At 48.7% G+C, this 287071-nt stretch overlaps 2 protein-coding genes, 2 long non-coding RNA genes and 1 other non-coding gene across 16 annotated transcripts in view; 4 read left to right on the forward strand and 1 right to left on the reverse strand.

Moving 5' to 3' along the window:
* The first annotated feature begins 15024 nt into the window (after window positions 1-15024).
* SHC3 (SHC adaptor protein 3) lies at window positions 15025-152002 on the forward strand. 4 transcript variants are annotated; one of them, XM_072952751.1, is made up of 14 exons: window positions 15025-15335; window positions 16423-17255; window positions 18573-18662; window positions 55120-55190; window positions 93775-93838; window positions 95998-96117; window positions 99352-99405; window positions 105442-105493; window positions 114669-114795; window positions 123544-123697; window positions 124987-125086; window positions 128341-128499; window positions 134204-134499; window positions 151582-152002. In XM_072952751.1, the coding sequence occupies exons 2-14, from the start codon at window positions 16797-16799 to the stop codon at window positions 151708-151710; spliced, it is 1875 nt and encodes a 624-aa protein (XP_072808852.1). In that variant the 5' UTR covers window positions 15025-15335; window positions 16423-16796; the 3' UTR covers window positions 151711-152002. The 4 variants fall into 4 exon arrangements, with proteins under 4 accessions (XP_072808852.1, XP_072808853.1, XP_072808854.1 ...); XM_072952752.1 differs by lacking the exons at window positions 15025-15335; window positions 18573-18662 and adding an exon at window positions 16245-16328; XM_072952753.1 differs by lacking the exons at window positions 15025-15335; window positions 18573-18662 and adding an exon at window positions 16245-16328 and having other exon boundaries at window positions 124987-125074.
* Window positions 152003-159411: 7409 nt separating this feature from the next.
* On the reverse strand, window positions 159412-174382 carry S1PR3 (sphingosine-1-phosphate receptor 3). 6 transcript variants are annotated; one of them, XR_012066108.1, is made up of 3 exons: window positions 171209-171473; window positions 160599-162919; window positions 159412-160159 (listed from the first exon to the last, which is right to left on the reverse strand). XR_012066108.1 is itself a non-coding variant. In XM_072952757.1 (3 exons), the coding sequence occupies exon 3, from the start codon at window positions 162790-162792 to the stop codon at window positions 161662-161664; it is 1131 nt and encodes a 376-aa protein (XP_072808858.1). In that variant the 5' UTR covers window positions 162793-162919; window positions 172068-172261; window positions 172661-174382; the 3' UTR covers window positions 159412-161661. The 6 variants fall into 6 exon arrangements, 4 of the variants coding, with proteins under 4 accessions (XP_072808858.1, XP_072808856.1, XP_031531722.2 ...); XR_012066107.1 differs by having other exon boundaries at window positions 159412-160399; XM_072952757.1 differs by lacking the exon at window positions 171209-171473 and adding exons at window positions 172068-172261; window positions 172661-174382 and having other exon boundaries at window positions 159412-162919.
* Window positions 174383-175006: 624 nt separating this feature from the next.
* On the forward strand, window positions 175007-191902 carry LOC140690658 (uncharacterized). 4 transcript variants are annotated; one of them, XR_012065926.1, is made up of 7 exons: window positions 175007-175252; window positions 176454-176732; window positions 181300-182828; window positions 185487-185648; window positions 185737-185916; window positions 186660-186846; window positions 191014-191902. It is a non-coding gene; the product is annotated as an uncharacterized lncRNA (long non-coding RNA). The 4 variants fall into 4 exon arrangements; XR_012065928.1 differs by having other exon boundaries at window positions 176507-176732; XR_012065925.1 differs by lacking the exon at window positions 175007-175252 and having other exon boundaries at window positions 175935-176732.
* A 57510-nt stretch (window positions 191903-249412) lies between these two features.
* LOC116279594 (U6 spliceosomal RNA) lies at window positions 249413-249517 on the forward strand. Its single transcript, XR_004188927.1, has one exon. It is a non-coding gene; the product is annotated as a U6 spliceosomal RNA (small nuclear RNA).
* A 29229-nt stretch (window positions 249518-278746) lies between these two features.
* LOC140690567 (uncharacterized) overlaps window positions 278747-287071 on the forward strand; it is a 12511-nt gene continuing 4186 nt past the window's right edge. The window contains exon 1 of the long non-coding RNA XR_012065870.1: window positions 278747-279000. This is a non-coding gene — a long non-coding RNA (uncharacterized lncRNA). The remainder of the gene's footprint in view (window positions 279001-287071) is intronic.

Below are 287071 nucleotides of genomic sequence, written 5' to 3' on the forward strand. Positions count from 1 at the left end.
TACATATATTCATTTTCATGTTCTTTTTCACCATGAGCTACTACAAGATCTTGAATATATTTCCCTGTGCTGTTCAGGATAAACTTGTTTATCTATTCTATATATACCTGTCAGTATCTGTAAATCTTGAGCTCCCAGTCTGTCCCTTCCCACACTGCTCCTCTCTGGCAACCACAAGTCTGTATTCTATGTCTGTGAGTCTGTTTCTGTTTTGTATTTATGCTCTTTTTTTTTTTTAGATTCCACATATGAGCGATCTCATATGGTATTTTTCTTTCTCTTTCTGGCTTACTTCACTTAGAATGACATTCTCCAGGAACATCCATGTTGCTGCAAATGGCGTTATGTTGTCGGTTTTTATGGCTGAATAGTATTCCATTGTATAAATATACCACATCTTCTTTATCCAGTCATCTGTGGATGGACATTTAGGCTGTCTCCGTGTCTTGGCTATTGTAAATAGTGCTGCTATGAACATTGGGGTGCAGGTGTCTTTCTGAATTAGGGTTCCTTCTGGATATATGCCCAGAAGTGCGATTACTGGATCATATGGTAAGTCTGTTTTTAATCTTTTGAGGACTCTCCATACTGTTTTCCACAGTGACTGCACCGACCTGCATTCCCACCAGCAGTGCAGGAGGCTCCCTTTTATTCGGTGTTCTTTATAATGAGTTGTTACTTTCCTGGGTTGGTTTGTATCAGCACCGTCAACAGGACTGTGCCTTCTGGGCATCTGACCTTTTGGGAAACCCTAGGGCTCCTAGGAGAGATTTTGTTTCTATTTAGAAAACATTAGGTGCTTCTCTGAATCAGAACCAAAAGAATGATAAAATGGCACTTAATAAATTTTTCCCAAAGATTCTTCATAGTGAGGATCTGACTTTTGCTTTAAAAAGCAGCCTTTTATTCTGGTGGAAAACGTGTATGTGTTCCTGGCAAAACTTTTAGAAATGATATAAAAGCACAAAGACAAGTACGAAGCCGCCCCAGAAACCTCCCACTGAGAGAGAGCTCACCCCCGAAGTCCGACACTCTTCCCTGAAGTCTTTGTTTTTAGGTGTCTGTGTTGTTTTTCGTTCTGGTGATTGTGGTCAGGACAGTATTTGGGAGCCATGCATTTAACATACAAAGCACTCACGCGAAGTTCTTCAGCGAAGAAGGAAAACTCAAGCAGAAACCCTGCAGGTTGTCTGACATACAGAGAGGCTAATTCTTCACTCAAGAAAAATGGCACTCCATGGAGACATTAATGAGAGTGCTCACGACGGAAACACGACTTTAAGGTCGATTCCGGCTGCCGTGTTAATTCCTGACTGCGATTTCCGGGGCTCCGTCCCCGGGGGGAGGCGGTGGTGGGCTGGACGTGCTCAGGTCGCCTGCGGCGTTTCCAGCTCCACTAACCCAGCTGGGCACGAACAGGTGCCCTGATACATCTCTGTTCTTGCTTATTGAGTTGTAATTTTTACTTATTTCGATGTTACAATGTCTAGAGTTTTCTAAGGCACAGGACCTCGGAACGAATACATTATATTAAGACAGTAATGAGTAAAACATCTAACAATGTAACTCTCTGAAATAACAACAAACGTGTTCGCACTGTGCAGAAAATAGAAATAGTTCTAAATCCACATCTAGGGATCCTGGGCGTGGGGCTTTCTGTTCACTGCACGAGCCACAGCATCGCTTTAGCAGAGCTGAGGACCATGAGAGGTAGACCCACTGGAGGACCAGGGTGCCATGTCTGTGGCTTCTGGGAGTTTCCATGAGCTATTATCAGAAGGCAGACCTAGGAATACAGAATACAGAGACCTCAGTCTGGAAGGAAGCTAAGGCCTGGGCTACAGCTGGCGGAGCAGGCAGTGATGGCGTTGTCACCAGATTAATCAGTGCCTGGGTTTCTTTTTCTTCGAAGAGGCTATGAAAGCTGGTTGCATTACCACGGACACTTTGTAGGAGGCGAAAGTCACTTGAACATCACCACGGACAGCAAAGAAAGCGCTTGAGGCAACGCATCATGTTTACCGGCAGCAAGGCAAGGGAGGAAGTTTTCAGGAAACTTTTTATTGCGGTAAAATATACACAGCACAAAATGTGTCATTTTAACCATTTCTGAGTGCACGGTGAAGTGGCAGTTAAGCACATTCCCAACACTATGTACCTGTCACTACTATCCATTTCCAGACTGTTTTGCCACCCCAAACATAACCTCCACCCCATTAAACACTGACTCTCCACTGCCCTCCTTTCAGCCCCCAGCAGCCACCATTCTATTTTCTGTCTCTAGGAATTCAACAACTCTCAGAGCCTCATATAAGTGGAATCATAGAATATTTGTCCTTTTGTGTCTGGTTTATGTTGCCTAGCGGAGTGCCCTCAAGGTTCATCTGTACTGTAGTATGTGTCAGAGTTTCCTTCCTTTTTAAGGCTGCATAATATTTCATTTTATGGATATACCGTGTTATGTTTATGCAATTATCCATAAATGCACATGTGATTGCTTCTACCTTTCAGCTATAGAGAATGATGCCTCCATGGACATGGGCATACAAATATCAGTTCAAATCCCTGCTTTGAATTTTTTTGGGTACATACCCAGAAGTGGGATTGCTGGATCGTATATAGTAATTCTGTTTAATTTTTTCAGGACCCACCCTACTTATTTTCAAAGCAGCTGCACCATTTTATGTTCTCACCAGCAGTGCATCAGGGATCCAATTTCTACACATTCCTGTCAATGATTGTTATTTTATTTTATTTTATTTTTTTTGATAGTAGCCATCTCAATGCGTGTGAAGCAGAGGATGGACATATTTTAAGAGAAGGTGGAGGGAGATGGCGCGGAGAAACAATCACCTATGTGGCTTTGCTCACAGGACCAGCTCTCACTTCTTCTGGGAACTGTGCTCACTGGGAGGGCGCTGACAGCCACGCTCTGAGGATGCGGGTCATCTGCCATCCCACCCTCAGTCCCCTGGGGCAGGCTCTCCACTTTCTCTTGGTGAGCATTCTCTTAACCTTCACACTTCACTGTCCTGGACCAGAGAGGGCAGGGCAGTTCACAGTTGGTGAATGAGGTAACCCACACTGTGAATGAAGAAAAAAAAGAAAAGAAAGAAAAAACAAAGATGTTTGTACAGAACAGTGTAACTTTCCAGGAAGAAGAAAGTGAAAAGTGGAAATCAAAAGGAGTGCCCTCTGCAGTGTACCTAGGTGGGAACTCCCAACGTCCGAGCTCCATAACTTCATCACCACTGCCACCTGCTCCTGTTAACCCCAAAGAGCTGAAACTAGTGCTTAGCGGACTGACAGCAATGTCGGCTCAGTTCCTGAGAGTGTTTCGCCAGGGCCTCTGTCAGTGTGGGACGTTTCATTTCTAACATCAGTAACATTTAATGGGAAGAATCCCTTGGAATCTTTCAATACAGCTATTTGTTGTCATGTTCAGATGCTGCCCACGGAAATTGTCCCTGGAAGTTTCTAGAAGGGATTGTCACAACCTCCAGGACTTCCTGTGAGTCCTGGGCTGCAAATCACTGTTTCAGTTTGGAGAGCAGAGACTGTGATCCTTGTGGGGCATCGTTACCGAGGACCCAGGACCGGGCTGGTCTAGGCTGAGAGGGAGAAGCTCTGAGCCAAAGTGCTGTGGGGAGATCAGCTGGCACTTTTTTTGAAAGGCTGGATGAAAGGACGAAAAGTCACAGATTCTGCCAGGGGTACGTAGCCTGCATCTCCACCTCAGGTGCAGGCCCAGTGGTCCCCCTGCTGTTACAGATCTGAGGCAGACACAGCGTTTCTGCCGGAGTCTTCAGACACCACCGTTGTTTGGCTCCAGCCTGACCTCTCTTCTGAGTCACCATCTGCACGCGGCCCCTGCACTTGGACGTCTCAGGAGAGTTCAAGCCCTGGTCTTGATCTCTTGCCATCAAGTCAGCCCTTCTTCCTCGGTTCTTCGTCTTGGTAAACAGGCCCTCTGCCCACGCTTCATCACACCCTGACTGTCCATTCTGACTCCACAGCCCAGGCTGAAATGTCATGTCTCTCCGGAGCTCCTGACCCCTCACCTGGACCTACCGGCTTCCCCTCCTGCCCACTCAGATCCATTCTCTACTCAGTGTTCAAAGGGATGCTTCAAAATGCAAAAGGAGACCCGGCAGTCTCCTGCCTCAAACACTCCAACAGTTTCTGACCCTCTGAGGATAAAGCTAAAGTCAGTGCCCTCGGCTGCGAGGACTCCCTGCTCATGTGGCCTCCTTGCCTCTGGACATTTGCTCTTGTTCGCAGCCCAGTCTCTTGGGTCCAGTAGAGCATCAAATACGGCTGCCCACATCATGGCCCAGAAGACCTTTCTGCCTCGCCGGCTCCACAGCATTCCTGGATTCTGGTCTCAGATTAAGAGTCATTTCCCTGGAAAGGACTTCAGACACTCGTGACACAGCATCCCCTGTGGTGCTGACTCAGACCACGCCCTCCCCTTTCACTGTTCAGAGCTCCTGTCACGATTTGTAATCACATACCTATTTTTAAATTTTTATTTTCTTTCTTTCATGAATCAAAATGTTACATGCTAAATACACTTTTCTATCTTACATTTTTGAAGAATTAGTGTTTATTTTTGCATTTAAATTTAATTTTTAAATTTCTGTTTAAACTTTTAATTTTGTGATAATTGTAGATTCACATACAATTGTTAAGAAATAATAATGAGAAATGCTGTGTGTCCCCCACCCACTTTCCCTCCGTGGTAACATCTGCAAAGCTGTAATGTAACACCACCACCCACAGTGACATTGATGCAGAGCGTTGCCAACACCGCAGGGATCCCAGAGCCACACCCACTTCCCCACCCCCAACCCCTCCTTATCCCCTGGCAAGTGCTAATCCAATAGGCATCAGAGCTCTCTGATTTTGTCATTTCAAGAATGTTATATAAATGGAACCATTTGGTACATAACCTTTTGAGACTGGCTTCTTCACTTGGCATAATTATCCAGAAATTCATCCAGATGGTTGTGTGAATCAATAATTCATTTATTTGTTTTGTTGATTCATATTTCCAGAAATGGATATAACAAATTTGTTGAACCAGTTACCCATTGAAGGACATCTGGGTTTCCAGTTTCTGGTCATTACAAATAAAGCTGCTGTGAACATTCGTGTACAGGGTTTTTGGTGCATGTGGGTTTTCGGTTCTCTGGGATAAATGCTCAGGAGTGTCACCGATGGATCGTATGATACTTACATCTGCAGTATTTTAGGAAGCTACCCAGCTGTGGCTGCACCATTTTACATTCCCATCAGCAATGTCTGAGTGACTCTGTTTCTCATTGTCATTCTAATTTGCATTTCCCTAATGGCTAATAATGCTTAAAGTATTTTCATGAGCTTATGCGCCATCCTCTGTACATCTTCATTGCAATGTCTCTTCGTGTCTTTTGTCCATTTTTTCTAATTGGATTGTTTGCCTTTTTACTGCTGAGTTTTGTGTGTTCTTTATATGTTGTAGCTACTAGTCCTTTCCGGGATATGTGGTTTGCAAATATTCTCTTCCTGGTTTGTCTTTTCAGTCCCTATTTGTTTAAGCGTCGATTTTCGCTTCTTTCGATGTAAATTCTATGAGGTTGCATGAGATGGACCCACGTCACCGTCCTCGCCGTGACACCCTCAGCTGGCAGAGACGGTGCTGGTAACGTGGAACGTGAGGAGTAAATGCAGAAAACAATAAGATACATTTAGTGAGTTTTATATCATTGAAGTCACCCTGTATTTAGTTTTAAAAGTACATTTATTGCTTTATTTCTGGTTGCAAAAAATACACGTTAATGACAGAAATACGGAAAATGGCTTAACACAAAGGAAGTGATCACTTGTGACAGTGTCACCTGGAGATGAGCATGTCTGTTTATACACGTGCCCTAATGTGAGTGAACATATATGGATCTATGTAGATGACATATGGACATTATCTTATCTCTCAGCGTTGCTTGCTGCAAACACAACCCTGAGAAATGGCCGGGGCAAAGAGAAGTCCAGCCCACGAGTTCCTGGTACCCCCGGTGAGATTTGTGGGAGGTGGAGAGACGCATGGAGAACTGTCTCTCTCAACACGTGAATGCCACGTAACTTTTACACATTCAGGAGCGTTCTTTTGAAATGTTTTGTAACATAAGTTTTTTTATATAGCAAAAATATATTAACATTTTGTTACATTTATAATATGTATTACATCTACATGTCTATGTATATATATATAGCTTTAAACATTTGAGATCAGGGTATTTAGTATTTTGTAATGTGGTTTTTTTTGTAACGTGCTTTTTAATTTAACAAAATTATATTGACATAATGTATGTCATAATTTTAAAAGATTGCATATTATTATTATTGTGTATGAATCACTGCAGCCCCTTTAAGTGAATTTCTATTGTATATTTAAAGTGGCAATGAGAATTTTATAGGAAAAATTTCTTGACCATAAGATGAGTTTGGAATTACCATTTGTGTGTGTGTGTGTGGTGAGAACACTAAAGATCTACCCTCTTAGCAGATGTGAAGTACACCTCACAGTGTTGCTAACTGGGGTCACATCGTTGTGTGTCTGACCTCCAGAATCTGTTCATCGCGCATCACTGAAACTTTACAGCCCTTGACTGACATTCCCCGTTTCCCCTGCCCCCAGCCTCTGGTAGCCACCATTCTGCTCTCTGTTTCTATGAGTTTGACTATTTAATTACCACATATAAGAAACATCATGCAGTTTGTCTTTTTGCATTTGGCGAACTTCACTTAGCGTAATGTCCTCCTGGGTCACCCATGTTGTCACACATGGGAAGATTTCCTTCTTGTCCATTCGTCTGTCAATAGACACTTAGATTGCTTCCACATCTTGGCTATTGTGAATCATGCTGCGACAAACATGGGGGTGCAGATAGCTCTTTGAGATCCTGCTCTAATTTCCGTTGGATATTTACCCAGAAGTGGAATGGCTGGATCATATGACAGTTAGAACTATTATTTTTTAATCTTTTGAGGGAACTCCGTACTAGTTTTCACAGTGGCTGAACCAATTTACATTCCCACAAAGAGTGGACAAAAGTTCGCTTTTCTCACATCCTCACCAACATTTGTTATCTTTCCTCTTTCTCACAGCAGCCACCCTGAAAGGTGTGAGGTGATAGCTTGTGATTACAATTTGCATATCCTTGGTGATCAGGGTTGGAAGTGGAGCATTTTTCACGTGCGTGTTGGTCATCCAGTCCTATTTCTTAGGCCAGTTGGGAAGATCAACCGTATCCCGAGATTGTTAATGAGACAGGATGGACTGGGTGCTAAAAGCATTGGACTTGGAGCTGGACATATTTGCACTGAAATCCAGTCACCTACTGGAGCTGTGTGCCCTTAGCTACATTTTAAACCTTCTATGAGTCTATTTCTTCATCTATAAAATGGAGTAACAGTTTCTATGGGACAGCTCTGAGGCTTCAAGGGGATCATCTTTGTAACCCCTTAGCTCAGCATCTGATATCTGTGGACGAAGAGAGGCCAACTGGCCTACCAGTAAACAAAGGGCATCGCAGCCAACAAGCCATCAGCCACTGCAGCTGCCCCCTGTGCTCCCCCATCACCAGTTTCCTGGCATCAGAGGTGAGTAAGAGGGCATTTCCTGCTTCCCAGGTGGCCTGGGGCTCCACATATCTTGTTTGATTAAAAGCAGTAAAGAAGTGTGTCATTTTAAAAACTAGAAGAGGAAATATACAATGAAGTTAAGTGGCGAAGAGTCGAGGAACATTGAAAATGTGTCATCTACCTGAGAGCGAGAAAGATCCTGAATGAGAGTCCGGGCAAAGCACTCCAGCTGAACGCTGTGGCCCTCAGCAAGACCCACAGGTGCTGGGTGGGGCGCCCTGCGTGGCGCGGGATCACCGCTGCTGGTGCTGACTCAGCCCAAGACCAACTCAGGAGAAATTCAGGGAACTGATCAAGTCTGTGAAGGTCACGAGGTGACAGTGCTCTGACGGTGGCTTCTTGTGGTGACAACCGGTGCCCTGTGACTCCCATTCCTGGGCTCTCAGATGTCTGCCTGCAATCCCTCAAAACACAAAGCACACCGTTTCCTGATGTTTGTTTGCCTTAGCAGAATAACAGCGCTGGGAAACGGCTACACTCACTGGAGCTCAGGCCGACTTGTCTCAGCTCACGTCTCCTCCTTATCGGAGTCATAAATCCCACTGCCTTGCTTGTCTCAGCCCGTGTCTCCGTCTCATCAGAGCCGTAAATCCAACCGCCCTCCCACATACCAAAGCCCCTTACCTCACCTATAAGCCAATCAGAAATCTGCTCGCCTGTCCCTTTGTGTCCACAGACCCTTCTCCAGTAAAAGACCCTGCACGTCTGCCCCAGCGCTCACACAGGCACCTCCTTTTCAATTACGATGAGTTTTATTTCTTTTTCTTTCCCAATTGCTTTGGCTAGGACTTTTAGTCCTGTACTGAATAAAAACGTTGAACGGAGGCACCCTTGCCCTTGTTCCAGACACTAGAGGAAGAGCTTTCATTCTTTCATGATTGAGTGTGATGTTAGCTGTGGACTTACCGCATATCGACTTTATTATATTGAGATAGTTTCCCTCTACTTCTAGTTTTTTAACATTTTTATTGTGAAAGGGTATTGAATCCTGTCGAATGCCTTTTTTTTTGCATTGATTGAGATGATCATGTGTTTTTTTTTCTTCTCTCTCTTAATGTGCTGTATTACATTGATTGATTTTCATATGTCAAGTTAATCTTGAATCTAGGAATAAATCTCACCTGGCCATGGCGTACAACAGTCTAACGTGCTGTTGAATTTTGTTTGCTAGTATTTTGCTGAGAATTTTTGCATTGCTATTATCAGGGGCATTTATCTCTGGTTCCCTTTTCTTGTAGCATGTTTGTCTGGTTTTAGTAATACTGGCTTCATAGAATGAATTTGGAAACATTCTCTCCTCTTAAATTTTTTGGAGAGTTTAAGGAGAGTTGGTACTAATTCTTCTTCCAATGTTCAGTAGAATTTATTAGTGAAGCCATCTAGTCCTGGGCCTTTCTTTGTTGGAAGGGCTTTGGTTCCTGGTCCAATCTCCTTACTACTTATCAGTATGCTTAAGTGTTCTGTTTCTCTGTCATTCGGTAGAGTTGGGTTGTACATCTCTGGCAATCCATCCATTTCATCTAGGTTGTACAGCTTGTTGGTGTATAATTGTTGAAAGTATTCTCTCACAATTCCCTTTTTCTTTTCTTTTCTTTTTTCAACTTTAATGCATTTATTTAATCTAGTGTAATAAAAATATTACCATTTCAACATATAACAGCATAAAATTGTTATTATTATTATTAATATTTTTATTGATTTATAATCATTTTACAATGTTGTGTCAAATTCCAGTGTACAATTCCCTTTTCTTTAAAATTTGATGACATATCTTCTCTTCTATTTCTGATTTTAATTATTTGTATCATCTCTCTCCCCCCCCTTTTTTGCTAAAGATTTGTCTGTTTTGTTGATCATTTTGAAGAACCAAATCTTGATTTTGTTGATTTTCTTTGTATTCTTCTATCTCTGCTCTAATTTTTATTACTTCCTCCCTTCTGCTAATTTTGGGTTTAGTTTTCTCTTCTTTTTCTAGTTCCTTAAATTGTGAAGTTAGGTGGCTGGTTAAAGATTAATGCAATACTTCACAGCTATATCCTTCACTCAGTACTGTTTTTCTTATGACTCATTTGTTATGTTGTATTTTCTTTTAAATTTGTCTCAAGATATTTTCTAATTTCTCTTGTGATTTGTTTTTCTGACCCATTGTTGGTTTAAGAGTTTATTATTTAATTTCTACAAATATGTTGACTTTGCTGCTTTCCTTCTGCTGTTGGTTATCAGTTTCATTCCATTATGATCAGAAAAGATATTTTGTATTATTTTAATCTTTTAAAATGTTTTAAGGCTTGTTTCGTGGCCTAACATACAGTCTCTTCTGGAGAATGTTCCATGTGCACTTGAGGAAAGTGTGCACTCTGCTGCTAGTGGGTGGAGTGTCTGTACATGCCTGTTAGGTCCAATTGGTCTATAGTGTTGTTCAGTTTTCTGATCTTCTATCTCATTGTTCCATCCATTCTTGAAAGTGGAGCATTGACGTCTCCTGCTGTAATTATAGAAGTGTCAATTTCTCCCTTCAGTTCTGTCTGCATTTGTTTGTTTACTTAGGAGCTCTGATGTTCGGTGCATTTATGTTTATGATTATTATGTCCTTATTGATGAACTGACCATTTTATCACGTGTAATGTCCTTCTTTGTCTCTCATAACAGTTTCTGACTTAAAGTCTATTTGTTCTGATATTCGTTTAACCACACCTGTCCTCTTTTAGTTATTATTTACACAGAACGTCTTTTGCCATCCTTTCACTGTCAACCTGTATGTGTCCTCAGATTTAAAGTGAGTCTCTTATAGACAGTGTATATTTGGACAGAATAACTTTTATCTTAAATGCATGGAATAAAATTCATAGAATTACAAAGAAAGCCAATTATATTTACATACAGTTATCAATTTATTTAAAAACATATTTGACATTTGGTAATATAGACACTTCTTTATGAATTTATAAGATATCCAGATATGGTAGTTATTACCACTGTAATTTTTGAGATAGTGAGGAATATAAGTGGTATTTTAAAACGTATGTTACAGCTGTACTCTGATAACCAACAACCCTGGATATCCCCTGCATCTATACTTTATTTATTTATTTTTTAAAGTATTTATTTATTTATTTATTTATTTTTGAGGGGGGAGGTAATTAGGTTTATTTATTTACTTAATGGAGGTGCTGGGGATTGAACCCAGGACCTCGTGCATGCTAAGCATGTGCTCTACCAATTGAGCTAAACCCTCTCCCTCATCTATACTTTATTAAAATGGTAAATTGCAATTAAAGACTCATTCCCCCACTACCTCCCCCACTGGAGCTTCATGGGTCCCAGATTAAGAACTCTGATTTCTTAGAAGGCTACCCAGTTGTAAGGACAGATGATCACAGTGTTTTAAAGTGAAAGAAGTAGGAGATGAAACAACATGATTTTATTTATGTAAAAAAAAATAGACAGAGACATGAAAGAGTAGACTGAATGCTAGCAGTGATTTAATTTTCTTCTTTATGCAGGTCTGTATTTTAGGTGCTTGGTTAAATGTTCCCAGAAGCCCTATTCTTCCTGTTTCATAACACACTTATTATTTATCTGTTCCACACTTGCTTTCTCACCAGCCAGGGGGCCATGTGGGCAGACTGCTTCACTCTTGAGCGTGGTGGGAGGCATTCACTCATGGCAAAGGCTCTGGAATATATGACTTTACAATTCATTTATGCTTCATCCATCCATTTATCCAAACATTCACTGGCTTGGTGATTCCTGAGATGTGAGTGAGCATGGAACGCTTGCCAGGCAGAACTGAGATGCTGAAGGTGCATGGATTCTTAGGGCAGCCTTTGCCCTTGGGGAACTCACAGCCTTTTCAGTGGAGACAAGTGTAGCTGTGGACCACTGCATTGCCATTCATTCCCTAATCATCGCTTCACCCTCCTCAGAAAGATCGAACAGCATCACCATGCAGAACTCAGTCATGGTTGTGCAACTTGCTCTGGCCGGTGAAGTGTGAGCAGCATTTATGTGTGTCACTTCCTGACTGTGGCTTGAAGGTGTGAGCATTGTCAGCACTGTTTTGTCTGCACATGATCATGGGCACAAGAGGCTGCTCTGTCAGCTGAGTCTCTGAGAGAAGGCAACTGGGAGCAGAGCCCAGCTGACCCAGGGTTGATGTGTAGATAAAGTGATGAACATGACATGAAGATGTCAGGTCTTTGGTACCCAGAAGAACCTAGTCCATCCTGACAGTACCGCACCAGTCAAGCAGATCTACCTTGTACCAAAGGCAAAAATTTCTGAGTCTCCTGAAACTAAAAATATCACTTATTTTTCTGTTCTTGACCTGGCTTTCTGATACAACTGCCTGATACATTTAAACACACAAACTCCTTTTATTAAGGTGTCGGTATCACTCAGATATCTAACTCAATTGTTACAACGTTTTGAATTTTATGCATTCTATGCTCCTCTCAGTTAACATTACTGTTACAGGAGGTGTGAGTGCTTAGCATCAAACAATGGTTACTCTAAACTCTCATTTGGAAAACCTGGATTTGAAAAGCTATTTCCTCTTGATCACACTTCTAAGTAAGTGTTGATTCAAGGACAGAAATACAGGGCAAAGCTAACCTATAATCACAACTAAACAGTACTAAAGGCAGCTAAGCATGCGCCCCACCACCGAGCTATACTCACCCCCTGGGGCTAGTACTCTTATAAAAGACCCCAGGGAGCTCCTTGCCCCTTCCAGTAAGAGAGGAGACAGGGAGGAGATGGCACACTATGAATTAGGAAGTGGGTCCTCATCAGACACGAATCTGCTGGGACGAGACCGTGCCCTTCCAGCCTCCAGTCCCCAAAGACTCAATGTCACCTGCACACCCATGACTTCTAAGTTTCAGCCTCCAGCCCCGACTGCTCCTCAGCTCTGGACGGTTCTCCATGGAAGCGGAGGGGACCCGGAATGGGGGCCCCCCAGGCTGGGGCACATGTGGCTTCCTACAGCCCCCTGTCCAGTCCTACAGCCTCTCCCTGCTTTCCACAGAGGTTGGTCCTTAATAAGCATCTTGCACCCCAAACTCCAGCTCAGCTTTGCCTCCAGACAGGCCAATTTGCCCCACTCTCCCTCGCCCATCCTCTTCATCCTGATCACCTTACTGTCTCCTTTCCAGCCCACTTCCCTGGCCTTCCTTCAAGAGCCTATCAGTTTTTTAGCTTGTACTGTTATTCACTGCCTTTATCAACTCCCCACAGCCACCCCACGTGCCTGCCAAGGTGTCCACATAAAATGCAAACGTGGCTGAGTCACCCCTCTCAAGCCACTGTAGACCTGCTGGTGTGTCTCAGGGAAGGCTTCCAGCGCTCCCCACCAACCCAGCCAGCCTACACAGGATTCTGGGAATCGTGAGCCCTCTCAAGCTGCTCTCCCACAGCATCTCCTCCTGGGGCCTCTCCCCCTCAGCCGACCCGGAAGAGCCCAGCCACCCCTCAGAACCCTGCTCGAGGCCACCTCCCCACTGAAGTCATCCCTGACACCCTTGGGCCAGGCTCAGCATGGTCCCCTCGTGGTCGATTTTGAATCTCGCACACCTGGAAATATTTGCACAGCCTGCTGCTTCATAATATTCCCTTTAAACTTTCTGCCTCTCTTGGTAGAATGAAACCCTCTGTGGGGCAAAGCCACACTCCCCAGGGCCCAGCTTACCGCCCAGAACAGTGTGTCTGGACAGCCTCTAGGAGCAGAAGAAAGCAAGGGGAGGCATTCTCCTCTAGAGACTCCAGAAGGAATGGGTCCTGCCCACATCGCTGTGTGAGCCATTTTGGACGTCTGACATCCGGCACACGGCGATGACAAATTTATGCCATTTTAAACCACCCGTTTTGTGGTTATGACAGTAATAGAAAATCAATACACTTTTTAAAAAATTGAAGTATAGTCAGTTACAGTGTGTCAGTTTCTGGTGTACAGCATGATGTCCCAGCCATGCATATACACATATATTCATTTTCATATTCTTTTTCATTAAAGGTTCTTACGAGATATTGAATATAGTTTCCTGTGCTGCACAGAAGAAATTTATTTTTTATCTATTTTTATACATAGTGTTTAACATTTGCAAATCTCAAACTCCCAAATGTACCCCTTCCCACCCCCTTCCCCCTGGTAACCCAATACCCTTTTAAATTAATAGATTTAAAAGGAAAAACTGAAATATTCCGGACAGGCCTCGGGATGCCTGGCTTTCTTGAGACTTCACAATGGTTTCCTTTTTTCTGTTTTGGTTTGTGTCACCAGACTCTGAACACTTCATCTACGATCCATTGTTGTGCTGTCACAGGCTGATACACTTGATACTTGGGCATTTGGAATGATGTCTAAAATAAGCAGTAACAGCCCCCACTGAGGGCCCGCAGGGCTGTCCTGGGTGGGAGGGACGTGGGCTTCTTGGCTGGGCTCGCAGCTTCTATTCTGGTGCTGAGAAGCCTTTGGGATTACCTTTCTGCTTTTTCCCCCCATCTTCCAAAATTGTGATACCATCTTCCTGATAAGTGAGGTTTTACTGCACTATTACATTCTTAAAATATTAACCACCTTCTTATGTGATCAATCGTCTTCCATGTGGCAAATCTATAGTGCAATTTGTCTTTAAAAATGGCCAATTTCCCTCCACTTGCCTCATCATAACAAAAGAAATTGAAGTCTGCTTTTGGCTAAAGGGTTAACTGTGTAGCTTCTTTTTTTTCCCCCTCTCCTTGGAGACTCAGAACGTGCGCGCGCGTTCTATACTCCTTTCACAAAAAGAATCAAGGGCGAGGAGCCTGGGTTTTGAATGTGCAGTCGCTGTACATTCATGATAAATGCTGCGAAGAATGGCACATTCATGGCTGCTCCGTGATGTAAATGAATGGCTGAATGGAAGCCTCAGGGCGCGGCTCACCTCCAAGAGGGCAGTCCTGTTCCCGCGCGTCCCTGACCCACGGTTCTCGAGTTTCCCGGAGAAACTAGCGTTTCCTGTCTTTGCAGCAGCGGCCCCCCCACCCCCACCCCGGGTCTTTGTAGCCAGGCTGAGTTTTCTGTTTTTTTCCCACACTGCCGCTGGATGAAAGCGCCCGCCTCTGATTGGGGAAGCCTCCACTGCGGAGCCGGCGCCCGCTGAATGAGTCACCGCGGCGGCCGCTCATTGGCGGAGGCCGCGGGGCCGGGGGCGCGCCTGGCGCCGGCCGCAGGGCCCGGCTTCATTCACAGAAACGCGGGCTCGCTCGCTGGCCCTTTCATTCACACAAACAGCGTTCCATTCACAGTTTGCTGTTTTTGTCCGCCTCTAACGAAGACCACGGTCTGGGGATGGCGGGGCCTCTCCGCTTCGGGTCTGGGGGGACCTCGATAACCCTCCCGCTCGTCTCTGGGGTGTGCATTTGCTGTTGCTATGCGGGCAGGCGGAAGGGAAGAAATGAGGGCCGGGCGGCCGCTCCGCGAGGCCTGCGGCCCTGGCAGCGCGGCCGACGCTCCTCCGCGCTCCTGGCCCCACGGCTGGCCTCACCCGGCCGGCCATGGGTGCCTCCCCTTGCACCCTGTTCCCTGAAGCCCTTCAGGCTCGGTGCCTCCTCTATCACATGTCTAGTCGTGGGTGTGAGAAGACTCAGGGTGACCTGAAAACGTGCTAGAGGTAAATTGATTTTTCTGCACAGAAGTAGCCGGGAAACTTGGACAGGGAGCGTGTGACCGTGTGGGGCAGCATCTTGCACGAGGAAGGCCAGCAGAGAGGCCCTGGGCACAGGGGTCAGTGGGCCTGGGTCTCTGGAGGCGCCCTGAGGCTCTGGGGGAGGGGGCCATGCTCTCTGTTCCGCTCCCTGGCAGGAAGGAGGCCTGCGCGTTCGCTTGCAGCCCGGGTTTGGAAAACCAGGCATTTGTCTGCGGATCTGATGTGTAATGAGGGCAGCTGCATTTTTTTTTTCTTCCTGACTTCAGGGTTGCAAGCAGCGACTGAAGGGATGTGGAAATGTATCTGTAGCGTTTCTTAGGCATCTTTCCAGACCTTGAGCACATTCAGTTGGAATAACGCTTCAAGCACAGCCCCCTTTTTGGAATGGATTTCTGGAGCCTGCTGCTATTCATCAAAGAAGCACTCTTCTTTTTTGGAAGTAGGTTTTCAACTTAACCCTAGCCGAGAAGGACTGCTGTAAATCGGCAGGGAAGACACCCTGACTGGCTCTTGGGCAGAGGTTCACATGCAGATTTTTTTTTTTTTTGGAGGAACTGCATTGCCACAAAGACACTTGTCATGGCTGCTCTGTTGATTGGACAATAAAAAGAAAAACCCTGGAAACTGGTTTTTTATCTTCACCTGGGAGTGAATATTACTTTTTTTTTTGAGATTTAACAATTACTGCTGCTTTCCAAATCAGAATTCATGAGGATCCGCTGAAAATCTTATTCTTAAAAAGCCTTCGTCACATTTTAACGCAGCGCCGTCAGACACTTTTACAGGCTCACACAGATGGGCTGAGCAGGGAAGGGAAAAACCCCAGCACAGAATAATGGGCTTCAGAAAGTTCATCTGATCTTCTGAAGGGACTTGACTTACCTCTGGCACAAACGCTGGGAGGGGGCGGGGGTGGGGGGCTGAAGAAACAAAGGTTGGAAGGAAATATCTGGGAAGGTAGGATAAAGGGATTTGAGAATTGATTGGCTCGAGTGTGCTGTCGTGGGTGTATGTGGTTTTTTTTCTTCTTCTTCTTTTTTTTTCGCTACAGGAAGTGATTTGCAGCGCTCACCGCGCCTTTGTTGAGCAGGGTCTCCTCGCACAGTGAGTCACGCTCTTGCTGTGAGCAGCCCCGAGCAGCTGGGCGCTCCTCAGAGGAACTATGACTTTTGCGAAGCAAACGCGCCGCCCTCCGCAGCCGAGCCCGGGGCCGGGGCTGCGCGGCCGCGGCCGTGCGGGCTGTTAGCGGTGGGAGGCCGGCGCCGCCGCCCGCGCCACCCCACCCCCGCCCCCCACCCCCCCGCCGGCTGTCCCGGCCGCTCCGTCCCGCCCGGGGGACCGCGGCTCGCCTGCTATGCGCGGCAGCCCGCGCCGGGGGCTGGCACCTGCAGCGCCCGGGCGGATGCGGCGAGCCCACGGAGGGGCATGCTTCCACGCACCAAGTACAACCGCTTCAGGAATGACTCGGTGACATCGGTCGATGACCTTCTGCACAACCTGTCGGTGAGCGGCGGCGGCGGCAAGGTCTCGGCGGCGCGCGCGGCCCCGGCGGCGGCCCCCTACCTGGTGTCCGGAGACGCGCTGCGCAGGGCGCCCGACGATGGGCCGGGCAGCCTGGGCCACCTGCTCCACAAGGTGTCCCACCTGAAACTCTCCAGCTCGGGCCTCCGCGGCCTGTCGGCGGCCAGGGAGCGGGCGGGCGCGCGGCTCTCGGGCAGCTGCAGCGCGCCCAGCCTGGCCGCCCCGGACGGCAGCGCGCCCCCCGGGCCCCGCGCCCCGGCCATGCGCGCCGCCCGCCAGGGCCGCCCCGGCGACGAGCCGCCGCCCTGCGCCCCGCACGCCAGCGACCAGGTGCTGGGGGCCGGAGTCACCTACGTCGTCAAGGTGGGTGCAGAGCGCGGGCCGCCGGGTGGGGAAGCCCGGGCGCCGGGGCGTCCGCCACGGCGGGTGCCCTGCGGGCCGGGAGGTGCGCGCTCCTTCGCCGTCCGCTCGCCTGGCAGCGGGGACCGGGCGCAGCCGACGCGCCCGTTGCGCATCCATTGGGATGGGGTCTGAAGCCGGTGACCTCACTCTGTCCTGGTTTCCCTGGGCCCCGCTCCTCGGGCATGCCTTGGCCACCCCGCTGGGCCGTGTGTCCGGCCGGCACCCCTCCCGGCATGGGGCCCCGGCCCTAGGAACTGGGCATCAGGCCTACCTAGGAGGCCGTGAACACACTGACAGGAACGGGGCAGCTCCTGCGGCGAGAAAAGCAGGTGGTGGCACCACTTCTGCTGTGTTTGCCCCAGGTGGCAGGGTAGGTAGGTGGGTTCATTTCTGCCACGGCAAGAATCCCCAGCTCCTTGCGGGGCAGGCCAAACGCTGCCTTGCTTTATACCAGACCGGTTCTAACTTCTTACCCAAAGGGAAGGCTTCCTTTGGTGTCTGCCTGTCATACCTCACTATTCGGTTTACAGCAGCAGAGGAGAACTGGGGACTGCTTCTCCCCGAGGACTGTAGGCTTCCATTTAAATAGGCTAAAGGGAGCTGAGCCACCATTCCTGCAACACAAAGAATTAAACAGTCACGCCCGATGTAGTCCACAAAATTCTCCCCTTATGCAAGGACGCTGTGGTATTTAAAGAACACACACTCAGCCCTGTTCACTTGGCATGCCCCACGCTTCTGACGTCCTGCCCGCCAGGCAGCAGAGAGCCACCACAGCGCTCTCCAGACACCCTCCAGGCGGCAGGAAGGGGTCAAAACCACGCCGTTTCAGACTGGTCACTCCGAGGCATGACTTTTTGTTTAAAAGGAAGTGAGACACAGACTGTGTCTCCACGGAGTTGTCAGTCACAGCCAGAAACCTGCAGGCTACCCCGCCGGTACACCCTGGCTGCAGATCCCGCTGAAAAATTCTACAGACTGTATCCTCAGGTAAAATACTGTCTCTTGGCCATTTTGAACCAAATACGAAAGGAAACGGTTAACTTTGTGGATTATCTTTAACCATCTAAAAAGTACCGACAAAGGAAGGCAACCGTCAGCATTGAAAATGGGGCCTTTTCTCCCTTTTAATTTAACCTTCATCTTAACTTCTAGAGATGCATTAATATATTTTACAAAAAGGCTGCAGATCAGCATAAGTTATGCACAGCTGGTTGAGTCTGTTATAAAAGGAAAAGAACATTCTTCTTGCATGCTTTCTTTCAATTATATAACCAGGAGCCAAAGCAAAAAGAAAAACCCAAACCAAACCAAACCCCTGACAACTCTGAGGTTGAGGAGCGATGCCAGAGCCATCACTTGTGGCAGGTTAGTGCAATTGCTCTCTAAGGGGGAGGGAAAAAAAAACCCCTATGTTTAAAATCGACAGATGTTGGCAAAGCTTTTTCTGCCTGTCATGTTGAACATAGAGGGTCATTTTCAATGGAGGGAGAATTTTCAAACTTATGCCTTGAAAGTTTTCTTTTAAAAAACATCATTCACTTCGCTTAGAGCTTTAGACTTGATTTTTGAAGGATGGAGGCTGACATCCAGTTCTAAATGTCAGTTGTGGCTGAGGAATGACGAGCAGCTAAACCTAGTCTGCTCTGCCTGGCCATTCGGTGGTGGCTTCCCTGGCGGCAGCACTGAAATAGGGGAAAGGCTGGATCTGTCCAGAACCTTCTGGGTTTGGGGTAAAGGGCCATAGTGACCTGGCGGGGGTGGGGGGGGTACAGAGCATGGCTAGAACAGAAGCAGCTCTCTTCCCTGGAGAAGTTTGAAATCACACAGCAGAGGAGACCAGACACTGGAGGACAATTTCTTCTGCGCACGTTTGATTCACATGATCATGTGGCCCTCTGTTGGTGCGCATCTCTGAGTTGTCCTTGTTGAGTTTAGAACCAGGAACTTATTTTCCTGAAAAAAAACCCCACAAAACTGAAAAAAAAAGTCTTCATTTGGTATTGTTTGCTGATTTGTGAATAGTTTTACTGGAATCCTTGCTCTAAAAGATCTCTGGTAGATAGAAGGGGGCGTTCTTTACAACATCAGCTGCAAAATCTAAACGCTCAGGGTTTGGGAAAGAATGTATTCTCTTTGCTTTAGATTTATTTCTAAATTAAGGAAAACCCCCACATGTTTCCCAGTTTCCTGGAAGATTCATCTGCTGTTTAATTGTAGATTTCCCATGCTTCACAGAAATATCTACCTGCAGACAATATTAGGCTGTTGCACACAGATTTGTTATTCAGAAAGATTTCAATCTAATCTACTTACGTGAAAGTGGAAATTGTAAAACGCAGATGTCTGGTGGGTTTTGACCATTTAGGAAACATCAAACTAAATAGCAGGTTGTTATATTAATTAATGAATTTAATTAATTTTAATTCAAAATTTAAAAATGGAAGCAGTTCCTGTAGAACTGCAGGCTCAGAGCCTGTTGAATTTGTCTTTCCTGCCATCACTTGAGTCTGCTGTTCATAACAGTATGAGGTTATGCACAGGGGGAAGGGTCCAGGCGCCTCCAGGTTTGTACGGATTTACATCAGGAGACCCCCCTTGGCAGCACCCTGTACCTGCCAAGGTATGCTGGCACTGGGTTTTTTCTTTGGGCGACACGAAAGGGAAGGAACGAGAAAATATGCCCTTGATAGACAGAAAAGGAAAATCACAGCAAGCAAACAGCAACGAATATTTTCACTACAATTCTATTTTAGGATGATTTATGATCTGGACTTGAGAGGCCGATAGAAACACAGACAAGCATTGATTTTGCTGCTGTCCACCCCCAAGCTGGCGAGTGCCCGTCTTTAGCAGGTTCCAAGGGCAACGCTGGGGGGCTCCACCTGCAGATCCGCAGAGCGCAGAGTTCGGGGACGAAAGAGAGACATGAGAAGTTGAGGGGCGGGGGTCAGTTCTTACAGACGGCCACTGGCTGGGGTGCGAGAGTCATCTGAAGACAAGCGCAGCCTTGAGGTTCAGCCTCGACTCCGCCAGACGGGAGGCCACACTGTGCGGGCTGTGCCTGGGTTAGCCGTCGGCCCTGGGAGGGGGTCCCCAGAACAAGGGCTCACGTCACAGACTCCAAACAGGGTGAGAAGTGGCCACGCTTAGGACTGACCCGAGCACCCACGGCGAGAGTCAGGAGGGCCGGGGAGGAAGCAGTGGCCTCCCCGATCACCATCATACAGCGGCAGGTGCCGCGGTGACGGCCTCAGGCAGGGCGGGTTTGGGTCTGCAAAGAGCGTTACTCCTCTACTGGCGACGGCTCTCTGGTGTGAGCTAGTCACAGGGTTTAAAAATCAGAGAACCACTGCATCATCTCCTGGTGCGCTGGAGGGGATGGGCTTGCTTTTGGAATTCAGCCTTGTTCCTGCAAGAGCTCTTTAAAAATTATTTTGTTTCTCCCATTGTGAATCTGGTGATACTGAGGGTGATGTAAATTATTCATTTTATTTATAAATGTTCTGTTGCTCTTTATAGGCAGTCCTTACTCACCGCACAGACTCTGAAATGTAGTCTTCGTTTTTTTTTTTAGAGCAGTGTGATATGACCAAACACACATGCTCCCTTCATTTTTTATTTTTTACTTTTTAGCGGAGAGGTGATTAGGTTTATTCATTCATTTTAGTGGAGGGACTGGGGACTGCACCCAGGACCTCGTGCACGCTAGGCAAGCACCCTGCCCCTGAGCTGTGCCCTCCTCCCTAAAATGTATTCTTAATTGCTTTTCTTTTTTCTTTAAAAGCATTTTAGATCTTTTTTTAGCAAAGATACCTAAAATCTTTTTTTTTCTCGCACTGTATTCTTTTCATAAATGCGAGTAAATCTCGTATTAAAGAGCCAGCAATGGAGTCATTTCAGGTGCAGCCATGATGCGTTATTATGGTGGGGTTGGTTGACCGAATTTTGTTTTAATTCTAGATTAGAAAGTTGTTCCTTGATGTAGAATACAGCTTTACAAGTTGACTTTTTTTCTTAAAATTGTTGAAAAATCTCATAAATGGGTGGCTTACATGTAAATGTTGCCCAAATGGTTTGAAAAACAGCAAACGTCTTTTGAGGCTAGTAGACAAAATTATTAATTTGATCTGGAAGGTGTGTCATCTCTTTTCATGTGACACGAGTAGAGCAGATGCATTACATGTGTGTGTGCACACACACCACATCACACACACGCACATAGATACCCACCCCCCCACCACACCCCTCATTCCATACATAACAAACGTCCACAACCCACACCCACTCCACACACACACCCCACATATAAACCATGCATACACACCCCCCACACCCACTCCACACATACACACAACACATATACACCATGCATACACCCCCCGCCACACACACGTATACACACAACACATATAATCACATACACAATCCCCCACCACACACACATACACGCCACACACACATGTACATACCCGACTCCCCCCACATGTATACACACACACACCACACATACCACACATACACACACATACTTTTTGCTGACTTTGGACAGAATCGTTAGAAAGCAGTAAATGTCCTATTTGCAGAAATCCCTCACTATTTCATTCATTGCTTTTATGTTCATGGTTAAGAGAAGATAATTCTGCAAGGTCAGATTTTGATGAGACGTTAAGCTTATATAGAGCAGGCTTCCTGCTCCTCTCGCTCCCCGCTCTGCGGTGTTTGTGAATGTATGTCATGTTTTGGGGAAATGCATGATAAATATCACTTAAGCAAAGTTGTAGCGATGGAAAATCTGCGTAGCAAGCGTGTAAAATGAAGGACAGGGTGGCTTCCCAGCCGACAGGCTCCTCCTGAAGGGTGTGTGAAGCTGGAGCCCCTCGCTTAGTTGGGGTGTCCTGGGCAGGGACCCCCAGACCCCCGTCCCACTTGGCCCAAGAGGTGTGTGGGGCTCCAGAGGGCAGCCCCCCCCTCCGGACCTTTCTCGCCACAGTCCCACCCCTGCGGGGAGCGCGGGGAGCACGCGATGCCGGGGAGCAGCTGCGGAGACCGGAGGGCGGAGGCCAGGGCCTCCCTTTGTCACCGGGCTTCCGGAAACCCCACGAGGCCAAGGCTTCCCGAGGAGAAGTGTTCAAGGAGCTCGTGGTTGTGACGCTGCTGACTTCAGCCTTGGAGCCCTCCTGGTGTGTCTTCTGAAACGCATTAATTTCCTAACGTGAAAGCCCCTCAGAAGGGCCTTCCTCACGCCTGTCTGCTGAATGCACAGAAAGAGCAACAGAGCTTTTATCAAATTTTAAGGATTTAAACTGGTACGAACCCTGCAACGTCGGTGGAGCCTGGCCTTCACCCAGCCTCGCACCAGCAGGGCTCTCTGCCGGGATCCTTCTGGCAAACTGTGTTTTACCAAGTTCCGTTAAATAGCATTGATGGGCAGTCTAGTGGGACCGACAGACCAGGTTCCACCCTATGGCTTTTTGCTTTTCAAATGTTCAAATTTACGAATACCATTTGCCGGGATAGAAACCTTGTGTTTAAAAAACTTTTTTTTGAAAAACCGCAACACAGTTCCAGCTCTTTTGATGGAAAACTGGTCCCTAACCTCGTTTTCAGCACAGACACTGTATAATCGGGGCCCTTGTGCTTTGCCCCCAAAGAGGAAGGAATCGCAATTTTACCTCTTGGGATGAAACAGTGAAAACATGACTGTTCTGAGTGTTTTTCGTGTGGAAGAGCCAGCTCCCCGCACAGCACCTCGGCCTTTTTGGAAATGGATGCAGTGTGTGCACACGGTTCGGTCCTGCTGGGACCGCTGGGCTGTACCACGTCGGATCCTGAAGGGCCCCTGACCGCCTAGCCCTTGGCATGTCCCTCTCACTTCCTTCCCCTCTGGGCCTCAGTTTGGACCCTCCCATCTTCCCGAGCAGAGGGCTGTTCAAGCACAAGTCCCTATAGTCCGCTCATCCGAAGAGGAGGAGCCTTGCCCCCAGGTGTCCTGCCTGCCCTGAAACCCAGGGTCGGGGAGGGCGTGTGGGGAACAGACGTTTGTCACCGAACACTGAGTTACTTCTAGAAGGTGGGAATGGTGAGTGGGACAGGCAGAGAAAGGCAGCCTCCAGAGGCTGGGACTCGTCCTGGGGCCCCCAGAGAAACACGATCATGGACTCTAACCATGGACACTGACTGGCTACCTCTTGCTCACAGCCCTGTGGCCCTGTGATGTCAGTTACCTGTTCTTTTGTAAACCTTCCTTTACAAAATGCTACATTTGCTATGGAGATTTTCAAACATACATACAACACACAAAATATATCAACATAAAAAACGGGGAGGAATGATCTAATGCACCTGCTGGTACACAGTAGCCAACTTCTACAGGTGTCAGGTCATGGCCATCGGCACCCCCTGCCTTCCTGCATTGCGCAGAGCTGGCTGGGGCTCCCCCTTCAGTGCTCGGACAGAACTTGAGGTTTTGGTGAATCAGTCCCTCTTAGGGACTGGGCTTAATTGTAGTTCCAAATACGGCAGAGCAGGTCCAGCGTCACAGGCACTGGGACATCCCTGCAGTCGACTCTGTGCCCCCCGAGGCAGAGGCGGTGGGGCCGCCTCTGTGATTTCTCTGTCGGAGGTGATGCTGTTGGGCCCCGGGAGACGCCTCTGATGGGCACCCCCAGGTGACGGGGCGGGAGCTGTGCCTCCCCACCCACGCTGCTCAGGCTCCCCTGGTCCATCTCACCTCCTGGCCTGGGCGGATCCTCCTCTAGCAACCAGAGGATTCTTTTAGAAATGGGTTTTTCTCCCAAACTGGTTTGATAGTAGTGTATCAGTCCAGGTTCCCCAGAGAAACAGAACCTATGGGACGTGCATTTATGTAGAATGAGATTTGTTGCAAGGCAGTAGCCCGTGTGATTATGAAGGCTGAGCAGTCTGCAGAGGGAGTCAGCAGGCTTGAGACCCAGTAAGAGCCCATGTTTTGGCTTGAGCCCTAAGGCAGGAAAAAGCCATTATCCCAGCTTGAAGGCCATCAGGTAGGAGGAATTCCCTCTTGTTCTGGGAAGGTCAGTCTTTTGTTCTGTTCAGGCCTTCGACTGATTGGTCGAGGCCCACCCACATGAGGGAGAGCAATCTGCTTTGCTCAGCCTTTCCATTTAAGTGTTAAAGTCTTTTAAAAACTCCTGCATAGAAACACCCAGAATCATGTTTGATCAAATATCTTGGCACCCAGTGGCCCCATCAAGTTAACATGTAAAATTTACCATCACAGGCATATACACAAACTTTTAAAGTCTTATCTAGAGTGGCCACTAGCTGACTCAAACACTGAAGGAGATTCACATTCCCTGGAAGAATGGAGGTGAGGGATGAGAAATGACAAAATAACTCCCCTGGAAGAGTCTCAGATTTCCTCCCCTTTTCTGTAGGTACGAAATGGAGACACCTTTAGAAATTCCTCACGCAGGACCTCAGACTGAGGTCCTGGAATATGAGACAGATGGACTATTACCCTGCTCACGAAGAGAGCTGTGAAACAAGTCTTTATGGGACCAGTGACAAGAGTGTGTGTCTGTGGTTCTCACACTTGCTCAGAGTGGAGGCTCGGACGGTCTGCTGTGCTGGATGCATGATGGTGTCACACCTAACATCATCACCAGAGGTCAGAGCAAGTTCACTGGTGGAAAAACACAATCTGATGCGTCTGGTACAGACCCTCAACCAGGGACAGAGGCCCTAGGAGGGAAATCAGATGTTTCTAGGTCAAGACATGTCACCACTAAAATGTATTTTTTTTCTAGATGGCAAATAATAGTTTGGAGGTCCAGTTTTCTCAGTTTAAGATTTGCTCTCCTGGATTTTTAAAAAGTATTTTCATGTGTGCTTCTATTTGTAGCCTTGAGTGATGTAGAGAACAAAGAATAAGTATTACCAGACGATGGATGGAGCCAGGGCTGGGCCCCTTCCAGGAAGCTGGGCTCTGCATGGAGGGCTGATCATCGGGTGGGCAAACCGTCCTGGACCCCAGGCCAGAGAGGCACCACTGGGCACCTGAGCCTGTCCTGAGCTCACGTTCTGAGAGGCTTCTCTATTTTGTCTGCATCCTCGTGACTGCTGGAAGCCGGGGCACAGTCCAGAACTGCCGGTCCTCACACCTGTCAGCCTTGGTCGTCTCGGGCTCATTCCGCTGGCCTCACTCCCTCAGGGCCCCTCCAGACTCTCCTCCCGGTCTCTGGGCTGGGGACTCCGCTTTTGTGAGGATGGTTATTTGCGAGGGCTGGTGGCTGCCCTGTGTAAAGGACCGAGCCCTGATTTTTTCAGGGGGAGTGGGAACTCCTGTGATAGACACTAACCTTGCCTGCAGAGTGACTGATTTGCCCGCACGGGAGGAGAAAGCAAAAATCATGAACTGACGGTCAGGAGGGAGAGTTCTGACGCTCCTGTGTTGCCCACGATCTCCTGTTCCTTTGTCGTCCCCCCCGCCTCCAGCTGTATCTGCTGGTTAGGCTCCCAGGGAAGGGGTGTGCTGGGAACTGTTAACACTTGGCTTTCTGGACGAAAACGTCATGATTTATGGGGTTTGCCAGTTCTTGTGGTGTAAACAGTCACTGCCCGGGTGACACTGGGAGGTGGGAAAGGAGGAGCAGCAACACAGCCTCGCAGGGGCTTCACTTCCAGGGTGTACGTGACAGTAACGTGTCGTACAAGGACTAGGAAACGTTGAGTTGTGAGCACTGCTACCTTCTGAAAAATATAACTACTCTTTGTGGACCTCCTCTTCCGGCTCATTGCAGCCAGAACAGCTTCCCCTCCAAGCATCCCATCTTCACTCTCCTAACTCTTCCTTCCTCATTTTACTTCCTCTCATCTAATTCACACCAACAATTGGCTTCTCCTGATCCTCAGGCAGTGTCTGGAAAAGGCCCCTTAGTGACCCCTAGTTTGAGAGTCTGCAGCGCAGCTCCCCCAGTGCTACCCCCTCGCAGCTTCTCTTCCAGGCGCCCGGCATCTGCTCTAGAGGTTCTTCCTCTTTGCTTCCTCTTCTCGTTTCGGTTCCTGGATTACTTGTGAACAGTCTTATCCCCTCCATTCGTCTGCTCATCACTGTGTCCCTCCATCAACGTGCCAACCAATTGCTTCGTTCAACTAGTGTTCACTGAGTTCCCATTCCAGGGCAGGCCTGTGCTGGGACTTGGGGACAGAGAGGTGGCGAAATAGGCATGCTTCCTGCTCTTTTGGTGCCAGCGGTAGAGACAGATGAGAAGAAATATCAGGAGACCACATTGGTGGTGGGGAATGCAGAAATCAAGGATGGCTTCTCGGAGGAGATAGTGCTGAAGTGGAACCCTAAATATCCAGGAAGATGAATGGGATTTGAAGGCAGGTGTGTTAGTGCATGAAAGTGTGTGTCCCCTTCTAGGAGGAGGAGATGGAAGCTGAGGGCATCTGGTGTAGCTAGAGTGTATTGAGTCAGGGGGCGGGTCTCAAGGGGATGACCAGCTCCAGGCAAGTGCAGTGAAGCCACTGGGGATTTTCTGCGAGATTATTCTGTCTTCTATGGGGAGAACAGATTGGAAAGGCAGGAATGAAAGTACAGGCAATTGGGAGACAATTGGGAAGGATGACGGTGGCTTGGGCCGAAGGTCACTGGCGTTCATTGAGCCCACTCTGTTTTGCTTGCTCTCCGTGCAACACGCCCATCCACTGTTTCATGGCTTCTTTACATGAAGTGTGTCTCAAGCTGAATTCATGACCTTTCCTACCTGCATTCTGTTCCTCAGTCACTGGTGTCGCTGCTCCCCCACTTCCCATATTCAAGACCTCAGAGCCATCCTTGAACACCTTCTTTTCCTAAAACCATTACATCTCTTTGGTCACTAAACTATCATTTTTACTCAACAGGGTTTCAAATCTTTCTTCTTTTTCTTTTCTTTTGTCCTGATTCGTGCCTTCACCATTTCTTGTCATGTTTATGACAATAAACTGACTGGTCTTCAGATGATTGCTTTGGGAAAGGCTAGTCTTTTTAAATTGTATAACAATGATAATAAACTCTCACTAAAATGTTTCAAAGTTTCCCCTTCACTGCCTTCGTTCTAATTTTCTTCGTCTCAGAGATAAGCACCATCAGCTGTTGGCTGTTTATATTTCCAGAGAAGCACATACACACTTTCCCCCCTTCCTTTCTTTTGTTTTCCTCTTTTTCCTTTTCTGATACACAAAGAAAAGCATTCTCAGTACGTTGTTCTGTGACTTGCTTTTTGCATTTCATACGTCTTGGAAATCCGTCAACATTAGTACCTGTAGTTCTGCTTCATTCTTTTTGGCATTTGCTCAGTATTCACGAATATAGAGGTGCTAACATTTATTCAAGCAGTTCCCTATTGTTGGACATGGAGGTCGTTTCCAGTTTATCACACATAGTAAAGTAGTGAACCTTCTTCTACTGGCGTCTTTCCGCTTGGGCACGTATTTTTGCCTGTCTGTACACTGCGTGTTAGCTACTATTAATCTTTTCTTCTCCTATTGCATTGGCGGGACTGAGAGTACAATGATCAGTTCTGTTGGTGGAGGTGACTTTTTCACTCCTGGCTACAAAGCGAGTCCCCTGTACTTAACTATAAAGGGGGACATTTACCAATATGTACACTTTCACAGGTTAAGAAACATTTCCAATAACCATCGTTTTCCAAATTAACTTCCAAATTAGTTTTCAGCATCTAGTGAGATAAATGTATGGGTTTTTTTTTTACCTTTTTTCTGTTAATGTGGTGAATCATTTATCTTTGTAAAATACATATTTCATCTTCCTAGTTAGAAGCTCCCTGCTGCTTGCCCTTTCTTATAGAATTCAATCCTAGCTTCTTATTACGATGCAAACTTTCACGGTTTGGCTTCAGTTTAGCTCTTGCCCTCAACCCCCAATATTTCAGCCACATGAAACAACTTGTTTTCCCCAAACCAGCTGCACCTCTAGCCTTGGCCCTGGGTCCTTTTCCTCCACTTCGTCTTGGCCTAAAATAACTCTCTGTTTGCTCTGCAGCAGATCCCTCTCTTAGGAAGGCAGAGTTAACGATCACCCCTCAGGATGTCCACAGCCCTGTGGGTTCATCTTTGTGTCCATCAGCTCAATCCATGCCGAGTGGGAACCGGCCAGATACCTACCACGGGGGCTCCTGAGCACTCAAGGTGAATTAAATGGTCCCTCCTTTCATGGGAATCATCCTCCAGAGAGGGGGCTACATGTGTGCGCTAGAAGGCTGTGAACTGTGGGAAAGGCGGACAGTTGGCTCTTCCGCAGCCTTCCCTGGGGAAAGAGCCTGAGGTGAACAGTACGTGCAGGTGGAGGAGCCAGGCTGGCTGTCGGGCACCGGGCAACGTGACAGAGCGAAAGAGGCTGGTCAGGAGGATGGCTGGGATTAAGGATGTAACTTCAAAGAGGCACATTTTGAACTCTGCTCTGTTTAAAAATTCCTAGATAATTGTTCCTCCCATGAACTGGCATGTAGGACACGGCCCACCCAGAGTCTTCACAGGCTGTTCCATAGCTAAGAAGCATTATTAACAGACCCGTGAATTCTGTTCTTATGACTCTTTCTCTTTAGAGCTAATTACAGAAGGGTTTCAGTAGGAGAATTGACTTTAATGAGAGCCATGAATAGTCATTATTAAGTGAAAACATTATATAGCCAGATTTCACCAGGGAACTTCCAAGCAGGAAGCTAAACTGAACGCTTCCACGCGCCCCCACCTGTAATTAAAGCGCACGGATTTATGAGAAAGAACAAGGGGAAATGAATGTATCAACAAGTCATTTATGAAGGCTCGATCACTCGCCTTGTCCTGCGGAAGGTATTGTGGATTGTGAAAGAGGCACAGGGCGGTTTTCCAAAAGGAACTTGTGATCCAGTTGAGCTAGAAAAACCTGCTCCATTTTAAAAAGAAAGAAAGAAAGAAAAAAAAAATCATGTTCAATAACGTGCTGATGGCATGTGAGAGTTCAGTGGTGGCTGGAGCTACCAGGAAAGGCTTCACAGACGGGGTGGCATTTTTTTCTGGGTCCTGAAAGACTGTCCAGCTCCGGGTAGGTGGAGGGGGAAGGGATGCCCAAGCTGGAGGATCAGAGTGAGAAACGCTTTAGAGACGGGACTGAGTTCCGCATTTGACTAGGGGATGGGAAAGGCAGTCCACGGCGGACTGGCCGCAGTCAGAGGGAAGCTGAGGTGCTGGAAACAGGGGCCGTAGCCTCTTAGGACACTGCCCACCTAGTGGAGGGACCAGTCCCCTGCTGGTCCTCGTTGGATTGTCCACGCGGCTCATGTTTGCGGCTCCGACCTCTTTCCTTACCAGGTGGCAGCCCCTGAGGGAGCCACAGTTACGTTTCTTCCCCTCTCTCCTCTCAAGCTAAACGTTCCTCTCCCAGCCGACCGCCCCGGGCTCACTATATCCTGGATTCCCTTATCTGTTCACGTCTTAGTTTGTGAATCACATTTAAGGGGCTTGAGTCATGCAGAGCGTTTGGTGGAACTGCGGTTCTGGCTTGGGCTGGTGTCTATTCTATTTTCAGAGTTTTGTCCTGTCTCTAGAATAATTTGTGCCTTAGTTCACATGCCTACACGACAGAGATAAATTCATCTTTGTCTAAGTTACAAGCTGCTCTTTTTCTTCCCCAAGAAAGAATGATAAGGCTTTCTTTATGTCCTATTCATTGTAATCTACCAGCAGCATTACTGATGATTTTCATAGTCACACTTTCTTTTATCTGAAAGCTCACTGTAGACTCACCTTTGCCCCCCACCCCCTCCCCCAACCACTGCCTACTATTATGAACTTCTAGCCCTCAGCCTCTGTCATCAAAACTCAGCATTGTAATTAACAAGGCCAATGGGAGCATCCCTGGGGATACCACCACCCACCACACAAGCAAGCGCCCCGCGGCAGAATGGCGGAACAAGTTCTGGGTGCAGTCGTAGCATACAGTACCACGCGGGCATTTGAAACAGGGAATTGGAGTTTCCTCATGGCTGGCTGGGAAAGGGTTTCCCGGCGCACAGTTGCGTGACGAGAGCCTGATACAACAACATGCGTGTGATGGGAACCACACGTGTAACAGACCCAAGTACAGAGATGCTTGTATGTTTCCACAGTTGTAGCTGGAAACTTCCACAGCTCACTCGGAACGACCGTTAGGCTATTATGCCAAAACTCTGCAAGGATATTCAAAACCTAGCAGCATAATCAACCAGCAGGGTCTAGTGGACCGCCACAGGATGCTCCGGCAAACCACGGCAGAACAAACATTCTTATCAAGGGCCCGTGGAGCCTCTCCCGAGATAGGCCACAAAACAAGCAAATCTAACCAAATTCAAAATAACTGGAATCATACAGAGGGTGTCTTCTGACCACAGTGGGTTCCAATTAGAAATTAATGAGGAAAGACAACAGGAGAATCTCCAAACACTTGGAAATGAAGCCACATGCCCATAAGTAATCCATGGGACAAAGGACAGATTTCAGAGGAAATTAAAAAAGACATAGAATTGAATGAACACAAAATTACATCATGTCAAAACATGTGGGACACAGCTAGAACGGTGCCAGGAGGGAAATTTATAGCAACAAATGCTTACTTGGAAAAGAGAGAAATTCTCCAACCAATAATCTAAGTGTCTTGCTCAAGACAGTAAAAAAGAACAAAATAAAGCCAAAGCCAGCAGCAGGAAGGAAGTAACAAAGATAAAAGTAGAAATCAATGTAACGAAAAATAAAACCAGTAGAAAAAAAATCAGTGAAACAAAAATCTGATTAAAAAAAAATCAGTAAGAAGAGTAAACCCATCAAGACTGACAGAGAAAGAAGATGCAGATCCCCAACCCCAGGAACGGACAAGGAGCTGTCCCAGTAGACCCTGTGGCCACAACAGGGCTTCCTGGACAGCTTGGCCCTGTTCTCAGTTGTTCGCGTCCAGGTGACGGGTTGACGGCCCCTCCCTCAGAGCCAGGACAGTCAGGCAGCCTCCACGGACGGGGGCTGGGGGGTGCGTGGCCAGGTGTGGAAGGCAAAGCCAGGCATCCAGATACAGTCTGGTCCACTCAAAGGGATGCCCAGGGTTGAGACTGGGGCCCAAGGTGCAGTGGGTCCACGGAGGAAGGCTGGCCAGGAGCCTGGCTATTGGCACTAACCCTGCAGTGGTTCAGCTACACAGAGGGGTGCTGGGCAGACCGCCAGGGGCCCTCTTGTCCAATAATCTTTCCATTTACTTCTGTTGGTGGGGAGGGGGAGAAAGCCGATGCTCGAGGTGAGAGGATGCATTCTCTAAGACCAAACGGCTAGCTAGACCAGCGTCAGAGCGAGGATGAGCGTGATGGCTGGAAGACACACTCCGTAGCATGAGGAGGGCTGGTCAGCTTTGCCCCCTCACGCGTTCGCTAGAACGTGGCTTTAGCTGTAACACCAGTACGCATTTTTGGACGATTTCTTCCGCCTCTTCCTCTGACTTTGAATAGCAGCCGTGGCCTGCTGCACGGCTGTGATCTGCAGATGAAGTGCAGCGCAGAGGTTCACTTTTAACCAGGCCCCAGTCACACTTCCTCTCTGACTCAGCTTCCTCGTCGTAAATGAGACGATGACACACGCCACCAGCTAACATTCACAAAGACGTCCTGGCTTTTTGGAGGAAAGCCTATATGGCATTTGTATTAATACATTTTTCTCTGCGAGATGAAAGATGAAAAGGGAAATGTCCCCCGAGAGAAGGAAACGTAGACGCAGACTTGTGTAACCAAATGGCTAACGTCTTCCCTGTCAGGGGGGCAGAAAAACATCTGATAAAGTAAGGAAACTGGAAGTGGGCTGTCACCTCTCTCAACACTCAACCCATTGATTCCCACGAGACAGTCCCACAGCATCACCTCATCACTTGCCCTTTGTGCTGCTGCTCTGGAGACACATTTCTGGCTTTTAATAACAAGTACCCCAGGCTCCCTGGACACACGTCAACTTGACTGAACTCTCTTCCTTCCCCAGGGTGATGTCCATCATGTGGAGCTGCATCTGAGCCTCAGGTTCCTTGTCTGAAATGGCGTGGTGAGCACCGTCTTTACAGGGGCGTCAGGAGGTGACGTAAATGAACAGCTGTAGGGCAGCTGGCCCAGTGCCTGGCAGGTGACAGCACCTTACTCACAGTTGGCCATGTGAGCCATCCAAGTGCCTATTATTGAATTCACAGCTTGCTTCTCTTAAAATTCCATTAGTCAAGGATGACCTCTGTCTTCAGAGAGATTGATTATTCATTTGCTTTACTCAAGAAAGAGTGCTGTCATGTCACAGAGTGTGACTCCAGCTCTTGTCACCTCAGCCTCCTAACTCACGTGAATCTGTCCGTGAGACGGACGTGATGGTGCAGCTTTGTTCTCGGTGAGGTTGAGCCTCGGTGGGGCGAAAGCTGGAAGGGACTGCAGGTTACATTTGGGGCTGCAGTGTGGGCAGCATGGGTTTGTCGTGGAGGGCGCCTGACCAGGTATTGCCAGCAGCTGGTTTTGATGCCCTTTGGGAAGAAGCAGCATGGATGCTGGAACCGGAGTTCACTGCGGGTGGGTGGCGTCCATGCCGCCGCAGCTTCCGGGGTCCGTGCTGAGGCTGACGGGCTTTGAGAACGAGCTTGCCAGCTGCTCTATTAGCCAATGAACAGGAGCCGAGCTGTTGCAGGGTTTCAAACAACATTTAGCATGATGCCGAGTTATTCCGGTGGTGGGTTGATTAGAAATGATTTTGAGTTTTTTGATGCTTGTTTGTGTTTTCCAAATTTTTGTACAATGAACATACATTATTCATCGGAAGAAGTTGAGGATTGAAAATAAAATGAGGGGGGAGGGTATAGCTCAAGTGGCAGAGTGCATACTTAGTGTGCATAAGATCCTGGGTTCAATCCCCAGCACCTCCTCTAAAAATAAATATACAAGTAACCCTAAATACCCTAACCCCTAAAAAAATTTTTTGAAGTGATTTTGAGGGCTCTCTTTTTAAAAAAAATTTGATTTATTATTTTTTAATGGAGGCACTGGGGATTGAACCCACGACCTCGTGCATGCTAAGCATGCGTTCTACCACTGAGCTACACCCTCCCACCCCCTTGATTTTATTTTTAGTGCTCTCCTAAAAGCAATGATCTTTTGTTCTTTTGGTCGAATCTGTAGTAGACACGCAACCTTGAGTGTTCAGCTCAGCCAGCACCACATACACACACATCACAGCCACACGAGCACCTGACAGAGATCTAAAGCGTATTCCTCGGCGCTGCCACAGCCCGTCAGCACCCTCCCGAGGGTACCCACTGTTCTGACTTCTGCCACCAGTGATTGGTTTATGTCCGTGACCTTTCAAATGAAAAAATGCTAACAGTCTTGGCCAAGTTAGTGCTGTTAAGTATGGCCCATCCTTCTTGAGGGGGTAGTAACTTTTCATTAACTTCAAGGTTATTTTTAGAGGAAACTTTATAATTATATAACTTTAAGGGTACAAAATCCCATGTAAAGTAGGTTAGGCAAATTAATTGATGAAATCTAGCATTTTCCTTTTCTCAACTATTTATACACATTTGTAATGAATAATCTTAACTCTAGCACCACTAAGTCAAATCATTTTGGAGCCTGGAATTATTTAAAAGCAATACCAGACAGAGTCACATGTGCTGTTTTGTATCAGCGGGAGGGCGGGCGTGGCTGGCCTGAAAATTGTGAGGAGATGCTCTTGAATGCAGGCACTTGCGGTCGGCTTGCTGAGACGGCCGGGCTACAGCTGGCCTCAGCACTTCTAAATGACTTTTTCAAACCTAAAAACTGGAGGGCAGAATTTTGGTTGAATTTGATGTTGCTACGTATTCATAAGTTGATGACATTTGAACTCTATTTGGTAGCGATGGAGTAGTGATTACGAGTGCTCGGGTGCACTGGTCACCACGGGGGATTTGGACGAAGGAGGTGGCGTTCACGGCTGGCCCTGGGCCTCCGGGTTCTCACTGGCTGTTGAGTGCTGATTCGCTGAGCCAGAGATGAGACTCAGGCAGGAGCTGGCTTATGGTGTATTTTACACCCCACATCTTTAATTTCCCAGAGGACAATTCATCATATGTGGCCGCTTTCCCAGTAGAACCCTGGGAATTCAAGTCACTAGGGGTCGATGCCACTAACAGCAAAACCCTGAAAGGAGAATCATTGACTGTGACTGCAAATCCAAAAGTCTGTGCACAACCTTGCCAGATATGGATGCTTTTAGTTAATAATGTTTAGCTTTCTCTTATGAAAACAGTACATGCTAATTGCAGGAAAAGGAGAAACTAGGGAAAAGCATAAAGAAGAAAATTAAAATGACCTGTAATCACATTTTTTTTCATAGTACCTGCTAGTAAAGTTTCCATGATTTTTTGGCCCTTATTTTCATTTCTGCAAAGTTGAAACCGGACTCAACGATTCTCCAAACTATTAAATATTATTAAAAGACATGGTTTTTAATGGTTGCATAATATTCTGTGCCATTAATGTATTATAACTTACTTAAACATTTCCCTAATGTTTAGTATTTAGGCTATTTCCAATATTTACCACTATAAAAACTTGGGTTTTCAATCATTCATTCATTTACTCAATAAATTGCACTGTGTTTATATTCAGGCCCTGTACAGGTGCTAAGGGCACAAACTGGGGATTAAAAAAAAAACTGATGTGGCTTCTCCCTTCATAGAATTTACATTCTGGTGAGGAAGTCAGAAAGTAATGAAATAAACAAGATAATCAAATGGAGACTTAATCTGCAAACCTAATCAAATAGTTTAAAATGCATCCATGCCCAGAATAGCCAAAAAGTCTTGATAAAGAAGGAAAAAATTAGAAGACTCACATTTTCTGATTTAGGACAACATGATACTAGCCTAAGTATAGATGTGTAGATCGATGGAACGGAATTGAGAGTCCCGGAATAAATTCATACATTTATGGTCAATTTATTTTTGACAAAGGTGCCAACACTGTTCAATAGGGAATTGTCTTCTCAGCAGATGGTGCTAAGACAACGAGACACCCAAATGCAAAAGAATGAAGCTGGACTCCCTCCCACATCGTATGTAAAAATAAACTCACAATGGATCAAAGACTTAAATGGAAGAGCTAAAACCAGGAAACTCATAGAAAACACACAGGGGTATGTCTCTGTGACCATGGATTAGGCAATGGCTTCTTGGCTGTGATACCAAAAGCAGAAACAGCAAAACAAAAATAGGTAAAGTGGGCTCCATTAACATGAAAACATTCTGTGCTTCAGAGGACGACTGCGGAATGGAAGGAAATATTTGCAAATCACACATCTGATAAGGGACTGGCATCCAGAATACAGAGAGAACTATTATAACTTAACAATAGAGACAGAAATAATCCAATTAAAAAAATGAGCAAAGGATTTGAACAGACATTTCTCCAAAAAAGACATGCAGATGGCCAGTAATCACGTGAGAAGGTGCTCAGTATCTTTAGTCATTCGGGAATTGCAAATCAAAACCACAGTGAGCTATCACTCCCCCCCCCCCCCCACTGGGACAGCTGAGAGAAAAAAGCCAGACAATACCAAGCGTCGGTGAAGGCGTGGAGGAACTGGAACTCGTGTGCTGCTGACGGGAATGTAAAATGCGGCACCTGCCTTAGGAGATGCTTCGGTGCTTCCTCAGAATGTTAAACACAGAGCTATTACATGGCCCAGGAAGCCCACCCCTGGGCGTATACCCAAGAGAAGTGAAGGCTCGTATTCACACAGAAACTTGGACACGAGGGTTCACAGCAGCACTCTTCGTAATAGCCCCAAAGTGGAATGTCCTTCAACTGCTGGATGGATAAACAGGAAGTGGTGTAAGAAGGGATGAAATGCTGACACGTGCTGCTGCGTGAATGAGCCTGGAAGCACATTATGCTGAGCGAAGGAAGCCAGACACAAAAGGGTCCCTGTTGTGTAATCCCATTTACATAGAATGTCCAGAATTGGCAGCTCTGTAGAAACAGAAGGTGGATTAGTGTTGTCAGGAGCTGGAGGTGGAGGCCGCTATTGGGTCCTTCCCCAGGTTTATTTTGGGTGTGACGAAGTTGTTCTGGAATTAAATAGAGGGGATGGTGGTCCAGCAGTGTGACTATACTAAAAATGAATGAATTGTACGTGTTAAAAGGATGACTTTTTATAGCATGTGAATTACATTTCAAGAAGGAAGAAGTACTGAAAATGCAGGCATGTTTATACTGTGGAATATTACTCAGCCACAAAAAAGAATGAAATAATGCCATTTGCAGCAACACGGATAGACCTAGAGATGATCATATTAAGTGAAGTAAGTCAGGCAGAGAAAGACAAATATCACACATATTGCTTTTACGTGGGATCTAAAAAAAAAAGATACAATTTCTATATACAAACCAAAACCAGACACACAGACGTACAAAACAACTGGTTACCTAAGAGGGAAGGGCGGGGGGGGGATAAATTAGGGGCTGGGGATTAACAGACACACATTACTAAATATAAAAAGGATAAACAACAAGGACCTACTGTATAGCACAGGGAACTGTTCAATTTCTTGTGATAAGCTATAGTGGACAAGAACCTGAAAAGAAGAAAAAATAATGTATGTACGTGTATAACTGAATCACTTTGCTCTACACTCGAAACTAACATTGTAAATCAATTACACTTCAATAAACACTTTTTGAAAGTGCAGGCATGTGAATTAAAACAAGCCAGAGGGTAGAGGGACCTTGGCTTCGTGCAGCATCTGAGGTCTGAATGTCGGAGCAGTTGTCTCAATGAAGAAAGGAGGCAGGCGTTCTAGGTAGCAGGCTCAGGGTGCAGGTCCCAGGAGCGGGGCGCGGAGCGGCCGTGCTTGTTCTTGCGCGCCCCTCGGTGTTTCCTTAGACTGGGTGAAGCACGCTAGGCAGTCAGCTTGCCGTGAAATCTCACTTCCGAAGCAAGAAAGTTCACTGTAAAAGTTACGATTGTCAGATAAGTAGCAAGACGGAAAGAAATCACATCCTGCAGAGCTGGCAGAGAGGGAGGGGCGAGATGCCCTCACACACCATGAGCAGATGTGTGCACGGGCACAAGCTTTATGAAAAGCCAGTTGAAATACTTCTCACAGGAATGTGCTGCGGACACACGGTCGATGTTCTGAATATGGTACACAGAGCTTTCATTAATTAGGCTCCGCATAGTGGCGCTTGTTTAAAATCCACGCGGCCTCGCGTGTTTCTCACAGTGAACCCCATTTTACAGACGAGGAAACAGGGACTCAGAAAGGCCCAGGGGTTTGCTGAGATTCGCACAGGCCTTGAGTCTGTCTGGCAGAATGCAGACACAGACACAGACTTCACAGGGCTCTGTCGTTTGCCAGCCAGCAGAAATGACACGTGCCTTTCCCAGAACCGTGTTCTAGTGCTTTTCACAGAACTGAAGACAGAGCAGTGAGATTTGAGGCCAGTGGTTTTTCTTGTTCATTTTTATATTGCAGTACTTGGCACCTAGAAGCACAAAACACACGTTGAATCGTGTAATTCTGGTATACTAGGCTTAAAAGTGCGCATTCCAGTTGACATACCGACTTAGAGAGTAGGTAGTTAACTCACAGAGTATGTTTTCGTCCTAAAATTGTAAGGAATCATTGGGAAACCCTAAGCATGTGATTCAGTTGGAAAAATATCAACTTATTGATCTTTTAGGAAATGCAGCTGTGATCCCAGTTGAGTGTTATCTGTATCCGCTTCCAGGACATCACTCTCGATGGGGGAAAATCGGCACCCAGATAAATTGAGAGAAAACGATGAAATTTACGGCAGTAGTGTTGGCGTCTACTATTTTGCTTTCTGGAATCCTTAAAAAGCTTTTCAGTTTGAATAACCACAGACGAGTTTTGCAAATATTTGCTGTGCTTTTTACTTTTCTCTCCCGTTGCTAGGATCAGCATCCCCCGTCTCCTCCCTGCCCCCCACCGTGTTTTTCCTTACTGTTCTTTGACTTCAAACATGCATTCGCAGACACCGATCGGGGTTAATATAGTACAGCCAAGGAAGAGGGCCCATTTCACCATCAAATATCTAACTTCCAGAATAATTTCAAGGAAGCAGGGTCAGAGTGTATTCTAGTACATGACATACCACAAACCAGTGTAAACTGGTGCTAATAAGTGAAATAAAAAGTTAATGAAAAAATTATGATTCATGAGATGCCTGCATTATCAAATGCAGTGTCACAGCTCTATCGCTCTGATGGCTGGAGGGATGCTGAGCGCATCTTTAGCTCCGTTAGCCCTCAGTGCATACATGCACCAAACATTTATTTTGTACCCATTCCACGTGAGGATTAGGAACGCAAAGAGGAATAAAGTCACAATCCTGCAGGCTCTTCTGGGTGACAGAAAGTGTGAGTGGGTGTTGGAGCCTGCTGGGTCTGGGGACAACGGTACGGGGCTCCAATTCTGCATTTTGGAGGTGAGCTGGGATGTTCGGGAATTGCCAGGGAGGGAGGGCATGGCCACGACAGAGCCCGAAAGGTCTGAATTTCCTTCATTTGGAATTTCAGCAAGATGACTTTTTTTTTTTTCCTGTGCAGAGCATTGTGCCATGATAAAGTGGTGAAAAGGCATCTTGCAAACAGGCAAAGAGGTCCGAGGCAGCAGGACACAGAACGTGCTCTCGCAAGACGAGGAGTGTTACACCCGAGGCGGGAGGGGCACTTTCTCGGTGTCTGATGTTTGATGTGGATCGTGAAGGGATCTGAGAAGAGGAAGTGGGGAGGGAGGGTAGGAAAGAAGGGACTGCAGCAGGAGGGAGCGGCATATATCAACACAGGGGGTGTGGCAAGACGGGATGGGGGAGGAAGCGATGGAAGACTTGACTTGGCGGGAGCACGGGGGTAGAGCTGGTGCGTGAAGCCCAAACGGCAGGTGCAGGATAGACTAGTTACTTCTCTTTACCGCCTGCTTTCCTGACCAGGATGGCTGCTCAGTCAGTGCACGGCCTCAGCTGTCCTGCTTGCTGCTCTCCCGTTGTCCGCCTGCGCTGGTTCTGATGCAGACTCGGAGCTCTGCCAGCCTTTAGGGAACGCATGAGGCGGCTGAAGGGAGCTCTTCATCGATTGCAGAGCTAGGCTGTTGCATGCAGTTGAGGTTCTCCCACGCTCGTTGCTGCATCATTGCTGTGCTTTGGGATACATATCAGCATTTCTTCATTCATTACATCACTGATGGGTAGTTGGTTTTCCTTCAGCTCGGGCCCATTATGAATTGGGCTGCTGTGAGTATTTTCTGTACGTTTCTTTTGGTGGACAGATGGATTCATTTCTCTTGGAGGGGAATTGCTGGATCACAGGGTATGCACACGTTCAGTTTCGGAAGAAAACGCCAAACAGCATTGCCACGTGTTTGCCCCAGTTGACACTCCTACCAGCAGGGCCAGAGTTCCTGTTGCTCCACACCCTCCCCCACATTTGATACTGTATTTCCCACTTTACCACCCGGGTGAGTGTGTGGTGTGTGCCTTGTGGTTCAACGCGCAGTTACCCGATGACGAATGAAATCCATTACCTTTCATTTGCGTACTTTCCACTTGAAGCTACCTTCAAAAGTAATGCACAGTTTAAACTAGTACTTTTCTGATAGCAGCTTTAGTACCTGAAGTTCGTCAGGATCCTAGTCCGAAGGAAGCAAGCGTCTCACGCCCTTTTCTTTCCCTTCATTGCCGTCTTCCCTCTGCCACGCTCCTTCCACCTCCCACGTGAACAGGGCACTTCAGTTCCAGATGATTATTATATTAAGATACAGCTGCAAGACGTGTAGACCTAATTAATTTCATTGATTATTAAATAGGGTGTCTTGTTACCCATTTCTTTTTCTAGGATTTATTTTAATTCTTGTTTATTTCTTATTTGTATGTATTTCTTATATGTATAATTCTTATTTAATTCTTTCAGAAAGAGTTTCTTGTGCAGCAAACTTTCTGAATCTGTGTGTATCTGAGAATGGTCTCAACTTGTCCCTCACCCCTACAGGGTAGTTCAGCTCGGTGTTGAAGTCTAGGTTCAGAAGTTATTTTCCTTCAGAATTTTGAAAATGTTTCTCCACTGTCTTTTTGCATCTGAAGTTGCTAAAGAGAGGTCTGCTGTCCATCTGCTCATTGTTCTATCTACGTATTTATATTATCTTTTTCTTTTTAAATTGAAGTCTAGTCAGTTACAATGTTATCTTTTGGGGGGGGAGGTAATTAGGTTTATCTATTTATTTTTAGTGGCAGTACTGGGGACTGAACCCAGGACCTCCTGCATGCTAAGCATGTGCTCTGCCACTTGAGCTAAACCCTCCTCCTGCTTACGATGTGTCAGTTTTTGGTGTATAGCATGATGTCCCAGTCATGCATATATAAACATACATTCGTTTCCATATTCTGTTTCATTCAGGTTATTATAAGATATTGAATATAGTTCCCTGTGCTGTACAGAAGAAATTTTTTTTGTCTGTTTTTATATATAGTGGTAACATTTGCAAATCTCAGACTCCCAAATTTATCCCTTCCTTTTCCCCAGTAACCGTAAGGGCATGTATGTATTTTAAATTGTGGCAAACTATACATACCATTTTAACCACTTTTAAGTGTACAGCCCAGGGGCGTTAGTGCATTCACATTGCTCTGTCCAACTGGGCAACTGAATACTCCTCTCCAACCTCTGAACTTGCTAGAATGCTCTGTCATCGTTCTGACATTACACCAAGACATGGGAGTTTTTTGGTCATTTGTCCTTTTAATCTTGCTTGGCACCGGGTGGAGCATTTCAAAGGAGAACCTGGGTCTTCGTTGTTATCTCTTCTCTATGTTCTTACATCTGCGTCTCGTATCTGATGGCCGTGGAAATGCCTGAATCCACCTTCCATGCCGCGCTCACCTTCCGTTACTCATCCGAGCGCTCTGTGCCTCTGAGCTGTTGGTGTTTAGTGGGCTTCACGCCCCAGTCGGTGTTTGCTCTTCCTCCCTGTGTAGCAGCAGTGGACTTCAGAAGCGGTGCCCCTCTCCGGGCGGGGGCTGGATCGCTCTCAGCCGATCTTCGTCAGCAGTTAGCTCGGGGACGAGGGTGAAGCCCGGACAGAGCGCGTTCCTGGAGACAGCCTCTCGGTGCCGTCTGCGCTCGTCGGCGTTCTCGTGCCGGTCCCCCGCTGCACGCACGGTGCAGGGCTTCCTCCTCCGGTCCTGTTCTCATTGGCTTCCATCCTTCAGGGATGCTTTAATGTGGCTGGTCCCACTGGTGTGTCCCTTCTTCTGTTTTTCCACTGTAGTTCGGGATTCACCTATTCTTTTTTTAAAATAGACTTTATTCTTTAGAGCAGTCTCAGGTTCACAACAGAATTGAGCAGAAAATGCAGAGAGTTCACACACAGCCCTCCCCACCCACACATATTTGCTCCCCTAGACTCAGCATCCCTCATCAGTGCGGCGTATTTGGTACCATCGATGACCAACGTGGGCACGTTATTATCAACCATAGTTTACGTTAGGGTTCCCTCTTGATGTCATACATTCTATGGACGTTGACAAATGCACAATGACATGCGGCCACCACTATGGTATCACACAGAATAATTTCATTGCCCTAAAAACCCCGTGTGCTCCATCTATTCATTCCTCCCTCCCTCCCTCTCCCCAGGCCCCTGGAAACCTCGGCCTTTTTATGGTTTCTGCAGCTGTGGCTTCTCCAGAATGTCGTTTGGTTGGAATTGTACCGTGTGTAGCCTTTTCAGGCTGACTTCTTTCATTTGGTAACGTGTCGTTCAAGCTTCTTCTAGTCTTTGTGACTCTTCTGTCAGTACCGGGGACTTGAGTGGCAGGAGGAGGCTACCCTGTGCATGCAGAGACAGCCAACACGATCCAGGACCTTCATCAGCTTTTAAACAGAAAACAGTTTGTCGTTCCTGATATAAATGCATCTCCTTCTTAATTTCCTTGGCTTGTTAAGCCTCCTTGTATTTTGGGGGGATGCCCACTGTTGGGGAAGGAAGCTGTCTTCCAGCTCTGCATGTGCCCCGTAAATGGAGTGAGAGCTCGTCCCCGACCCCAGAGAGCTGGGTCCTGGCCAGAGCTCAGCTCAGGCTCATGCCAGGAAGTCCCCGTCTCAAGGGGGGGCTTCGCTGAGACCGAGGGGCATGGCATGTAATTTTTTTTAATTACCAAAGCAATGAATACTTATGAACTTTGGAAAATACAGCAAGTATAGTGTAACGGTTTTCAGGATGACTTGACATTATATTTAAAAATATATATTTTTAAAAATAGCCAAAAACCAAATCCCCCTTAATCCTGCCACACACAGATAGCCCTGGGCAGCAGGTGATTGAGATCAAGAGTTAGGGTCTGATTCGAGGTGGTCTGGCTTCAAATCTTGGCTCCTCCTGTGACCCTGTAAGCTCAGCATTTCGCCTCTCTAAGGACCAGTTCTCCCGGTGTGGCCTCTGACCAGACATTAAGCATCAGGCCCTGTGCAGACCTGCTGGGTCAGAAGTCCTGGGGGAGGGGGGGCGTGCCTAGCGCTCCGGGTTCAACAGACCCTCCAGGGGCTTCTCACGCAGGCTCATCTTTGAGAACCATTACTCTACGCATGACTGCTTCCATCTGCCGTTTAGCCAGGCAATTATCTGTAATTGAATAAGTAATACATGGATACAGTCTTCAAAAAAACTTTTTTTAAGTTGGCGGAACCGGGGATTAAACCCAGGAGCTCGCACATGCTAAGCATGTGCTCTCCCACTGAGCTATACCCACCCCCTACTACGGATGTGTTACTGTTGTAAAAAAGTTATGTCACCTGGGGTGAAAATGCCAGGGTCCCTCTTCTCCACCATCAGGTATCAGATGCCTTCCCAGTGGGCACTGCACTCATCACTTTGCTGCCTGCTCTTGCAGGGTTTTTTTTTTTTCTGTTCCTATACATGCATATACGCAGACTTTTATGCCACTAGAAACACGTAGTGTTGTGGGTTTTCCTTTTTTGGTTTTAACATAAATGGTATAATAATATGCATACCTTCCTAGAGTTAGCTTTTATTATTATTGTTATTATTATTATTATTATTATTTTACTTGCCTCAGAGATTTTTCAAAAACAGATCCATTGTTTAAAATTACTGCTTGGATCAACCCTGATTTAATTTCTTTCTAATATAACCACACGGTGAAAATCTCTGCCTGTGTCCCCTCTTAAAGTGAGTGAAAATCTCCCCTCAAGTAATTTCCCACAAGCGAAGCTGTGGATCAGCAGAGAAGAGCGCACGTCTAAATGTTTGAGCCGTTCTCTGAGATGCTCGTACCAGTTACGGTCCCACCAACAGTCAGTAAGCACTGTTTCATCCCACGTCCACCGACACTGATGTCATTAAACTTTTCAGTTTTTGCCCATTTTCAGTTTCGTGCTGTGGTTTAAACTGTACGGCTTTGAGTGCTGGTGAAGTCGCGCACATCTTCGCGTGTTCAGCAGCCACCTGCGTGTGTCCCGGAAGCTCCCCCTTCACAGTCTGCCTCCGTTTCCACGCTGTGCCGCGGAGTAGGGAGAGCACCTGCTACGCGGGGCCGCGGCAAGGATTAGCGCTCAGAATGCTCAGCCCCACGCCCGGCACGTGGTGCCTGCTTAATGAATGCTTGCTTTTAATGATTGACATTTTGGTGCAATTTCTTCCTTGTTTTTATGAATATAGCTTTTGAAAGACTTGGTTGTTACCATACCACATACATAACTTTAAGAAACTGACTATATTGCCTTCTTTATATGGTCTCCACATAAACACGTGATGATGACATAGTCCGTCCAGTGGCTTCACCCCAGGGCCCAGCAGCCCCTGAGGGGCATTTAGTTTCTGTTTTGTGCTTGTGATAAACAACAGTTGATACTCGAGGGATGAAGCTGTTTGAGGAGCAGGGGTAATTAAGCTCCATTCCTTAAGTTACAACTTCAGAAATGAAGTTTCTGGAGCAAAAGAATGGTTTTGAGCCTGTTTATATGTATAGATAAATTATTTCCTGTGTGGTTAGACAAATTAAAAATATTTTTACTATGAGAGTAGAGCCTTTACTCTTACTGCACTTAATGACACACACGTGAAAATCCAAGAGTCCTAAAGGTGTGAGATCAAAGCACAAGGCCACTTCTCTCCATGAGAAATTCCGTGAACCTGAGAGACAGAAGGGTGAATCTCAGGTTCATGGAGTTTCAAGCTACACTTTAAAAAAAATTTTTTTTAACTGAGCGTAGTCAGTTACAATATGTCAATCTCTGGTGTGCAGCACACTGTCCCAGTCACGCATACACATGCATATATTCGTTTTCATATTTTTTGTTAAAGATTATTACAAGATATTGAACATAGCTCCCTGTGCTACATAGAAGAAACTTTAAAAAAGGATCTATTTTTATGTACAATGGCTAACATTTGTAAATCTCAAACTCCCAAATTTATCCCTTCTCACCCCCTTTCCCCAGTAACCATAAGATTGTTTGCTGTGTCTGGGAGTCTGTTTCTGTTTTGTAGATGAGCTCATAGTGTCCTTTTTTTCTTTGAATAAGATCCTTTGTGGATGGTTCCTCATGGTGAAAACTCAGATCTGGCCATGGTCCTGAATTATGTACCCTATGGCTCAGGATGCAACCCCAGCGCCCCTCGAAGCCCCAAGAAGGGTGGGCACAGCTTTGAAAGCGAACGTTTCTCTGCGCCCTGAAGGCAGGCACAGTGGTACCTCCCTCCCCCTGAAGAGTGAAGAGCGCATTTGCAGTCTGACTACTGCTCTGCAGTTCACAAAGCGTCCTGAGGCTCTGACCAACCCTGCAAGAGGCTGAGCCCCTCAGAGCTGGAGGGTCCAAGCAGCTGGCAGGAGTGGGATTAATTTCAAGTCCTGGGGGTCAGTTCTGGGCGGCAGGTTTCAGTACAGACTGCAAGCCGTCCCCGATGTCCTGGCCCTCCCCTGCGTGCCGAGCACCAGATGGTTTTCTGTTGTTCTTGGACCCGGGCCCTCTGTCCCTAAACTCCTGCGTTCCATGGGGAACTCTTGCAATTCCAGCTCAACAATGTGTCCCCGTCCCCCAGTGCCCTTCACTCCCTACAACTCCGGGTGGGGAGGGAAAAACACACCCGCTAGGACAGTTCTGACGTCACCCTCGTCCTCAGGCACCCACGGCTGGGGCTGTGCGTCTCCAGGGCCGTGCAGACCTCGGACACGGCCGCGCCCGGCTCTCCGGGGTGAGGTGAGCTCCATCAGAGCCTGTGGAGGGTGGCAGGTCTGTGACTAATCCTTCCCAACTCTTACTTTGGCTCTTTGTCTTTTCCGCCCATCTGTAGCCGGCTGAGGCACACACTTGGAGAGAAACGCCTTTCTCAAGGCTCCCTTTTACAAAATAACGGCTTTTGTCTTAGTGCGATTGGCAGTTTTCGCTCTTTTCTTATGTACTGAAGGAACAACATTTTCCCTTATTTTCTTCCTGCTCCAGATGAATTGAGTTTTCTTTCAGGATCCTTGTAAGTTGCAGCCCTTTTTCTGATGGCTCTGAATTCTTGCCCACACACCCCATTATTTCTTTGAATCGTTAAAAATTTTTTTCTTTGAATTCTTGAACACGCTAGCTCAGTTTCTTCTCTCAGTGACACTCTCATTTGTGTTATAGGAACATTGTCTCCAGCCCTAAGGGTTTTTGCTTTTAACATTCCTCCTTCAGAAAGCTGATTTTACTCCGTGCCCTTGAGTTATTACTTTTGATAATGTGCCGTTTGCCTGTTTTCCTCTCTTTTCTGACGACGGCCTTCAGACACTTGACTGGAGTTACTTTATTTTAAGGTCAGGAGCTTGGGTTCTCACAAAGTCCTGTTTATCAGCGTCATGCTGTCAGCTTCCTATGATTTGGGACGTCGTGATGCCCTAACTGGGGGCTGGGAGTCCAGGGCTTACCGCAAAGGACAGGAGGAGGCAAAAGACACGCTGTTCTGGGGCCCTCGAGGCAAGCTGGAGTTTGAATAAAGAAAACGCACTGCAACACAGGCCGTTTTTAGCTGAGTATGAACTGTCGCTGAGCCCTCCGCCACGCGTATGAAGGCGCCCCTAGGAAACGGAAATGTTCCAATAATACCATTACTGGCATCTTGAGCCACACGCACGCCAGGAGTTGTGCGAGATACTTTACATGTGGGTTTTACACTCACGTCAGATCCAGGATGTAACCAGCCTTGTCACTGTTCTCATTGAAGGAAAGCAAGTCTCTGGGAGACTTAATTTTTAAAAAATACTAAAAACTAAGGTTTCGACTATTAAACGGAAGAACCAACTTTTTTTTTCCTTTTATTTTTTTAATTGAAGTACAGTCAGTTACAACGTGTCCATTTCTCGAGCACAGCACAGTGTCCCGGTCATGCACATACACACATGTATGCATCTCCATGTTCTTTTTCATTAAAGGTTATTTCAAGATATTGAACATAGTTCCCTGTGCTCTACAGAAGAAACTTTTTAAAAAACTCTATTTTTATATGCAGTGGCTAACATTTGTAAGTCTCAAACTCCCAAATGTATCCCTTCCCACCCCCTTTCCCTGGCAAGCATAAGATTGTTTACTATGTCTGCAAATCTGTTTTGTAGATGAGTTCATAGTGTCCTTTTTTTTTCCTTTTAGATTCCACATATGAGTGACATCATATGGTATTTTCCTTTCTCTTTCTCTTTCTGGCTTACTTCACTTAGAATGATGATCTCTAGGTCCATCCATGATGCTACAAATGGCATTATTTTATTCTTTTTTATAGCTGAATAGTATTTCATTGTATAAATGTGAACTTCTTTATCCAGTCATCTGCTGATGGACATTTAGGTTGCTCCCATGTCTTTGCTATTGTAAATAGTGCTATTGTGAACACTGGGGCTTTCGCAATTCTGGGTCTTTTGTGATTCCATATAAATTTTAGAATTTCTTGTTCTAGTTCTGTGAAAAATGTCCTGAGTAATTTGATAGGGATGGCATTAAATCTGTAGATTGCTTTGGGCAATATGGCCATTTTAACGATACTGATTCTGGAAGAACCAAGATTTGAACTTACATTGCCTGCATACACCACTGATCAGATAAAGAAAGTTTAGAAAGTTAGATCAGTCTCTCTCTCCCTCCCTCTTTTTTTTTTTTTTAAGACGAGGTGCTGGGAGAGGGGAGGGCCCAGTGGTAGAGTGAGTGCTTAGCATGCGTAAGGTCTGGGTTCAATACCTAGTACCTCCATTAAAAAAGAAGCTAATTACCCTGCCCCCCAAAGTGGAGGCCCTGGGGCTTGAACCCAGGACCTCGTGCATGCTAAGCATGCACTCTACCACTGAGCTATAACCATCCCCCCTACCAATCAGCCTTCATACAGACAAATCTGACTTAAGAGGACACCAGAATCCCTAGCGAGCGTGTGGGAAGTTGGAGACTTGCATTTCTGGTAAGTTCCCAGATGCTGCTGCTGGCCAGGGGACCACACTGTGAGGGTCACTGCCTCAGATCCCCAGTTTATACAGACAGTGCTTCACGGTCCCTTCTTCGACTTCCCTCCTGGCTCCTGTTCAGGTTCTTTCTACCTGAGCATCCTAACAGGTGCAGACTAGTGCTTATTAATTGTGACCTGAACGAGGTGGGGTATTTTTACCTTGTAGTTAGTAAACTAATGCTTATTTTATTAGTAGCTGCCATTTACTGATTACTGAAGTATTTTAAAGTCATTTAAGAGACACTTCTCTGCCCGGTGCCTCAGAAGCCTAAAAGGGAAATGACTCAGTAGACTGACAATAAAATATGAAGATACAATAGACTTTTCTTCAGGTCTAGCATGGATGACATTTCCATTCGTGGGCCTTGCTTGGAAATAATGAGCCTGGGCTTACCATAATTCCAAATGAACTCTGCAAGGGGCCTCTAACAGTCACTGAGGCTAGAAATCACCAGAGTTAAATATTCATAAGTTCTTCTTCCCTCCTCTGGCTGGAAAGGTGTGGGGACTGAGGAAGCGGCACTGGACCCTGTGACAGTAGATGGTCCAGGCAGTGTTAGCAAAACCCCCAGGGCTCTGACTTGCTGGCCCGTCTGGGATCACACAACCCACCCTTGACCAATTGCTGAGGCTGGGGGTGGGCTTCAAAGGCACCCATCGTAGGAGGAGACCCCTGGAGAGCATGGCTGGTTTCACTGACCCCTTCACTGTCCGTCACACCTTCAGAACAAGGTAGGTCTCCGGAGGATCAAGGAGGGCTGTTCCAGGCTCCTTGTAGTTCGAGACACTGGAAGGTCTTGACTGCTCTGTGATCAATTCTGCATCACAGCTTGGAGGCCCAATTTTTATTACGCATGGTCTTTTTCTTTGGTTGGAAAATACTTTTGATTTTTCCCCATTTTGTAACTGTACAAACAATAACTGAACACATTCTTGTAAGAAAACGTCTAAACACTGTAGAAGTACTCAGAGATCATCCTCCTTTCTAACCGTTCTTCTCCCCACTGCTCTTCCCAGCAGGACCCGCTCCGTCTTTGTCTCCTCTCCGTGCCCTTGTGTCTCCAAAGGACGACCGAGTGAACCAAGCACCCGCGTGTTTACGCCCTTGAGCGATCCCCTCCCCCTGTGTCTGGGCTGACCCTGTGACTTGCTTTAACCAGTGAAATGTGCACGAAGTAACAGTTTTTTTTTGAGACTCAAAGTTTCAATCATTGAAAAAAATGGTTGCCTTCGGAACCATGGTTTAGATATGCCCTAAGTGTTTAATCATGTATTTACTGATCAACATTGGAGGTGGGGGTTCAAATTTTCACTCTTGACAGGCAAGGACGTAATGAATACTCCGCATGTACATTTCACGCACTCACGCATGAAGAAGACCTGCCAACAGCGTGACCGCGTACAAGGCAAGCCCGTCTTCCGTACCCCCAGGTACTTCCAAGCGGTCTCCCCAGACGGCTTCACCCAGTTGCGCTTGCTACTGGGACGTGTGAGGGGGCCTGTCTCCTCCCTTCTCACCCAGTCTGACCATTCTCCTGGGCGAGAAACTGTCTCTTTTTGGTGTTAATAATAATTTCTCTGATCACCAGTCTTTGCAGACACACGTTGGCCAACTGTCCCTGTTCCTCTGTGGACCTTCTGCTTGTGTCCTCTGCCCGTTTTGTCTTGATGGGCTTCCGTGATTTTTGCTTGTTTGTTTTGGCTTTTTCTCAGGCTTCCACGTGCCACTTCGTGTTTTCTATTCTGTTCGTCTTTTCCTATGAAAATAACTCATTTTCACGGGCTTATTTATGGCTTTTGAGTTTTAGGTCTTGTGATAGGAAAATCATTTTCTGGGATTTTTTGGTTAATGCTTCTCTACGTCGATTTCTGAGCTTTCGCTCTTTAATCCTCTCGGGATTGATTTTGTGCATGGGGTGAGGTGGGCATGTTGGAGCGGGCACGCCATTCACATGGCACAGCGTGCATCGCACCTTACACATCACGCACAACAGCCGTGGGCAGGGCTGTCTCAGCGGATCCTTCTCCCGATGTGCAGCTCATCATGTCCTCACGTTGACTCGCTGGCTCATCTTTTCTTCGGTGACTCGCACAGGTCTGTACACCCTTTCCTTCTGGGTCTCCGTCTCATCCCTTGCATGCTCTGTCCATTTCCATGCCAATGTCACATAATTTCCACCAGTTCACTCTCATTTTTATCTTCTTCAGACTTTTTCTCTGTGTTCTTCAGGCTCCTTCTTCATGATGGAAGTTTTGGGATTAATTTTTCACGTTCTGGTAGAAGGATCCTGTTGGGGCCTTAATTGGCATCACAGTAAATCTGTAGATGAATTTAGAGAAGAATTGGCATGTGTTTAGTATTGAATCATCCATACCAGAAATATGGTATGTCTTTCCACATAAGCAGGTTTTAAAAAATTTATTCATCGTTAAGTTTGTCTTCAACTTCAATGTCTTGCACATTTCCTGTGAAGTTTATCTCATGGCTCTTGTTTCTTTTGATTGTAAATGAGATATCACGTGCCTTCTTCCTTTTGTCAGCATTTGCCTGATTTAAATCTGCTTTATCTTCTTAGTATTTTCCTTGTCATTTTTTTAAACACACGTATTTATATGTGTACATTTGTTTGCATCCTTTTCTATTGAGGTACAGTTTGTTTACAATGTTGTGTCAGTTTCTGGAGCACACACTTATTTTTAGCAAGCACGGAAGTCCTTGACCTTCAGTGAGTGGGTCTGAGCCATTCATGATTCATGGTGATCACGCACGCAGGTGATCAGACCCACTACTGATGTTTTGGTTTATACTTTTTAATTTGCGTTTAGTTTGTGCGTTTTCTGTTTTTCCCCTTCTTTTTGCTGGCGGGGTTTTAGTTTGGAAGTCGATCGTTTCAATCCTGTTTTTATAGTGGCTTACGATTTTTTACACACATATGTAAGCTTCCACGTTTCTCCACCGCTACCTAGAATGAGCCAGCTCTGGACCTACCTCCACAAACTCAGTAGGGTTTCGCACAGGCTCGCCTCACCCTCTTCCGCCTCTTCCAGCCGTGTTGAGACCTTCCGAGATGTTAGTTCCCCATCACTGAGAAAAACATTGTGAGTTATGCGTCAGTGGTCATCAAGGCATAAGGCGTGCCTGTAGCTGCTGTGGATTCTCTCCCCATCGCTTCTCATAGCCCAGCTCCTTCTCTTTTTTCGTATTGTTTCCCTGGAATAATTCTCTCCGAGAGTGCCTGTGGGCGGTTAACGTTCGGCGTCTTTGCTTTGCCCTCCCACTCGAGTGCTGGTGAGGGTGGATGTGAGATTCTTGGCTCGGACGCCTTTTCTCCCGGCTTCCGACGTTATCTGTCTTCGTGTGTTTGGTGCTGAACGAGAACTCTCTTTTCTCTTCTCCCCTCGTGCAGGGATTTCAGGATGTTTCTCGCTTGGTCCCTTTGTGCGGAAATCAAGCTGCCATATGTCCAAAAGCAGATCTTTTTTTTTTTTTTTCAGATTTCATCTTGGAGCCTTGGAGACACAAACCCTCCCTAAAACAGAACATTTTAATCCCTTCGTTCTTGGGTGTTTCTTTCCCTCTCCTTTTCCCCTTTTCCTGGAACTCCTGTGAGGCTGACTGATGCACGGACGTGGGCTCCGAAGCCCCAGACTCTCTCTCCTTTGTATTTCAGCCTCTTCGGTGCGAAGAGGTTGCTGTCTTCACGTCTGGGAGGTTTTCTGGGCTCTGTGGTCCAGGCTTTCGCCGTTCTTCCGTTTTGTACATCCCTGGAGCCCACTGACTGGGTATTTTCTGTGTAGTGAAAACCTGTAGACACGGGATGGAAAAGTCAAACTCTCCTTCCCCGTGGTTACCAGAACTTAAAAAAAAAAAAGCCTTGGAACAGACGGAAGAAGACAAGTTTAGCACATGCAGAATAAAGACCACCAAGTCTCATTAAAGGCAACTCATAATATCTGAAGTGGAGAGAGCGCTCACGCCAATGGATAGCAAAGCTTACTGATAAACGTGAGCTCTCTTCACGGGGATTTACCAAACCTCAGCTGGAATCCAGATAGTTTTTGAAGGATGGAAGAACTTCACAAGACGATTTCAAAGTTCTTAAGGAAAAACATGTACCGGAGACACAGGAATTGACAAATGACATATGATAGCGTTCAGGCAAGGGTCCATACGGAATGAGGAGTTTAACACACCACGGGGTTGGCACGTTGATCCAGGAGGACGCGGATGAATTATCAAAGCGGTGGTGCTGGTGGAAGTAGCAGCCCATTTGGAAGCTGGGACTATAATTCATGCCACAGCCTTTGCAGAGAAATAAATTCCAAATAGATTAAAAAGCTAACTTAAAAACGTTAAATAAAGTGGCTGCATACATAAATAAATAATACGCGAAAATTGTTTAAATTTAGGAGACTATGGTGAGCCTCTGGGGACAGAAGACCTTCTCAAGCAAGACAGGGCGTCCCTGAGCCACACAGAGAATGATGGACGTGACCACGGTTGTTACTACAACATTACTGCATTAACAGTTTCTTTTAGATAAACTGCAGAAACTTAACCATCAAAAGAAAAAAAATGATTGAATGGGAGATTAACATACTAATGTATACGAAAAAGTTGGAGAACCTCGTAGAAAATTGGGCCAAAGGTATGAACAGTCAATTAACAGAAAAAGAAGAGCAAACGGCCAATTAACAGGTGAGAAAGCTGCACAATCTTATCAGACATCAGGGACGTTCAAGTGACAACAACGAACAAATAAAAAGAAATGCTTTTGCCCGCGATAGGCAGAAGATTCAAAAGACTGACGCCTACGGCGCTACGAAGGCTGGAGAAATAAGCTTGCTAATGGTCGGCGGTGAGAAAACGCATCGCTACAGGCTGTTGGGGGGTAACCCAAGCCCGCGCCCTCGGCGGTGGTGCCGCAGAGCAGCGACACGCGGCGGCGGGGACGGTCATAATTCCCCGGAGCTGGTCGCGGTCTCCGTGTAACTCCGCGGCAGAGCTGGCGGCCGTGCTCTCACAACTCAGCGGTGGTGGCGGAGGTGCGGACTTCCCTGTCCCGTGACTCTGAGCAGTCAGCGTGCCTGTAACTCTGCTCCACGTGTCGCGGGACTCACGGCTCCGCGTTAGTGGCGGCGGCGGCGGCGGCTTTCACGTGGTTCTGTGGTGTCGGCTGTGGCTGCATCCACGACAGTCTGTGACGTCGGTTGCGGTCGTGTAACTCGGGTAAGTCTGCAGAGTTGGCCGTGCTGTCCACATGGCCCTGCAGAGCTGGCGACGGTGCTGGGGCCCACACGGCTCTGCAGCGCTGAAGGCGGCAGGCTCCCCCTCCTTGGCAGCGCTGGCCGTGCTAGTTGTCGTTCTGTGCAGTGGCTGCAGGCAGTCTTCACGGAAGCCTGCTCTGGTGGTTATGATATTCACGTAGCTGTGATGGCGAGACGGGGGTGGTGGCGTAATTCAGATAGCACTGTGCCTTGGTCACATGGCACCTACACACCTTTACGATGATGGTAGTGTTGGCGTCCACACGTCACCGTGAGGTCGTGACATTCTGTACCTGTGAGAGTGTTCGCAGCGTCCACATCACGCTGCGGGGTGGTGGCGGTGTTCCCGTGACCCTGCACCGTCATCCAGCACCTCTGTGATGGTGGGCATGGCCTTCAGACGATCTGCAGCGGCCGCTGTCCCGTTCCCTCGTCTGCAGTGGGGGTCACGGGGTGTCCCTTCCCCGAGTCTGTGGCTGTGGATGTGAAACCGGCACGGCTCTGCAGGGGGGCTGGTGACAGCAATCACGCACTTCTGCGAGATCGTGGTGCTGTTAACACAGCTTCGCCGCTGCGGCTGAAGCAGTTTCTTCACTCTGCAGTGCGGCTGGCGGTGGGACTCACAGCCCTCTGGGGTGTTGCTGCGATGGTCCCACAGCTGGGACAGCGCTGGGCGTGGCAACCCCCCAGCTCAGCAGAGTGGGTCGCGGTCTCCACACAGCGGCCACCCTGGTAGCCGGAGGGCCCTGCTGCCGTGGTGACGGCCCCTGCACAACTCGGTAGCAACGGTCCCGCGGCCTGTGACTCTCGTGGTGCCTGCGTCGTTCTGCAGCGTTGGCCGTGGTGCTGGCAACTTTGTGATGGTGGACATGGCGTTTTCGTTAAGCCTTCGGCTTTGGTGGTGGTGGTGGTGGTCACAGAACCCGGTGATGCTGGTCCTGGCGTTTGCCTGTTCTGCGATGTCGCTTTAACCACGTGCCTCTGCAGTGTTGGTGGCCGTCTGGTTCCCGCCTCCATGACGCTGCTCATGGTGCCCATGCGGCTGATGGAAGTGGTGGAATTTAAATAACTCCGGGCCTGTGCAGTGGTTGGAGTAAGAGTCACATTTTGGAGAAATTTAAAGTTTTGCTTGAAGTTATGTAATAAGATATGACAGAGCCAGGCTCAAATTCAGATTTTCTGAATAATTCAAATGCAGCCTTTTCTGGACGACACCGTGAAGGCGCTTCCTGCTAAGTCTGAATTTAACGGCATTGGTATGAAACATCTGCACCTTCAAACTCCACAAGGGCTTTGGACACAAATGGTGTATCTCTCTCATTCTGCGTGTTTGGCTTTAGCTGTGGCCATATTTTCACAAATACGCACACATTTTCACGTGTGAAACTGACAAAAAAATTCAGCTACAAATTTAGATGTATAAGTAATTCTGAAAATTGTTAAATAATGCAAAAGAGGTCTTTCTGGTGAGTCAGAATAGAGCGCCTTTGGGGGCAATCTACAGTTTATTCATAGAGCCCCCAATATGCTTATTATATAATGAAGTTTAACGTTGGCCAAAATGTTGATATTATAGTATTTTCATTCTTTGTTTAAAAATTATAAACCTCTAGAAGCTTCGTAAAGACTAGAAATGTGATGTTGGGACATTGGGGTTTGGGTGGTGGTTACACAGCAGGTACATATTTAAACATTCATTGAATCAGACATGTAAGATTTCTGCATTTTGCAGCATGCGAGTCATAACTCAGCCAAAGGTTTTGAAAATGTATTTCTAGACAAAATAAAACATAGCAACGGGTTTCAGGAGAGTCAAGTCGAGTGCCAAACGGAATATCTTCTGTTGGGTGTGAGTTACTGCTTCTACAGAAACAGAACAAAGGGCCCCCGTGAATATAGAGGTCAAAGGTGGCTTAGGAGACACGAGTGGCTCCAGAAACGGCCTTGCTGCGGCGAGAGGCGGTCTGTGCGTCTCAGTTCTCAGGGCTCACGGCTGGCGTTTCTTTCCCCTTGCAGTACTTGGGGTGCATCGAAGTTCTGCGCTCCATGAGGTCGCTGGACTTCAGCACCAGAACGCAGATTACCAGGTAAGCCCTCTGGAAGCGGACCCCTGTGATGTCACTGTGGAAAGGCGTGCCCTCGGAGGTTCACAGCTCAGAAAGGTCCAGAAGGAGAGCCTGCCCTTGAGCGCCGGTGACCGGTACCAGGAGGCAGGGCCCAGTGTGTTTCAAGCCTTCCGAGGGCTCATCCATTTCGGGGACGTGTGTGGCCTGGCATGAGCCCCCCAAGGGACACGCCAAGCTCTTTTTATAATCTAGCTGCAGACAAATGGAGTGTTGATGTTTGTTTCTTTAATAAATGAAATTCTGATACCAGATTGATATTTTAAAAATCTACTGAACTGTGTTATTTCTTTTCAAAAGAAAATCAGGGTGTCAAGAGAGAATTTGCGACAGAACACACAGAGAATAAAATGCATGGGACTGGCAGTAGAAGAAGGGGGTGTAATTTGAAAAGCAGACCAATTCTTTGAAGGTGTCAGTGATTTTGAGCTTGTTTACGTAGTCTCGACCATCAACTAGATTCTAACTTTCTCGGCAGCTGGAATTGTTGTTAAGCACTTTTTTTTTTAAAATAAAATTCATAGCCTAGTAGAGCTTATACCTTTAGGAAAAAAAATGCCCATTTTGGGTCGTCTTGAAGAAGAGAACCAGAAAGCTAAGAACGGGTCTGTGAAGCAGGTACACTTCCAGGGGCGACGAGCTGGTAGTCGTGGAATTATTTAAATGGTGCCCTCAGAAAATGCCTCATATTTATTTCATTTAAACCTCTCTATGTGAGGGAGGGTGTAGCTCAAGTGGTAGAGCGCATGCTTAGCACGCACGAGTCCTGGGTTCGATCCCCAGTACCTCCTCTAAAAGGAAATAAACCTAATTACCTCCCCACCCAAAAATAAATAAACTAAATAACAGTGTTTAAGTAAAAAAAAAAAAAAACCTCTCTGTTGGATGTCTTTGCATTAGCAAGCTGGAGGCTCGAGACTGTGTTTTAGGAAGCAATTAGCTGCTGAACAATGCACGCACCTCTGTTCTGTGTTTTAAGCACCACAGTGATACCTACTTCTTCCTGTTCGAAGAAATTTGTGTCCAAAAGAGTTGGTGGCTCTCCCCTCTCTGAAGCAGCTCAAGACACACGTGGTGAGAACAGAGCAAGCGGAGCCATCTACGCCGGGGCAGGACTCCGTCTCCACGTGTCTGTAGAGAAGGGCTTATGAAACTTGCCAAGGGGAGGAGTGGTATTTTGAAGTGAGGGCATTTAGAAGAAAAGTTCGAATGCTTACTTCATCGGTCATTCAACCGTCCCAGCCGTGGAAAGGCTCGTGCCCCGCCGGGCGTCTGGGCAGAGCACCGGGGGTGCTGTGACACGGTCCACCTTCGCGTGGGGGCTGGTGGCTTTTAAGAAAAGAACTGTGGACCATCTCTACTGAGTTCCCTTCATAGATCCTGGGACTGCTGTCCTTTTCATTCTCCTGACGTATCTGTTGACCGTTTCCTGCTGGCTGTGCACTCACTGTGCTGGCCGATGTGGGCTGTCTTGCTTTGCCAGGCCTCCTGGTTTTGGGGGAAAAGATGCCAAGACAAATGACTAGGGGGCCTGCGAGGGGCAGGGACCAAGTCCTCCTCCTGGGGAGCGGAGGAGAGTGGGGGCAAGGGAACAAGCCAGTGCCCCTTGCGCGAAGGCCTGGACGCTCTTTGGGGAAGAACCCACACGGGCAGACGGAACAGCAACGCGGCAGAGGACAGCCGTGCACCAGACACCCATCCCACCTCGTCTAGATCTTAGCGGGGGCGCAGCGATGGGCTGGGCCGGCGGGGGGGCCGTCCTTCGACTCGGGAAGCTTGGTGTTGAATTCTCTTTACACCAGAATTGTCCTGGTTTTATTGGACCTTCTGAGAACGATGTTTGCTTTTCTCTAGGATGCTTTATCTCTGACCTCATTTTTATTACGGGGCATGTTGCTTATTTTAGTTAATAGCCAGAGATCGCTTGTGGGAAATCACTGTCAGAAGGAGGCCTTTGTACCCGGGACAGGAATGCCCAGCGGTGCCCTGCAGATGCGGCTTCCCGAGGCTGCGTGGAGCTGGGTGCTAACCGTGCCTGCGGTTAAACTCTACCCCCGTGGTTTACTTGAGACACTAAACACACTCTTGAAGGACTGCAGGGAAATCTAATGCTGTAATTGAGTTGTATCAGACAGGCCCTGGGAAAGTCTGTTTCCAGAGCTCCTTAGCCGTGCCTTCCGTGCGTGTTTGTCTAAGCAAATAACGGCTCCCTGCTCATCTGTTCCACTCTTTCAAGTTTTGGGTGTAAGTGTCTTTTAGAGGCCAAGCCAGGGGTCCTTTCGTTGGGGTCAGCCTGGTTTTACGCTGCTCCTGATGGCTTGTGGCGTTGGCTGCAGCACCGCCCGCGGATCACAGGTGTCTGATGAACGGGTAGCTTTGAAGTCTACCCAGAAGCTGCCGCTGACGGCGTGCGCGGTTTCAGCGGTGGCCGGTGAAGGCTTTGTGGCGACCCGTTCACACTGATCGAGGCCCTCGGTGTCGGGTGGGGAGCCGGCCTGTAGGTGGAACCCGGCTCCGCCAGTTCCCACCTCAGTGACTGTTGCGGGAAGTGCACCTGCTTGGTCACAGGATGATTTCCACGTCGGACGCGCCTGATGCCCACAGGACAGGGCCTCGCAGGGGGGCCGCCCTGTTTAAGCGTTTGCTCCATCCTGTTCCCTGAGCACGTATTCAACACGGTGGGCACGAGGCCCCAGTGTCCAAAGAAGAAGTGAGTGTTTGCAAGCCTGAGGGCAACTGAGGGCGCACAGAGCATGGCCCCCACGCCCACGGCGTCCCTGGGTCACCCTGCTGGTGGTTTTCATAGAGGAGCTGAGACCTTCGGTGGCTGTGGGAGCCCGGCCCGGGGGCAGAGACGCCCTCCGCAGAAGTGGCTGGCTTCCCAGCGTGCCCCTGGCCGCTCTACCAGACGCGGCCTTCCAGAAGGGGAATGCCTTGAACTCCCACCCCGAGTGTGTCCCCGGTCCAGGACGGGTCTGGGGTGTGGCACAGTATTGTCCCCACACCCTCGCGGGTCCTCAGCGATGCGCCTCTACGAAGGCTGTGCAGGAATCCCGGTGCAGAAGCGTGGCTGCTCTGGAGCTTGTGGGAGCTGCCCTCTGCTCCCTCCCCCAGCGCCACTGCTCAGTCCCCGAAAGCCACGTGGGGACCCGTCCTCGCTGAGGGACTCCACGCTGGCTGTGCAGCTCCCCGAGGACCAGGTCTCGGCTTGGTGTCACCCTGGAGAAGGACCCCAGCCAGGGGCCATCAGAGACCCCCTCTTTCATCTGAGTTAGGCCACTGGGCCTCCCCACGAGGTGGCTCTGGCCCAACGCTGACGGCCACTGCCCCGGCAACTGGCCCTTCTGCCCGCGGGGTCCACCGCATGGTCGTCCTGTCCTGCGACGTCTCTCGTCTCTCCTCGGGGACGGGTTGAGCTGAGTTACTGTGCATCCCGTCAGACGGACGTGCTCGGGGTCAGACTCCTGGGGAGCAGCCCGTCCGGCGCTCTGCACGGTGACAGACGCTCCCGGGTTCCTGTGGTCATGGGAACAGCACTGCCTCTCTTCCCCCTCCCCTTTGATTTCCTGATCTGCTAATTTTTATTTTATTTATCTCGTTAAACTCGGTCTATTCTGGGAAGTTACCGTAAGCCGTTTTTAGGGCATGGAAAGCCATAAGCACGTGGACAGTCACTCCCAGAGCACTCAGCACGGTGGCCTCCTCACACAGCAAGTGTGAACAGCGGAAGTGTGTTTTTGGTTCTAAACGACCCAGCCGACCTCTGGCACTGCTTGGATTCATCCGATAACAGCCCAGTTTGCTTTCCACCCCCGCTGGCGCAGACGGACGCGTGAACCCAGCGTGCGTGGCTTTGCTGCCCACCCCCCCCAGGGTGAGCGCCTGGACAGACCATTGCCCGGGGCCCCGCACAAACCTGCTTTTGCCAAACTGGAGAGAGTAAGCAGCTGAATCCAGCTGAGGTGTTTTGTTTCCCTTGTTTTAAAGTTGCCCTAGTTCCCGCAGGCCCCGAAGATGCTGGTCGGGCCCAGACCTTGACCATTGCAGCCCGCGGACGTGGCCGCTCCCTAAGAATTCCGCTCGCCCACACGCTGGAGGGTTCTGCGTCAGAGTCGAGATGCTTTCAGAATTCCCCAGGAACACGCAGAACATCCCTCTGGTTTGAAACCAAACTCGAAACTTGACAAAGAACGCCCTTTCTCCTGGAAGTGTTTCGCTTTCATTCTTTTGTGTTCTTTTTCGACCCGTCGGTGGGGCCTCCGGGCACTCTTACTGCTGACGACTTTCGTCAGCCTCGCCCGTGTTGAAGGTCAGGGTCGCCTGGCCGCGACCTGCTCACGGCGCTCAGCCTGGGCAGAGCGTATGTGGACAGACTCTGCGTCAGCCGGTGACGCTGGGAGCTTTTCTGTCCGAGGTTTTACGCGGGGGCTTTGGTTAGAAGGTGGGTGTGTGAGCACGTGGAAGTGGTTCTACTGGGAACTGAGAGTCTGAACAAAGTAGCAAGGCTGCCCGGACGGTGTGAGGGAGAAGGGAGGCCGGGGACGAGGCGTCCTGCGTCACGGACGCTCCTGGTACGGGGAGAATGGCGGCCTGGCTTGCGGGGCATCTCTTACCGGTCGGCAGCAAAGAGGGCTCCACCTTCAGTGGACGGAGGGCCAGCCAGACGAGCTCGGCGCGGCTTCTCCACTCGGTCCACCCTCTCTTCTCCGAGCTGACCTGGAAGGCGTGGTAATGCTCCCTTCTCCAGTCACCTCTGGCTCCCAACATTCTACACATCTCAAAGTAAATAAATAAATAAATAAAGCCAAGGTAAAAACTTTCACCCCACGATCCTTCAGCTCCACCCGAGTCCCCGAGCATCCTCATCTGTGTGTGCCCATCACAGCTCCGGCGCATTTTCCCTCGGGCGCATGCAGGCCTCCCGGCACCGCGGGCCCTCGTTGGACTTCCTGCGAGAGAGGGGCCGACCAGGCTGCGGGCCGGGCGCCCTGAGCTCCTCCACCCACACCCCGTCCATGGCACCCTTCACCATCTCGCCTCAAACGGTCCTGTGTCACGTGGCCATTTCATCACTGTTCATGGGAGGGGTGGTTTGGGGAAAGGCCGCAGTGACTAACACGGTATTTGTATTGTTTGTAGAGACTTTCCCATCCTCTGGGTGGCATTCCAGCTGTGAGGAGCTGCTGTGGCAGAAGACGGACCCAGAGGAAGGAGGCAGGTAAGGGCTGGGCGCCTCTGCCTCTGGGGGTGGTGGTGGCACATGGTCCAGGGAATGCCATGTGGTCGCACTGCACTCCCCTGCCGTGTAGGAAGGTGGAAACACCCGGGGGTGGGCGTCTGGACGTCTTCTGTCCAGGTTTGGGGTGACTGCTTCCTCTTGGGCTGCGGCATGAACTCCACAGGCCGCGCTTTGGTTCTGTGGCTTCCTCACTCTGCAGGCCCGGAGGACTATTTGGAAGGGCCCCTGTTTGCAAATCCGTCGTATCAGCGGAGTTAAGATACGTGGTTGGCATCTGGCCTTTGGCTCAAGCGCCTTCATGTCCGTGGATCTGGTCTCTCCAGTTAGAGTCCTCGGTTGTGACATTCCAGAATCCCTTTCTCACTTCAAAATAAACACCTCTAATGTCGATTTAAGTTCATCGCACCAGGAAAAGGAACAAATCTGTGAAAATTTTGCCCGAGGCTGGTTGACTCTCAGAATTAGAAGGGAGAGCAGAGGGTGTGAACAGCCTGCCCGCCCCGCCCCGCGTACCCGGCTGGTGCAGGGCGGCCGGCTCGCGGCCTCAGCCTTCCTGGCTCGTTCTAAATTTACTTGTTCCGAATGCGTTTCACAGGCTGAGCCTCTCCCGAAGCCTTCCGCCCCCAGGGGGGCGAGGCCTGGCGGGAGTGGGGGGTGTTTTCTCAGTTTAGAAGCTTTTTGACAACACCAGCTTGGTGGTGTGCAGGCGCGTCCGGCGTCAGCTGAAGCAGGCTGAGTCCTTCCGCCTTGCTTCTCCGCTGCTACTTGGGGTTTCACACCAGCCAGAGCAGTTTTGTGCCCCTGCGCCTCCTTCATCATCGTTGGCGTGTGAGAATGTGCTCGATGGGGGGGGGCGTGGATCACAGGTGCTCCAGAAACCACGCCTGGGGGAAAGGGGCCCAGAGTCACAGGCAGCGGGACAGGCGTTAGCAAGCACATGGAAAGTGCTGAAAAGTACCGCAGAAGCAAGGAGGAAGCTCCTCAGGGCCTGGATGAGTCTGGGAGGACTTCCTGAAGGAGGACGCATTTAACCTCAGGGTGAATTTGTCCCCCAACCACGCAGCAGACCTGAAGGAAGCGTAAAACAGGCCACTGCTTCCACTTGGGGTTCTGCCTGCTGGCTTCTGTGCAGTAATGCTAATGCCTGCCAGAGGGTGGGGGTCTGAGTCGGGCTCAGCGAGGGAGCTCGGGCACAGTCTGCACCCCCCTGAGGTCTGTCCGGCCCTGGGCCCTGCTGCCTTTAGGGCCCCAGAAGGGCCTTGGGGCAAAGGGACAGGGGTGCCTGCTTCCTGATAGGCCTCAGTGTAGTGTTCGGTCCCCACAGGCTAAAACACGCTGATACCCAGTTTGTGAGGGTGAAATGAGACATCGCTTCTAGAACCACCTGGCACAGGCCATGCACGGGAAAGCTGCTCGAGGCCGTTCCCCTGACCGGACCCGCATGTGCAGGGGCCCTAACCTGTCCCCTGAGCATGCCTGAGAGTCGGGGCGCGGAGCCTCCGGGGGAGGGTGCTGCAGGGAGCACGGGCGGGGGGGCCGGAGGTCTCCATCATGGAGTGGGGGCCCGGCTCTGGCCCTGGACATCCCTGGAGCCCAGCGCGGGCCGGGGGCTGTGAGGGGACAGCTCCGGCTGACGGTTCACAGCACCAAACGCTCGGCTCCCGGGCCTGTGTCTCTGAGTCGGGTTTTTCTCTTGAGGCCTCTCTGGACACTGTCCCGGCCGCTCGTCTGGGCAGCTGTGTCCTGGCCCGTAGGGCAGGGCTGTACTTACAGGGGTGGGCTCCTGACCCAGCGGGCGAGGGAAAGGATCCCTGGGGACCAGCCCAGGAGAGCGTTCCAGCGTCTCCCTCCCTCTCAGGGGTGGCTCCTCACCCGGGAGGAGGGAGGGAACCCCCCAAACAGGCTTGTGGAGGGCGTTAAAAAGGACACCTCGAAGCACTGGGGTCAGGGTCTAGCTGCTCAGCACGTCTGGGAAGCTGTGTTTTATCGTGAGTCTCATCCTCACCCTTTCCAAGTTTCTGTAGGTGAGAATATCTGATAATACGATTGATACTATTATTCAAAGTGTCAGTGTCAACCAGTGTCATTCAGGGCAGTGTTTCCAGCTGAACAGAAAGGGGGGTGTGGTACAGCCAACGGAAGTTACTGACAAGGGTCAACTGCTTGGAGATGTGGCGTTAGTTTTCCCTTGAACCAGTATCATCTAGCGTTTCATTCTGTCCCCCTGCTTTGCCAGTTGCTGCCTAATTATGATTAATAATAATAATACTCGTATTGAACACTTACTGTGTTCCGGGCATTACTCTAAGCATGCCATTCATTATTGCAACAAATTTTTATCGATCACATGTACCGTGTCCGGTCACTGTTAAGGTCCCAGGAACAGGGCACTAAGTAAAGGCTTACGGTCTGCCGCAGGGAGAGAAAATAAAACACACAGACGTGTGTAAGAGAAGGGTGTTAAGGTGAACTTGAATCTGAACCGGACTTCTTTGTAGTTGCAGATCATCACGTCGCAGTTTCACATGTTTGGCGTAGTAATTTCAGGTAGCGATGGGGGGGTGTGAGGTCTCCCGTCAGGGTCCCTGGGAGGTTGGTTGTGTGGATTTTGGAGATAAGGAAGCTGAGGATGGGGAAGCTGACAAAAACTGTTCAAATCCGCAGAGCCAGGCAGAGTCGGGACTGGAACCCGAGCAAGTCCGAGTCCAGAGGCGAGAGTGGCCCGCCCTGCTCCTGCCGCAGCGAGGGGGCTGCGTCCCTCGGGAGCCACGGGCGCCGTGCTGGCGAAGCCCAGACACGCCCCTGGCGGGGGCTGCCCCTGGCGGATGGACCCTCTACAAAATGCCGTGGGGGCCTTGAGCAGAGCGCAGAGAAGCTGAGGCACCTGCAGGCTGGCTGGGATGCGTGGGCAAACACACCCAAGGAAGAGGGTCGGGGCGCGCAGGGTGGGCTCTGCAAAGGCCGTGCGCCTGCCCTGTTCATCCTGCCGGCGTTCATCCTGTGCTGCAGCCGCACTTCATAGAATTTCACTAAGTAACAGAAGGAAAAATATTAACAATGCTTTTAAAAATTTTCATGTGGGTAGTTTATAGAGAGGATGGGGACCTCACCGCCTTAACTAGCACCAAGTGAGGAGGGTGGGCTGGCATGGGGGGAGCTGGGGGGGCGGGCGGGATGGGGAGGAGAGGACAGATGGGGTGAGGAAGGGGGCTGGGGGCGCTGCACAGGGGGTCGGCCAACTGGGGTCGGGGGAGACGGGGTGGGCGGGGAAGGTGGAGGGGCTGGTGGAGAGGACAGTTCTGCAGGGCGGGAGATGGTCTTCCGTTTCTCACCTTGAACGTCCCAATAAACCAGTCTGATTCCCACCTTCTGCGCCCCGCCAGCTGGAAAACGCAGGCAGTGCCCAGCTTCCTGGTTTCTCCTTTCATTTCAAGCACGAGTAGCGCTCTGTCAGGGTGACCTCGTCGCCTGGTTTTCTGACAAGCTGGTTATGGAGACCAGGGGCCAGGGACGCAGCCGTCTCTCCCAGCGAGGGCACCTGTCACCCGGCGGCATGGAGACTTCCAGCCACGGGGCCCGTTCCTGGGTCAGAGGCAGGGACAGAGGCAGGCTCAGAGCGCGGCGTGGGCCTGGGCAGCCGGCTGGCAGCACCGCCGAGGGGTCAGGATCTCACGGGATGTGTGGCGAGGAAGGGCGAGGGGCTAGGCTGAGTCCAGATGTCACTGAAACGCAGAGAAAAGGGGGCTAGACAGACACCGCGCCCAAGTTTACGGAAGACTTTGCAGAGCCGCACGTGTGCTGCCTCGAGATTCATTTCCGTGTTTACGTGGTTACTTCTTTACTTCTCTGGCAGCCTGTTAAGCGGCTCTGTCTCCTAGCGCAACTTCCTGGCTGGTAGGGACGTGTCACTCTTTGAAGGGACGGGAAACAGGACACTCCTCCATTACCGTGATGCTGTCCCACGGAGATTCTGCTGCAGCGGGCTGGGGCGAGGCCTGGGCCACCCCCAGGGCGAGCCTGCTGACACCTCTGGGCGACAGCACTGGGCACACATCTTTGTCTCCTCCCTGCCGTGTCACACCACACGGAGGGGACTTCTCGCCTAACCTGGGCTCCACTGTATGGATTTCTCGACGAATCCATCCTCCCCGCCAAGTTCTCAAACTCGGACATCCATCAGAATCACCTGGAGAGCTTGTTACAACCAACGGCCGGGACCCACCTCCGGAGCTTCTGACTCAGGAGCTCTGGGGCGGGGCCGAGGGTTGCATTTCCAACCCGTTTTCGGGGGGTTGCCGATGCTGCCGGCCCAGGTGCCACCCCTGGAGAAGCAAGGTTCCAGAGTCCTAGTGTCGATTTCTGAACCCTTCGCAGCTGCCCACGTGTGAGACCACAGCTTTGACAACAGGCCCATTTATTTTGTTTGTTTGTTTGTTTGTAAGTGATCCCAGTCATCCAAAATATTTAACAATGGAGACGCGCACGCACGGCTCGGTGGCATTGAAGGGCTTAAGTAGAATCCACAAGAGGAATAGATGGCGTTCATTCTGTATTCTCCTCGGGGACCATCTGGCCTGGTGTGTATTTATAATCCTCACGCCAGAAGCACGTCTGTGTAAGAATGTACCCTCTGATTGCTCCTTTTCTGTCTTGTTCTGCGAGTTCACTTACCCCCAGACGTACCATTCCCTCTTCGCCCTTGCAGGGGGAGCTAGAGTCGCAGGTTCTGGAGGCAGACTGTCTGGGTGTCTGATAAACTGACCAACTTTCCAGCTGTGGGACGTTGCGCAAATAACTGAAGTTCCCTGCCTCAGTTTGCCCGTCTTTAAAATGGGAATCATAACAGCACCTCCTTCACAGTGTTGAGGTGGAGTTGAGTTAATATCTGAGAAGCGCCTGACGTGCTGCCCAGTACATGGGAGGGCCCAAGACACATTCGCTGATACTGATATTTTAATTTTTACTATATCCTCGTCTTGTCAGTAATCTCACTGCTCTAAATAACACTTCTAGATATAAAAGCCACAAATCTGTGTTTGTGCCTCTGAATCTTCTCTTAAGCCCAGTGCTGTGTTTTCAGCAGCTGCCTGGACCTGTGTCTTCCTGGAGATGCTCAGCCAGCTGCCAAGTCGTAGGCAGCCTGTCTCTGCCATCCCTCCTCTCTCGCCTCTGCTGCTGCAGTCAGGTCCAGCTCTCGTCTCCTTGAGTATTTGTCGTGACTGCAGCCCACACGTCATCCCAAAGTGGAAACCAGGGAGTCAGAGTCAGCCCGCCTCTCCTCCCCGTTCAGTTCCCAGCGCTGTTGACTCTCCCTCGGAAGCCTCGCTAGTAACCTCTCCCCTTTCTTTCAGTCTCTCTCCTTCAGTTCCCTTGGTCCTTGCTGATCGGTTCACGTGCCTGAGTCACATCACTCCGCATTAAGCTTTGCTGCCTTATCTACTACCAGCAGGAGGCAATGAAAAAATTTTAATTGACTATTCAGTGTTTCCCTTGACCTGCCCCAGCATAGCTTTCCAAATACATTTCTTGTAAGTCCCCATTAGGCTTCTTTTGCACAACCAGACTGACCTACACGCTGCCCCACTCTCCTGGTCCACTGCCACACCTCAAGGTCAAATTTTCAGCCCCAAGAAGTACTTGCTTTTGCCCTGAGCACAATAAGGCCACTTTGTCTGCATTGCTCTAGAGGCTTTTAGCTTATTGCACATTGTGTTAGACTTCTAAAGACGCAAGCCATTTTTCGTCTACTCTGAAACACCGTTCCCTGGTGGGGGTCGGTAGAGCTCAGTGGTAGAGCGCGTGGTTGGCATGCATCAGGTCCCGGGTTCAATCCCCAGCACCTCTGTTAAAAACAAAATACCGTCTCCTGTAAAAACTGCTTTATTATTTTATAACTGCTGAGAAAAAAGCACTGCCTATTAAACTGTGACACGGTGCTTTCATGTTGCTCAGATTCGATTTGTCTATGTTGGAAAAAGCCGCCTTGGACTTTTGCAGGCACAGATTTACATCATTATAATTCTTGTACATTTGTTAGAAGGAAAACAGGAGTAATATGAAAAAGATATTCCCCAAAGAATTTTTTTTCCAAGTTCAGAGTCTGAATGTAGTGAATCATTTTTTGATGCAGAATCTTGCTATTTTTGTTTTTCCCTAAGTTTTATTGTCCTTTGGGCCATTTCAAGAGCATTGGAAATCGATAAAATTGGAATCAGAAAAAGAAAAGAAAAGAAAAATGTTTGAAACAGAAAGTGGTTTTTAATAAGCACTAAAATTGATAAACTACTACTTAGACTGATTGAGGAAAGAGAGAGAAAACTGAAATCACCAATGACGGGAATGAAGGAGAGGACTTGGGTACAAGCCCTGCGGACGCTGACGGGATGAGACGGGAGTATTGGGAACAATTTTACATCGACCAATTGAATAATGTAGATAACACGGACAAATTCCTTTGAAGGCACAACTCCCAAAGTAGCTTAAAAGAAAAACAGATGCCCTTAATAGGCCTGTATCTGTTAAAGAAATTAAATTCACGGTAAAAACCAACCAACCAGCCTTCCCATGGGGAACACTCGAGGACTGCGTGGCTCCACGGTGACTTCTACCACACATTTAAGGGCGAAATGACATCAGTTCTCCACAGTCTCTTCCAGGAAATACGAGGGGACAATTCCCAGTTCGTTTTGCGAGGCCAGCATCATCCTGATGCTGAAGCCAGACAAAGGCATCGCAGAAAACCAAAACCACAAACAAAACCACTTGTGAACTTGGACATAAAACCCTAACAACAGAGCAGCAGACTGAGTCTAGGAGGATGTCAAAAAGGTAATGATATGTCACACCCTGGAGGGTGGTTCAAGGACTGTAAGGTTGGCTCAACATCAAAAAAAAATCAATCAATGTGATTCCCCATATCCACAGACTAAAAAAGAAAAAAAATATATGAAAATCTTAAGAGACGAAGAAAAGCCTGTGATAAAATTCAGCACACATTCATGACAGAACCCTCAGCACACTGGGACGAGAAGGAAACCCTTAATCTGAGAACAAGACATCCACGAGGAACCGTCGACCAGGATCACGGTCAGTGGTGGAAAAGCAAGTGCCCTCCTTCTAATCTCAGGAGCAAGGCGCGAATGTCTGCTTGCACATCCCTTACTTGGCACTTTTCTAGAGAATTTAGCCAGTGCAGTAAGACAAGGAGGAAAGAAAAAGAGAAGCCAAATAAATTGGACAGGAGGAAATAAAACTGCCTTTATTTGCAGATGGCATAATCCTCTCTGTAGGAACGTCTGAAGAATCTGCACGAACGCTGCTAGAATTAATAAGCGGGTTTGGCAAATTTTCAGGGTATAACTGATACAATATCAATTGTATTTTTATATACAACCAAAGATTAATGGAGAAATGAAACTTAAAAGGGACCATTTACAATAGCACAAAAGCCCATGAAATACTCAGTGTTAAATTTAACAAAATAACGTGTAAGATTTAAAGGCAAAAAACCTCTAAACGCTGATGAGAGAAATTGAAGAGGATCTAAATAAATGGAGACATATACTGTGTTCATGGTGTGGAAGCCTGTACTGTTAAACGGGCAGGTCTTCCCAGGTTGATCTATGTATTCAATACAATTCCAGTCGAAGTCCCCGTAAGACATTTGCAGATATTGGCAAGCTGATTCTTCAGTGTATATAGAATAAGCAGAGAGCCAGAGTAACCAAAACAGTTTTGAAAAAGCAATACAAAGAGAACTCATGCTATTTCCAGTAATCAGTAGAGTGCGATGTCAGCATAAAGACAGAACAACAGACATGCAGAGTCCAGAAGCATCCCCACGTGGCACGAAGTGACATGACGGTCAATTAATTTTATTGTTATTTCTTTAAAAATTCTTTAAACATATTTCTTCTTTATTTTCCATGTTACTAAATTCGCATTTATTTCTTGAGGAGTGGGGAGGTAATTAGGTCGATTTTGTTATTTATTTTTAGAGGAGGTACTGGGGACTGAACCCAGGAAAAGTAAACCAAGGACGATAAAGCCAACAGCGACGAACTTCTGTCTCCGTACACGACAAACAGCCTCACTCAACACACACACTTACCTTGGGGAAACAAAACACATATACTTCACTTGAGAAAACGGAAGTTAACTTGCAATGCCTCATAGTCCTCAGTCCAAATGCTAAAACTATATAACTTCTCGAATAACACATTTGAGACAGTCTTTGTAATCTTGAGTTAGGCAAAGACTCCTTAGAACACAAAAAGCACAAACCATAAAAGAAAAAAAAAGGACACATTTGCTTCATCAAATTAAAATTTTTCTTTTCGAAAAACTTTGCTAAAAGAATGAAAGACAAACTCCTGACTGGGTAGAAATATTTACACAAAACACGTTATCTGGTAAAGGATTTGTATCTGGAACATAGAAAGAAGTTTTGCAGCAAAGCAGTTTTTAAAAATGAGCAAGTGCTGTGAACAGCACTTCACAGAAGAAGAGATATGGTTGACAAATAAGCCCATGGGAAGATGTTCAGCGTCGTTAGTCAGTACCAAGGGCTGGCCACCATGCAGAGGAGCTGCTGAAACCCTCAGGCATGGCTGTTGGGCAGGCAAAGTACAGTCACTTTGGAAGACAGTTTGGCAACTTCTTATAAAGTTAGTCACTTACTGTGTGACCCAGCAATCCCACTTCCTTTTTAATTTTTAAAAGAGAAATGAAAACATATCCACACAACATACAAAACCCTGTATATATGAATGTTTATAGCAACTTTTTTCATAATTGTCTCAAATTGGAAAAAAACCCTCGAATATCCATCTACTGGAAAACGGACAGACCAAATTCTTTGCCAGCATAATGGAATACTACTCAGCAATGAAAAGGAACAAAATATTTTTAAAAATTAATAGTCACCATGCTGTACATTATATTTCCAGAACTTATTTTCTTATAATTGGAGGTTTGTGTGTTCTGACTGCCTTCACCCATTTCCCCCATCCCTACCTCTCACCTCTGGCCACCACCAATTTGTTCTCTGTTTCTGTGAGTTTGATTATTTTAGGTTTCACATATAAGTAACATTATAGAAGATTTGTCTTTGTCTGACTTATTTCACTTAGCATAACGTCCTCAAGTTCCATCTATGTTGTCAAAAATGGCCAGTTTTCCTTTTTCATGGCTGAATACTATTCTATTGTATATCTGTACCATGTTTTCTTTATTCATTCATCCACTGATGAACATTTAGGTTGTTTTGAAGTCTTGGCTATTGTAAATAATGCTACAATGAATAAGGGGCTGCAGATACCTCTCTGAGGTAGTGATTTCATTTTCTTTGGATATATACCCAAAAGTGGAATTGCTGGATCATGTGGTAGTTCAAGTTTGTATTTTTTGGGGAACCTCCATACTGCTTTCCATTGTGGTTGCACCAATTTACATTCCCGCCAACAGTGCATAGGAATTCCCTTTCTCCACATCCTTGCCACCACTTTTCCTTTTTTGATAAGAGCCACTCCAGCAGGTTGACACCTGATGTCTCGTGGTTTTGATTTGCATTTCTCTGATGTAGTAGTTGATCACCTTTTGATGTACCTGTTGGCCATTTATATATCTTTTTTGGAAAAATGTCTGTTCAGTTCCTCTGCCCATTTTTAAATCACAATGTTGTTGTTTTGCTATTGAGTTTTAAACCTTTTATCAGATAGATGATTTGCAAACATTTTCTCTCATTCCGTAGATTGCCCTTTCATTTTGTTGATGGTTTCCTTTGTTGTGCAGAAGCTTTTTAGTTTGATATAGTCCCATTTGCTTACATTTGCTTTTGTTACCTTTTCTTTTTGTGTCAACCGCCCTGCTCCCCACCAAATTATTGACCAGATCTGTGTTAAGGAGCTTACCCACTACTTTTTCTTTTAGAAAATTTTTTTGTTTCAGGTCTATGTTCAAGGCTTTAGTCCATTTGAGTTGATTTTTGTGAATGATGTAAGGTGGTCCAGCTTCATTCTTTTGCATGTGGCTGTCCAGTTTTCCCAACACCATTTATTGAAGAAACTATACTTTCCCCATTGTATATTCTTAGCTCTTTTCTTGTAAATTAATTGGCTATATATGAGTGGGTTCATTTCTGGGCTCTCTGTCTGTTCCATTGTTCTTTGTGTCTGTTTTTATGCTAATACCACACTGCTTTGATTACTACGGCTTTGTAATATGGTTTGAAGTTGGGAAGTGTTATGCCTCCAGCTTTGTTCTTCTTTCCTAAGATTGCTTTGGCCATTTGGGGTATTTTATGGCTGCATACAAACTTTAGGATTGTTTGTTATAGGTCTGTGAGAAGTGCTGTTGGAATTTTGATAGGGATTGCAGTGAATCTGTTTATTGCTTTTGGTAGTACAGACATTTTAACAATATTGATTCCTTCAATCCATGAGCACAGAATATCTTCCCATTTATTTGTGTCGTCTTCAGTTTCTTTCATCAATATCTTACGGTTTTCAGTGCACAGATCTTTCGCCTTCTTGGTTAGATTTATTCATAGGTGTTTTATTCTTTTCGATGCATTTGTAAAAAAGATTGTTTTCTTAATTTCTTTCTGATAGTTCATTGCTAACATATTGAAATGCAACTGATTTTTGTGTATTGATTTTGTTTCCTGTGATTTCACTGGATTTGTTTGTTAGTGCTAACAGTTTTTTGGTGGAGTCTTCAGGGTTTTCTACACATAATGTGTCATCTGAAAATAGACAGCTTTCCTTCTTCCTTTCCAGTTTGGATGCCTTTTATTTGTTTTTCTTGTCTCGTTGCTCTGGTTAGGACTTCCAGTACTGTGTTCATAAAAGTGGCAAGAATGGGCATCCTTGTCTTGCCCTAATTTTGGAGGAAAAACTTCCAGATTTTCACCATCGAGTATGATGTTAGCTACGAACTTGTCACATATGTCCTTTATTATGTTGAGGTACATTCTCTCTGTACACAGTCTGTTGAGTTTTCAATCACGATTGGATGTTGAATTTTGCCAAGTGCCTTTTCTGCATCTATTGAGATTATTACAGTTTTTATCGTTCATTTTGTTGATGTAGTGGATCACACGGATTGATTTGTGGATGCTGAACCATGCTTGCGTCTCTGGAATGAATCCCACATGGTCACAGTGTGTGATCCTTTTAATGATTATTGAATTCGGTTTGCTAATATTTGTCTGTGGACTTTTGCATCTTTGTTCATCAGGGATAGTGGCTTACACCCCTTTTCTTGCGTTGGTTTTTGTATCTGGGTAATGTTTGCTTCATAAAATGAGTTTGGAACTTTCCCCTCCTCTCCTGATTTTTGGAAGACTCTGAGAAAACTCCGTGTTAATTCTTCTTTAAGCGCTTTGTAGAGTTCACCAGTGAAGCCATCTGGTCCCGGGGTTTTCTGTGTTGGGAAGTGTTTGATGACTGATTCTGTTTTACTAACCATTGGTCTGTATGACAGAATCTCGATACATGTAGTCATACAGGGAAGTCCAAAAGCACTGTGCTGAGTGAAAGAAACCAGACACAAAGGGCTGCATGCTCTATGATCCCATTGACATGACATTCTGGAAAAGGTAAGACTGGAGGCAGAGATCAGATCCAGTTGCCACGGTTTGGAAGTGGGGGGAGGGAGCTGACCGCAAAAGGGGCATGGGGAAGCCTTTTGGAATATCGTCTCTCTCGATTTGGTGGTGATAACATGATGGTACATGCTTTTCAAAACTCATAGAGCTGAACATCTAAGAAGGGGGAATTTTAACCCATGTAAATTATATCTTGAGAAATCTGTCTCTTAAACAGGTGCTCCACTATTGTCTCTGAAATTTTCTTTCAAACTAATGGTACTTGTTCTGCAAAAGTTGTGATGCAGGAATTGGTAACTACATCATGACTGTGGCCTTGCCCAAGGAGGTTTCAGACATGTTAAAATATGAAAAAAAATTTTTAAAAAAGTGCATCTTAGAATCAACTCCTTGTGGTTCCTTCTCTTCCCCAGAGAAGGAAAAGCTCTCTGAGCCTCTAAGGCCTTTGATGACATCGTCCGAGACTGGCTTTTTCTTCCACCTCACAGACGTTGATTAATAATTATTGAGCAAGTTAGTGCATTTTACACTAGAGACGCTTCTTAGACCTGAGCTAATAGGTGGAGAATTTTGTGCCTTGCACAGATAGTAATCAGGCATAAGTTTTAGGAAATAACTCTATTCTCTGGATCAAGGTGGACTCTTTTTTTTCTGAGTATAAAAATAACACCAAGAAATTAATGTGTGCACATTGGTAGAAAATTGGAGTGTATAGAAGCAGTTTAACGTCCCACCCACAAACCCAACACCATTAAATATTCTAAAATATCACATTTCAACTGTCAGAGGCACTCCCTTCACATTTTAGCATCTCTGAAGTCTGGGTGCATCTGTGTTCGGCCGTATCTCACCCTCTTCCTGCACGGCGGGCTGCCGCTGTATGTTTCCTGTTGTTACTGATCGCGTGGCCGTCTGCCTGTTGTTCCTGTCAGCTCAAGCAATGACTTTGGTCCTCAGTGGTCAGTCCCCCCACCATTCAAGGGAACACAAGTCCTCACTGTTGGCCAAAATCCTTCCCCCAACCCCTTTTGGAAAAGCCAAGCATTAACTTTTGCATAATAGGCTTCAGCGGCTTGGAAGAAAATACCAAAATAGTTCTTCTAAAAACTGCTGTATCACCTACATCCTTGTTGGCTCAGAGGATGACAATGCATGGAAATGCCTGGAGACCAACAACAGAATCAGAATGTGTTTTTCAAGTGTTGAAACCACAAGGCAAAGAGCTTGGGAGGATATTTTCGTCTATTTCACTTACCTACTTCATTTTACACATGCAGAAGAGTGACATATATAAAGAAAATCTATGCATTAGTAAGTCAAACAGGGTTCTCTGCATGTATAGAAGAAAAATTCTAAGTGGTAAAATGTTGTAGCGTAGTTTTTTCTTTAGTTGTGGGACGTGTAGTATGATCCGTTTCTGCCATCGGTTGCATCTTCAGTTTGACTAAAGACAGCGCCTCCATTTTTTTCTACGCATTTAAAAGCACTCCACACGATTTTAAACTAATAGAAAAGGTGCAAGAATAGGACAAAGGACTCCAGCAAATCTCTAATGTTTTTTTCTGAACCATTTTGAGAACACAGGGGAGATACTGTGCTTCTTAGACCTTGACCAGGTAACAACGTGCTTCCTCAGGGCAGTGACATTTTCTGACTCAGCCAGAGCACAGGGATCAAATCCGGGACTACAGCACTGACAGGACACCCTTGCCTACCCACATTTCATCAGTTGTCCCAGTAACGCCCTCCAGAGCCGTCCCCGCCCCCTGCAGCGTTCTGCCCGGGCCCGCACAGTGCGTGCGTTTCGTTGTCACGTCTCTTTGCGCTGGGGCGCGCCCCAGCCTTTCTTTGTCTTCCTTGAGGCTGACATTTATGAAGAGGACACGCCAGTGTAGAACTTCCCTCCGTTTCAAGGCGCCTGTTGCTCCCACGATTCATCTCGGGTTGTGTACTTCTGGCATTAAACAGCAGAAATCGTTGTCCATCCCGGTGCGCGACATCGGGAGCACGTCATGTCACTTTGTCTCGATACCGATGATGTCGACTTCGACGAGTGAGCTAAGGGGGTGTATTTCTCATGTACGGTGTTGATACAACGGTGTTCAGACTGCCTACAAAGGGTCGTGTTCGTCTCTCTTCCCTTAGGATCACAAACATTTCTAACCATCGAAAGCTCTCAGTATTTACTGCTTACGACTTTGACAGAACGAAGTCTGACGTGTCTGGATGCAGCAGGGACTGAGCCAAGTTGCCCTGAAACTTGGCTGTGCGTTTCCCTGACGAGCCCGCGGTGAGGCCTTCCTGCGGCCCCCGAAGACCCCGGGCTGTCCCCACAGGAGCCCCCGGGGAGCTCCTGGGCCAGCACACAGGAGCTGCTCCGTCAGCGTTCGCTCAGATCTTCCATTTTCACGAACCCGGGGACAGGACTGAAAATGAAGCATCAGGAAAAGCAAGCTGCTGATCGAGGCAGCCCACAAAACGTGGTAACCAGGCCGGCGCCGTGTGGGAAAAGCGGCGTTAAACATTTTTCCTGCCCTCTTGCCCCCAGGGCCCTCTCTGTGGGGGTCAGCGCGGCTCCGTCTGCCGAGCAGAACGGAAGGCACTTATTTTAGAGGACGGGGCTTCCGCTGTCTGAATATAATGTTGTGGGATCGTGTTCTTTTTGAAAACATTTTCTACTTACAACCTGGCAAAATGAAGACTTGCTGGATAATTTCCAGATTAGCAGTTTAAACTCCTTTTGAAGTAACGCCTGTAGGTGCCGGAAAGTAAATCCAGTTAGCTAATCTGTAATTTTCTGTAATTTAGTGTAATGCGCTTTACTACCTGAAATATCAGATGAAAGAGACGTTATTGAATGGCGAGGCTGACCCCGCCTCATCTGGGGGCCGTGGTTTGTGGCTGGTGTTGGTTTAAGAGAGTGAACTCCTCCCCACGCCGCCTGCTGGCGCCCGCCCGGCTGGTGTCCTTGCCCTGGGGCGTCCGCTCAGGACCCAGTGCCTCTGCAGCGCCCCCTCTGCTGGACCGTCTAACTGCACCTGCTGCCTGGGCTGGGAGCGCCTGCGCCGGCGGGCCCCCCGGCAGGGCTGGTGTGACTGGCTCCCTCTGCCTCGTGCAGTCTCCTCCGCACCCCTGTGAGGCCCTGGCCACTCCTTGTCATGTTCTTTTCTGTTTCAATCCTCACTTCCTCAGGCCCTGAGTCTAGCAGGACCAGCCTCACACTGGTGGCTGTTGGACCCCTTGTCCACCTCCACTCTGTCCAGAGTCCTCTTCCTGGGGAGGGCAGCTGGCAGGCAGACCCTGGGGGTCTGGTTTTCAGACCCTTCGAGGAGCATCTGAAGCACCAGCAAATGCTCCCTGTTGCCTGTGACCATCAGAGAGCCAGGCTGTCCTCACCTGTGTTCCCTCTCGACCCCGCTGGGACTGCAGGACAGCCAGGTGACGGTGGAGTGGGGTCGGGCCATCCCTGCAGCCTGCACACTGGGCGCTCCCTGAGTGTGCGCGGGAGGATGTGGGCGGCCCCTTCAGCGAGTTTCACGCTGTCCTACCTTCCTTGGACACCTTCCTTGTAAAGAGCGCGTCCACGGGCTCCTCCTGGGCGAACACGCACAACTGTTACTGCTGGTGACTGGGGAGTGGGACCCCGGGCATGGGGGGCCAGGGTCCCCTACAGGAAACAAACAGTAGGTGCTGTGTGGTGGCTTCTCGGCTTTGGCATCGTCGGCATTTGGGGCCAGATCACACTTTGTCATGGGGGCTGCTCTGTGCGTTTCAGGATGTCTAGAAGCACCCCCCCCCGAGCTCCACCCACTGGACTCCCCTCCCCCAGCATTGCAACGGCCCAAACTGTCTTCAGACTTGTCCCTGTCCCCTGGGCTAAGCTGCTGCTCTGCACCTACACACCTTACAGCTAAGGGCTGTTTCGTCATTACAGTCACACACACACGCTCACCAGAGGAACTTTAGAAAACAAAGAAAAGCACACAAAAAAGGCAACGAGATGTTTTCCCTTAATCTTTCACATTTTTTTGCAGTCACGCTTTATGCAAAATTGTGTGCCCCTCATTTTTTCTTAAATATAATATTAAGTAATCAGTTTCATATCACTACTTGTATGTTCTGTGCACGTGTCACCTCTAGGTCACTCCCCCAGTCTGTTTACTTGGTCTTAGTGGAAATTCACTCAGCCTTATGCCTGGTGGGAGCCGAGACCCCACGCGGGGTCTGACCTCGGCACAAACCTCCCCTGGGGGTGGATGGGACAGGGCCAGCCTCACGGTCTCCACCCGGCCTCTTGAATCCAGGACACGAGCAAGTAAGGATGGCCCTCCCTGTTCTTGATCTAGAAGCATCTTAGGCCCAGTTATTAGTGGGTAACATTTTGTGTGTTTGACAGAATCCTTGTCATCTGAACACGACTCCCTCATCCGTATTCAGCGTTAGTGCATAGAGTGGAACCTGCTGAAATGCATGTGCCTAAATGTACGTGAGTTGTTGTTCCTCAGCTGTGGTTTGTTCACACGTGAGGCAGCGCTGTCTGACGTGTGGCCCGACGCCCACAAAAGCCTTTTTTTTTTCAAAAAAAAACTGAGTTATAGTCAGTTTACAATGCTGTGTCAATTTTTGGTGAACAGCACAATTTTTCAGTCATACTTGAATATGCATATGTTCATTTTCATATTCTTTTTTACCGTGAGCTACTGCAAGATCTTGAATATATTCCCCTGTGCTGTACAATATAATCTTGTTTATCTATTCCGTATGTACCTGTCAGTATCTGCAAATCTCGAGCTCCCAGTCTGTCCCTTCCCAACCCACCCCACTGCCACCCTGGCAACCACAGGTTGGTATTCTATGTCTATGAGTGTTTCTGTTTTATATTTAAGTTCATATGTCTTCTTTTTTTTTTTCTTCAAGATTCCACATATGAGTGATACCATATGATATTTTTTCCCTCTTTCTGGCTCACTTCACTTAGAATGACATTCTCCAGGTCCATCCATGTTGCTGCAAATGGTGTTATGTTGTCGGTTTTTATGGCTGAATAGTATTCCATTGTATAAATATACCACCTCTTCTTTATCCAGTCATCTGTCGATGGACATTTAAGCTGTCTCTGTGCCTTGGCTATTGTAAATAGTGCTGCTATGAACATTGGGGTGCAGGTGTCTTTTTGAAGTAGGGTTCCTTCTGGATATATGCCCAGGAGCAGGATTCCTGGGTCATATGGTAAGTCTATTTTTAGTCTTTTGAGGACTCTCCATACTGTTTCCCACAGTGGCTGCACCAAACTGCATTCCCACCAGCAGCGCAGGAGGCTCCCTTTTCTCCACAGCCTCTCCAGCATTGGTCATTCCACAGAAGCCTTTTAATAGCTGCGGAGCACAGGATGCGCTGAAGGATGGACCACGAGAAGCATGTTATCATTTAGGTGTGAAAGGGCCTGAGCTCGATTATTTACAGCCTCAGGCAGGAATTCTATCACTACGGGCATAAAAATGCATTGAGGAACGGTGATGCATTTGACGGGAAATACTGAAGGTTTAATTAGACCCAGAATGAAGGACAAGATTAAAATCAGTGCATCTCAGTTGGTCGACCTGTGGCCCAGGGGGTTAGCTGGTAGGTGGGAGGCACACTACACTTTTACCCCAGGCGGCTGCAACGGCCCGCAGTGTCTGGCTCTGATAGCAATGACTTTTCTTTTTATTTTGGTAAAATATACATAACAAAACTTACCATTTTAATCGTTTTAACCATATCGTTTAGTAGCATTAAGTACACTCCCATTATTGTGTAGCCATCACCGCCATCCGTCTCTGGAACTTTTTCATCTCCCCAAATTGAAACTCCATCCATACTAAATAATCACTCACCCTTCCTTGCTCCCCTCAGCCCCTGGCAACCTCCATTCTGCTTCCTGTCTCTGTGAGTTTGACTCCTCCTCCGATGGAGGAATCATAGCATTTGTCTTTTTATAACTGGCTGATTTCACTTAGCAGAACATGCTCAAGGTGCATCCACGTTGTGGCGTGTGTCAGAGTTTCCTTCTTTAAGGGTGAATGATATTCCACTGTGTGCACACTCCACACCTGGCTTAACCATTCATGTGGTCAGCGGGCACATGGGCTGCTTTCACCTTTTGGCTCTTGTGAATAAAATGCTGCTGTGAACGTGGGCGTACAGATCCCTGCTTGCATCCCTGCTTTTTTGGACACACATGCATATATATATATGTATATAATTTGGGGGGGAGGCGTATACCTGGAGGTGGGATTGCTGGGTCACATGGTCATTCTGTGAGTAATTTTTTGAGGAACACTCATACCAGTTCTCACAGCACCATTTCACATTCCCGCCAGCAATGCACAAGACTTCGTCTCCACATCCTTGTCAACACTTACTCTTTTCTGTTTTACTTAAAACATTTTTTAAAAATAGTGGTCATCCTGATAGGCATGACACGGTATCTCCCTGTGGCTTTAACAGGAGTGACCCTTGACCCTTGTATAGTTGGGTTTTTTATTGTGAAATCCCTCCGCCTGTGAGTGCGTGTTTGATCCCCTCACAGGTGACAGGCGTTTGCTGTGGCTCTAATGCAGGCGTCTCCGTCTGAACTCATCAGCGTTCTCCCAGCATTCGGGGCTTACGCTGCAAACGAGGTCTGCTCCCAGCTGTGTGACCTTGGACAGGCCACTTAACCTCTCTGGTCTTAAGTTTGCACCTGTAAAATGGACATCATAATGATTCCTACTCTATTAAAATATGAATGCCCTCAACGCTGCAGAACAGGGCCAGACACTTACCAAACGCTCTGTGAGTGTCAGTGGCGGCTGTTATTGTTACTTTTACAATCTTCCTGGTTTGGCAGTGACACCGCCCCATTGCCAGGCAGAGTCACTGTCTTCGAACTGTGTGTCCTCTTCTTGAAAATGCCGCTTGGGTTCCTGCCTTCCTTCCGTTCCCATGGCAGTCTCTCCCGGGGCCCTTTAAAGTGTGGGGGGCTCGCTTTCACGTTAGCTCTGAGTACTTGCCCAGGAACGTTTTCCCTTAAAACGTACCATATCCCTGTTTCAGAATTACTTTCATCAGCTTTCTTCTGGCTCCAAGAGCGTTGGTGGGTTCTAAGGACGTGGCAAAACCCATTCCAGTCCTGCTGGCTGGTTTTCCTATTGGAATGTTCAGCCTTATCTTTGTGTTTAAAAATAAATTTGTTGAGGTGCAGCATTCCTCTGGTGGAATGCACAAATATTCAGTGTGCAGCTCGCTGGCGTTTTCCACGTGCGTGCACTGAGTAGCTGGCACCTAGATCACGACTTCGAATACTTCCAGACCCCGGAACGCCCCCTCCCACCGCGCTTCCCGAGCCGGGGAACCCCTGCCCCGTTCTCGAACTTCCGTGCGTGGGAGGATGCAGCACGTCCTTGCCTTCGCCTCTGCCTTGTTCTTGCCCTCATCACGTTGTCTTCAACCTTCTGTTGTCTGTTCTCTTTCACTGCCGGGTGGGCCCAGCGAGGGTGACCCCCTGCGTGTCCTCCTGGGAGCGCGTGCATGCGCCTCTCCTGGTTGCGTGCCTCGGTGTGCGTGGGTGGCTCAGAGGTGGGCTGTTTCTTGTTTCATTAAAATCCTTTTTCCGTGACTGTATGTTTTCCCATCGCTTCACTGAGGTCTGATTTAGATAAATGAAATCCAGCCATTTTGAGTGTACAGTTTGATGGGTGCTGGCAACTGTATACAGTCACTTAATTAGCATCACGGAGAAGATACAGAATATTTTTATCTGCTTTCCGAATTCCCTTACGCTTTTTGAAGTTGATTGCCATCCCCAAATTTGCCCCAGGCAACCATGGTGCTTTCCTGCACTACAGTTCTGCCTCTTCTAGAATTGATAAGTGGAATCACAAAATGAGGTCTTTATTGTCTACCTTCCTTCATTCAGCGCAACGCTTTGCGGGTCACCCATGTTGTTGTGTATTGTTGCTGGGAGGGGTGCAAAACGGCACAACACTTTGGAAAACAGCTGGACAGATTTTTTTAATGAAATTAATATAAATTTATCATACAACCCAGCAAAACATATGTCCACCGTATGTCAGTGTTCTGAGCATCAGAATCCATAGAAAACCCGAGCTAGAAAAAACCCAACTGTCAATCAACCAGTGAACAAATAAATCCCGGCAGGTTCCTGCCGTAAATACCACTAAACAGAACGAATTACCGATGCGTGTGGCCACGTGAACTAATTTCTCGTTCTATTAAATTGTTTTCTTTTTAAAATTTAATTAAAATAATAGATGCTTATTGTGAAGAGTCAAATGGCATAAAGTATAGAAAGAAATGATGAAGTTTCTTTCTGTTCCAGTCACACCAACTTGAGGTGAGGTATCAGGGAGCCACTTTGTTTTGTTTTTCTTACATTCACACACACACACACACCACACACACGCATCACACACACACAGGGATTCTGCCTCTTTTTGTTAAAAACGGATTCACACCAACTTATTACTCCACATTTTGCCTTCTTCATGAACAGACCAGTAGATTTGGGTCTAACTTGTGTGTGTGTGTGTGTGTGTGTTTAACAGCTGCAGGCCATGGTGGCTACGTGCCAGTTTAGTCAGCCGCTCCCATTTTGGCTGCTGTGCTGGACGGAGCTGAGCAGCAAGGCCTCGCGGCCTCTGTCCCGGGGCTGGAGCTCCGATTTCCCTACGACTCCTCCACGTGGGGCTCTTCCGGGGTCACCTCTCAAGTTCCACTGTCTTGAGCAATGGGTGGACGCAGCCCTTTCTGCACAGATCTGTGGCCCTGGGTCTTGGTGTTGTTAAGTTCCTGCTTGGTGGTCAAAACCACGCTGCTCTGGTTTTCCTTGGAGGTTCTGGGTACCAGAAAGGTGGCACCTTCTCACACATATTTGCTGGCTGGCTTTATTTACTTACTGAGTCACGTTTACATCACCTGCCCACTTTCCACTGGGTTCTTTTTTATTTTCTTATCAGTTTGGGGGGAGCTTTTGGCACATTGTATGTGTGCTGGAAATATTCTGCAACACAGTTACAGTTTGTAATTGGAACACATCTGTCGGTGATTCCTTTATGACATAGCGTTCCTGCCTTGAATATATCTCCTTCACTGCGAGGGTCGACTAATGATTCTTTTAATATTTTAACTTACTGTACCTTTTACATTTGGATTTTTATTTCACCTGAAATAGGACACAGGTGCCCAAACTGGAATCCCCCATTGAGTTGAAATTCTGCCGTGTCACCTACTAAACTCCTTCATGCTCTGCTTCTGGGCGCTATTTCAGCCCACTGATAGATGTGTCTTCCAGATGCCAGTAACCTGTGATTCTGGTCTTGGTGGCGTAGTCGTGTTTCTGGCCTCATGGGAGGCATTGCCCCTTTCTTGCTGTTTAGAAAAACTTCTTCACAGTTCTTGAACTTTCTCACGCATTCTAACATCACGTGGTCCAGCGCAAAAAGATCTCATTAGAATTACAACTATTATCAAATTCATGTGTTGCTTCGGGGAGAATTTACATTTATTTGTTTATCTGTTTAACGGAGGTACTGGGGATTGAACCCAGGACCGCCACTGAGCTGTTACCCTCCCCTCCCACCCCGAGAATTTACATTTAATGCTGTTGTGTCTTCCTATCTGGGGACGTTTATTCCTGTCTTGTTACGGCCTGCAGTAACGTTTCACACTTGCCCCCATGCTGGCCGTGCCCCACTGTTACGCTCATCCACTGTCTTGCGCAGTCTGGCCTCGATGTGCGTGGGGCTCCCCACCCTTCACCTCACCACCCCCTTTCGATGTGCTCACTGCTGTTAGGAGGAAAAGAGTTTTCTTGTTTCTCTCTCTGTATCCAAACCTTCATATGATCTCCCAGGGATTTTTTTCCTTGCCTCTCTTTAGATATGATTTCTCCCATTGCTTACGACAGCACCCTCGTGGGTTACTTGTCTGTTTTCTTGGTTCCCGTCCAGGGTCTTTCTCCAGACCATCCCTCTGTGCTCTGTAGCTACCTTCCAGGCACCTCCTGGTCCACTGGGCCCAGCCTCTCCTCTCTTCATTTCTGTGTCTTTGCTTGCCCTCCCCTCTCCCACACCGGGCACGGCACCCTTCTCAACACACACCCCACGAAAACCAACGAGGGCCCAGCCCGCGCTCAGGGCAGGGGATGCCCCCGCTCTGACCCTGCACTTGAAGGCCTGTGGTCTATCCTTCCTCAGAGGCCTCTGCGCGTCGCACAGTGGGGGCTTGATGTGGTCCCTGCTCCTCACTGCACGCATTGTGCCCCCTTCCTCTGTCGGCTCTCAGCCCACCCCTCGCGGGTGGCTCCGCTCCTTGTCCGTCCCCCACCGCCCATGGGGTCTGGCTGTTCTACACATGCTTGACCTCCGAACCCTGGAGGGGGAGGGGCCGGTGCAGGCCCAGGCCAGTCCGAGTGCTGGCCTCGCGGTCCTGCTGACCTGCTGGGCCTCCCCGCACCCCAGGAGCAGAGCGGAGCAGACAGGGGTGCCATGTCTGCTTCCCTGCGTCTTATCTGAGTGCGATGCCGTGTCTGCACGCCCTCTTCTCACCTGGTCCATCAGCGCTGGGCACCACCCATCCCGTGTGGTCGTGGGGTGTCGTGTGGACCTGGTGATGTGCTTGGGTGGCTTTCGAAGGCAGCTCAGGACGCTGAGCGTCCTCACGAGAGACGAAGGCTCAGCGCTCTGGGGCCGTGACCAGCGTCACCCAGCAGAGCTGCCCCTGGCCCTGCGGGCTGCGGTGCCGGCAGGATCTCACACCCGAGGCTGGGTGTCCTCTTCCTGTGTGGCCGTCGGGGTGCTGGCTTCCTCGCCCACGGGGGCTGCTGGCAGTGCGGCCCTGGGTCAGGCGGTGCATTGGGTGACTTAGGTGGCTGGCACCTCCACCCCCACCTCTAAGGAGACTCGGGGCTGGGAAAGGCCTGGATGTGGAGCCCCGAGGGTCTCATTCAGATTTTGACTCTTCTAATACCACGTGATTCGGGGAGGAATTAAGTAACTTCTCTGAGCATCATTCTTTTTATCTTGGTTTATTTTTTTCCCAAAGGGGAAGGATGGTGCCCACGTCTCGGGGTGATGGCTCAGGGAGATGCGTGCTGGGGGACACCCACAGCAGAGACCAGCTCCCTCACTCTTGGGGTGTTGGCTCAGCACAGCCTGCATGCGCGCGTGCACGCGCATGTGTGTGAGAGTCTTCCTCCTACAACTTAGAGCCTTAATTGCAGGGGGTCTCGAAGACCCACCCTCCGGGCCCCAGACCCCTCAGCCCCCCTCACTCCACCCCTTAAATCGAGGATTACCTGCACACACAGCAACTGCCCAAACGTATTTCCTTGTAGGTTTATTCAGTGCTTCCTAACGTTTTTCTCAGGCTCCGCTCCTGTCCTTTGCGTTCGGCAAGTTCAAACCAGAGGGACTTTGTTTTGACAGGTGCATAGAAACGGGCAAATGTGGACAGAAACTCACACGTGAGGACTAAGAAGGGGACCCTCTCCAATAGAACGGAGTTTGGTGAATGACCGGAAGAGGGAAACATAGCTTGTCCAAATAAACGCCACCAGCAGGAGAGCCTCCCCCACGAAGGGGCGGGATTCACGCCATTTGTAGAGGAGGACCGAATACGAAGGCGAATCTGTGTGTATTCGTGTATGACCGAGGCACTGTGCTGTGCACCAGAAATTCACGCAACGTTGTAAACTGACTATAACTCAGAAAAAACATTGAAGGAGGATGAATTAAACCAGCATTTTCTCTCTTGCCTTGCAGATGTGCTGTCTCCCTGAGAGGCACTGTCTGAGGACCCGAGGAGGGGGCTCCGGCCCCAGGAGCGCCGCTCACCACCTCCGCAGCCCCCACCGGGGGGCTGACCCCCTCGCTGCCTGGTGATTGCCCTTGTGACCGACGGCTCGGTGGTCCTCGCCTGGTATTAAACATGTTTTGAGAAGAACAGCCCACTGTGTCCATGGGGTATTTGCTTCTAGGACTTCGTCCTCTGGCTCCCGTGTTCCCTGCTGCCCGCCTTCTGTGGTTCGTGCGGATGGCAGTCTGCCGTGGTCTTGCTGTTGACGAAATGGTGACGGTGTTCTGGGACCCGTGAAGTAGGCCAGCGAAAGAGGCAGGAGTGTGGGGCGTCCCCTCCCCTCCTCTGACCGCTGGGCCCCCAGGGGTTCCTTGCCCCGGCCCCCAGCAGCGGCCCTGGGAGGGGGCGCTCACTGCGATGGCCCCCAGGAGTGGAGAGGAAGAGCCTTCTGGCTGAGATGGCCCCTAAGCTGCTGTGAGGCTGCCATGACCTCCCTGCCCACCAGGCAACTTGAAGGCGGGAGCCACGGGGGTGGGGAGGGTGCCGGGAAGCACAGGGTGGGCAGGGGGCAGAGCAGGAGAGAGGAGGCTGAGGGCAGAGCCTCTCCCGGGGTTTCCACGGGAAAGGCAGGGCAGGGTGGCGTGGACTGTCAGGATGGCTCATGTCAGTAACCGCTGCGGGCTCCGAGCTGCAGGGGCGTCGCAGTTGCCTGGTGCCTGGTCCTGGGATGCGTCAGCACAGGGGTGTTGCCTCTGGGGTGTGGAGGCCCGGGAGAGGAGGCCTGGCTCCGGACTGGTCAGTCTGCACGTCAGAGATGCTCAGAGGGGGCGCCCTTTGCTGTCTGTAAGACTCAGCTAACCCCAGAGCGGGTGGTCTCTCCCCAGGCAGAAAGGTTCTCTGGGATGTTGAAAGTCACGATACGCAGAGAACAGCTACAGAGGACGAGCCTGTGCGTGGCACAGGACCGTCAGACAGGGCTGCGCTGGAAATCCTCCTGTTGGCTGCACCTGCTTTTGGCTGCTGCCTCCAAGACCCGCATCTCTGTACCCGCAGGGCCCTAAAGGGAAAGATCTCCCTGGGAAACGGGTTCTCAGTCTCGTCGGCCAGCACAGCACAAGGGTGGGAACGGCCTAGTGTCTGAGCTGCCTCCTCGCAGGGGCACCCACGGTGATGCAGCTGCCATTCTGCAAAGAAAAGCGAGCACGGCAGATCGAGGGGAGAGGGCGCAGGGGCTTGGTCCAGGTGTAGGCGGCTCAGTCGAGACTGGAGCCAGAGAGGCCTGGCGGTGGAGGTCCGCCCCGAGCCTCACGGGGCGTGGTGGGAAACCCCGGAGCAGGCGTCCCCCAGGTGGCACCACACCAGCCCCTTCCTGCCTCCTGCCGCCTCCCAGTCTCTCACACGGCTTCAGCCGTGTGGACGGGACAGCGTTTCCCGGAGTTCCGTGCCCGTGGAATCACGGCTCACGTCCTCTCTTTTGTCTGACCCCCCGCATGCCACGTGATTCGGTTCAGCCTCCTTCCTGCTGAGTGTGTCCGCCGTCTGCTCCCTTCACTCCGAGCAGTGCCACTGGAGCACCTTGAACGTGGTTTTCTTATCCGCCCTAGGCAGAGTTTGGACTTATATGGCCCCTGGTTTCTGGTCCCCGTGGCTCCCTGGTGGGTTAGAATTGGTGTTAAGGATTTCCCAGGCCTTATGTGGTCCTGTGAGTGTAAGATTCTGAGCTCTGTTGGGGGGGGGTGACTTTGCCGAGGAACACGCGTCTGGGCTCTCCCTGAGATCCGCAGACTGGAGTTCAGAGAATGTGCCACCTCTTTGGGCCGCCCGCGTGGCCTGGCCTCGTAGCCGTGGGTCCACGTCCTGGGGGGCTCCCAGCAGGCTTAGGTACCTGCCAGCTGTGTGATCTCAGGCACATTGCTTGACTGCTCTGTGCCTCACCAACTATAAAACCAGCCTGAATGGTCCTACCTTCCAGGACGTGTGAGGGTTAAACGAGGCCATACCTTGAAAGCACGTAGAAGAAAGTCTGGCAAACGTCAGGCCCCCGTTTGTTTCTGGTTTGTGCATCCAAAGGGTCACAGGCCTCGGGGTCAGGTTTGTCTGCTTCTCCCGCGTTGCTGCTGTGCTGCAGGGGAGCAGGTCTCAGTGGCTCTGGGTTCTTTGAAGCTCGTGGTGTTTGATCTCAGAAGATGCATCTCTCCAAACTCTGGCAGCGAAGACAGACACGCGCAGGGGTTCCAAGGTCTGTGGATTCCAGGCTGCCCTGGGCAGCCCCGTCCGGCCCCTTGGTGGCTGGTGCTCCGAAGGCGGGTGCTGCCGTCTCGCCTGGAGCGCCGCGCAGCCGGGTGGACACACCCTGACCTCCCAAGACCGCGGCTCTTTATAACCCTGCGTCTGCCAGAAAGGTCAGCTACAGGTGTGCTCTCTGGCTTATCAGCAGCTTAAAGCCGTTGAGGTGGGAGCAGAGAACTTTTTCTAAACCACCCGTTAGAATTTTAAAGGGGAAAAGAAAATTTAGTGGAAGCGTTCCCAAGGATAAAGCCAGTCCTCGATCTCTCAGACAGAGACACCTGTGACCCCAGCTGGGACCCTGAGCAAGCTCTAGTCTTAAGTCAGTTAGGAATATCAGCTTCATTGCTGTCTCAAGGGGCCGTATTCTTGGTCCATACGCTTTCAGCAGTCGCAAGGGGTGGTCTTCATCTTGTGAGACGTTGTACAGCACGGCTCAGGACGCTCTTTTCTGGTCTCCTACTGGGCTTTTTGTTTTTTTAATGAGAAATTATAAGATACTACTTTTTTTTAATAATCATCAACCAGTACTTGTTGACTCCTACTGCGTACGTGTGTCTGGGGCGAATCACGTACGCTGAAGATGCTGGGATGACCACAGCATGGGCGACCCCAAGAAATTACGACAGCAGGGAGCTTGCGTTAGCAAGCGGTGCCCAGATTTCAAGATTCGTGTCCCTGCTCACGCCTGCAACATCCTCTTGCTGGAAGACTTACGTGGTTTCAGCCCGTTCTGATGAAATTACTTTTGGCAAATTAAGTCTGAGCTGTTTCTGATCCCTGAAAGTTACGTTTAATGCTGTCTGTTTGCTGGGTAGTTTGGTAACCCTTGGCTGCTCTGGGCTGCGCGTGGTGGGAAGTTGCGGGCCGCTTGGTGGACGGAGCTGGGAGGAAGCCACTTGCTCTAAGTGTCCCTCTGAGCGTCCCGGTCCCCTGTGTACCCTCTCACCCTGGCTGGCAGCCCCGTGGCCACGTCCCCGTGCGGGGTCGGCCCTCAGACGCTGCCCGCCTGTGTCTCACGGCTTCCCCGCGGAGGTAATGAGCCGCCTTCACGTGTCCTTGGGGAGGAAGGGAGGCTGTCCCTGCGGTGAGAGCCAGCCGTCTGTGGCCCCTCGTCGGCGTCACCCGCCACGATCAGGCAGGCCTGCAGGCGACCTCCAGGTGACCCTCTTCTCTTTTCTTTTTGAATTGAAGTTTGGTTGATTTGCGATACTGCGTTAGTTTCTGGCAGGCAGCACGGTGAGTCAGTTGCACACATTCCCTGGGCTCTGCACTGGGTCCTTGTTGTCTGTGTTTTGTGCACAGTAGCGGCCTCTTTTCAACCCGGAGGTCGGGGCTGGTCCCCCTGCCTGCTGCTTCTCCGCCCGCTCTGTGTCCATCGCGCTGCTGCCAGGTTCATGTCTTTTCAGTTCTGGCTCCCCGGCAGCCCTGTCTGGAAGGCCTCTGTGGTTTGCCCCTCCTCAGCGCATCTCTGAATGCTTCTTGGACCTGGGTCTGAATTCTAGATCCCTCTGCTTCTCCTTCCACGGCCCTCCGCCCCTCCGACCGCAGTCTGCCGGCTCGGCCCCGCTCCCTGCGGCTGCTCCTCCTCCTCCTCCGTGGTGTCACTCTCCTCTGGCCCCGGCTCCAGCCCTGGTCCTTTGCGAGTCACCCGTGCGCCGTGTGCTCTGGCGCGCTGGCCCGTCTGCCCCCGACGCTTCCACGTGGCGTCGGTCTCCTGCGCTGCCCTGTGGGCTTCGTGAACACAGACGGCTGGCCTTCTCCGCGGCGGTCAGGGCTGTGATGGATCTGCAGGAGGGTCGGGGACAGCTCCTGGGTCGGGGTGGGGACGACCCACTGCACGTGGCCCCGGTTTCCGCCTTGGGAAGACCAGGGGAGGGGTGCTTTCGCTGGGGACAGTCACGGCTTGGTTTGAAAACGCTGAATGTGAGACGACTTTAAGACAGGGAACTGGAAATGCCAACTGGATGTGGCAGTCGCCTGTAAGAGCCTGGTCCTCTGGGAGACGCTGAGGCGAAAGAAAACGGCAAACGAGTCACTTGGAGCTAGACACAGTGAGACACCTCAGAATGGGCGCGGGTGGAGGTGACGCAGCTCAGACCGGGCTCTGTCTCTGTGCAGCTGAGGTCCCGGGGGGGCGTGGCTCCAGCTGCGGGGCGAGAACACCCGAGCGGGGCTTGGGAAGACGGGGTGAGGTGGGAAGCTGTTTCGCTGTTGTTCGCCCAAGCCCCGCCCAGCAGGTGTAAGGAAAGAGCCTGGGAGTTACGGAGGGGATGTCTTTGCCAGAGTCCTTGCCCTGGGGTCTGTCCCCCTCGTGTGGGAGGGGCCAGGCGGTCCCCCTTGCTTTAGACAGTGAGGGGCTTTGGGAAGATCTAGAGTCTGGGGGGCCCAGTGGACCAGTGGACTCACACCAGTGAAGCCTGAAGCGGGAGTGGGTGTGTCTGGGGAGAAGCAACCTCCCGCTGATGGCCAGGTGACGGTGCTGCGGGCAGGAGGCACCTGGATGGTCCAGGAGCCGCTGGACCCACCCCAGCAAGCTCCCTGCTGAAGACTGGGGCCGTGTCAGCAGCCACGCCGCGGGTGTGGATGCCAGGAGGGGACAGGTATGCGGGCCAATGAAGAACAGCACGGGCAGCCGACCGTCCCTGGGGGAGCAGCCTTCAAAGAAGCAAGGAGAGTCCCCGGTGAGGGGTCGGCTGCAAAGCTGGCCAGGGGCCCAGTGCCGCTGAGCGCCCCCGACTCTCTGTGTGCGTCCCTAAGACCCCATCTCCAACCCAGCCAAGGTGTCAGAAACTGCAACCAGGAGACAGGGAGACGCCTCCCTTCCTGGCCGCGGGTGGCTTGCTAAGGGCGGGAGGAGCCCGCTGTAACTGTAAGTGGTTTCCGGGCTTTTACTGTCATGCTGGACCGGGCGTTTTTATCACTGAAAATAGGAAAGCGGAGTCAGCTGTAAGTGACTGAGGGCATCTCCGTGTCTGGAAGTGAGGGGACCAGCTGTGGGGCACGGCCGGGGCTGTATCCAGGGCCAGGGAGGAGCCAGCCCCACGCCGAGTGGATTCAGACGGAGGTCGGGGCAGTAAACTCGTTCTCAGGTTGCACGTCCACTGGTCCGGGTCACACAGAGGATGGAAGGGGAGGAGGGTGGGACAGCTCCCTGGGGCTGCCCAGGTGCAGTCACAGAGAAGGCAGGAGACGGACCAGGAGCGCCCGGGAAGGTGGAGGACGTCACCGGAGTGTGGGGCCAGGAAGGCAAGAAAAGGAAGTGTGTGAAGGAGGTGAGGACAGCGGGGCTGCCTGTGGACTCGGTGCCGGGAGGGTACTGGCGGCTCTGCGGGGACAGCTCGTGAGGGCAGAAGTGGCCTGGAGGGAGGCGAGGAGGGGCAGGGACGTGCGGGTGGGGACGGCGCCATCAGCCGTGCTGTCGAAGGCCCGCTGTGTGGCCGCACCGCGATTTACTGAACTGGCCCCGTGATGGGCACTGACGGCTTCCCATCGATCTGCTAGAGCCTTTGCTGCGGTCGGTGGTGGTGAACGCGGGTCTTCCGGCCTGTCTCTGAGCGTGTTTGGACTTTGCGTTCCCAGGAGAGCTGCCGGGTTAAAGGGTCCGCGTGTCTTTCATTGTCAGGGTCTGACCGACCTGCCCCCGCGGAGGCTGGGCCGAGCCACACTCACTGACGGGGGTGCCCTCCTTACAAGGCCGGCCGGGCTTAAATCTAGCTGCGAAAAGTGGGGCTTAGTACGGGCTTTAGTTTGCATCCTTACTGTGAGTAAAGCTGGGCTCTTTCCGTATTTTCAAGAGACATTGTATTTCCGGCGTGAACTCTGTTCGGCTCGCTTGCCCATTTTCCATTGGGTTTTTGCTGTTTTCCTTATGGACTTGCGTTAAGACAATGATCTCTTTAACTGTGAAACGTTACCGTTTTTCATGCATGACGTTTTACTTTTAGGATACTGTGTCAAAACGTTCTCTTATGGTTTCTGTATCATTCAGAGACTAAAAAAAGTCTTCCTGGTTTTCTTTTAGTACTTTTATGCTTTCATTACAAACAAACTAAATTCACCTCGGATTTATTTGCATATAAGGCATCAGATGGGAACCCAGCTTAGCTTTTTCCTGGATGGTTGTGCAGATGCCACTCACTGGGTAACCCCCCTACTGCACGCATTACCGCGTATATTCCTGGAGGGGAGGAAAACCCTTTTTGGCTCTGTTTTTCTATGTTCCCTGGCTGGAACCCTGCGAATTAGGCTGACAGAAGACAGAGTAACAAGAGAAAAAAAAAAACCCCAAACTGTTGATGAATGCATCAGTGCATCTACACGCAAGTCAACTCAACGAAGTGGTTAGAACTTAGGCGTATATCTTAATCAAAGAGCAATAAATCTGCACAGAACTGACAAGACACAAGAAAAGACTTTTGAGATTTTAGGGGTGGCAAATTGTGGGAAGATAAATGCATCAGAAAGCTAACGGCAGGTAAGAACTAGTAGCAAGACTTGTTACGCAGATTCCTTTGGTGCATCTCTTAGTGGATGGAGGTGTCGCCAGGGATTAACTTCTGTCCTTCCCGGTAGAGAGGGGAGGGAGACGCCTTTGCAAATTTGTGTCTTGCTTGTAGGCGAATCGGGGAAGTGCGGAGAGCTTTTCTTGTATCTGTTTCTCGTCAAATGATCCTTATGCCGGGGGCACACTTGGGGAGAGGGGTGGTATGTCTGCTTCTCTGCACGTTCTAAGTGTCCCTTCTTTCTGTTTCTTCCTGAAATTGATTGCAATGTGTTTGTTTTGCACCACCCTCCAACTAGAACATGATCAAATGGCTGTAGAAATAACCCGATGCCCTGTTTTTTGCTTTGTTTTGTTTTAGTCTGCAAAGCGTGTGTGTGTGTGTGTGTGTGTGTGTGTGTGTGTTTGGGGAGGTCAGGTGGGCAGCAATGAGATGGGGGGGGAAGGAGAAAGATGGTGCTACAGTATTTCAAAGGGCCCAGCTCTAAAGTACTACGGTTCATTTAAAGAGCTGTTAGATGGGAAAGGTACTGCTCTCATGACGAGGATTTCAGACTGAGTTCCACTGAAGATGGTGAAATCAGGAGAAAGTGAAGTTCAGCATTCGAGGCTGGCTTCAGGTACTTTCGGATGACCCCGCAGCTGCCAGATATTCCATTTTCATATTAGCCGGACGCTGAGGTCATGGCTTGGCTTCCCGAAATGGAACAGAAGGCTACGAAGCAATCTCCATTATTAACAGCAGGGCAGCGTCGCTACCTGGGACTCAAACTGGGATTAAATGGATCTACACAAAGCTGAAGAACTACTGCCAAGTGATTACACAGGGCTGCTCACCAAAATTCCCTCTGATGGCCAGTTAGGACAGTAAGAATCGTTGTATTTAAGTTAGACTTCGGAGTCCAAGTGACTGATTTCAGTCGCTGGAATATTGCAGTGGTTAATAGTTATGTCACATTTCTATTTCAAACAGAGCTGGGTGCTGCCCACCTGGCTGAAATGAGCGTGCACACACACACAGGTTATCCTACAAGCACCGAACCAAATTTATGCCAGTGATGGAGGGAGCGCATTTTTCCGAAAAGCAGCTTGGTTTGCACAGCTCTCGGGGGTTCTGAAGGCTGGCTCACAGCAGGGATGCGCCGCACTTTCCTGAGTCCGGGCGCTCTGAGAAATTTCTAGAATTTCTTACATTGGTGAGTGTTGAGGCCAAAAGATTGAGTCTCTGTAGGTGCCCCGAGACGCACGGGAGGGTGTGTTTGACAGACCGTGTTTATCATTTGCAGCGTTTTCTCCACAATCCTGTTCTTGATGCTCATTGGTCGTTTCCACCTCCGTCTCCCAAAGCATCACGTAAGCTTCGTGGCCGAGTTAGGTTAGACGTTGGATGGTGTGTAACCTAAGTGATTAGTCAGACATTTGACGTTTCCTTTCTGAAAGCTGTCATCCAAGACTGGTTTTTTCTCTCTTGTCTTCTGTGTCGGTGGACAGGAAAAGAAATCTGACGCTTATTAAGCATATTTAAGGAAAGACTTACCGGGAAGCTTTCCACTGGAATAATGTCTCTCCAGCCTCCTGGGACTATCAGAGCGTTAGTTGCTCTGCTCAGCTAAATATATCACTTAATGTAACAAGCACGGTGCAGACATGCATCAACATCAAAAAAATTAAACAGATAAAATAGAGATAATTTTTACGCACGTTTCTCAGAGAGACAACTTGGCTCTCTTCAATAAGGAGTTTACTTTTAGTAAACACTTCGGGAGATCGTTTTGATAGAACCCCGGGTAGAATGTGATTATAAAATAAATGACGAAGCATAAACATCAAAGACAGTTGCTGCTTTTACATAAATGTTTCTGAGTCACGGTGATTCAGAGCCTGCAGTTTCTATGGACTTAGAACTCTTGAAATGGTGCTTCCTTCTCCCCTCTGCACGCTGAGTTGAGTGGCAGATGTGAAACTTGGCTGAACAGCCTCACCCAATGTGACAAGGCCACATTGTGTCATGATGACAATGCATCTCCTAGATGACAGAAGAGAATTGCAAGGAGCGTTCAGCTGGGAAGGTTTGTGGAGTGTTTCTGAGGACCCGCCATCTTCTTTATCACTCAGTGCACCTCCAAATTCCGATTTATTTTTTTTCTCTGTTCTTAAACTATCTTGTCCGTACCCCAGTGGGAGCTGAGACATTCACCCAGCTCCCGTCTGGGTTCCTGACTTCGGAGCCACGTCTGCCATATCACCCGAGTCACAGAGCTGAGCTACGTTCGCTTTCAGGCACCTGCCCGAGCCACGCCCTCCCCAGCCCCCAGCATCCGGGCTGGACGGCTTCCCACTGCTCCCAGCTCTCCTGCGCGGAGCAGACCTGCGGGTCGGACCCTCTGCAGCCGGTCCTCCTGCCCGGCCCCCTCAGTACCGAGGACGCTCCGGCCTCCTTCCTCAGCGCAGAGCCTCACTTCTGGCTCATCTGCACACCCTTGGAGCCCCGCTCCTCCTGACTGTGTGATATTTACCACGCGCAGAAGCTGCGAGTAACGCTCAGAGGAGCAGATTTCTCTTAATTACCTTCTGACTCACTTCAGAGGATCTTGGTCACTAGCAGGGGTTGACTCAGCGTTTCAGGGTCCTGATTTAAAAAAAAAATTGGGAGAGTATAGGGGGTAATTAGATTTATTAGTTAGTTAGTTTTTATTTAAAAATTTTTTTCTGAGCGGGGATAATCAGGTTTATTTATTCATTTTTAATTTAATGGATGCACTAGGGATTGGACCCATGACCTCGCTGCACACCAAGCATGCGCTCTACCACTGAGCCATCCCCTCCCCACAGGGTGCTGGCTTTTTAAAATGGCACCTTAACCAAACGTTTAAAAAAAAAAGTGTGGCACTGGTAACGTGTCACAGCATCAGGGCACAACCACAGCAGTGGGAAGAACCAGGCTGCTGCCAGTCCGAGGGGCCGAGACGAGCTGTTTGCGTCCGGCTTAGCTTTGTTTTGGGCACGTGTGGCGTGTCCGGGGTATGTCATCCTGACCGCTGTGACGAAACGGGTCTCTTCCTGTCTTCCTCAGAGAAGCCATCAGCCGGGTCTGCGAAGCCGTGCCTGGGGCCAAGGGAGCCTTCAGGAGGAGAAAGGTACGGCCCTCGCGGCCCCGCGTCTGTCGGTGTCTGTGCTGTCTGCGCTCCGCCACCACTCAGCTCCTCGAGTCACACACCGTCGTTCAGTTCCCTGTCTCCATGGCCTGGCTCCTGTCACTTTTTTTTTTTTGCTGGGTGACAGGGAACCAAGAGACATCCCTTAGTTTATAGGGGGTGACTCACAGTGGCTGAGTCTCCTTCAAAACCAGAAAGAGCTTCGATCCCCTCTTGGCCACGAGGCCGACGAGGACCGTCAGCTGTCAAGGCCAGCCCCAGGTAAGCTCCCTGGGCTGAAACCTAAAGGCAGGCAAAGCAGGGCCAGGCGTTCTTCTCTGCCTGCAGTGCATTGATTCACTTCCTTAGAACCACTCTTTGTGGTAGACGCCCTCAGTGGTAAAAGTTTAACAACAGGCTCTTGGGGCTGGCGGTGGTGACAGAGAAGCTCAAAATCTGCCATGGTTGCCGGTTTCTAGGGTGTAACTTCTCCGACCGTGGTCGATTTCCAGCTTTAACAGGACATCCCTAAAATGGAGTTGAGAGGAAACGTGCTGTAGGAAGTGATGAATTTTGAATATTTATTGTTCATTTTTTAAAAATGTAATTGGTTTAATTGTAAGTTTACATAAATTAAATTTTAATGGCAGCAGTTTTTAATGGGCAGCTCATCAAATTCCTAAAAATTTTATAACTGTTTCTCATTAGCTGGAACAAGCCAGCTCCAGAACGCCATCGGATAGCCCCATTTTACAGATGATGAAAACTGAGGCACAGAGATGAGACCCCACAGGATAACAAGGTGACGGTGCTGAGCTCGAGCTCAGGCTGCCTGGCTCCACGGGCCCCACATTCCAGCCCTGGATTCAGCCTCTTCATCCAGGAGGTGGTTGGACCAGAAGAAAAGCCTCGGATTAAAAGAAAGCTCAGAAACACCCTTTCCTTAAGTGTCTTAGTAAATGTATAATTAAATACCCACCGTCTCGACTTTTCTAAGCCTGGACCGCACGGCGGGGACTGTGTCCCTGTATCTCCGGGTCTGTCCTGAGCCTGAGGTTTGGGGCAAAGCGTGTGGTTGCCTCTGCTGCTCCCAGGGCTGCAGGTCAGCTTGTGTCTTCATAGCCTGGGGACACCTGTGAACCCACAGAGCAACGGGGTTTCAGGCAGAGAGTTTTGGACGAAGGCTCGGGCGAGCTGGCCTGTGTTCCTGTCAACCCACAGGGGACACAGAGAACCAGGGCCACGGGAACTAGGAGGGCGTCTGAGAACAGAGACAGGGAACCTCCTCTTTCATAGCCACGTGCCGCCCGACAAGCGAGTCCCAGGCTTCCTCACGGTCCCCTGGGTGGAGGTGGTGGAAGCAATGGCAGTTTCGGGGCTCCACCACTGGTGTGCTTAACCAGAACCTCCGGGGCGGGGAGATTTTTACACAGCGCCTGCCTGGTTAAGAGCTGGTGTTAACCGGCCTCTCAAAAGAAGGCATGTTCTAACCCGAAAGGGAAGGGTGGGGCAGCCTGCCGGTCCCGGTGCCAAGGACCGCTCTGAAGGGCTGACTGATGTACCGGTTGGAGCGGAACCGAGTCTGTCTACCCTTGTGCTGGCTCCCAGCCCATCGGTTCTAATTGGACCATCTGTGGGAGCACGGGCCTGGGAGGATGTCCCGGCCAAAGGATTAGCTCTGCTCCCTTCAGCAACGAGGGTTCTCACAACTCTGCGGGCTCGCCCACCCGCCCATGAGCTGGTCCGTTTCAGCCTGGTCCTGAGTAGTTTGACTCCTGGTGGGAGGAAGCCGGCTTCTGAGACCCCAGCGCTGCGGGCCCGGCCTGTGGTGCCTTCCCGGGACTCACGAGGGACCCGCGAGACGCATCCCAGCGTAAGCTGCTTGGTGTGTCGCCATCTCTGACTTCCCCGCGAGGGTCCTCATCTCAGTGTGAGCATCTCAGATGCTTTACAGTTTGCATTTTGCGAGCTCTGGAATTTGCCTGTTAATATCAGGCCGCTCCCCACCCCCCCAACCCAGCTCATTCCTGGCACGTTACCTTCGCGTGCCCGATGAGAGAGGGTTGGAGGTGTGGCAGACGCACCGGCGTAGAGGCCCTGACAGCGCGGCCTCCCGTGAACAGAAGGCTAAAATGACATTGCTGCTTGATTTCATTTCACAGCCTCCGAGCAAAATGCTGTCCAGCATCCTGGGCAAGAGGAACCTGCAGTTCGCGGGGACGAGCATCTCCCTGACCATATCCACCGCCAGCCTGAGCCTGCGGACGCCGGACTCGAAGCAGGTCTGTGGGGCCGCCCCGCCCAGAGCCCCGGCCTTGCCTTTCACGGGCCTCCCCCCCTCCAGCCTTCCCGGCCCCCGCCCAGCGCGTTCGTGTAAAGCCTTCGCCAGTCTGCAAACCCCGGCCGCTTCCGAAGGTCGCCAGCGGAATTTAGTCTCTTGAATTCTGCTCTCACTTATTACCTTTTTTGGGTTTTTCTGAGGAGAAGGCATGGAATCACCGGTTTACTTACAACGTAAGGAGCGGTGTATGCGTGCGCACACGTCTCCTGTCGGTGCCCTTGCCCCATTTTGTTTTCTTTCACATGATCTTCTGTTGGTTCTACAGCCCACGTTTTATTTTCACATTTAGCATCTTCGAGATGGTGGCATGCTGCGGTTTGAGTGGCAGACTTTTTTATTTCTTAGCGGGTCAGAATCTGGGGGCCTCGCACGGTTGGTCGTGTCGTAGGGTTGGCGTGACGTGGTGCGCCCGCGGCACATGCAGCGTGGTGGGGTGCCTGGCTGACGGAGGTGGCCCGGCGACGAAGCTCATTGAGACAGACTGTGCTAAGATGGCTGGGTTCCTCTGCACTGCCCACCTCGTAGTCTTCTTTGATCGTTAGTTCCTTCAGCTGGAAAAATGGACGTATGAGTAGCTGTTCTGGTAGCCACAGAGCAGTTCCGTCGGCCAAAGGAGGCAAAGGAGACGAAAATGCTCCTAAACCACAGAGGTGGGCTGTGGGTGGAGCCCGCCCTCACCTGCTCTGCTCACTCTGGGCCCCTGTGGCTGGCAGCGTAGGTGGGGATTCAGATCTGTCTGCACGGCGAAGGATGGGCAGTTCACAGACCTCCGGGTGACACGCTTCTCCACTCCGGCAGTGTGCTAGCAGGGACGCCCAGGGCTCCTGCACGTTGCTGTGCGTATTCCTGTTTATTGATTCCCATGCTCCCCGGATAAGCGAGCAGCACCCCGGCTTCGTTTAGGAGCAACAGGACACCCCCAGCCCCCTGCGAGGCCCAAGGTACTGAAACGAATTCTAGATCCAGCCTAGACATGGGAGGCAGCGCCCGGGCTGCACTGTGACGCCGTGGTGCCACTTCCCGCTCCACTCCTTCGTCCTCACCGCCCTGACGGCTAGCCCCTTGTCTCCTCTCGTCGGCCTCTCTGAGGGATGGGAGCCCAGTCGTGCAGGTGGTGGGCTGAGAACTTCCATCTGGCTCCGCCTTTCTCCGGAGCTGCCGCCGGCTTGGGGCTCGCCCGCTGCCGCGTGGTAGCTGATGAGGCTGCCCCCCACTCCCGGGTGCTGCACCCACACGCCCACGTCCACTTTTATCCCATGTGGCCGTTGCACCTTGTTTCTAGGAATCCTCGGACCGTGGTCCTAGGTTCTGTGAGTTCTTATCTTCTAATTCCTCCTTCTAACTCACTCCCCTCCTTAAAAAAAAAAAGAAAAAAGAAAAACAATTTAAAAAAATAAAGAAGGAGAGGCCGACTCTCAGAGTAGGAAGGATGAGGCCACCCCCGTCCGGGGCCTGGGGGCTGGCTGGGGGTGTCCAGGTGGCCTCTAGGTGGGCGGGGTGAGCGCTGGGCTCAGGGGCTGGCGCAGGCCAGCTCGGGTGACGTGGGCAGAAGGTGAGGAAGGGTTGGCAGGAGCCAGCGCTCCCGTCGCCCAGCCCCTCCTGTCTGGCTGAGCGATGCAAACTGTGACTGAGCCCGAGGGGGCAGCCCCTTCCCAACCTGGAGGGACAGCAGAAGGGCAGTGCTGGCTCCCCTCGACAGCCCTCCCGGGAGCAAACAGGACAGAACACCCTCAGAGCAAGGCGCGTCCGTTAGTCAATCAGCTCTCGTTCTCTGACTCTCCTTTCCAGTCTCTGTCTTTCCCTAAAGGACACCGTACCATCGTACAGGAATGGTCGTGTTGACCAAATAGAATTTCCACTTTTTTTTTCTTAAATCTTCACGTTCACTTTAATTTCCAAAACCCCAGTTTTCAAGCTGCTTTAGAAGCAAAAATTAAATAAGCGAAAAAAAATTAAATAAGCAAAAATGAACAACTTCAGAAGTCATAGGTGGTCAGCATTTGGGGACTTCTGTGTCCTCATTGCTCCCCGGGGAGCCCTCTACCCCTGGACGAGAGGCAAGTCAGAAAGCTGCGGCGGGCAGCTGTGCGGCTGAGTCAGCGGCTTCGGGCACAGGCGGCAGGGCGGGGCTCGCTTTTGGTCATTTCTACACGGAGGTTTTTCTAGCTCCTGAGTAGTTTTGGAAATGCCGAGAACTGAAGCAGACATTTAAAAATATCTGATTTTATCTTATAGTTCAGTGATGGTTTTGCTTTGAGTTTTACTGGAGCATGGTTGGAAAAACCTCTGGGATTCCGGCTCTGCGAATGCTGCCTGCCTGCCGGCAAGGGCCCGGGGGCCTGTGCGGAAATGAGCCCGGTGTGCTGGGACCCAAGCAAGAGTGCTGTTCCGCCCCTGGAAGTTTGCTTCAGTGCCATTACATTGCCTTTAAAAGACAAAAACAGCAGGGAGGACTTCTGTGGCTTCTCTTAAATTTAGGGCAGCTTCCAGCTTACTCAGTGTCTCCTGAAGCCCGCTGTACGCCACAGCGTATGATGCTAATGGAACGCTCCCATTTTAAAGTGAACTCAGAACATCCTCGCTGCTTTTTAAATTGATAAGTTACCAGAGTCCCCGAGATGGCACTGATTTTCGTCTCAGATGCAGGCTTTCTAATTTATGTGCACCTGATACAAATGAGATGAAGAAGGGGACCGCCACCCTGCCCTCCACGCCGGCTATGGGGTCTGCACTGAAGATCCCGTATGTCTTTGGAGACAGAAACCGCACAGCTGAAATGTTTGGGGTGAGATGTTCGCCTTCTCGAGGAGACCTGGTTGTAGACCCCCTGTCTCGTTGTAGCTGGAGATCTCTCAGCCAGCTGCTTATCCCCTCGGGGCCTCAGGCTCCACATCTGTGAAGTGGGATTACAATATTTCCTACGTCCCAGGGCTGTGGTGAACTTACATGAGAGAATTCTGGCAAAGCAGCTCGGTGAGCAGCTGACAGGTTGTGATGTTTCGTTCAAGGTTAGCAACTGCTGTTGCATTTATAATTGTTACTTTCATCGGGTACCAATGCTACCAATTTTCAGGGAACCTTGTCGAGTCGTATTGCCTGCCAACAAACAGTTGGTTTTCCAAGACATGGGAAGGTTAATAACAGCATGTCTCGTTTCTTGTCTTGGCCTTGGCAGATCATAGCCAATCACCACATGCAGTCCATCTCCTTCGCCTCCGGGGGGGACCCGGTAAGTGCCTTCGAATTTGTTTTCTCTCTCGTCATAATTGCTGAGAAGGGGCCCTGCTTCAAAAGTGTGCTTCTTAGGACCCTATGAAGACAGCTACGGGGGGCGGGCACAGCTGGGTGGCAGAGCATGTTAGCATGCATGAGGTCCTGGGTTCAATCTCCAGTACCTCCATAAAAATAATTTTTTTAAACAATTAAAAAAGAAAAGGAAAGTTATCTATGTCAACAATTTCCCCTTCCCAATTTCAGAAGCTCTGACTCTGATTTTTTAGGGGTAACCCATGGCAAAGACCTACCATTCTATTTCATTTCATGAGTCAAAAGCTGTCAGATCCTTGAAGCACTGGCTTTTTTAAGAGGTAATGACAGTTTGGTGCAGCCACTGTGGAAAACAGTGTGGAGATTCCTCAAAAGACTAGGAATAGACTTACCATGTGACCCAGGAATCCCGCTCCTGGGCAGAAATCCAGAAGGAACCCTACTTCAGGATGACACCTGCACCCCAGTGTTCATAGCAGCACTATTTACAAAAGCCAGGACATGGAAACAGCCTAAATGTCCACCCTCAGGTGACTGGATAAAGAAGAGGTGGTGTATTTATACAATGGAATACTATTCAGCCATAAAAACCGACAACGTAATGCATTTGCAGCAACATGGATGTCCCTGGAGAATGTCCTTCTAAGTGAAGTAAGCCAGAAAGAGGAAGAAAAATACCATATGAGATCGCTCATATGTGGAATCTAGGGAAAAAAATGAACTTATATATAAAACAGAAACAGACTCATACACATAGAACACAGACCTGTGGTTGCCAGAGGGGAACAGGGTGGGAAGGGACAGACTGGGAGTTCGAGATTTGTAGATACTGACAGGTGTGTACAGAATAGATAAACAAGTTCATACTGTACAGCGCAGGGAAATAAATATATGCAAGATCTGGTGGTAGCTCATAGTGGAAAAGAACGCGACAACGAATGTATGTATGTTCGTGTATGACCGAAAAATCGTGCTCTACACTAGAAACGGACACAGCATTGTAAACTGACTGTAGCTCAATTAAAAAAAAAAGAGGTAATGACGCAGCTCCCAGTTTCTCAAGCTGCCCAGCTGCTCATTTCGTGACTCTGCCAGCCCTGATTTGTTCCTGTTTCCTCATCAGCCCCCCCTGGGGTCCTCCGTGTTTGTATTTCAAGTCCATCTGAAGGCTGTGAATTTACTTACTCTGGCTTATTCTTAAATATTTGAAACTGGAATTTTTCTTTCCAAATTTAGCACTGTAGTCGTTTAATGGTTTGTTTTGCCAACAGGGAAGGAGTGGCAGAGACAGAGAGAGAGAGAGAATAAAGGATAGACGGAGAATGTTCTATTTCTCATTGCCTTTTTTTTGACGAAGGTGGAATCACAAGGCGTTTGCCCCCCACGTTCGGTCAGGAAGGTACCGTAAGATGCCAGCGCTCAGTTTCAGTGTCACGAGAGGCAGGACTCAGAAGAAAACGGCTTCCTCCTCAGGCAGGCCGGTTTTTTGTCACTGTTGTTGTTTGCATTATTTTGTGAGCGTGTCAGTGGGCTATGCTCAGATTTTATGTGAAAGTTCACTGGTGCAAGGTAGCCTGAGTAATCGGTGCGTTAAGTTACTCCTCACGCCGAGGGCAGGGGCCTCGTCTGTTTCTGCCTGGGAAGGGGGCCTTTCCCACGCCCGGCGTCCCTCTCACAGCCCGTCCTCCCCACGCTCCTACCTGGGAAACCTCGTTGTGGAACTGCGCTCGGCACACTGAAAGCCAACCCCGGGAGTGGTTTTCACGGCTGGCTCCAGTCTCAGCCTTTCCCAAGGACAGTATAACCATGATGTTGAGTGCCTTCGCTCCAGGAAAGCCTGCGTCTGCCCCCTCTGCCCCCACCGGCTGCAGCCCCCAGGGGTGCACCATGCCTCGCCCCAGAATCACTCCTGCCTGAGATGCAGGCGCAGGAAGAGGTCTGGGCGGCTCCCTGTCTCAGGTCCCTAAGCCAAAGGCACTGGCAGGAGAGGGGTCTGGCCACCCTGTGGATGGCTCTTTGCCCTTAAACCTCTGCATGAGTGTCGTGGGACGCGCAGGGCGCTGTCTAACCAGCTCACTCAGTGAGTCCCGCTGGCTTGGCCCTGTTTCATGCTGAGGGTCTAGTTTTCCAAAGTCTTCTATGATGAGTTCCCCTCCCCTCCCCTCTTCCCTCCCCTCCCCTCCCTTCCCTTCCCTCTTCTCTCCTCCCCTCCCTTCCCTGTCCATTCCCTTCCCTTCCTTTACTATCTTTCTAATCTTTTAACTTCCTGCCTTCCATTGTAAAATGAAATACATCATTGAGATGTGGATTCAGAAAGCGGGAGTCCTCCATAATCCAGCCCATCCACAGAGCATTTCTGACGACTGTGTGCAGGTGTGTATGCAGGCATGTGTGCAGGCGTGTGTGCAGGCGTGTATTATCATCCCCCTGTACTACACACCTACACAGATCTACACTTACGTCTGTAACTGGATCTGATTAATTTGTAGTGACTGTCTACTTGCTTTGCCTAATGCACTTCTTGGAACTATGGTTTCTTAAATTTGGGAGGTAACCCAGTTTCAAAAACAAAGGGCAGAAACATGGCACACCTGCGTCAGCATCTCCTTTCAAGAACTCGTCTCAAACCTCATCTTCATGCTGACGTTATGGGTAGAGATGCAGAGATCTAGAAAGTGGAAAGCCAGCTACACTGTCCTGTGTTAAAATTATTTTGTTCTCCAAGATGCTGAACAGATCTGTGAACTATTTTCAGTTTTCCCCACCAGCTCTTCACTAAAAAAAGGAAACATTCAGTGACCCATGTAACTTAGAGTATTTTTTTCTGATACAGGAAGTATCATGACACCGGGGGACGGGAAGCCTGCTTACTTTTCGTTTTAGCCTATCCAAACGCTTGGCACACTGTGCATGACTTCCCGTTCCAGAGAAGCTTGGAATCATTACGGGTGGTAGACGCTTCAGTAGAAACCAACAATTCTAGGTTCTATTTTTTGTTCTGCTGCTAAGTGTGTGTCTGCTTATTGCTCTGCGCCTGAGTTTATCCAGGAAGAACGTGGTGTTGTGAAGGGTCAAGCAAGACAGACTAGAAAACACTGTTAATTCCTACAATGAAGAAGGCACACTGCCGTCGTAATCTACGATTACTAGCAGTTTTAAAAGATCACCCAAAGAATGCCGGAATAATAGTCAGGCTCATGACATCTTGGGGAGTGAGAACAGACGTGGGTAAATACAGAGCGGGCACTCGGCAGCCCATCCTCGAAGCTTAGGGTGCCCACCGTTGACTGGGGGACGTCAGGAATGTTGTTCTGAGCAACAATACACTCCCTCCCTGTGCCAGGAAAGCATCAGTATCGGCATCAGAAAAGCTGCGTCCTTGGCTTGGCCCTTGATCGTCTGAGCGGCAGGGACACAGCACATCTTTTGCCTGGGCCTCCTCCCCCCGCCTGGAGCCAGAGCAGAGCTTCTCAGACTGAAGAAAGAATTTAAAAAGAAGAATTTCCCTGTATGTGCCATTGGTGTGGGACTCATCTTAATTTTGTTACCCATGTATAGGTACAAAAATAAATCATGTGTAGACTCCCTATGTTTACACCTTTTATGAAACTGTAAACCCCAAACTTGGAAGTTAAGTACAAATAAACACAGTAAAGTCAATAACACTTAAAATAAAATTAATTTACCGCGATGAGTGAAGTTTTGCTGAAGCTACGTCTCCGCTCCCAGCGTGGCTCTGGAGGTGGCCACCACGGAGCAGAAGGCTTTGGGGTCAGCATCCCTCTGCTGCCACAGGTGCGGCGTGCCTCGCTCCTTCCACTCATTTCTTCTTTCAAGCGAACACGTCGGCGTGCATCATGGTGTACAAGTGCGACATTAACTTGCTTCAGGTGGGGCCAAGCCATCTAGTCTGACTGCTCTTTTCTCTCTAATTCTTTAAAAACCTGGCACCCACCATGTCGGAAACCCAGCCGAAAACCTTGGCGTGGAAATTGTGTGCAGAACTTGCCGGCACAGTTGTCATGTAGACGATTCTGTACGTTCTTGTGTTAACTTTTAAGATTATCCTGGAAACGAACACATAAAATTAAAAGGAAATCCTGGCGACATCTCAAACACTGGAGAACGTGTCAGCCCAGCCCTAGGGTTCCCCGGATCTCGGATTGAGAAACACTAGTGCTCCCTATGGCTGCTTCCGACGTTCCCATCTGAGTCCGGGAAGTCCCATCTGTGACTACCAGCTGCAATCCTCATTTTCACCAGCGACTTCGGATTCGGACCAGATCTTCCTTGATGAAACGACAGAAGGCCAGGTTGACGGGTTTGACTGTCCCCCACTCCCTTTCGCCAGGTCAGTCTGTGAAAACATTAAATAGCAGTGGCCTGAGAAGGAAGAGGAGACAGCTGAGGCCGGCTGCATGCTGGAGGGCGACCCCGGGGCCGTGTCACTAAGTCCTAGATTTTACTGCTCGCCGCACGACAGGCCAGTACATCAAGAGATGAGGTGTTGGGGCAAAAAAATAGCAACTTTATCCAGAAAGCCGGCAGGCCGAGGAGATGGTGGACTAGTGTCCCAAAGAACCGTCTTGCCTCAGTTAGAATTCATGCTTCTTTTTTATACTAAAAGGGGAGGGAGTGGAGTCAAACGTTGCCTGGCTCCGCAGGGGAGGGGTTCATCTCCCTCCTGCAGCCACGCACAGGTGGGCCTGGCCAGGCCGCTTCCTGTGAGCTGAACACAGGCACGTGAGCTTAACACTCGCTACGTGGGAAGGCGGGTTCCCAGAGGCAGGCCATTCTGCACCATTTTAGCTTCTCCGCAGCATCCCTTTAGTGCTCAACTCGTAGCGGACGCAGTAGTTACGAAGGTGACAGTGAGAGCAGCAGACCCAGTGCGGAGTCGGACTTGCGTCTCCCCGTCGCGGCAGCAGCCGCGGGGAGCTCTGCCCTCATGGCCTCAGTGAGCTGGGCTCCCCGGGCAGCGGTGCGCGGGACGGCCCCTTGCACCATGCCCGCCCTGCCCTGGGCACTCGTGGCCCCGGCACCCTACCCACACTCGTGTCCCTCATCCCCCGTCCCACTGGAGGGTCTCCCGGAGCTCTGCCAGGAGAGACAGGGTCGTGTCCTCGGCCCATACGAACTGCAGCAACAAGGGAGCAATGAAGGAGCTGCAACAGAGGATCTTGCAGACGTGAAGACACTGGGGCTCGTCAGTAACCCTGGAACCCTTCCGAGCCATCACGTCTGGGAGACGTCACAGCGAGGAGGGAGCCCCTTACGAGCTGCTGCCTCCCGAGATGCATTTGAATGCTGAAAATGTCAGCTCTGCAGGAAGAGTCTTTTGCCTTCAAGACTTAAGTGCATTATTGGTTCCTCTGACTTTGGAAACTAAAATCCACGTGGTTGCCTCACCTCTAAGGTCGCCACTTCCTCCGTGTGCCAAGTAGACGGGGCTGGAAGGGGACTTGCAATTCATCTGCGAGGGTGAGACTTCTAAAGAGAGCGCCTAATTCTGAAACATCTTAAAGGGACTAAAATGACTACTTACGTCATCGAATCTCACCCACCCAGGAGGGGTGTTTGCAACCAACCTTGGAACATCCGCTTGGGATTATCTTAGAGTGTGGCCCCCAGACCACCAGCAGGAGCTGGAAACTTGTCAGAAACGCGCGTCTGGGGGCCTGGCCTCAGACCTGTCGAATGGGAAGCCCCGGGGTGGGGCTCGGCGAGCTGTGCCGTGACAAGCCCCGCGGGGATTCTGACAGCAGCTCAAGCTGGAGGACGCTGCTGCAGACAGCTGGCGGCCTTGGTTCTCAGCCTCCGTTCACGTTAGAGCCGTCTGGGGTGCTCCCCCAAATCCCCGATGCCGGACCTCGCATCTAATCCAGCAAAACCAGACTATCGGGGAGTTGGGACTGTGTTTTAAAGCTCCTTTGTTTTATTCGGGCTGCTCTTGCTGCCGCCTTCACGAGTGATGTGACGTCTGGTTTTTCTCTCACAGGACACAACAGACTACGTTGCGTACGTCGCTAAGGACCCCGTTAACCGCAGAGGTGAGTCAGTGCGTGCCCTTTGTCACCTCGTGTGCAGCCAGGCTTGACACGGGGTCCCTCGTGATCTCAGCCCCCCACCCGAGCGAGCCGGGGTCAGACCGTGCTGTGAAGGGGGACCGAGGTCTGCAGGCAGTGAAGCGTGGCGGCGCACCCGGCCGGGTCGGGAGATGCTGGGTGTCTGTGAGCTTCACACACACACCGGCATCCAGGCGGCTGCAGCCTGGTACCCTGACCTGCGTGCACACTGCAGCTCCCGCTCGAGCTCTGACGGTGGCCTCGGTGACATCTGAAGACTTTACAAACCGCCTGGCCTCCCTGTGTCCGCTGCCAAGGAGCCTCCCCGAGAAGCTTCACGCTGCCCTGCCCAGCCCGGTGTCCAAGCTCAGACACAGGCTGGCCAGGGCATCGGAAGCATCAGGTCCTTCCATTTATTTTATTCCTAGACCCTCCCTCCGCATTCGCTGTCCTGATTCTTCCATCATTCACAAAACCAAAGCCCCAGCCCCTGAGACGAACAGGCCTGGGTGGGTGGCGGGCCGACTAGGGGCGCCAGCCTTGAATCCCGGGCGGCCACGAGGTGCCCCATGCTCCGACGTAGGTGAAGATGGTGGGGTGCGTGCGGCTACAAAGCAGCCCTTCGTCCATCAGCCTCGGCTCCTCTCCCCCTCCCTCCCTCTCCCCCAGGCACCAGCGGTTAAGATTTCTTAGTTTGCTTTGCAGAATTCTTGTGTCTGTCCGCATACACAAAAATTCTTGAAAAATTCCAATGCCAATGAGATGTTAACTTTCTGTTTTCCCACCAATCCCAGGGGAGGGCGGGGGGAGAGGGCAGCCTACACCTCATCGCAGAGTTAAAAGTTGCTGAAGTAATTCTTTTATTCTTGTTTGCTCCAAGTTAACCTCAAGTAATCCTAGACTTTTTCTCGACACCTTTGATGTCTCCTAAGTTGACAGTGGTTCTCAGAATGAACTATACTTTACACTCACCAGGGGAGCTTCCCAGAGTCCCAGCGCCAGGCCTCAGACAGGGGCTAACCCAGCCACGGTGGTCTGTCCAGCCAGGGCTGGGAGACCAGGCCTGAGGGCTAGACCCGGAGGGGCTTAACCCCGTGCAGGCTGCCTTAGGGCCACAGGAGCACAGAGGCTGCGACCCTGTTTCAGAGGCACGAGCCAGCAGTGCCTGCGGCCCGCAGCACCTTTCAGAGTCACGGAGATCAGAATCCGCGCCACATGCTCGCGGTTGCCGGACCAGCTCCCTTAGGGACCTGTGTGCGGTGCTGGTGTGAAGACAGTGTCAGACCTCTGCGCTGTGGCTGGCGCTCTGGGGGCACCGCCAGCGTGGGGGTCCTTGAGATACTTGGTGGGAGATGTTCACGCCTTCCTTCCGGTTATCTGTTGCCCGTGACGAAGCTTAGTGGCTGAGCAACCATCATTTTAAAAAGACATCTTTTGATGTGACTGAGTGTCAGGAGTCCAGGCAGTGCTCAGCTGGCTCGTTCTTCTGCCCCATGTGGCGTCGGTGGTGGTCACTGCATGCCCTTTGGCTGGCGGCTGGCCTGGTCTGGAGGGTCCAGGTTGGCTTTGCCTCCACGCCTCGCACTTTGGCAGGGAGGACGAGCCGTCCGAGCCAGCAGGGTCCTCTTCCCTCGGCCGGGAGTCTCAGCGTCCCTCCTAGTGGCCCCTCCATCAGGGCCGGAGGACGTCCTGCGCAGTAGCCCTGGGCTCCAGCGATGCTCAGGCGGATGCTCCCAGTGCCCTGAAGGCCAGGCTTAGCGTCACCTCTGCCACAGTCTACTGGTCGAAGTTGTCCCAGCCGCCTCGGAGCCTGCTCTCCAACAGGGATTTGCAGCCTTCCTCATCGATCACGCAGGCAGACCACACGGCGGACCCAGCTTCCCGGGAGGCAGCGAGGGCAGGGAGGGGAGTCCTGGGTCTGGCCAGGATTAGTATCTCGGAGCATCCTTTGCCTTCATCCTGTAGACATCCACCCCATGATGACCCCCGTCCAGTAGGAATGGTCTCTGCCACACAGGAGTCAGGTGAGCAACAGATGCCCGGAGCGAATGAATGTTTGTAGTTGCGCCCTTAAAGATCCAGCTCCCCGCGCAGGGGCCCCCACTGATGTGACGGAGCAGGCCTTGGAGCGTTGTGGTGCCCGGCTGTCAGCAGAGCGCCTCAGGATGGGCCGGCATCCTACAGAGGATGGTCAAAATCCTACAGAGACGGGTCAGAGACCCTCGCCATCACCATCTGCCTTTCCCACGCTGGTTCCCGCTCACACATTTTGGCGGATGTTTTTGGTTAGTCTTGAAGTGTGGACAGTGAGAATCTATGTTTTTCTCTCTAGTTTCAGGCATCCATGGCTTATCTAGTTAATCTGGTGGAAGGGCCAAAGATTCCCGGGCCAAGCCATTAAGCTGAGCAGTAACCACCACCCCCGTCTCGAGGGGATAAGGGAGTGAAGTTTCACGAGGTTGGCGCCTCATGGTTGGAAGGCAGGGCCTACAGGAGACCCAGCAAATCAGGCTCTGCGGATCCTAATATACCAACCATTTTGTTTTCACATTGGAACTTACACGACTCCCCAGTGACTCCCGTCCCCGGCAACCGCATGTATCTGCTAGCTGAACGGACTGTCTGGCCCACAAAAGTCGCTGAAAGATAACGTCCTAGTGAGACATGTGGCTGCCGATACACGCAGGAGGCAGTACTTCCCGTAATTTACATCCGCACAGCAGCCCCGTTCGCGGGCCCCCGGGAGCGCCCGCGCTCGCGTGGAAAAGTCCCGTCCCGTGCGTTCAGCGCGGCGGACTGGAGGGCGGGAAGGCCTGCGCGCTCAGCCCGGGCGGCTTTAACACGGCCGGCCGTCCTCCCCCAGGACTCCTGAGGCGTGGGGAACGCGGGGGACGGGCCTGCGGGGGCGCCCCGCACGGAACGCGGCCTCGGATGCGCCTTCTCCAGGCTTCTCTACCAGCGCGTGGCGTTTTCAGCACTGAATTTAGGGTTCCTCTGACCCTAGACAGTTGTCGGTCCCAGGAAGTGACTTTCGGGGAGCGACCTTAAAGAGCATAAGCTCCTTAAAATAGCATAGCACCGCCCTGACTTATCTCTCCCCTAGAAGCAAAAAACAAACAAACAAACAACAACCAAAACCCTCATCTGAGTAACAGGTGAAAGCAATGCTTATTTTTTCAGGCCAGGAGGTTAACGTCCGTCTAATGACACAGCGGTGGGAGCTTGACCTTCCTGTGGGCGGACGACTGGGTGCTTCCTCATGGCCGGATGCTGTCAACAGTGGGCTTTTTTGTTTTCGGTTTTGTTCTGTTTTGTTTCGCTTTTCAAAGAAGCCAGCCCCTGGGCTTTAAACGTCCTGTGCCGAAGGCCCCAGTGACCCTGCCTAGCGCGGGCCTCCGGCTGAAAGTCAGATTTAAGGATTTACCAGCCTGCTACCCCCTCTGCTCGGAGGCCCCGAGGCCCCTCACCCTGATGAGCGTCAGAGCTACTCTTCTCCTCCGTCCACGAAGCGTCGCATTCGTCCCGCCCACAGGACCCGATGTGAGCTCACTCCTGCGCTGCCCCCACCTCGTTCCCTGTGACCCCACCACCTCCACTCCAGCCCCTCTCACCTCCTGGCTCTTCCTTGAACATGTCAAGCAAGCACCTGTCTCAGGGCCTTTGCACCTACGGACCCGATGCCCGTGCCGCTCTTACGCCAGCCCTTCCACGGGTCACTCCCCGATTTCCTTCCGGCTCCTTCTGGGAAGTCACTTCCCAGATGGCCTTCCCTGGTCCTCCTCCTGTCACCCTGCACCGCTGTCCTCCTTCATCCCTTTCACTTTAGTTAATGTCTTTATGCTTGTGTTAGATTCCTGTGACTGCTGTGAGGAATTACCACAAACCTAGTGGCTTAAGAGGACAAACGTTCTGGCGGCTAGGGGTCTGAAATCAAGGTGTCCGCAGGGCCATGCTCCCTGCAAGGGTCCAGGGAAGGAGCCTTCCCCCCTCTCCGGCGTCTGGTTGCTCCAGGAGCCCTCAGCTTGTGGCCGCACCCCCCGGTCTCAGCCAGCGTCTTCCCATTCCTTCCTCCTTCTATGTCTGTGTCGTCTCTTCTGCCCCTTAAAAGACACTTGTCATTGAACTTAGAGCCCACCCTTAGCCAGGATGAGCTCATCTTGAGGTCCTTAACTTACTGCGTCTGCAAAGATCCTTTCTCACAGGTTCAACGGCTCAGGAGATGGACGGGTCTTTGTGTGTAGGGGGGTGGCCACCAGGCAGCCCATTCTCATGGTGTATTTTTTCCCTCTTCGTTTTCAGCGCCCACCCTCCAGACTGTAAGCTTGGTGACAGCAGGACGCTGTTTTGTTTCCTGCTCTGTTCGTAGACCCTCGAGCAGGGCCTGGTGCAAAGCAGGCGCTCAATGCACGCCTTTGAGCGAGCTCTCCAGTAGTGATTTTACGCTCCTGTACAAGAACTTTCCTAGCATTTACGTCTGAAGGACAAATCACTGTGCTTGGGGGCATCTTCGGCTTTTTAAAAAGACTTGTTTCACGTTATAAAAGCCCGCAGGTGGCACAGCGGGGCTCTCTCTGCTTCACCTCTTGTTCAACACTTGGGATTCAGTACTTTCAAATTCCCGCCAGTCCAGCGGGTGCAAAATCATCTCCTTACAGATTTAGTTTGCTGCCCTGGGGCTAGGACACATATAAACGACTCTAAATTAATAGCACGGGAAAGGAACCTTGGAGTTCTTACCTGGCTCAAATGAAAAAATCTGAAACAATCAGGAGCGTGTGGACGTATGAAGTGAACAGACCAGGGTTGGCTGAAAAGCAGGCCTGAAGCTGGGGTCTCCACTTCTCTGCTAAGAATGCACCGGTGGTCGGTGTTCCTTCTAAGGGGTGAGAGTCTGGCCCACCAGGAGGAAGACGGAGCGGTCGTTCTTTGTCAGGACTTTTCTCGCTGGGCAGTGGCTCCAGGTGTCTCTGAGACGCCTCCCGCCAGTCACCAGCTGGTAGAGAACGTGGCTGTGAACCTGAGCTCTTGGAGAGTCTGTGAGTCTAGACAAGAGGACAGTGGGACAGCCCGAGATGGGACCCCTTCAGGGGCTGGGCTGCCCTGGGGAGGCCGGATGGCTGTGAAGTGTGAGTTGGGGGTGTGGGGGGGTGGGAGGGGCCATGGCTCCTTAAAGGGGCAGCGCAGATCCTGAGAGGTTCCCCCCACACCCGCAGAGCCCCCCATGGAGACAAGGCCCACCACGGAGCGGTGACCATCCCCCGGGGCGTGGAAGGAGCCACTGTGGTGGGACACGTGTGGGAGGCTCTGTTTACAGGCACTGCCGATGTGAGCCAGAGGGGCCCTCACCCCGTAAGCATGTGGAAAGGGTGTAGCGAGCCAGCCACGCCCTTTCTGTGTGTCCGCTGCTCCTGACCATGGAGGGGGGTGGGGAAGCGGGGTCCTACTTTTTCAAAGTGAAAAAACAATGATAATCTGATCAGATAAGCAATCAACCCCTCCAAACTCAAATGCTTAAGAAAAATATTTCAAAGAGGGGAAGATGAATTTCTATCCATCATCACTGGTGACAGACGTCCCTCAAGGTATTTATCTTGCTTTGCGGTCATAACTGACGGTGTGATGCTTCCGAGGTCAACAAAACACCTCAAACTTTTGTCTTTATCTTATCCTTCTAAACATCTTCCAAAAGCTAGTTATATAACATACATTCTATTATAGTAGCATGGGGATATGTGCTAATAATTTATAAATAAGTGGACACATATTTGGGACATGTGCTCAGGATAGTAAAGAGTTCTTTACTAGTAAACATGAAAAACCTTGGCAACCTCTGATCTACAAAAGTAAAGACATCTGGGTGTTCGGTGCATGCGATGGGCATTGCCAGTGCCCACTGATGTCCTGGCCCTGCTCCCCACAGCTTGCAGGAGACTGCCCGCCAGCCCCCTTCCCCGGTCCTGTGCGGTGGGCTGAGAGCAGCACTGTGCAAGGCTCTCCTGTCTCCTTCTTCCCTGGAGCATGGTGGAGGCCTGGTGCTGAAATTCAGGATCAGAAGATCAAAGCAGCCTGTCTCTCAGTGTCGCCACCTGGGAGAGCTGCCCAGGAATGAGCGAGCAGGAGTGGAACTGTTTGCAGCCCCTGAGACGCTGGGGATGTTTGTTACGAGGCGTCACTTGCTTGTGCTGACTAACAGAGCAGCTGTCCCAGGCAGGGCTCAGAGAGCGCGCTCAGATGGATGGTGGCCCCGACTGGCCCGCAGGCCATTTATCAGTCAGATGGCGGAAGCAGCCCTGAGCACCAGCGGGCAGATGCAGCCACTTGCCCCTGGGCCATTTGGAGCCATGGGGAAACTGGACTGGCCTTCTGGCCTGCCAGTGTCTACCGGGCACGGAAGGCGTGTGGCTGGCCCACCAGGAGTGCCGTGTGCAGAGCGATGCTGTGTCCCAGTTCCGTCTGGTTTGGGCCACAGAGCTTTCTGCTGTCACGTGGCTCATCCCAGGTGGGAGTGGCCTCTGTGGGGAGGCTTGATGAAGGCCCCCCACTAGTGTCAGGGCTGGGCTGGCTGCTGTGGGGTCTGAGCTGGCTCCCCTGGAGACTGACTCCAGCCTTGCTGGTCAGGGAGAGACCAGGGTGGGCAAGCAGGCCCCTGTCCCCAGACCACCCACACCACTGCACTATTGCAAAGGGGCCAGAATGAGGAACAACCCCGTTTCCTGCTTCTGTGTTTGTTCTGGGCCAAGTTTTATGTTCTCTAGCATCGTTTTGAGTCTTGACTCTGGGCACCACCACTCCGTACGTGCCTCTCACTCAATCCTTCTCCTTCCTGGTCATGAATGGCACCTCTGGCCCCATCCTTTCCTCGTGGGATACAAGACGAGCAGCCCTGATGGTCACCTTTGGCCAGGACCTCGTCATCCCTCACACACCAGGTCACGCAGGTGAGGTCAGAAGACAGTGGCTTTCGGCTAAGGACCACTGCAATACTTTCCAGAGGAGACCATCTGAACACAGAAGGGCCAGCCTACAGAGGGGTCCTCCGACCCAGCCCACAGACGACGTCTTCTCGGTCCTCTGAGGACTGAGCCAGTCCCGGAGCCTGGAGTCGTGGTTTAATGCTGCATCTGCTGGTTCTGTTGCCCTCTGGTACCCAGACCCGAGACAGGGCTCTGCCCTCATCCCATGAGGGTGCTTCCACCCAGAGCCCTGTGTCTTCCAATGTCCAGGGAACTGACTTACAGAAGACCCTTTCCGTCTCATGTTCTCTGGTGTGCAGATGAGGGGCCACGGAGACCCATCGCACGGCTCCCTTTGCGGAAACCTTGGTCTCCATTCACTGTGTTAAAGGTTAGGGCACTGCTTTCCTCCTTAGAAGGAAAAGAGGCTGCGCTTCTTGGGTCCATCCCTGGTGCACTCAGTTCTCCAGAGTTCCAGCCAGCCGGTTCCCTCGGCTGTGCCGGTGCCGGAGAGCAGCAGGGCAGGGCGGGCAGGTGCAGATGGAGACACGGGGCAGGTGCGGGGGCGGGGCTCTTCCCTCACTCCACCCTAGACTCCTGCTCCCGACTGGCTGCACAGGCACCTCCATTCCCATCGGTTAATGACGGGCGCACAGCCCCAACAGCTAATTATGGGCTTGCTTTGTGCCCACCTGGGCTGATCCTGAAAACTAGTATCAACAATAAAATAAGACAGGATCAATACTCAATAACGAAAATACAGCCAGGATGCCTGTCTGCTCGGGACAAAGCCCTCGGCCATCGCTGAGGTGGGGCTGGCGTTCTGAGGGACAGCGTTGCAGTCCGAGGCAGCAATCCAGTGACACTTGCCTTCCCTGGGAGCGCTTGTCCCCGCGTCCTGTCTGAGCCCGGGGGAGAGAAGCCCGAGGCTGGCAGCCTCGCTGTCACCGTCAGGGCGAGCTCTGCGGCGCCGGGCTGGCTCTGTGCGCGGAGAAGGCGGCATCGTGGTGAAGAGAGGCCAGACAGTGGAGGCGGTGACGTCCCTGTTCCTTCCTTCGCAACTTCCCATCTCAACGAGCCCTCTTTCTGGCACGTGCTGGCTTCCCCCGCGGCGGGGAGACGGTTCCGCAGCCCCCTGGTTGCTGCCAGCGCCGGGGAGCCAGCACCCAGGCAGCGACGCGGCGCCTCACTGCTGGCCCCCGCCGTGCTCCTGGAGGCCCTCCTTGAAGTACAGCTGTAGCCTAGCTGTCGGCAAGAGAAAGGTGGTGTGTGACACACGCACCTGTCATTCTCTCCAGGGAGAACATGCCCTTGTCCCAGTAGCGACAGAGCATGTCACGCCGGCCACGGTGCCACGTGGCAGGGCGGGGGCTCTTCTGCGGGACTCCGTGGATATGCGTCTTGGAGGAGAGCTCTGCTCCCCTGCAGAGCAGAGCGGGGACCTTCTCCGCTGCCTTGCCCTACTCCACCGTCTTTTCTTAGGAGGTTCCACATGGATTACACCACGTCTTGGTCACCAGGACGGCATGTCCATCTGAGCTGGCAGGTGCCCCCGGGAACTGGCCTGAATATTCAGCCTCATCCAGTGTAGATGCAGGTGGTGTGTGGCGGGATGGTCCTACTGGGTAACTAGTGTCCCTTTAAACTCATCTTCAAAGGTTATTCATCTCCCTGCTTCAAGTGCCACACTTGGTGGTAACACCGTACTCCCTCTGGGAAGTAAGCAGAGGACTTGGAAGTAAGCAGAGGACTTGCGCTGAGTCCATCGGAGCTCAGGACTCGTTCAAAGGAGCCAATTTAAATTTTTTTTTTTAAGGCTCATGGGACTCTTTTCTTGTTCCTCTCAGGTTCTGGGTCCTGTTGAGTTTTCCTTCAGACCCTATTTCCCTACTGAGTTCTGAGTGGATCTTTCATAGACTTTAAAGCTTCGGAGAGAAATCAAGTTGCACTTTAAAATGTTGAAATGTACTTACAAACAGAACCTCTACTTTTGGAGGGAACAGGCCATTAAGGAACGGACCCCTATGGTGTGAAACTGAACGGCTGGGCCCCAGGGGTGCAGCTGTGGGTGGAGCTGCCACGAGCTGGTATGACGGTCACCTCCTGTCCCCTTGTCTCCGCAGGCTACAGGGTTTCCCCCTTGGGAAGGAGGAGCCTGGGCAGCCCCAGTGTCTGTCTCTAACGCCTCGTGTCCCTTGCTTTCACAGCCTGTCACATTCTGGAGTGCTGTGATGGGCTGGCCCAGGATGTCATCGGCTCCATCGGACAGGCCTTTGAGCTCCGGTTCAAGCAGTATTTGCAGTGTCCTTCCAAGATCCCTGCTCTCCACGACCGGTGAGTAGTGTCTGCAGCGGCCCCTCTGCATTTTCTGGCCTTTCCTCTTAAAAACACTTGAAAGGAGAAAATGCACGAAACTACCTTCCTGGGGAGCACGCTGGACAGACACGGTCCGTCACAGGGCCTCTGGAGCGCGGAGACACCCAGCTGGTGCCCGGCCGTGGCTTAGGAAGCCAATGCGCGGGCGATGCTCCAGATGTTTAGAACAACATTTTCTTGAAACTACAGTGACAGTGGCCAACGTTACCAAAAAAACGGTAGTGTGTTTCTGTTCTGGGTCCTCTGCGTGCATGTGATGTTTCCATATGTGCCTCCTTGGGCTGGCATCACGGGTTCTGCCTGGCCCGTTGTCCCTGTCGTCAGGGTGAGCTGAAGTCCTGATTCGGAGGCTCCCTCCAGGAGGCGCCGTGCTTGGGGCGACCAGCGTGGCGTCTGCCTTACTGGCCTTTGTGGCTTTCAGACTCGATGGCTGGGGCAGCCCCGGCGGGTTCCTAGCCAGCCTGAGTCTCAGCAGCTTCGTCTGTAAAATGGGAACAACAATGGCTTGGCGGTGTTTGTTTAAGTGTTAAGAGAAACAGTAAATGTGACCAGGGGTTTTGAGATGTTCAGTTTAATTATAAAAATGCTCGGACTCTACCACTGAGTTCCCTTAGGACGTAAGGGTATTCCACGCAGCATAAAAAAGCATTAAAAAAAAGTAATACGGGGCAGTTGTCTGTCCTACTGGAGGCCTGTTACAATGGTGTGTTCACTGTAAATAAAGCTCTATTTTATTTCTCCTGAATTTGCTTTTCACGTTTTTCCCCCAGTCTCTGCAGCCACATTCTGGGACTCAGTTGTGGGAGCAGAACCCACCTCTGTGTTTCTTACTGTGTGGGTGACTTTCATCTCTCTGAAGTCTTCATCTTTCTTGAAAGAGACTTTTAATTTTATTTGCCTTCACCCACTGGAGAATTTCTTGCAAGGCATGCATTTTGGGGGTGCCTGTGGAGGCCCCGTTTTTTTCCTGGTTGATAGGGGCTTCTGCAAGCTCACACGAGCTTTGGGCAAGAGGGAGTTAGAGGTAGAAAGTGGCGGGGGACCCGATAGCCCTTGAGTGGGTGAGTGAAGTTTGAAATTACGTATATAACGGGACATAGTTGTTAAAAATAATTCGTCAGTAAATGTGCATTATCAGAATGAATCTCGAGCATTTTAATGGAGTGAAAAAGGATATGAGCCATTTATGGAAAATTTAAAAACACATAAACAATCGTATGTATAGTTTATGGATAAATGGATGTGTATAAAAGGTATAAAACCTGCAAGAATATTATGTACCGATTCCAGGACACCCGACGGTGACGGGGCATGGGGCGGGCTTTAACTGTTTTTTGGCTGGTGTATTTCCTCTCTAACACTTCATAATGAAAATGTTACAATACATAAAAAGAATTTTGCAGTGAACACTGGTACTCCCACCTTCTAGATTCTACCATTTACATTTTGCTGTCAATATCACATATTTATCCATCCAAAGTAAGTCTGACACATTTTATTTCTTTAAGAGAAGGAATCAAATATAGCAAAATGTTCACATTTGTTTAATCTCAGTGGTGGATGTATAGGTGTCTTTGATATTAATGATTATGTTTTTCTGTACTTTTGAAATGTTGCATAACAGTCAAATAAAAAACTAAAAATAGACTTACCATATGACCCAGCAATCCCACTCCTGGGCATATATCCAGAGGGAACCTTAATTCAAAAAGACACCTGCACCCCAATGTTCATAGCAGCACTATTTACAATAGCCAAGACATGGAAACAGCCTAAGTGTCCATTGACAGATGACTGGGTAAAGAAGATGTGGTATATTTATACAATGGAATACTACTCAGCCATGAAAAAGAATAAAAGAATGCCATTTGCAGCAACATGGATGGCCCTGGAGATTGTCATTCTAAGTGAGCCAGAAAGAGAAAGAAAAATACCACATGAGATCACTCATACGTGGAATCTAAAAAAAGAAAAAGATAAATGAACTTATATATAAAACAGAAACAGACCCATAGACATAGAATACAGACTTGTGGTTGCCAGGGGGGAGGGGGGTGGGAAGGGGTAAACTGGGAGTGTGAGATTTGCATATACTGACTGGTATATATAAAATAGATAAAAAATATCAGTAAGTTTATACTGTATAGCAGAGGGAAATATATTCAATATCTTGAAGTAGCTTATGGTGAAAAAGAACATGAAAATGAACATACATATATTCATACATGACTGAAAAATTACACTGTAGACCAGAAATCGACACAACATTGTAAACTGACTATACCTCAGTTTAAAAAAGTCAAATAAATACTATGAGAATAATACGTACAAAAATGAGTGGGGGGAGTTCACTGAATTACTGTGCTTCCCTGGGAATGTTCCTAAGGGATGAAGTCCTGTGTATGTTTCTATGTAATGAAGTTTGAAGAAGGTTTGAGGAAAGAAAATGAAGTAGGGAGATCTTCTCTACTGAGAAAACTCTCAACCCCAAATGCAAGTATGGCATAAAATGGAAATGTCATAAAATTCTAAAGCAGAGCAAGGGGGCCCACGTTCCCTGACATCCGTTTCGTCTTGTCTACAAGCTGCTTGTGGTGCTCACTGAGGAGGTCTGAGACCAAGGGAGCAGGTGGGGACATCCTGGGCGTCACAGACGCCACCTTGCCTCCAGCTGCCATGTGCCCTCCTCCGCTCCCCTGCCTGTTCCGGGGACCCTGGGTTACGGCGGGCGCTGGCCCCTGTTTTCTCTGAGATGCTGAGATCCTAGGGGCCAGCAAGACAGGAGCTCTGTTTGTGAGCAATTCTCCTTGGGTCTTCTGCTCACTCACTCAGGCCATTTCTCTTCAAATTGGAAAGTGTAAGCTAAAGGCGTGAGATCTGGGTACGTGTGTAGTCAGCTTCTTTGCCCGCATTCTTTGGAGTGGCACTGGGGACAGATGAGTGGGGAGTAGGCATGGCAGCATTAGGACCCACCAAGCTGCCCCCGAATCTCAGAGTTCCATCTTGGTGGCACGTGGCTTCCTCTGTGCTGCTCTTTCTGCTGGTGAGTGGATGGCTTCTCTTGTTTGTGAATTAGTTTTTGTTTATTGCGTTAATTACCTGGGGAGAGACTCTGTGATCTGGATTTATCCTCCATCTCCAACTGATAATCAAAAATAGCACTTTTAAAGAATGGGAATTTTTGCTATGGTATGATTTTTCCTTAGAAGCTTTTTTTCCTCTGATATTCTTGCAGAAATTCAAGGTCATTGTCAACACAAAACCAGAGAGAACAACGAAAAACAATTCAAATGTAGCCAAAGCTCCATTAATTATTATTTTTAAAAAATTGCTATATAATTTATTTATGATAAAATTACCCTTTAAAAATATATAGTTCTGTGGTATTTAGAATTGTCAAAGATTTTACAAGTACAATCATCACAACTCTCTAATTCCAGAAAGAAACCTCATACTCATTAGCAGTTACTCCCCATTTTCTAACCCCCACCTCCCCAAACAACTACTACTTTTTGTCTTCATGGATTTTCCAATTCTGGACATTTTATGTAAATGGAATCATATAATATGTGCCTGACTTCTTTTGCTTACTGGAATGTTTTCAAGGTTAATCCATGCTGTAGCATGTATCAGTATGGCATTTTTTAGGGCTGAATAATATTCCATTGTATGTCTATGTTACCTTTTGTTTATTCATTCATCAGTTTATGAACATTTGGGTTGTTTTCACCTTTTAGTTCTTATGAATAATACTGCTGTGAAGATGTGGACAAGTTCTAGCGTGGACAGGTGTTTCAATCCTCTTGGGTATATACTTAGGAATGGAATTGCTCAGTCATACGGGAGCCCTATGCTAAAATTTTGAGGAACTGCCAAACTGTTTTCCAAAGTGGCTGTACCATTTTACATTTTCACCAGCAATGTATGAGGGTTCCAACTTCACCAACATTTGTTATTGTCCATCATTTTGATTTTAGCTATCCTAGTGAGTATACAGTGGTCTCGGACTGTGGTTCTGATTCATATTTTCCTGCTGACTAAAGATGTCAGCATCTTTTCATGTGCTTATGGGCTATTTGTATATCTTCTTTGGAGAAATGTCTGCTCCAATCCTTAGTCCATTTTTAAGACTGAGTTATTTGTCTTTTTACTGCTGATTTGTAGAAGTTCTTTTTATATTCTGGATACAAGTCTCTTTTCTGATATAGGATTAGCAAATGTTTTCTCCCATTTTTTGAGTTGCCTTTGCATTTTCTTGTTAATGTCCTTTGAAGCACAATGGTTTTTAATTTTGATGAAGTTCAGTTAACTTACTTATTTTCTCTTTGGTTGCTTTTGCTTTTGATGTCATGTGTAAGAAACTGTTGCCTAATCCGAGGTCACGGAGATTTACACGTATGTTTTCTTCTAAGTTTTAGCTCTTACATTCAGGTCTTTGATCCATCTGAGCTAATTTTTCATGTATGGTGTGAGGTAAGATCCAACTTCGTTCCTTCACAAATGGCTATTTAATTGTCAGAGCGCCATTGGTCAAAAAGACCGTTCTTCCACACGTTGAATTGTCTACGCATCCTTGTTGAAATCAGCTGACCATAAATGAATGGGTTTAATACATCACAATAAAGCAAGTCACACATTCTTTTTGGTTTCCCCATGCCTTTAAAAGTTACGTTTACACTATACCATAGCCTATTAAGTATGCAATTATGCACACTTAATAGCATTATGTCTAAAACATAACCTTGGTTAAAAATACTTTATTGCTAAAAAATGCTAGCCATCATCTGAGCAAGCTGTAATCTTTTTGCTGGGAGAGGGTCTTGCCTTAATGTTGGTGGCCGGTGACTGATCAAGGCTGATGGCTACCGAAGGCTGGGGTGGCTGTGACAAATTCTTCAAACAAGACGACAATGAATTCAGCTGCATTGTTTCACCCTTCCTTTCATGAATGATTTCTCTGTAGCATGCAGTGCTGTTTGGTAGCATTCCTCTAACAGTACTACTTCCAAAATCGAAGTTACTCTTCTTGGACCCTGCCACTGCTTATCAACTAAGTTTATATAATATCCGGATCCTTTGTCGTCACTCCAACAATCTTTACAGCATCTTCGCTAGGAGTTGACTTCATCTCAAGAAACCACTTTCTTTGCTCATCCCTAAGACACAACTCCTCATCCATTAAAATGTCATCCAAAGATCCAGCAATTCAGTCATACCTTCATGTTCCATTTCTCATCTAATTCTCTTGCTATTTCCACCATGTCTACAGTTACTTCCTCCACTGAAGTCCTGAACCCCTCAAAGTCATTGATGAGGGTTGGATTCACTTCTTCCAAACTCCTGTTAATGTTGATAATTTTACCTCTCTCCATGAATCGTGACTGTGTTTGATGTCATCTAAAATGGTGAATCCTTTCCAGAAGGTTTTCAATTGACTTTGCCCAGATCACTGTCTAGATCACTATGTAGAGTAGCTATTGCCTTATGAAATGTATTTGTTAAATAATAAGATTTGAAAATTAAAATTACTTTTTGATCAAAGGGCTGTAGAATGGATGTTGTGTTAGCAGGCATGAAAATAACATTAATCTCATTGTCATCTCGGCTGGAGCTCTTGGGTGACCAGGTGCATTGTTAATGAATAGTAATATTTTGAAAGAATCTTTTTTTCTAAGCAGTAGGTCTGAACAGTAGGCTTAAAATATTCAGTAAACCATGCTGTAAACAGACGTGCTGTCATCCGGGCTCTGTTGTTCTATTTATAGAGCACAGAGTAGATTTAGCATAATTCTTAAGGGCCCTAGGATTTTCAGAATGGTACATGAGCATGGGCTTCAACTTAAAGTCACCAGCTGCACTGGCCCCTAACAAGAGAGTCTACCTGTCCTTTGAAGCCAGGCATCTCTCTAGCTCTGAAATTCCTAGGTGGGTCTTCTCCCGATACAAGGTAGTGTGGCCACCTTCGTTCGTTGTCTGAGCTCGATCTTCTGGAGAACGTGCAGTGGCTTCTGTATCGGCACCTGCTGCTTCACCGTGTACTTTGATGTTATAGAAATGGCTTCTTTCCTTAAACTTCATGAACCAGCTTCTGCTAGATTCAGATTTTTCTTCCGCAGCTTCCTCATCTCTCTCAACCTTCATAGAACTGCAGGGAATTAGAGCCTTGCTCTGGATTAGGCTCTGGCTTAAGGTACTGTGTCTGGCTTAGTCTTCTGTCTGGACCATTGAAACTTTCTCCGTATCAGCGATAAGGCTGTTTCACTTTATCATTCATGCGTTCACTGGAGTGACACTTTTAATTTCCTTGAGAAACATTTCCTTTGCATTCACAACTTGGCTGTTGGCATAAGAGGCCGTGATTTTGGCCTCTCAGCTTCTGACATGCCTTCCTCACTAAGCTTCAGCATTTCTACCTTTTGATTTAAAGTGAGAGGCATATGACTCCTCTCACTTGAACAGAGTCCCTCTTAGGGTTATTAATGAGCCTAATTTCAACACTGCTGTGTCTCGGGGAATAAGGAGAGCAGACAAGAGGGATAAAGATGGAAGGACAGTTAGCTGGTGGAGCAGTCAGAACACACACAACGTTTATCAAGTTCACCACCTTACATGGATGCGTTTTGCGGTATCCCCAAAACGATCACAACAGTGGCATCAAAGATCACTGACCACCGGTCACCGTGACAAATATAATAATGAAAACATTTGGAATACTACAAAAATTACCAAAATAGGACACAGAGACATGAAGTGAGCAAATGCTGTTGGAAAAATGGCACTGATAGGCTTGCTTAACACAGGGTTGCTACAAACCTTGGATTTGTGAAAAATGCGAATTCTGAAAGCTGTGAAATGTAAGAAAGGGAAGCGCAATAGAACAAGACGGTCCTGTGGAGAGTTCTCGGTAGACGGTCGTTTTCCGTTGGCACTTGCGACGTGCCGCCCCGCGGCCTTCGGGCCTCCGCTGGGGCTGGTAGAAGGCGCCTGCTGCACCACGGAGGACCCCGTACCCGGCGAGCTGCTTCGTTCTGGCTGCTTTCGTGGTTCTTCTCTTTGGCTTCACGCAGTTTGACTATGAGGCGTCTGTCCGTGGATCTCCGGGATATTCTCAGTTGGGTGAGACTGCACGGTCACGTTTGACTTTTTCCGTCCGCGGTTCAATTTGGTTCTCAGGACCTATTTGAAGTAGCTAATTTAAGGTCTGTCTGCTTAGTCCAAAACCTGAGTTTCCTCAGAGACAGTGTCTATTGATTGCTTCTTTCTTTTTTGTTCTTATGTAGGAGCCAAAGTTTTTTGTCTGTTTGTTTGTTTGCATGGCTCATAATTTTTTTGTTGAAATTGGAAATCTTAAACAGTATAATGTGTCAACTCTGGAAATCAGATTTCTCCCCTCCTCAGGATGTGGTTGCTCTTTTGGGGGTGGTTTGTTTTGATGACTTCCCCAAACTAACTTAGTAAAATCTGTGTTCCTCATCATATGTGGCCACTGACAACTCTTCTCAGTTCACTTACGAGACAGCTAACGACTGAAGAAAGAGTTCCTTCTGGGTCTGAGACCACAAGGTCCCAATTCTTTGCTGAGGGGCTCTGCATGCGTCCTCAGCAGTCAGCCAGGCAGCCGGCATCTCTGCTTCAGCTTTCACTTTCTGCTTGCGCAAAGTTCTAGGTCGGTCACAGGCAAGAACTCGAGCTTTTTTACATCTTTTCTGAGCAGGCACACAGTCTTGGGCGTGAAAACAGCCCTGTGCATACACACAGCCTTTTAGATTCCTAGAAATACATCAAAGCGGATCGTTTTCCAGCTTTTTCTTTTAAGCTTTTTGATGAGCCCGCTCTCTTCCCCAAATGTGAAGCGCTGTTTCAGGGAGCCACCAAGTTAAACACTTGCCTCTAACTGCTATTGACAAGTGGCCCTGGAGAAGAAGCCCTTTTCCCTGGACAAACTCTGAACCAGGTCAAATAAAGACAGCCCAGGGAGTGGAGTCGCCTAGAGAATGAGCTGACAGATCATCATGACTCTTCACTGGGGACAGGGCTGTGCAGGAACCGCTCTGCTGTTTTGTCCCCTCCCATAGCTTTTAGGCTACTGGTTTCCACTCTGACTATGGGATTTTGGTTTTCAGGGCTACCATGGAAATGGTAATGGGTCGAGTGAAAACACAACAAAGCTGTTGTTCTGGCGGCTGCTTGTGTTTGTTTGTTGAGTAAATAAGGCTGCTACAAGTTTCTGGTTAATTTTCAGAGTTCTGAAAAAACCTGATTTTGAAAAAGACTTTTTTTTGCTAGTTTTCTTGTTGCTAGTACCGAGGAGGGAATTTGCAGCGGTCTGGACTCTGCCATTTCCCCTGAGGTCACTAAATCTCCAATTTCAAGTTAATTTTGTTTTGGGTGTATTTCACGGCAAGGTGTGTCTGTACCTTGAGAATCTGGTTATCCTTACATATAATTACGTCTTTCCTTGTTAAGATGCACTTTTTAAAAGGAGTTCTTTCCGCTTTCAAAGATAACTGGAATTTTCTAAGGGCAGAACTGCGAATAAAGCAGGGATGGTTGACCAAACCACTCGTCTGCTTTCTCCATATGCGGCTGAAGGGGCAGTGACCAAACTCCGCCTTCTAGGGTGGCAGGTACCAACATTAGATTTGTTTGGTTTTGACTGCAAGCTCAACTTCTGGCTAAAGTCCTGGAAAAATCCTCTTTTGATAGAATGCAGAGTCTAGATGAGCCATGGACTGAAGAGGAGGGGGACAGCTCAGACCACCCATACTACAACAGCATTCCAAGCAAGACGCCTCCTCCAGGGGGGTTTGTGGATGCTAGACTGAAAGCCAGACCCCCCCACGGCCCTGACGTGGCCCAGGTGAGTCTGGTACCTTTTCCCTTGGGTGCTGGCTAACCGAACTTCATTTCCTTCTGCTTCCTTCAACTCTGTCTTCAGACTGGTTTTCTATCCAGAAAAAATAACCCACAAATTTCTCCCCTTGGGTTTCCCGAAACAGACACGTCGGGGAAGCTTTTGTTTTAACAACACAAGTGTTAGTCAGACGCACTGGAATTGTATTGTGATTCCTGAGATACGAATCTGGGGGCTTCCTCCTCGTCCCAGGACAAATCCCATTATACTGCGATCATAATGAGGAAAAGAGAGAGTTCAAGACTTTAAAAAGGCCCGGGGTGCTCCAGGTGCCCTGAAAAGAGAGTGGATGTAAGCCTTTAAAATGAATTTTTTTGAGCTTTTCTATTTCACTCAGTTCCCTGATTTTCCCTCCAACTCAAAATTCCAGTAAGACATTCGCTTTCTAGAGTTATGTTCTCTCCATGGTATCTCTTTGTTACATTTCTATTTTAAAAAAAAATAGACTTTATTCTGTTAGAGCAGTTTCAGGTTCACAACAGAATTGAGTGCAAAATACAGAGAGTTCACACATAGCCTCCCCACGCACACATATATCCCCCCCTCCCCTCAGCATCCCTCACCAGTGCGGCATATTTGGTACAATTGATGACCAACGTGGACACATTATTATCAACCAAAGTCCATAGTTTACATGAGGGTTCCCTCTTGACGTTGTACATTCTGTGCACTTTGACAAATGCGTAATGACGTCTAGCCACCACTGTAGTATCACACAGAGTAATTTCATTGCCTATAGGGCATTTTTTTGATGTCACCTACCTTATGTGAATGACAATGACACCAATAAAAGTGGCAAAACAGAACTGAAACCAAGCGTCAGTAACGCTAACACTGAGAAGGCGCCACCAGGGTGCACTTGCCCAGGCGTGAATGGTTACGGGCGTCAGGGCTGGGCGGGAAGGACCTTCTGACACATAGACAATCTCCAACTGAGGTCTGTTTTAGGGCGTGCTGAGCAACGTGGCTGTGCTCAGAAGAGCTCGGTTTCAGGAAGGGATGTGGGGGGTAATGAAAACAGGGAGGCATTTGTAGTTTTTCATGCGTTTTTGATGAGGTCATAGTCACACAAACATTTATCAAACCTTTATGCCAGCCGCAAGGCATGAAGTAGGTGTCACAGGGGTGCCGTCCACTGGCCACTGAAGTCCCTCTTCCTGTGCTGTGGCTTTCAAAGGCGGAGAAACAAGAAAAGATACTTTTTTCCCCCTTTGTGTATTTACATATGTCTACAGTTTGCAGGGAAAGAGCAGACTTACTACCAGGGGAGACACTTCGGAGACCCGTTTGGAGAAGACTGGCAGCAAGCACCTGCCAGGCAAGGTGAGCGGCAAGGTGAGGTGGACGAGGAACATGCAAGGTACTTTTCAAAAGTGATGTGCTGCCTCGTGGGCAGCTCCTCTTGTGGGGAGTGGTAAGAGTGACCCACCGGGATAAACACCTGCTGCAGGTGGGGCTGAAGACTCCCGGCCAGTTCGTAGAAATAGAAACAACGGCTGTTGGGGGTGTCGGAGGGCGCCCATCAGACGATGCCTCCCCTGGAGCCAGGACCAGATCACCGCCACCCTCCCCGCAGTGCTGCGTGCTCTCCTGCACCCTGAACCTTTCCGTCTAAGGCCTCCCTCTGGCAGGACGGCTTGCCCGCCCCGGGGCTGAGGGCTCCACCTCCCTGGGGCACCTCCACCATCTCACACAGGGAGACTGGAGTGTGCTTGGCGCTGTCCCGAAGCCCCCTAGCAGGGCTGAACCCGGTGACTCCCAACAGGAACTAGAGGCTTTCCCTTCCGTGTGTCACCCCCGCCTCCCCTGTCCAGGGCCAGCTTTGGGAAGAACGGAGTGACACAGGGCCCTCAGCAGAGACGAGGCCAGGGGTGCAAGTCCCTCCCAGGCCCTGGGGACTCTCAGAGGACACTCGTACCTCCTAGCAGACCTACCAGCATGTACCTACGTCCCACATCACAAACAGCTCAGATATGACTAAGGCCTGCTTACTTCACCTGCTAACATAAATCTCTAGACAGTTACTTCTATACATATGTATACGTGCATGTACGTATATGAATATATAGCTTACTTCTTTAATTTTAAACCTTTTCCCTCCTCAGAAATTTCCACAACTGTCAACAGCTCTGGGGCCCTGGTGAATAACTGTACAGGGTCTGAAGGGGATGGAGTGATGAATGGATTAAGATCCAATTTACGCTCCTATGTATTTAACCATTTATTGTTAATGTATGTAATTTAACATGCATTTATTTAACGTGTGTAATTTACACATGTGATTTAACACGTATGTAAAGTTACATAATTTAACCATTTATTGGTTTAACATTAAGGCTTTCCCCTTCATTATTGCCATTTGTGCCAGCAAGTAAATGACAATATATTCTAAAAAATTTCCCCTCATAAAAAGGAATTTCATGTTTTGCCTGCCCCAGCTGAAAGATGACCCACCTGTGCTGGCTCAGTCAATAAACCACATGGCTCTACCTCACAATAGGATAGAAATAGCAAGTTAAAGGTATAACTTTGCTAGAGGTACTTTTTAACTATGTTTTCATCTTTGTTCTCTGTATATTTAAAAAGCATTACATACACGGTGGAATACTACTCAGCCATAAAAAAGAATGAAATCATGCCATTTGCAGCAACATGGCTGGACCTAGAGATGATCATACTAAGCGAAATAAATCAGACAGAGAAAGACAAATATCATATGATATCACTTATATGTGGAATCTAAAATAAGTGATACAAATCTTATTTACAAACCAAAAATAGACTCACGGGCATAGGAAACAAACTGTGGTTACCAAAGGAGAAAGGGCAGAGGAGGGATAAACTAGGAGTTTGGGATTAACAGAAACACATTACTAAATATAAAACAGATAAACAAGGAACTACAACTGTACAGCACAGGGAACTAGATTCAATTGCTTATAATAACATATAATGGGAAAGAATCTGAAAAAATGTATATATATGCATCACTGAACCTCTCTGCTGTACACCTGGAACATTATAAATCAACTGCCCATCAATAAAAACCAAACTTTTAAAAAGTGTTATATACAATCGTGTGCATAGACATAAAATAACTTTTAAAGACTAAAGGAGACACAATACTGACATTAGATATTTACCTTCTGAGAAACTTGTCAGGTTTACTTAAAAACGAGGCCTTTTTTATATTCAAGTTACTCCGGCCAATCAGGAACAGACCCTGGGAGAAACTCACCAGGGCGGAATGAGCCTTGCACAAGTTCCTGGGCTGGACCTTGAAACTCGTGACTGTCCATCAGCTTCTAGTTCTCATCTGAAAGCACTAAATATCCTTTCCATAGAACAAGTAAGAGTGTCCCTTATTAATCTGCTGGCAGCCGTCTCCCCTAAATGAAACTGAACTCTGGGAACCACCACGGTGTGCCTCCCTGCCCCCGACCCAGCGCCTGCTGTGTCCAAAGTGGGAAGACTCACCAGCAACTTATTCCATGGGCTTTCGATCTTCTCCTCGTAAAAATTAGTCTGTAAAGTTCTTCTTAGGGACTGATTTTTATGCAGTCCATACAGACGTGTGAACCGCAGAGAGTCACCACCGAGTCAGAGAGCGTAACGCAGGAACGGGCTGTGAGACACAGAAACCACGGCCTGGGAGAGCTGCAGGCGCAGTTCAGGACTTTGTGGAGATGCTCCTCAGCGAAGGAGTTTCCACAGGACATCTGCATTCTCCCGCTGACAGGCTGGAGACAGTGGCTGCCAAAAGTCCTTCAGCGGGCTCTCGGTAGAGTGTCTCTAAAAGCCCTGAACTGAGGCTGGCTAGCTGGACCAAGCGGGCTTCAACACCCCGCCACCCACAGGGTGTGAGAGGCAACCTCTCTGCAGAGACGTGAGCGGGACCAGGCGATCCTGAGAACGTCTGTGCAAGCATGTTATAAACAGCCACCCCGCACAGGGCATCCGACAGTGACCCGAGCAGGGCATCACCCTTCACTGCCCCGGCAGCGGTGGCGGGGAGCCCCCGGCTCAGCCTGGAACCAACCCTGGTTCAGACGAGGAGCCCCGCGAAGCCACAAGCCTGACTCTGCTTTGTAAGGAAGGAGCCTCAATTTGCTAGGAAGTCGCTTTCCCAGGCGGGTGGTAGCACCCGCCCTGCATTGCTGATGGAGTTCACTGATGACGCACGCGCCTGCACTTAAGAAAGGAGCCATTACAATGAGACTTGTTGCCCTCCCGCTGGGTTACTTTGACCTCGAGCTTCTGTGAAGGGGAAGAGGGCCCTGAGGCAGCTTCGGCCGCAAGTGTGGCCCCTCTGCCTCCCCGGCTCCGGGCCGCAGGGACCCCGAGTCCTGCTGGGGCTCCTAACCGTCACGGGCGTCCACCGTCGTGGGCTGGGAGGTCCCCTTTTGGCGTGGAGGAGTGGAGAGCGTCCTGCCCAGAGCTCAGGAGGGTGTGCGGGACTTAACCCACGGGCACCTGCAGGAAGGATGTCCGACAGGCGGGCCGAAGGCGCTTCTCTGCGAAGCGCCGGGTGGCTTAGCGTGAGCAGCGGCTCCGTCAGAAGAGGCAAGAGGGCCGTTTTCTCGTTGCAGGGGCCTTGGACATCTACAGCGTGCCGGCCGGGAGATCGCCCGCGGCCACCGCCGGAGAGGCCCCCGCCTACGTCAACACGCAGCGCGCCCCGCGGCAGGCCCGGCCGGCCGCCGGCAGCAGCGCAGAGAGCAGCCCCAGGAGAGACCTCTTCGATATGAGTGCGTTTCCATTTCTGCCTTTTTTTCCCCCTGTGTTTTACACCATCTTTGTTTGAAATGTGTGCGATGACTGAGCTTTCTGCTAGAGGGTTTTGGTGAGTGGCGCTCATTAGCTGTACTTTTCTGGGTGATGGTTGGGTTTTTCAGGGCTTTGAGGGTGGCCAGCCCCTGCTGTGGCATTCCAACCTTCTCTGCAGTCCAGAGGCCAAGCCACCTCCCCGTGTTTTTGTGACTGACTTTCCTCCTGAAGCCCTGCTGTGTATTGAGACAAATGATAAACACACAGAAATGCACTCGTTTGTTTATTTACTCACTCGGACGCCAACTGGATATTGCGTGCCGAATACTGCATCGGTTTCTAAGATGCCAGGATGAGGTGGCTTGGCCCGTCTTCACAGAGCAAGACCAACACACACGCAAGAAACTGTGACGTGCCCCTGGTTTGCACGCACACCGCCGTTTTCCCTTCCCTTCTCTCTCCCCCTCTGTCCCCTTCCTCCTCCCCACCGAGCACCTACCGTGAGTCAAACACTACTCTGCTTCCTGGGGTCACACGGGAAAACGAAACAGACATAGAGTTTAAATAGCCACTCTGTGTTGTGAGTAGTGACACGCACGCTGATGACAAGCAGAACGAAGGCCAAGAAGAGTGACCCAAAACGGCTGTTGACAGCAACGTAGTGTGATGTGTGCCACCGAGACTGGGGAAAATAAACCGTCCGTGAGCTGGTTCGTGAAAGTGTAAATTGTTGTTAAGGACTTTTGAAAGCGCTTCCTAAGCTCACAAACAGCTCTACGTCCCCAGATTTCTTTTTCAAATTCCTTGAGAATTTTACAGGCTGAAGAGGGAGGGAGAGGAGCCTGGCATTTTTACTGAGGTTCTACCATGCGGCTAGGTGCTTCCTATTGCATTTAATTTTTGCAATGGTCCCATAGGTAGACATTATTATTATTATTAATTATGATGATGATGATGGCTGTTTTATTCCTAGAGGTTCAGTAACTTTACGGCTGGGCCAACACTCGGTACTGCATGTGGGTGCGGACAGAGCGGAGGGCTCTTATGGATAGGCCGCACTGTGACAGTAAGTCTGTTTCTCCTCGGCCACTTTGGTTCCCAGACACCAGACTCCCACTGATTCACAGAAACCACCAGAGCCAGAAGAAGTGTGGAAGATCCAATCCAATCTCTTCATTAAAAAAAAAAAAAGATGTGGAACTGGCCTAGGAGGCAGGCGGTGGCCTCAAGCTACAGAGCCTCTGTCTGCCCAGTCGTAGTGGTATCTCCTGCCTTCAGTGGAGCAGCTGTATCTGTGACCATCTTTCACTGTCTAATTTCATCAGTTCACCAGTGACCCTGGCCCCAGAGCCTGGGCAGAGTTAGACGGGGCTGGGGTTTGAGATGGGAAAAATGAAAACCAGAGCCACCCTTTTCTCATCCATCAGTTTCTACTCCTACTCCCAAAACGAGAGAAGGGGAGACAGACAGCTGAGAGAGCTGTGGAGAGGCTGGTATCTGCTGAAAAGGACGGAAAAATAAATCTAGCACATTGTGTTTATCTTGAGCCACTCTAGCTAAATAATGATGACAGTAATGATGGCGGCAGTGGTGCTGATGGTGGTGACGGCGGTGAGACAGTGATAACGGTGGTGATGAGGAGGAGGAGGATGGTTATGGTGGTGATGGTGGTGACGGCGGTGAGGACAGCGATACGGTGGTGATGACGATGACGATGATGGTTATGGTGGTAATGATGGTGGTGAGGACAGCGATACGGTGGTGATGATGATGATGATGATGGTGATGGTGGTAACGATGGTGGTGACGGCGGTGAGGACAGCGATACGGTGGTGATGACGATGACGATGATGGTTATGGTGGTAATGATGGTGGTGAGGACAGTGATACGGTGGTGATGATGATGATGGTGATGGTGGTAACGATGGTGGTGACGGCGGTGAGGACAGCGATACGGTGGTGATGACGATGACAATGATGGTGATGGTGGTAACGATGGTGGTGACGGTGGTGAGGACAATGATATGGTGATGACGATGATGGTTATGGTGGTAATGATGGTGGTGACAGTGGTGAGGACAGCGATACGGTGGTGATGACAATGATGATGATGGTTATGGTGGTGATGGTGGTGACGGTGGTGAGGACAGCGATACGGTGGTGATAACGATGACGATGATGGTTATGGTGGTAATGATGGTGGTGAGGACAGCGATACGGTGGTGATGACGATGACGGTTATGGTGCTGATGGTGGTGACGGTGGTGAGACAGTGATACGATGGTGATGACGATGATGGTTATGGTGGTGATGGTGGTGACGGCAGTGAGGACAGTGATACGGTGGTGATGACAATGAGGACGATGGTGATGGTGGTAACAATGGTGGTGACGGTGGTGAGGACAATGATATGGTGACGATGACGATAATGGTTATGGTGGTAATGATGGTGGTGAGGACAGTGATACGGTGGTGATGACGATGACGATGATGGTTATGGTGGTAATGATGGTGGTGACGGTGGTGAGGACAGCGACACGGTGGTGATGATGACGATGATGGTTATGGTGGTAATGATGGTGGTGACAGTGGTGAAGACAGTGATATGGTGATGACGATGACGATGATGGTTATGGTGGTGATGATGGTGGTGAGGACAGTGATACGGTGGTGATGACAATGATGGTTATGGTGGTAATGATGGTGGTGAGGACAGTGATACGGTGGTGATGACGATGACGATGATGGTTATGGTGGTAATGATGGTGGTGACAGTGGTGAGGACAGTGATATGGTGATGACGATGACGATGATGGTTATGGTGGTGATGATGGTGGTGAGGACAGTGATACGGTGGTGATGACGATGATGGTTATGGTGGTAATGATGGTGGTGAGGACAGCGATACGGTGGTGATGACGATGACGGTTATGGTGCTGATGGTGGTGACGGTGGTGAGACAGTGATACGATGGTGATGACGATGATGGTTATGGTGGTGATGGTGGTGACGGCAGTGAGGACAGTGATACGGTGGTGATGACAATGAGGACGATGGTGATGGTGGTAACAATGGTGGTGACGGTGGTGAGGACAATGATATGGTGACGATGACGATAATGGTTATGGTGGTAATGATGGTGGTGAGGACAGTGATACGGTGGTGATGACGATGACGATGATGGTTATGGTGGTAATGATGGTGGTGACGGTGGTGAGGACAGCGACACGGTGGTGATGATGACGATGATGGTTATGGTGGTAATGATGGTGGTGACAGTGGTGAAGACAGTGATATGGTGATGACGATGACGATGATGGTTATGGTGGTGATGATGGTGGTGAGGACAGTGATACGGTGGTGATGACAATGATGGTTATGGTGGTAATGATGGTGGTGAGGACAGTGATACGGTGGTGATGACGATGACGATGATGGTTATGGTGGTAATGATGGTGGTGACAGTGGTGAGGACAGTGATATGGTGATGACGATGACGATGATGGTTATGGTGGTGATGATGGTGGTGAGGACAGTGATACGGTGGTGATGACAATGATGGTTATGGTGGTAATGATGGTGGTGAGGACAGTGATACGGTGGTGATGACGATGACGATGATGGTTATGGTGGTAATGATGGTGGTGACGGTGGTGAGGACAGCGATACAGTGGTGATGATGACGATGATGGTTATGGTGGTAATGATGGTGGTGACAGTGGTGAAGACAGTGATATGGTGATGACGATGACGATGATGGTTATGGTGGTGATGATGGTGGTGAGGACAGTGATACGGTGGTGATGACAATGATGGTTATGGTGGTAATGATGGTGGTGAGGACAGTGATACGGTGGTGATGATGACGATGATGGTTATGGTGGTAATGATGGTGGTGACAGTGGTGAGGACAGTGATATGGTGATGACGATGACGATGATGGTTATGGTGGTGATGATGGTGGTGAGGACAGTGATACGGTGGTGATGACAATGATGGTTATGGTGGTAATGATGGTGGTGAGGACAGTGATACGGTGGTGATGACGATGACGATGATGGTTATGGTGGTAATGATGGTGGTGACAGTGGTGAGGACAGTGATATGGTGATGACGATGACGATGATGGTTATGGTGGTGATGATGGTGGTGAGGACAGTGATACGGTGGTGATGACGATGACAATGATGGTTATGGTGGTAATGATGGTGGTGAGGACAGTGATACGGTGGTGATGATGATGACAATGATGGTGATGGTGGTGATGATGGTGGTGATGGTGGTGAGGACAGTGATATGGTGATGATGACGATGATGGTTATGGTGGTAATGATGGTGATGAAGAGGGTGAGATGGTGAAGTGGTGTTGGTGATGATGGTGGTGATGATGATGTTGACAGTGACGGTGATAATGGTGACATTGATGGTGGGGCTGAGGTGATGGTGATGACGATGGTGGTGATGAGGTCTGTGGTGATGGTGATGGTACAAATTTTCAACAACTCCAGGTAATCAGGGAAAAAGTAGGACAAAAAGAGAAAATCCGCAAACATTATTTTAGCTAATAGTTTTAACCTCTTTTTCTCCCCACATCTGTAAATGATTTAACAAGTGTCAAATTGACTGAATCTTGGTTTCCTTTGTTCACCTCACTTCCACCTGTTCCCTACTAACCTTGAACAAACTGGTCTTATTTTGCAGCACTCACTGATTATTCACAGGGCGCAGACTGTCCCGGGAGCAGTGCTGGGCTCTGGGGAGGTAGCTGTGCCCAGGAGGAACCATCCCTGCTCTTGTGGTGCTTGCGTTGTGCTGGGTTAGCAGTGTGGGCCTCGATAACCATCACAGCGCCTTGTGCTTGCATAGTGCTGAGTGCAGTTTTCAGAGTGCTTTGTACATACTACCTTGTTTGGAAACCGAAGATGTAATTAGACGTGCCTGGCAAGCTCTCTTACTGCTGATATTTGTTGCTGTTGGAGCAGCAGTCTTACCATTAACTGATGCCCTGCAGTTGTCCTGAAGTGTGTCCTGAAGGGCATGAAGTCAGGCTTAAGCTCAGACACTCACACAAGAGTCTTTTTCTGCAGGGAGACACGTGAAGGTCAAGGGGAGGTGAGCTCCCAGCCCGCAGCAAGTCACGCAAAAGTCACCGAATGAATGTCTATCTTCTCTTTGAAAAAATTTCACCTAGTACAAAGATTTTGGAAGGAACATTTGTTGGGTTGGGCTTAGGTTTTGAACAAAATCAAAACCTTGCAACTTGTCTTTCCTTTTTTTTTTTTTTTGTATTGGCAGGTTTTTATTCAGAAGAGAACAGATTTGTTGAAGAGGCTAGCCGATGTTCCAGAGAAAGTAGATGGCATGCGATATGCATGGCTTCTCGGGGCGTGCAGAAATGAAGTCATTCTAACTAGTTAGACAAAGGGTGTGCTTGAGTCTTCGGCACAAGACACAATGCTCAGCTGTCTTGGGAGAGCAGACTCATCAGGGAGGGTCACGCCAAGACTTGGGCTGTGCTTCCAGATGCTTGTTCGGATAAGTCTCGTTATGTTACCAGCCCGTCATTTTTATCGCCTTCCTTTTGTTTCTGGGAGAAGCTGCCCTTCCGTTTCTAGCTCTCACGTTGTGCTGTTTGTCATTTGCTCTTCTTGGGACTGACTTGTCGCTGGCAACTGTCGTTGGCAGAGCCTTTCGAAGATGCTCTCAAGAACCAGCCGTTGGGGCCTGTGCTGAGCAAGGCGGCCTCGGTGGAGTGCATCAGCCCCGTCTCACCCAGGGCCCCGGACGCCAGGATGCTGGAAGAGCTGAGAGCGGAGCCTTGGTACCAGGGGGAGATGAGCAGGAAGGAGGCAGAGCGGCTGCTGAAGACGGATGGAGACTTCCTGGTCAGGAAGAGCGCCACCAACCCCGGCTCCTTTGTCCTCACTGGCATGCACAACGGCCAGGCCAAGCACCTGCTGCTCGTGGACCCAGAAGGCACGGTGAGCGCGGCGGAGTGCGGCCGCAGTGGCCGCCTCCCTCCCACAGCCTCCCCCGGGGTCGTGGTGTCGCCGGGAGACCACTCGCCCTCCTCTGCCCATATGTGCCCGCTGAGTCCCGGGTCACCCCTTCAGGACCGTGGAGAGCGGTCACGGAGGCCTCGATGCTTCCAGGCCAGAGCCAGGCTCCAGGAGCCCCTGGTCGGGACCCCGCGCAAGTCCTGACACCTGGAAAATCACCAGGGTCCAGGGTGAAAGGCTTCATTCTCACGTCCTCTAAAATAAGCACAAAAACTGAGAAAGGCTGCTTTCCAGGTACGTTCACAGTGGACAAAGAAGTGCAGGGGTCCTGGGCTTTGCATACTGACCTCAAATCTCTCTAAAAGTTGAACCACAGGTTTTTATTTGCAAGTGGTGAGACATGGTGAGGCAGGAAGTTTCCCCCGTTGTTAAGTCTCTGTCTTTCCCACGCAGAAGGCTACCTGGTGATGGGGGGTTGGCTCTTCCTGGCTGTGCGGCTGTGTCCCCGCAACTCTGCGGGTTTGACTGCATAGCCCGTCCTCCAGACAGTAAATACATCCGGCTTCACCCTGGCACAGCCCAGGAATTATTATGTTGAATAAATGTAATTATACTAATGGAACCACTGAGTACAGTGCAGGATTACTGCTTAAAATCCTTTGCCCAGTGGAAACAAGGAGGTAGGCAGAGCCTGCCTCCACAGCGGCTAAGGACACGGCCTTTCCCCTGGGCTGGTGAGGATGAGCACTTAGTCTCCAGCGGGACCTGAACGTGAGTCAGCTGTGTGTGTCTGAGGAAGGAGGCGGTGTCACCTGAGACAACCACACCTCAAATTCTCAAATCGTTTCTTTCCTTTTCCCTTCGGTGCACGTTTTTGCCATCTGTCAGTGGTGCCTGCTGTATACTGGATTGTCACCTGGGTGGGGCATCTGGGGCTCCCCGGATACGTGGTCCGCACGTCCCTTCCCGAGCTGCCTCGGGAAGGACTGACAAACAGAAGCCACTGCAGACCTCATGCCTGTTCACCCCTGTTCCCGGGACGGTGTCTCTGGGGTGTCTCCCATGAGTGGTGTTTTGGGTCCCAGGATATCGATACACTTGACTTCGCCTGGGATTGCTTCTGCTTCCAGAGTGGCTGGGCTGCCGACATGCACAGCCTCAGAGCGTGAGGGTCGCCTGTCCGCCTCCTCCTTGCATCGTCTCTCGAGTTTGGGGGGTAAAGTGATGTCTCCTTGTTTGCTGTGCAAGCCACTGATCACGCTTCATCAACAGGTTTCCCCATATGGTTGATGTTCCTCCTTCCCCCCTCCATGTTTCTCTTATAATATTGCTGGTTTTCTTGAGGGGTTTTTTTGGTCATAGAATCTCCAAAGGCACTCTTCCACTTTCTATCAGATAATTGCGTCTGTGACATCCTCGCCAAATAAAAGTCTTTGTTTTATTGGAACCTAGCTGAATCCATCAGTTTTCCCCTTGATGATTTATGGTATTTTGGGGGGGGGTAATTAGGTTTATTTATTTTGTTTATGATTATTTTTAATGGAGGGGGTGGGGATCGAATCCAGGACCTCACGCACGCCAGGCATGCGGGCTACCGCTGAGCCATACCCTTGCTCTGTGATTTAAAGCTTTGAGTTTTAGAAGATTTCTCGCCTCCAGATCACAGATACACTGTATACCCTTCTACATTTTCCCCTATTGGCTTTAGAGATTTATCTTTTCACATTTATTTTTCAAATCCAACTGAAGCTACTTTTGAAGATGATATAAGGTAGGGACCCGACGTTGAAACATATCTCCGTGTAGAGAGCCGCTTTTCTGTCCCTATTAGCCAGATAATTCATCCCTTCTCTGTGGCAGTGAGGCTCCCTCCACCCAACACCGAGTTATCTGTGTCACCGGCCTGTTTCGAGACTCTGTCTGTCCTGTTGCTCTGACTGTCTGTCCCTGTACCAGTTCCACACTGTATTGCTCACTGTGGCTTTAACTTGTCTTAGTATCTGGGGGCCTGTGGGTCCTTTTCCTTGATTCTCCTCTTTGTTAGCTGTCGGAGCTATTCTCAGACCTTTATTCTTTGCTCTGATTTTCGACTTAGTTTATAAAGTCACCAAAATACATGTTGGGATTTTGATAGGACTTGCCCTGAATTTACAGATCAATTTGGGGACAGCTGACACATTTCAATATTAAAGCATCACATCTATGAACATGGCATAAGTCTCCACTTCTTTAGTTTTAAGGTGTCTTTTGTCAGAATTAAAAAATTCTTTCTGAAAGTTTGTTTCTTTTTTTAGTTTTTTTGGGGGGAGGCGGGGTAGGGTTCAGGTTTATTTATTTATTTTTAGAGGAGGTCCGGGGGATTGAATCCAGGACCTCCTGCATGCTAAGCATGCACTTACCACTGAGCTGTACCCTCCCGCCCCTGGAAAGTTTTCTGTTTCCTTTGTCAGGTTATTTCCGAGAGTGTTTAGTTTCAGTTCCTGTTGTAAGTGGTATGTTATTTTTGATCAGTTTTTCTCAGTAGTTGTTGCTGAAGGCAGAGGACTGCAGTGTGATCTTGTGCCTGGAAAATTTGCTGACTGCAGTAGATTCAATGGAGCGGCGGTCATGCCGTTGCACACACGGCTTGTTTGGTCTCCGGCTCCCCAGTCCCACACCTTGCAGGGGACCACATGCGGGGACCAGGGCGCCTTTGAGCGCCGGCCAGCAGAGGAAGCCCCTGTCTTGTTTCCAACTCGAAAGGGAAGGAGGTTTTGTTCCTTTAAGGATGATGTAAGCTTTTGGTAGACCATCCTTCTCAGCCTAAAGGTCTTCATTCACTCATTCATTGATTCACTCAACAAGTGACTACTCCTGGGATGTGTCCATGAACCAGTGAAAATGACAATCTCTGCTCTCATTAACATACGTATTAAATACCTAATTCCTTTTTATCATGTACTTATATTGAACTGTATCAAATGCTTCTTCCGCAGCTTTTGAGATAACACTGTGACTTTTTTCCTAAAGTCTGTGAATGTGGGAATTACACACGTAGATTTTTCTGATGGTGCATCCTGCTTGGTCTTGACCAAAAAGTAAGGTCACAAAACATAAGGTCTGCATCACAGAATCATTCCGGACTTCTTTCCTTTCACGTTGGCCACCTATGAATTCAGTTGTGCGCATTTAAAAAAAAAAGGGGCGGGGGGGAGAAAATAGCTAAGCCATTCTAGAGAACATAAATAGTTCAGCTGAAAATTTTATGTATCTTTTAAAAATGAAAAGTTAAAATTTAGCTAAATTACTCCTTCTTCTAGACCAAAGCTGATTCATTTTCTGTTCACTCAGTCCTTACAGGCAAAAGGATGACTTTTAAAAGACACACACTGTTAATGACAGGCTGTATACTCACACATCCGTCTCGAGATGACGCAGAAGAGCAGGAGGAAGTTACGTCAGACCAGGCGTCCGAGCGAGCCAGAAGCCCCCCAGGCTGCACTGCGTAGACAGCTTTCATTTTGGAGGATAAATTTGCAGTATGGTGGGGAAATGTGTAAATCACACCTACTAGTCACTGTCCTTCGGGTTTTTTTTCTGGATTTGATTACCTAGCTTAATTGATGCCATGGAGGATAGCTTTAACTGGAAAAGAAAATGGAAATGAAAGACTTAATTAAAAATGCAATGCCGCTTCCTTGCTGTGAGGACACCAAAATAGAGGCGAACACATTCTTTTCAATATTTATTCCTCTGATTTTCATGGTAATTGGTGGGTCCCTGACTATAAAGGGGGAAACTTGGCAGAGCTGATTACTCAGAGAAATAAGGATGCAGAACAGCCCTGGGTCTAAATTTACTCCGGCGTACACCAACCTCCATGCTTTCCCAGTTGTGCAAGGCGGGGGTGCCCGGGGCGAGCTGGGAATGTGGGGGGCAGGGAGCCTGTGGCAGGGCTCCTGGGCTCCCGGGGAGATGCTCAAGGTGCTGAGCCTGGATCACAGCGGCTGGGAAGGGGCCGGGGAGCGCGTCTGTAAGAACAGCCTCAGGGATGGAGTCTGGTGCCCCTTTTTTTTTTTCTTTTCAACATCTTTCAGAATCACTTACTCAGCCCTCTGTGTCTGAAATCACCCCCTAAGTCATTGATCATCAATTCACTCCTTTGGCCTTGACAGGCCAGCACAGCGAGGTGGGCACCGTGCTTGTGTTCGAATAAGCCGTTGCCACGCATGGCTGCGTGTTCCACGGGCTTCAGTGACGTGGTCTCGGGTTATGAGACGTTTGAGCGCACGCACAGGGGCTTGTGCATTCATGAGATCACCAAACACTGACTACCATCCAACATCCACATTTACTAGGTTTTTATTTTGTTCCCAGAGTAATTAAGAAAACAGAAAGTCCCCGATCCCTCCACATAATAAAACCCTGCTGTTATTTTAAATTCCCTTGTCCCAGTCAGCCTAGGCTGTGCCGCTGTGACAAATGAAAGGTGAGTTCTGATAGAGTGTGAGAGCTTCAGCCCCCACTCACATTAAGCCTGTGTGTGCTGAGTGGCTCCCTGGCCTCTCTGGCCCTTGCTTGGTGGCTCGGGGAGGCAGGTGCATCCATCTCCTGGGTCGGCCTCGTCCCCATGGAGAAGGGAGGGAGGGAGGGAGGGCAGCAGCTCTCAACAGCCTCACGGGGGAGGCGGCACATGTCACTTGCCTCACGGTCCATTAGTCCCGACCTGATCCCAAGAGAGGCAGAAGAATCTCAATGACTCATGGAGAGTTCTTGACCAGCAAGGCTGTCTCAACAGTGTATCTTTTAGCTTCCTGTCACTGTAACAGCCCCAAATATAAACAAATAAGACATTACAGACAGGCTTTAATGCAGAGTAACAGGCCCCCCGCCCTCCTCCTCGCCCCACTCCCAGTTCCAAGAGACAAGCAGGCTCTCCGCAAGGTTTCGTCCAAAGTGCCTGAACGGCTATTCACTGATGTCATGTTTCGACACATAATTTCCTGATCTTCCCGGTGAAACTCTTTGGAGCACCTCATTTTCGCCACTTCTTTCATTTTCCGACAAGCGTTTTACTTTCTCTGGTGGTTGTTTCCGTGCCTTAAAAGTCATCAGCGCCTCTCCCCGATTCCATCCGCGCTGGGAACCGTGTCTCACGACTCCCTGCCCTGCCCGTGGGGAGTGGGCGCCCTGCTGGTCCCGTCTTTCCTCACCCCTTTGTCCTCTGCCTTCTGTCTTTAATGCACAAAAGTAAAGAAAATGGTCATATGAATTCCCACGTAGCTGGTTTTGGCTGCAGAATTTACCCGTAGTGTCCCCGTCTCAATGCACCTGTGTCTCACCCGCATTCATTTGGGGGGGGTATCTTTTGAAGGCATAGCACAAACACCTTTTTTGTTCAGAATCATTTGAGGGTAAGCCGCTCAGAGATTCCAGCACCCCCGGGAGTCCTCAAGTGTGGGTTCCTGCAAACAAGGGCTTTCCCCACCGAACCGGGGCTTTACCAGTTGCCCCCAGAAGGTTCTTTGGAATCCAGCTCAGAATCTCGAGCTGCATTTAGTTGCCCCGTCTCTTCACTCTCCTGCAGCCTGGCGCAGTTCTCAGCCCGGGTTGCCTGACGTTTCTCGTTACTGGGTTCAGGCGACGCATCTCGGCTGAACCACCGCGGAGATCCTGCTGCCTGCATCGCTGCATCCTGCTCGGGGGCCGGGGGGTGCTGGCTGCCTGCACGGGGGGTTCACCCGGTTTTTTGATTCTAGACACCCCAGTGCGTGTAAAGCGGTGCACCACCGCAGTTTTGAGTTGCGTTTTCCTTAATGACTAATGGTGTTGAGCGTCCTTTCACACGCTTATGGGCCATTTATGTCTCTTTGGAGAAATGTCTGCTCAGATCCTTTGCCCATTTTTCTCCTCTCTTCAATTTTTTAAATTGTGGTGAAATATACATAAAATTTACCGTCTTAACCACTTTTTCGTGTATAGTTCAGTGTATTAAGTGTTTCATATAGTTAGGTGAGCACCACCTCTGTCCATCTCCAGAACTCTTCATTTTGCAGAACTGAAACCTTATACCCTTTCCCACCCCCAGCCCCTGGCAGCCGCAACTTCCCTTTCTGTATCTACGATTTTGACTACTCTAAGTGCCTTACGTAAGTGGAATCATGCAGTATATATCTCTTTGTAACTGGTTTATTTCAGTTAGCATCATACCCTGGAGTTTCATCCACATTGTCGCCTGTGTCAGAATTTCCTTCCTTTTTAAGGCTAAATGATATTCTATTGTATGTATATATCGTGTTTTGCGTATCCATTCATCAGCTGATGGACACTTGGACTGCGTCTGTTACGGAAATGACAGGCCAGCCAAGAAACAAGCACCGCTCGGAGGGTTGGAGTACTCAGATTTATTACGCCGGTGGGCTCAGAGGGGCTTCTGCTCCGAAGCTCTGAGCACCTCCAAGACGTGTGCATGAGGTTTTATAGGGTTAATTACAAGCTTGGGGTATTTGGCCAATAGGCATGGAACAGCTTTAGCAACATCATTATCACAAAAGTAGAGGCAGGGAGGCAGCAAACCAACATTTCAAGGTCAGATATGTCTCTGAAAACCCAGCTGGCTAGCAAAAAACATGAACAGGGAATCAGCAAACCAACAATAATTAACTCAGATTTACAAGTCAGCCCAGCGGAACTCAGATCAGTAATCCGACACTTGTTACACTTAGATTGGTGAGTTAGCTTGTTAGCCAGCTGGGCTTTCCCTTCATGCGTCCACGTTTTGGCCACTGTGAACAATGCTGCTGTGAATACAAGGGTGCCGATATCGCGTCCAGACTCGCTTTCAGTTTTTTAAGTATATATCCGGAAGTGAATTTGCTGGATCACGTGGGAATTCATTTTCCATATTTGGTTTGAGAACCCATCGTACTTGTTTCCACCGCAGCCGCACCGTTTTATATTCCCCTAACAGTGCACAGGGGTTCCAACTTCTACACATCCTTGCCAACGTTTGTTGTTTTCTGCTTTTTTTTTTTTTTGGGTAGTAGCATTCCTGTGGAAGTGAGACATTATTTCACATTAGTTTTGATCCGCATTTCCCTAATGATCGGTTTTGTTGAGCATCTTTCCGTGTGCTTGTTGGTCATTTGTATTTTTAGAGAAACGTCGGTTCAAGTTCTTTGCCCATTTTTTAATTGAGTTGTTTGCTTTTTAAATTTTCGAGTAATTTAGGAGTTCTTTATGTATTCTGTTTATTAATTCCTCCTTACATATATGAGTTACAAATATTTTCTTCCGTTTTCTGTGTTGCCTCTTTACTTTGTTGACAGTATCTTTTGACGCATCACATTTAAACATTGTCATGAAATCCAGTTTGTCTGTATTGTTTTTAGTTGCCCGTTCGCTTGGTGTGATATCCAAGACATCACGGCAGATGCAAGGTCTTGAAGCTTTGCCCTTTTGTTTCTTCTGAAAGTTTGAGGTCCTCCGTTTAGGGCTTCGACCCGCTGCGGTTAGCTGTTGTGTGTTGTGTTCGCTGTGGGTGCAAGTTCATTCTTCCGCGTGTGGAAGCCAGTTTCCCCAGCGCCCGTCGCTGCGAAGACTGTTCTTTGTCCGGTGAGTGGTCTTGGCATCCTAGCCGAGAACCATGTGACCGCGTGCGTGAGGGTTTGTCCCTGGGCTCGCTGTTCTGTTCCTCCGGCGTGTGCGGCTGTCTTCACAGCAGCGCCACACGGTTTTGGTGACTGTGGCTTCGCAGGGAGCTCTTAGTCAGGAAGTCTGAGTCCTCTGACTTCCTGTGACTTAGTCACGGCAGGTGTTGCGTTTCTAGGGATCTGTTTCATCGAGGTTATCCAGTTTGCAACTGCTGTTCACAGAGCTCTTATACCCTTTTTATTTCTGTAGAATCAGTCCTAATCTTGCCACTTCATTTCTGATTTTAGTAATTTTGAAACTTCTTTTTTTTTCTTAGTCTCGCTAAAGATCGGTCAACTTTGTGGATCTTTTTGAAGAAACACCTTTTGGTTTCATTGACTTTTCCCGGTTGTTTCTCTCTCCTCAATCTCATTATATCTGCTCTAATCATTATTATTTTTTCCTTCTCCTTAGTTTGGTTTTTTTTCTCATTTCTTATTTCTAAGTTGTGAAGTTCCTAGTTTTTTTTTTAATGTAAATGCTTAAAGCTCTACAATTTTCTTTCATTAATATCTAGCTTCATCCTGCTGTGGTCAGAGGAGGTACCCTGTGTGATAGCTTTTTCTTAAAATCCACTGATACTTAATTTGTGGCCTAACATATGGTCTGTCTTGGAAAGCATCCCATGTGCGCTTGAGAGCAGTGTACATTCCATGGTGAGAGCGTTGCGTATCGTCTGTGATCTAGTTGGTGTCTTGTGCTGTTCAAGTCTTCTATTTCCTTACTTACCATTACTAAGGGTCAGGTACTGAAGTCATCAACGACTATTGGAAAACTACTTCTCCCTTCAATTCTGTGCATTTTTGCACCATGTATCTTGATGGTTTGTTCTTAGATGTGTAAGTGTATATAACTGTTCTATCTTTTTGGTGTATTGAAACTTTTCCTAGTATATAATGTCTTTCTTTGTCTCTTGTAAACTTGTTTGATTTAAAGTCTGTTTTGTCTGACATTGGCAGAGCTAGTCTCACTCCCTTTGGCTCACTGTTTGCATGGAATTTCCGTCCATTCACTTTCAACCTGTTTGCGTTTCAGGATTTAAAAATCAGTCTCTTGTAGACAGCATTTAATTGAATCTTTAAAAACTTTTTAAAAACTCTGTGCTTCACATCTTTGTATTTTGATTGGACAGTTCAATCCATTTACATTTAAAGTAATGACTGATAAGAAGGGACTCACTTCTGTAATTCTGCTTTTGTATTCTATTAAATACATATATGTGTATGCTTTCTTGTTTTTCATTTCTTGCATTACTCTCTTCTTTTGTGTTTAGATGGTTTTTTGCAGTGAAATGTCTTAATTCCCTTCTCACTTCCTTTAGTGTTTTTCTGCCTCTCTTTTCTTTGTAGTTACCAGGGGGTTATATTTAATATCTTAAAGTTATAACATCCTAATTTGCATTTGTAGCATCGTAACTTCAGTAGCATGCAAAATCTCTGCTCCTTTACAGCTCTGTCCCCACTCTTTTCACTTGCTGATGTTCCAGAATTGCATCTTTCTACGTGGTGTGCCTAAAAACATAAACTAACATTCTTAATGCAATAGTCTCTTAAGTTATGTAGAAAGCAAAATGTGAAGTTACCAACTGAAGTCACAATAATACTAGCTTTTGTAATTGCCCACGGTTTTACCTCTTCTGTGATCTTTATTTCTTCATACAGCTTTGAGTTACTGTCTAGTGCCTTTCGCTTCAACCTGCAGGACCCCTTTTAGCATTTCTTGCTGGGCAAGTCTCAACTTTTGTTTGTCTGTGAATATCTTAACGTCTCCTTCATTTCTGAAGGATGGTTTTGTCAGAAATAAGATTCTTAGTTGACAGGGTTCTTTTCCTTTCGCTTTTAAATATGTTTACCCACGGTCTTCTGACCTCCAGAGTTTCTGATGAGAAATGTGCTGACAGCCTCATTGAGGATCTCTTATATATGACGCGTCTCTTCTTTCCTGCTGCTTTCAAGATTTTCTCTGTCCTTGGCTTTGACAGTTTGATTATAATGTGTCTTGGTGTAGATCTCTTTGTATTCATCCTTCTTGGAGTTCATTGAGCTTCTCGGATATTTATATTTATGTATTTCATCAAATTGGGGAAATTTCTGTCACTTTTTTCAATGAATTTCTCTTGTTCTCTTCCTTCTCCCTCTAGCACTCTGGCAATGCATACGTTGTCTGTTTTATGGTATCCCACGGGTCCTTTAGGCTCTGTTCACTTTCTTCAGTCTTTTGTCCTCTGCTCCTGAGACTCAGTAATTTTAATTGTCCTATTTTCAAATCCCCTGATTCTTTCTTCTGCTTGTCTTAGGTTTCGTTTGCTCTTCTTTTTACAGAGTCTTGAGGTGGGAGGTTATGTTACTGACTTGAGATTTGTTTTCTTTCTTAATATGGACATTTACAGCATTCCATAAGTTTGGACTGTTGTGTCTTCCTTTTCATTTATTTAAAATGTTTTCTTATTTCCCTCCTGACGTCTCTTTAGCTCACTGGTTACATAGGATTTTGTTGTTGGATTTCTACCTATTTGTGAGCTTGTAAAATTCTTCCTGCTATTGATTCCCAATTTCATTCCATTTCGGTCAGAGAACATACCCCCTTTGTGTGGCATTATTGTTACACATATTAAATCTATTAATACAACAATGCGTTGTTATAATTATTACCTTACTTTCTGACATTATTTCCTTAGCCTGATGCAGCTTTGCTCCACCCACCTCCTTTGTGCTGTCCTTGGCAAGTATGCTATACAGATACTACATTTCTGTCTCAGGCCCAACACTACATTATATTCATATTATTTTATACAATTACTTCAAGATAAGTTAATCTTCAAGTTTCTAATTGCCTTCTTCTTGAGACAAGAGACCTAAGTCTTCCTCACCATGTTATTTCCATATCTAGCTCATTCCATCTCTTTCTGGAACACAGATTTCCTGTTCTAACGTGGGCTTAATAGATTTCTAAAGCAAACCCATCGTTCTAAGGACACATTTTCAGCGGCGTCCTGGGAGAGTTTCAGCCTGTTGTGTAAACTGCGTCTTCCTCCTTTGCGGTTTTCACGCACTTTTCTTTGGGCTGCTTCCTCCAAGCTGGCGCACGGGCGTGAACTTTCTCACCCCGACGCGTCTGAAGATACATTTTGAAGTCGCCTGGCTTCACTTTACGGTTGGTTGCAGCGCGGCTGCTCTGATTCTTGATCTTTTGTGGGTTCCTTTTTCTTTCCCTTCTGAACATTTTTAGTTTGTTCTTTTTTTCTTTATCTTCTTCAGTGACGTAGTTATGAATCTAAGTGTGTGTCTTTTCTCATTCATTTTTCCCAGGGGTGTGATGAACCCACTCACTCTGAAAATTTTGATTTTTCTTACGTCAGACCAATTTCCCCGTGTTTTTTCTTTGATAAGTTCTTGCCTTCTGTATGGTTTCCTTTTGGAACACCCGGTTGAGGGGACTCTTGGCCTGACCCTCTATCTCACCTTTTCTGCAAGTTTCCAGTTCTTTGAAAATGTGCTCTATGTTCTAAAAGCTTTCCTTTATGATCTTCCAAACTTTATATATATGAAATTTTATAAATTGTATATTAAATTTCTAAAGGAAAATTTGTTGTCTTCTGATTATCTTTTTGTACATCTTGTTCTTTTTAATGGTTAAAAGAAGAAGTATACTTTTACTTTTGATGTTATTAACATGAGTTGTTTTAAATAGTTTGTCTATTTTTCAAATTATTTTCTGGGGTCAAGTGTTTGTTGCTCACCATGATTTTTCTTTCCACGGCATTTTTAAGATATAAAAGATATAAAAGAAGAAGAGACTGGATCGATTTCCTGGGGTGAGTCTCCTCTGCTGTGATACATTTAGGTCTCTTTCCCTGGAGTCTTTCCCGGCATTGCTGCTACGGGCTGACTGAGACTGTGTGTGTGTGGTGGGTGGGGCAGGGGGTGGGGACAGGATGGAGGCGATTAGGATGGGGGAGCTGTTTGCTGACAGGTTAGAGAACAGTAGGTTGAGAAGGGGAGAAGGGGCTTGGACTCTTAGGCTGGGTGCCTCCCAGGGGCACTTTACTCAGAATCACCATTACCTTCTTACAGCTTTAAGTTTCCCCAGGCATTTTATTTAATTTCTTTGGAAAAACATTCTCTGGCTTCTTCCCTGAAGGTAAAATGCTAGTTTGGCTGTAAGGAGACAAAGGGGAAGGAGGGAGTGGTGGAGATGCTGGCTCAGTTCCTCCTCGGAGCAGTCTTCCGGGCAGCCTAACTGCTCAACCTCCCACCATGGCGCATCTCTCCCTTCAACTGCAGGATCCGCCCTCCTCGCTCCATTCTAGGCTACCCTCCTCCTCGCTCTTTTATTTCAACAGGCTTCCATCTTCTCCACTAGCCCAGTGTGCTGATGTTACAGCCTCTTCTGGCAGTCCACCGGTTTCGCTTTCGTTTTCGAAGTGTATTCCTCTACTGTCTTTTCCCTGGGGTTGGTCAAGATGGCACAGGACAATGCCTACACTCAGCATTACATTTTAAACTAGAATTTCTTTACTCATGCTTTTCCTATTAAAAACTAGAATCATTTAATGATACAAAACATCAGCTGTTCCTCCATCTCTATTTTCTATCAAAGACATAAAATTAAAGAAATAAAAACACACAGGTACATTTTAGTATCTTCCTCGCTCAATATTTGATATTGAACCTTCCACATCAGTGCTGTCTTGCCCTGGGGGAGCTTGGAGCTAATCTGTTCACAGTGTTTCTGTGTTTCTCTGCTTCCCTGTCCTGGCTCTGAAGACACCCTGACTGAGGATCATTTCCTGTGAATTCCCCTCTTGGTCACCATGGTCAGCCTCCCGCCTTTTTTCTTTTCTATTGTCAGAAGCAGAATTTACTGACTCTTGGGCAAACTTAGGGATGATTTAGGCTTCTTGGTGCCTTGGAACTGTGAAAGGAAGGGAAGTTAGACCCAGAAGGAACCAGGGCCAGGGAACCCAAAAGTGTCCCCTTCACCCTGGATGTGGCTGGTGGTGGGGAGGGGGGTGGGCATGCACGGGGTAGAAGGGGTGGATTGAAATCTGTCCAGGACCCCAGCTGAGCAGGGATCCAAGGTCAGCCTCACAATCTGGATGGAAAATGAGAGCTCATGTGGGGCAAGGTGTTGATTGGAAGTGTAAGCAACTGGTGTGCAAGATTCCAAGTGTAACTCTTGGCACTGCAGTCCCGTGGGCTGATGTGGACCTGGCACTGTGGCTGTTGGGTTTAGGAAGGACCTGGATGGCATCTTAATTTCAAATTGGAAAGAGGCCAGTCTGCCAGTCTGATTCTTTTGCACTTAGCTGTCCAGTTTTCCCAACACCATTTATTGAAAAGGTGGTTTTTCCCATTGTATGGTCTTGATCTGGCCCATTTTATTATTATTTTTTATTGAAGTACAGTCAGTTTACGGTGTTGTGTCAATTTCTGGTGTGCAGCACAATGCTTCAGTCACACATGAATATACATGTATTCATTTTCATGTTCTTTTTCACCATGAGCTACTACAAGATAATTTGGCCCACTTTAAAATCTGGTCGTTTGCTTTCCTATTGTTGGTTTCCAGAGTTCTCGGTATATTCTGGATAATAGTCCTTTATTAGAGACGTCTCTGCCAAATGTTTCCTTCCCGCTTGTGACATGTCTCCCCCATTCTCTTGACAGTGTCATTGGCAGAGCAGACATATTTAGTTTTAACGAAGTCCAGTTTTTCATTGCCTCCTTTCACGGATCGTGTCTTTGATGTCATACATTAAAAAGTCATCCTCCAACCCATAGCCATCTCGATCTTCGTCTGTGTTACCTTGCAAGATTTTTAGACTTTTGCATTTTACCTTTAGGTTCATCGTCCGTTTTGAGTCAGTTTTTGTGAAGCGTGTAACGCTTGTGTCTAGGTTTATTATTTTGTGTGTGGATGTCCAGTTGTCCCGGCATGACTTGTTGAAAAGACGATCTTTCCTCCGTTGTGCGGCCTTTGCGTCCTTGTTCCAGATCAGTTGCCTGTATTTGCGTGGGTCTGTTTCAGGGCTCTCTGTTCTGCTCTGTTGATCTACTTGTCTCTTCTTTCACCAGTGCTGCTCTGCCTTGATTGCTGCAGCTCTACAGTAAATCTTGAAGTTGAGAATTATTAGTCCTCCAACTTTATTCTACGATATTGTGTTGGCTATATTTGATCTTTGCCTTTCCATATAAACTTTAGAATAAGTTTATCAATATACACAAAATGCCTTGCTGGGATTTTGATTGAGATTGCACTGAATCTATAGATCAAGTTGGGAAGCACTGACATCTTGGCATTATTGACTCTCCCTATATGTCAATACAGAATATCTCTTCATTTATTTAGTTTTTAAAAATCTCTTTCATTATAATTTTGTAGTTTTCCTCATGTAATTGTGCATATATTTTGTTAGATTTATATCTAAGTATTTCACTTTTGGAGTGCTAATATAAGTACTATCATGTCTTTAACAAACTTAGCTTATTCATTGCTTATATATAGAAAAGCAATTGACTTTCGTATATTAACCTCTTATCTTGCAACCTTGCTACAATCACTAAGTTCCAAGAGGTTTTTTTTTTTTTTTGGTTGCTCTTACTGTTTTTTTTTTTTTGGATTTTCTTCATAGACAATCATATCATCTGTGAGCAAAGACAGTTTCATGCCTTCATTCCCAATCAGCGTACATTATATTTCCTTTTCCTGGCTTATTGCATTAGCTAGGTCTTCCACTGTGATGTGGAAAAGGAGTAGCGAGGTGGGACCTTCTTGCCTTGCTGCTGGTCTCAGTGGGAAAGCTTCAGGTAACTTATGATATTCCTTTATTAGCCTTTTAATGCTCATAAGATCTATCATGATGGCCCTTTGTTTCATTTCTGGTATTAGTAATTTATGTCTCCTTCCTTTTTTCCTTATTTAGCTTGGTTAGAAGCTTATTGATTTCATTTATCTCTTCAAAGAACTAGCTCTGGGAATCATTGGTTTTCTGTGTTGATTTCCTATTTCAGTTTCATTGATTTCTGCTCTCATTTTTATTATTTTATTTTTAAATTATCCTTTTACTTTCTCTGAACTTGGTTTTCCTTTTCTAGATCCCTAAGGTGGAAGCTTAGATTGTTGATTTCAGCTCTTTCTTCTTAATATATGTATATTTTAGTCTGCTCTCCTGGAGCCTGACTCAAACAAAGCCTTCCAGCCTCATTTTAACATGAGTTTTGCTATGCAGAGCCTCACATAGCTGTCTGGGGTTAACAGTCCATGTGCCATCGCTCTGGCAGAATCCCTGAATCCCTGTCCGAGGTCTGTCTGGGCTGCTGGGCTTTTGAAATCAAGCCGTTGGCATTTCCAGCACACGGCAGGTGAGTCCACACAGGTAGCTCTGTGAGGTTCTCTGGGCAGGAGCCAGACCAGAATTTCAGCCAGTATTTGCAGGAGTGAAGTAGACTTTTTCTTTACATGACTTCCTCTTCTGTGCACCTTTGCTCACATGTGTGTGTTTATACTGGCCAGCATGCATGCTGCTGAAACACTGACCAGTGGTCTTCAGCTTGGGTAGCATGTTGGAATTGCAGAGGGGACGTAAGACACACTAGTGCTGGGCCGCACCCCAGTTCCTGATGGAGCCGGCCTGGGCACGGGGTTACTGAAGGCTCCTCAGTGACTGCAGGGTGAGCCCAGGCTTACAGCACCGTCCCAGGCACTTCCTGGTCGTAATCCTTCTCCATCCTCCCCCAGTGCCCCAGAACGTAAATGAGTGTCCACCATTAAGGAGTGGGACTGAGGGGTCACTGTAAAGGCAATGCCCCAACAATGCTAAGCTCAAGCTGCGCTCCTGGGCGCCCTTAGCTTCCGAGGAGGGGGCTGTCGTGTTACCCAGGGGGGCCTTCTGGGAGGGGAACTCTAAGGAGCTCCAGGAGGATTAAACAACCTCAAAGGAAAGATGCCAGAAAATTTTGCAAAAAGGTTTTTTCTGAATGTGCCCATCAGGTTACATCCTTACTGGGGCTCAATGCCCAAGAGTCAGGGGACCTCACGGCCCAGGAAGCCCCTCTTTGGCTCTGGTGCTTACAGAAACGGGTGGGGAGGGGGTCCTGCAGCAGAGTTGGATCCCAGGAGAGGAAAACGTCCTGACTTTTTAAAGCTCTAGCTGCTGCCTTTGGCCTCCACTGGCCGAGCCCACATCCGATGTCCTGGGCAGGGGCCTCTGACGTGCATCCCTGGAGCACAGAGTTAGGCAGAGGGTGAGACCTGGGCCTGAAGGTTCAGAGATGGGCATCCTGTTGGTGGGCTGATGGAGAGGGAGGGACGAGAGTAGCCACATTAGGGGAGGGGGGTGAGATTAAGAACCTGAGGAAAGATGAATATTGGGACAAGTAAGGGAGGGTCACAGACCTGCCCTCAGGTCCCTGAGGGAGGGGCGGGGGAGAGCTGGTGCCCCAAGGGAGGGGTGGGCTCTCAGGGATAAGGCTGGAGAGAGAATGCGGTGCCCAGGAACCCCAGACCCAATGTGAGGGCCTTCTACGGCCTGGAGGGTGAGTGCGTGTCGCCAGGGGCCTGCTCCCTGTCCGCCTCTGCTCCCTCTCAAAGGAGCAGCCCCCGGGGCTCTGTCCGGAGCACACCGGGAGACTGCCCCTGGCCAGACCTCACACCGCCTCCTCCACGTGTGGCCTGTGCCGTGAGTGTACTGGCTCGGGGTGGGGGGGAGGGGTGCTGGCGGCCCCCCGGGAGCAGGGCACGGGCCAGCGAGCACAGGGAAGCGGCAGCGCTCCTCCCTCGCCCCCAGCCCATGTCAGGCCTTCATCTGTTCAGGAGAGGTCCATGGACAGGCACCGTACCAGCCTCTAGACCGGGTGACCAGGGACGCGCAGTGCCGCCCCTGCATCCCAGCCAGGGTCGCCCTCCAGGGGGAGCCTGGAGCCTTCCTCACAGCTGTGGGCTCCCTCCTGGTAGGAGTGCAGGATGCGGGGGGCCGGCCTGGAAAGCGTGGTGAGGAAGGGAGGCGGCCTGACGGTGCTGACGTGGAGACTGAGCCGGGTTCCTGGGTGGACGAAGCATGTCCTGGGCCGGAGACCACTGCGCAAAGGCCGCTGGGTGGTACAGTGTTTTCTGGGATGCATCCGATGAGGGTAGGAGGGGCGCAGGAGAGAGGAGGCTGGCGGGAGGCGGGGAGCTCACCACGGCCCCTGGTGCTGAAGACGGGGGCGGTCATGGCTCAGCCCCAGAAGGGTGGACAGACAACTGAGTGGCCAGTGACAGTGACCTGGGACTGGACAGATACCATCTCTGAAAGGCTGGGGAGCCCCGGGTCCCTAAGGAGGCTGCCCGTCCACTTCTTTTCTCTTTCCTCTGCCCCTGGGTCATGCTAACCTCCCCCTGCACCCTTCGCAGATCCGGACAAAGGACAGGATCTTTGACAGCATCAGCCACCTCATCACCCACCACCTGGAGAACAGCCTGCCCATCGTCTCCGCCGGGAGCGAGCTCTGCCTCCAGCAGCCAGTGGGAAGGAACCCGTGACCCACCAGCTGCCCTGCCCAACACCGCGCCTGGGGTCAAGCGGACTCAGTTCTCGGTAGATGGGTAATCGGGCCACGGGAGCTCGAGCAGCTGACCACTGGCTCTGAGCTTCCTCCAAACGCCCCAGGAGGAAAGCCTCCCTGAAATTCAAGTTTCATAAACTTGTTCTGAATTCTCATGTGCATATGAAGGTGTACATACCTATACAGCCTGTACAAATTGTCCCTCTATATTTATATTTTTTAAGACCCAGAAAGATGTAAGACTAATGTTCTGTGCTGTCTGTTTTTAACGAAAAAAAAAGTTTGACTGTAGTTGTCCGGGCAAAAATGTTAGTCAACTGACCCATTCCACTGGGCAAGTCCACTGGGCAGGTGTTACCCACTAAGCACAACACAGAAGCGGCGGGAGGGTCGGTGATAAGTGCTTGGAATTATCGTAGCATAAGGCGCCTAGCTCTGCATGGAAAGGGCTGTGAAGTGCTGGTTCTGACGGCCATCCCTCCTCCTTGCCACACCTCCCAGTCGGTGTGCATCACACCTGCATGCAAGGCGTTTCCGGGACCAGGGTGTTCGTGCCGCTGCACTGAAGAGCAGGCGTTAGTATCCGGCTGTATCAGGCAGCGCTGAGCACGGGAATGCTGTCTCCCATGACCCTGGCTGGTGGTCCAGAGGTTCTTGGGGATTCACTTTACTGCCAAATGTGGCATAAAATAAGCCTCACTGATCAAGATCTTGGCTGGTAAAGGCTTCCTTCGTTTTTACCTGTATGATGACAAAACCAGGCTGTGTGGAGGGGCAGCTGGGGGCTTGTACATCCTGTTAGCTAACAGGCTGCTGCAGGACCTGCTAGTGAAACTGCCCCCCGGCCCCGCTTATATTCAGTAGAGGACAAAGCACGTGCAGGAGCTGTGCCGGGAAGACAGGTACAGACACCCACTCAGAGTCAGGCCTGGGAACATTCCAGCAGCCGTGGCTGATTCAGCTTGGCCGGAAGCGAGGGGCCAGACGCAGGAGTTTTGGGGATCAGTTCGAGGTCCCGCTTCTGGAGAGGCTGGTGGGTGGAGTGACTGTTTGTCGCTACAACAGGTTTCCCAGCTGCTCCACGGAGAGGGTGCGCGCCTGTCCCGGCTCCTCCCTTCCAGATAAAATACTCAGATTTCCTACTGTTTCATTTGGTGTGAGGACGTTGACGTTTGTAACTTAAAAAAAAAAGTCTGGCTTGACATCACCATGTGCTTTAACAGATGTCTTTTAAAAGAGAGGACGATTCATTCATTCGTTGGCACCTTCCCGCTGGTGCTACAGCGTTGGCGCTTGTCCCATGAAATCCCACTGCGTGCGGCTCCCCTTCCTCCCGCAGCATGGAGACACTGCCCACACGCTTAGCGCTGGGTGGCAGGACATCCGATGCTTCTAGGATGAGGAGTTAAGGGTAGATTTTTAAAACTCTGGTGAGCAAAAAAAAAACTTCCTCCAAGTTAGAATGCTGGGCTTGTGAACCCCGCGTCCACTTTTAGGGTGTGTGTGGCCGGGACGGAGGACGGGGCAGAGCTGTTGAGTGAGGATGGGTCGGGGCAGGGCCAGGGCCTCGTCTTGGCCTTCCGTGGAGTTCCTCCCCCTTGAGGGCCCCAGGAATCCAGTCGGCTGTGACTTCAGTCTTCTAGGATGTTCTCCAGTGACCAGGCAGGTCTGACAGTTACGTAGCCCACGCTGCCCCTTCCTGGTGTGCTCCTGGGGTCAGGTGCACACAGATATTCTGCTCCAAGTCATCCAGAAGCGGTGGGGACTGAACAAGGGCGCAGGGCAGCAGCTGGGTCGGGCTCCTGCCCTGTGGTGACACAGACTTGGGGACATGAGAGCTGCCCGGCACGCTGTCTCTCGGAGGCCTCCAGCCCTGCAGCCCTGCAGATGTACGTAAGCGTCTGACCTCCCTGGGGATGCATGATCCTTCTCTGTGTGCAGCTGTACACACATACACAGGTGGATAAAAGGACTTCGTTCAACAGTCTTGTATGCCCACTGCGTGAGGCCAAGATGCTCGCGTAAAGGGCAAAGCAAAGTAGGAAACAAGAGTTAAGAACCAAGAGCCTTTCAACGTTTGATCTGCTTTTTTCTCTTGGGGCTGTAAGAAACGGTCGTCTGCAATTTCACTAGCTCTCTGCTCTGAAGTCGGTGTTGATCTCAGTGCTGATAAGCGATATATGTTTTGGTTTTTTTTTTTTTTGCATGAGAATCAATTTAGAAAATTAAAAGTATTGGGGGATCGGATTTTGTTTCAATATTTATTCAAAATACATATTTTTAAACTCAGATTACAAGATTGCGTCCCCTGGAACAGTGCCAGTGGGACAACCTTGCCCTCCTTTGTGGCCTTCGGAGCAGATGTGAGGTGCAGCAGGTGGCAGAAGTTTCTGAGTCCTGGTTTCCTGCCGTTCGTAAAGCATGTGACTGCTCGCTGGGGCCATCGCATCCCCTCCTTCAGGTGCCCTGTGCTGGGCAGCACGCGGCCTCGCCCTCAGGCGGGGGGACTGAGGTGCAGGTGCTGCCCCCGCCCGGCTCAGAGCCGCCCGGTCGTGGGCAGGCCCCCCAGGGCTGGTCACTGTGTGCCCGGCCGGCCACCTGACCCCGCGGAGTGCGCTGGGACCTGCGGCCCCTCTCGAGGCCCCCCTTCCGCTTGCCCCAGGCCCCTGTGTCTGCTGGGAGAGCAAGGCAGGCCCAGAGGTCCTGTACTGGCCCTTTCGTCCAAGTGGCCCTGGAGGTCTGCCCCTGCCCGCCCGCACCATCCTCTGTGGATGAGCTGTGCTCTCCCGTGACAGCCGCCTCTGCTCAGAGCCTGCAGGGCTGCGGGTCCCTGGTTTCAGTCCGCTTTGTGGCCTGACCACCAAGGGGACCCGAGCAGCTCCCAGCGGAAGCAGGTGGACAGTCAGAGAGGCTGCATTCAGGTAACTCCCCAGCTAAGCCCTAGGCGCAAGCAAGCCGCCGCCCCGGGCCTCTTCTGTCTGAGAGGCCAGGGGACCGGGAGCCCGCCTGGCCTTGCTCTGCTACTTGCACGGTGATTCTGCTTCATGTGTCTTACGTGTGGGGGTCGATGGATGAAGGCCCAGCTGGGGGTCTCCTGATGGAGGGGGGACCGCGGATCAGGCCCCGAGCGCGCAGAAAGTGACCAGCCGTGTGCGGGCGGAAAGACCCGGTGGAAGGCGAGGCAGGCCTGGGGGAGCGGATGGAACAGCACTTGTGCGGCCCCCAAAGGGCCCTGACCCCTGGCTGAGTCCAGCCTGCTGTCCTACAGACGGCCCCTCCCTGCAACGGCCCTCTCCGTGCAGGTCGATGTGATGCCGGGGTGGCTCCTCTGCATATGTAACACTTTAGAACTAGCGTCCTGGTCCTTATTCTCTGAGCCAGTCACCTCGCGGAGGCCGGTCACGCGTTTCTTTGGGTCCTTGCTCCCCAGGCAGCAGCCTCGGTCTGGCACGCGCAGAACCACGTGGCCTCGAGCTGCGTGCTGGGCTCCTCTGAGCCCTGGCTCGCCGCCCGCACGGCAGGGCTGTGCGGTCCCTGTCGTGAGAGGGTGTGGGGCTGGTGACCGTGTGCAAGCCTGCAGGACAGCTGTCTCCCGAGATGCTTCACTCACCAAAATGTACATCTGTGCTCTCTTACTGGCTGAGTACATATCCCAAAATGCCTTCCTGGGGATGGCGGCAGCCTGGCTGGAACTGGGTAGGAGAGTCTGGAAAGACCGCAGGACACAGACAAATCTTGGCCGTGGGTTTCAGAATAATATCCTCTGGTTCTGTAGTGAGACTTTCCGTTGGTGCTGGGAAAGACAAATGGAAAAGCTCCTTTATTGGCACATGTTGTAAACCCAGAACTGCCCCTGCTCCCCAGAGGACACAGCAAGGGGGCGTCCGGGCAGAGTACAGCTGAAGGGACCCGTTCTTCAGTGAGGAAATTCGGGCCGATTGACTTGCCAGAGGTGATGGCAGTCAGTGGCTGAATCAGGACAGAGCGCAGGACTTATCAGGGTCCTTTAGGGCTTGAATAGAAAGCTCAGCCCCCGATGGAAAATGATACGTGGTGCTTCCCTCCTTGGGTTGCATTTATGCTCCGTCTTTTTTCCCAAAATGCATAAAGGCGTGAGTCGTTCACACGAACGAGGAAGTGTTTCTATCCCTTTGTTGAGTTTGGGGTTCCGCAGAAGCAGATCCTGAGAGGCTGTGAGTGGACGCAGGTTCTCAGGGTGATGACCTCGGGGTGGGGAAGGGAGGGAAGCTGATAAGGAAGGCGTGACACGCAAGGCAGTGGGTGTGGGTAACTGACTGCACTGGGGGCTGTGGGAGGCAGGGCTGGACACGCTTCGGAGCTAGCCTGCTGGGCGGGGAGCGAGCTGGACACTTCCTCACCCAGGGCAGCACTGGTAGAAGGCTCTTGCCGGCCAGCGTCCTCGCGGGTCCTGTGCACAGCAAGCTCTGAGTCCTTGGGCAGAGAGACAGGCCTTCATAGGCAGACCTGGGGTGAAAGGCAGGCATCAGAGCCATCGGGGTCGTCCCCAAAGCTCCTGACTCAGCGGGTCTGCATGTGGCTGGAGAATCTGCATTTCTAACAGAGGGTGGTGGCCGTAGGTGGTCTGGACTTTGAGAGCCACCACCAGGTGTGAACAGCTAGTCCTCACCTGTCTCTCACTGATGATTTTCCCCTCTGATTTATGGTTACGTTTTCATGTCACAGACGCCAGGGTCCACGCTGTGAGCTTCAAAGTGGAGGATTACTAAGCATTTATAACTCCATGCACTCATTGCTGGCAGATAAAAGTGCCATCTGCCGGCCACGGTTTATTTATAAGGGGTTTATACATATTTATAAGTTTGCAAGCAACAAATGCACAGTTTTAAAACTGGCACGTTTTCTAGCAGCTAGAAAAATTGCAACTTTATACCAGGCCTTGTGAGTATCAATTGCATATGTGTATGTATGTTACACACACACACACACCCCCCTGCTGATCATGACGAATGTGCTTCTCCGTGCGTGTACGCACACACGCACGCCGACACCCACACTGATCACAACGACTGTGCGTCTCTGTGTGTGTGTGCCCGTGCAGGCTGGCTGGGCGACTTGCAGCTCCGGATTCCTCCCTGGGTTCTGGTACTTTAACTAACAATGACAACCAGGAAGTTGTACAAATGGTGAGTTTGGGGACTGATACGTCCTGGCGTCCACAGGCACAGGGAGGAGGGCCCTGGATGCGGCAGGAACAGGATAAGGGGGTCACCACGGGGCCACTGTGGGAAGTGACAAAGGGACATAAGGGAAGAGAAGACAGTAGGGGAAGACAGGAAAGGAGAGGACGGGACGGCAGGGCAAGCAAGTTGAGACCTACGTCCCGTGTTCACCCAGCAGTGTGCAAAGACAGGCCGGGGCAGGTGTCGCAGGAGGCCGCCCGCCAGGCATGCCTGGGGACCACGCCTTGTCTTCCCGCTGCAGCCCCGGACGCGGCACTGCTGGGCGCTTTTCTAACCCGCCTTCTCTTGGCCTCACTTAACGTGCGTTCACGTGAGGTGGGCGCTGGGCTGGTTCCCGGGGAGCGTGCAAGGGCTCTGCCGGCCTGGGGTCAGAGACCCTCCCGCGTTCACGGGTGCCAGGACAACGGCTCTGTGGGCCCAGGCACACAGGGCTCCCTCCCCAGGGCTGGAAGGGCCGTTCTCGGTGCAGAAAGCGCCAGAAACCAAGTCTCATTCAAGTCAGTTTCTACTTTGTGGTTTGAAATGCTCTGGGTGGAAAAGTATGTACATGGTGACACGTGCTGTGGCCCCGGGGGTTTGAGGAAATTAATTCACACTCGTCTGGGACATTTTTACCGCAACCGAAGTTTCTAACCACTGAATCAAGCGACAGTTAAAGCAGAAATCAATGAGCAAATTCATCTTTGAACACTGAGTTAACTTTTTAAAATAACAACCGTGTGTTGGTTGCAAGTGGGAATGTTCTTTGTTCATTTGACTTTTGAATATCACTTGTTCCAGAATAAATATTGTAAAATTAAGTACGTGAATGTTTCTTTGTATCCAGAATTAAATAAGCATTAAAATTTGATGTTTAAATCCATGGATTAGGAGAGGACGTTGTGTAAATTTAACGCGTAATGATGAGGCATTTATTACTTTTAAAAAAGCATTTGGATGGCAAATTATACACATTGATAAATATTTGAAAAATTCGTGTTTTATTTTCCATTAACTTTTGTGAAATAGAAAAGAATTACTGTAAAGGTCTCTGTCTGGGTTTACTGGCGATTTACCACATTCTGCGTTGGTATTGGGACATTACGGGCATGGGGACATCGCTGAGGAGTGGAGGTACAAAACCCAGTTTCAAGTTTTCTCATCTCTGTTCTACGAAAAATAATAAAGCCTCCGTTATTTGGCCAACGTCTGGGAGGTCTGACGACACAGTGGGTGAAGGGAACTGGCTAGGTAGATGGCACGGCGTCCAGCTGCGAGCCCCGGTGCCACGCCGGGCACACGCGGCCCTGCCAGGGCAGCTGGGTGCAGAGGCCCCGTGGGTCGCCATGGCCATCACTGGGCCCAGGAGCAGGGCGGCCACGCCTGCCTAGGCAATGCTGCACTCCTCCCGGTTACCACTGCTCATCAGAAAATGCGCCTTCATCTTCAGAACACTGCTGTGTGCATCTCTGATCATGCAGCAAACCCTCTGATATTCGACTAAAACCCTTTGGGTGTTGCGGTTTTGCACTCGTAGACACAATTTAAAAGCACGGGCTGGTGACTGAATTAGCAGTTTTCTATCAAGTACACCTTGTTCCGTGTGTGGGGAAGGCTCTTTACTGGTGCAGGGTAACCACAGGTCGAGGGCGGAGAGAAACAGCCGTTCTCTGAGTGGTCCGATGGCACGTGACTGTCAGTGTGCGTCCGTGGGCAATAAAGAGCACCGTGGAAAAGCTCTCGTGTGGGTGGCGGCTCTTGTACTGCCTCGCACAGGAGCGGAGGGGTGTTCGAAACCCTCCCTAGAAAGCAGACCTCCTCAGTTATCCCCAGGAGGCGTCTCAGAAGACAATCACTGCAGAGCCCCGCCGGGGCTGCCGCAAGCGTGGACTGAACACGGCGGCTTGGCAAGGCCCTTTCTGACGGGGTTTTGTTACCTCTGCCCACTCTGCCTCGGGCAGGACCAAAGGCGGCAGGAGGCTGCGGCCCTTGGTTGTGCTGGGCAGTTCATGAATGTCCCCACCAGCTAGTTTCCCCAAACCCTGGCCTCTTTCTCGGCAGAACGTACGGTGGAGAGGCGAACACTTACCATCTGTAAAGGAGAAAGCTGGAGGAGAGTCAGTTCTGACCTGGCCTCTCCTGTTGCTTCAGTTACAGCAGGCAGGGCAGGGCCAACAGCCCCATCTCTTTTGTCTAACCTTTGGCTTAGCACCTTCTCCCGTTGAAAGGATCAGCCTCTCGACCTCCTTCTCCACTGACCTGCCCAGACGGGTGGCATGGCACCCAGTACACTGAAGTTCCCCAAACACCAGCGCTGCCAGCGGGCAGTGTGGAGAGAATGTTACCCGAGTTCTAAAAGTGACTTAATTCCTGGAGAAACATGGGCCCCAGGTGAGAAGTCACGGTGCCACTTCGCACATCACCAAGGGCGGCCCCAGGGTACACAGCCCCCTACAGGGACTGCCCGCAATGAGTCTGTACAAAGGCTTTCGGTTTTATTTTTTTAACAAACACACACGGGACACGGTAAAGGTTACTGACTGAACGAGGCCTAACACCCAAGTTCTCTGTGGCTTTGACCCTCAACTTCTAAGTGCCCTCCAGCCAGCGAGCTGGGAATGTACACAGTGGTACTAAATTTGATGATCTTCTCGCATGTATCAAATAAACGCAGTCACTTTTCGGGGAGTATTTTTCATTCAGGTTGACTGAAAGTTTTGTGCTGTCTCAAAACAAGTTGGGGCCGTGGTGCACGGGGTTATTAACATTAGTGCCAGAGGCCTGGGGCCTGCCAAGCGCCTCGGGACCGACTTAAACAGCTCCTAAGTCACTCCACCACCTTAGTCAAAATGCAGTGCCCAGTATTTCGGCTCTCTGAGACGTTCTTCTCTTTCTTACCCCGTATCTCAATGCTTAACTTTTCTGGACGTGTCCTGGGGTTTCTCATGCTATCGGACAAAAGAGTAAGTTCCTTTTCAGTGACGTAAAGAAGTCCTCAAAAAATGCCACCGATGAACGTCCCCTTGCAAACAGGATTTCTCCTACTGGTAGCAAAAATTAACAAAGATGTCGGCCGGTACATGGTCACTCAGGACCCACGGAGATGTTCCTTAATAAAGAGGAGCTTGCATCAGATCACAGAGACAAGTCACCTTCTCGCTGAAAAGCCGTTCGTGTACTGAGACTGCCCCCGGAGTCTCTACTCAGGCAAAATCCTCGCTGAACCTAAAAACGGCAGGGGGTTCTGATGTGAGGTTTACCCAGGTAAGAATCCTTTGGAAAATTTTTCTTTTTTATTGTTTGCTGTCTTTACAAAGAACTCAGCATATGAACGACATGCTCATGACAGCTCTGCAAATCTGTGTGTTATTTTTCATCCATCATGCTGCGTCCTTGGGGATGGCTGCACAAAGACACCTGCTAAGGAGCCCCTTCATAAGGTAAACAGAGTGATGCAGGGCCCACCTGTGCAGAAAAGGAAGGTTACAGTATCACCACCCTGCTCTAAAGAGAGCACAGACCGCCAGGACACAACTAAACGGCTCTAACAGTCACAGTTGGGGTCAGCTCTGGGGAGTCGTGACACTGCCAACGGCCCCGGCTGCTCGGCTGTGACCACAGGGGGCTCCTGACCTCATGCTTCCCTGATACAGGTTCGACTCACCATAGAATTAGTGTTGTCTTGAAATCTCTCTTAATTCAACAGAATCTTCCCATTACGATAAGCAGACCCTTGCTCCGTGCGAGTCGGAAAGCTGGCCGGGCTGGGCTCTGTCCTCTGCCTCTCCCTCGTGGGTTCTCTTCTTGGCTGGTCTGGGGCACAGGCCCCTGGGATACCTTGGCTGGCTTTTCCAAAACCACCACATCATTTGGCTAACTTGGCGCTTGGACTGGCTTCCGACTCTGCAGGGACCCGCGACAGAGGACGAGCAGGGCTCCCCTTGGAGGGCGTACGCCCACAGGACTGGCTTGTTCGCCCCAGGGTCCTCCAGACACCATCAGGGACAGGCCTCAGGACAGCGTGGGGTCAGCCTCACACATCTGAGACGAGCCTGGGATGAGAAGCCCTGTTTGGGGACCTGGACTTTCAAACCCTGTTCAGCGTGAGACTGCATGTCCATCTGAAGAGACTGGGACTGGCGTGTCCACCTGCTTCTCAGCTGCGTCCTTACACCTGCTTATACCTGGGGGCTCAGTCAAAGCAGACCTGTTCCCCCGTGACATCAATACCACACGCACTGCAGCTCACGTGTGTACCGACGGCAGACATTTGAAACACAAGTGCTACGGAACACAGAAATGGCAAACACACAGCGTCCATTCTGTGCGCAGTCAATGTAGTGTGAAGTCACCAGACACCATCCTGATGATCTGGGAAACATACTGTCCACTGTGTGGTCCACGACCTCCCCTCCCCAGGCCCTACAGCCAGCGGCCAGTGGGATTCAGGGCAAAGCGGCCAATGACAGCAGCTTCATAGATCTGGAAGACACTCTAGCCTAAACGGGCAAGGTGCGCTGTCTACACTGAAGTGGGTTCTGATCCCTTGCCCCCCCCCCCACCAAGAGACGTCCAGACCAGGCAGGCTGTCAGCAGATTTCCTGAGCCACAGCTCTGGAAGGGGCCCCGTGGGTGAGGCATGTGATCCGTAAGGACGTGGCTGCAGGACCGGCTGCCGCTTCTCCCGTGGACACACGAGGAGCCCCCGTTCCTCGAGGCCAGTGCCTTCATTTACAGAAGATCCCATTCTGCAGGGTTTTGTTCCTGTCGGTGATGCAGGGCGCGGCGGCCCCCTGGGGAAGGTCTTCCTTGCTCTTTGCGGAGGGGCTGCTGTGGTTGCTGCCGCTGGACTTGCTCCTGCTTGGATCGAGAGCCGGCTGGGTGGGTGAGGAGCGGGCACCCCGGCCCCGCACCAGGCAGGCGCAGACCAGCCAGAAGAAGGCCCGCCGCATCTCCCTGCTGGCCAGCGTGTAGATGACCGGGTTCATGGCGGAGTTGAGCACCGCCAGCACGATGAACCACTGGGCCTCGAACAGGATGGCACACTCCTTCACCTCGCAGGCCACGTCCACCAGGAAGAGGATGAACAGCGGAGACCAGCAGGCGATGAACACGCTCACCACGATCACCACGGTCCGCAGCAGGGCCATGGACCGCTCCGAGTTGTGGGGGCTGGCCACTCGGCGGCTGCTGGACTTCACCAGGAAGTAGATGCGTGCGTACAGGATGACGATGGTCAGCAGGACGGCTGTGAAGATGCTGATGCAGAAGGCGATGTACCTCTTGGAGTAGAGGGGCAGGATGGTGGAGCAGTCGGGGAGGTTCTGCAGGCAGTTCCAGCCCAGGATGGGCAGGGCGCCCAGCGAGAACGCGATGACCCAGCACATCCCGATCAGGAGGAAGACGCGGTGCTTCTTGTTGGCGTCGTAAGGCCTCATTTTGACCATGGTCAGGTGCCGCTCGATAGCGATGGCCAGCAGGCTGCAGGTGGACGCCCCCAGGGCCACGAACATGCTGCCCTCCCGCAGGAACCAGACCGTCAGAGACAGGCTCAGCGTCTTCTTGCCCGACATCAGAATGTTGACCTTGTACGCTATGCCGGCCAGCAGGTCGCAGAGGGCCAGGTTGCCGATGAAAAAGTACATGCGGTTGTGAAATTTATTGTTTTTCCAGATGGCGATCAAAACCATCAGGTTCTCCAGGACAATGAAACTGCAGATGACCAAGAACAGCACGGTGGTGAGCGTGCTGCCCTCGGGGGCGTCCCTCAGCCTGCCCTCCAGCTTGCCCACGTAGTTGTAATGCTCGTACAGGGTCTCGTTGGACGAGTAGGGCCTGGGGCGCGGCTCGAGCACCATCGTCACCGCTGGAAGCGCGCAGCCGGTTAGCGCCGGAATCCACTAGAGGGCGCCGTGGGCACGTCCATTTCTCAGGCTTCAGCCGCGAGCCAGGCCGGAGCCCCGGCAGTGTGGGCCGAATGAATGCCTGCGGAAAGACAAGAGGAGAGGTGTCCACTGATAAAGGAACAGCACCCGAGAGCCACAGCGACAACAGGTTGGAGAAGGAGCCACAAATGCTGGAACATGTGGACGGCTGGTGCAGGAGGGCCCAGAACGGACCTCTCAACACAAGCCACGCTCCTAAATCCTGAATGTTTCTGGGGGCCCTAGGGAGCGGTTCTGCCTGCAGCTAACCGGGGAGGGAAATTCAGTGCCCGGGCCCCGCAGTCATTCAAGGGTCACGGTCACACACAGGTCCAAACACTTCCACCTGCAAGTCTCAAGACACTTCGGAATGCTCACCGGTTCATCCTCGCCCATCGCACAGGGGCTGGCAAACCCTTATGCCCAGCTGCCGAGAGACACGGAGGACTGCGTCAGGTCCAGAAGATGGGATGGAAACTGAGTAACGCCCACCCGACTTCTGAACCCTCCTCGGTGAGCTCTGGAGTGACGTGGCGGGAAGTACTCGCACCTCCTGGAGGCGATCCCCTGGCACCAGGGCCAGGGCCAGGGCCAGAAACCCAGTCTAGACGGCCCATAGGTGGGGAGCTCGGGGACCCCGCACGCAGCCACCAAGGGAAGAACAGGACAGGCCATGCACGGCCCACGCGGCCACTCCCCCAGGGAGCACCTGAGCGTGGAGACAGCGGAGGACAGCAGGCAAACCTGAGCAACCGAGTCAACTTCTACTAAGACTGAGAAAGACGAGCAAGGACGAGCATGTGGACTTCTGAGTCTGGCTTCAAATTTGGAGTTTACATGTAACTGTCTAAGTTGCCCAAAGTAAACCGGTGTGTATGAGCTGAGAGACGCCAACCTGGGAGCTCAGAGCGAGAGTCGCGTGGAGAGCCCCACCGCCAGGCCCTCCACGGCCCCTCCCCGCCCGACCTGGGGGTGCCCCCCCGACCTGTGGCGTGACCCATCGGCCTCCTGTGATGTCCACGGTGACGCAGGTCCCACTACCAAGGTAGGAATGGCTTTCACTAAACTCACTGAGTCTAAACTGAAAGTATTTGAATATTTAAGTATATAATTAAGATCAAACGAGGCTGATTGACAACAGCTTCCTGCGCGGATCCCGTGAAGTTTTATGACATTTCAGTTTGGTCCAGAGGCGCATGGACCACTCTCCAACGAGGTGGGGCTCTGCGTTTTGGGCTGTGATGGCATCTGAAGGTCTGGCGCCCCCACTGAGCTCATTCCCAGAGAGGGCCTCAGCCACTGGAAGGTCAACGTGAGGGCTGCTCTGCAGGAGGGAAGAAGAGGAGATCCAAGCAGGACTTCCCGCCCTCCGGACCCCCCAGGTAACTGTCCCAGGGCCGCGAGGGCGTTCTCAAACCTCCCCTCCCTTAGTTTGAGGGCCTCTGGTTTTCCCACGTCGGGCAGAGGTGGCTCCACTGCTTCTTTGCAGAGATCCCTTCCCGTGTCCTGGCGCTTCGACGTGCAGCCTGCTCTGGAAGCCACGTGGGCCCCTGGTGTCTGTGCTGACGCCTGTGCTCGGCCTCCAGGACCCTTCACCACCAGGTGTTGGCAGAAACCGCTTCTAACTTCCAAAGGGAAAAGTGGGCAGGTTCTGCGGCTGCACTCACAGCGAAGTGCTCGAGGGGCACCTGCCAAGGTCTCCCTGATGGCTGATGAGCACCTAGGGGCGGCCCTGGGGCTGCCTCCCCTGACCTGGGCGAATCCTGCTGCCTTGGGCCAGGGGTAAGGCTCCCTGCTCAGCCCCAGTGTCCCTCTGCTTGGTCTGGTGCAGCAAGGATGAGGGTCTCCGGGTCTCCTGGAGGCAGAGGCAGAGGCAAGGGTCAGGTTGCTGGGCAGCCTTCCCATCCGCCCTCTCCTGCCCTGGCCCCTCCCTCATTTTTATTTAACTCTTGCTCGTGCTCAAGCCACACATCAAATTCTGCCTGCTCCGTAACACTGTCTGCAATCAGCCCGCCCCTGGTGAGTTTTCTCCGAGGCTGCACACTGCCTTTTCAAACAAATTGCAATAACCACTATCTATAAAACTAGATAAAAAACAGATTTCTTCTACATAGCACAGGGAACTATATTCAAGATCTTGTAGCCTTTAATGAAAAAGAGTATGAAGATGAACATATGTATATGTGTGCATGACTGGGACACTGTGCTGTACACCGGAAACTGACACATTGCAACTGACTGTACTTCAGTAAAAAAAAACCAAATCGCGAGCTGTCTTTTTAAGGGTGCAAACACGTTCCCTGAAGCCCCGTGTTTAGCCCTTGCGCCGAAACCCGTGAGGTCCATCGTGCCATCTCTCCTCCCCTAGTGCCTTGTTCACGGATGGGGGCCCTTTGTTACCGCTCGTCTAAGGACGCTCATCTGCGGGCAGTGGACGGAGAATCTGCGCTCCCACTTTGCCGGTCCTCCCTGGCTTTCGTGGGAAACCAGGCCCAGGAGAACTCAGCCGCCCGGTTCTCTTCCCACCACTTCCCGCCCCAGAGCACAACCCCCGAGAGGCCTCGGGGTCCCTACACGGACGCACCACCCGGGTCACGTGTGTCCCGTTCATGGAAAGGGCAGGAGGAGGAAGGCACACGCTCTCTTTGCGAGAGTCGCAAAGCGCAGCATCCTGAGAGGGGCTGTTTCCCCGACAGCAGTGGGGTCACACGGCTGGCCCCCCACTCCAGGCCGCCTGCTGTCACCCCTCCAAGGGGCCGCCCCTCTGTCCACGGCACCACCGTGTCTGGTCTGCCTCAAAAATGCCTCGGAGACACACTTCCCATCGGGGTTTCTATCCCAGGAGCCCAGTAATGGCAAACATAACATGAGAAGTTTTGACGGCAACCGACAGCACCAGGATAGTCTGAATGATAAAACAAAAACAAAAAAACAAACTGCTACCAAAAAGGACAGGAAGGTAAGTGGTCCCTGAGTTCCCACTGACCCTGGGGCAGAAATCCCACTCCAGGCACCTGCGCGGAAAGGTTTCTGAAACCAGGGCACGTCCCAAGTTTGCCTCCCGTGCCTCAGTTTCCCCCATGGTGACCCCACCCTAATTAAATACCCCGGCTCCCTCTGGACGGTCTCCACCCGCTGACTGTGCCTTGTGGTTCGGACGGCAGGGAGAAGCCAGCCCCTTTAAAACTGCTGGATCTGGGCTTCTCTGGGGAATAAAGAGCCCAGGAAACAGACCACAGACTCTGCGGACTCACGTCAACTCCTTTTCCCCCTGAATATGCGAGGTTTTGATAGAACCGAGCAGAGGGAAAAAGGGAAACAGTAAAAACTAACCACCAGCAAGAAAATGACCCGAATAAAAGTACCCTAAGATGTGCCGGAAACCCATCAGACCCCTGAATCCCGAGGGTGGCCGTTATTTTCCCATTAATGCTTGATTTGTAACTTCCCCTAATTACATACTTAGCTCTGAAAGGGTATATTTTTTCAGAGACTCTTTTGTTGAATGCGAGTCTCCGCCTTTTGCGTCACAAGAAAACACCCATCTCCCTTTGGACTCCAAAGCTTATTTCCCTTGGATCATCAGCATTAAAAAGTAGACCCCGTCTGAGAGTTAAGTGCTGGGCTAAAGGCCTTGGAGCATGGCTATGCTGGTCAGAACCGTCTCCCGGGAGAGTTCCAGCCTCCGCCCCAAGGGTGCAGCACAGGCTCCCAGTTTGCCAGGAGAACGCTCTGCCCACGCCCGGCCCCTGAATCCCAGGGAGTGGGCCAGCCCTGCTCGGGGCGAGGTGGCGCAGCAGCCCTCGTGGCTTACCCGCCCTGGTGCTGCCGGTCACCGCAGGGGTGCCGGGCACCAGAGCTCCCGGAGGCCAGCCCGTCCTACCCCTTGTGGCCCCTCTAGTCACCACCACTGTTAAGTGGGACCACTCTCCGGGCTTCCCATCCCCAGAGTAGTTTAACCTGTGTCCGAACGTCACCTAAACGGAGCCATACGGCAGACAGCTGCGGGGCAGCTTCCTCTGAGCGTGATGTCCTGCGGGTCGTGCGCGGAGATGCTGCCGGCGCCCTGCCAGTGCTCCCCCGCGTGGGTGGACACAGCGCCTCCGTTCACTCTGGTCGGTGGACGTGGGGTCGCTTCCACATGCTGCTCTACTGAGTAGGGTTCCTAGGATGAGCTGAGGACGTGCAGGGCGTGCACATGCCCGCGCTTCCAAGGGGCCCCGTGGGTTTCCCAGCGCCGGCTGATGCCCAGGCTGGGTTTTGCTGGGAGGGTCCCTGCAGAGGCTTACGGGGCTCAGCCGGCGGGCCTGTGGACTGGTGTCTGTGGGGAGCTGGAGGCGGCCCCAGAGAGGGCAGGAGTTCCACATCACAAATGCCCCCGATTTGTTTCATTTTAGAAGTTAAGTGTCCGGGGCTGGCAGCGACCAGTATTGCCTTCCTGCTGTAGGAGTTTCACTGCTAAACTTCCACCTGAATGCTTAAAAACACAGTTTGATGCTGAGAAGTCTGGCCGGGTGCTGGCTCGTCCTGCACATATTCAGAAAGCCGGGCATGTTTAGAAGACGAAGGAGAGAGATGCTTCTCACGGGGCAGTGGTCTCCCAACAAACCCAGATTCCGACAGACCCACCCCCTCCCCTGCTCCAAGTGAGGACCTGACCGTCTGCGTCTCACGGTGAAGCTGCCGCAAGCACTCTGCCCACACCTGGGCTCCCCCCGACCTACTCAACGCACACCCACCGCCCGAGAGCTTCCGACACCAAGACTTTCCTTCTTGCAGAGAAAGGATACAACACCTTCTAGAAGGCGGTTCAGAGGTGTGCCCCCCCCATTCCAAGGAGGGGCGTCTGGGGGGGAAGGGGGGAACCCAGCCAGAGCTGATGGATTCCAGATGTATTTTCTCTGCTAGACAGTCACTCTCCCTATACACGTCCACTTGAAAAATAAACAAACTATAAAAAGAAGGAAAAGGGAAAAACAAAGGAAAATATGTCCACAGTCTGTGGTCTGCCTCTCCCTCTCTCTCTCTAATGGCAAAAAACAAAAAACAAACAAACAGAAAAACAAAAGCAGCACAGTAAGAGAGAGAAATTTCTCCAGGTCGGATGCAGGAGATGTATTTTTAAAGGCACGTCCTTCCACTTCACCCCGCAAACTGAATTAACACACCAAGCAATCAAGCAATTTGCCAACAAGCAAAATTTCTTGGAAAGCAGGATTTTTTCCCCCCTTTAGAAGAATTTAGAAGGGAAATAATGAGTTGGCCGTTTCCTAGCCCCAGCAAAATTCCTTCGCTAATGAGCATTTCCCCTCGCTCCGGCTTTCTTAGGTGACCTCACTCTGCTTCCAGAGACAGTTCACGGCAAGAGGCTTCACACGCTCAGCCTTGCCCGCCTGCGCTTTGCTCTGGGCCCATTAGCGGAGCTCCCTGTGGGATAACAGATGAGCCACATGTAAGGGATTCCACATCGCCCCCTTGCTTCTTCGGAGCACGGAAGAGCGTGACCCCTGGCTGGGCTTCCTGCTTCCCAGTGGCTTACCCACGGGTCATCCTCTCGGCAGACAAGGCTCAGATGCTAACACAGATCTGGGTGCAGTCCAAGGAGCCCCGAGTATGCAGGCTGTGCTGCAGGGCATCTGCCTCTGGGCAGGCTCTCCTGAGCACCCGGGTTTAGCTAAGGGAGGGCCACTGCTTTTGACGCAAGAGGCCTTTACCTTCACTGCTTTTCAACCAGCCTTCTCAAACCCATTCTCTTCTCTGCTTGTTCTAAGTAAGGGCACAGGGTTGAATTCCTACCAAGACTGCCCCGGGAGGCATGAAAATGTGTAGAAATGAGCTCTGGCAGGCACATGCGAACAGGGGGTGCCCTGCTCAGGACGTCCCTGTCATCCTCTCCCACAGCAGTGACCCAGCGCGCGCACCACACACGGCGCCTGCGGGTCCCACGTCTGGGCCCCACCGCAGCATCTAAACGGACAGAGGAGGAGACTGAGGCTGGGGGATGGGGGTCACTCTCCTGAGTGGCACAGCTTGGACGAGGCCGGAGGCCTGTGTGCTCGGATTCCAGCGTATCACTTGAGGGATAAACTCTTTCGGAGGCTGCCACCTTTCCAGGTGTTCCTCACCTAGACAGTGACAAGAGTGTCACTGGCACACTTGAAACCGAGTTGCTTCTAGCTACTAAGCTAGCGAAATGCTGGGACGCTAATCTGGGGCTTCCCTGAAATATATGGGGCACTCTGACCTCATGGAAATGGGGCAGGGTTTTCAAAGCCAAAGAGCCTGGTGGACTGACTCCGGACTCTCGCTCCAGCTCACGGTGCCGATCAGACGTTAGGGCCACCCGATCGGACGTTAGGGCCACCCGATCGGTGCCACCCTCTCCTCTGAACAACCTTGTCACTGATTTACCTGACAGGTCTGTTGCCTGGCCTCTTGAAGATGCAGCTGTAATTCCTCAAAAAATAGAACGAAAACGAAACAAAAGGCAACTTTATGCCCAGTGACTGCAACAACTACTTAAAAGTATTATGAATTAAAACGAGATGATCATATTATCTCCAAAGGCCTATGGAATATCTCTTAAGGCGATTAATTAACTTTACAGAAAATGTATGGCAAAGGAATAATATGAAATGGTTCCAAAACTGATAAAAAAAAAATCAGGGAGAGAAATGCGAGGAAATGGAAAGGCTTGTGTTGCTCACGGCACCGCAATCTTGGCTGACTGGCCAACGTCCCAGCTATGTCAGCACCCAAGTCATAACCCCAAGTCCTGGCAGAGAAAAAGGGGGTTCTCTAGTTGGGCAACCCCCCAGATTTTCAAATTCTCATTTCTTTCTAATAAAAATGTATGTATGCACTGTAGGTACTGAAGCGTTTTTAGGCAATGGAAGAGATATACCAGAATCAAAGAGGTGGCATCATTTCCAGAGAAAGGAAAATCGGTCCCTGCATTTTGCGAAATAAAGCCGTTAGGACATATGCACGGGAAACGGGATGTGGCGGGGAGGGAGGGGAGTCCTGCATTTGATGAGACTCCCAGATGGAAGGAGGGAAGCGACATTTTCAAAGATGGAACCTGGCTGAGGAACCGGCTTGTCTCTCCCTCAAGGGGAGGCTCCTAAGGGCTGACTCTGCCTTTTGGGTCTCTGGTGGCAAGGGCCACTGGACTCGCAGGCCCAAAGTGAATGTTTGCTGACTGAGAAAACCCAGTATGTGGCTCCCTGTGGCAACAAAATTATTCACACTGGCATTGAGTGCCGCATCAACTGAGTGAGAAATTGTCCAGATCGGAATACCACCCCCTCCACACACACACACACACACCCCACCCCCCAGAACCGCCATCTACACCAGCAACAGGCACCGCCAGCCTTGTTACTCACATACCTACAGCACATAACCCTGCTTTGTACTTTCTAGGAATTGTTCCTTTTCTTAACCGCGCCTGCAACATTTTCATCAAAGAAGAAATGAATGTTGAAAGACAAACTGTGAACGTGTGACAGATACAATGTCCGCAACTTCTAACGTCCGAACTTGGAAAAGCCCCCTAACTCCGGGGGCGCCCGGAGCCCCAGGCTGGGGCTGGGTGCATGGGGGCGGCGCTCCCATTCCCGAGATGACCTTCCAGAAGCCTCAGACTCTGTGCAGGCTGCTACCCTCTCTCCACCTCCAAAACACAGCGTGCTCCCTTTAAAAGTCCAACAAGAAGTCCCTCTCTTACGTCTAAATAGAAAAGCACCACGGGGTGGCCAATGGACAGAGACGCAGTGAGAGGGAGCGCGGAGAGAGCCGCTTGCAGACGGGTTAAAAGCGGCGCCAGGCCGAAGAAGGGCTGGGCTGCCCGCGCTCCGGCTGCGCGCAGCTGTGAGCTCCGCACCGACTTCCCCGGGAGCCTCTAACTGCGCCGCGGGGACCTCACCCTCCAGCCGCGGTTCTGAGCGCCCTGAGCGCCGCGGGGCGAGGAGAGGCAGCTGCAACTCCGCGGCGAGTGCGGGTGAGCAGAGCCGCTCCCCAGGAGAACCACCACACGCACGCACTTCCAGGGCCCCCGGTCCTCGTCCTGGACGGAGTCTAGCTTTTCAGTTGTCCCAGGAGAGCGGCAGACGGAACTTCCCCGCGGAGAGTCGCCCCTCCTCCGTTCGGGTTATTAAGACGCAGCCGGGTCTACACGCGCCGACCGCAGTTAAAAGGAGCCACCGCCACACCCCGCGCGGGCTCGGTCCCCGGGGTGGACGGCCTGGGGGGGAGGGCGGTGCCGACCGCCCCGGTCGCCGTCGCGCCCAGCCTCGGCTGGACGGTGAGGGAAGTGGGCCCGCTGCCCGCGCCCACCCCCGCGGCTCACCTCCGTCCGCGAAGGGCGCTCGCGCCGCCGGCATCCTGGCGCCCCCGCCTCCGCTCGCACGGGCGCTGCGCTGGGGCGCGGGATGCTCCCGAGCCGCAGCCTCCCTCCGCGCGTCCTGCCACCGCGCTTGGCGCCGGGCTTCTGTCGCGTGTCTCCCAGACCGGCTTGCTCAGCCTCTGCCCCCGCCGGTCAGGGCGCAAACTTTTCCAGCGGCCCCGCCGGGGCGGGGCTCCCGCTCCGCCTCCCCCCGCGCCCCGCCCCTCACGACCGCACCTCGCGGCGCCCCCGGCCCGTCTCCCCGGCGCTCATGTCCCACCTCCCCTTACCCCACCCCCATCTCCCCGCCTTCGCCCCCTACCCCCTTCTCCCAGCCCCGCATGACCCCACCTCGCGGCGCCCCCGCCCGTGTTCCCGGCCCTTATGTCCCCACCTCCCCATCTCCCCGCCTTCGCCCCCACCCCCTCCCGCCCCCCGCCCGGCCCCCACCTCCCCACCCCCCACGACCCCACCTCCCGGTGCCCCCGGCCCATCTTGCCCCCGGCCCATCTTCCCCCCGCCATGTTCCCACTTCCCCGCTCTCCCCACCCCCACCTCCCCCTCCCCCGGCCCTCCGCCCCCTTGTCCCTCACTCCTCCCCTGAGCGCCGCGCCCCGTCTCTCCGTCCCTCCTCTCCCGCATCCCACTTCCCCGCATCCCGCCCCCCTAAATCCTTTCGTCCAGCTCCCCGACTTTCGCCCCTGGACTCCCGCTCGTGTCTCCCCGCTTCCCGTGCCCGCTCCGGCGGTCGAGCTCCTGGCGGGTCTTGGACCCCCCCAGCGGCCTCCCGCCCCCCTCTGCCTTCCCACTGGCCTTGGCTCACCCCTGGCCTCTGCCTCCGACGGCCTCTGGACCCTGGGCCCTTCCGACGAGCTCCAGGCTGCCGACCCCGGGGCTCAGGACCCAGAGGGGCAGGCTCAGACCTGGTCCGGAGCTGGACTTGGACAGGACGCCCTGAGGGCGAGGGTTTGGCAGATTTTATCGTCATCATCATCCTTGTCGCGATCATGATCATTTCTGCTTGGAAAAGACAGACCACCGACTGGAGCCGTAAAGTCTGGCAGAGTTTTGGTTTGGACCCTACGCCTGCCACCTCCCTCCTGCTCTGATCTTTTGCGGGGGAGGCTGGCCCCTGGGGGCACACAGGCTCCTAATTCCCGGCCCCACCCTGACAGCTCCAGGACCTGAGCTGGCAGACCTCACACACTTCCCCCTTTTGTGGGGATGAATGAGGTAATTTATGCCAAGCACTTCTCCAGGAAGAAGCCCCAGGGAGGGGCCCGCCAGACCTACTGTGCACAGAACGCGAAGGGTGAAGGCCCCAGTAAGTTAGCCCAGCAACCAGCCCTCGGAGCTTCTAGAGGGAGGGAGAAAGAAAGAAAGGGAGAGGAGGAAAGGAGAGAACAGGCCTGTTACCCAAAGCAAGGCTGTTCCTTCCTGGGCGGAGCACACTGGGGAGGAAGGAGTCCCTGAAGCAAGTCGGAGCATCTTGGGTGAAGTGTCCCCCGGTTATCTGTCTGTGATTTGCCCTCTTGCTTCCAGAGGAAAAGCCCCAAGCCTCCTGGCCCCAAAACTGGAAGCAAGTGCTGATTAGGGGTGAGACTGAGCCCTGACGGGCACCTGGCATGTTAGGCAACAGAGTGCAAGCTGCCAGCGCTTCTGCTGGCTTCCTGGATCATCTTCTGTTGAAAGGGGGCAGGGTGGGGTGGCTGCAGAGCTCTGGCTGGCCCCTGGGGCTCAGTGGGAGGCCTGTGCTGCCCTGTCCTCGTCTCCACTTACTCTTCTCTGCCTGTGCTGCCCTGAGTCCCCTCCTGCACGGTAGCCTTCCAGATGGCTCCGAGCATCTTATGCAAGCTCAGAGAAGCATTTCTGTCCCAAACTGGCAGGGGAACCAAGTGTGCCTTCGTTTTTCCACTCTTACAGCATCAAGTCAGGAAGAGGAGAGGCGGGGCTGTGCACCTTCAGCCACTCACCGCAGCCAGGGAAACGAGATCACGTACCGGCCACCGTGCTCACACTTGACAGCAGTGGCCAGCTGGTTCATCAGTGGGTCCGTTCAGTTAGGTGCTTTGCGCTATGGAAAATGTACTACTAGATTCCTGGCTGAAGTTTGCTTTGATTGGTGGCCAGGTCTTCATTCACTGGAGAAAGCCTGAAGCATGGACGTATCAGGGCAACTTTGCAGCCTAGTGATGCCTCGAAGACTAGCTTTGGGACCAGGACTCCAGAAGCTTGAAGAATGGGGGGGGCGCTATCCTGCAGGTGTCCCGGGGGGGGGGGTGACAGACAGGCATCCTGGAAGCTCCTCTTTTGACAAGGCTTCTTTTCCCCAAAGATCCCCCACCCTGAGCTGCTCTCTCCACACAGGGTCCTCTTGCTGGTCCAGGGCCCACCCCTGCTTGCTGCCCCGTCCCTGGGCCTTAGAGCCCGGACACTGGACCCTGACCGAGGGCCCTGTGTGCCCCCCCCAGCCCCCTAGAGGTCGTATTCTCTTACTGCTTCTCTGGAGAGAACCAGCTCTCCCTGAGAGTCTGCTGAACTGAGTGAGCATCACTCATGATGAATCGGCCTGATGATTATGGGATGCAGAATCCAGCACACAGCATCCCCGATGCTGTGTTCCCGCTCCAAATGCTTCACTTGAATCAAAGGCCAAGCCTGCAGCCTTCCCTTGTGGCTTAGGGGAGGGGCTCAGACAGCAAGGCACACGACACCGGGGAGGAGCGATCGGACGAGTCGGGAGAGCGGGGCGTTCTGTACCAGCTGGCCCGGTCTCCTCAGAAAGTCAATGCCGGAGAGAGAGGGGGAACAGGTCTAGCATAAAAACAGCTGAAAAGAAGCAACACTTGCAACAACAGTCGTGGACCCTGATCGACTCCTGGGTCAGCTAACCAGCGGGAAAGGGTTTGGAGGCTATTTCCACATGACGGAGTATTGAAGATGTTGCAGAATTATTGTTCAGGTGATTAGGTGTGATAATAGCGGATTGCCCGTCTAGAAGAATGACCTTAGTTTTAGGAGATGCCTGATGATCTGCTGAAGGTTGCAATGTCTTGATGTTTGAAACTTGGTTTTCAAATGATTCAGCAAAAGCAGAGTGTACACATAACGCTGATACGACACATGTTAGCAGTTACTGGGTCTCGGGAGTGGGTGGGAGGGAGCTGTACAAGATGTCTCCCTTCTCTGTGTGCCTGAAACTCCTCCGTCATGAAAAGCTAGAGAAAAAGAAAACGCCAGGTACTAAATAATGTAAAAAACTTCTCCGTCTCTGTGCTCAGACCATCAAGTCAAATCTAGGCTTATGGGAGTAAAATTAAAAGTAGCATGATTTGTATCTGTTTATTTTTGAAAACCACGTGGCCCCCAACTCGAATGTCATTTGGACAAATATATTGCATATTATGATGTATATGTGATATAATGTTACTACTTGTTTGTATTTTTAAAAAGGAAATATTTTTCACTTTCCCAAGACATTAGTGCCTGCAGCCTCACAGTTAAGAGACACCCAGTTTTAAGGCTCTAACCCACAGGGGAGGCTTCCCCAGCACCGCTGGGGCTTTGCAGGGACATGTTGCAGGAGCTGAGAAGGCCAGACGCTTATGCTCATAAATGTCTTTGCCTCTGGCACCTCTGTCTTGGCTTTTATCCTGAGCCACCTTGTTCATGCCACCTCGTTTGGTTTTCAGAGGCAACGTGGTGTGGGTTCACACACGTGGACAGGGCTGTGGTGGGAGCCCTGGGCAGGGGGCGGGGCAGGCTGGGTGGGCCCCAAGGAAGGGCTTCTGGTACAAAAGAGCCTGGGGGAGCCCCGGGCAAAGGTGGGGGCCCAGGTCTTGTGGTTCTCCGACAGATCCCCACAATGGAAGTCACTGACGTAGGGCTGGAAAGAAGTTGCTCTAAAACCTTGGGGTGGATTTGCAAAATGGAGCTTAGCCTTCTGTACCTAATAACCTCGTCTGGAGCCAGGAGAAGCCTTTGACTCGCTGTCGCAGCTCTTCAACAGTAAGTACGCTTTCACGGACAGACACACCTGCGGAGCCAGAGCTCACAGCTCTGTGACTTCTGCTGTTACACCGCCTGTCCCCATCTTTTCGCCTCATGCCTCCCCTTGCTCCTCTCTCACTGTCAGTCCAGAATCAACAGAGATTCCGGCAAGTGTTCTTTACACATTTCCTTTATTGTAAGGATGTCTCTAACATTCAGACACCTCTCTGGTGCGTGTGTGTTCATGTAAGTGTGTAACTGTGTGTATGTGTGTATGAGTGTAGGTGTGTACGCACGTATATAGGTGTGCATATGCATGCATGAGTGCATATGTGTGCATGTGTATGCACTTATGTGTTTATGTGTATACATGTTGAGATAGGAGGAACAGGGACAAGACATAACCATTGAAGGAATGACACCACAGTTGAGGGCAGCACAAAGTGGTTAGAACCAAGACGGTGGAAGATTCGACTTCCGGGAGACCTTGAGCCACATGGGGCACCCACAGGTGCCATGACAGTTCCCAGGCTGACCATAAAAGGTCAAAATGTGGGAGGCGGGGTGTTTCCTAGAAATCCCCGCCCCTTCCCCCGAATGCTCCTCCTACACATTAGCACATGAAATGACCCAGCCCATGAAACCTCACAGCCCTGCACCTCACAGTGTTTCTCTCTCTCTCCCTCTCTCCCTCTCTCCCTCTCTCCCTCTCTCTCTCTCTCTCTCTCTCTCTCTCTCACCTTCTGAGATGGCCTGCACTCCGCCTATGGAATGTGTGTCTGCTTTCACTTCGAACGAAACACCCCACCCCGCTCGGCCTCTCTCCCTCTCGCCTTGCTGAGACGGCCCACATTCTGCCCGTGGAGTGTGTTGTCTCCTGAGCCGTCGCCCCTTCTGAGGGAGACAGACTGTGTTCTGCCTGTGGAGGGTGTATCTCTCTACAGAAAATTACTGTCACTTTACTATGCCTCTTTCTTGAATTCTTTCCTGCCTGAGGCAGGGCAACAGTGTGTGTGTGTGTGTGTGTGCGCGTGCGCGCACTGCAGAGGGACAGCACCCCTGTGAGGGAGAAGACTGTCCCACCACCCCTGGGGGGCAAGCCCACGGACTCCATTACAACATAAACATTTGGCTCTGGGCTCTTGGCACAGAGCTCCTAAAATCCTTGACTCTATTATCGTTTGCATGCTAACGAGATGGCTGGGGGGTGCGGCCCTAGATACCTTCAGCATGAGAGCTGGTTGACAGAGGAACCGGCCCTGTGATTACAAGGTTGGAAGCCTTCGTCTCCACTCTGAGGAGTGGAGAGAGACTGGAGGTGGAGTTCATCACCAGTGGCCAATGATTTCATCAAAGAACGCTACAGAATGAGCCTCCGTGAAGCCCCCTCGGCCCACAGAGCTGGGGAGCGTCTGTGTCGGAGAACGTATCCTTGTGCTGGGGCAGTGGCGTGCCCAGAGAGGGCACGGAAGCTCCGCGCCTCCCGCAGACCTTGCTGGTAGGTGCCTTTTTCATCTGGCTGCTCCTGAGCTGTGTCCTTTGTAATGAACCAGTGTCATAAGTACAGTGTTCCCCTGAGGTCTGTGAGTTGTTCTAGCAAAGGATCAAACCTGAGGAGGGTGTGGAGCCTCTGAATTTGTGGTCAGCCAGGCAGGAGGCCCAGTGAGAGCAGGGAAACGTGAACTCAGCCTGGGAGCCGGCGAGGGTCTAGCATGTCTGTGTGATTGCCCACGGGCCGTGTTGTCAGTAGAAGCCTGCGTGCTGTGAAAGCAAGAGGGGAAAGGGTGATGGGTGGGCTGGAAGATGCTCCGCCGGGTGGAGGCGCGCCTGACTCTCTCCATTGTTTCGACGAGTTGGGCTGTCTGAGGGCTCGCGGGCGATGCCTGCATCTGAGTCCCACAGACCCAGGAGCTCAGCCTTCGGCAGCTTGGTGCTCTGAGTCAAACTAGTCCCCAGAAGTGCCTTTCCTTCTGGATGCTGCGCCTGGGACCTTGCGGTGGGGCTGGCTTGCTGGAGTAGCACTTTCCATCTATGGAAGACAGTTGATAAACACAGTCTGGGGTGTAATTCAACAGAAACGCCCCGCTGTGTTTACCCGTCACTCACATGGCACGCAGCAGATGAGCTGGTCTCGCGTAAACCTGTCTGCACTCTGCTCGGACTGGCTCTGTGCATTCCTCCCGCGCCCCTCGCTTTTTAAACAAGTGTCTGCAACACTTGAATAATTTGGCTTTTCCTTGGCTGCCAGAAGGTTTGTTTGGTGATAAGGGTGGAGAGAGAGGGTGGCGATGATGGCCACAGTGATTACCAATTTCCTCACTCCTCCATTGGCAAAGACTGGATCTCCGGCAGAAGGGGCTGAAGGAGTTTTGATGGGGCCGTAAGAGCAGATAGCAGCAATGACTTGGTGCCCACTGCTGCCAGGCATTGTTCAAAGAGCTTCACACAGAACGACTCCTTCCTTAACCCTCACAACAACCCTATGAGATGAACGCCAAGATCAACCCATTTTTCAGGTGAGGAAACTGAGGCACAGAGGCAATCATACATTTGCCCAAAGTCATAAGTAGCAGAGTGGGATTGCCCTGACTACTTGGAGTCTGCTGATTTATTTGAGCACTTTGTGGGAGGCAATGCTCCTGGAAGTCACAAGGCTGACCTTTATACGTGGATGGCCGATATTTGGGCACCTGCAGAGACGCCCAGGGTCTGCCTCCCTCAAGCGTGGGGGCAGGAAGAGGAGGACAGATGCCACCCACTGACCCTCACTTTTGCCAGTCCTCACACTGACTCTTGGTTGTGGACTGTGCATGGGTAGTTTTGGGGAGACGGGATGGAGCCGTCCCAGACCCCTTACGGACAGCCTCTGCTCTAGCCTCTGCCATGAGGATGGCTATGAGGATTCCACAGGCTGGGATGCTGGAGTGGGGAGAAGCGTGGGGTGTCTTGTTTCTGCCACCATTTAAAAACATTATTTAAAAATTGTTCTTTTTAAAACATCTAAAAAGAAGGTAAAAGGAAAATATCTGAATCAACTGGAAAATTGCTGAGAATACTGTAAGTTTTGCATATAAAATTAATTTATACAAATCAATAACCTTATATACAAAAGAAAACCACTTAAAATATAATAGAATGAATGGTCTCACAAAAGCAAAAGAAAATAATAAAATATAAAAATAAACTGAAGAAAAATGCAAAATTAAAAAAAGATTAAAATAACGTGGAAGGGTGATAAGTAATTTTATGGAAAAACACCTGATTCTTGCATAATATGTTAAAGTTATAATGATGTTAATTATACCTAGTTTAGTCAACACATTTAAATATATCCAGATAAAACATTGACAAGATATTATTTGACATAGCCAAGTTATTTAAGTTCAAAATTACAAATATAGTTGGAAAAATTTAAAAAAATTATAACATCATTCTTAATTAATAAAGAAACCATTGAACTTCTGAGCATCAGGGTCCACATCTGGAAAACGGTACATTGCACCCTGTCCAATGAGAACAATGCTAACTATCTGGGCATTTACTTGGATCATGGAAATTCTACAACTTCTCACAAGGAAAGGGTTTTCCTTCTGTATTAATTGAATTGAAACCATGTACAAACTCTTCTTCTTGATCAAAATATGTTTTAAAAACTTAGATTAGAAGAGAAAAATGTCTCGAGTCAATAATCTAAGCTCTCACTTCAGGAAATTAGACAAAGAAGGGCAAAATAAACCCAAAGCAAGCAGAAGGAAGGACACAAGAAAGATAAGAGCAGAAATTAATAAATTAAAACAGAAAAATAATAAATGAAAGAAAATGTGTTTCTTTCAAAGATCAGCAAATTGACAAACCTCTAGCAGGACTGACAAAGAAAAAAGTGGGAAAGAAAGAAATCAGGAATAAAACAGGCCATCCCTGCACACCCTGCAGACATCAGAAAGATAATAAAGGAAAACCGGGAACAACTCCAAAGACGTACAGCTGACAGCTTATATAATGAGCCAGCTCCCTGAAAAGCACAATCTACCACAATTCTCCCAATATGCAATAAACCATTGGAATAGCCCTGTGACTATTAAGGAAGTGAAACTTGTAATTTTTAAGTTCTCAGAAAAGAAATCTTCAGACCTAGATGATTTTACTGAAAATCCTACCAATGTGTATAAAGAATTAACACGAATCCTGCACAATTCTTTCCAAAAATAGAAGAGATGAGAACACTTTTCAACTTGTTTTATAAAGCAAGTATTATCTTGATATCAAAACCAGAAAAAGACAGTACAGGAAGACCATAGACCAATATTCCTCATAAATATAGACACATTCTTATGAAAATATTAGCAAATAAAATTCAGCAATGTATAAAAATAATTACCATGACCAAGTTAGGTTTATTCTAAGAATGGAAACCTGGTTGACTATTTTAAAAATCAAGCAATGTAATCTGTAATATTTATAGGCTAAAAAAGAAAAATCATATGATCCTATTAACTGATACAGAAAAATTATTTAATAAAATTCAACAGTCATTTATGATAAGACTTTCAGATAACTAGGAATGGAGTGGACCTTCCTTGACTTGATAAAGAGCATCTGCAAAATACCTGTGGCTCACATGATACCTGATGGTGAGAGACTGAATGCTTTCCCCTGAGATCAGGCACAAGACAGGGATGCCCACTGTCACCACTTCTATTCAACACAGCGCTGGAAGCCCCAGCCAGCAGGATACAGGAAAGAAAGGAATAAAAGGCGTATAGTTCAAAAGGGAAGAAATAAAATTGCCCGCATTTGCATATGACATAATAGTCTTCAAAAAAATCCTAAGGGATCTACAAAAAACAAACAAAAACAAACATTAAAAATGCCTAGAACTAATAAACAAGTTCACAGGGTACAAGATCAATGTACAAAAATCAATTGTATTTCTATATGCTAGCAATAAACATATGGAAACTGAATTTTAAAATTTAATAATCACTATAAACTTATAATCATAAAAAAAAGAAATTCTTAGGTGTAAATCTAACAAAACATGCACAAAACTTGTATGATAAAAACTACAAAGTGCTGAAAAGAGAAATGAAAGAGCTAAATAAATGGAGAGATATACCATGTTCATGGATTGGAAGACTCAGCTTATTAAAAGGGATCAGTTCTCCAAAACTGACATAAGATTTAACACAATACCTAACAGCCTCCAGGGAAAGGAAAGATAAGCCAGATTACATGCCAGGAAATGGGCATCGTAAGAGCATCAGATTTGTCAACAGTACCTTTGACAGACAGCAGAGCCTGGAATTAGACTCCCAGCCAAAGTAGCAACTGAGTCTGAGAGTTTTATACAGATGTCTTCAGATCAAGCAAGAACAGAAACCGTCCACCTTCTCTGCCCTTTTCTTAGGAAGTTACTGGAGAATGAGGTTCAGCAGAATGAGAGCATATATTAGTAAACAGAACAGCATGGGTGCTGAGAGTAGGAAATCTAAACCAGACAGGGAAAGCAAATCCCATGACGCCGAGACGGAGAGTCTCTGGGTGACGGCTCTCCAGGAGCCTTCCTCCCCCTGCTGTCGGATGCCGCTTGCAAGTTTAAAGGGGGCAGGCCTGGAGAATAACCTTCCCTCAGTTTCCTCTTTGGCTATTCCCACGTTGTCTTTAACGCCTCCGTTTGTGAGCCACATCAGGTATTACTTACTCTGGGAAATGGGAAATCTTGTAATTAGTTGGGATGGGAGCATTTGGGATGAGCAGAGGCTTGCTGGAGAAGCATGACCAGGAAGGGAAAGAGAAGGAAGATGTTGCTGTTTTTGGTAGAGGGAGGGTGCTGCCTACCAAAGGAATATATTACGATGAACCATGTGAAATGACTACATTTAGCCACTTTTAACCACTAACATGGTAATTTGGTAAGGGTCACCCTGATAAGAATATTGCTAAGAAACACAGAAGGTCTTCTGTATAAATGCTCTCGGTCTTTTATAAACCAAGCACATAAGCCTTCCCTGTCCTCTCTCCCTGACACTCTTCTCTCATGTTACCTTCTCTACTCCAAACAACAGGGAAGAAGGAAAGCGATTTCTCTGCATCTGCGGCCCCCGAGTCTGGGAAGACATCGGATCTTTGCTTCAGGGCTGCCATCTCGAGGTAGTAAATTAGCCAACCAAAGGGCCCCAGACTGTGGGCTGTTGGAGCCTCAGGATCTTGTAAAGTCAGAGAAAAGCAGAGGGAAGTCATAAACCGGAAATACATCCTCCCTGCAAGGCTAACTGCTGGCTGAAGCCCCAAGGTAACAGGGAATCCTCACCAGTCCCCTGAAAACAGTTTCTGTTATGCTGGGAGGAAGCAACTTTGATTCATAAAGAGTAAATTCCGTTCAATAAAAGCCGCGGGGAATGTTCGAGGGCTGCACGGGCGAAGATGCTCACATGGGCACGGAAGATAAATAAAGGGGACAAAAAGGAAAAGAAAAGTCTTTGGAGCATTGTGATTTCAAAAGGAAAGGTTCAGACTGAGCCAGAGGAGAGTAGTGGGTAAACCCAGGAAAAACGCACGCCGGCACCAGCAGGGAGCTGTGTGGTTATCAAAAAAGCTGAGTCAAAACCAGCGAGCCGCTTGAGAACCCGAAAGAAGACCGAGTCAGGCTTTGTATCAGAGGGAGGAAATGGCCTGCGGCCCTGGCTCTGAGCGCTTCTCCCTGTGCCCAGAGAGCCTGCAGCTCCGTGACCTTCCTCCAGCTTCCCCACTCTGCCTGGGATCCCAGGGCTTCCTGGCTCAAGGGTTTTCAGCTCCATGCGCTCTACTGCATTGTCCAGAAAGAGGGTACCTGACAAAAAACCCGCTCCCCATTGGGAGCACAAACTCACGGAGCAGCACGTCCTGGGGGGCTTCTACACGGGGTCCTTCCGCCCGGTGCCCATTCTTCACGACACAGAGGGATCCGGGTCTTTCTCACTGGGGTCTGCACCCCAGTTCTTGCGTGTGGTTCTTAGAACACACTTACCATTCAGTTTCCCCACCGAAAAAGGGAAATCATGTGTTAATCTTTCATCAGGGAAAAAAAAAGAAGGGACTTTCTGACTTTTAATTATTTAAAATGTTAACTCTGTGTTTTGAAATAATTACCGGTTCACAGGAATCTGGAAGGATGGTGCAGGGAGGCCCCAAGCCGCCTTCACCCAGCTCCCTGACGGTTATGGCTTACAAAACTTCAGCAAAATATCGAGCCGGCAAAGCGGCATGGAGAGCGTGTGTGGCTCCGCGCTGTTCCATCACGTGTGTGCATTCCTGTAACCACCACCTGGCTGTGCTCTGAGAGCAGGTGGCACGGGGAAGCGAGCTCCCAGGCCTGTTGGAGCCTCCTGTTCCGGCCCCGCTCCCACACCCAAGGCTCCCTGGGGGTCTTGCTGTCTGGACCCCCCTCTGCAAGCTTTCCTGGGGCAGTTCCCACCCCTTCATCCGGGTGAGCGCTCCCGAAAGTTCCATCAGTGTCTCCTTCCCTGACAGCCCTTGTCCATTTCTCTTTGTCCCTCCGGCCCCCAAACCTCATCCATCTGTAGCCGTTCTGGCGGGGTTCCAGGAGGCAGAGGCGGTAAGTGCTTGGTCGATGTAACACGTTCGGCCGGAAGGCCCACGGGCTTGCAGACACAGGGAACTCACCCACGTTCTAAGCAACGAGGACTGAACAAGACAAGCCCCTCCCCCGACGGCTTCCCCCTCCCCGCGGCTTCCCGCTTTCCTCGCCTTAGAAAGCCGCAGGTTCCTCGTTTTCTGCCTCTCCCCTCAGTCTGCTTCCGCGCAGCTTGAGCTGCTGCTCCGACCACCGCATCTCTCGCGAAGAGCATCAGGGGCCTGCGTGCGGCTACGCCTGGCGCCCCTCCGCTGGCCGACACGCCGCGCCCACCTCCTGCCGGGGCGCGCCCCCGCGCTCGCTGGGCTCTCCTCGCCGTCTGGGAAGCCCCTTCGTGGCCATGCTGCCCCCCGGCGCCACCCTCCTCACCTCATCAGGCCCTACACACACCTTGGCTTCCAGACGAAGAGGCCCGTCCTGCAGGAAGTCCTCTCGGATGCATCTGATGCTCTCCGAGTTCTCTCCTGGCCACTGAAGAGATGAATGCTCCCCTGATTCCTCCTTCCCGCCTCCACCTGAATTCTGCGTCCGCCTCTGGACCCTAAGCTCGATCATCAGGAAGACTGGGATCTCTGAGGTATTTAAGCAACACATCCCTGCGGCTTTACATCGTGTAAGCCAGTCCCGCACACAGCGGAGGCATCCCGCTCCCCCACACAGTGGAGCACGGTTAACATCACCTCCGCTGGCCGCCTTGGAAGCGCGCGCCTTCTCACCCCGTTTCTGGGGAGAGGGTGAGATTTCTAGTTTTTCCAAATTTTTTTACACCAAGTGATATTTTTATTTTTTGAGTTCACGTAATTAAGACGCACATGTAAGGTCAGTGACCTTTCAGGATGTGGGGAGTGTTTCTGACCTCACAGTGGCAGCTCACAGGCACCCCACGCTGGGCCCTGGCTCTTTGGGGCCCCAGGAAGCGCCGGGGGACCCCGCTGTCCCGAAGCTGGGGGCCCGCTTACCTGGGCGACGGGGCCCCCGGAGCGGCCACGCGTGCCAAGGTTTCTTTCCACGCGTAGCCTTCCAGGGTTACGAGGATCTTCTTCGCCGAATGAAAAGGTGGACAGTTGATGCTTCATGTAGGTGGGCAGGAGGGAAGCCTGCACTTGGAACCGGGGCTCTGGGAACACGGACGGCTCTTTGGACGGATTCCAAGCCCGGAGACGGGAGAAATGTGGCTCAGCCGCTCTGTGGTCCAGAGTGCAGGATGGCTCTGGGGAAAGCGTGGAGCAAAGCGTGTGCGTGAGTGCGCATCTGCATTCGTGTACGCGTCTCTGCGTGTATGTCTGTGTGTGCATGTGCGTCTGCACTCGTGTACGCGTCTCTGCGTGTGTGTCCGTGTGTGTGCGTGCGTCTGCACTCGTGTACGCGTCTCTGCGTGTGTGTCTGTGTGTGTGCGTGCGTGTCTGCACTCCTGTATGCGTCTCTGCGTGTGTGTCTGTGTGTGCATGTGCGTCTGCACTCGTGTACGTGTCTCTGCGTGCATGTCTGCACTCGTGTACGCGTCTCTGCGTGTGTATGTGTGTGTGCGTGCGTGTCTGCACTCGTGTACGCGTCTCTGCGTGTGTGTCTGTGTGTGCATGCGTATGATCCCATTCCCCTGAGTCTGCAGGATCATAACCACGGTGTGAGTGTCCACCAAGCTGAAGGTGGGAGGCTAACTCCCATGTATAGCTACTCTATATAAAACACAAAATAGATAAAAACAGGCTTATGCTGTGTAGCACAGGGAACTGCATTCAATATCTCAGAGTCACCTATGATGAAAAAGAATATGAAAAGGAATATATGCATGTCTGTGTGTGACTGAGACGTTGGGCTGTAACCAGAAACTGACACAACATTGGAAACTGACTGTATGTCAACTAAAAACCATTTTTTAAAAATCTATCCACTCACCACTCAAGCAACATATGTTTACGCTCTTGTCACTTTGAACTGTTACAAAGACGGGACGCCAGCTACATTCGCGCACCTTGTCACGTAAAGAGTAAGTTCCAAGCAGCAGAAAGCAGGGTTTGGACAACTAAATGCCTTCCCCTCTCCCGCCTTCTCTCCCTCCCTCTCAGCTGTCATTTATCTACATTTTATTCAATTTTTCAACTAACATTTGTGGTGCCAGGCCCAGAACTGGCACTGGAGCCTGTGAACAGGACCAGACGCCTGTCCTCTTAACCCCTCTAATCCGGGAGAGCAGGAAGGACCAGGCGGTGATGCCCTTAAGGAAGGCACAGCGGGCTGGGGGTGCGGTGGGGGCTCCCAGCCCAGCCCAGGGGGCGGTGGGCGGGCTTACTGAAGGAGGAGGGCCTGCCCTCCGTCTTAGAGAATGCTTACTAACGTGCAGGCCCCAGCGGTGGGGGGCTGGGTGGGGGGCACCAAGCCTGGAGGGTGAGTGCCCTCTGGGCATCGCGTGCAGTTAGCCGTGGCTTGAGGTCTGTGTGTGCAGGGGTGGGAGCGTGAATTGGGGCTGGCCAGCTGACGGGAAGGGCTGGCCTCTCAGCTGGCACGCTGAGGCTTTCCAACCGTCCTTCTGGACAGAGGGCCATCCCAGGCTTCGAAGTCGGGGTGTCCTGACCTGGTGGGCCCTTGGGGACACACTTCAGCCTCACTCTCCACCCTCAGGCCTCCGCATGCACGCGGAGAGGAAGTGCACCCTGGGCAGCTTTGGAAGAGAGGGAGGGCAGGGGCCCGGGGAGGCCTGGCCGGGCTGAACGCTGCGGGCTGCAGGAAACTTCTTGCTCTGAGTAGCTGGAGCCCCGTGCTCTGGGGTCGGCAGGCAGCCCGGTGAGTGTGGTTGTGGGTGGGTGGCTGTAACCATCCCCGAGAATGCCTTAGAGATTGTGACCTGTGCTTTTGATTGGTTGCTTTATAGAAGCATATGTTATCCATCAACAGCCCGGCCATCGAGGTGTGCTTCTTGTTAAAGGGCCTGCTGTCTTCGTGGGAGCACGGAAGGCAGAGCTCATCAGGAATGCAATCTCTGAGACCCCGGGACCTCCTGCTCTGGAATCTGCCTTTTAACAGAACCGCAGGCATTTCCTGAGGCGCTGAGGTGGGAGGAGCTCTGGGCTGCAGCGGCAGTCCCCACCTCCTGCGCGCTGGTCTCACCCAGAGAGGGCTCACTGTCCCCAGACCCAGCCACAGGCCAGACCAGTGGAGCCCGTGGGACAGGCGGCCGCCCGGGGCAGCCGGATCTGCTGGATCTGGCTGGATCTGCTGGATCTGGCTCACCTGAGCCGGCACCTCCATCTCTCCGTAGCTGCTAGGGCTGGCCCTCGCCAGGCTCTGCTCCCCGACCCCTCTGGACCTGGAACCTCCCAGCTGGGCCCGCAGCTCTGCACTCCCTCTGCTCTCTCCCCTCTCCGGGGGCCCCCCTCGCTTTCCTGCCCATCCCCCGTGGTTCTCTTCCCGGGGGATTGCTGTGTCCATCCGCCTCGCGTCCTCCCCTCTCCTCCCCCAGGTCAAGCCCATTGTCCTTATGATCGCCCCTCATGCCAGCCCCCAACAACTCTCACCCTCTCTCCCCATCACCGGGTGAGTTCTTGCCAGACCCTAAGCCGACTTCATTCTGGGCCCAAGCAGCTGAGGGCAGCTGGGGGAGAATTGCCGAATTCTTGCTGATTCCATGTCCACGTCCTCGAGCCCCCGTGGGCCTTCATGCAGCCTGGAAGGCCGCTGCGTTCCCCGGTCCCTTTGCTCACGCTGCTCAGAGACAGTCCATTCACATCTTCTCTTCTACACGTGAAGGCCCCCCCCCCGTCTCACTGCTCACTACTGTGCTCTTTTTTCACTCAGGAAATAGAATAAACCAGAAGGGACATTACACGCTCCCTCCTTGAATCCAGCAGCCCCCCTGCCCTGCCCCTGGATGCTTCACTTCTTTCCTGTTGAGCGGAAGGAACTCTCTGGAAGCTGCCACGCCAGCCTCGCCACTTGCTCCCGGCCTGGCCATCGTCCTGCTCAGTGGATGATGCATCCCCTGGTTTTTCCCCCTTTACTGCATTGTTGCTGCCTCTCACTGACCCATCAACAGCCAGACTTCTTCCAAGTCCTTCTCTACCTGCCGTCCTCACGGCTTCCCCTCGCGTCCTCTGGGAACCTGCCATGGCCAGGCTGTGGTCCCCACCATCTGCGTCCACCCTCCCACATTGGCAGGAGCTTAACATGGCGCTCAAGCCTTCCTTCTGAAGGCATGTCTTCTGCTGGCTTTGGGGCCAGCCCTCCTGCTGGGTGTTTTCCCACCTCCACCCTGTTCCTTCTCCTACCCTTTGCCTGATCTTCCCTCCCCTCGTGACACGTAAGAGTGGCAGCCGAGGGCTCAGCCACAGACCGCTTCTCTCCTCCACCTCCGTTCCAGGAGGGGGTCCCCCCACCCCTGCTTCAACCCCTGCACCCTGCTGACGGCCACACTGAGCCCCCAGCCCCCGAAGCCAGCCCCACACACCCAACATGCACGGCCACTTCAGTTTCAGTACCAGCAACATACATGTGTGAATTCAACACACATGTACATGGTACAGGTATACAGACATGTATGACAATTTAACACATTGTTCTCTCAAACCAACACACACTTGTCTAACGTGTTGCCTAAGCTTCAGTATAGGTACACACTCAGTCCCACGACACACACACACACTCACACACGCACATCCACTCTAGTCCTGAAGGCTCTGCTAAGTGAGGAAAAGCCGTAGGAATTATTTTTCTTGTTCTATGAAAATCCCACTGTGCTTACAGCCAGTATTCCCCCCTGTGATTTTTGGCAGGCGTGTGGCTTGGTGTGGACCACTTTCAAAGCAGATCACCTCCCCCAGGAGCTCCTCTTCGGAGTTAAGACCCTTTCCTGATGTTCACTTTCCATTTCTAAGTTCCCGCCCCTCTGAGCCTGAGTCACTGCAAGGTGACAAGGAGAGCGGAAGGCCAACGTCACGAACGTGCATTAGAAAACTGTCTTTTGCTTTAAGAAATAGATTAAGTGTGAGCAGTAAACAAAAGGAGAAGCGTTGAAAGTGACCGCAGGGCAAGGACCGGGAGACAACAGCTGGGTGGTGGCTGACAATGCAGGGGGGAGCGAAAAGCTATGTGACGTTCAGCAGACCCCAGCATTTCAGTTTGGGGAGGCCCTGTGCGCCATTCAGGAAAGGGGGCATGCAGTAGCCACGCCCCGGGGTTCTGAGAGTCTTACCCGAGTTCAGCCGAGGCCCGGGTCTCATCAGTGCTCCTGCGACAGGGAGGCAACTGACTTTCATAGCTTCCTCTTGAACTACACACCCAGGAGGATTTCGCTCAGTAGGGGCTTAATAATGGCTCCAAAACCATAGCTGGTGGCAGGAAGCCCACAGCCGTGATGAGCAGTCCCAGGGCCCTGGGATCCAAGCAGAGCAAACAGGAGGCGAGGAGCACAGAGGACGGAGCAGGGATGGGGACTGGGGTAGCCACGCAGGGCAGAGGTCGGCTCACTATGGGACAGGGGCCAGGCGCCCAGAGCAGGGGCTGGCTGTGCACAGATCCAGAGCCCCTGCAAGTCACAGCAGCAGTGTGATCGGCCAGGGCTGGCATGGCTGAATCAGGTCAAGACATCTGCTTTAAGGCGGGTTATGGGCCAGTACATCACAGGGAGCCACAGGTCTTCAGTGGGGAGGAAGGGCTTTGGCCAGGTGACAGGTGGGGAGGCCCACTGCAGGACAGACACAGCTGTGCAGAACCTGGTGACAGGACCCAGTGGCTCCCAGGAAGGTGGCCCTGATCAGTGCCCCATCCTGGGGCAGAAGGCAGGAAAAAGTATTTGACAAAATTCAACATCCATTCATGATAAACACTCTCAACCAGCTGGGTATGGGGGACCAGGCCTCAACATAACAAAGGCCACATACGACAAGCCCACAGCTGACCTCACACTCACTGGTGAAAAGCCACCAGGAGCTGAGATTGAAGGTTCCCAGAACAGCCTGGGCTGGCGCAGGATGTGGCCGGCGGTGCTGGGGGAGGGGCGGGGGCCGAGGTCAGCCGCCTCCTGAAGCCGCTGGCCTTGTGGCGGCCCTCAGACCCCTCAGGAGCTGCCAAGGCAGGCCAGCCTTGAGACTTGTCTTGGGACCTAAAACATCGCAGATCCTGGAGAACGCCCCGTGTGCACTTGAGGAGAATGTGCGTTTTGTTGCTTCTGGATGGAATGCTCTGTGTATACCGTCTACTAAGTTTTCTGGTCTAATGTGTTGTCTAGGTCTCAGGTTTCCTTACTGACTTTCTGTTTGGATGATCTACCCATTGATGTGAGTGGGGCATTCAGATCCCTTCCTATTAGTTTATTACTTTTAATTTCTCCCTTTAAGTCCATTAACATTTGCTTTGTATATGTTGATGCTCCTCTTTTGAGTGCGTGTGCATTTATAAATATCGTATCTTCTTACGGGACCGACCCCTTCAACACCGTGGGATGTCCTTCTTTGACTTTTATCACAGTTTTGTTTTAAAGTCTGTTTTGCCTGATGTGAGTCTAGTTGCCCCAGCTTTCTTCTCATTTCCATTTGTGTGGAATGTCTTTTTCCATCCTTCCATTTTCAGTCTGTGTGTCCTTTCTCCTGAAGCGAGTCTCTTGCAGGCAGCAGAGGTAAGTCTTGCCTTGCCGTCCACTCTGTGTCTTTTGATTGGCAAATTCAGCCCATTTACTTTTAAAGTAATGCTGGACAGGTATGTACTTGTCAGCATTCAGCTAACTGTTCTGTGGCTGTTTCTGTAGTTCACCTGTGGTCCTTTCTTCTCCTTCTCCTTCCGTCATGGGTTGGTGTTTAGCGCTATGTTTAGATTCCTTTCTCACTTTCTTTTGTGTATTTACTCTAAGGTTTCCCCTTGTGGTTCCTGTGGGGTCTGCTGTTGAACCTCTCTCTTGTATTTTTCAGTTCAGCTATAACTTCGCTTTGGTGCTTTCTTATATTTTCCATCTCTTTGTTGAAGTTCATCCACTTCTTCTCCCAAGTTCTGAGCATCCTTAGGACCATTCCTTTGAACTCTTTATCAGGTAGATTGCTCATGTCTGTTTTGTTCAGTTCTTTTTCTAAGGTTTTTGTCTTGTTCTTTTGATGGGAGCATACTCCTCGGTCTTCTCGTTTTGCCTAATCTCTGTTTGTTCTCTTCCAGTCCCGAAGGGGTGGCCTGATTTAGGAGATGTCCTGTGGGGCTCAGAAGTGCACTCATGCTTGGCCACCAGAACCAGGCACTCAAGGGCTGTCCCCTGTGCGGGCTGCATGCACCCTCCCGCTGCTGCAGGGCTACAGCTGCTGCAGGGCGCTGGTGGGGGGGGGGGGTTAGTGCTCAGCCAGCTGCGAGGCCCGGCTCAGTTACAGGGGCGGCCAGGGCCCTCAGCGAGGGGTGCCCACTGGCACTGATAGGTTACATGGACATTCCAAAACGGTGCCCACAAGTGCCAGTATTAGTAAGACAGTGTGAGGTCGCAGAAATGGCTCCCAGCGGTGACCCAGCCCCTAGGAAGTACCCCAACTTGTTCCTGCCTCTCCAGCACACGCCTCAGGATTACTAAGTGGCCCTTCCTGAACGGTCCCCGGGCTTCTCAGTGTGCTGGCTTTGAGCTGCTTTTGGGGTTCAGCGAGTCTGCACACGGCCCTTAGGAGTGGGTTTTCCAGTCTTTATATTTCTGTGTTTCCTGGGCATATTCCCTGTTGGTTTTCAAAGCTAGGTGTTTGGGGGGCTTGTTCGAGGGATCTGGGGGGGGTGTTAGATGTGAGGCTTGAATCCCTCATTCTTCAGGGAAAAGGCCCGTATCTTTGTGATCCTCCCGGTTGTGGGCTGGGATGTGGGTTTTTCCCTGGCAAGCCTGTATCTCTGCCTCTTTTACCCATTTTGATACTGTTCTTTAATCCTTTATTGTGGAGGCCTTGTTCATCTGCTTTTAGGTCCCTTTCTGAGGAAATTGATTCATATGTATTTAGATTTGTTGTGTCCCTGGGAGGAGGTGAGTTCAGGGTCTTCCTGTGCTGGCACCTTGAACCGTCTCTGCAGGAGGAAGGGCTACAGACAGTGTCTGAGAGAAACACCTCCATAATGTTAAAAATTACAGCAAAGGAATGCCCAAGACTGTTTCCTGACACTATAAATGCAGCTACTTTTCTTTCTTTCTTTTTTTTTCTTCAAGTTTTCGGGCACTTTCAAACGATGGATAAGGACAAGGCAATCAGGAGAAATGACAGCATTAGAAGATGTTATATCAGGAGGCCGGGACAGTTCCCAGTCTGGATACTTTCAAAGCAAGGACGTTCGCAATGCTTGCTGTAGGGTTTGTTACATAGAAAGTCAACGCTCAGCTTCCTGGAGGTAGCCTCCTCTGTCCCTGAGAAGCGCAAACACGTCATGCATCAGAAGACCTTCTGAGTAGGGTCCCCTCCCTAGTCCCGCTGCAGAAACTGGACCACAAAGGGCACTCGTCAAGGCAAGAACCTTAACCGCTGAGAACACTTCCTGAAGTCACTCAGCACTTCCTAGTGACTGGCAATATAGACCTAAGGTCGGAGGCCAAGGACAGAGACCTGGAAACACGATGAAAGGAAAGACGGAGATACTTCAGGAGGCCTTTGGGAGATGCTTGACCTCGGAGAACAGCCTGTTCTGCTCAGCACTCCAACAAGAGAGAGCCCTGGCTCCCCGGAGGCGTGCAGGTCTGCACTCACAGGCGGCCCGTCTGGTGGGCTCCGATGGAAGAAAATAGTGTCACGAGTCATCCTGCAGAAAATGTGTACATTTACCACCCACCCATCACCACCCCAAGAGATGTGGAGTCAGCTGGCCTGAGAGAGGCCGTGGGCTGCAATCAGTTCAGAAACACTGCATGCTGACACCGCGAACTTAGCCCTGTTGAACCTAACCCACCACAGACCCTTCCCGAGAAGTCCCGGGACTTTCTGCGTCTTGCCCCACAGCTCTCATCTGAAGGGGAAGGCTCTGGGGGCTAACTCAGTCTGGCCAACTGAGAGACCCTAGCCAGAGCGACAGCTCATCTCTCATTATTATAGAAGTCCTTTCCAGTTTTTGCCTTGTATTCAGAAACTCGTGTTTATAACCAAACTTGATTTTATAAAACGTTTATAGGGATGCTGGATGGCAGGAGAGAGAACTTTCCAGGCTACGAAACACTCTGTGTTTCCCAAAAGCCCAGAGAACACCACTGAGAACCCAGGCAGGTCAAGTCATTCAAAACCACCCCAGTTTGGCTGGTTTCTGCTTTGACTCTCCTAATCCACTGAGGGCTAGCTAGGAAAATAGCCCTTAGTTTATGAGGAATTAATTTTTCAATATTTATGGCTAATTTCTGCCACGTTTACCGTCCCTAACCAGCGTGACTCATTCTTTTTCCCCTGTGGTGTTTACCTTACAAAAAATACTTCTGTGTGATCGATGGCTCTCTGAGGAGTTCAGATTCAGGGTTTTGACCTTTAGTGGACTTGACTTCCTTTTTATTTAACCCCTTTCTTTTTACCACCATCCATTTCTTCCTTTATTCTTAAAAACAATGGGGATAAAAATAAAGCAATAAGGGAGGTGGGAAGGGATAAATTGGGAGTTTGAGATTTGCAGATACACACTACTATATATAAAATAGATAAACAACAAGTTTCTACTGTACAGCATAGGGAACTATATTCAGTATCTTGCAGTGACCTATAATAAAAAAGCATGAAAAGGAATATATGCATGTATATGTATGACTGAAACATTATGCTGTACACTAGAAATTGACACAATATTATACACTGATCATACTTCAATAAAAAATGTAAATTTAAAAAATAAAAGTGATCAAAGAGCTGCATCATGGAATCCATCCTCTCGAGCTGGACCTCTCCCACTGGCGCGTGCCTTCGTGCAGGGAGTTAACAGAGGAGCATTCGTTTTCCCACGCTTTACATTCATGAGTCTTTTCATCCTTTTCAACTGACCCTCACAAGCCGAACCTTCAAGTGAAAGATGTTCAACGTTGCTGTCTTGTGTGCCTCTGTGATGTGTTTGTACAGGAAGGTGTCACAAATGTGTTACTGTCAGACACAAACAATGCAGTAGGATAAACCAGCTCTCACAGTCCCAGGCGACTGCAGCTGTGCAGAGAACGGGTGTCGAGGGAGCCAGCCCAGCGCTGGGACGGGGGGCGCTGGAGCCAGCGGGAGGGGGCGGGGCTGAGAACGTCATCAGGAGCAAGGAGACGGGGCCGGGTCTTGAGCAAAGCCAGGGAGAGGCAGCTGGCAGGGAGGACGGCGAAGCAGCAGCGGCTAAGATCGGCTGGGAAGACGTCACTGGCAACTGCGGGACAGCTTTGCAGATGCCTGTGTGAACGCGAGCCTTTGTTCTCCCAGGCGTTCACTGACGTTGCCAAAGGATCTCTGTCCCAGGGGGCGAGCGCCGCACTGCAGGGGGCGTGGTGTGGGTCAGGGGTGCGAAAGTGGGACTGCGGGCCGTGAGGGCGGGCGGAGCGCTGGGCCGCGCGCAGGGCGCTGACGTCACACAGTGAATGGTGGCGACCCCCTGCAGGCCCTCCGCGTCCAGCTGGCGGCTGGAAGGGGCGCCCTCAGAACGGGCAAGCCAGCTGAAGGGACCGTTTCCCAGCGTGTATTGGCCTAACGAGCAGGTACTAATCTGGAGAAGTTCGAGTTGGGATGTCCATGAAACCAAGCCTAGACTTTCTCTTCAAAATACTGTAAAAACAGATCAGCTGGATCCGAAAAGACACGTCCGCCCTTTAGGCTGAAGCTTTGAAAAGCGTTCCAAGGTGCAGTGACTTTGGGGCGATGCTGATCGAGCAGCTTCGCAACAGGGACGTTTGAACTTGATTGCTCTTGGGGAATTCCTATATGCCTTAAAAAAATTGTGCATTTTTTAGGACTTGGTGCTGCAAAGCCTGTCCTCAGACTCCGTTCATCTGCCGTCGGCGCGGGTCTTGGGGACCCTGGCCGCAGCACGGAGGATGCTGAGAGCACGCGGCCGCCGCAGGTGGAGTCGCCGGGCCGGGGCCCTGCGCGCTCGGCCCGGTGCGCGCCCCGCAGCCCCCCCGGCCTGGGCAGCGGGCAGGCGCTGCTGAGTGGCTGGGTCTCAAAATACACCGGGCCGGGCCTCCAGGGTCAGATTCCGGATGCCGAGTGATGGAAAAAGAAAAAAGAAACTCTCAGGGAAGTGATGCTCTCTGTCTTGGTTGCTGAGGGAGGCACGTGCCCAGGAAAGACGTCTCCCGGCCGCGCAGGAACAGCGAACGCTCCGCCAGCGTTTTCCCGCAGAACGTGCTGCACGCAGAACGTCGGCGAGGCGGGCCCGCTGCGTCTTTTTTTTTTTTTTTTTTTAACTTACTTTTCTTTCTGTAAACTCAGGGGCGCTTCTCTGACAAGTCTCATTCATAGGGATGCTGATTTTTTTGTTTGTTTGTTTAATTCTCTTACCAAGTTACCTAACTTTTTGGATGCTTTCGGCGGCTGGTGGCTCAGAACTCTTCTGGAAGACAGAGCCGCTCCCTGTCCCCCCAGCCCCTCCCCCGCCCCCCAGCTCCCCACGCCCACCCCCCCCACCCCCCCGTAAGGGACAATACCATAAGACGGCCGGCAGGCTGGCTCTGAAGCTGTTGCCTTGAGAGCACTCAAACCCTCCAGATAATCACTTGGTTGAACTGAGACCTGCATACATTAGAAAAAGTCCGAAATCAACCAACATCCCTCTCCGGTCACAAAGGAGGAAAGGTAACTTGAAAATGTTAAAAAGGCAGAAAAATCCATTTAGCCAAATAGGAGAATTTAGAGCAGGAGGAAATGCAGATGACATGTTGGCTGTCCCCCACTGTACACACACACACACACACACACACACACACACACACACACACACACACACACCCCTTATGGCAACACACCCATCATCCTGCTGGGCTGACCTCCGTGCGCCACCCACAAGGTTGGTGGCTGCCTACCCAGAATGATTTCAGGGTGCAAAGCAAACTGTTACCGAGTCCAAACTTGTTCTGCTCGCTGCACGACAGGCCAATAAATCCGGAGAGGAGGTGTTGGAGCAAGGAATAGCAGCTTTATTCGGAAAGCCGGCAGACCCAGAGGATGGCAGACTCATGTCTTGGAGAACCATCCTGCTCCAGTCAGAATACAGGCTCTTTTTATACCAAAAGGATAAAGGGAGGAGGTGTGGTTGGTTGGTGCAAACTTCTTGCTGTAGAAATTCTTTATTCTTGCAGCCGTCCATGTGAGTCAGGCGGTGGTGTCCCTGTAAACTTCCAACAAAACAAAGGCTATTCTCTGTTTTGCAACTTGCCATCTCTACATACGCGCACAAGTGCTAACATCCTGAAAGGTCAGAGCCCCGAGAACAGGCTGTCCTATATATTTTAAGCTAAAGGCAACATTCTTTTACAAAAGGTGCAGACCCAGCAGGACTACGCCTAGAAAACAGGGAGCAGTGGTTAAAACTAAAGGAACAGATCCAATATGGAGTCAGATTTGTTCTCCTCTATTCCAAAACCACCCCCTCCTTCCCTCCTCCCCCCTGCACGCACCTCTGCTGACCAGTGCTTCGATTAGATGCTCATTTCATCAGAAAATAAGTACGACTTTTAAGCTTGATTAAAAAGCCCCAAATCTGTGAGCCTAAACAGAGATTAGATCATCATGAGTCACTGAACTTTCCTGTGATTACGTCTGTGAAATCCACTCCTGGGAGCCTGCGGGAAAGCGGCAGGAGGGGAAATTCAGGCAGCAGGAGGGTTTGGGAGCTTGGAACGCACCCTGGTCTTCTTTTCATTTGTGATAAGCCAGGGGATTTTTATTATAAACAGACTCAAAAAAGCAGCATCAGCTCTGCAGGCCCACGATGGAGCTAGTGTCTCAGGTATGTGCCTCGTGATTAAGCAGGAGGCACGCACAAGCGTATTTGCAGCAGCAGTCGCTAAATGCAAAACGTTAGTAACCAGCCAAATGTCCCTCTGAAGCGGCAAAACCCACAGAGGGACCAGCAAGACCTCCCAGGCAGGGCCACTGCCTTCCCGCTTTTGCGCTTCTTTAAAACGGCTTGCTTCTAGGAAAATGAAACTTAACCCTAAAGTTCCATTGATTCCCAAAAGCTCACTCCTGATCGGTCCATTTCTAACACCTCATTTGCATATGGCACAAACTTAATCAAAACCTAAAACCCTATAAAATCCTGTGGAAACCTGCAGTCGGGGTCCAGAGCTTGCAGTGCTAACTCCTCTGGGCCCGCCGGCGTGATAAACCTGAGTTCTCTAGCCCTCCAAGTGTCGCTCGGTCTCTCAACGGGATTCCGGTTGCTGTAACGCCTCAACAGGAGTGAGTGGTCATAGAGTCACAAAGTGGTGAAAACAAATGATTGACATTTCCCTCTAATAATATGGATACATCTCCCCAAATGCTCACATCCAAGCCCCAGGCGAGGGGCCCTCCGATGTAACACATTTGCTTGAGTGTGGAGTGGAGCGGCTGGGCCACTGCAGGAGTCTGGCTGGAATTCCCTGGTGAGGGGCACTCCCTCTACGGGTCCTTTCTGATCCATTCTCCACACTCAGGAATCACTTTCTCAAAAGCTTATGGCACCTCCCAAGTTACTCTCAGGGACATGACTTTGCTGTAGTGCTCATTGCTTAGCCCCAGAAAATGTGGGAAACAGGGATGCACAAAAAGAAGCCAATAACATCATTTTTGTTTCCACCACCTGGAGCTGTGGATACTGTGGCATTTTGTTTCCAAACAATTTCTGTGTGTGTGTGATGTGTGTCTATCTGTGTATGTATGTCTGTATTTTTCTTTTACAAAAATGGTGTATTTTTAAACACCTATCTTATGGTATGATTTCTGTTTAGTAAACTACACATATTTCAGATGTCCAAGTTGATGGATTTTGATAGATGTAGACACCCATGAAACCACCACCACAATCAAAGCAGCTAACATTTCCCATCATTCCCCAAGAGGTGCAAATTTCAAATTCCCAATTTATCCCTTCCCACCCTCTTTACCCCCTGTTAGCCATAAGTTTGTTCTCTATGTCTGTGAGTCTGTTTCTGTTTTGTACATAAGTTCATTTGTGTCCTTTTTTAAAGTTTCCACATATAAGTGATATCATATGGCATCTTCCTTTCTCTTTCTGCTGTACTTCACTTAGAATGACAATCTCCAGGCCCATCAGTGTTGCTGCAAATGGTATTATTTTATTCTTTTTTATGGCTGAGTAGTATTCCATCACACACACACACACACACACACACACACACACACACACACACACACCCCTTCTTTATCCAGTCATCTGTCGATGGACATTTAGTTTGTTTCCATATCTTGGCTATTGTAAATAGTGCCACTGTGAACATTGGGGTGCATGTATCTTTTTGAATATTTTAAGCACTCTTTTGTAACTTGCTTTTTCCATTGAATATTTGGCTACATGTTTCCATGTCATTCTATGTTCTTCAATACCTTTTTAAAAAAATTGTAGTAAAGTACACATAACATAAAATTCACCGTTTTAGTCATTTTTAACTATACTGGTCTGTGACTTTAAGTACATTTGCATTGTTGTGCAGCCACCACCATCCATCTCCAGAACTTTTCTGTCTTCCCAAGCTGAAACTCTGTCCCTGTTAAACACTACCTCCCCATTCCCCGCCACCATCCCCGCCCCTGGAAACCACCATTCTACTTCCTGTCTCTATGAATCTGACTCCTCTAGGGACATCACATACATGGAATCATACAGTATTTGTCCTTTTGTGGCTAGTCCGTTTCATTTAGCATAGTGTCCTCAGGTTTATCTGTGCTGTAGCATGTGCCAGAATTTCCTTCCTTTTAAAGACTGAGTCATAGTCCACTGTGCTTCAGCACCATCTTTTTTTTCCTCTTTTTTACTGAGTTATAAGTTTACAATGTTGTGTCAGTTTCCAGTGTAGAACAATTTTTCAGTCATACACAAACATACATGTGTTCATTGTCGCCTTCTTTTTCGCTGTGAGCTACCACGAGACCTTGTGTATATTTCCCTGTGCTGTACAGTACAATCTTGTTTATCTATTCTACATAAGCCTGTCAGTATCTACAAATTTAGAACTCCCTGTCTGTCCCTTCCCACCTCCCTCCCCCCCGGCAACCACAAGTTTGTATTCTGTGTCTGTGAGTCTGTAACGTCAACATCTTCTTAAATGACTATATCGTATTTCTTTTGCTCATGTACCATGGTTTATTTAAGTAGCTCTTTATTCATAGATGTTTGGTTTACTTCCACTTTTTTTTTCACTATTATAAGCAAGACCCCAGTGGCTATCTTCATAGCTAAATATTTGCACATACACCTGACTTTTCCCTTAGGATAAATTCCTAAGTGGAAATGGAATTGCTGAGTCCAGTGTTGGAGGGCACATTCTTGTAGCTACATGAGGTACTGGCTTTTGACTGTGGTGAAAGTGGTCCCTGGCGGGTCTTTGTTGCCTGCAATTCCGTCTCTGAAAATTTATCCTCTTCAAAAGAGCTCTCTGTGATAGTTACAGCCCTTCTTGAGGAACAAAGGCAGGTAATGGCTACCACTTGGGGCTGAATTAGGGTGACTGTTCTGTTTCTCCAGCAAGGGGAAGGACTTAGGTTGGGAAGGCAAGGAGACCAGCAGTTTTGAATACGTCAGCCGCATCAGAGCTTTTGTATGACTGTTTCATCAGTAGCTTCTTCCTCCTCCAGCATTTGATGGTTCACCTTCTTGCTTTAAAGAAATTTAATTTTTAACTTGGAGGTAATTTTATATTTACAAATAGTCAAAAATAGTACAGGGCATCCTCATCTTCACCATTTCCCTGATGTTGAAGTCTTGTGTAACTACAGTACGTTTGTCAACACTAAGAAGTTAGCACTGGTTCTACACTATTTACCGAAGTCCAGGCTATTCAGAGGTCACCTGTTTTCCCACTAACGTCCTGCTTCTGTCCCAGAGTCCACATCGCAATGAGTTGCCTGAACATCCCTGGGACCTGGGATAGTTTCCAGTCTTCGTTTTTGTGACTTTGATGGTTTTGAAGAGCCTGGGTCCGGTATTTGGTAGAATGTCCCTCAGTCGGAGTTTGTGTGATGCATTCTGGGGAGGGTCTCACAGAGGTGAGTGTCCCCTCACGGGCTCCTATCAGGAGCTACGTGCCAGCAGCATCTCCGGGTGCCAGTAACCCGAGTCTCCTGGTTAAGGTGGGGTCTCTGTGAAGGTTCTGTTTTCTTCGTTCGTAAGTTAGAAACCAGTCACTAACTCCCGCTCACGTGCACACGGAGGGGAAGTAAGATCCACCTCCTGGAAGTGAATCAAAGACTGTGGACTGTGAGGAAACCACCGTGGTAATTAACAAATATTCTGCAGTAGGTGCTTCGAGGCTGTGCCAGTAGCCTCTACTTGTAGCAGCATCCGCGGACCTTGCCTGCAACAGTTATTACTGAGGTGTTCTTGCGGTGATTTCCTCTTTCCCTCAGTCCTTCTATGTTTATTATTTGGAATTCTCGAAGAAAGTTTCGTCCTGTTTCCCCATTTGTTTACTTTTCAATTATTTATTTATCTCCGTGCCTATCTGTGGATATTTATTTTCCCTTCTGGGTTAACGATCTAATCGTCTCATTAATTTTGTTGCTCAACTTGTTGCAGCTTTGGCCACGGGGAGTTTTTTCCAGGTTGGCTCCTGTGCGCTTTCAAAATGCCCCAACTGTTATCTTTTTGTTCTGTTTTTTGTTTTTTTTTTTTTGAGTACCTTCTTGGTTTCTGGCGCGACAAGATGTTCCGAGCTCATCTGGCATTTTATTTGCCCCTAGAATCAGCCATTTCTCCAGGGAGCTGTGGTTGTCTTTATTGGAAGTTGAGTTTTAGAAACTGAGGGCTGGGACCTGGGTCTGCGTGCTGCTCCTGGGATGTCGTTGCTTGGAGACCCTCACGGTGGACAGAGCTAGTTACTGGCCGTGTGTGTGTGTGTGTGTGTGTGTGTGTGTGATCACCTTTGTATGCGCACTGATCCACATTTATCTGAGTACCTATCTGCCCTTATCCATATGAAAGCAAACATGCATTCTTACCAATGTATTCAGCTTTATTTCATCCTCAGTCTGTTGATTTTTGTTAGTTAGATTTAGAACAGGAAATTTTAAAAATACAATTAAAAAATTTGTATTGAAGTATAGTTGCTGTACAATATTATATAAGTAACTGTTGTACAATATAGTGGCTCTGAATTTTGAAAGATTGTGCTCCGTTTATACTTATTATAAAATATTGGCTGTAATCCCCACGTGTATAATACACCCTGGTAGCTTATTTTGTACGTAATAGTTTGTACCTCTTCCTCCCTTACCCCTAAACCACCCCTCCCCCTTCCCGCTCCCCACTGGTAGCTACTAATGTTTCTCTGTATCCCTGAGTCTGCTTCTTTTTTGTCATACTCACGGTTTGTTGTATTTTTCTAGCCACCACGTGTGAGTGGTATCACACAGTCTTTGCCTTTCTCTGTCTGGCTTCTTTCACTTAGCATAATGCCTTCTAAGCGCAGCCATGTTGCTGCAAATGGCAACCTCGCAGGACCAGTTACGAAGGGGTGTCAAAGCCTTGTACCAGTTGAGGAGGCTTAGGGCTACGGTGGCTGTCATAATGGAACTTTGTGATTTAGAGAAATGCTCCTCTTCGGCCAGTCACGCATTTAGGGCTGACATCCTGTCCCAGGTTTCCTGTGGTTTGGAGAACCTTAAGGATGGTGGTCAGCAGGCGACCTGCCTTCCTGATGCCATAGTTTCTAATGAAAAGTCTACAGTAGTAAGTGTCCTGAGGTCCCTGAGGGCACTTACCTAAAATAATGTGTGTGCTTGCGTAGCAATAACATCATGTTCAGTTTTATCTGACTCACACTGGGGTTATCTTTACAACAAACTTTTTGTTTTCAACATTGATAAAGAATCTTTGTTAAAACTTATAAAAACATTAAATAAGTCTCTCCAGAATGTTTTTGTTGTCTCCTTACTTCATCTCCCTCCTCATTTCACCCCAACACCCAAAATAAATCATTGTAGAACTTCTAGTTTTAGGCCATCATTCAATTTTTTAAAAAATTAATTGAAGTATAGTCAGTTACAGTGTGTCGAGATGTGTAAATGGATAGACTCCCAGGGCCTCCCTGTGCCCACTAAATTGGGATCTCCTGGGTGTCCCCCTCCCCGGACAAATTGCCTGGGGATGCTGTTGTGAGACAGGAGGGAAGGGGGCAGGGCACAGACACTCAAAGAATGACACAGCAGTGAGCACCAGATGGCAGAAAAGTCAATGCCCCGTAGAGCTTGAGGCCCAAGACGGCAGGAGATTTGACTTCCAGTAGACCTTGAGCTTCATTATAGGCTCATGGTAACATATCAGCATGCTAAATGACACCCCCGCAGGTGCCACGACAGTTCTGAGGCTGGCCATAAAAGGTCAAAAAGAGGGCGGTGGCCCAGCTCCTGGGAATCCCCACCTCTTCTCCAGAGTAGTTGGAATAACTCTCCCATTTGTCAGCACATGAAGTTACTAAGCCCATAAAGACTAACATCCCCACATCTCGTGGCTGGTCTGACTTCTCCTGGCTGACCCCGTGCTCTGAAGCCACCGCTCTCCCTTCTACGTGAGGTGGACCACACTCTGTCTACGGAGTGAGTATCCACTTTTAAACTAAACACCAACCCTCATGCCTTGTGGCCTCCCTGGCCTTCTGAGATGGCCTGCACTCTGTCTATGGAGTATGTATCTCTCTAAATAAGTATACTTTTACCCAACTGTGGCTCCCTTTTGAGTTCCTTCCTGCAAGAAGCCAGGGGCCCTCACTTGGCGGGGTGCATCCCAAGGACTTGCCTGAGACCTGGGACACAGCTTCCCTCTTGCACCCCATTTTTCCTGCATCAGTTGCAGTGCCAATTCTGATCAACTCATCTTGGTGGGCCTGGATGGTCTGAGGCCGCCTTTCATGGTCTCTTTGGGAAATTAAATGCCTTTAACTTTGCTACTCAAATCGTGGTCCACAGACCATCAGCACGGGCACCGCCTGGGAGCTTTGCCAACGTTTAGAAGCTCGGGCCCCTCCTTGACCAGCTGAATGAGGCTCTGCCAGTGTGTTTCACCACACTGTCCTTAGGCCACAAGGGGACTAGGTTTCCAAGAGTAACCATCAGTTATTAAGCCAATATAAAAAGAACTTTTTGTTTTAATGAACCAGCTTGATTTCAGGTAATCTCTAGAGTCCTGAAGCCATTTTTTTTCCTATAAAAAACATTGTCAGATTTTTCTTCTTCTATATCATCGTTATCATCTTCATCACCTTCTGATTCATACAAAGAAACATTGCAGGAGAGTAAATCTTACAGTTGACGTGAGGGCTCCAGGGCATATCTGGTAAGGATTTGCTGGGAATTTATACATTCCCATCGGAATTCCCCTTTTGATGATTGTGGAAGTTCTAAATCTTCCGTGTGTGTGTGTGCTTTTGCGTGTGTAAGATTAAAAGTAAAAACACTGTTCAAAAACATGGCCTATTTGAAACTTTGAAAACACACACTTCTCTGACTGTCAAAGTAGTCAGGTGCCCCACCTTTGCTGTCCTAAGGGCCTGGCTTCTTGTGACGTTTGCAGGATTAATCCACTGGATCCCTCCTTCCACCAGACACCATCAGCCAATTTCCCCATCTTCAGTCTTTGTTCTCTTTGGAGACCAAGAGATTTGGCAGTCTCTGGAAGTGCCTTCAGCACAATGCGTCACCATTAGAAGGCAGACTTAACGTCAACGTGAAGCTGGTTATACTGACAGACCCCACCCACGTGGAGATGACTGAGACTCCCAAGAGCAAGGCAGGTCAGCCTCACCAGCTCCTTAATCTGCGCTGGAGCCAGGCTCTTCCAAGATGCGATTTCTCTCCTCCAGCTAGAGGAGGGGTGATCCTTCTTTCAGGGATGCCTTCCGGTCAGAGCAGCCTGTTCATCAGTTTACATCCTGAGTGAGGTCAGGGCGGTCACCGTGACTTCCTTCTTCCTCTCCTCACTCAGAACTTTAGCAGGCCCTTAGCCTCCCAAGGTCCTGGTTTCCCGGCCAGTGACACACCGACGACCACAGCCATTAAGGGATTTACAGTCTGTGGACCAACTCAGATGCAAATGTCCGGATTCTTCAAAACACATCAAAGCTTTGTTCTAGAAGGGCCCTAGAACTTCCCAGACATCCAGACAGACTCCAGGAAATCTGCTAGCTTTGGATGGCCAGAACTGTACCAGCTTCCGAGTAGCTTGAGAACAAAGAGGTTGAGGTTGATGAGAGAGAGATATGTGAGAAATAAAGTCTAGAATCAAAAAAGAATTTAAGCAACTGTTCCTGAAAGGCTAACCGTCTTCAGAGATGGCCTTCTCTGCACGTGGACATTTGTTTTCATTGCTGAACTTGGCTTTGGGTGCATTTTGTGAAGCCCCCTAAGCATCAGTCTTCTCACTTATATAATGGAGATATTAACACCATTTGGATTTAACCATTTGGTGCCACCATCAACACCACCGCCATTACCGTCACATCAGTGACTGAGAAGGGGCTTGGGCAGGGGCCCCCAAAGCCAGCTTGGAGTCCTGGTCATGCAAAGCAGCTCCTTGATCAATGTCTGTGCATCCAGCGTGGCTCCGACCATTTACTAATACGGCAACTGACGTCCATACAAAGTTACAGACAGGAAAACACACAGTCAGCTCTTTGAACATCTTTAAAATTTTTTAATTGTAGTAAAATACAAATAACATACAATTTGTGATCTTAACTATTTAAAAGGACACAGTCCAACGGGGTTAAGTACATTCACATCGTTCATGCAGCCACTACCATCATCCATCTTGAGAACTTTTTCATCTTCCCAAATTAAAGCTTCACTCCGTTCAACAATGACTGCCAACTGCCCCTCTCCCCAGCCTGGCACCCACCATTCTGCTTTCAGTCGCTATGAATTTGACTCCTCCAGGGGCCTCAAGTAAGTGGAATCACACAGTATTTGTCCTTTCGTGACTGGCTCGTTTCACTCAGCATGATGCCCTCGAGGCTCGTCCGTGTGGTGCCAGGTGTCAGATTCCCTTCCTTTTCATTGCTGAATAACATTTCCTCATGGGTGTATGCTACCCAGTCAGCGGACGCAGGCTGTGTTCCCCTCTTGGCTGTTGCGCTGCTGTGAACACGGGAGCGCCAGTGTCTCTTCAGGACCTGCTTTCAACCTGGAGGGAGGGCGGGGGTGGGAGATACTCGCCGTGTGTTATTAACAACACACATCACTATGAGCTTCTGTCGGAGTGAGGGAAGACTGAGGGGTCTCAAGGTGCTTCCAGCCTCCTGGGCTGTCGGTGGCTGGTACCAGGGGACGAGCTGACAACACTCAGAGTGAGTCAGGGGTCCCAGGTGTAACTTCAGCTCTGGATTTTTTTCTGAGTGAGCTGCCTTTGTTTCATGAGAGGCTTCAGTCTTCTCTTGTGAGGTGAGATTGGTTCGGTCATCCACAGGGGTCATTACCCTGACACCGTGAGAAAGGAATTAAGGCTACTCAGCAGCTGAACTTCCCAGAAGGCAGGACCTGGAGCCCAGAAGGCTGGCAGCAGCAGAAGGAACAGCGCCGGTCCTTCCTTCCTCCTCTCCTGACCACCTGGCTGTTTCCCTGGAACAGGAGCAGCCTGCATGTGGTTGATGAATTGCTAAAGCTGCGGGGTTGTTCCCAGGGCTCAGATGAAGGCGCAGAGTCCTCCCGGTTCCTGGTAGCCCTGTATTCTATCTTGTAAGAGTCGAGTGCCTTGCATCAGGCCATCTGCTCACATCTGCTGGTGGTCATGGCCAGACCGGAATGAGAGTCCCTTCTATTTGGCTCTTTTTAGATTCAATGTTTGGTCCTTGCAAGTCAAAACCATTTTACTGGTCTTGAAGGAGGAAAGATGAGGTATTTATTCTAAGACATGGGTTTTTAGCACAGTTGGGCAATGATGTCCAAAATCCCTCTTCTTTGTGGTGATGCGGTGAGAAGCAGGTTGGAAGTTTAAAGTTCAGGGTCATTGGATGTTTCATTGGATATGCCTTCAAACAAACCCTGTGTGTTTCCAAAATAATACATGCTCCCTAGCACAAACCCCTTGCAGCGGCAGAACTCAGAGGGAAGCCAGAAGCATGGGCTTTTCCATGCGAGTTCTGGGGCTTCATCCTTCTCCGTCTCACAGCAGCACTGCTGAGAAGAGTCTTTTCCCAGGACTCGGCCATGTGTGATTCTGCTCCCCCCGGCACTGCAGGAAGACCTGAAAACGGAAAACACAACAGGCACCAAGAAAAAGAGAGAAAAAATCTACAAAATCAACAGAATTAAACCTGAAGGGATGGGGAAGTTTGGATTTGAGAGCGGGGAGGAGCAAAGCAGTGGCTGCTTCTCACTGGCAAAAGGAATGGCTCCCATTAAATTATATCATCCAAAGTTGTAGCCACTGTCTGAGACACTCAGTGTTGACAGAATATGGTCCGTGACAGCCGGACTCCTCTTTCCATGTCAGTTCAAGTCACGAGCGCGCTTGGATTCTTCGGGAGAATTCCCCCACCGCAAGCACCCACGTTTCGAGTTCAGCTGGAGAAGCAGCAGCGTGTGTGGACCGAGGGCTCAGGAGCACCCCGAGCAGGGGTGGTAGCCGTATGGGTTGCTGCACCGTCTGCTTCTCCCCTTTCTTCTTTCAACACAGAACTATTTATTTTAGAATCGTTTTAGATTTACAGGAAAACCGCGAAGCTAGTACAAAGCGTTGCTGTAAACCCCTCCTCCAGTCTCCCCCCGTTAAGATCGTACCTCACCTTGGTGTGTTTGTCACAACTAAAGCCCGCAGTTTATTCTGTTTCACCCGCTTTCCCAGTAGCGTCCTCTCTCTGTCCCAGGATCCAGTCCAGGGCATCGCGTTGCAGTTAGGAGCTTTGCCCCTCCAGCCTCCTCTGGCCAGTGACAAGTTTCTCAGTGTTTCCTCACTTTTGATGACCTTGACCATCTTAAGGAGGACTGGTTGTTCCAGAACCCGGGTTTGTCTGATTTTTTTCATAATTAGACTCAGGTCGTGGTGTCTTAGGTGAAAAGTGCCTACTCAAGACATCTCACCAGGAATACAGGACATTTGCTCAACATCACAGGTGCACGTTAATCTTCACCACTGATGAGGATGATGTCTGCCCGCCTTCTCCGCTGTTAAGCGTTCCTAGTTTTCCTTACTCTGTTCTATTCTCTGAAAGTCATTAAGTCCAGCCCATTCTCAAAGGGGGAGGGAGCTTGGAATTGAGCTTTATTTCCTGGAGGAAGTATTCCAGTATTCCTTGGACTTCTTCACTGCAGCTCCCTTTTAGCGTTGCATTTCTGGCACTGCTCTTGAGCATTTTCTGCCCCTGCAGGGACACAACTGTGGTTGGAGGAGCTGTGACTCTGGGGAGGTGGGAACAATTGAAATCCTACATCGCAGCCTCCCTGGCCACGGAGGAAGTAAGTTAAAAATGAATATTAGAAGGGCAACCAGAAAATCTCTAAATGTCCAGAAATAGGCAATACATTAAAATATAATTCATTGATCAAAAAATTCAATGACTATGAGGAAATATTTTAGATGGAATGTTAATAAAAGTCTATCATATCAAGACTGGTAGGATACAAATATAGCAGTGCTTAGAAGCCAAATTATAGCCTTAAAAGCAATTATCAAGAAGGAATAAGGGCTGAAGACGATTACTCCTGTGAGCCTCTCAAAAAGTTGGAAAAAGAATAGCTCAAAGGAACTCGAGGGCAGGGAATGTGGGGATGAGCAGAGTCAGCAAAGGGGAAATACACAGGAAATCAACAGACCTAATGGCTGGTCCTTTGAAAAGACACAGAATTGATTGACCTTTAGAAAGACTGCTAGAGCATAAAAGGGGAAGAAACAGGAGAGGGAGGAGAAGAAGAGGAAAGAGAAGAAATAACCAGTAATAGGTTTTATACACTTTTTTTTAATTGAGGTATAGTCCGTTTGCAATGTTGTGTCAATTTCTGGTGTACAGCACAATGCTTCAGTCGTACATGAATATTCATATATTCATTTTCATATTCTAATAGGTTTTTAAAAGGGCCATAAGTACAGAATTTGTCCTTTCAAAGACAATAGTAAAAACATAAAAAGGCAAGCTAAAGAGTGGGAGAAGATATTTGCTATTTCTACAAATACCCAGCAAAGGGCTCATATCCAAACTACATAAAGGACTCCTGCAAATCAACAAGGGGAAACTGGAAGGAATAATTAATATGTAGAACATTTATACACTGCTGGTGGAAGGAGAAACTGACACAATGCTTTGGAAGATGGTTTGGCAACATCTAATAACACTCAATGCATGCCCACCAGTCCACCCAGCAGCTCCACCCCTAAGAATACGCCGACAGAAGAAACGGTGCCTGGAAGGCATGCCCAAGAGCGTGTGAGGAAATCATTCATTCATGAAAGCCCGAAATTGGAACCTGTCCCGTGCCAGCTGATGGTGGAATGCTTGCAGCAGTGGAGGTCACTCGATGGAAAAGAACAGCGCTCAGCAGGAGGACAAAACGACAGTTACTTGCAGCAACACAGGTGAATCTCGCAGACATCCTGCCCAGCAGTAGAAGCCCAGATGCAAACACGGGGCACGTTACATTTCCAACTTTTCCAACCAGGCCACCAGGTGCGGGACTGGCAGTCAGCACTGTGGTTGGGAAGGGGTCGCTAGGGGGCATTTGGAGCGCTGTCATGTTACCAAGTCCAAACTCGTTCTGTTCACCACACGACAGGCCAATAAATCAGGAGACAAGGTGCTGGGGCAAGGAATAGCGACTTTATTTGGAAAGCCAGCAGACCCAGAGGATGGCAGACTTAATGTGTTGGAGAACCATCCTGCACCAGTCAGAATACAGGCTCCTTTTATACAAAAAACACAGGGAAGGGGGTGTGGTTGGTTGTTGCAAACTTCTTGCTGCAGGAATCCTTTGTTCCTGCAGCCGTCCACGTGGGCCAGGCCATGGTGCTCCTGCAAAACCTCCAACAAAACAAACATTACTCTCTATTCTGCAACTTTGTTATCTTTATGTGAGTGAAGAGCGGGGGAGACTAAGCCTAGGAAACAGGGCACAGCCGCCAAAGCCAAAGGAACAGATCTAATGTGGAGTCAGATTTGTTCTCCTCTATTACAGTCGTGCTTTTGTTTAACGGTTAAGGTGCTGGTGACCCAAGGGAGTTCATCTTGTGAGCATTTATTGAGCTGGAAGCATGTCTGTGCACAACTACCAGAGACTTCTGGGCGCAGCCTGCCTCCCCGGGGCAAGTGGTCCCTCAAGGCTCTCAATGTAGCAAGAGAGCCTTTCCTCTTTACAGTCTTCACCGTCTGACAGATCTCTTCTTGCTTCTGCCTCAGGGCGCAGCAGAAGTTAAAAGAGACGGCATAATAAAGGGTTGCCCCCTGGTCCCACACCGGCTCCCATCACTGCATGAATGAGCCGTGTGACCCTGTGTGGCTGCTGTCTCCCCAGTGAGACGGGTGCCAGGCTAGAGGGATCTCAGAGTTATCAGGAGGATTAAATGCTTCATACCCAGCACGGTGGCTGGTGATGAGTAATAACCGCAACTCAATAAAAATGAGCTTTATTTATTGTTAAAGCACATTTTAAACCGTATTTGATTTTAAATACAAATGGGTATAACTTTTGTTTTGGCTGCTGTTCACACCTTTAGCTCTAACTCTGGCTTTTCCATTATTAAGAAACAGTTACAGGGGGTGAGGCAGGAAGCCCCATGAAAAAGACCCGCAGGACCCCCAGGCAGGGTCACTACTCTCCTGCCAGCACCATCCGGTTCCCTGGCCCAGCGGCCTTATCTCACTTTTTGCCTGTGGACCGGCTAACTTCTAGGAAAGTGGAACTTATCCCTAAAATTCTATTGGTTCCCTGAGCTCACTCCTGATTGGTTATTTCCTTCACTCTTGATTGGTTATTTCCTTCACTCCTGATTGGTCCATTTCCCTAACTTCTGACTGGTCCACTTGTAGTATTTCATTTGCATGGAGCTCACTCCTGATTGGTTATTTCTTTCATTCCTGACTGATTCATTTCTACAAAGCTTGTTCCTAATTAGTCAACTTCTGTTATACTTTATTTGCATATGACGTTGCAAAGTGTAGACTGGCAGCCTATAAAAGCTTGTGTAAACTTACAGAAGGGGTCCTGAGCTTGGAGTGTTAACTCTTCTGGCCCCGCTGGCGTAATAAACCCGAGTTCTCCAACTCTCCCAGTGCTGCTTGGTCTCTCGCCCGGATCCAGATTGCTGTCACAACCGAGCTGTAATCCTGAGCTGCATTGACTCTTTCGACAACACTTGAACAAATAAGTGAAACAGAAGGGCCTGTCATCTGTGGCTGCGGGTTCTGCAGGGACGCAGCTGCGCCCACTGCTGGCTTGGGGGTCTTTCTCCCAGACACTCCTGCAAACATCACCAGGTCTAACACCTACAGCCCCGTCTAGGTGGATCCTCAGCTGGTGAAGCTCAGAAGAGAGGCTGTCCTGGTTTATTCTAGATTTGTTGGGTTCCTGCCTAATAAAAAATGAGTAAAGTAACAGGAACTTGCCTTCTAAGCTCCTGCTGGTGGGAATGCAAAATGGAAGACAATTTGGCCATTTCCTACAAAACTAAACTACTCTTTACCATATGATCCAGCAACTGTAATCCTTGGTGTTTACCCAAAGTAGTTGAAAATGTATGCCCACATGAAAATTTGCACATGGGTATTTATAGCAGCTTTGTTTGTAACTGCCACAGCGTGGAAGCAACCAAGATGTCCTTCAGTAGATGAATGGATAAATTGTGACGCATCCTGACAATGGAATGTTACTCAGTCCTAAAAAGAAATGCACTATCAAGCCATGACGAGACATAAAAGAACCTTAAAGGCATGTTACTAAGTGAAAGAACGCAGTCTGAAAAGGTTGCATACTGTGATTCCAAACCTGTGACATTCTGGAAAAGACAAAACCACAGAGATGAGAAAAAGCAAGGGAAGGCCAGGGGTCGAGGGTGGGGTGCAATGACTAGGTGGAGCCCAGAGGACTTTTAGGGCAGTGAGAATACTCTGTGTGATACCAACACGATGAACACATGTCATTATGCACTTGGCCAATCCCATATAACGTACACCGCCAAGAGTGAACTGTAACGTGAACCATCGTGATGGATCAGTGTAGCTTCAGGGGTGGTAACAAAGGTACCACCCTGGGGGCTTGGGGATGCTGACGGTAGGGAAGCTGTGCGTGTGTGGGCAGGGGACATGCAGGAAATCTCTACCTTTCCCTCAGTTTTGCTGTGGACCTGAAACTGATCTAAAATAAAGCCTCCCCCCCCCTCCTTTAAGGATTAAAACAGTTAGCTTGGAATGGGAAGTCCTTCTGCACCTGCCCCACCTCCCCCTGCTGGAATAGCAGGAAATAAGGGAGCAGTGAGGGCTGGTGAGTGTCTGCAGGGCGTCAGGGGCAGAGCTGGTCAGTGCCCTCGTCCTGCACAACTGCTCTGCTCTCCCCAGGAGCAGGGAGCTCCTTTCTCTGGACACGTGGTTCTGTAAGGCCTCCCAGAGCCTTTTCTTTTTCCTTACGCAGCATTTCTGCATTTGATGTTTGTTTCCCAACAGTGTCTTGTGGCTCAAGTTACTGTGAACAGAAACAAAATTGTAGGTATGAAGATGTCTTTAGATCTTCAGAAGAAAGCCATTCTATAAACCCAGGTCATTGTTCCTAATAAAATGATTCAGGACATCCATCTCCTACTCGTCCCCTTCATCAAATAAAAGATGATCTCCATTGAGTCCATCGCCGACTCTTCCCCTCCTCCTCTCTCCTCCCACTTCCTCTTGAGAAAACAAATATCTGGTTTCAGTTAATTATGGGGCACAAAGTTTATATTTGTTCCCACGGGGTCTCAGAGATGTCCCTCTTTTTAAACAACTTTGTAGCTTCCCAGGTGGAAATAAAGGAGGACTGGGACCTGCCATGTCACTTTCTCCCTTTCTTAAGATTTTAGTACCATGGCACTCTCGGTGTGTAATTGCACAACTGTCCAATATTGAATTTTTCAGTACAATTGGAATGTTTCCCAAGGAAACGAACTTTCTTTTATCTGGTCATTGCTATTTTATAACTGTTAATCTGCGGTGTTGTTTCTCATATTTGGTTGGCTATGGGGTAATTTGTATTTTATTTTATTAAAAAATTTTTTTGAGTCCTAGCCAGTTTACAATGTTGTGTCAATTTCTGGTGAATGGCACAATTTTTCAGTCATACATGAACATACATATATTCATTTTCATATTCTTTTTCACCGTGAGCTACTACAAGATCTTGAATATATTTCCCTGTGCTGTACAGTATGAACTTATTTATCTATTCCAGTGTAATTTTTTAGTATTTCTGGTTATATTATGGGCTTTGAATCATTGTAGCCTTGGAAACTGTGGCCATGGGATCTGGGGTCTGGCGTGGGAGCTTAGAGGCACCGCCCAGTGACCCGCTCAGTTGTCGAGTCCCTTGGCTTAACGCCTGTGGGCTCTGTGTGCTCTGCTCCTTGCGGAGGAGTGGCTGAGCCAGCTTTTATGGGGGTGGGGGGGGCGGGAACCTTTGAGACTGTTAGTTTGCTGTAGGGTTTACGTCCAAACTGAGAGGCAGACAGAGCCTGGAGATGTGAGATGTGCTTTCTGGGCAGACCAGTTTCTTTAGTAAAATGGGGATAATAGCAGCTTCCTTTTGAATTTGCTAGTGAATTTGGCAAACGTTAGGGGTGGGTGGAGTCTGAGGCCATTTCTGCAAAATGTTTCTTCTGCCAGGAACTAGAGGGCTGAAGTGTGGGCTGCCTCCTGCAGTCCAGGCTGTTGCTCCAGCGCAGAGCACGGCCCCACGCTAGAACTGGGCTCGCTGGACCGCTCCAGGGAGAGGGAGCTGTAAGGCCCTGGGTCGGGTGGACAGTCTCACAACGTACGCTCGGTTGTATCGACAACCCCCAACAGAAGCGCTTTCAGGTCCGGAAACTCCTTGAATCGTGATGAGCCACCAACCCCCCCATTTTTCCTGCATGCCTGTGACATCTGATACGAGACCTTCGGGAAGGTGGTTCTTCTGAAACTGTACTTTGTGTCATTGTTCTGTTGCTCCTTTATTTGTGTCAACCTAACAGCCCTTACAAGTTGTCTCTCAAGGATTCGAAGCCCCGAGTCAGTTCGGTGGCCTAATGCCGCCTCGTAACCTCCCACTCTCATCACCTCTTTGCTTAGTAAAGAAAAGCAATGTTTTTACTTTGTAATGGAAATCTCTCTCCACTTGCAACACTGCAGTAAGCTGAGAAAAACAAACCCAAGTCCTCTTCTTAAGTTTGGTTGTTCAGTTGTCACAGTGCCATTTAATGGAAAGGCTGTTATTTCTCTATCAAGTTACTTTTGAAACTTGGTCAAAACCAGTTGCTCACAAAGTATGGCTGTATTTCTGGACTCTCTATTCCACTCAATCAAAAATTTTTTTTTAATCTATAGTTTCTACAGATTTACACTGTGAGCACATTGCAATCTGGAAGCCAGGTAGTGTCAGCTTTCCAAATTTGCTCTTATTTTCAAATGTTGTTTTGGCTATTATAGGTATTTTGAATTTCTGTATGAATTTTAGATTCAGTTATCAAATTTTTTAAAAGCCTGCTGGAACTTCAAATGAGATTACATTGTATACAGATCAACGTGTGGAATTGACATCTTAATAATACTGAGTCTTTCAACCCATGAACACGGAATTTGCCTTTATTTATTTAGGTCTTCTTTAATTTATTTAGATCTTCTTAAAGAAATCATTTCTACTTTATTGATTTTTTTCTATTGTATTTCTATTTTGCTATTTTTCCCACTCTGACATTTATTTATCCTTTCTTCTACTTACTTTGGATTTAACGTGCTCTTCTTTTTCTACTCTTAATGTGGGAGGTGGCATTTTAAATTTGAGACTTTTGTTTTCTAATATTGAGGCTTAGTATTACATATTTCTCCTTAAATGCTCTAGTGACATCTCATAAATTTTGATTTGTTGTGTTTTTATTTTCATTCAGTTCAAACTATTGTCTAATTTGATTTCCTCCTTGGCCCATGGCTTATTTAGAAATGTGATGTTAAATTTCCATATATTTGAAGGATTTTCCAGAGATCTTTCTGTTCATGATTTTAAATTTAATTCCACTGTAAGTAGAGCACAAAATTTGTGTGGCTTGGAACATTGTACATTTCTTGAGATTTGCTTTTTGGCCCCAAATTTGGCCTATCTTGGTAAATATTATGTGTAGGCTTGAAATAATAATGCATATTATTGCTACTGCTGGGGGTGGGGATAAATGTTAGTTAGGTGATAGTATTGTTCAAATATTCTATATTCTTACTGAGTTTTTGTCTACCTGTTTTATCAATTACTGAGAGAAGGTTTTTGAATTCTCTGATCATAGCTATTAATTTATATATTTCTCTGTATAGTTGTAACAGTTTTTGCTTCAATTATTTTTATTTTCTGTTATTAGGTGGTATTTAGGATTATTCCTCTTAATGAATTGACCCCTTTGTCATTATGAAGTCTCTTTCTTTAATCCTGGTTATCTTCTTTGTATAAAATCTACTTTGGTAGCAGCTCCAACTTTCTTTGATTAATGTTATCATGGTATATCTTTCTTTATCACTTTACTTATTGCTTATTTTTATTATAACTTATTATGTCTTTGTATTTAATATATGTTTCCTATGGGTAGCATATAGTTAAGTCTTGCTCTTGCATCTTTTTTTTTTAATGCTAACTTAAAAAAATTTTTTTTAGTGTTTTTTTTGGGGGGGAGGTAATTATGTTTATTTATTTAACTTTTTTTTTAATGGAGGTTCTGAGGATTGAACCCAGGACCTCCTGCATATTAAGCATGCACTCTACCATTTGAATTATATCCTCCCCACAATCTCTCTTTTAATTAGGATATTTAGATAATTTATATTTGATGTGATATGGATGTGATCATTTGATGTTTGTTTTCTATTTGTCCCCTCTGTTCCTTTTCCATTTTTCTGTTTTCTTTTCTTTTTTTTTTTAGAATGTCTTTCTGATTGATTTATTTGGATTATATTTTTAAAATTATAGTTATTAAGATTAATGTTTTAACTTTGTCTTTTTTGTTAGTTTTATTAGTTATAACTTTTTTGTCTTGTTATTCTAGTGGCTGCTTTAAATTTTGAACACAACTTGTAATCATCACAGGCTAGTTTTTTTTTTTTTACATTTTTTATTGATTCATAATCATTTTACAGTGTTGTGTCAAATTCCATTGTTCAGCACAATTTTTCACTCATTCATGGACATATACACACTCATTGTCACATTTTTTTTCTCTCATCACAGGCTAGTTTTTAGTGCTACTACATCACTTCCTATATTGTATAAAAACATATCAATAGCATACTTCTGTTTTCCTCATTCCCAATTGTCTATTATTGTCACATATTTTTACATAATTAGTTACATAACTAGTAAGCCACACAGAACATTGTTATTCCTTGTTTAAATAGTCAATTATCTTTTAAAAGTATTTAAATATTAAGAACACATCATTATACCTTTATCCATATAGTTACCAATTCTGATACTTTTCATTTCTTTTATAGATCTGTATATCCTCATGTATCATGGTGCATCTGCCCAGAGACCATCCTTTACAATTTCTTGTAATGCAAGTTTGCTGTGGGTGAATGCGTTATGCTTTTATGTATCTTAAAATGTCATTATTTTGTCTTAATTTTTGAAAGACATTTTCATGGAACATGGAATTTTAAGTTGACAGAGTCTCTTTCAGTTCTTAAAGCTGTTACTGCACTGATCTCTCACATTATTTCTGACAATTCTGCTGTTTTCTTGTCTTAGTCCCCCTGTATATAATGCCTTTTTTCTTCTAGTTGATTTTAATATTTTCTCTTTATGACTGGTTTTGAGCTAGTTCATAATAAGGTGCCTTGATATTTCCTGTTTCTTGTGATTGAGGTTCAGGGAGCTCCCTGCATCTGTGAATTTATAGTTTTTATCAAATTTGGTACATTTTTTTGTCCTTATGTCATCAAATATTTTTCTTGTCTCTACCCTCTTTCAGGAACCCCAATTATCTGTATATTAGGTTCTTTGAAGTTTTTTTACAGCTCAACTGATGCTTTGTTTATTTTTAGAAATTCTTCTTTCTCTCTGTGTTTCATTCTTCATAAAAATTAGGACTTTTCCTGTCTTCCTGGACACACGTGTGCTTCAGGCACTGTTCCGTCTAGTCCTCTCTCGTGGCTCCTCTCCAGCATCAGGTAACTTCTTCACACACATATATGCTCACTGGTGCTCAGCTGAACATTCAAGGGAAATCCAGGGTCCCCTCCCTGTGCGTTTCTCCTCTCCAGTACTCTGCCTCGTGACCTCCAGCCACCTTGGTCTTGCAGACACTCAGCTCCATCTCCTCAGCTCAGAATTCACCAGACTGCCCCCGAAATGCCCCTGTCTGTGCCCCAGCCTGAAAACACGGTTCAGGTAGTCGGCTGGGACGACTGTTGCACTCACTTCGCTTGCTTCCTTTTCCTCAAGGATTACTGTCCTCTGTTGCCCAGTGTCCAGTGTCTGAAAAACGATTGTTTCACCTAATTTGTTACTTGCATGTTTGTGGAAAACAATTATTTCTTATAATTTATTATTTATATGTGTGTAGGGGTAAATCTAGAAGCTTATGTCTTCTCAATACTTTTATTTGAAACCCTGGGTAAACTTGATAATTTCCTAGGAATATAAAATTTACTTAAACCGACGTGAAAAATGTAAAGACACTCTTTTCCAGAAAGGAAATAGAAAAAAATTGCCAGTGAAATCTCCAGAAATCACTAGATTCAGTTGTTTTCACAAACAATTCTACCAAACTTTTAAGTAGTAAAAATTCAATGCTGTTAAAAGGTTCTGTTCCAGAACTTAGAAAAAGAAAAGCTTCCAAGTCATTTTTATGCCATGAGCGTAGTAATCAAATTCAACAAAGACCAGTGCAACTTGAGAGTATCGATTAAAAATTCGTAAGTAAAATACTGCTCACTAGAACTCTGCAGCAAATAAAAATAGTAATTGGCTATAGCCAAGCACATTTTATTCCCAGAATGTAAGAGGTGCTCAATGGTAGGAAATTATTAGTATGGTTATTAATAGAGCTAAATTGAAACAGCATGTGCTTATTTCCACGGATGCTGAAAGGTCAATATCAATAAAATTCAATATCCATTAATGAGAAAGTTTGCTTAATAAAATAGGTATAAATGTCTGCTGTGTGATTAAGATAAAATATACCTATTTCAGCCTCAAAGCAGCAGCATCCTTTTGACTGTAAAGTACTTCTATTAAGTTAAATAATAAGACAGGAATGCCCACTTCTGTCATTATGATTTTAATTTGTTTTGGAAGTGCCATGCGATACAACTGGAAGCAGAAATCAAATCATGATCAGATTTGCACAACATGTAAATTACATCTTATGTATTAATTCATTACGTAAGTGGAAAATCAGAGTATCCTCTGGAGAAAAATTATTACAGACAATAAGAGAATTCAATGGCATGGCTTGACACACAATCACATACAGAATTCTACAACCTTTATGTATAAAAGCAACAACTGATTGGAAGAACTAAATGGAAGAAAAGATCATATCCAAAATATTAGGAAAAATAAGAAATGTACAAAAAATGTGGAAAATCAATGAGAAAAACTGTAAAATTCTTGTGAAGATCATTAAAAAAAAAACCCACCTGTACAGGTAGAAAGACTGCCTATGTACTTGAGCAGAGGACTCAACATTACAAAGATTTTAATTCCTCCTATAAGTTAAATTCTAGCATTATTTAGAATCCAATAAAAATATTACTGGTTCTTTTTTTAACTAGGCAAAGTTCTTATGGAAAAAACTAAATTAAAAAATAGGGCAAAAACTATGTGAAAAACAACAATGATGAGCAGGGACTAACCCTAACAGAAGTTCAAACACATTATGAAGTTTCAATAATTAAAATGGTGTGATGTTGGTGCATGAATTTATAGATCAATGCCACAGGTTAGAATGTCCGGAGAGATATAGTGCTATGGACTTGTGAAAATTCACTAGATTATAGAATTGGCATTTCATAGGTGAAAAAGAAAAAGACGAATTATTCAGTAAATGCTTTTGGACAAATAGGGAAGCATCTAAAAAATACAAAATTCTATCTTGCAGTTTACATTAAAATTCTAGATAGATCAAATATTTCAGTATTTTTTGATTGTTAAAAATATTAGAAGAGATGGTCCACCATATAAGGAGCTTGGAGGTTGCCACTCCCATCCTCATACTAAGAAAAAAGCTGAAAACTGAAAAAAAACAAGTCTTTTATGTACATCAGAGAATTAAGGTCATGGTGTAAACTACCACCCTGAAAACTGGAAACGGGAAGCTACAGAGAACCATGGCTTACCTGGAGCAGATCCACTCAGAAACCATCACTGGAGCCAGCATCAGATAGGAATTCTTAAAATGTAATTGATTAAATGCAGGAGCCTGTGCATGGACTAGTTTGAGACATAAAACCTCCTGGAGGCTGAGCCTTGTGAGAGGGGGTGTATGACTTCTTGAATTTTATCTCTGGGAGCCTTATCAGGTTCTCAGGGTGCAGATCAGAGAAGTGTCTCCTCATGCTTCCAGCGGGGGAGAAGGGTTTGGTAAAAAAAAGCAACCATTTAAAAACATGCCTAGAGCATTCTTTTCTTAACAAAGGAAAATATTTCAGCAGAGACTAGCCAGTCTGGGTTTTTCCAGAGCCTAATAACCTAGGGAAATACCCAACTTCAGTTCCCTCCAGCCTTTCGTGTGGGAGAAGGGAAATGCCAACCCAAGCCTCCATTAGCTGTCTTGACTCACCTAAAGGGGAAAGGGACAAGAGACTGAGCAGCACTTGTGAAGCTCCCAGCCCAGGGCACTGGGTCACTCAAAGACTAAAGCCAGTCACAGGACTATCAAACACTTCCCGTCTCCCCCCTCCCCCCGCCCCGACACCTCATCACCACATCACAAAAGACCCATTTACCACATGCACCTTTAACCAGTATATCATGTCCTGCGTTCAACCAAAAATTGCGAAGCCTACTAAAAGGCAAAAACAGAGTTTGAAGAGACAGAGCAAGCATCAGAACCAGAGTCAGATATGGCCAGAAGGTTGGAACTATCAGACCAGGAATTTTAAAGTATAGTTAATATACTGAGGGCTATAATGAAAAAACCAGACATCATGCAAAACAGATGGATAGTGTAAACAGAAAGATGGAAATTCTAAGACAGAATCAAAAAGAAATGCTAGAAATTAGAAACACTGTAAAAGAAATGAAGAATGCTTTTGATGGGGACATTAGTAGACTGGACATGGCTGAAGAAAGAACCTCTGAACTTGAAGATATGGCAATAAGAACTTCCCAAACTGAAAAGCAAAGAGGAGAGACTGAAAAAAAGTGGAGCAAAATAGTCAAGCACTGTGGGACCAATTACTAGAAGGAAAATTAAAAAAGAGAGACAGGAAGATAAGAAATGTCTGAACCAATAATGAATGAGAATTTTTCAAAATTAATTTCAGAAACCAAGCCACAGACCCAGGAAGCTCAGAGAACTCCAAGAAGGATAAATCTCAAACACTATACTTAGGCACAGCATATTCCAACTGCAGCAAATAAAGAGAAAGGAAAAAAATCTTGAAAGGAGTCAGAGTGAAAAAAAAAAAAACTTCACTTATAGAGGAGCAAGGATAAGAATTACATTGGACTTCTTTTCAAAAACCACGCAAGCATATTAATAGTATTGAACAACAATGACAAAAACCCTCAGCTCCCAAAACTTTTGCATCCAGTGAAATTATCCTTCAAAAGTGAAGCAATACTTTCTCAGACAAACGATAATTGAGGCAATTTGTTGCCAGCAGATCTGCCTTGCAAGAAATATTAGAAGTTCTTCAGAGAGAAGGAAAACGATAAAGGTCAGACACTTGGATCTGCATATAGAAAGGAAAAGTGTTAGAGAAGGAATAAATAAAGGTAAAAATAGATCTTCTGTTTTTCTTACTCTTAATTGAGCTAACGGATAGTTTAGAAGGTAGTTATGCTCACTGCTGTACCACTAATGCTGCACAAACAGGTAACAATTTGGTCCACACAATAGCAACAGTGTGTTTGGTGATTATTGCTTATGGATGAGTGACATGAATGACAACAGTGATGTAACGGAAGGGAGGGAGGGACTGGGAATACCCTGTTATAGGTGCTTACCTGCCTGTGAAGAAGTATAGTGCTATTTGAAAGTGGACCCACATTAGTTGCAAATGTATGTTGTAAACTCTAGGGCAACTACCAAGAAAAGAGAAAAAAAAAAGTATGATTAACATGCAAGGAGAGGAAAGAGAATGGAGCTATAAAATGCTTAATCAAAACCACAAAAAGCAGAAAAAGAGTGGAAGACAAAAACAGAAACAGAAAAAGGGCAAGAAATAGAAAACAATAGAAAATATGGTAGGTGTTAATTTAATTATATCAATAATCACTTTAAATTTCAATGGGTTAAGTGCACCAATTAAAAGACAAATACTATCACAGTGGATCAACAAGCAGGACCCAGCCTTATGTCATCTGTAAGAAAATCATATTAAATATAAGGACACATACAATAATAAGTAAAGAGATTGGGAAAGACATATCATGCGAATCGCAGTTACGAGAGGCTGGAGTAGCCATATTCATTTCAGACAAGCCAACTTTTGAAGAAGGAAGATTACCAGATATAAAGAGGGCTACTGCATAATGATAAAGGGGGCAACTCCCCAAGAAGACGTAATAGTCCTTAAGGTATGTGTGCCTTACAACAGAGTTTCAACATACATGAGACAAAAACTAACAGAAATTCAAAACGAAATGGATACATTCACCACTGTAGTTGGGGACTTTCACACCCCTGTGCCTGACAGTTCCAGCAGAGAGAGAAGTAGGAAGGACACCACTGAACTGAACACCACAATCGATGAACAGCATCTAGTTGACATTTGTAGACTGCTTCACCCAGCCACTGCAGAACACACGGTCTCCTAAGGCTCACATAGAACGTTCACCAGGACAGACTACGCTCTGGGCAATAAGACACATGTTAACAAGCTTAATAGAAAGCATACCATGTGTGCTCTCATACCACAGTGGAATTGAACTGGAGATCAATAACAGAAAGGCAGCTGGAAAACCCTGAACTCCTAAATAGCACACAGGGCAAAGAAGAAGCCTCAAGAGAAATTCAAAAATATTTTGAACTAAATGAAAATAAAAATACAACTTCCTGTGATTTGTGGGGTGCAGCAAAAGCAGTGCTTCGTGTTACTTTGATTGCATGTATTAGAAAAGAAGATGAATCTTAAAAAAAAAACTAAGCCTCCATATTAGCAAACTAGAAGAAGAGAAGCAAATTATATCCAAAGTAAGCCAAAAAAAAGAAATAATAAAATTATAGCAGGAATCAGTTAAACAGAAAACAGGAAATTAAGAGAAAATCAACACAATTAAAAGCTGTTTCTTTGAAATGATCATTAAAAAATCTGATAAACATTCTAGCCAAAGTGAAAAAAAAAGGGACACAAATAACTAATATCACAAATGAAAGAGGGGCCAGCACTACTGATTATAAGAACGTTAAAAAGATAATTAAAAATACTGTAAACATTCTATCTCCACAAATTTGATAACCTTGGTGAAATGGATCAACCCCTTGAAAGACGTAATCTTCCATAACCCACAGAAGAATCAGACAATCTGAATAAGTCTATGTCTATTAATGAAACTGAATCAATAATGTTAAAGGATTATTATCTGGGCATCATTCCCAGATGAGTTCATTGGTGAATCCCAGCAAACGTTTAAGGAAGAAATTCTATCTAATCTCTGAAATCCATTTCAGAAATTAGAAGCAGAGATAACACTTCCTAACTCATTCTGTGAGGCCAGCGTTACCCTAATGTCAAAACCAGACAAAGACATTAGAACAAAAGAAAACTACAGAGTAATATTTCTCGTGAACATAGATGCAAAAATCCTCAGCAAAATATTGGCAAGTTGAATCCAACAATGTGAGAAGAATTATACGCCTCAGTCAGGTAGGATTTATTCCAGGTGTGTAAGCGTGGCTTGAGATTTGAAAATCAGTCCTATCAACCAGCTAAGGAAAACATATTCATGATCATATCAGTCGATGCAGAAAAACACTTGACAAATTTCAACACCCATTTATGATAAAAATTATCTGCAAACTAGAAGAGAGAAGAATTACAAGACAGAAGAACTTCCTCAACTGGATAAAACAAAACAAAAAACATCAAAAACCGCTGTTGAAAGACCCCTACTGCTAACATCACAATCAGTGCTGAGATGCTAGACACTTTCTCTCTAAAATCACGAGCAAGACGAGGATGTTCCCTCCCATCAGTCCTGTCCAACATAGTACTGCACATCCTAGATAATGCGTCAAGGCCAGAAAAGGCAAGAAAAGGCACACAGTTTGGAAGAAAGAAGAAACGAAACTGTCTTTGTTCATAGACAGGAAATCCCCCAAAATAAAAAACAAACAAAGACACAAAGAAACAACAACAACAGAGTCCTGGAACTAACAAGAGATTGCAGCAAGGTTGAAGGATACAAAGTTAGTACACAAAAGTCAGTTGCTTTTCTTTATACCAGCAATGAACAATCAAAATTTGAAATTAAAAACACAATAATACCATTTACATTAGCAAAGAAAAAATGGAACGCTTAGGTATAAATCGAACAAAATATATACAAGATCTACATGATGAAAACTACGAAACTCTGATGAAAGAAATCAAAGAAGAACTACATAAATGTCCAGGCATTCCGTGTTCATGGATGAGAAGACTCAGTACTGTTAAAATCTCAGTTTTTCCCAGCTTTATCTATACATTCCATGCAGTCCCAATCAAAATGCCAGTGACTTACTCTGTAGATATCAATAAACTTGTAAAATTTATTTTTGGGGGGAAAGGCAAGAGACAGAGTAGCCAACATGATATTGAAGGAAATGGACAAAGTCAGAGGGCTGACAGACTATCTGACTTCAAGTCTTGCTGTAAAGCTGACTTAAATTATTAAGCTGTATTATAAAGCTATAATAGTCAGAACAGTGTGGCATTGGTGAAGGAACAAATAGACCAACGAAACAGAGTAGAGAGCCCAGTAAAAGACTTACACAAGTATAGTTAACTCGTCCCTGATGGAGGAGCAAAGGAAATCAGTGGAGAAAAGATGGACTTTAAAAAAAAAAGAATCTTGGAACAAGTGGACACACACATGTAAAAAACAGTTCTAGACTTGGACCCTGTATCTTTCACAAAAGTTAGCTCAATGTGGGCCATAAATTTAAATGTGGATTGCAAAACCGTAACCCCCCTGGGGAAAATCCAGGTAAACGTGGATTTGGTGGTGGCTCTTCAGACACACCAAAGGCACAATCTGTGAAAAAAAAAATGGATAAGGCGGACTTCCTTACAATTAAAAATTTCTGCTTCACAAAAGACACTGTTGAGAGCACGAGAAGAGCCAAGGACTGGGAGAAAGTCTTTGTGAAACATGTACCTGATAAAGATCTGTTATCTGAGATATCCACAAAGCTCTACAGTTCAACAATGGGAAAATGAAAAACCCAGTTAAAACTGGGCAAAAGATGTGACCAGATACCCCGCTAAGTATGCAGATGTATAGATGGCAAATAAGCATATGAAAATGTGCTCAGCGTCAGATACCACTAGGGAATTACAAATTAGAGCAACGCTCAGACATCCCTGCACGCCTGTTAGGCTGGCTGAAATCCAGAACACTGACAATGCTGAATGCGGTTTACAGAAACTCTATTCATCGCTGATGGGAATGCAGAACAGTAGAGCCATTTTGGAAAGCTTGGAACGACTTTGGGACTTTTTACAAAACTAAACAACTCTTTTTTTTACCCCAAAACTAAACAACTCTTAATATACCACCCAGAGACCATGCTCTTTGAAATTTAGCGAGATGAGTTGAAAACTTATGTCCACACACACACACACACACAAATCCTGCGCACGGATGTTTACAGCAGCTTTTTCCATGATTGCCCAAACCTGGGAGGAACCCAAGATGTCCTTTAGTAAGTGAATGAATGAATGAATAAGCTGTGATGTATCCAGCACTGAAAAAACGGGCTCTCAATCCAACAGGTCCGCGCGGTAGGTGCGCCTGGCACAGGACGGCTTTCCACAGGCTGCCTCGCCTGATCCTCACAGTGGCCTGTGCGCCCGGGGTCTCCTGCTTCCCTTTTACAGATCAGGAAGGAGCCGGACGCTCAGACAGGCTGGGTGATTCGGGCAGAGTCGCGCGCCGTGCAGCCGGGGTTCCCGCGGGCCCCTGGGCGCTCCTGGGCAGCGAGCGCGGGCTGCGCGGTGGGGGGCGCTGTGCCCGCTTGCAGAAGGCGCCGCGCCGCGAGGGCTGCTGTTCCGGGCTGGGAAGCGGCCCGGGCTCTGGGGGACACCCGTGTGAGGAGGCGCCCACTGCCCCGCGGGCCTGCGGTGGACGCGGCTCTCTGCCCGGGCGCAGGCTGCTCGGGCCCTCCGGTTCGGCGCGTCGCGGACTGCCAAGGGGTCTGCGCTGTGGCCCCTTCCCGGCCACGGAAGCGGCTCCCATCATCCGGGGGGTCAGCTGAGGACCGCCCTGCGTGAAGATGCTGCAGCCCTTGCTCTGACACCTAACGCAGGCCCGGGTGAGCTGCGGCTCCCGACTTCGCGATCGAACTCATCCTGAGTGTGTTCTGAGGGTGCTCCAGCACAACCCCGAGACCCCTGCCAATGCAGAGGACGCACAGCGCTCCCGCCTAGTCTGGGCGCCCAGAACACCGAGGGAATTTACGATACATTTCAGAGCAGCCAAGCTAGCTCTAGCAGGCTTTTACACTAGGCCCCTCGGATACTCACTCTCAGTGGACTCTGAATACTGATGGCACAGACATTCCTTCCAGAAAATGCACTCACGTGTGCACCTGCTGCTCCCTGGCGAGCTGGGAAGCCAGCACATCACTGCCCGGGCGCCGTCACACTGGAGGGAGTCTTGGAAGGGCCGCGTCTTCCTGGCTACCCCCACCCCCACCCCACCCCCGTGCGCGTCTCGGGGGGCACGCCCACCCTCCGCCTCACAGGCCACCACAGCCCCAGGGCGCTGCGTCTGCAGGTCTGTCCGAATGCCTCGGGCAGCAGGCTCGGCTCCTGCTCTGCGGATTCGGGCCGGCCCTGGAAAGGCTGGCCCGCCAAGGGCTCAGAAGGAGGATGAGCACAAGAAAAGCACCTTTCCCTCTGCTGAGTGTTTAACATCTGTTTTATGACACTGGCGCAGCCATTGACCAGCGATAGCCGTCCGACGATTGCTCTGTAGAAGGTTTTCCCCTCTGTTCACCGCCCAGCGCTGCACCACAACAACACAACACTACCACTTGCTGCTCCACGTCGATCCAGATTACACACACAGGTGAAGACGCAGAACTCAGTTTTCCACTGAGAGGTGCGGAAGTTCAAATGGAAGACAAGATCTCTGTTTCCTGAAAGCATTTGCAAACCACAGTATGTTCTCTGATGCAGCTTTGCATAGTGAAGGCCTGAGATGCTGGATTGAATACTAGTTCCATTCATTCTGCAAATGCCAAGCTATGTGAGCACAGTCTTCTGCAATGGGAACAAACACTGAGGTATTCAAATCTTGGATGGGTTTCGTCATGTTTCTTGGAAACAGAAAACATTTCTAAACAATGTTCAAGCTATGGCTTGTCAAAACTCCTCAAACGTCTTCAGCAAGACCAGTTCGAAGTGGTTCTCTCCTAACAGGGACTGAGCCGGCCTCCGTGGGGACCGGAAAGTTCACGCTCACACAGGAATGCCCTCCCGTATAGGAACGCCTGCCTCTTGGGAGAGTGAGAAGGCGTGTGCTCCGGGGCGGACCAGCCACAGACAGCCGTACCGCTTGGAAGACACCGAGAAAGGAGGGGTGCTAGATGGGTTCTGCACCCGAGGGTCTGGGTCCACCGTGGTTTGTGGCCTATTATCCACGTGGCTGAGGGCAGATGGCATAACTTCTCCGGTGATCAGTGTCTTTGTCTGTAAACTGCAGCAGTAAAAATAATAAGAACACTTTAAAATTCAGTAGGTTGTTGGGAGGATTAAATAAGATGATGCATTTAAGTCACTTGATGCAGTGCCCAGCCAATGGTGAGTGACGTTAAAGTGAAACCTGTAAGTGCCACTGAGAGGCCAGTTATTTAAATTTTCTCAGCTGCAAGACAGAGGTAACAGCTGGAACTTTTGCTGGTGGGGTATCTGGACATACAGGTCATCATTTCATACACCAGCACACCCTCTTCTGTGACAAAGTCTCACTGGTGTTCTCCGTGGTGTCCCTGTTATATGGGACTAGGAGACTCTGGAAAGACTTCTGGAAAGAAGTCTTCCCACATTGTCAGAGGAACTTCTAATTCTAACACACTCGCCCCGACTCCTGGGGCTCTTCCCACCACAATTGCTTATTTGCTTATTTGCCGGGAGCTGTGGGAGAGGGCAGGGGGACATCCACTTTTCCTGTTGCGTGATCTGCGTGGGTGGCCATGGTCACACCCACTTGGGTGAGAACGCAGGGTGAGGAAGGCATCGATGCTGGGTGAGCCCTCCCTCGGGCACGTACTGGATGGTTTACACCCACATCAGGAAGGTGGATGGAGATTTTAACTTAAACCCGTTGTTTTGGATTTTAGAAAATAGAGTAGTGTTCTACATTAGTGGCTAAAATTAAAAAGTGACATATCCAGGGAGCTCGCTTCCACGTGGCCTCCTTCTTTGTCTCTGTGTTGGAAGGAAAATGACCAGGTTTGGGAAACCATGTGCAAGGTTGAATGGTGCGTGCAACCTGAATGTCTGAGAGGCACACGTTTCCCTGCATGTGCACGCCTGCTCTCACCCAGTTTGGTGGCCCCCATGACGGCAGCCACCTGGGAAATGGGAAATGGTGAGCTTGTCTACCTCACATCCAGCTTCTCTGCTCCGGGGCTCAGCAGCCCCCCTCTCGTCTGGGACCTGGGGGTGCCCAGTAGCACAGACCACGCAGAGTCATCATATGACTCTTAAAACAGGGAGTGGCTCAAATATAATCTCAGTGAGTGGTGTCAATGGTTATCAGTCAAAGGGGAACTTTCCTCTTTTGATTTGAAACACACTCTTCCAGTCAAAGCCGCCTTTTGGTAACAGGATTTCAAAGTTCAAGCCCTCAGGGCTGTTTATCCCCTCCCTCGTGCCGGCATGAGGGTACTGTGGTACCTGCTACCAAACTCCGGTAAAGAGGGAGTCTGGTCTGTGTCTGGCCCCTGGGACTGAGTGGCCTCCACCAGGGGTGTTGGTCTTGTCTGTGGGGTCCTGTGATGGTGTCAGCAAGTCCTTCTACCTCCAGGAGTTCCGCTGGCACCTGGTGCTGAAATGCAAGGCCTCTGATATGCCGCCCTCTACTCCCTGGGGTCCTCACACCCTGCAGCAACCCGGAGCAATGACATAGCAGTTGACACCAAGATGGTGGAAAAGTCAACTCCCAGTAGACCTTGAGCTTCATTAGACATTCAGTGTAACACATTGGCGTGGTAAGTGGCCCTCCCACAGGCGCCGTGACAGCTCCCAGTCTCACCATAGAAGGTCAAAAAGTGGGTGTGGCCCAGCTCCTGGGCATCCCAGCCCCTCCCCCAAAGTGGCTGGAGTAACCCTCCCACTTGTTAGCATATGAAGTTGCCAAAAATGAGTCCGTAAAAGCTAACAACACCTGTTACCATGTCCAAACTTGTTCTGCTCTGCACGACAGACCAATAAATTGGGAGAAGAGGTGATGGGGCAAGGAATTGTGACTGTATTTGGAAAGCTAGCAGACTGAGAAGATGGCAGATTAATGTCCTGGAGAACCATCTTCCACAGTTCAGAATTCAGGCTCCTTTTATACTAAAACGGGAGAGGGAGTATGGTTGCTCATTGCAAACTTCTTTGTTCCTGCAGCTGTCCACGTGGGTCAGGTCGTGCTGTCCCTGTAAAACCTCCAACAGAACAAATGTTATTTTCTATTCTGCAACTTGTTATCTTTATAGGAGTGCAAAAGTATTAACATCCTTAAAGGTCAGAGCCTTGAGACTAGGACCTTCTGTATTTCAGGCTAAAGGCAACATTCCTTTACAAAAGGTGCAGAGCGAGCAGGACTAAGCCTGGAAAACAGGGCACAAGGTTAAAGCCAAAGGAACAGCTCTAATATGGAGTCAGATTTGTTCTTTGCTCCCACCTCGTGGCCACCCTCCCTTCTGAGTGGGACAGACCACACTCTGTCTATGGAGCGTGGATCTGCTTTTACTTTAAGCTGAGCTCCCAACCGCCACACCTCGTGGCCTTTCTCTTGCCTTCTGAAACAGCCCGCACTGTCTATGGAGTATTTATCTCTCTGAATAAATCTACCTTTACTCAACTGTGGCTCGCTCTTGAATCCTTTCCTGCATGAAATCAAGGACCCTCACTTGGCGGGGTGCATCCCAGGGACTCATCTGAGACCTGGGACATGGCCATCCTCTCACCCCATATTTTTCTTCCTGTATCAACTTAACAATAATTTAGATTTCACTTGTAATAGAGTTTGAGTTGGTAGTGTAGACAAAGAAAGGGTTTATTACACAAATTAAGGTTGCATCCAGGGTTGTGGAAGTATGTTTAGCCTTGTGAACCAAACTGCACAAGTACTTAAAATAATCTGTAACCGAATTTAAAAAGTTGCCCAATAAAATAATATTTATTATTATATATAAGACTAATATTTGTATATTAAAGCTGGTCCCATGAGGAGTCTATTTTAATCAATTTGAATATCTCTAAACACCCATTGTTTTTATGTCAAAGGTTGAATCCAAGCAACAGGTTGTTTTAAAAATTGCTACTCATTAACCAATTATTAGTATATAAATAAAATTCAAAATATGATAAAAGGACATGGAGAAAGGAAAATATTTTGTTCCAATATTTTACTGGAATAAAGATTGATGATGTGATTGACCAGGAAGAAAGAATATGATGTTTGACACTTTTCTTATTAAAAAATTAAATCATTTTATTTGTTTTCCTGATATGAAAGGATGTAACTCCTGAATGTACCTACTGATTAAGACGCTTCCCACATGGACCCAGGAATGAAGGTTCTGTTTCCAAAATGTACCAGGAATTCTGCCTCCAGTACGGGGGAGCGAAAACACTTAAGAAAGTGCAACTCTTGCAGATACAAACGACAGATCTTGTATAAAACACGACGAACGCCTACCGGAGGTATGTTGGGGGGACTAGAAGACAAATAGCCTGTTCCAGAAAAGACAGAAAGTTTGAACAGACATTTCTCAGAAGCAGAGTTATGGCGGCCAACGAGCACACAAAGGGAAGCTCAGGCCCGTTAGTCACCGGGGAGACGCAAATTAAAATCAGGATGTGACACCACTCTACGCCCACTGGGATGAGTAAAGGAAAAACACTGACCATTCTCAGTCCTGGAGTGAGGCCGACTGGAATGGTGCATCACCCCAGAAAACCAGCAGCTTCTTAGAAAGTTAAATGTACGTGAATCTGTACCCTAGCCGTTCCCTTGTTAGGCATGTATCCATGGAAGAAGTTCACACGATGGCATGTACATGAACGTTCATAAGATCTCCAGTGAGATTTAGTTTTAGGATATTGTGAATAATGTCCATCCACCCAAATGTCTATCAGCAGGTGGACGGTTAACCAACGTGACATATGTCTGCATAATGGGTGGTAATTAACGCGAAGAGGACTGACTCTTAGGGTAGGTATGGGTGAATTTCAAAGCAGTTCTGCTGAGTGACAGTAGCCAGTCACAAAAGGCCATGTATTACATTATTTTTTTAATGTAAAATCCTAGGAAGTGCAAACTGATCTTTAGTGGCAAAAGCAGATTAGAGGTTGCCTGGAACAGGGGCAGAGGGAGGGGTGAATAGCAAAAAACAGGAGAAATTTTGGGGCGATGGAAGCATTCTGTCCTTCCCGATGTGTTCAGCTGTCAAAACTCACTGTCAAAACAGGACAGTAGACTTTCATAAGTGCGGGATGTCGTGTGTACTTTGTTCCTCCCTCCATAAAGCTGATTTTTTAAATTGTCCCAGGCTCCTGCTTAACCAAGAAAAATAAAAAGCATTAGGGGATCTGCTATTTTTGTGTGTGAGACTGGAGCTCGGCGCCTTCTTTGAGAAAGTGGTTTGTGAGCACTCGGAACAGGCATCATCATTCCCAGGGCGCCCGGGGGCTGCAGAGAGAGATCTGCCCAGTGTTTCCACACAGCACGCAGGACGGCAGGTCCCCAGCAGCCTTTAGCCTCTGAACTGGCAGAGATTCTTTTCAACATCAAGTTCACTCTAAAAAGTAAAGCTCTTCCCCTCAAAAAAAAAAAGAGAGTGGTGCCTTGAAACAGCACTGCAGTCGCTAAGGGGACTGGCCACTCTCAGCTGACAGACCCCCACAGGCAGCTAAGTGCTCGGTTGCCGTGGCCGCCTTTCCCTCCCTCTCTCGGTGATGACCCCACACTGATGTGCAAGGACGCCGACCGGCACATCCAGCTCCTCCTGCCTGGGAGACAGACAGCATCTAAGGGGCCGATTTTCTGACCTCCTGAAGTGGTCTGCGTGGGGCAGGGACTGGGTGGCTCCAGTTGCCTGTCAGCACGGCACCCAGGGCAGCAAGCTGGGCCACAGGGGCAGGCAAGGCTCAGCGGACGGATGGCTGCAGCCCGCCCTGCCGGGTCCTTCACTGTTCGTGTGTCAGCATCAGACACAAACAGCCAGTTAATGCGAAAAGTACTTGCTTCTGTCCCGTTAATACTAAAATACAGTAAGAGGAGGGGTTTGGGGCCTAAATCTCCTACTTAGCGCCTAAGTTCCTCTGTCACCCATTAGGTGACAGCAGCCACGCACACTGATCCGTGCTTGAATAAACATGACACTGATGTTTGAATCTATGTTCAAGAGTGAGAATTGTAGCTAGGATCCGAGAAAGCCTTACCAAAAAAAAAAAAAAGGATAGAAAGAGAAAAAGAACTCTCCAGCCATAAGCCAGCCGTCCCCAACAGCTACAACTTCCAGAATGGGCTCAGCCCTGGTGGGGGCTGTGGGGCCTGGCCGTCCCCTTCCTGCTGGGGCCAAGGCAACACTCCCTGCCAGGAGCTGCGGCCCTCCTGGGCAGTGTGGGGAAGCGTGCCCACATCTGGGGCACAGCAAAGACGCCGAGGGGCGGGGGGCAAGGGAGACCCCTGGTCCAACAGGACCCGCCAGTCATGGACACCTGAGGCTCAACCACCGGCAGCCCTGGCCCCACAGAGGCAGAACCGACCCCTCCCAGCAGCTGTGGCTGCTGATGGAGAGCCGCCTAGAGCCCAGAGCTTCCCCAGCAGGGTCATGGTTACACCAAGGACAAACTGTAACAAGTCAAATCGATTAAATTAAAATCAAAACAAAACAAACTGATCCCCCCCACCCCAAAAGAGAAAACTGGTTTCTTAGTGCCCAGTCTCAATACTTTCCAATTAACGCGTGAAAGAGGGTTACTGATCAGGGCGGTCGGTAGGGCCAGACACTGCGGTTTTCCCTGTTTTATTCCTGCCCCAATCGTCAGCACTTCTGACTCCCCACCCTCCCTGTCTCTGTCTCTGTCTCTCCCTCCCTCCCTCTGCCTGCCTGTCTCTGCCTCCCTTCCTCTCTCCCTCTGTCCCTGCGTCTCTGTCTGTCTGTCTGTCTCTCCCCCTCCATCTCCAGCTCTGGGAACTGTAGGCTCCCTCGTCTTGGGCAGCTCAGGGAGGAAGAGAAGAAAAGTCACTGAGGACCTGGCACAGAACCAGCTCAAAAACACCAAATTCCAGGCCCTGAGAAGGTCACACTGTGTCAGATCAAGGTTAGGAACAAGAAATGGGGGCTGACATTTGGAAGAGTTGATGGTGGGGAGAAGGGGAAAAGGAAGATGCATGGAGATGGTTTTCATATAACTTTTCTGCTTGACTTAAACATATTGTTTCCCCAAACTTGACCCTCCCCCCTCATAAAGAAAGAATGAAATAAAAGCAGCTTCGATGTTGGACCAGTAGCTAACGTGCTTCTCAGCTTCCTGGAGGGCGTGTGCACACAGGAGACGGAAGGAGCCGGCCCTAATGACCAGGACGGGCCCCGGAATGCTGACAAGCGGGTGACTGGCTGGCAATCTCGTTTCCCGCATCAGAGCAGAATTTACATTCAGTCCAGCAGCCCTCAGAGGAATGTCCCCGTCTGCCATCTGGCTCCCTGAGTCGTCTGGCCGGGAATACCTCTGGGCAGAAGCAAATGTCAACAGTGGAGAGATCTGGTTGACAAAGAGAAGCAGGCTTTGCCTCTCACTGCAGTTTGAAAAAAAATCAAATTCCTGGTTTCGTAGGCATGGCTGCCCTTTTACCACAGTCAGGGCCCGGGGACAGGCTGGGGTTGAGTGGAGCAGGCTCTTTGTGCAAACGTGCATCTTTTAGCGACCTGACTGGGGCGGGTGGGGTGGGGTGGGGGCAGAACAGACCCCACGTAGGTGGGTCCCGGCACAGGAGAGCGGGAGAGAGGGTGAGACGCGCCCTCGTCTCCGCGGAGAACGGCCGCCATGCGGTGAGCACAGCCTCTGGGGAAGGGAAGGATGCTTGTCTGAGGCCCAGCTTACACCTGAGCAAAGGTAAGGCCAGCGCTGCGCGCTGTTCAATACGCCTGAGGCAACGTCCGTCCTCCTGGTGGCCCGGGCCCCGGGCTGCAGGGGAGGGTCCGACCTCGTGGCTTCTGCTGCCGACAGCCCGCGCAGCGTCCAGCACGTTCCAGCTTCTCCACACGGGGGTGCCCACTGAGATGTGGGATTCCAGCCCAGGGCGGAGGAATACGGTTTTTAAAAGTTGGCGAAGCGGCGAGGTGGGTGGGAAGAGAGAAGCTGGGAGTTCGAGATTTGCAGATACTGACTGGAATATATAAAACAGGTAAACAAGTTCACACTGTGCAGCACAGGGAAATACATTCAACATCTTGCAGTAGCTTATGGTGAAAAAGAATGTGAAAATGAATATATGTCAGTTCATGTGTGGCTGAAGCACATGCTGTGCACCAGAAACTGACACAGCGTTGTAAACTGGCTATGACTCAGTAAGAAAAACATTGGCGAGACACACGTCTAACCCATCGACATGATTACTGACGAGCACCGGTCTGCAGCTCCTGCTCTGTGACAAGCTCGTGAAGGTGAGTAAGGTGGACACATGGCCCCCGCCCTGGGCTGCCCGGGATGCCGTTAGAGGGGGCATGGCCTCTTAGGAAGGAGGGAGCAAAGGCTGCAACACCTCAGAGCCGCTCACCTCAGCCCGCTCTCATTACGTATGCGTGTGTACACAGATACACTCTGCAGTTTCAAAAAAAATTAAATGCACAATATATTTGTATTTTTGGTTCCAGGACCCCTGCCCCCATACCAAAAGCCACAGATCCTCAAGTCCCTTATGTCAACTGAAAAAAAAATGCACAACTTGAGCGCTGTGACTTCCGTGTTACTTGGGGGCAAGATGAGGACTGTAGCCCGGGAGACAGCGTCTCGGATAGCTCCGAACACGCAGGCGGGGAGGTCAGTGCGCACGTGGTTTCAGGGACGGGGGGCCATGCGACCAGGCACGCATTTCTGCAGAAGGTTCTGCTGCTCACACGGAGCATGTGTCTCCATCAGTGATTTTAGTGCTTTTCTAGATACGAGGAGATGCAGGAATTGGGTCATAAAGTCTTCTCCTGAAGATACCCAGCTATCTGAAGGCCTGTCATGCCAGCTTTCCCCAGAGCCCAGAGCGCCTCGTTCCTGATCTCCACCCTGAGCTGCCTTCTGGGTGTGTTGAAGGTCAGTGACTGCAGTGGCCAGAGACTTAATCCTTGTAGAGGCAGACCGCAAGTGCCAGGTTTTAGTTGGCAATTATATAAAATGGCATAGTATTTGCATATAACCTACACACACCCTCCTGCCTACTTTCAATCATCTCTAGGTTCTTATGATACTTAATGCAACGTGAACACTAAGTAAATAGCTGTAAACACAATGTAAACACTAGGCGAATAGCTTCTGGTCGCGGCAAATGCAAGTTTTGCATTTTGGAACTTTCTGGAATTTTTTTTTCTGAATATTTTCTATCCAAGTAGATTGAATCCTCAAACGCAGAACCTGCAGAAAGATATATTCCACTGGGTTCGTTAAGTCTCAGATAGAAAGTAAAATAGAAATTGGAGAGTGCTTCCTCAATTTATTGACTCAGGTCTTCAAACGAATTATTTCACAACACGCATGCCCCTAATCTCTAAAACTCTGGATTCAGAAACACGAAAGAGCTCTGGAAAACCAAACTGACCATCTGGAAATGCAGGTCTGGGGACCAGGCCATTACCAAGGAGACAGCGCGTCTGCCCTGGGACCGGACAGGCGGTCGAAGCCCCGGCCATTGTAATTCCTGATACATGAAGGCTTACGCTAGCCTTTTTATTTTTTGTTTTCTATTTGTTGTTTTCTGTTTTATGCTTCATTTTGTTTTCCACCTTGCTGCGGATTATTTAAACTTTTGGGGGGACTTCATTTTGATTTATACATAATGTTTTAAATGTAGTTTTTAGATTACAGTGTCAGCGTGTGCCTCTGTGTATAGTTATTTTTAGTGATTGCTTTAAGTATTACATATATATATGCACATGTACATGTTTTATATATATATAAACATTAATCTGTGAGTGCCTTAATTCTATCAATTTGAATGACATGTAGAAAATACACCTACCTTTGCATTTCTCCTTACTCTTCCCCACTTACAATATAATTGTCTTTTCCCATATACCTTAAAGACCACATCAGACAGTATGTAAATTTTTGCTTCATCCATCAAACGTAATTTAGAAAATGAAGGAGATGGAAAGTCTACTGTATCTGCTCGTATTTTTGCTGTGTTCTTCCTGATGTCTTCACATGCCTTATTTTATTACTTCCTTTATGCTTAAAGAATGTCCTTCAGCTCTTTTAGGGTAGGTATACTGGTGACAAATTCTCTCATTTCCTCAAAATAGTTTCTACCTGAAAATATCTTGTTTGCCTTTTCAGTCCTTAAGGATATGATTCCACGTTGACATTCTTTTACTTCAGCACTTACAGAATCTTGTGTTACTTCCCTCTGGTCTTCTTGATTTCTAATGAGAAATCCATTGCTAGTCAAATTGTTTTTCCCTTCTAGATAAGATGTCCTTTCTCAATGTTTTCAAGATTTTTTTCTTTGTCTTCAGATGTTTTAAAGCTTTGCTGTGATGTGTGTTGGTGTGGAGATCTTTGGACAATCTTATTTGGAATTTTCTTGGCTTCTGGAATCTCTAATTTCAGGTCTTTTGCCAAGTTTGCATTATTTTTAGCCATTATATATTTGAGCCCTGCTGTCTTTCATCTTTTCTCTCAGGATTTCCATTCTCTTATTCCTCTTATTACTGTCAGTGGGGATAGAAATCTGAGCTCCTCACATGGTCTCTGCTGACAGCACGATGGTGGAGGCTCCTTGTTTCTGAGTAGGAATCAATTCAGGCTTCTCGGACATCACCCTGGATGGAAAACTGGGGGCTGAAGCGCCTTGTTGCAGCCTTACAAAGTTGGAGTTCTGGGCTCCCCACTTCATCTTTGCCAATATGGGTAGGGCTGGGTCCACGGCATTTTCTATGTTGTTTGGCTGGAGTACAGCAGATATTGTTTAAAAGTTTACTGTCCTGAGAGTCTACTCTCCCAGTCCTTTGGTTAGACAGAGTAGGCTTTTGTTCAGGGTTTTTTGGTCTGAACCTCTTGGTATGTGTGGTTGTCAGCTTCTCCAAAGTCCAGTCTGAGATACACGAGCAAAAAGGAAACACAGAAGATTCACCACCATGTTGGTCCTTAGGTCAAGGTTTGTGGTTGATCTTCCTTTTTTTCTCTGTTTTTGAGAGTCTTTTTACTTTTTCTATTACTGTTTGTGGATGTGGGTGTTGAGAAACAGGGAAAAGTCCATCTACTCTGTCTTCCTGGAAGTGTACTGATTGGCTTTTGATGTTAAACCAACCTTGCATTTCTGAGATAATCCCCACTTAGTCATATTTGTCTTTTTATATGGATAATACAGTGCTCAATCTACAATTAATTACGCTGCACTACTGAGGCAAGATTTCTCTGTGTTATCTACACAGAACTCAGTGAATCCGAAGTGCTTTCAGCCTGGATGGTGGAGAAAGGCACTGTTCCCGGCCCTGTATCATTAGACACCTGCTTTTACCCCTTCCAGATGGTTCTCTAACTGGCTTTTCTTCATATGCATATGCTAATTAGTAGTCAGCTGAATTATTATCAACAGATAAATGGATAAACAAATTGTGATGCATGCATAAAGTGGAATACAAATCAGCAATTAAAAAAATGAATAATTTATAGGATTGATAGGTGCTACAAAGTGGATAAATCTCGAAATAATTTTGCTTGGGTTAAAAAAGAGTCCATTCCAAAACAAATATGTCCTCTTCTTCCCTTATATAAAGTTCAGGGAAATGACATTTAATTTATAGTGGCAGAAACCAGATCCACAGATGGCTGTCTGTGGTTGAATGGTGCAAGATTACAAAGGGGAATCAAAACACTTTGGGGAGGATGTGTACGATCATAATTTTGATTACAGTTATGGGTTCATAAGTGTACATAAATTTCAACAGAATTCTAACTGTACGTTTTAAATTATGCATTCTACGTCAGTTATACTGTTTGACATAAAATTATTAAAGCTGTTAAAAAAAAAAAAAAGATAACCCTGAAGGTTATGCCTCCATCGCCATGCAGGATGTTGTCCCTTCTCTCCATCTGCATTGTAAGTCTAACCTCAGGGGCCTTTCTGTCACTGACTCTGTATACTTGAGATTCCCAAGTTCTTCTCTGAATCAACATTTGTCATCTTGCTGGTCCCCTCATTAACAGGTAAGGCATGTGCTGACTGCGTCCTTGAAGGAGAATCATGCTTTTATCATTTGGCAAATTGTCCTTGACAACATTTACTCCTATGAAAACACCTTTATTTAAAATATCAGTGTAGGGGGGAGAGGGTATAGCTCAATGGTAGGGCACATGCTTAGCATGCACAAGGTCCTGGGTTCAGTCCCCAGTACCTCCATTTGGAAAACCAAATAAATAAACAAATAAGTAAACCTAATTACCTCTCCCCTGCAAAAAAAAAAATAATAATTTAAAAAATAAAATAAAATATCAATACAAATTCTCGGAGAGAAAATATCTATAAACTTTAAGTCTAAACTATTCTTGTATCGTTCTTCCTCCACCACTGGCCATGTGAAAGGAATTGTTCTATAAATGGATTTTTGGCAACTTGAGGATTTTAAGGAGTAAACTATCAGCATAAGGAGCACAAACAAAATTTCAGGGCCTGAGGCATTATGTGAAAATAAAGATGGGACACAGTGTTGCCACAGAGTAGCTTCTTGTCTCATCACAGAAGGAATTCAGAGATGAGACGTGAAGGTCAAGAAAGTAAAGTGAGGATCTATTAAGTGGCAGGATGCTCTCACGGGGAGAGCGGGAAGACTCAGGGGAGTGGCTGCCCTGAGATCCTTTGGCAAGCTGGTTACCTAGGGTGCAAAAATGAACGGGCGGAATATCCACTGGAGAGGGAAGGGTTTAGGGTCGCAGTCCCAGATTGCCATCCCAGTGCCACTTTCCTGAGGGGAGGAGGGGTTTTTGTCCTTATTTAGTCTGGATCAAACATGTCATGGAGTCGGTGCATCATGGGTACTTCTAATCTGCAAGACCAATTTTATTGTAATGAGGACGTAATGAGCAAAAACTTACGTTAAGATGCTGAAGATTCCCTCCTTTTCCCACCTCTCTTTGTCCACCTCCAGGACACCTGTCACCCCAAAATGTGTGATTTATCATCAGTTCAAAGGTTCCTGCTTTCCTTTGTCTGCCCGAGGACCCCTATTGTTCCCAAGATGTATGATTTCCTGCCATTTGGCTCATGTCCCCCTTTCCCTGCTCATTCCTGCCATTCGGCCCCTGCTCCCCTTTCTCTGCTTGGACCCAGCTGTCTGCCTGCTCTAACAACAGGGACACCTATGTATTTCAAGACCAATATCAAGACCTGTCTGGGAATTTGGGTGGATGGTGCAGAGTCCAGGAAGACTGTGTGTAACACAGAAACCACATGGCCTTTAAAAGGAAGTGCATGTGAAAACTGAGGGTACTGGGGACTTGTATTCTGGCATTTGGACTCACATATAACTGTCACAGGAGTAACTGTCTCTACTTACGCGCTCAAAGGAATAAGCCAGGTGGAAAAATAATAGAGATACTGTCGGGAGAAACGAGACTGAAAAAGAAAATTGGGTAAAAGAGAGAGAAAGTGAAAGAGGGTTTGGACAAATGTATTTATGCTGAATTACCGTTAAAGACAGGGAACCAACTTTTGGAGCAAGCAGCTCTCAGCTGTGCAGCTGAGGACCACGACTCTGGGTGAACACAGGCGAGCAGGGGTTCGGTTAGACGTGCAGGCTCTCCTTCCCGGGGATGCTGCTCCAGCAGACCTCCCAGACGTGTCCCCGAGGGCAGCCGACTCAGCAGGCGTGCTACAAAGCACTCCGGAGAGGCAGGCTTGAACTGAAGTTTCGATCTGACCTGGCTCACTCCCCAGCAGCTGGCAACTCTGTTCATGAAAAAAATTACAGACCTAGATGGAACTTCCCTCTTTCAAAGATGATTGATGAGCAGCAAATTGTTCAACGTCCAATCTGTACACAATACTACCCTCACATCTATTGTTGCTACTCCCCAGGGGGCGGGAAGGGAAATAAATAAATGTAATGAAAAAGAATACATTTCCATTGTAATTCTGCCTTAATCATGCTAGAAAACATAAACCTAATATCATGAATACAGGCTACTTGCTTTTTAATATATATTAAAATGAATATATGTATGTTCATGTATAACTGAAAAATTGTGCTCTACCCTGGAATTTGAGACAACATTGTAAAATAATTATAAATCAATAAAAAATGTTAAAAAATGCATTTCAAGATAAGAGTTATCCCAAGCATATGAAAAAATGCAAATGATTGTAATCTAAAATGCCAAAGAAATTAGAGAAAAATGGGACAATGAAAGAAAAAGAGAAGCTCAAGGAAGAGATTTTAAAAATTAAAGAAAAAAATAAGTTAAATTTTAAAAGCGAGTTGGAAGGTTTGAGAAAAAAATTTAAGATAACATGAAACTATTGTAGTAATGAAAACCACATTAGAAGCAGCAAGAATAAAAATAGAGACTGCTAGAAACAGATTCAATGCAAAAGCAGCTTTAAAAAGATCAAACAAAATGGAAAACCAGAAAAAAAGTTTTAGAGAGAGTAAATATGCAGAAAAGCAGATTAAAAAAATTTAACTTGTGTGCAGTTGGGGTTTCTGAAGAACAGGGAAAATAATGTAAAGTCCTGGTGGTGTTGGAACTTCAAAGACAAAAATGCTGGGGGAAAAAAAAGCCAAGTTGCTTACAAGAAAGAAAATAGACTGACGACAGAATTTCCCAAATAACTATCTCCAGTGGCAGAACAGAGTGGAGAAATACAGCGATGATTCTGAGGAGGACCTGACTCCAAGCGTTACGTGGGCAAATTCTCCTTCACTTAAAAAGACAAGGGAAAGACATTCTTAAGCTCGTATTCTTAGTGCACGTAGCACCAAGCTGCCCTCCTTGATCAAAAATGAAAGCTGACAAATCTAATCAACTGCAGGATTTAACGCAAAACTCTAAAGGTAAAGCCATACTGAAGAATATCGCGTCTATTAAGACAAAATATCTAGACTTGCATGATGTAAGAACAATTGACACTGAAACTTATGAGTTACTAAAGACGTTGGCATCTTTATTACACACACACAACGGTAACCACTGGAAGAAATTAAAAGGAGACAATAAAACTTTTAAATTACCCTGAGAAAAACTGGTACACTCCTCACCACACATACCACTCGCCTAAAAACACACACACACACATGCACACCCAAAGCAAATAAAACATTAAGTTCTGCAAACATATCAAGCATCTGTGCTACAGCTATAGACATAAAATTTGTTAAAAGACATAACCCCTTTTTTGGCTCCAAAAGCTAATTCAATTACATGCCAAAGTGAAAGACACAGTAAAATTCACAAAGTTTGAAACTGGAGGTTAGATCGAGATAAATCATGCTATTATATTAGTAATAGGAATATCTGAATTTAAAGCAAAATACGTTAAAGTTATATATAATTTATTGTTTAATGATGGATACACTCAACAATGGAGGTTAAAATGTCAGAGACCTTTGTGGACCAGATAACATATCAATAAAATACGAAAGAAAAACCTGCGCAAAACACAAAAAGAGATTTTAAAAAAGTGTAATAGGACCTGGTGACCTATTTCATTCAGTACATCACAAGGTAAGAATGCCTGTCAAAATATGGAATAGAAGGGATTTAAACAATGCTAGTAATAATTTGTATTACATGTAACATGTCTCTATATACGATACATACACATAATACACATACATGAATATCTGTGTCTTACAAAAAGACAGATATGCCTACTTTTAAGCACCCACTCAGCACTGAACTCACTAAACATTTATAAAAATTGATCACATAGAGGCCACAAAGACTTTTTAATAAAGCACAAAAATAAAACTGGTACAGATCACAATCTGCACCTGAAACAAAAAGAGGGGGTGCCAAGATCACTCCCTGGGGAAAAGAACAGGCCTCAACAAACGGTGCTCAGGCAACCGGATCTCTACACACAGAAGAACACACGTGGACCACTGATTCACACACACATAAAAGTCAGCTCAGAATGGACCATCACCCTACATATAAGAGCTAAATTTATAAAATCTTAGAAAACAATATAAGGCTAAGTCTTCATTACCCTGGATCTGACCATGGATTCTTAGATATAGGACAGCATATGGAACAAAAGAAAAATGAATACATTGAGCTTCATCACAGTGAAAACCTTTTGTGCATTAAAGAACATTATCAAGAAAGCAAAAAGACAACCTACAGAATGGGGGGGGGGGATAATTGCCAATAACGTATCTGTGAAAAGAGTCGAGTATCCAGAATACCTAAAGACTATATAAAGAACTCCTTCAACCCAGACAGAAGCATGGGTCCACATGAAGGAATGAAAACACCAGAAATGATAACTATGCGAGCAAACTGACAGCGTATTTTTCTTATTATCCAAATGCTTATAAACATAATTGTTTGAATGAAAATAGTAACAATGTAGTGTCGGGTTTGTAATACATAAAAACAAAATGCTTGATAGCAACGTCATGAAAGAAAGAGGAGAAGAGGTGCACTACGTAAGGTTCTCGTGCTGCGAGTGAAGTGGGATGAGCTCACTTAAAGCTAGTTTGTGATAAGTTAAATATGGACACTGTAAAGCTTAAAGCAACCACGAAAATAAGCACTATAGCCAATCATTACAGTCAATAAGCCAACAAAGGAAATGAAACAGAGTCCCCCCAAATACTTAATGCCAATGAAGGCAGATGAAAGAGGAAAAGGGAACAAAAGACAGATGTACCAGAGAACAAATAACAAAATGGCATGTTTAGATCTAAGTATATCATTTACATTAAATGTACCCTCCAATTAAAAGACAAAAATAGAAGGCTGTCAGAATGGGTTAAAAAGAGCAGCGCATCATACATGTGCTCAACTAAATGTGCATGATGCTTCCAAGAAACGCACTTTAAATATGACACAAATATGTTAGAAATAAAAGAAACGAAGTGATACCACACCAACCCTAATCACAAGAAATCTGGAGGAGTTATACCATCATCAGAAAAAGTAGACTGCAAAGCAAAAAATAGTGTCAAGGATAGCAAGGTCATGTCGGAATGACAGAGAGGCAACTTCATTAGGAGCACATAATAATCCTCTATATGTGTGTATATACATGCTCCTAATAACAGAGCTTCAGAACAAATGAGGCAAAAACGGACAGAACTGCAAAAAGAAACAGACCATTTCATGATTACAGCTGGCCTTTCAATACCCTCTCTCGGCACTTTTTAGGATAGCTAGGCTGCAAGTCAGGAGCATGTAGAAGACTTGACAACACAAGCAACTAACTGGGCCTCACTGACGCTCATGGGATAGTTTACACACAGTTGAAAACATACTCTACAACTGTCCACAGAACGTTCATCAAGTTCATGACGTTATGGACTATAAACAAGTCTGCATAAGTTTAAAAAGATTCAAGTCATGCGAAATACGTTCTCAGATCACAATGGAATTAAATTAAATCAATAAAAGGACAAATCTGGAAAATCACCGTACATTTAGAAAGTAAACACCACACTTTTAAATAGCCCATGATTCAAAGAAAAAAAAAGCAAAAGAGAAATTAGACAGTACATTACATGGAACGAAAATAAAACCTAACATATTAAAATCTGTGTGATGATACCAAAGCAGTGGTCAGGAGGACGTTTATGGCACTAAATATATCAAGGTGAAAAGGTCTTAAGTAAATTGTCTGAGATTCTACCTTAAAAAATTAGAGAAAGTAGAGCAAACGAAACAAAAAGTAAGCAGAGGAAAGGAAATAAGGATCAGAGCAGACAGCAACTGGATGGCAAACAGAGAAACAACAGAGAAAATCTTCAAAATGAAAAGCTCTTCCTTTGAGAAAGTCAGTAAAATTGATAAATCTTAAATGATATTTATGAAGAAAGAAGGCGAGAAGACACAAGTTATCCTAAAAGAATGAGAGCTACGTTATACCATCATGATATAATGTATCATATATTAGATATTTATATATATCTAAAGGTAATGAATACATGAACTGTAAGAGACTGCTATGAATAACTGTATCCCCGTAAATTTAACAACTTAGGTGAAATGGACACATTTACTGATAGACACAAAGATCACCCAGGAAGAAATAAATAATCTGAATAGCCCTCTAACTGCTACAGAAATTTATATTGTAATTAAAATCCTACCTCCTTGTACTCATACCCTGGTGAGATCCTGGAAGAGAAAAAGAGGACATGAGGTAAAAAACTAATGAAATATGAGTTAAGCATGAACTTCACCTGTTAATAGGTCATCAGTATTTGTTCATTAATTACAGCAAATGCACCACACTGATGCAGGAGTGAAACCGGCAGTGAGGGTTGTAGGAACTCCTGGTACCGTCTTTGCAAGATTTCTGTCAACCTGAAGCTGTTAGAAGATACAACGCTCATTCTTTTTTAAAGGGAGCAAATAACACAGCATTGCTTCACACACAGCGATCCCTCCCACAAAGACGACCCTCGGTCAGGGTCGCTTCCATGGTGAACTCCACCAAATATTTAAGAAAGAAATAATGCAGATTGTGCACAAGTTCTTCCAGAAAAGTGAGGAGGAAGAAGATACACTTCTTCACTCAAGGTAAGGCTACTGTTTTCCAGCACCAGCATCTGATAAAGACATTCTAAGGGGACTAAGACCGTTACGTCTCATGATTATAGACGCAAAAATTCTAAATTTAATTTTAGGCGATCAGTCCAGCAATGCAACTGATTCTCAGAACTTGTGGATTCACCCACAACTCCCTCATCAGTAGTCGAGGAGGGGCAGTGACATATTTGTCTCCTGGTACGCACATTCCAGCTGAGGTTCAACTAACAGACACCGTCTCTTCAGCTCTCAAGCTGCAAACAAGTGCCCTTTTTGCAGCAGGTTTACTGCTGCTTCAAAATGTTTTTCTTCGTTATGCTGATTGTGGTGACGATTCCACAGGCGTAAATGTCAAAACTTAAGCTGCATACTTTCAATATATACAGGTCTTCTATTGTATGTCAGTATTTTATTACATCCCAATGAAGCTGTTTCTAAGTCAATGAGATGCCAATATAGCTGTTCCCCAAGTTAAAATTCATAGGTTTTTACCTTGCTTTATGTTGCTAAATGAGAAATAATGATGTCATTTAATACAAAATTAGTCCCCAGAAATAAGAAAAATAAACATTAACCAAAAAGGGAATCAATGAAAAACCAAAAGAAGTAAATGTGTGCGGGGGGTGGGGGGAAGTCAGTAAGAACAAAAGACAGCTGACAAATGTCAGAACTTGTTCACTGCAGATGCCAGGGAAAGGCTGCTGCAGGCGCGTTAATTAGAAAACGGGGCAAAAAATAAACACAGAAAATGAGCGCTGTGTCCACAGGCCACGAAAAAGATGTTTAATAGGACACGTTTACTGATCTGAGCTAATAACTGAAATCTTGAATAAACAGATGATTTTCTGGGAAAATATAAATTATAAAATTTGATCTGCTAAGAGATTAACAAAACTGACACGCCTTTATCTAGAATCACTGAGGGAAAAGAGAGAGAAGTTTCCAATAAAAGTTGAAGTTAAAGAGGAGAAATTACATTAGACACAAGACGAAGTCTGAAGGGACCAACAAAAGCAATGGAAATGGTGAAAATTCTTCAAGTGCTACGCTCACGTTGCCAAGCCCAGGTTCTTTTCTGCTTTCAAAGAAGGTACGATTATGACGGTATTTGTATTGTTTGGAGGCTATAGGACAAGAGGCTTCCAGGTTTATATGATGAACCTGACACGATAGTGACGTCAATACTTCACCAGGAGAAGGGGGAAAATAAAGACACAGAGTTTGGCAGAATGAATACCCCCGTGGAACAGGTAGAAATCTTCAGGTTTAGAGATGTCGAGAAGTTCATCCCAAGCCACACGTCAGGCCAGAAACAGAGCTGGCATTTGAATCTGAGTAAAGCGAAGCTCAAACCTAAATTCTCAACTGCTATTTAGCCGTTAAAAATAAGAAATATTCCCTTTCAAGCCAGGATAAGACCAGGACACTCACTTGGAGCCCTACTGTTTAGCGTTGTTCTAAATACTTCACCAACGCAATTAAATAAGAGAGGAAATAAGATTAACGTGAACGGGAGAGGATAAAACGAATATACTTAATTGATGTGATTCTTTACCTGGAAAACCGTGATGGCAACTACGTAGTCCCAAATGTTGGGACAGAAACAGGAATGATGATGGTGGTAGTAAGATGTACTGAGGGATATGTGGGACCAGCTAGAAAATTTTAAGGGAAAAAAAATGAAAGAAGTGAGTCCGGCCGTATCTTTTTAGCAACAATGTATGACAACGCTACTGTGTGAGGATGCAGATGTGCACCGGGGTAGCCTGGTGGCGGAGGCGCTAGCTCTGCCCTGCACGGCAGCGCAGACTGGAAGCCCAGAAACAGCTCCGAAGGCAGCGAGAACGCCGCGCACGGAAGCCGGCGTGGCACATGCAGTCGTGTTTGTGTGCGGGAAGAAAGCTTGTCATTTGGAAACCTGCAGAAATGCTTACCGCCTACCTTATTCCAAAATTAATTTTAGATAAATAAAAAAATTGAACAGAAAAAAATAAGCCATAAAAAGTGCTATAAACCAAACAGGTGAATTTTATAGGTCTCCCCAAATTAGGAAAATACTTTCTAAATATGCTGTGAATTCCAGGCATCACAAAGGAAAAGACTGGCACATTGGGCTTCATAAAAACATCCTGCAGAGTAACCAAGGAAATAGAAAAATACCAGGAAGCAAAAGTTACTTGTGTTACTTGCAACAAAGAGGGAATTCCTTCCTATGTAAAAGGCTCATACGAATCAATAAGAGGATGACGAACAAATCCTTTAGAACTCGGCCTGCAGAGGATGGGAACAAGCAGTTCACAGAAAAAGAAACGGCAGTGACCGTAAACCCGTGAATACAGGCTCAGCGTCACCACTAAGTTAGCAGATGCTAATCTGAACAGTGACAAGACACTGTTTTGTGACCATCAGACTAAATGACTGACCTTGCCCAGTGCTGGCAAGGGCCTGGCTAACCTTTTCCACGGGAATGTAAATTGGTATTTCTTTCTTCAGAAACTCATTTCTCAATAATTTTCAAAATGCTAAATATGCATGGCCTTTGACCCAGCAACTCCATTTCTTACGGAATTTATCCTATAGAAATATGGTACTGGCATAACTGTACAAACACATAAACACACACACCCTATTGTGGTAAACACATTGATTTCAGGAGCTATTAAGTAATTTACTCTTTTTCCTTAGATGTGAAAAATTTCAATAGCGTTTTGAAATGGAATTGAATGCAAGCCGTACGCGTCTCTTAAGCAAGGTGTTGTGCGCTTGAGAATAATTCCCAGTTAGCATGCAACCTGGTGATGACTTCACCGGAGGTGCGTGATTGCCGGCATCTTTTGTGCAAACTGAGAAAACCACGAGCGCTTCCTGGTCAGGCGGAGGGCACTCATTTACTTCTGGGAAAAGAAAGACGCAGCATTTTGTAACTACTTGCTCAGGGACCGCAGACACAGGAATGCTTTTGTGAAACGCTCCGTGGATATCCGGCAGCAGCTGTGTGGTCCCAGCGCCTGGGAATGAGAGCTGTGAGGCTGGGGGAATTTCTTTGAGATAAGGAGCAGCGCATTAGTGATGCGCTGGTGCTCCGTGGCAAAGCCAGAGCTCTTTCTGGGAAGAGAACTCCTGCAGCCTGAGTTCATTAGCAACACAATCTGAGAGATCTGACTCAGGTCCAGAAGCTGAAGGCCCCAAATGTGCAGGGAAACAAGAGAACCCTTCACGTATTTGAGGAAATTAAAACATGCTTTCCGTTTAGTTTTCAGTGTAAAAAAATGAATTGTGAAATACTGTGCTTATGGTCTTTAGAAGAGTTCAAAATAGGGGCTTGTTAAATTTGCTGGAACTTGATCTTGTTTAGATGCTAAATAAACAATAACCAATATCAATGAACAAACATCTGAGGATTGCTGTATTTGTCAAAGCAGAGGGCTGGCGTTTAAAACGACCCTATCACACTTTCTGCAAAGTGAATTCCTTTGGGGCTGTCTCAAGTGGCCCTTTCCATCGAGACAGGGCAACAACTGGGCTTCTTAGATTATTTGCCAAGAGCCAGTCAATTTTTTTTATTGGAGTATGGTCAGTTACAATGTGTCAATTTCTGGTGCCCAGCACGGTGTCCCAGCCATGCATGCACATATATATATATATATATATACACACATATATTAGTTTTCATATTCTTTTTCATTAAAGGTTATTACAAGATATTGAATATAGTTCTCTGTGCTGTACAGAAGAACATTTTGTTATCCATTTTTATACATAGTGGTTATCATTTGCAAATCTCAAACTCCCAAATTTTCCCTTCCCACCCCTTTTCCCCTGGTGACCATAAGATGGGTTACTAAGTCTGCAAGTCCGTTTCTGTTTTGTAGATGAGTTCATTTGTGTCCTTTATCTTTTCTTTTCCTTTCTTTTTTAGATTCCACATATGAGTGATATCACATGGCATTTTTCTTTCTCTTTCTGGAACTCTAATTCAAAAAGATACATGCACCCCAATGTTCATAGCAGCGCTGTATACAATAGCCAAGACATGAAAGCAACCTGAATGTCCATTGACAGATGACTGGATAAAGAAGATGTGGTATACTTACACAATGGAATACTACTCAGCCACAAAAGAGAATAAAACAATGCCATTTGCAGCAACATGGGTGGACCTGGAGATCATCACTGTAAGTGAAGTGAGCCGGAGTCAGTCAGTCAATTCCGAATGAAATGCCATCATTGTGTTCTGCACATGAGGGGTTATTTCCTCACGTACTTAAACAAGCCTCCCTGGACTCGTGGAGATAAACAGACACACTATTACCAGAACACGATTTTTTTTGTGAACACTAATTATCTGCTGACAGTGTGTAAGCTTTGGCCATGATAGGAGATGGCAAGTGTGAGGCATCGTAAGACAAAAAATATCTGTAACCCACACAAACCTGGGCCATCCAGCTCTTCTCTTTGGGACAGACTCCCTGAGCACCCAGCTGCGCCACTCCCAACCCCAGCACCCAACCACTCAGCTCCGGAACCCTGACGCAAAACGTGGTCTTCAACGTGGGCTTTTCCTGAGAGGGAAGCCAGTGCACGTGAGGAGGGGTGCCCAGAGACCCTCTCTGACACTTCCATCTCAAGGCCCCATCTCTGTATCCCTTCCCTCCACCCCCGGGTGGCCCAGCCTCCACCCACTCAGGAACAGTGACTCGCTTCTCCACTTCCTCCTTCAACACCTGCATCTCATGCGCCCCCCGATGGCTCCAAGCGACTTCTCCACTCCTCACGTAGGAGCCTCTGTTCTTTCTTTGCTTCTTTAATTCAGCTCATCAACTCGTTTCATTTCTCTGCCAAAGAGAAACCGGCCGATGAGGAGAAAACTGACTGCCCCTTAGAGGGCAGGGAGGGGAAAGGTTATACATACAGTTATTTTGTTTTTTTCTCCTCTGTCAAAGAGTAAAAAGTTTCTTGTCTTCCTTTCATTTTTTGAACACTTGCCACATGGTAGGGATGGCATGGGGGCAAGTTTGACTGAAACACAATTTTTGTCCTTGAGGATTTGACCATTTCCAGCTTTGACAACTTGGACAAACCTCTAGGACAAAAAAGAAGGGGGGAGGGGGAGGGGGAGAGGAGGAAGGGGAGGAGAAAGAAGAAAGAAGAAGGAGCAGGAGACAAGTCGTTGGTCTAAATAAAGTTGGTTTCTGCTCCATCTTTCGAAAGCTTCTCCCATGAGACTCAATCTCAGGGTTCCTTTGGCGCTCCCTTCAGAAGCCTTTGCCTTAACCTTGAGACAAGGATCTACGTGTCCCCGCCTTGACCTATTGTGTGATGCTACGATATGGTTTCCCAGGAGTTGAGGCTGTAATTTATCTGTAAGTCAACCAAAACAGATGGTCAATTCTAGAACACTTCTCCTCTTCTCTGACTTTTCAACAAGAGAAGAAACATACGTTTATCTTCTAACCTGCTAGAGCACGGTTGACTTTTGAACAGAATCATAAGATTTTAGTCAAACAATGAGTTGCAAGTCTAGTACTCGTAATAACACTTGAACTGCTGTTGTCTCCTTTTTAAAACAAAATCCACGGGGGGAGGGTAGAGCTCAGTGGTACACTGCATGTTTAGCATGCACGAGGTCCGGGGTTCGATCCCCGATACCTCCATATAAATAAGTAAATACCCTAGTTATCTCCCTCCCCCCACCAAAAAATTTAAAAAACCCAAAATTCATAATAAGCACCAGTGCTTAGAACATTTCCTTCGTCGTTGCCATTTGGCCACTGACATGCTTAGTGCGCAGATGAAGAAGCATCAGTGAGTGAGTGAGCAGAGTCCTAGATGGGAGGAACGTGAGGCCACAAACGTGCGTTGCTCCCCGTAGTATCCTCAGCTTGGAGCGTCTACCTGGCACGTGTGGTCCATTCAATAATTACTTTGTTGAATGAATGAATGAATGAATGAAAAAAAAAGGAATCTGAGATTTCTACTCTCTGTTTCCTTGCTTTTCATAATCCCAGCACACTCCATGCAAAGAAGAATCCTTTCAAATATAAAAGACAAAATGTAATCTTTATCCTTCTTATGCAGCTTCTTGGCTACAGTTACTGGAGACGCAGGCGGGCATGGAGAAACTCCTCTGGAATGAATGGCATGCTGGATGCTGGGTTTTAACCCAGAAGATCACGGGTTAGCATTCTCTTCCTGTGGACGAGATGGTCAAAGGGTGGTGATGACGAGAATTATGTTAGGAAACTCTTTCTGCAGAATATGTGGCTTAATTTTGCCACACTCTTTCCCCTGAACAGGGCAGTGGTGTCCTCGGTCAGTAACTCAGTTTCCTTAAGCAATGCTGGGCACGGTCCGTGTTGATGCGCACTGGTAGGAAGTATGTGATGTGTGGTTGTAATTGCTCAATTGTGAATATCATAAACCCAAACATCTACTGCTCCGCTTTGATGTTTTTAGGTCATGCTTCCCAAAATTTCAAGGCTTGTGTAAATTTTGAGATGAATCATGATGTTTCCTGCCTGTAAATTTTGAAATTCTGGAGACTGTTCCAGATGGAGTGTCCACTTGGCTGCACACTTCCACAAGCATCAATGTGAAGATCCCAGGAGCACCACACGCAGTTAGAAACCTGGTCTTTGCTCACAAAGGAAAGAAATAGTAACAGTCACTTAATATGCAGGGTAATCCCCTTTCAGTAAACAAACATTTAATTAAAAAATCAAAGCAGGTGCTCGCTTTAGCAGCCCATGCAATAAAATTGGAATGTTGCAGAGAAGGTTAGCATGGCCCCAGTGCGAGGAAGACACAGATTTGTGAAGCGTTCCATATTTTTCAATTGGGAGTTTGGGACTGACAGGTACACATTATTATATACAGAACGGATACACGACAAGGACCTACTGTATAGCATGGGGAACTGTATTCGATTTCTTGTAATGACATATAATGGAGAAGAATCTGAAAAGAAAAAATACATACATGTATATGTATTTCTGAACTGGTTGGCTGCACACCTGAAGCTAACACTGTAAATTAACTACACTTCAAAAAAATTTTTTTAATTTACAAAAAAGTTAAAATCGATTTTAAACTCTAGTTACGGGTTGGTAAAATCAGTGATCAGGCTCAGCGATTGTGGTGATGGTTTTGTCCCTGACGTTCTTTCTAAACTACCTCCTGCTTGGTTGTTTGTATGGAATTTGAAACTTTTCAATACTGTGTCTCTTTCATCTGTAATGGACAGTTGAAAAGAGATTCATTACCAGTAGCAGTGTCTTCACTTGTTTTCTGCTGTGAACTTTGTAGTTTTGAGTAAGAGATAAATAAACCACATGGGGAATTCGGAAGTTTGAAATCTTAAAGCAAATGCCCCACCCAACAGAGGGTGTGCTTGTGGCAGAGGACGCGAGCTGGACAGGTGGCTGCCCCCGAAGGGCCCTGGGCGAGTTTCTCCATGAACCCCTGTTAGGTGGGAAGCAGAGAAAAGAGCCCGTTAGGTGGCCCTAATGCTACCAAAGTACAAGTCACCGAGCAGACACGCCGACAACGTTGAACAAATGAACAAAGAGTAAATGAATGGAAATAAATCATGGAGGATATTTAGGATTTAGAAAACTTCTTGATGTTTGGAATTTCCCAAAGCGAATGATTTCCTTCTGGTTTTGATTTGCCTTATTTCCTTCCTACTTGTTTTCTTGAGAAAAGTTGAGGACCCCTAATCTACAGGGAGAGGCATCAGGTCACTGCCCCACAGGCTGTGGGGGAGATCAAAGGACACAGGCAGCTGCACAGAGACTCGTGGTTTTGGCTAAGAGACCACAAGAGGAAGGGGAGAAGCTAAGTCTGGGATTAATATGGAGGGACAATGACAAAATGGGAAACTGCCACGGAGCCACTTCAAGATGAAATAATTGCATCGGTGGGGGGAGAGTAACAGCTCAGTGGTAGAGTGCACATTCAGTGTGCACGAGGTCCTGGGTTCAATCCCCAGTACCTCCATTAAAAAATGGAAGTAATTGCATTTGGAAAATAAAGTTTTACTGGATGAGGTACAAGCAAATTGCATAAGTCTCTCTGTATGCCCACGCAGCTCATAAAGGTTTGCCTTCATTTCTAAAATAAACTAAAAGAAAGTAAAGATCTAAGCTAAATGACCAACATTTTAAAGTAAATCTGAAAGGATTTTTATCAAAATGATACGTGGTTAAAATATTGGCATACCAAAAGGCTTGCTAAAACATCCTGTCAAAAGAAACCCATCATATTTCTCAGGGGCAACCACTTTTAACTTTTTTTTATTACCTGTTTCTTTGCATCATTATCTCCATTACTCGAAATAATATGCTTATGTAGGGTTTTTTTTTTTGCTTTGCTTTGCTTTTATTTGTTTATTTATTTAAATTGAAGAACAGTCAGTTACAATGTGTCGATTTCTGGTTACAGCACAATGTCCCAGTCATGCACATACACACATATATTCATTTTCATATTCTTTTTCATTAAAGGTTATTATAAGACATTGAATATAGTTCCCTGTGCTATACAGAAGAAACTTGCTGTTTATCTATTTTATATATAGTGGCTAACATTTACAAATCTCAAACTCCCAAGTTTATCCCTTCCCACCCTCTTTTCCCCAGTAATCATAAGATTGTTTACTATGTCTGCAAATCTGTTTCTGTTTTGTAGATGAGTTTATGAGTGTCCTCTTTATTCTTTTTTTAGATTCCAAATATGAGTGATATCATATGGTGTTTTTCTTTCTCTTTCTGGCTTACTTCACTTAGAATGGTATCTCTAGGTCCATCCATGTTGCTGCAAATGCCTTTATTTTATTCTTTTTTTTGGCTGAGTAGTATTCCATTGTATAAATATACCACAATTTCTTTATCCAGTCACCTGTTGATGGACATTTAGGTTGCTTCTCTGTCTTGGCTGTTGTATACAGTGTTGCTCTGAACATTGGGGTGCATGTATCTCTTTAAATAGGATTCCCTCCAATATATGCCCAGGAGTGGGAGTGTGGGATCACATGGTAGGTCTATTTTTAGCTTTTAGAGGAATCTCTATGCTGTTTTCCATAACGGCTGCACGGGGCTTGTTGATTTAATTATCGTTTCAAAACTTATCTTAGTTTCATTAACATTCAATATTCAAAAAGGGTACTGCGAACACAAAGTGGGGAAAGATAGTCTCTCCAATAAATGGTGCTGGGAAAACAGGGGATTCACATGCAAAACAATGAAACTGAACCCTTCCTTTGTACCATACATAAAAGTCAACTCAACATTGATTAAAGACTTAAACATAAGACATGAAACCATCAAACTACTAGAAGAAAATATAGAGAAAAACCTTCTTAGCATTGGCCTGGGCAATATTTTTTTTGTATATGACATCAAAAGCGCAGGGAACAAAAGTCAAAATAGATAAGTGAAACTACATCAAACTGAAAAGCTTTTGCACAGAAAAGGAAACAACAGAGTGAAAAGGCAACCTATGAGATGACAAAAAAATACTTGCAAACCATATATCTCATAAGGGGTTAATATCCAAAACATATTAGGGACTCCAACAGAAGGACAAAAAAATCCCAAATAACCCAACTTAAAAAAGAGCAATGGACTCAAATATCAACCAGTTTCTTCAAGAAGACAGGCAAGTGGCCAACAAGTATATAAAATGATGCTCAACATCACTAATCAAGGGCATGCAAAGCAAAACCATGATAAGATATCATCTCACAACTGTTAGAAATGTTACTATCACTATCAGAAAGACAAAAGATTAACAAGTGCTGGTGAGGATGTGGGAGAAAAGGGCACGCTTTTGTGGGAATGTAAATTGGGGCAGCCATTATGGAAAACAGTATGGACGCCTCAAAAAATTAAAAGTAGAACCGCTTCTGGTCCAGCAATCCTACTTCTGGGTGTGTATCCAAAGGGATGGGAGTCAGAATCACCTGATGCAAGGGTTATCTAACCTACCCGTTGACTGCAGCATTATTTACAACAGCTAAGATACGGAAACAAACTAAATGTTGACCAATGGATGAATGGATAAAAAACAATATATGTAGATTAATTATGCATTTACTAGAGCACAGGGCAATAACATTTTTGTGAATATCGAAAAATACTACTATTTTTTTCTCAAAAAAGTTAGATCACTTTACACTGACACCATTAAAAAATAAAATCTCTGTACAATTTTCACCTTTTGGTGTTTCATGTCTGCAGAGGGGAACAGCATTTTACAGTGGGCGAAGACAAAAATCACCAGTGTGAGTTCCTTCCCTCAGCCCGTCCTCAGCCCCTGGCACGTCGCTGGTGCTCCTGGCCAAGTCAGGCACTTTCTCTGGCCAAACCCTCGCAGCAGCCTCTGCCCATCAGCCTTGCGGAGTCCGGGCCTCACGCTCCTGCGGGCTCTGTGCGGCCGGGGGCTACTGACAAAGACACCCTCGACTACACTTTAGCCGGCTCCTCTGAACTCCCTCCCCCGGCATGCCCGGGCTTTGGGCGTCTGGTTCTGCCTCTGCATTGCCCAGTTTTAGCAAAACTCCTGCTAAGTCAGTTTAGCCAGAACCTCCCACCCTCAGTACCTGCTCATCCTCAACATCTAATCAAACCCCCTCCTTGTTCTGCATCCCCCAGGCCTGCCTTCAGCGTTCTTACCAGGTTGGTTTGGCCAGAATCCCCTCTTGCTTGCGTTGCTGCTTCTTAGTAATTTCCCATCCACTGCCCACCACCCTGCTTCTTGGCTGTAAGCCCCCATTTGTCCATGATGTACCTGGAATCAAGCACAGGTCTGAACTGAGATCTCTTTTCCTTTATTGCAGCAATGCCTGAATAAAACCTACTTTCTCCGCTTTCACATCTGTCCAGCTCTGGTTTTCTTTAACACTGTGATCCCAGCCCCCGACACTGGAATTCTAGATGCTCACCCGTGGAATCATGGGTCCCGTGGCCGTGGGACTCTCAGTCCTGTGGTCAGCATGTTGCGGATTCTCTTTTTTAAAAATGTATATTTATATTTATATTCTTTATATTTATAGTCAGTTACAATGTGTCAGTTTCTAGTGTAGAGCACAATGTTTCAGTCATGCATAGACACACATATATTCATTTTCATATTCTTTTTCATTGTAGGTGACTGCAAGCTACTGACTGTAGTGTGATTCCCTGGGCAGCACTTGTCAGTGTATGACAAGTCCAGCTACCTGGGTTGGAGCGTTACTGCCTGCTCCCACTACGTGTAAGCTCCGGACACAAGCGTGTGTCCTGACGGTCTGCACCGTCGCATCTCCAGTGCGCAGACCGGGTCTGACGTACCGTCAGTGCCCACTGTTTCCGTATGGGCTGGTGCTAAATGAAACTCACACTCTTCTGGCAGATTAGACAAACGTGGTGTCGAGCTGAAGCCCCCTCGGCCTGAGGTTTGTTTGAGAGAAGATAAAGTAAGCACACATTGTTCTGGTCCTTTTCTTTCCCTGGCGTCTGCGGCTCAGAATGGGAGCTGACTGCTTTCATTTTCTCTAGAATGTGGGCAAAGCAAAGACATCCACTGGGGCAGTACATTGATTAAACCCCAGTTCTGTGCTGGGTCTCGTGCTCGGACATTAGAACCTCTGTCTGGGCTGGAAGGCAGACTGAAAATAGTCGTGAGCCAGTGTGGGAAGAGCCATCCGGGGGCTCTGGAGGCTGGGGGGTCAGCAGGCAAAACGGTGAGGGGGATCCTAAGCAGGCGGGTGATGACACGTGTGTCCCCGGGGACGTGAAGCAGATGTTACTCGCTGGGACTGCGTGTGGCTTAGAAAGGCTGGCAGCACACAGCAGAAGACACGGCTGGGCAGGAGACGTGGGCCTGGCCGGGGGGCCCTCAGCCCAGCACGAGAGCGTCACGGCCAGGACCGGTCCTTAGGGGGCCCATGCTGGTCCTGCTCTGCTCAGTTTCCTCCTGCAGAGAAGCCCCCACCAGGCCAAGAGGAGGTGCCCACCTGGGGCCTACAGTCCCCCTTCTAGATCATGTGTGTGGTACCCTAGCCTCCAGGGCTCTGTCCAAGCCCACCTCCACTAGGTCTCCTCCCAAGGGCTGACCACCCTCACAGAGTGCACCCCTGGGCCCGGAGGTGGCTGAGCACATGTACGTGTGTGGACAGATTTCGCGGTACAGACTGCTGTGTCCACATGCCACTGGGTGGAGGGGGGGTTCTTCTCTGGGCTGAGACCAGGGATTTAAAATATTCAGACGAATGCTGTGTGGACCATCCTTACCCTCTGCCCTGGGAGGGGTTGTGGATCTGGTCCCGGAACCTCTGAGCCACGTGAGATTTATCCGAGTCAGCAAGCACCCAAGGCTCTAGGCAAGGGAGTGAAAGGTCAGTGGGGGTTTCCAAGCACCCCTGCGATGCTGTGCAGGTGAGTGACGGATTAGAGGGGGCTTGTGACAGAGAGTGGCGTTCACCGTGGATGGACGGGCACGGGCGGGGCCTCAAGAGGTACAAACCCCTTTGGCTTCTGGTTCTGGTTCCACCTGTTAGTGAGGCAGACTGGGGCAAGCTACTTACCTCTCCAAGCCTCATTTCCCACAACTATAAATAGGATAAGTCACCCAGAGTCATCTGTGAGCTCACGCCCAGGCCGCTCTCAAGGAGCAAGTCTCAACGGTGGTGCAGAAGCAGCCCTGATAACGCAGCACAGAGCGGGCCCCTCTCTTACGAGAAAGGAGGCGGCCCATTCAGGAAATAGAGCATCCCCTAGACCTACACTCTGGCCTGCTGGGGGGGGAGGAACGAGGGCCCTCCTGGGGAACTTGGAGACGCCTCCGCTGCACACGTGCGGTGCATCTGTGGGTCCGTGCTCGGTGAGGCCGTCCAGAGGCTCCGGTGGCTGCGTTTGTTGTTCTGCCCAGTGGGGCCGCAGCACTCGGTTCTGGAAACCCCATTCAGATGATGTTGTCCTAATGGCTTTTGCAGAAGGTCGGTTTCCTGCTGAGAATCCGATATCCGCCAGGGAAGGAGTCAAGACTTCCTCACAGCACGATGGGAACCAGTGTCTCTGGATTTCCCCTAGGAGTTTAAGGGGATTTTTTTTTCTCTCATGAATTTCTTTTTATTTTAAAGGAAAGAAATTGCAGCCTGTGTTGTGCTTGGAAAGGAGGAAGAAGCCCCAGATGTTCTTGGTCTTCTGTTTCGACGCAAGTGCAGCCTCTTTCAGGCGGATCTGGGGGCGTTGCTTAGTGTGGAGGAGAGAGACCCCAGAGGGGGTCCGCGGGCGTTAGGGTCTCCTGTCTGCCACGGGGTCGAGCGCCCTGTGACTTCACCACGTGGACCAGTGGGTAAGGACAAGGAGCCCTTCCAGACAAACAAGATCAAAACGTTTATTTAGTGATCACTGTATGTCGGGCAATGGAAACTTTTCTGTGATTCGTTTAATTCTGTGCCTGTAGGCAATTTAACTGCTCAGGGCCCCAGCTTCCTCGTCAGTACACTGGGCAGAGCAAGGGGTTGGCGTCCTTCTTTTTTGCGTTCTTTGCGGCCACCACCCCCCTCAGCAGCACAGACAAGCGTGAGTAACAGGCGTGAGCCAGGCTCCACGCTGGGCACCGTGGGCCCTTGGCCACAGACGGTGAAAATGGGGTCAACTGAAAAAAACAGCACAGCCTGAAAGCTGAGAATTATGTTTTATTCGGGGACGATACTGAAGACTGTAGCCCGGGAAGGCAGCTGTCAGACAGCTCCGAGGGACTGTTCCAAAGCAGTAAAGAAGGAATCAGGACAAATAAAAGTTTTTGCTGAAAACAAAACGAAACAAAAAACAACATGTAGTCGAACATCAAAAGATAACTGCTGATCACAAGAACAGACATCCCGGGTTAATGATTTCAGTGCTTTTCTACGGGGAGGGTGCGGGAGTCCGGGTTCGCTGACATCACCCCTTTGATGTGCGTTGTAACCGTCTGCAGCCTGTCTCTCTTCATCCTGTGCCCCCTCGGGGAGCCCTGGGAGGGTGGCTGCAGCGGCTGACGGCTTGATGGCAGGCGTAACTCATGACTTACAGAACTGGCAGGTCGCATTTTTGGCCCACAGATAAAGATGGTGAAAAGCTTGGCTGAGTCTTCCTCCTGTGACTACAGTTTCTGGAATGTCTGTCTTCTGCCAGGTACTGTTCTGGGCCCTGCTTCTACTGTCAACCAAAAAAATATTGGTTGGTACCTGTCTAGGTGCCACGTCCAGTTCCAGCGGCCAAGGAGACCACAGCGGGCAGACGTGCACCTCCCACCCACCCCACACACCAGTGGACATCGACAGACGTGTGCTCTTCATGGAAACTCTAAGAACCCGTGGCAGCCTCCTCACCTCACACAGGAAGAGCCGAGACAAGTCACCAGATGTGTCCAGAGGAGACCTGCACTGGCTCTGGCCCGGAGGGCTGGGTGTGAACTCGACTGTGCTGTTCACAGTGTCTGCAAGCCCGCAGAGTCCCATCCTGAGCCACGGTGACATGAAGACAAAAACACCTCATCCCAGCTATGAGGAGTGCTCGACCAGTGAGAGTTCGAGACCATCATCAAGTCACGTAACTGCCACGTGGGGAGGCCGGGATTCACAAACCAGGTCTGACTCTGCACCTTGGGGTCCTTGCCTCAGCCCCCCAGCCCCTAGGTGGGTGCCACACCACGGGGCTGCACGAAGAGTGGATGATCACAGCCAGGATGCTGCAGGCGTCCCAGAAGAGGATGTGGAGGCAGAGGTGGGTCGAGAAGACTCATGGGTCTACTCACGAAGGGGCAAACAGGAGCTGTATCCTCCACGGGGATCGTGGAAGGAAAGAGCCCTGGACGGGGTGGGAGGGGCATCTGCACAGCCCAGCCAATCAGAGTCGGGGAGAAGAGGCTGGGGGAGCAGAAATGGCGCTGAGGTTTGGCCAGGGCGCGGACATGGGACTGAAGATGTGACAACAGTGGATGCCTGCTCTTAAGGGCCAGGCCAGAACATGAGCCCCCAGGGTGCCCTCCACAGCTGGTCGGGGCAGAACTGGGGTATCAAGCACACACTGCTGTGTTAAAAATTCCCCATTTTGTGGCACTTATTTCCATGAGGGGAATAAACGCTTGATATTGCCCGTTTCCTGACCCAGGGGAAGAGACGTGGGCATAGAGGTGGCCCAGGACGCACGAGTCCTCCTCCTGTGGGATCCATTTGTGATGGAGGGGAGATGGTCCAGGACACAGTGACAGCAGGGGAGAGTAGTCTGGGCTCCCAGCAGCTGACGCCCCAGGAAGCGCATCACAGTGCTCCACGTGCACCAGAGAGAGGCCACCACAGAGGTTCCGTGTGCAGAGTCACAGGGGAAGAGCCACAGGGAGCTCATCACCATGCTCCACATGCACCAGAGAGAGGCCACCGCAGGGTCTCCGTGTGCAGAGTCACAGAAGAAGAATTTCTGCTTGGAGCACATCCTGAGTGTGCCCAGGGGACCCACGCAGGTCCGGGACCGCCCAGTGCTTGGAGGGCTCCCGTTCTCCTAGTTCTGGCAGTGACCGGATGCCCTTGAGCATCACCACCTGACACTTGTGTCAGAACTAGAGGAAGGTAAGCTAACCCTCCTGGGCTAACTCCCACTCTGGGCTGCAAACAGAGCACACGCCCCTGCTCTGTGCACGTGTCCGGCCTAACGGGGTAAAGGGGCTTCTGAATTTAGCGTCTGGGTCCATCCTCCTGCGTGGTGGAGACCAGGTGCTATCGGACCCTCTCCCAGGCGCACAGAGGTTCAGCGTCTGCCTGGGAGCCAGGACTAGGGTTCGATCTGGGGTCAGCAGACCCCAGTGTCACGCCTCAGCACGACACTCAGATGCCATTAGGTTTTTTCCTTTTTCATAATACTGATAAAACACACTGGAGAGTGCTAAAGAAAATTAAGTAATAGCGATCACTAGTATTCACTGAGCTCCAGGCCAGCCTGTGCTATGGACTGGAAAAGTCACCTCCCTCGAGCAGGCTCCAGGAGTGCCCTGTTAGCTCCGTCCTGGGCAGCCGGGATTTGAGTCCGTACACCGGGTCTGTGAGGCCGCAATCTCCTGAAGGGCCATGGATTTGAGCGGCAGCCAGCAGCGTGCGTGCTGGCTATTCCTTTCGCCCACGTCAGCTCAGAGTCTGCTCCTGTAAGCGCCTGTTTCAGCAGAGACCGGGGCTGCACTGTGTCATTTTGAGGGGAAGGTGACTGGCACAGCGCCGACCTGGTGACAGAGCTGCTAAAAGGCCCTGCAGTCCTGCACAGGCTGGTGGCCGTGGGCTGCCAGTCAGTCCTCCTGGACCTGAATTAAACGAAAGTTGCCAGGATCTGGGCTTCATCAGTACTAAAAAAAAGAAAAGTCTGACACGGGTCTAAAAGGAAACAGTTTTGCTGAGAATTTTGAAATACTGAGGGAATTAAATACTTCATAAAAAGTTGGGTGGGCCTGTCAGGTTTTATTAAACCAGCACGCGTGTGACGGCAGAGGGCCAGACCGAAGGGTTCCTGCCTGCGTCCTGTTCTGGGGAAGCTGTCCTTGAGCGCGGTGCCGGGGGTGACGCCCGAGGACGGCTCGGGCAGGCCCTGCAGCCGCCCGCGCAAGGAGAAAGTCGTCCTCCGATGCCCCGCGCGCCCCTCTCCCCCACCCGGCAGACACGCGAGGACCCCGGCCCGCACGCGGCCACGCGCAGATCGGGGTGGGGGTGGGGGGGCTCCGTGCGGTGACACATGAAATCCCGGGTCACCTGCGCGGGAACGACGGGCTGTCGCCGTGATGGGGCGCTCTGCGCAGCTCTCAAGCTGCGCGACGGGGCGGGGTCGCCGGACTCGCCTCCGTCTCCGCGCGAAGGTCCAGGTGCTGCCCCCGAGTCCCGCCGGCCCCTGCAGAAGGCGCCCCTGCTCCCGATGGGCCGCCGTCCTACCCTGAGGGTGCCCCGCCTCTCCCAGCTCCCCTGCTGTTTCTCTGACCCACCCGGCTGCCTCTCCCGGCGGCCACAACCCCCGTGGGCGCGGCCCGCTGTCCCCGCACGCGGGGCCTCTCCCCGGCCCGGCCCGGCCTCCTTGCTCTCGCCCGTCACCCTGCCCGGCGAGCACCGCCTGCACCGGGGCTCCTGCCCCTTCCCCGCGGGGGCGCAGCGCCTGCCCTGGGGCGCCCCAGCGCCGCCCAGCCCGCGGCCCGCCGGAGCGGACTCTGCGCGGCCCCGACTCACTGCTCGTCCGGCAACGCTGACCCGTCTGCGCTCTCCGGCCCTCGGCGGGACCCCCGACGGCACCCCCGACGCCCCCTGGCGCCTGCGCCTCTCTCGGACGCGTGCATCGACGCCGCGCACCCACTTGCTGAACAGGATTTGGGGGGCCTCCCTGTGCGCTGCCGCTGTCCCGCCGCCGCTGAGCCCGCCTGCAGGCACCACGAACTCCTCCGCCTGGCGCCGCCGGCGGGTGGTACCCCAGCCCGTCCATCTCCACTGCGGACGGCCTCCCTGGCCCTGCCAAAGCCCTGAGGCACCCGGCCTCCTCCTTGCTCCGAGGACGTTCAGGTCCAGTTTCCTTTGCCCGCCCCCCCCCCCAGCTGCCTGGGCGTCGGGGTCACAGCCCTAGAGGCTGCTCTGAGATCCCCGAAGTTCGCTCGTCCGCCTGCGCTTTCTCTGTCCCCTCCCATCACAGCCTCGAGCTGGCTGTTCCCTTGTCCCCAGGTCTCCACGGAGCCCGCAGCCAGAGGAGCTCAGGACATGTTTGCTGGGCATGTGAAGAGGAAGTGTATTTTTATTATGCTCCTGCAACCTCTTTTTTTTTTCTTTCCAGCCCTCTTCCTGAAAGATTTTTGTTGCATTCTCCAGTCCTTGGCCCCTTCCTTCCTTCCTTCCTTCCTTCCTTCCTTCCTTCCTTCCTTCCTTCCTTCCTTCTTTCTTTCTTGACGTGTAGTCAGTTTACAATGTTGTGTCAGTTTCTGGTGCACAGCCATACATATATGCATATATTCTTTTTCATGTTCTTTTTCATTACAGTTTACTGCAAGTTATTGAACATAGTTCCCTGTGCTGCACACTATACAGTATAAACTTGTGGTTTACCTATTTTATATATAGCACTTAGAATCTGCAAATCTTGAACTCTGAACTTATCCCTTCTCACCCCTCCTCGCCCGCATTCTATAACCATAAGTTTGTTTTCCATGTCTGTGAGTCTGTTTCTGTTCTGTAAATAAGTCCATTTGCCTTTTCAGAAGGCCCTCCCTCAGAGAGAAATAAGAATTCTCAGATCAGGCATAATCACTTTGAAGAGTGTTGGCCAGGCCAGAGGTCCCCTTGGGCCTCTCAGCCCCACCCTCGGCCCCACACACAGGGGTCCACGCCCCTCCCAGGCAGACCTCGGCAGCGGGGGAACCAGTTATTTCTTTCTTAGATTGCAGCTCCCAAATCCTTATTTTGCCAACATATATTTTTCTGAAAAACAAACAAAAGTATCCACAGCCTAGAACCTGACCCATGCTTGTCCAGTTCTTCCTGCCCCTACTGTTTGTCTAGCAGTAAACAGAGAACTTGGACAAGGGGTTTGTTGGAGCCCCAAGGGGCATTTTTGCTGGGGATTAACCTGGATTTTCAGTAGGCCAGCAGGTGAACACGGCCGGCCTGTTTCAGCTCACAGCCTTCCGCCCAGAGACCTTCCGTGTGTGTGTTCCTGGAAAAAATCCGGGTTTGTTTTGTTGTCTGGCTGTTGTTTTTTAATTGCATGATTTTAATTACATACATGTTGCAAGGTTTTCAACCCACAACCCCTATTTCCAAAAATGGTGGTCTTCCTACAGGATGTCCACGTGTGGATGGCAGGGAGGAGCCCCTGAGAGCTGGGCCCACCGTGCTGTGAAGAGCACTGGGGGTCCAACACCCTGAATCTGCCCTTCCCAGTCCCTGCCTCATGCCTCCAGTGGCTCAGAGGAAGAGGTGGGGAGAGGGTTCCCCAGGTTTCCTGGCTCTGTGGCCCCCATTAGCCTGTGCTGCTGGGATCACCCCTTCTTAGTGGCCAGAGGGGTGTGGGGGCCTCTCCCTGGGAACTAGCGCTGTGTCCTTCCCTCCCCCTTGGCTCCAGCCGGGATCTAGTGGGTCTGGCCCCCAGGGGCCTTCGCTGCCCTGGCTTTGGCAGCCTCTGCTCAGATGATCTCCCTGCCCTTCCCTGGCTTAGGGCCACTCCCCGGGGTGACTCCCACCAGAGAGACCCTCAGTCACTTCGCCCCCTCAAAGTCCTGCAGATGCAGTGCCCTGCCACGCATGGGGACACAAGATGGCTTCAGAGTCCATCTGCTTCCAGACGGAGCAGGAGCCCTGTGGGGGCGGAGATGTGGCGAGCGTGGCTGGCAGGCAGGTTGGCTTGGCCTCGTGCCATCTTGTCCCAGTCATCACATATGACAGTAAACAGGTGAGAAGGGTCATCTGTGTGTTTACCCCTATTTCTGTGCTCTCCAGTGGCTTTTCTTCCTTCCTGTTGCCCCAGGATTCCCTCGCGGTATTGCCTTTCTGTCTGAAAAACTGATTTCAACCATTCTTTAAAGGGCAGCCCTCTCCACACAGGCACAGGAGCCCGCGGGCAGTCTGCACACAGCCAGCTGTGTTTTGGGGCTCCTTCTGCACAAGCCCCACACAGGCCCCAGGGTTTCAAGAGCCACACAGAGGTGGCCGCTCCTTTGCACCCCCTCCTCCTCAGGCAGCCTGCCTGCCCTGAGGGCCTCCTCCCTGGGCCGCAGACCCCATGCCCGCCCACCCCACTCGGCACGCTGTGCACCACGCTCCAGCGGGGGACCTGGGTTACCCAGCGACTCCAGTCTAGCTAAACCAGTGAGCTGCTCTGCTCTTTGGACCTTCCCATTACGCCTCTGTTATTTATCTGGTCTGCTGTTGATAGATGCTTGCCTGGCTATCACCAACGTACAGCATCTTTGCTAGGTTAGGAAGAGAAAGATGATAGCTCATCGTTTTAATCTGCGTTTTTACTTCTGAATTTTTTCATGTATTTGCCCAACTCCATTAATGTCTGGGTCCGAGGCTGTCTGATTTATATATGTTAGAGTGTATATGCTTTCTCATATGGAGTGAAAAAGCTTTCTTTCCTGTCTTTTGCCTCTCCGGTTTAGAGGTTTTAAATCTACACACTGTTTACTCGCTTGCTGTGTTCTGAGTGGGAGGAGAGAGGTCAGAGCACTTTTCTTCTTTAATATAATTGAAGTATAGTTTATTCTCAGTGCTGTGTTAGTTTCGGGTGTACGGCAAAGTGACTCAGTTACACGCACATACACAGGCTTTTCCGTCACAGGCTATTACAGGGTATGGCTGTGGCTCCCTGCGCTCGACAGCAGGTCCTTCTGGCAGAGTCCTTATTCCTTAACTTCTCCATCTCTGCCTTGAACGTCCTGTTCGGAGGCCCCTTCACCTGATACGTATCTGCAGGCTCAGCTGTATTTTCTTTCATGACTTTTATGTTTATTAAAAATAAACCTACAGAATGGGGGATAATATTTGCAAATGATGTGACTATCAAAGGTTTAACTTCCAGAATATATAAACAGCTCATACAACTTAACAAGAATAAAAAAAACCAAACAACCCAATCCAAAAATGGGCAGAAGACCTAAACAAGCAGCTCTCCAATGGAGACGTACAAATGGCCAATAGGCACATAAAAAATGCTCAATATCGCTAATTATCAGAGAAATGCAAATCAACACTACAATGACCTCACACAGTCAGAACAGCCATCCTTCAAAAGCCCACAAATGATAAACGCTGGAGAGGCTATGGAAAAAATGGTACCCTCCTACCCTGCTGGTGGGAATGCAGCTTGGTGCAGCCACTGTGGAAAACAGTATGGAGATTCCTCAAAAACTAGGAATAGACTTACCCTATGACCCAGCAATCCCACTCTGGGCATATATCCAGAGGGAACCTTAATTCAAAAAGACACCTGCACACCAATGTTCATAGCAGCACTATTTACAACAGTCAAGACAATGGACACAGCCTAAATGTCCGTCAACAGATGACTGGATAAAGAAGTTCACATTTATACAATGGAAAACTACTCAGCCATAAAATAGAATAAAGTAATGCCATTTGCAGCAACATGGATGGCCCTGGAGATTGTCATTCCAAGTGAAGTAAGGCAGAAAGAGAAAGAAAAATGCCATATGAGATCACTCATATGTGCGACCAAAAAACAAAAAAGACAAATGAAATTACTTGTAAAACAGAACAGACTCACCAACATAGAAAACAAACTTATTGTTGCCAGGAGGAAAGGGGGTGGGAAGGGATACATTGGGAGTTTGAGATTTGCAGATAGTAAGTACTATATATAAAATAGATAAACAACAAGTTTCTACTGCACAACACAGGGAACTATATTCAACATCTTGCTGTAACCTATAATGAAAAAGAATACGAAAATGAATAGATATGTATGTGTGCCTGAAACATTGTGCTGTAACCAGAAGTTGACCAACATTGTAAATTGACTACACTTCAATTAAAAAAAGAAATGAAGTCTGCCATCCAGCTGCCATTTATTTATCTGCTTGGTGAAGGGCTTTCAACTTTTCCCCACATGATTAGCAATTTTTCCCAATTACCTGTTTTAAAATTTAAAAAACTTTTTGAAATAATTTCTTTCTCGTATATCAAATTCTTGTATATATTTGGATCTGTTCCTGAATTTATGTTCTATCTTATTCATCTATTTATCCATTCTTACTCTTTGTCACTGTTTTAAATGGTTGCAGTTTACAAATACGACTCTGGTCTTGGACACTAAGTGACCCTCCTTTCACGCCTTAGGTCAAATGTATTAGCTACTCTCAGGCATTTTTTTTCCTGCCAGGTAAGATTGAAGGTGAAAGCAAACCCACTGGGAGAGCTTTTTCCAGCACATTCCTCTTGTTCTGCTCTGCACACCCGTGCACGCCTGTGCCCTCCTGCGAGCTGCTACTCGGCCAGTCACGAGTGCAAATGGCAGGCCCAGTCCTCCCTTTGGGGTGTGTGCCCCCCTTCCTCCCCATGACGGAGCTGAAAGGAAATGCAGACTTTGCCTCCAGGCACTGAGGGCGACACCTGGCCTTGGAGCCCGCTGGGGGCCCACAGGAGGTCCTGCGTGGAGAGAGTTAAGGACAGCCAGGTGCTGGCAGTCTCCCCCGAAGGCCATTCACACAGCGGGGGTGGCCAAGGGTCTGCCGGAAGACCCCTCCGTGGGGACTCGTTGGGATTCCTTCCAGATCTGAGCGCAGGAAATTGAGCTCTGTGAGCCTGGTGCCAAGTTAAACAGGACGGACTCAAGATGGACTGCAAGGCCGAGCCATCGAGGTGGAGGGGGAGGTGGAGGTGGAGGCGTCCCCTCCGCTCCCTCCCCGGGGCCTCTGGTCCGTAGAGGGCAGGTGGACACCCTTCCTCCTCACGCTGCAATGGTGACGACCATTTCCTGGGAACTAAAATTAGGTTAGCATGGCCAACAGCTTCCTTATATGAGAAGAGTGATCCCAGAGGGCAGAAAAGCTGCAGGGTAGCCTCGCCGGTGAGCTCCCGGCAGGTGCGCGGGCCCCACGTTCCGTCGGGGCCACATCTGGTTTAACGCTCTGCGCTGCCATCTTGAAAGACTTAATGAATTTTGAATGAGGGGCCCCACACCCTCATTTCACGCTGGGCCCACAAATTACGTAGTTGGTTCTAATAAGCAGCTTAGGGAAAAGTGGGGTCTTTAATTCTAGTCAACTGGCTTGGAGGCGTCTCAAGTCCAGACTCACTTCAGCTGGAGGGCACCACCAGGTTTGTCTTAGGTTTTTCTCTCCGGCATCGGAATGCTCTGGTTTCTTAATTTTCCTCCGCTGTATCCCTGTAATTTGTCACTCGTCTGCCTGGCTCACCTCCCAAGCTCGTGTGCACACCCAGGACGTGCCTCTGGGACGGCAGGTGAGCGCCCAGCGTCTGAGATGGAGTCTTGGTTGAGAAATGCTTCCACTGCCACCTCAGGGAGGAGAAGAAACGCCCCAGCTAATACCAGCCTTCCCGGAAAGACCCCGACCCAGTGACTGTCCCCGTGTTAGCTGGGCGCTGAAAGCACTTAAACATGAACGTGGCTGTCATGAGATAAAGACACGGTGTCATCTTATGGAAATAATCACGTGGAGAAGTCAAGGGGTGGCTTGTCCAAGAAGCAACCAGAGAGGTTGAACGTGAGCCAGCTGCGGTTCAGACACGCTGAGGGGCAGTGGTGACACCCCCCGGGGACAACAATCCTGAGGATAACTGGGGAGGAGGGGCATGAATGGCTGGGGATGACGCTTACCTGCTGGAGGAAGAGGAGGGGGTGGGGTTAAGGAGGCGGCGGTGACCACCTGTGACCCTGAAGGACATGCAGTTTGCCCACCAGGACAAACGGCTGGCTAAGTTGAGTACTGGACCTGGCTGCTGGGAGTGGGGGGTTGAGCGTGGTGGCAAGCAGGAGGAGGAGGAAGATAAATTTAAGGAAATAAAAGCCCTGAAAGTCTGAGAGACTCCATTTCTCCGCCTCCGCTTGGAGGCAGAGACACAGGCGGGGGCGCCTCCCAGGCTTCTCGCTGCCCCTGGCCCGTCTGCAAGGCCTCCCTGAGCATCACCGTCCTGAAAAGAGGAGAGGGGAGCGCATTTCCCAAGCTCCAGCCCCGGCAGGGGCCTCTAATTCTACTTCCACAAGTGTGTGCTGATGGGTTTTGAAAGGGAGGAGGTGGATCTTAAAAAAGGCACAGCCCCCCGCCGAGCCATGATCAGCCTCAGCGGGGGCTGGGATGTGGGCCTGACGGGCAAACTGCACCACGATGGGGCGTCCCTGAGACAGTCTGTGGCCAGAGCGGGGTCGGGGGGACAGTCTATTGTTAGGAGCAGCCCTGAGCCGTGAGTGTGCAGAACTCCCTGTTCCCAAGCTCGCAGGAAGAGGGGTTTGGACCACGTGTTTGTAAATTCCTTTATAATGGAGTTAATTTTCTAAGTTTTTCACCCAAATCTAAAGGCTGACCCTTCCTTTATGAGAATGCAGTAACCTGGTCACCAGAAACTGTCCTTGAGCAGAGACTTTAAGTAGAACAATGAAGGCGTGTAGGAACGTGGGTGCTCTGACCGTGACCCAGGTCGTGGGGGTGCACTTGGCTCAAGGCTGGACTTGGAGGTGGGAAAAACACTCTCTGGTCGTGTTTCTAGAGCTTTACACACTCCCATTGTTTTGCTTGTTAGAATTACACAATTCATTGCTTTGTGTATCTAATACTTTCAGCTGAAATCCTTCCTTTCCAGACATGATGAGAGGAAAACAAATGTGACACGGTGTGACCATGAAGCTGCAGTCCAAAAAGAAGGAATGTTAGTGGCTGCATTTCTTTTTCTTTTAAAACCACTTTGCTGAGGTATGACTGACATGTGAAAAGCACACATATTTAACGTATCCAACTCAGTGGGTTGGGGGTACATATACACCTGTGAACCCATCACATCATCAAGGCCACAGCAAACCCACCGCTTCCCAGAGTTTCCTCTCGTCTCCTTTATGGGTGTGCGGCTGTGTGTGTGAGCACTTAACATAAGATCCACCCTCCTAGGAAGTTTTCAGTACATACTACGGCACTGTTAGTGGTGCTGTTTAGTAGATCTCCAGAACTTACTTATCTCATACAACTGAACCTTTGGTCATCACCTCCACATTTCCACCGCCTTCTAGACCCTGGCGACCACCCTTCTAATCTCTGCTTCATTGAGTTGGGTGTGACTACTTTAGATGCCACGTGTAAGTGAGATTATACAGTATTTGTCTTTGTCTGTTTTTTCTTTTTCATATAGCATAATGAATTCCAGGTCCATTCATGTCCCAACTGGAAGAATTTCCTTCTTTTATATGGCTGAATAATATTCCATAGTTTGTTTATATACACATACACATGTGTGTCAGATTTTCTTTAACCATTCATCCATCGATGGACATTTTAGGTTGTTTTCGTATCTTGGCTATTGTAAGTAATGCTGCAATGAACACAGGAATTCAGGTATCTCTTCAAGATCCTAATTTAATTTCTTTAGGATAAATACCCAGGAGGGAGATTGCTGGATGACATGGTAATTGTATCTTTAGTTTTTCGAGGAACTTCCATAACGGCTGAACCGTTTTCATCCCCACCGACAGTGTTCGAGGGTTCCCTTTTCTCCACATCTTCACCGCTTGTTACCTTTTGTTTTTCAGCATAGTCATCCTAGCGGGTGTGATGTGTTATCTCACTGTGGTGTTGATTTGCCTTCCCCTGATGGTGCGTGATGTGGAGCACATTTTTGTGTACTTTTTGGCCATTCGTATGTCTTCTTTGGAAAAGTATCTGTTCAGGTCCGTTGCCCATTCTAAAGTTGGCTTGTTTGCTTTACTGCTCCTGAGCGGTAGGAATCCTTATACATTTTAGGTGTCAGTCTTTTAGCAGATACATAATTTGAAAATATTTTCTCCTGTTCTGTAAGTTGCCTTTTCATTTTTTTTATTGTTTCCTTTAATACACAGTTTTACCTTCATGCAGTTGCACTTATTTCTGCTTCTGTTACCGGGGTTTTTGTGTCATATCAAAAAAAATATTACCAAGACCAATGTCAAGGAGTGTTTGCTCTAGGAGTTTTATGGCTTCATGTCTTGTGTTTATTTTTAATGCGTTTTGAGTTAATTTTTGGCTTTGTGTCCTGCAACTTTCCTGAGTTTGTTTATTAGTTCTAACAAATTAGTGGAGTCATTAGGGTTTTCCACTTATAAGATCATATCATCTTCAAACAGAGACAGTTTTACTTCCTTCTTTGTCATTTGGGTACTTTCTATTTCTTTTTCTTGCCTGATTGCTCTGGCTAAGACTCTAGCACCATGTTGAACAGAACCGGTGTGACGGGGCATCTGTGTCTTGTTCCTGACCTTAGAGGAAGAGTTTTCAGCTTTCTACCGTTGAGTATGGTGTTAGCTGTGGGCTTGCCATAGGTGGCTTTTATTATATTGAGGTGCATTCCTTTTCTATGTATTTTGTTGAAAGTTGTTATTGCAGAGATGTTGAATTTTGTCAAATACATTTTCTGCCCCCATTGAGGTGATCATGTGACTTTAGTCCTTCATTCTGTCAATGGGTTGTGTCACGTTTATTGATTTGCCCCCGGAAGGGGTGAGCCTTGCGAGGCCAGGAGGACACCCCTGAGAGGACCAGATGGAGGTACTTCCCGGGCCTACTCGGCCGGTTTCCTCCCATGGTCCCTCCTCCAAGCCTTAGTGTAGGGACATTAAGCCTCAGTCGTGAGTGGGAGAGGTCAAGCAGAGGAGAAACTGTGGGACACAGAATGCTGAGCCCACCTGTACAGGCCTTCCTGGACATGGAGGGGAAACCTTACCTTTGAATCCAGCTTATCAAAAGTGAGGGGTAGTCAGCGTGTTTATCTGAGATCTCTCTTGTTCTTAACGCATGCTTTTATCACCATAAACCTCCCTCTTAAAACGGCTTTTGCTATATCCCATAAGGCTCTGTATGCTGTGTTTCCGTTTTCACTTGTTCCAAGGTATCTTTTTCATTTCCCCTTCGATTTCTTCTTCGACCTGTTGGTGGTTCAGTTATGTGCTGTCTAATTTCCACGTATTTGTGAACTTTCCACTTTTCCCGTTCCTCATTTCTAGCTTCATGCCACTGTGAGGGGGAGAGATACTTTGATCTGATTTTGATCTAAAATTTGCTGAGACGTGCCTTGTGATCTAGCACATGATCAGCCGTGGAGAATATTCTGTGTGTTACGGGGCTGCCGGATGGCATATTGTATGTATTGTCAGGTCCACTTGTTCAGTATTGGTATTCGGGTCCACTGCTTCCCTGGTGCTCTTCTTGCTGAAAGATCGCCCCATTGTTGAGAGAGGAACACTGATGTCCCCTACTAGAATTGTATTGCCGTCTGTTTCCCCCTTCGGTCTGTTAATATTTTTTCTGTATAATTAGCTCCTCTGATGGTGGTTGCATGTATATTTACGAGTGAGTCTGTGGTGAAGTCAGTTGTCCACACCCTCTTTCCCCCGTGGGAGAGCACCAGGGTGGAGGGGATCTGCCTCGGCCCTACACCGCGCAGGCGTGTGGGACTGGGAACGCGGGCAGAGGGACGCTGTCCTTCCTCCCCTCCTCGGTGTGCCTTTTCTCACTTCCGTGCTCCACCGGGTGCTGCAATTCCTCACCTGGAATCCAGGTCTCTCACAAAAGCATTTTCACGTGGGGATAAATGTTCATCTGTGTTTCTTTGAGGGGAGGCAGACTGGAATGTCCTGTTTCCACCATCTTGCTGTCATCACCTCCTCGTGGCTGCATGTCAGACAAGGTGCTGGCTCACATGCAGAATGTACAAAGGAATCAGGTAGAAACTGGTCTTGCCGTTACGGGGCACAGTCGAGCACATCTAGGCCTCCCAGGGGGGAGGTCACTTGTGAGGAGGATAATTTCGTGGGGGCAGATGTGTAAAAGCCCAGCCCCCTAGCAGGGGTGGAGAGCATTTCCCCTCTGACCTCTAGTCGACAGAGGGGCTCCGCAGGAGGCCTCGGAGAGCCTGCCCTGCCCGCGGAACGGATCTGGCTCCTGCGAGAGAGCAGGCGGGGGAACCGCTGACGCTGGCTGTGTGGACGGTGGGATGCTTTGTGGGCCTCACGCAGGGGGCAGCTAGCATCGAGGACCATCTTAGCTCCCTCTGTCCAGTGAGAAGCTGGGGCTGACCTCCAGCTTCCTGAGGAAGCAACCCGCAGGAGGAAGTGAACCAAACTGCAGGTGAGAGGTGCCCCCGGGGAGGGGTGAGCTTGCGAGGCCAGGAGGCCCCGAGAGGACACGATGGAGGCACTACCCGGGCCCCTGGGCAGCTTTCCTCCCTCTGTCCCCGCTCCAAGACCCTCCAAGCCTGAGCACGTGAAACTCAGCAGTGAGCGTGTAGGAGGTCGAGCCGAGGAGAAGCCCTGGGCTGCAGGCTGACCGACCAGCGGACTCAAAGTGGCCCTCAGACAACAATCAGAATACCTCCATCAGGAGGTTAAAAAGAGCGGGAGAACTTCCGGAATTTTCTCCAGGGTCAGAGGAAGGGGCACCTCCGCTGGATGCTCTCTGAAGGTTGTGCCCTTGGAGAGACGAAGAGGTTGATGTTTTACGCCTGTCCCACCCGAGTCCTGACCCTGTGAAACAGAGTCGGGCGCAACCTGTTTCTTACTGCAGCAGCCTGATGCTAGAAAGAGGAGGAACTGCTCCGTCACGTCCTCACAGCTCCGTCCTCCTGACCGGCCCAAGCTGGGGGAGTCCACGCTTGAGTTGGCTGCTGGTCTGAAGTCAGTGTCCACAGTCACCCTGAAACGACACCATGTTGGCTTCCCCAGCTGCATTTGTGCTTAACAGAAGCCTCATTTCTGAGAAATCAGGCAGGGAAGGGCAGGGCACAGGCCCGCTGTGGCCCCAGGACAGCAAATGGGTGGCCGGCCCCTGACTGCTGACAGCCACCAGCAAAGCCCTGAGTTTCTCATCCTGCAGAAAGCAGACTTAACAGTTGCTTCCTCAAAACAAACGAACTTATATGTAAAACAGAAACAGATTCACAGACATAGAACACAGACTTGTGGCTGCCAGTGGGGAGGGGGGTGGGAAGGGATCAACTGGGAGTTCGAGATCTGCAGATACTGACAGGTATGTATAGAATAGGTAAGCAAGTTTAAACTGCACAGCGCAGGGACATGTATACAGGATCTTGTGGTAGCTCACGGTGAAAAGAATCTGAAAATGAATATATGTATGTGCGTGCATGACTGAAGCATGTGCTGTGCACCAGAACTTGACACAACACTGTAAACTGACGATAACTCGATAAAAAATTTTTTTTGAACAAATAATAAAAAAGAGTTGCTTCCTTGATATTTTATTTCCCTTTTTAACAAAATATGAAGTTGATCGCTCTCAGAAGTGTCATTTTATACTGCTGTGTACTAGATGGGTTTCTAGCCTTTTTCAGGAGAAGCTGTTGAAATGTCTGGGCGACTCAGGGTGGATGAACAGCCCCGCTCACGGGCTGTGCTTCTGGCCGGGACTCGCAGGAAGCCCTGTGGTCTGACTCGCAGGAAGCCGTGTGGTCTGTTACTTCACTAGACTTTTCAGGCACACTTTCCCGTGTGCAGCCTGGACACAGTTAGTCCCCATCTCATGGGGCTGTGGTTTAAATACCACAGAACGTTGCACATAAGGTGATCAGCAGAACACAGGTCATAGTGGCCTCCCTGGGTCCTCAAACCTCTGCTGAGGTCGGGCATCCTCCCTCGTGCCCTTTCCTGAGACAGTCAAGGAGGAAGGAGGTGGAGGGAGATGGGAGGCTGGGCAGTGGCACCGACCTTCCTCCTGCTTCCACCGGGGGCCGGGGGCCACAGGCCAGCGGGACCACAGGGGACCTGTGTGGGAGGTAGGCATTGCAGGAGGGAGGTGGGCTGTGCTGGACACCTAGGGGTCTGGCCCCACTGTTAGTCTTCTGTACAGTTTCCCAGCCCCCTGTGGACTGAGCACATATGTTGGACATCTGCACGCTGAGAGGCCGAGCAAGATGAAGGGCAGACAAACCCACCTCGTTAGAAACACAGCCCTTTGACATAGCTGGTAAAAATCCCTCCCTTTTCCCTGCAGCAGATGCTCGCCCCAAGCCCCCTGCGCTGACGGATGTGAGGGATGAGCTCCTTCTTGAAAGGGAAGCACCTGGGCCGCCCCTGCCACCGGCTTTCTCTCAGTGCGGTCACTGCAGAGACTCAGGGGTGACCTTCGTTCCTGGTAGAGACGGGCCCCGGGCTGCATGCAGGGATCCCGGAGGCGGCTCGTCCTGCACTGAGGACATGCAAAAGACAGTGTCCAAGTGAAGACCGACACGCAGGCAGCCAGCCCTGCCCAGAGCCTGCAGGCCGGCCGTGTCTTTGTGCTGAGCACCCATCACATGCCTGCATGTTCTGCAGCTGCGGGTGAAACCGCGGGGGCTTTGGACACAAGCTTCTCCCTCAAGTCTGTGGGGAGACACCGAACGAGAGCAGGCCCTTAGAAATGATCGCACTTAGTGAGTCTCACATGTTCAAAGCAACTGAATGCTTTCTTCAGATAAAATTTTATCCAAAAGCCTAACATGCGAAACCCGCACAAGAGCAGCTTCTCCAGCAGAAGCGGAGGGTCTCGCAGCCCGGCTTACAGGGCCGCTCTCGGCCTTGCCCTCCGGGCGTCTTGCTGGAAACCCTTCTCTTCCTCAAAATGCACTCTGAGAACTCACTGCGCCAGCTCAGGCTGCTTGTGGGCAGAGGAGACTGAGGCCAGAGAAGCTGGTGACGCGACTGAGCCCGTGTCCTGGGGTCACTCTGCAAATGCAGTTCCGAGGCCAATGCTCATCTTCCACTCAGGTCCTCTGTTCTCTCGGCGCAAGAAAGTGCTTGGGTGCCTCCCTGACAGGACAAGGAATGAGGGAGAAAGACTCTTGCATCAAGCACCAGCTCTGTGCACCTAACCGGGCCGGGGCTGAGTGGCTGAAGACAACAGGGCCGCTTCTCACGGTCTGGCGGGCTGACGGCGCGGTGTCCTGCTGCCCTCCCTCTGGGTGACTCGTCCATCAGCTGGAGACGGGGTTTCCATTTTCTAAGGTCCCCTCGCAAAGAGCAGGAGACACTGGGACAGAGCAGGAGACACTGGGGCAGGGCAGGATGTGGGCTTTCTTTTCAAATACCCTTTAAGGTCCCATCAAGTCCACTGAGTTAAACTGATGTGACAGCGGCCTGAATCCCATCAGGAGAGCAGGCGGCGACACTCGGAGGGCTGGAGAACTCAGGTTCCATGCCGGCGGGCCCCCCAGGGGAGTTAGCACTCCAAGCTCTGGACCCCACCTGCAGGTTTACACAGGCCTTTATAGGCTTTTAGTTTTAGATTAGGTTTGTGCCATATGCAAATGAGATGTTAGAAATGGACCAATCGGCAGTGAGCTTTTGGGAACCAATGGGATTTTAGGGGTAAGTTTCATTTTCCTAGAAGCAAACCGCTTTACAAAAGCACAAAAGCGGGAAGGCAGTGGCCCTGTCTGGGAGATCTTGCTGGTCCCTTTGTGGGTTTTGCCCCTTCAGTAAAAAAAAATTTTTTAATCAAAGTACAATTGATTTACAATATTGTGTTAATTTCACATGTAGAGCATAGTGATCCAGTTATCCACGCAGCTAAATATGAAGTGCATCCTACAACCACTCATGCATTCGTTCAGCAAACATTTCTTACAGAGCCAGGAACTGAGTAGAGGCTGTTTGGATGGGCACCATTCCCGACCTTTCTGCGCTCACGGGAGGGAAACAGGTAACAGACAACCACACCCCAGTGCCACGCTTTGCTGGAGGCACCTTGAAAGCACAGGAAAGGAGCCCAGATGCTGCCTGGCAGGTCAGGGAGCTTTTCTGAAGAGGACACGTCTGTGCTGAGTCTTGAAAGATGTACATGGCATTGCCAGAGAGACACTGTGAGAAGGGACGTCCATGGGAACAGAGGACGAAGTGGGAGGCAGTGTTGGGTACAAAAGCTTGCCTTGTTTCGGAGACACCAAGAAGTACTTCTCTACTGAAAAGTAGATCACTTTTCGTAGAAGGGGAAGAGACAACGGAGTGAATGAAAGTCTGAAGCACAAGTTCTAGCCGGGAACCAGTGTCCAGTGTCTTTGCATGTATGTATGTGGGTGGGTTGAGAGGTACCTGCGGGGGCACTGGGTTATTATCAAACTGCGGCTTAAGGTTTTTTATTAGGGGCTTAATTCCACCCAAATGATTTGAAATTCTTAGGAAAGCCATCCAGATCCGGTACAATGATTCCATAATGACTCTAAGTCCTGGTCTATGGCTGACTTTGCGATCTTTACAAACCACCCTCAGGGTTCCCTCATCCTTGGTCGTGGCCTCCATCCTCAAGTTTTTCTTATTCTCCCAAATGACTGCTGCACCTCCAACCATCATATATGCATTCCAGGTTCAAAAAGAAAACAACAAAAAAAAAAGAAGGATGGAGAAAGGTGGAAACACCAGTAGAATCAATCTCTTTAAAGGGCTCTCCTGGAAGCCCTACCCACTGTGTCCCTAACTGTCTCATGGTCTAGAACTGGGTGCTTGACTGCTCTTGGCTACAACGCAGGATTAACAGTCTCACTTTGTGGCTTGGACGCTAACACCCAGGAAAAACTCAAGACTCCTGCTAAGGAGGAAAGGAACAAGGGATGCTGGGTGGGCAGTCAGCCACCCCTCCACAAGACAGAGCTGGGAAGTCTGGGGGAGAGGCTCCGGAGAGTGGGTGCAAAGACGACTTCAGGAGGACTTTGAGAGCAAACTTCCTCTGCTTGTTTTGCTAGGAGACCACTCTGGAGAGGCACGCACAGCCTCTGTTAGTAGAGAGATGTCACATGTAAAGGTCCTAAGTCGCCCTCAAATTCCTTTTGTAATTAGGTTCATTTTCCTGAAGGATGAAAAGAATAAGCCACGGGGTGTTGCTGCAGTTTTCAGCTGAGCTTTACAAGTCATCACTAATTCTCTGAACCTTTACAGAGAGGTGGTGTAGACGGACAATGCAGCGAGGACCCGCCGTTCCTACAGAGCTGACTCGCGGTTGTCCTGCCAGAGCTTCCAGGGGACCAGGAGTGGAAAAATCCCCCATTTCATGCGTGTGTTTGGCCACCACGCTCCACTTAATTAAAGTGACACTAGACTATTTTTCAAGATCCGTAAAACCCACCCTGTCTCTCTGAGTCCATAAGCAGCAGCAACCAAGCAAACTAGGACCAATTTATCTTCATTTGATTTGTTGATTTTGGGTGTTGCTCCCAAGTTAACAGCTTCTTAAATGTATTTTGGAAGTTTGCTGTGTTTGAAATTTGGTGTTGTTCGGAGCCTGGGTAATAAAAAGGCAAAATGTAGTGGCTACGTGAGCAAATTAAAATAAATGTGCTCAAGGAGGGGGAACGTCATTGAAGTTCTGTTCCTGGAAGTTCATACAAGTTCATGATTGTTGTTGACTTAAATAATGTGCAGAATGAAGCTGACAGGTCTGGCTGCCTCATATTTGAACTTTATCCTTTTAAATCTTGTCTTTCCGAACTGGGACAAGTCAAGCGAAAGCCCCATGCCAGCCCCACTGAGCGGCAGTTAGTTCTGCCCTGCGTAGGGCCAGCGGGTGCGTTGCTGATGGCAGGAGCACCCCTGCTGGCGAGTCCCCATCTGGACACGGCTGCCTGCCGTGGGTCCATTTCTGAAGTGGCCCATCCACGGAGAACCGGGGGCAGCTGTCCCGTTCACAAGACGGCCTCCTCACGAGGCTAGAGTTATGATAACAGCTCTCCAGGGACAAACACACTGATGCAACACTTGCCTCCTTTCTCCTTATCTTTCCAAGAATAATAAGCAACTCCTTATCCAAACTCCAGGCTGATGTGTATCTTTTGGGTCGTGGAGACGGGGAAAGAGCAATGTCAATGGTGGCTTCCCACTCAGTTGAGAAATTCTGCCACTTGAAGCTTCAAGCAATGAGCTGATGTTTGTCAAACATAAGATGAGTCACCGTGAGCCCCTCCCAGGAAGGATGGCTGAAACGTGAAATCTGTGTGAGGACCACAGTCACTGCACCCATGTTTCAAAAAGAACAGATATTAATAGAAAATTGGACTATGGTGAGGCCATCAGATCAGGAAATGACTGCCGCTGAAATATAGTTATAGTTCCCAAGAGGAGGGGCCATTCCATGCCATGCAGGGCCACACAGGGGGGCACCAGGGTCAGTCAGGAGGCGGGGGGGGGGTGGGAATCACGGGCAAGAGCCTTTATGGTGATTTCCACAGGAAGGAAGGGGCTAGGCAGGGTTAACAGGTTTGGGATTGACCAGTGTGAATCTTTCAGTGGGCTCCAGGGCATGGGGGCTGTCCCTGGTCATCCATCCTGGGGTGATAGGTGGGTGGTTAGTGGACTGCAGCGTGAGAGCCTGAGAGAGGAAGTAGGTGGGGTGTGCGCTCTGGATTGATCAGCTGTACTTGAAAAGCATACTCCTGGGAGAGACATTACTCTCTTTAGAATTAGCTAACTCTGAGAGGGTCAGTTCATCCAGGGTCGGGCAGGCCCACAATGTCAAAGCATCAGAATACAGAAAATAAAAGATGCAGTTAATACAACCCAGCCCAGGCTGGTGAGATGGAGAAAGTGTCTTGTGGCGCTGCATTTACTGGGTCAGGCGTGGAGGACAGCATGGCACCTGCAAGTCTGGCAGGGTGATAAATGCCCACGTGCTTCTCCTGCAATACAAGTCCCAGCCGCTGGGAGGCAGCAGACCCTGGGGACTTCTGCAAAGGCACTTGCCAGGCTGGGCCTCTAGTGAGGCAATTAGCCAGGCACCAGGCAGCACCGCCCCGGCCTGCAGGGTGGAGGAGCGCGTGCATTCCTGGTAGAAGATGTGCTTGCCATCAACTGCTTAACTTCTCAGGTCTTTTGACTCCTTCCCAAATACGGAAAATAACTTGCTTCCTGGAGGAACTGTGTGGATTGATGAGCAAGCCTCGGAGAGACACTCCGGGTAGAAGTCATAACCCAGTATCCACGGAGTCACACCCTTGAACCCTTGTTTATGGCCTGTCGGGTCAGTTGCCTTCCTTATGACACTCGGAGCAGGAGGTCAGACTCAGCCTCAGACTCTCCAAGACTCGCCTGTACCGGAAGCAGAAATGCAGGCTCTAGGGGTGGACAGGTGACGGGGACGGGGCCTTCTGCCCCAGGCATCCCACAGGTGAGGCATTTTCCCCTTCCAGGGGCCTTCCTCCCTTTATGGGCACAGTGCCTGTGGCTTTGTGCCTGCTTGGCTTCCAGGTGACTGGCTTTCAAAGTGTTGCCCTGAGCCTGTCCCAGGAGGTGAGCGAGGGGGTGAGTGGTAACACGTCACCCTGTGGCTCTTTAACTGCTCCCCCCACCAAAGGCAGGGTGGCTTCAGGCAATAACTGAGCCAGGGGCCACTGGGGGTCCACGTGGCGGCGTTCTGCTGGGCAGGAGCACAGTCCATTTACAATTCTGACAGATGGTGCCCTCAATTCGGTAAGTGTTACAGGACTTCTGACAAGTTCCCCAAAACTGCTTGTAGTAAACCCCGTTAGTGTCCTGTGCACACCCCACGCAGGCACTGGACGCACAGGGGCTCCCTGCCCGGCTGGGGGCTTCAAGGCCACACCTTCTCATCTAACTTCACAGCGAGTCATGCGTCAAATACGTCAAGAGCGACCATCCCTGGTTCTCACGAGGAACTGAGTCTCAGAGAGCCAACAGTTTTCGTCTAAATGAGATCAGAGCTCAGAGTTCCTAAGTCAAGACCTACTTGCCTGGTGACCGTCCTACAACCAGGGGAACAGAGCGGCTCCGGTCTAAAGCGCTATGCCCAGGATGCAGGCCCCAGCGTCGCCACACTCACACCTTAGAAGTGAAACATAAAGGAAACTTACTGGCTCTTACAACTCAAAGACCGCAGGCAGGGCTGGCTGCAGGCATCACCCGACCCAGGGGCACAGAGCCGTGCCCGGGACCTACCTTCCTCCCCCCATTTCTCAAACGCGCGCCCCAAGTGCGGCTTTCCTTTCGTCGTCCCAGGACGGTGCCCGCAGCTCCGCGCTCCTCCTGCCGATTTCCCCCAGGCGGGGAGCAGGCGGGGAACCTGCGTCCCTAGCAACCGAGCGCCTCGCCCCTGAGTGCTGTTGGGCCTGATTGGACAGGCTCGGGCCACGTGATTGCCCACGAGCCAATCGTGTGGCTTCTACGACTTGGTCGCTGACGGCCTCGTGGCCCCCGCGCCGAGGCTGCGTGGCGGGGCGCTGGCCCCTTCCGGACCCTGCGCCCGGGAAGAGGGGTTTCGCGGAGAGAGTGGGAGGAAACAGCCAGTGCCTCGCGCCTACCTGGGCTGCGCTCGTCTCGCCTCAGCACTGGCTGCGTCAGGAGGTCCTCCTCGCTTCCAGGGCTCAGCCCCCAGAGCTCTGTGACGTAACGGAAGGCCTCCAAGAGACGTCAGTGGCGCTGGGTGGAGGCGTGGCCAGTGCGCCCGGGACCTTGGCAGCCCCGCCGCGAAGTGGGTGCGCCCCTCTGCTCCATCAGCACACGCCTCCTCAGTGCCCACGTTCCTTCGGCACGCAGGTTCTCCCCGTCCTTTGCTGATGGCTCTGATTGTCTTGGAAAACCACTTGGGGTTTGCTGCGGGTGATGATTCTGCACAACAGAGATGTCGGAAAAGGTGAGCTCGATGGAAAAAGTTCCTAAAGTGGTCTGATGAGGGGAAATCTCCTCAGAGCTGTGTTCTCGTGCCATAAAAATGATAAAGTGAAAAACAAAATACAGAGTAACCGCAGAGCTTGGGATCTCCAGTGGATAATTTTTAAGAGTGGCAGAGCTAAAAGTGGAAAGCAGAAATGACAAGAGAGAAGTTTGTGGCCATAATTACACGTGTTCTTGGGCACGGGTTTGGCCGAGAAATCCAGCTTCCATACCACAAGACTCGGGCTGTGCTCTGTTCTTGTCACTTTATAGATCTGTGTTTTTCAGGCCAGATATGACAAAGCTATTTATTTTGTACCAAATACAGTGTCTATCATGAGGGCACATGACCACCATGTGGTCAGCTGGGTCCTTCCCTAAGCAAGATGCAGTGAGATGAAATCTAGCCCCCTTTCTCACTCAACTATTTTTTTTAATTTGTTTTTTGTTGAAGTATAGTCAGTTTACAATGTTATATCAATTTCTGGTGTACAGCACAATGCTTCAGTCACACATGAACATACATATATTCATTTTCATACTCTTTTTCACCATAAGTTATTACAAGATATCGAATATAGTTCCTCGTGCTCTACATTATAAACTTGTTTACCTGTTTTGTATATACCAGTCAGTATCTGCAAATCTTGAACTCCCAGTTTATCCCTTCCCACCCACTTCCCCCCTGGTAACCGTAAGTTTGTTTTCTATGTCTGTGAGTCTGTTTCTGTTTTATATATAAGTTCATTTTTTTTCTTTTAGATTCTACATGTGAGCAATCTCATATGGTGTTTTCTTTCTCTTTCTGGCTTACTTCATTTAGAACGATGTTCTCCAGGGCCATGCATGTTGCTGCAAATGACATTGTTTTATTCTTTTTTTATGGCTGAGTATTTCATTGTATAAATACACAACAGCTGCTTTATCCAGTCATCTGCCGATGGACATTTAGGTTGTTTCCATGTCTTGGCTATTGTAAATAGTGCTGCTGTGCACATTGGGGTGCAGGTGTCTTTGTGAATTGAGGTTCCCTCTGGATGTATGCCCAGGAGTGGGATTGCAGGATCATATGGTAAGTGTATTTTTCCAATCAACTATTCTTTTCTTCAAAAAGAAAACTCAGAAATAGAGCTGTAAGCAAAAGCTGGTGCAATGAATCACTATTTAAAAAATACCCAAGTAGGCAAGTTGCAAAGAAGTACAGTCATTGAGGTGCAAGGAGAAAGAGTAAATGGCTAGGTTTCTTAGAGACCGTTCAGTGTGACCCCATAGTCTACATTAGGGAAACCAGACACAGTGAAGTGTCCATGTCCCCAAAGGTCTTACTTATGGAACTGAAGCTGAGCTCATTATCATCAACTACCCCGTAATCAACGGTTCCTCTCTTAAATGTCCGTAACTGTCGAAGGTAAGACTGCACACAGACCAATTTCACTGTAACTTCATATGGAAATAAATGTACTGAGATAGAGTCATTTACAGAATCTGGCCAAGACCATCCTGTGTCTGCCTCCAGACCGCTTACCTTCTAAATCGTGGCTAAATGGCGCCTGCCCCAGGCCATCACCCACAGTTGCCCCGGTGGGTGGTCTCCCCTGTTGCAGTAAATAAGAAAGCTAACGCTGTCAACTGGTTTTGTTCCTGCTTCTTGTTAGCTAATAGATACTGATGCCAATTACAAATATTATAAGGCATGTGTGAAAAATAGAAAATTGTATGAAAATAAAATTATAACCACATTTCAGTTACTGGCAGCTTTCTTTTTATTTATATGATTCTGCTGAACATACTTTCTAATTTTCATTTTAATCAGGAAACATTCAAACCCAAACAATGCAGGTAAGGATACAGCCGACACTTGCACACCTACCATCGAGATTCAAAACATGTAAACATTTTATCATCAATGCTTCAGATCCCCGAAAAAGCAAAAAGAAATAAAATATGAGAAATGAAGTGAAAATGCCTCCATCGCTGCTTGCCTGCCCTCTAGGGGCAGAGGTGACCTCTGGGCTGACATAGGTCCTGATGTGCCGCGAACGGGGCCTCCAGATGTGTGTGTCCAAAAATAAGGGAGATTATTGCTTTGGGTACTTTAAAAAATATGAAGTATTGATACGACACTTCACATATCCTTTCGTCATATGCCTTCTCCCTGAATTATTATGTTTTGGTTTTGTTTTTTTTTTTTGCTATTTACCCATATTAACTATAGCAAATCTAGTTCATTTTGTTTTATCACTCTGTAATTCTATTGTGTGAGTAAACCATGTACTTATCCACTCCTATGCTAAGGGACAGTTAATTGTTTCCAAAAGTTTCGCTCTTACAAATCGTACTGGAAAACCCCCTTGACCGCGTGGCCCTGTGCTCTCCAGGAAGTAGGGTTTTGAGGTCAGAGGATGTGCGTCCCTTTACGTGTAATCGTACAGGTCAAGTGCCCTCCAGGGTGGTGGCAGAGTCAGAGGAAGAGCACATCTTGCCACCTGCGGCTGCCTCCCTAGGCCACGTGGGGTTTGTCAGCAGTGGCAGTCGTGGCCACCCCACCCCAGCTCCCTTGCATCCAGGACACACATAGAGGAGTTTGCTCTTGAATCTTGCGGGTCCAGGAGCAGCCTTCTGATCTCCCACGGCCCCGCTCCTGGGTGGGACGTTCCTGGAGACACGGCCTGGAGCCCATTCCTCACCCCCGACCCCACCATCCCCATCCTTCCCCTGTCCTGCCCCTGGTTCTGTCAACACGGCTATCTGCAGGAAATCTTTCGCCTAAAGTATTTAGATCCAGTCTGTTTTCTACCCTGAACTCTGACCCCTGCACTCTCCCACCACCAATGTCGAAATTTTTCTATTTTTCCTCAGTATTAGTGGACAGCTTTTGCCAATCTGATATGTGGGCAGTGGTATTCAAGTGCTGTTTTGATTTTTAGCATGCTGAGCATCTTTCTGTTTTTATAATCCATTTGGGTCTTTTCCTCTTTAATACCTCTATTCATACTCTGTTTATTATATTAGACAGGCTAGTTAACTCTGCAAACTGTAATAAATAACCCTCAAATCTTAGTGGCTTGACATCAGAAAAGGTCAGTGTTGCTCACTGCATGTCTGATGTGAATCTTTTGGGGATCTGGGCTTGTTCTACTGAATGACTCAACCGTCTTAGAAGTCTTTGCATTCAGCCATGGGGACTGAAGAGGGAGAGAAAATGTGGATGATGATGTGGGACGTTTTAGGAGTCAGGCCTGGGGGGGGGGGCTGCCCACTACATTCCATTGGCCAGAACTCAGTCATACGGTCAACGTAACTTCAAGAGCCTGGGAAATGTGTATATGAATCCAGGTGAGCGCTGATACCGTCTGTGAATTCTGCCCCGCCGATTACAAACCATCAGGTTACTCCCCTCTGCCCATACAGTGAATATGCTCATATCCCGCCCCAAGGAGAGCATGCAAAATGCCATCAAGACCCTGCATCCAGCTCAGAGTCCAGGTGATGCACACCCCCCTCTAGCAGGACCAGATGGGAGATCCCTCTAGGACTGAAAAGTCAAGTCACCCCCTCCTCCCTGTGGATCCTATGGCAGCAGTCGGGTGGGGCAGGATGCCTGCAATAAAACCTTGTTCATAAAAAGGAAGACAGGAAGACGCATTGGAGCTATGGGTTCAAAGTGGTAATGGATTCCCACCAGACAGTCCCTGGGGAGGTGCCCTGCCCTTGGAGTGCAGACTCCTTGACTGAGCCTTAATTAAACTCTCTAGAAGGAGCTCTCTGTTCCCCTGTTTTTGAGGATAAATATCTAGGAAGCTCCTTCTCATCCACTTCATTGGCCAAATATGGTGTATGTGCTGGGGAGGAATGCATACACTTATCTTTGAGAATGCACAGACTTTGAAGCCTGCGTCTTGCTCTTGGGTGGTTCTGATCCACCTACTGCTGTATAACAAACACCCAGAGGGTTAGTGGCTTGAGAAGATAAATCACTTATTTAGCTCACAAATCTTACATTGGACCAGGGCTGAGTGGCGTTGACTGGGGTGGCTCAACTGGCACTGAAGGACCTGCTTCCAGACCGGCTAGCAAGTTGTTGCTGGGGTTGGCTGGAAGCTCATCCGGAACTGAGGGCCTGGCTCCTCCCAGGGGGGCCTCCTCAGGGATGCTGGGCTTCCTCACAGCACAGCGGCTGGGTTCCAAGAGCAAACATCACACAAGAACCAGGAGGCAGATGCGTCACCCATGATGACCTAGCCATGGAAGTCCCCTCATGGCAGGTTCACACAGTTCCCAGCAAGCCCAGAGCCCGGGGGAGAGGACGCAGACCGCTGTCCCTTGATGGCACGGGTGTTGGTCACACTGTAAAAGAGCATGTGGGATGGGAGCCAGTGGTGTGGCCACTTTGGAAAATGCCATCTGCCACAAAGGCCCAGGTTTGGCATTTTATTGTCATCACTTTTACTTCTATTAATGGTTTTGTTAGCAACATGCTTTCCTCAAAACTTTGATAGGTTTCTGGTCTATCGGCCTCTGATCGGGCCCAAACTCCGGTAACTACACCCGGAGTTGTTTTCCTTCCCTGAATGCAGATCTCAATCTTATGCCTCTGTTTCCTCACCCACTTCCCCTTCCTCCTCTGCTTCTGGAGGCTTTCTTAGGGCTCTCAGGCTGGGGTGCACAGGCCGCATCTGCAGCCTCATCTTTTTCTTCATTTGCTGGAGAAGTTTTACTGCACTGTCATTGGCCAGTTTTTTAAAAAAATGCCATCTCTTATTGCTTGCGATCTAGGAGCCCGTGGCTCTTCCAGTCCTGAGTGACTGGAATGTGTGGACTTGCCCTGTTTTTTTTTTAATGTTGAGTTGTAGGAGCTGTTTAATCCCTCATTGGTCATATCATTTGCAAATGTCTTCTCCCATACATTAGGTTGTCTTTTTGTTTTGTCAGCAGTTTCCTTTGCTATGCAAAAGTTTTTAAATTTAATTGGGTCCCCTTTGCTTTTGTTTCCTTTGCCTTAGGAAACGTTCCAAAAATACAATGCTGTGATTTATGCCAGAGAATGTTCTGCCCATGTTTTCCTATAGGGGTTTTATAGTATCCAGTCTTACATTTAGGTCTTTAATTCATTTTGAGTTTACTTTTGTATATGGTGTTAGAGAGTGTTTTTCTTTCATTCTTTTCCATGTAGCTGTTTAGTTTTCCAAGCACCACTTACTGAAGAGACATACAACTCAACATTAAAAAAAAAATTACAGAAGTGGGCAGAAGAACTGAATAAACAGTTTTTCCAAAGGGGAAATGCAGATGTCCAACAGGCACATAAAAAGATGCTCAACATCACTAATAATCAGGGAAATGCAAATCAAAACCACAGTGGGATATGACCTCACACCCGTCAGAAGGGCTATTATCAAAAAGAACACAAATAACAAATATTGGCAAGGATGTTGAGAAAACAGAATCCTTATACACTGTTGATGGAAATGTAAATTGCAGCCACCGTGGAAAACAGCATGGTATGGTGGTTTCTCAAAACACTAAAAGTAGAACTACTGTGTGACCCAGCAATTCCATTCCTGGGCATACATCTGAAAAAAACAAAAATGCTCATTTGAAAAGATACATACACCCCAAAGTTCATAGCAGATTATTTACAATTGCCAAGATATGGAAGCAACCTAAGTGTCCATCAACTGATGACTAGATAGAGATGTGATGAGATATATATATATAAATCACATACATATATCATATATAGAGAATCATATATATGTATATATATAGAGAGAGAGAGAGAGAGAAAGAAATGGAATACTACTCAGCCATGAAAAGAATGAAATTTTACCATTTGCAGTAACATAAGTGGGCTTGGAGGGAATTATGCTTAGTGAAATAAGACAAAGACAGATACTGTATGATATCACATATATGTGGCATCTAAAAAATACAACAAACTAATGAATAAAACAAAAAAGAAGCAGACTCACAGATACAGAAAACAAACTAGTGGTTACCAGTGGGGAGAGGGAAGGGGGATGGGGCAAAATAGAGGGAGCGGGAAAAAAAGAGTTATGGGATTATATGAAATCATGTGTGTGAAACGTTTGAAAATTGTAAAGCACTATAGAATTTAAAGAATCTGTTACTCAATAAAAAGAAGAGATCCAGGCTGGGAAAGGTGATTGTCTTCTCCATGTCCCTTTTCTAAATGCACTGAACAATAAGAAATTTGCAAAACTATAACCTTCAATTGTTGGAACATCTTTGTGCTTTGTTGTTCAAAGGTAGAATGTTTTCTGGCAGTTGCTACTTGGGAGGAAAAAAAATACTCAATTTCTACATATGTGTGTGTATCACACAGATACACTTCATTTGTTTTCATATTGATTGCTGTCACAGAGCTAATAAATAATTTATGCATTTAATGCAAAAAAAAAAAAGGACATACCACCATCCCAGAACATCACCACCAAAGCCCAACATTTAGATTGCTATAAAATCAGTCCTGGACCTGTGTGCCTAACCTAAATAGTTAAAATTAAACAAAAATTATTAGATAAAATTTAAAACTTTAATAGGACCCAGAGTCTCCTACATAATAGCTAAAATTGCCAGGTTATCATTAAAAAATCATCTAGCATACCAGGAACCAAGACAGTAACAATTTAATGAGAAAAGACAACTAACTGGTGCCAACACTGAGAAGAATCAGATGTTAGAATCATCTGACACGAATTTTAAAGCAATCTTCATAACAGTAATGTGACAAATAATTAAAATTTTCTTGAAAAAAATTAAAAGAAAATCTCATTAAAAACAGTAGGCATAAAAAGTAACCCAATGAAAATTGTAGAACTGAAAAATACAGTAACAGAAGTAGAAAACTCTCTGAATGGGTTCAGTAGTAGGGAGGAGATGGCAGAGGACAGAGTCAGTCAATTTGAGGACAGATCCATAGAATTTAGCTAATCTTGACCATCTGGAAGAAAATAGTCTAAAGAAGAATGAACAGAGACTCAGCAACCTCTGGGACAGTATAAAAGGTTCAACAGTTGTATCATTGGAATCCCAGAAGGAACAGAGAGAGAGAGGAGACATGAAAGAGTATTTGAGGTAACAATGGCTGAAAAATTCCAAAATTTGGTGAAATAAATAAAGCCACAGGTTTGAGAAAATGAGCAAATCTCAAGTAGAATCAACACAAGGAAATTCACACCAAAGACACATTGTCATTAAACTGCTGAAACTAGAGACAAAGAAAAGAATCTTCAAAACAGCTGGAGAGAAATGACACGTTATCCATAAGGGGATGTGAAGTCAAATGACAGAGGTTTTTCTCATCTGAAACTGTGAAGGCCAAAAGCAAATGGTATAGTAATTTTCAAGGGTTGAAAAAAATGACTGTCCACCATGAATTCTGTATCTGGTGAAACTATCTCCCAGAAATAAAGAGGGAAATGAAGACATCCTTAGGAGAAGGAAAGCTAAAATACTGTGTCGCTAGTAGGTTACCTTGGAGAGTGATTAAAGGCAGTTCCAAGCGGAAAGGCAATGGTAAAAGAAGGAATACATTAAAAGGATCATACACCACGGTCAAGTTGGATTCATTCCAGGGTTACAAGGATGGTTCAACCCATGCAAATGAATCAGTGGGCTACACCACATTAACAAAAGGGAAGATAAAAACCACATGATCGTCTCAATAGATGCAGAGAAAGCATTTGACAAAATTCAACATCTATTCATGATAAAAAGATATCTAAATTGGAAGGGAAAAGGTAAAACTTTACAGATATGATACTGTATATAAAAACCCTAAAATTTCCATCAAAAACTATTAGAACTAAAATATGAATGAAGCAAAGTACCAGGATATTGCATAACACAGGTAATTATATTTAATAGCTTGTAATAACCTATAGTGAACATAATCAGAAAAAACTTATTAAGTCATACACTTGAAATAAAATATTGTAAATTAACTATACTTCTGTTTTTTTTAAAGCAATGTTGGATGAGAAAATAATAACATTAGTTTAATCTGTTCCAGGAAAAATAGTTGAGAA

Source organism: Vicugna pacos, chromosome 31 (genome assembly GCF_048564905.1).
Source record: "Vicugna pacos chromosome 31, VicPac4, whole genome shotgun sequence".
In the NCBI taxonomy this organism is placed as follows: Eukaryota; Metazoa; Chordata; class Mammalia; order Artiodactyla; family Camelidae; genus Vicugna; species Vicugna pacos.

Coding starts and splice junctions, on each gene's coding strand:
- S1PR3 (XM_072952757.1), bottom strand. CDS start 162,792: ATGGTGCTCGAGCCGCGCCCCAGGCCCTACTCGTCCAACGAGACCCTG.
- SHC3 (XM_072952751.1), top strand. CDS start 16,797: ATGCTTCCACGCACCAAGTACAACCGCTTCAGGAATGACTCGGTGACA. Junction 99,406..105,441: donor TCGCCTCCGGGGGGGACCCG/GTAAGTGCCTTC, acceptor TTTCTCTCACAG/GACACAACAGACTACGTTGC. Junction 105,494..114,668: donor GGACCCCGTTAACCGCAGAG/GTGAGTCAGTGC, acceptor TTGCTTTCACAG/CCTGTCACATTCTGGAGTGC.